Source organism: Chiloscyllium plagiosum, unplaced genomic scaffold (genome assembly GCF_037043375.1).
Source record: "Chiloscyllium plagiosum isolate Xiang-an unplaced genomic scaffold, Cpla_swu_hap1 HiC_scaffold_35, whole genome shotgun sequence".
Classification (NCBI taxonomy): domain Eukaryota; kingdom Metazoa; phylum Chordata; class Chondrichthyes; order Orectolobiformes; family Hemiscylliidae; genus Chiloscyllium; species Chiloscyllium plagiosum.
Genome location: NW_028270173.1, coordinates 63,670,124 through 63,958,481, shown reverse-complemented (window position 1 = coordinate 63,958,481; position 288,358 = coordinate 63,670,124). Strand labels below are relative to the sequence as shown.

The 288,358-nt window shown below is 43.1% G+C and overlaps 2 protein-coding genes and 1 long non-coding RNA gene across 9 annotated transcripts; 2 read left to right on the top strand and 1 right to left on the bottom strand.

Moving 5' to 3' along the window:
• Window positions 1-170,033: 170,033 nt before the first annotated feature.
• Window positions 170,034-215,029, top strand: LOC122541612 (uncharacterized). Of its 5 annotated transcripts, none has more exons than XM_043678497.2 (4): window positions 170,034-170,513; window positions 174,615-175,556; window positions 175,709-175,814; window positions 213,766-215,029. In XM_043678497.2, exons 2-4 carry the CDS (start codon window positions 174,655-174,657, stop codon window positions 213,847-213,849), a joined length of 1,092 nt encoding a protein of 363 aa, XP_043534432.2. In that variant the 5' UTR covers window positions 170,034-170,513; window positions 174,615-174,654; the 3' UTR covers window positions 213,850-215,029. The 5 variants fall into 5 exon arrangements, 4 of the variants coding, with proteins under 4 accessions (XP_043534432.2, XP_043534434.2, XP_043534433.2 ...); XM_043678499.2 differs by lacking the exon at window positions 213,766-215,029 and adding an exon at window positions 180,004-183,342; XM_043678498.2 differs by lacking the exon at window positions 213,766-215,029 and adding an exon at window positions 176,064-177,789.
• A 10,933-nt stretch (window positions 215,030-225,962) lies between these two features.
• LOC122541207 (uncharacterized) lies at window positions 225,963-280,080 on the bottom strand. 3 transcript variants are annotated; one of them, XR_015753127.1, is made up of 9 exons: window positions 279,949-280,080; window positions 277,909-278,160; window positions 258,228-258,377; window positions 255,918-256,074; window positions 255,353-255,494; window positions 247,944-248,076; window positions 243,008-243,231; window positions 242,707-242,848; window positions 225,963-228,125 (listed from the first exon to the last, which is right to left on the bottom strand). It is a non-coding gene; the product is annotated as an uncharacterized LOC122541207 (long non-coding RNA). The 3 variants fall into 3 exon arrangements; XR_015753128.1 differs by lacking the exon at window positions 255,353-255,494 and having other exon boundaries at window positions 279,949-280,078; XR_015753129.1 differs by lacking the exon at window positions 255,353-255,494 and having other exon boundaries at window positions 247,944-248,070; window positions 279,949-280,078.
• Window positions 280,081-280,093: 13 nt separating this feature from the next.
• LOC122541633 (uncharacterized) lies at window positions 280,094-285,483 on the top strand. The gene is made up of 2 exons (XM_043678554.2): window positions 280,094-280,145; window positions 281,120-285,483. Exon 2 carries the CDS (start codon window positions 281,583-281,585, stop codon window positions 282,345-282,347), a length of 765 nt encoding a protein of 254 aa, XP_043534489.1. The 5' UTR covers window positions 280,094-280,145; window positions 281,120-281,582; the 3' UTR covers window positions 282,348-285,483.
• The last annotated feature ends 2,875 nt before the right edge of the window (window positions 285,484-288,358 follow it).

The window sequence follows — 288,358 nt, the reverse complement described above, 5'->3', positions numbered from 1 at the left end:
TTGGAAATTGAAAGCGATGAAGCATAATCTTTGAGGTAGTTTAATAGTTTGGTTGCCCACAGAGTCATGACCGTCTGGAGGAATTGCTGAGAATGATATGGGACGCCGTTAATTGCATTTGCATATGATGTTTTATTGGAGTGCTGGTCTATCGTTTGTCTGTCACCGAAATTTGCCTTGTGCTGATGAATATGCTTATGCATTATGCTTAGACTATCAGAAAATACCTAATTTCTATCTCTACATTGGCTTAATGTCACAATTCAATTGAAAAAGTGACATGATACTTGAGTCCTATTACTCCCCGGTTCATTCCAAAAGTTAAGGACTTGGAAATAAAAAAAAGACTTAGAGGTACCTACTTTACATGTCTGACGAACTCAAGTTAAAAGAAAACACTGAACATATTCCTATGTTTCACAGGGACTATTACTTATCTCAGTCCAAATGTACCATCTCAACATCTAACTCTAAAGGTTGATATTTTAAGCGCTTTTTAAATCACATGTACGCCAACAGAATGAGACAACAAAATGATGGTAAACTGCAGAAACGTTATTCAATCGCACCAGTCCACAGGATTTGATGAGGTATACTTTTCGCTCTGTAAGATCTTGCGTTCTCAAATCTCGTGATTTTAAGATCCTTTCACATCTTTGCAGAAGACACAACATGGGGGTGGTTGCAGTCGGCGATAGGTCCACATACTAAGTAAAGTTTCTCATTCATAGGTTAGTGACTACAACTGGTAGAGATAGTTACTTTCAGGTGTTGGCTGCAACACTGCAAACACACACACACACACACACACACACCGAGAGAGCGAGAGAGTGTTCTTCTACAGTTTGAAGGCGACATGCACTGTATGGTTCACATCCAAACCACAACCTGCTTCGCTGCCAATCAGAGAGTTGTCACTATGCTGTTCACTTCTGGCGTCCATAATTCGTTCCAACTGTACAAGCCAATGAGCAAATTCACTGGTCGAGGTTTACTCTAAAATCTCTCACACAAATAGACACACATACGATGCTGTGGCATCATCTCTTTCTTCTCCGACTGTTCAAACAAAGCAACGGTGGAAACACAACTGGCAATGAGTTAGAGTAGCTTTTTAAATATGAAAGTATAGGATTCACGCTTGATCAGGCAGGTAATAGAGTGATACAGATAAAGTGCCAACATATGGGATTGGATTAGCATGGTTTCATGGTCAACGCAGACATGGCCTATGACTGTGCTGTATTATTCCACCTTCCATGGTCCATAGTCCTTCTTTAGCCTTTATGAGTTTTCCTTAAGATTGATTTCTTCAGCACACAATTTCCTTGAATTCCTCCTCCTCACTAGGCTCTTCCTTTGACACGTTTCTGGGAAGTATTAAACCCAGAGTCCTGCTGATGCAGGGATCTGAACTACAAACAGAAATTGCAGGAGAAACATAGCAGATCTGACAGTATCGGCAGAGCGAGAAAAACAGTGTTAATTTTTCAGTCCAGTATGAAGCTTCTTCAGAACTGAAAAGGGCTGTAAAACGGTAGATTTATTTTTCATGTTGTTGACAAAGGGGCAGAGGAGGAGTGAGTGGAAGAGATGGTGAGAGTGCCCAGAACATAAGACAAAGGGAATGTTATTCAAGTCAAGGAATGATGTTGATGTTAAGTATGCGTTCGTGATAGTAATCAATCGTCAAAAATAGGCTGGCTTTGCTAAGAACAAGCAGATTGAGAAAAGAGAGGGGGTGGGGCTTGTAAAATCAAAATACTGTACAGAGTTTATGGTACCCAATCGTTGAACTCCGTCGTATCCTGAAGGCTGAAAACTGCCTCAGCAGGAAATGAGGTGGTATATTATAATAGCAATCAGCTGGAAGGTTGCGTCATGCTTAATAAAAGATGTTTGACAGAGCATTCCCTGAGCCTGTGGTTTGTCTAGCAATGCAAGTTTTCAGCATTGTGAGTAGTGAATGTGGTAGACTGGATCGAACAAGGTACAAGTGAAATGCAGCTTCACCTGAAAGGTATGTCTGGGACTTTGGACGCGAAGGACAGAGGAGGTAAGCTGGCAAATACTGCTGCATCTGCAATTGGGGAAGTGCCATGGAAGTGTGAGGAGGTTGGCAGTGATGGAGGAGATGGCCAGGATGTTCCAGAGAGAATGGTCCCATTTGAATAATAACATTGGAGGGGATTTATCTTATTGGTAGCGGAATCCTGGTGGTGCTTTTTTTATGCGGCGATTGTAGACACAGACAAACACAGTTAGTGCAGAAGTTGCACTGCATTGTTCCTGATGTTTGACGCAGAAAAGTCAAGTAAGGGAAGATTGGCGTCCTGCTTTACGGACAGGTGTCCTGGGTGCTCTGCAAGATGGAGGTGAAGTGGCAGGGATAGTCTGTCCTGCTTAGAGGGAATATGAGTCATGGCACCAGTCCACACCAGCCTGGTCCAAGGCTGGTACCAGAGTCATTGCAGTCTCTATGCCTGGATGAATGTCCAAACACTTCAGACAGAATGTCAACCACCTTCTCCACTATGCCACCCTCTTCTCTCTGATACTTCACAGAGTCTATACAACTGTACCCACCTCCCTCGAAGGTTCACACTCAACCACTCTCAGAATCAACTGCAAAATCTTCTCTCATTCATTCTCACCCATCCCAAACTCCGATTCCACCAACATTGCGTGTCCTCTGTACTATCCACTTACTTGTTCGTAAAACTCACATCATTAAACAGACAGCTGTGACAACCACTTTCATCTTCCATAGTACTTGTCTGTCTCATTCCAGGAGGACAGGGCAGAAAGTATCAAAATAGATGCTGGCTTCTTGTTATTCAGCTCGACATATGAAGAAGAGCTTGGTCGCTCAATGGTTTGTACTGCTGCCTCAGAGTGTCAGAGGCCCTGATTCGATTCCAAAATTGGGTTACAGTCTGCATGGAGTTTACACATTCTCCACGAGTCTGCGTGGGTTTCGTTTCGATGTTCCAATTTCACCCAACAATCTAATGATGTGTAGATTAAGTGTCCAGGGATGTGCAGACTAGGTGGATTAGCCACGGTAAATTTAGGGTTACAGGGATAGAGAAGTGGGGTGATCTGGGTGGGATGTCCTTCAGAAATCTGGTGTCCGCTCAATAGGAGTAATAGCCTGCTTTCACAATGTCGGGATTCTATGAGGAGAGGATCCTGTCTCTGACTGTCCTCAGTGGTTGCCTGATTGTGCTCAAGTCTCTGGACTGGTATCATAATGTACCCTTATGGGGACCCATTGAACAAAGTCTATTTGCTTCGACACGCCAGAGGGATTGCTGCCAACTATGGGAAACTTCCTGACTTTGTGCTCATAAGAACTAAGATATAGCCTGGACCAGTCTATGAGCTGGCTTGATGTCCCTGAGCACACACTGCAATCTTGCAAAGATATTCGCTGTTGCACCACGAAGTACAGGATTGCCTTACAGAAACATCCTCTGAGTAGATTGAAGATGTGCCTTGAGAGTTCTTAGAGACTGGGATATTTCAAGATGCCAGCTTGTATGACCGGTGTCGATGGATTGTGCCATGAGAAGTTGGTGTCTTGTTTCCGGTATGGAGTTACTTTGGAGCAAAGACCAAGCCAAAGCTGCCAGGTCCTCACTGTGGGATCCATGTTGAGAATTCTCACTGGATGGTAAGATAGGATACTACGTGTTAATTGAATCAAGTTTCCAATTTGCAATGTTATTTACAAGAGATAGTACTCCGAGCAACAACTCAGTGCTGCCAAGTGAGATTGTCACCTCAATGGCAGGAATTCATTGCAAAGACGCAGCAAATTGTTTCAGATGTCAAGAAAGACCTCTTTGAACCTTTTGCATGATTCTGCCACATTTCTCACTATAAGCAACATTATAGAGGCCTCGAAAGAGATTTGATGTCTGGGCTGGAATTATTTCTGTAGCCATGGAAAAATATTTTAAGAATAGAGTGAGAGAGACTTCTCAGAGAGCAATGACGTTTTGTTTTCATTGGGAGTCGTTTTGAGCTAACAAAGCAAACTATGGAGAGCATTAGTGTTTAAGTTGAGATGACTGCAGAAATTTTGACTTAGGGCGGAAACCAAAACATAGAGGATATTTTTTGGGTTTCAGATGGCCAGTCTTGCAGAAATCTCAGCTGAAGTTGGTGAAATCAAACAATTGCTCCTAGATATCGGTTTGTTCAGTGTGAGAAGTTCAGTTGATTGCAAGGTTTGTGAAATGTTGAGTTGAAATATTGCATGCCATTAAAAAAATGATTGTGATGCCTCGTGACATCCAGAGACCCAGATACTGTTCTGGGAACTTGGGTTCAAATTTGTCGACAGTAGATGGTGAAATTTGAATTCATTTTTTAAAAAAATCTGGAATTAAGGGTATAATGACCACCATGAATTGATTGCTGGAGAAAAGAAAAAGCATCTGGTTCACTGACATTCTTTTGAGAAGGATACTACTAAGGATACTAAGGAAGCTATCCTTAGTAGCCACACACTCAGATGACAAGCAACATGATTTCGACTGGGACAACACTACTATTATAGGACAAGCCAAACAGAGAACAGCCAGGGAATTCCTAGAGGCATGGCACTCATCCACAGATTCAATCAAGAAGTGCATCGACCAATATACCGCCACTGCAGCGGACAGCTGGAACTGACAACCGGAAGTGGCAGATACAAATCACTATAAATGCCAGAGGAAAGATCACAGAAGCGCTTCACAGGAGGCTCCCAAGCACTGAGGATGTCACCTAGACAGAGGACGAAACGTCTGCAACACAAATTCCCAGCTTGGCGAACAGAATCACAACAATAAGACCAAATCTGGAACATTGTATGCTCATGCTTCGGTAAGAGACATGATATGGCAGTGCCAGTGTTGAATTCGAATGGACAACGAGTGAAGGCAATGACACCAGATTATAGTTCAACAGTTTATTTGAAATCCCTAACTTTTGGAGCGTTTCCCCTTCATCAGTGAAGACTTCACGTGAGACTTCATGGGCGGCACGGTGGCACAATGGTTAGCACTGCTGCCTCACAGCGCCAGAGACCCGGGTTCAATTCCTGACTCCCCGTGCTCCGGTTTCCTTCCACAGTCCAAAGGATGTGCAGGTCAGGTGAATTGGCCATGCAAGATTTCCCGTAGTGTTAGGTAAGAAGGGGTAAATATAGGGGTATGGATGAGTTGCGCTTCGGTGGGTCGGTGTGGACTTGTTGGGCCGAAGGGCCTGTTTCCATACTGTAAGTAATCTAATCTAATCTAATCAAAAAAGGGGGAGTTCTCTGAAAACTAGGAATTCAAATAAATCTGTTTGAGTATAACCTGGTGTCAGCTGACGTTTGACCTTGGTCAATAAGAGGCCACGTGGTTAAAACAAAAATAAAACCCAAATACTTAAAATCAGATTTCATTTTGGAAGCTGACTTGTCCAGTGATGCGATAGAATGTGAATGGTTAGGGCCTCTTGAGATATTGAGCGATATCTCAGTCTTATCATAAAGTAATGGCTACTTTATGATTTTGGACATAAAGTAGAAGTGTTGTGACAATGTTTATTGCATGGGAAATTTAAGATAGTTTTGAATTTCCCAATTTTCTCTTTTCTTAAAAAAAATCTTTCATTGGCCATGGACGTTACTGGTTGGGCCAACATTTATTGCCTGTTCCTAGTTGCATTTGAGGTGGAGCTTGCGAGTTGACGTCTTAAACCACTGGAGTCCATGTCCTCTATGTCGAAACACATTGATTCCAGGATTTTAAGCCAATTGCACTTAAGGAATGGCAGTACACTTTCAAGTCAGGATGGTGAGTGGCTTGTATAGGAATGGTGTTCCGACGTATTTGGGACCTGCAACCTTCTATATGGAAGTGATTGTGGGTTTGGAAGGTGGAGGCTAAGGAATGTTGACAAATTTTTGCAGTGCACCATGTAGCTACTAAACACTGCTGTTACTGAGCGTCTGGAAGCGAAAAAGTACAAATGCACATTACTTTAAGTCTTTGACTGAAGCTAAATTGAGAGAGATGACAGGCAGGAGGCTGGAAGCGCGCAGCAAGCCAGGCAGCATCAAGATTCGGAGATGTCGATTTAGTGAGTATAACTCTTCTTCAGAAATGGAGGTGGAGATAGAGGGAACTGCAGATGTAGGGGGTAAACAGTTGTGTATAGGGAGAAGGACAGAGAGGTGACAGGAGAATAAAGGCGGTACGTACATTCTGGTAGGTTGCTTGGAGGAATGAGTTTGGTAGCTGGATGGAGCGATCACTTGGAGAGAGGAAAGAGAGGAGGCGGGGCTGGAAAAGGTGTTGCAGGATGAGTGCGAAGGTTATTTGGAATTGGAGAACTCAGTGTGGAATCGTCCTGGCTGGAGGCTGCTTCGGCAGAAGATCAGGTGTTTTTCCACCAATTTGCAGTCTGATTCACTGTCACAAAGGAGGAGACTGAGGTTGCACACATCGGAGGGTAAGTGGGAAGAGAAATGGAAATTGGTTGTGAACGGGAGGTCAGGCTTGCCTTTACAGAAATGGCGGCGATGTTAGGTGGAACGTACACTAAGTTTACATTTGGTTTCATCGATGCAGAGAAGACCATATTGAGAGCACCGGATATATTAAACTAGGTTGCGGGATGGGGGGTGTGGGGAGGGGGGAAGGGGGTGGGGGGAGGTGGAAGCAGGTGAACATCTGTTCCATCTGGAAGGATTGGTTAGTGCCCTCGATGAAGGTGAGAGGGATGATGCACTGGCAGATTTTGCATATTTTATGGTTGCAGGGGAAGATGCGTCGTGGGAAGGAGGGGATTCAGAGTGGAACCACTCGACAAGTCATTGAGTCATTGAGTCATAGAGATGTACACTATGGAAACAGGTTCTTCGGTCCAAATCATCCATGAAGACAAGATATCCTCAACTGATTCATGCCCATTTGCCAGCACTTGCCCTTTATCCCTCAACCCTCTTCCTATTCATATACCTTTTAAATATTATAATTGTACCAGACTCCACACTTCACCTGACAGCTTATTTCAAACACGTCCTACCCACTGTGTGAAAACGTTGCCCCTTGGAACCTTTTTCATATTATTTCCCTCTCACCTATGCCCACTAGTTCTGGACTCCACTACCCCGGGGGAAAGACCTATCCATGCTATCATGTTTTTATAAACTTCTATAAGGTCACTGTTCAGCCTCCGATGCTACAGGGAAAACAGCCCCAGCCTATTAATCACTAATTGTCCAACCCTTGTAAGTCTTTTCTGAACCCTTTCAAGTTTCACGACAACGTAACGATTTGAAGGAGACTATACTTGCATGCAACATTCCAAAGGTGGCCGCAGAAATGCAACATGACCTCCCATCTCATAGACAATGCTCTGACCAATAAAAGAAAGCATGCGAAACATCTTCTACACTATCCTATCTAGCTGCGACTCCATTTTCAAGGAACTATGACCGTGCATATCAAGGTCACTTTGTTCGGCAACTTTCCCCTTACCATTAAGTGTATACATTCTGCTCGAGTTTACCATTCCAAAATGAAGCACCTCACGTTTATCGAAATTAATGTCCATCTGCCACCCCTCAGCCCATTGGCACGTGATCAAGATCCCGTTGTATTCTGTCTACAACACCACCAATTTTGGTGTCACGTGCAAACTTACTAACTATACCTCCGCTGCCTCATCCAAATCATTCATACAAATGAGGAAAAGCAGTGGATCCAGAACTGATCCTTGTGGCACACCACTGGTCATACGCCTCCAGACTGAAAAGCAGCCTTCAACCTTCGAGCCAGTTCTGCATCCAAATGGCTAGTTCTCCCGGTATTACATGAGATCTAACCGTGCTAACCAGTCTACCATGAGAAACCTTGTTGAACGCCTTAATCAAATTCAAAAAGATCACGTCCTCTGATCTGTCGTGTTCGTTACTTGTTCAAAAAAACCTCAATCAAGCTCGTGATACATGGTTTTCCATGCACAAAGCCGTGCTGACTATCGCTATAAGGTCCTTGCCTTTCCAAATACATGCAAATTCTGTCCCTCAGTATTCCTCCAACAACTTGACCACAACCAATGTTCGGCTCACTGATGCATTGTTCGCTGGCTTTTCCTTCTGACCTTTCTTAAATATTGGCAACACATTAGCCAACTTTAAGATTCCTGGCATGTCACCTCTGAGGGATATATAGCATGAACACCCAAGTTTCTGGTATCGAGATGGTTCTAAAATAATCAGGGGATGTCGGGTTCCAAGCGATTCATTGTGATAGGGGACTGTCTAGTCCGTGGCATCGACAGATGTTTCTGTGGCCAGCAGTGAAAAACCAGAATGTTGTGTTGCTTCCCTGGTGGCAGGATCAAGGATATCCCAGAAAGGGTGCAGAATGTTCTCATAGGGGACAGGGACCGGCAGGAGATCATTGTATTCCTTGGAATTAATGACATCGGAAGGGAAAAGGATGATATTTTGAAGAGAAATACAGAAAGGTAGGCAGGAACTTAAAAAGGAAGGTCCTTGAGGGTCCAAAACCACACCTACAAATCGGAAATGTCCGGGTTACTCCCAGTGCTGTGAGTTAATGAGGGTAGGAATAGGCAGTTAGAGCAGATGAATGTGCGGCTGAGTAGATGGTGCAGAGGAGAAAGGTTCACATTCCTGAAGCACTGGAATCTCCTCTGGTGTAGAAGTGTCCTGACAAGAAGGATGAATTCCAGCTGAATTTGAACGGGACTAACATATTGGCAGGGAGACACGCTCGAGTTGATCAGCAGGATTTTAACTTGTAAGGTGGGTCGAGGGGTAGGACCCAGGGTGATACTGAGGAAAATGATCAATCTGCGACTGGTACATTTGGGAAAAGTAGCGAGTCAAACAGTTAGGACAAACAGGAACAAAGCAGAGTACAATGTAGGACAGATAAATTAAACTATTTATTTCAATGCAAGAAGCCTAACAGGGAAGGCAGATGAACTCAGATCATGGTTAGGAACAATGGATGGGGATAATATAGTAATCACAGAGTCGTGGCTCAGAGATGGACAGCACTGGCAGCTGAATGTCCCAGGATACAAATGCTGTTGGAAGAACAGAAAAAGCGGGTGGCAACAGTGGAGGAGAGCTGACGTTTTTGATCAAGGGTAGCATGACTGCTGTACTTAGGGAAGATATTACTGGGATTGCATCCAGGAAAGTTAGTTGGGCAGACCTGAGAAACAAGTAAGGAATCATCTTACTGGGATTGTAATATAGAACCCCTAATAGTCAGCAGGAAATTGAGAAACAAATTTGTAATGGATTTAAAGTTGAGAAAAGTAGGCTCTGGTAGGGAATTTTAACTTTCCAAGTATGGAATGAGACTGCCATAGTGTTAAGGGATTAGCTAGGGATGAATTTATTATGTGTCTCCAAGAGGGTTTTCCGAATCAGTATGTGGATGTACTGACTGGAGAAGGTGCAAAATTTGACATACTGGTGGAAAATAAGGCAGGGCCGATGACTGAGGTGTCAGTCGGGGAGCATTTATGGAACCCCAATTGTGTGCAAACTGGCTTTTTGGCCCAACAAGTCCACACCGACCCTCTGAAGACAGACCCAACCAAACACATTACTCTACAATTACTCCTGACTAATGCATCTAAACCTACAATTCCGTGAACACTAAGACAATTTCCCATGGTCAATTCACCTAACATGCACTTCTTTGGATTGCGGGAGGAAACCGGAGTACGTGGAGGACATTTGTGAAGAGAACCACTGGGAGAATGTGCAAACTCCAAAAAAAATGTCACCTGAGGCTGGAACCGAACCTGCATCCCTGATGCTGTGAGGCAGCAGTGCGCACGAGCAAGCTACCCTGCTGCCACTTTGGGGCCAGTGACCATAATTCTATCGGTTTTAAAGCAGTGATAGAAAAGGATAGATTAGATCTAAGTGTTTAATTTATCATTTGGAGGCAGGCAAGCTTTGACGGTATTAGGCAAGAACTTTCAAAACTGGGGCAGATGTTCGCAGGTAAATGGATGGCTGGAAAATAGGAAACCTTCAAAAATAAAATAACAAGAGTCCAGAAACAGTTTATTTCTGCTAGGGTGAAAGGCAAGCCTGGAAGGTACAGGGAATGCTGCATGACTAAAGAAATTGAGGTTTTAGTTAAGGAAAAAAGGAAGCAGATGTCAGGTATAGACAGCACAGAACGAATTGGTCCTTCAAGAGTATAAAGGCAGTAGGACTAAACACAAGAGGAAAATCAGGAGTGCAAAAGGGGAACATTGGGGAGGGTTGGCAAATAGGGTGAAGGAGAATCCAAAGGGATTTTATAAACACATTAAGGACAAAAGTGTAACTCGGGATAGGACGGGGCCTCTCAAAGGTCAGCAAGGCAGCCGATGTGTCGGGCTGCAGGAGATGGGGGTGGGTTGGATACCAAACAACTGAGGTCTCGCAGTGAATCAATCAGATTCATTATCACCTCCCTGCTCTTATACTCTATGGATTTTTACTCCATGTACTCTTATATCTATGGATCCATACTTTTATACTCGTAGTTGGATTTCAGAGATACAGACAGGACCCGCATCTACTGCTTATTCTAATCAGGAAATTACAGACTGTGAAACTTTTGTAAGTGGTTGGGAAATTATTGGAGAAGATTCTTAAGGATAGGGTTTACTCGCATTTGGAAAATAACGGTTTTGCAATGAATAGTCAGCATGGATTTCTGCAGTTGAAATTTGATTGAGATTTTTAAGAAAGTGTTGAAGATGGTTATGAGTGTAAGACTTCACACTATACTATTACACCAGGTGTGCAGGCAGATGTGATTAGTTCAGAATAGCATTATGTTGGCAAAGCCATGGTGAGCCAAAAGGCCCTTTCCTGCTCTGTATTGTTCAGTCTTTTATGCACTATGTATCTATATACAATGTGCTATGTTCTAAGACATCCTTCAGATTTTTATGTCAAACTGTCCTTATGAACAGTTCCATGGTTCTGACCCAGGACCACAATGTGATTGCTAGTCTGGACATTCCGTGACTAAAAGGGCACCTTCCATATGACGGTTTACCAATGCATCTGCTTCCCTTCTCCTTTAAAAGAGATTAAGGTCATCAGTTTCAAAGGTGCTCTTAAGAACCTTGTGTAATTTATTCCAGTGTATTTTACAGCCTGTGCTGACAATGTATCAGTGGATTGACTGTGGAACATGCTAGATTGAGTGCGAACCACGAAGGGTGATTTGTCCCACATGGGATCAAACTACTTCTCATTTATTGGAGCTGCGTTCATTGAAGCAAATGGTGATATTTCCATCAAACTGTTGACGTGTGGCTCGTGAACATACATTAACTGACAGTAATCGACTATTTCCTTGCAGAATTCTTGGCCTTTGACCTGCTCTTGCATCTACACATCTCTATGTCTCTATTTTCCCAACAATCTTGTGCCTCAGGAACATAAGAGTGGTGAATTCAATGATTGAAATGTCATTGAAAGTTAAGAGGACGCTGGGCATATTTATTGCCAATTGTTCACCCGCGTCGGGATCACATCAGAGTTTCTTTTCTGCATCTTCATTATTTCAGGAACTGTAAAGTTGGAAATACTTCTTAACGTTATGAAATGATCAGGGAACATGTCAAGTCAAGTTACCATAATCCTACCAGACTACAGGGGTTGTTCTCATTAGAGAGAGATGACTTGTGATCTTTTAACCTGAGGGTCTGTACCTCAGGCAAGGGGAGACGTTGAGAGGGACAGTCCTTCAGGTTGTGCGGTTGGTCCATAATGTTGACATCACTGCTTCACAAACAAACCATCCAGCCAACTGACTCAAATTAAATCAGTTCAAGCCCCTTAATGTACTTTAAGAAGATAGCCCAGATGCTAAATTTTACTTAACTTAAAGGCACAGGGGTGATGTGGCTGGTTAAGTCACTCGGGTGTAAGCAAAGCAGAATTTGATTACACGCACCAAAGATGTGCAGGTTAGGGTGGCTTGGCCATGCTGAATTTCCCATAGTGTTCAGGGCTATGTTGGTTTTTTGCATTTGTCAGTGGATACGTAGAGGATAGAGTAGAGGAATGGATCTGGATGGGCGAGTGTTTGGAAGATTGGTGTTGACCTTTTGGATCAAATAGCCAGTTTCTACACTGTCGGGATTCTATGACTTCTATGACGATGTTTGAAACGCGAATAAGAGAAAACAGAATTTAGAATAACAGCTTATATGAAAACTCAACCGACTCAACAAAGCAACTTAATAAAGGAACTGTTTCAATCGCTACAACATCCCATAAACATACCCCTTGGCCAAAGTTATATTCGAATATGGGTTCTTACAAGCAGTAGAGATTTCAGGAAGTTCAGGCACGAAACATCTGTTGAAGCATGGACCTTCTTTTCACTGTAGCTGCTCCTTTAGGTCACCAATACTTTCTGACTACCTGCTAAAACTAAAACAAACCAGAAAAACCATGAATATAGTGAACTGGGAGAATTGGCCGCTCCCTTTTCATTGTACAACTGTTTTTAAGAACCTAAAGGCCTCCTCTGGTTGTTGAATTAGGTAGTTTCTGTTAGCCAAGTCGGCAACCTTTCCTTTGTAAGCCAGCTTGAAAATCAACAAAGGCAAAATAACCTTGTTAAATGAGCTGCATCATTACAAACTCTATTTGGGAACAATTCCACCTCTGTCATCTTGTTGGAGGGAAGGATTTTTGATGAAGCAACAGAAAACGTTTGGGCTGAGAACACTACCTTGAGGAAGTTATATCTTGGGACTCGGATGACTGGTCCCCCAAAAACACCTTGTTGCGTATTAGAATTGTCGTCCATTTATCTCCCAGTGAGCTCGGTTTTGCTGGAGATACTTGAAGGCACATTCAGTAACATATTCTAAAAAAAGTTCGCTGGAATTGAAACAGTAACTGCTATTTCTTTACAGATGCTGCTTTACCTGCTGAACTTCTGCAACAATTTCTGTGTTTCTTTTGGTTTTAGTAAAATATAGCCTTAATGTTACGTTTTGACGCTGTGGACTTCAGCTCATGTGTTCATATTTGGACCAAGGCAGTAAGGAAGCCAGAGGCTGAGTGGTCTTGTTGGAATCAACTGTATCAGTGAGGAGGTTATTCTTATATAAGGAAAGGCTGGTAGCATCATGGAAGACCCATCCCATCAGTCTACGAACTGTTAAATACACATTTGTGGATTGATAAGTGGATTTATCTGCTTTTGTTTACTGGACATAACTGGGTAATTTTCCACATCATCCAGTAGATATCGATGTTATAGCTATCATAGAACAGCTTGGCAAGTATTGCGCTAGTGGATGGGCATATGTCTTCAGCATCATTCACAGGCCAGTCATGGTTCTGCCGAGCTAATCTCAGTGGTGGCCATTACACTCTCGCCCATAAAGTGCTTTCAATACCCATGCTATCTTCTGTGATTTTTTTTCATCTTGAAAGAACACATCTACATTATATAGATGGAGTGATTAAGCGATTTTATAGAACATAGAACACAGAACAGTACAGCATAGAACAGGCCCTTCAGCCCACAATATTGTGCCGACCACTGATCCTGACGTATGCACCCGCAAATTTCTGTGACCATATGCGTGTCCAGTAGTCTCTTAAATGTCCCCAATGACCCTGCTTCCACAACTGCTGCTGGCAACGCATTCCATGCTCTCACAACTCTCTATGTAAAGAACCCACCCCTGACATCCCCTCTATACCTTCCTCGAACCAGCTTAAAACTATGACCACTCGTGTTAGTCATTTCTGCCCTTGGAAATAGTCTCTGGCTATCGACTCTATCTATGCCTCTCATTATTTCGTATACCTCAATTAGGTCCCCTCTCCTCCTTCTTTTCTGTAATGAGGAAAGTCCGATCTCAGTCACCTCTCTTCATAAGATAAGCCCCCCAGTCCAGGCAGTATCCTGGTAAACCTCCTCTGAACCCTCTCCAAAGCATCCACATCTTTCCTATAACAGGGCGACCAGAACTGGACGCAGTATTCCAAGTGCGGTCTAACCAAAGTTTTATAGAGCTGCAACAAGAACTCACGACTGTTAAACTCAATACCCCTGTTAATGAAAGCCAAAATACCATATGCTTTCTTAACAACCCTGTCCACTTGTGTGGCCATTTTAAGGGATCTATGTACCTGCACACCAAGATCCCTCTGTTCCTCCACACTGCCAACAATCCTATCCTTAATCCTGTACTCAGCTTTCAAATTCGACATTCCAAAATGCATCACTTCGCATTTATCCAGGAAACTCCATCTGCCACCTCTCAGCCCATCTCTGCATCCTGTCAATGTTCCGCTGCAGCCTACAACAGCCCTCTATACTGTCAACGACACCTCCAACCTTTGTGTCGACTGCAAACTTGCTGTCCCATCCTTCAATCCCCTCATCCAAGTCATTAATAAAAATTACAAACAGTAGAGCCCCAAGGACAGAGCCCTGTGGAACACCACTCGCCACAGACTTCCAGGCAGAATATTTTCCTTCTACTACCAATCGCTGTCTTCTGTTGGCCAGCCAATTCTGTATCCAGACAGTTAAGTTCCCCTATACCCCATTCCTCGCGACCTTCTGAATGAGCCTACCATGGGTGAACAGACCCCAGCACCAAGGATATATTTCCCTCCCCTCCCCTATCAGCTTTCCGTAGAGACCACTCCCTCCGCGACTCCCTTGTCAGATCCACACCCCCCACCGACCCAACCACCACTCCCGGCACCTTCCCTTGCAACCGCAGGAGGTGCAACACTTGCGCCCACACCTCCCCCCTCACTTCTCTCCAAGGCCCCAAGGGAAACTTCCATATCCGCCACAGATTCACCTGCACCTCCACCCACATCATCTACTGCATCCGCTGCAGTCGGTGTGGCCTTCTCTATATTGGGGAGACAGGCCGCCTACTTGCGGAGCGATTCAGGGAGCACCTCTGGGCCACCCGGACGAACCAACCCAACCAACCTGTGGCACAGCATTTCAACTCCCCCTCCCACTCCACCGAGGATATGCAGGTCATTGGACTCATCCACCGCCAAACCACAACAACCCGACGGTCGGAGGAGGAGCGTCTTATCTTCCGACTGGGAACCCTCCAACCGCAGGGGATGAACTTGGACTTCACCAGTTTCTTCATCCCCCCTCCCCCCACCTTGTCTCAGCCGGATCCTTCCAGCCCGGCACCGCCTTCCTGACCTGCAGTCTTCTTCTTGACCTCTCCGCCTCCACCCTACTCCGACCTATCACCCTCACCTTGACCTCTTTCCACCTATCACATTTCCAACTCCCCTCCTCCAAGTCCCTCCTCCCTACCTTTTATCTTCTCCTGCTGAACACTCTCTGCTCATTCCTGAAGAAGGGCCTGTGCCCGAAACGTCGAATCTCCTGTTCCCTGGATGCTGCCTGACCTGCTGTGCTGTTCCAGCAATAAAGTTTCAACTTTGATCTCCAGCATCTGCAGACCTCACTTTCTTCTCCAACCTTATCAAACGCCTTGCTGAAGTCCATATACACCACATCCACAGCTCGACCCTCAAACATTTCTAGTCACATCCTCAAAGAACTCGATAAGGTTTGTGAGGCATGACCTGCCCCTCACAAAGTCGTGTTGACCGCATTTAATCAAGCCATGCTCTTCCAGATGGTCATAAATCCTATCCCTCAGAATCCGTTCTAACACCTTGCAGACGACAGACGTGAGACTTACTGGTCTGTAATTGCCGGGGATTTCCCTATTTCCTTTCTTGAATAAAGGAATTACATTTGCCTCTCTCCAGTCCTCAGGTACGACTCCAGTGGAGAGCGAGGATGCAAAGATCTTCGCAAGTGGCGAAGCAATTGCATTTCTCGTTTCCCAAAGCAACCTCGGATGCAGAGGAGGTTTACCACGATGTTGCCGAGTATGGTAGGAAGATCGTGTGAGGAAAGGCTGAGGCACTTGGGGCTGTTTTCATTGGAGAAAAGAAGGTTTAGGGGTGACTTGATAGTGGTATACAAGATGATTAGGGGTTTACATAGGGTTGACCATGAGAACCTTTTTCCACGTATGGAGTCAGCTATTACGAGGGGGCATAGCTTAAAATTAAGGGGTGGTAGGTATAGGACAGATGTTTAGGGGTAGATTATTTACTCAACGAGTCGTGAGTTCTTGGAATGCCCTGCCAGTAGCAGTGGTAGGCTCTCCCTCTTTATGGGCATTTAAACGGGCATTGGATAGGCATATGGAGGATAGTGGGCGAGTGTAGGTTAGGTGGGCTTGCATCGGCGCAGCATTTAGGGCCAAAGGGCCTGTACTGCGCTGTATTTTCTATTTTCTAAATCTGGTCCGGGCCTGGCAACTTGTCAATTTTAATGGTTGACAAAATTTTCAGCACATCAGCTTCCTCTATCTCTATCCATTCCAGCATGCACACCTGATCTTCAAAGGTTTCATTCGCTACAAAGTTCCTTTCTTTCGTAAAGACAGAAGCAAAAAACTCATTTAGTGCTTAGCCTACCTCCTCAGATTCCACACACAAATTCCCTATGCTATTCCTGATCGGCCCGACTCTTTCTTTGACCATTCTATCATTCCTCACTTAAGTGTAAAATGCCTTTGTGTTCTCCATAATCCGTTATTCCAAGCCTTTCTCGTGTCCCCTCCTGGCTCTCCTCAGACCATTTCTGAGCTCCTTCCTCGCCTGTGTGTAATCCTCTAGAGCTGAGGTTTACCCTAGCTTCCTCCACCTTATGTAAGCTACCTTTTTCCTTTTGACGAGAAGCTCCACTGCTCTCGTCATCCAAGGTTCCTTTATCTTACCACTTCTTGCCTGTCTCAGAGGGACATATTTATTCATCACTTGCAACAACTCTTCCTTAAACAGTCTCCATATGTCTATCGTGCCTTTACCATGGAACAATTGCTCCCAATCCACGCTTCCTAACTCATGTCTCATCGCATCATAGTTTCCTCTTCCCCAATTAAATATCCTCCCATTTTGCCTAATCCTCTCCTTCTCCATAGCTATGGAAAATGTGAGGCAGCTGTGGCCACTATCACCAAAATGCTCTCCCACCACAAGATCTGATATCGGCCCCGGCTCGTTTCCGAGCATCAAATCTAGAATGGCCTCTCCTATCGTCGGCCTGTCAATGTCCTGAGTTTGGAAACCCTCCTGAACACATCTTACAAAAACAGCTCCTTCCAAATCATCTGCTCGAAGGAGGTTCCAATCAATATTGGGAAAGTTAAAGACCCCGTTACAACAACCCTACTACGTCCACACTTTTCCAAAATCTACCGACCTATGCTTTCTTCCATCTCCCTGCTGCTATTGGGGGGCCTGTAGTAAACCCCTAACGAGGTGACTGCTCCCTTGCTGTTCCTAATTTCCACCCATACTGACTCAGTAGGTAGATCTTCCTTGACAATAGAAGCTTCTATACTTGTGATACCCTCTCTAATTAGTAGTGCGACATTTCCCCCCACCCTCCCTCTTCTTTTTAAATGCTCTAAACCCTGGAACATCCAGCAACCATTCCTGCCCCTGAGAAACCCATGTCTCTGTTATGGCCACAACATCATATCTCCAGGTACTTATCCATGCTCTAAGTTCATCACTTTTATTCCTGATACTCCTTGTGTTAAAGCAAACACACTTTAATTGATCCCTTGGTTCCTTACCAGGAAAATCCTTCCCACTAGCTGGTCTACCTCTTGCTATTGCCTCGTCTGGATCAACTCCCACCTCCGTTATACAGCTCAGGTTCCCACCCCCCTGCCATAGTTGTTTAAACCCTCTCGAACGACTCGAGCAAACCTTCCACCCAGGACATCGGTCCCCTTCCAGTTCAAATGCAACCCGTCCTTCTTGTACAGGTCCCACCTTCCCCAGAAGGCACCCCAATTATCTACATACCTGAAGCCCTCCCTCCTACGCCAGCTGTGCAGCCACGTGTTAAGCAGCGCCCGCTCCCTGTTCCTCGCCTCGCTGTCTCGTGGCACCGGTAGTAAACTAGAGAACACTACTCTGTTCATCCTGTTTTGCAGTTTCCATCCTAACTCCCTGAAATTACTTTTTATATCCTCGATCCTTTTCCCGGCTATATCATTAGTGCGAGAGTGTAACACGCTTTCTGGCTGTTCGCCCTCCCCTTTTAGAAGCTTATACACCTGATCGGAGACGTCCCGGACCCTGGCACCAGGGAGGCAACATACCTTCCGGGAATCCCGATCCTGACCACAAAATCTCCTGTCGATTTCCCAAACTATCGAGTCCCCTACCACAAGCACTTTTCTATTCTGCCCCCTTCCCTTCTTTGCCACAGTGTCAGGCTCAGTGCCAGAGAACTGACTGCTATGGCTTTCCTCTGGTACGTCATTTCCCCCAGCAGTATCCAAAACGGTATAGTTTTTGCTGAGGGGAAAGAAAATTAGCTGCATTGCTGATGTATATACTCACTGCTTTCCTTCCCGGCTGCCCCTCTGGTCCTCGTCACTTCCTCCGCTGCTCCCGCTCCATCTTATCTGCAGTCTTTCGGGTTCGTCTTACCTCCGCTGCTGCTCGCACTCACACTCAATTTTCTGAGAAATGATTAACACCGAATTTACCATTAGGTGGAAATAGAATGGCAACAATGCTCCAGACTATACGCAGCAATGCTAATACAGGATATTTCCTGGAATCGGACGGCAATGACTGGTATTTTTTCTGTCAGTTATTATTGTCTGAGTGAGAACATTTCAGGCCGATGTTTAGGCCATGGTTCAGCTCGCTGAAATTTGCCACAGATCCACTTGTGTTCTCACAGACAACTTTGGAAGTCCAACCAGTCTTTTTGTCCAGTGGATCGTAATGCCTGTGTCAATGCTACGTGGTGCAGGGTGACGCTGCATCTCTTACCTCAGCCTTATCACTTTGTTCTGTCCTTGCTGCTGTACTCATACTGTCAGGAACAGTTGCATCTGTCCTCAGGGTCGTTCCCTGCCCATGTCTTGATCTGATAGGACACAACCCCATTGGATATTTTGTTCTGGATGGAATCTCCATTTCTCAGGTGGGTCGCGTTGATAGAGGGGGAGTAAATTCCGTGATGCAGCAGGAGAGTACGGCTGGCTTCGTCCCTGATGCCTTGCTCACAGAGAGGAAAGCCTGACGAGAAACTGAAAAAGTAAAATAGATCAGTGAACTCTGAGAGAGACAGAGAATGTTACATACACACTTAAACTGGGAATTAGATCTTAGCAGGTGGAAATAGTACGCAACAGTTTAAACCCTGGATGGCACCATGAACCCAGTGAACGATCGTTATCCTTTTAAACTGAGGATCAAATCCCGACTCCAGGGATGTAAGTAATCCATCAGATGGGACGAAGTTAAATGCAATGGATGTGCAAACAGACTTCGGCGTTCAGATGCACAGATCTTTAAAATATCATGAACAGAAAATAATCAAGAAAGTAATTCGAACTCTGGATTTTATGTCTAGAGGAATAAACATATGCAAACCTTATGCTGAAGTTTTGCAAAACTCTGGTTAGACCCAACGTGTAGTACTGTCGGCCGATCTGGGCACCACACCTTAGCTAGGGTAGTTTGTCTCTGGAGGCAGTACAATGTGGGTACGGAAGAATGATACCTGAATTTCAGAGCATAAGCTATGTGGAAAGCTGTATTAGGCTTGTTAACTCTAGAATTTAGAATGCTAAAGTGTGATCTGATCGCAGTCTAAGGCAGAATTATATGGCTGATAAAGATATGTCAGTTCCCCTGGTTGGGGATTATGGAGCTAAAGGGCATAGTTTCAGAATTAGGGTCACGCTGTTCTGAAGAGATGGACGCACAAAGGGTGACAGGTTTGGAATTCTTTACCACAACCAACAGCGGACACTCGATCAGTTTTTAATGTGAAGTCTGAAGTTGACAATTTTTTGTTAAGCAAATATATTAATGTATATGCACCAATGGCAGGTATATTGAGTTGAGCCACAGATGATCTGTGAACTCGTTGAAATGTGGAATTGGCTTGAAGGGTTAAATGGCTAGCTCCTTTTCATAAATTCCTTTAAAGTGGAAATTAGCATTGACACTAGTGAAGAGGGAAGACCTTTTGAACTGGAGATCAATCACTGAACCCCAGGAAATTAACATACATTATTAAACTGGGGATTACACCATGATACCAGACATAGTGCTGAGCTCTTTCAACTGTAGATTAACATTCATTCACAGTGTCACTGTGTACAATAGAAGTGACGCGTGGCGAATGAATATGATAAAAACTAGCTGGAGTATTGTGCACAGCTCTAGGTCTCACAGTTCAAGAATATTGTGCACAGTTCTAGTTCTCATGCTGCAGCAATATTGTATATAGTTCTACATCCCATACTGCAGCAATGCTGTGTACAGTTCTAGATCACACACTGTAAGAATAATGTGGAGATTTCTAGATCCGACACTTCAGGTGTATAGTGGACAATTCTCGACTCCATGCTGTCGGTAAAATGTGAATGTGTTGGAGAAAGTGCAGAAAAGAGCAGAAAGAGCAGGAATGCATCCAAGTTTCAGGAACATCGGCTATATTGGTAGATTTTTGAAGGCGAGACTGCTTTCGTTCATGGGAGACTAGACAGATTCCAAAGCCATTAGATCTGGAGTGAATGAATAGGGAGGAACTCCAAATCAATGATGCAAGAGCAGAAATAGTTATGAAGAGTTCGCAATCAGTTCACAATTCGAAATGGTTAATGGAACGAATTCTCTGCCTGGAAGTAACTGTTTCGTTTCAGGCTTTCAAGAAGGCATAGATCATGATATAAACGGAAACAAGTTATGTGGAAAAGACAGGGTATTATCTGAACAGCTAATGTATATGCTGAAATTGTTCTGTGCTTCATTGCCAGACTGCTGACCCAGGTCATAGTACTGACACTGGAAAGTGGGAGATGGGAGACTGACTGCTATAAGATGGTACACGCACAGCCCTTTAAACGGGGAATTAGATCCCGATTAAAGGGAATGCCACATTATCTATTAAAATAGTTATGAAACTATGATCTGAGAGAATGGTACTATCTAGTTCTTTAAACTAGAATATAGACCCTGATTGCAGGGAATGTCACGCACTTCTTAAATTTGAGATTAGACCGAGTCCTAGGAATTCTGCATATCATTTTAAACTGTAACTTAGATCCTGTCAAGGAATGGACAGCACCTATTTAAAATGGAGAACACATTGTCACAACTAGGAATGAAACCTAGCCATTTAATCTGGAAATGTGACCTCCCCTCCACGGAATGGTGCATTGACTTTAAATTGATTTGACCCTGACCCAGAAAACGCTGAATACACAGTTCTGAATGCTCAGAAGTGCAAAATGGGAACAGAAGTAGACCGTTAGGTTATTCCACTCTGCTCCATTATTTAAGAAGGCCATGACCAATTTGATTATTTTAAATTCTCCGTGTCCTTCCAACACCAATAATAATTCATTCCTCTGTCAAACAAAGAATCTATCTAGCTCTGTCCAAGCAATGTTCAGGGACGAGCCTCCATACTTTCAGACACAGGGAGTTGCAAGGTATACATCACTTTGAGGGGAAATGGACTCGCCATCCTTCTCCTGACTGACAGTCACTGATCTTAAAGCCGTTTCCCCTAGTTCTGGGCTGGCCCAATAGAAGAGACATCCTTTTCACGTACACAGTATGAAGAACATTCAGGATGTTATACATTTCAGTCAAACTACCACGAGTCTTCGAAACTCATTTGGAAACATGCCCAACCTGTCTCACCCATCCTCATAAATAGCCTACTCGTTCCAGTTATCAAAGTAGTTAACCTCCTCCTATCTATTAGTACCATTGGCCATAACTGAACTGGACTAATCATATAAATATTGCAGCTACAAAAGCAGGATAGTGTGTCGGAACCTCAGCAGACTCACTCACCTTCTGACTCCCCAAAGCTTGTCCACGTTCTACTAGTTCCTAATCTGGAGTGTGATTGAGTAGACCACTTGCCTAGATGGCTGCAAATTCAACAGCATTCAGGAAACTTCACAACATTCTGAGTAATCTCCTCATGATTTGGCATCACTTCCACACACTCTTATTTCCTCCACCAACTGTACTTAATGACAAAAATGTATGTAATGCATTGCAGAAATCCATCAAAGTTCCATGTAAAGTACTTTCTAAACCCATGACCACTAGTTTCTAGAAGGATATGGGCAGCAGAGACATGGGAAGACCACTTTTCATAAGTTCCAAACCAAAACACATGTTAGCCTGACTTGGCAATATATCGCCATTCCTTCCATGTCAAAACCTTGGAGCTCCTGCCTTCTCACAATGTGGAGGTACTTGGAGAATATGGACTGCAGTAATTTTCTCCAGAGCAACTTGGGATTTGTATTAAATTCTGACCTGGCCAACGAGGCCCATTTCCACGACTGAATAATGTGAAAATTCTAAGGCTTTAAGAGTGTGTTTTGCCCTTTTTTTAAAAAAAAAGAGAGGCTTTAAGAGAAAAGTAAGCATATGCCCATTTGAATCTAATAAAGTACACAGTTTATGAGGATTTTGTGGTTCTTTTTTCAGAGTTGATACAATCGAAACAGCCTGAATGCGTGGGCTAAAAATCCTACAAGATGAGGATTTTTAGTTTTAGTTTTTCAGTAGCAGTTGTTGCTGGAGTCGTAAATTGGGTTTGAAAGCTGCATGTGATCTCTCCCTTCTACTCTCTCTCTCAGTGTTTTCTCTTGATGTTCTCCCTCCTGACTGGAGAATTGCAATTACAATCAATTTTACCAAACTTACCTTTGGCAAGAGTGTGTTTATGGGATATTGCGAGATCTGAGCAGTTACAGGTAGACAAGGTAGTGAAGGAGTTTGGTGCTCTTGCATTTAAGGGCTAGTACATTCTGTATCGGAGTAGAGATGTCATGTTGATGCTGAACAGGACATTGGTTCGTCACTTTTACAATAGTGCATTCAAGTTGGTCTCTCTGGTGTAGGGAAGATATTGTTAAACTGAAAGGATTAAGTAGAGAATTTCAAGGATTTTGTTGGGTTGGAGGTTTTGAGCTACAGGGTGAGACTGTACAGGATGAGACTATGTTTCCTGTAGTGTCAGACCGATAAAATCAAGAGAGCATGTGCAAGGCGAATCACAAAAGTATTTCTCCCAGTGTCTGGAAGTACAAAAACTAGAATGCATAGGTAGAAAGTGCGAGAGGAAAAAAAAAGTGGACCTGAGGGGTAACTATTTCACACAGCGGGTGGTGCATATTTAAAGAACTACCAGAGGAAATGGTGAAAGGCATTACAATTATAACATTTAAGATTTGTCCAGATGAGTATACAAATCTAAGAGTTAGACGATATGGGCTAAATGCTGGAAAATGTAACGACATTAATTTAAGCTATCTGGCTGCCTTGGACGAGTTAGACCGAAGGGTCTATTTCTGTGCTGTATAACTCTTCGCCTCGATAATGGTGGCTGACAGCAATGAGAGTTATACACACTTTTCAATTGCAGATTAGACCTCCGACCGACCATTGTTCCTCGTTAATCTTTTACAGCTATTTATATAGGGAGGTGGTAAACTAACTGATGGACTGTCACGTAAAATCACAGAAAGTCACACCAGATCAAACTTGTGTAGGCCATCATGTCTACTGCAGTTTAGTAAACGAGCAGAAAATTCTAATTCCACATTCCAGCGAATAGTCTGTAGCCCTGAAGGATGCAGAATTTTAGGTGAATTAAAATATCCTTTTAAATGAGTTCAGTAATTCTGCCACAAATACGAAACAGCCCAACAAATCCTTCGACATTTTCCGCTTATACGATCTAATCCTTCTTACAATTCCATCAAATATGCTTCCTCCTGGTAACTGGCCTCTGCACTGCTGAAAATAGGGCTTCTTGGGCACTCTGTTCACGTCATTTCTCATTCTATTTAGCTCTTGTAAAACACTGTTTGTACTCCGGTCTTTCCTCGTAGCGAGATTTCCTAAACATTCTTGAAAATTCTACCTGCACTATTTCCAGATCAATGATGTATTTTCCTGTAATGTACTGACTGGAATGATATCTGGTCTCTCTTCTTGCATCAGTCATAGAGATAAAAGAGAAAATGTTCGTTCAGACCATCGAATCCCTGCTGCTCAGAAACAAGGACCTTATTATTGTGACATTTAATCATCCAAAGCACGGAAGAAATGCCTTTGGACGGGAAGACCGCTATGCAGTAAATGCCACAATACGTGACCGTGTGTAGAGTGAGAAAGGTCTTCGGCTAATTTAATTATTGCAGGCATTTTTTTCCCTGACTTTGGCAAATTCGTCGAGCAAATACAACGACTGGTGAAGAAGAGGGTGGTCTTTGGGTGATGAGGTGGAACTTGCGACGGACCCAATTGACGCGGGACCGGAGGAAGATGACTCCGATACAAAACCGATAGTGGATGTAATGTTAGCCCCAGACTGCGATTGATGATGCGAGTAAAGACTTCACATTTACTGCAATAACGAGGGCGACTTTTACTCGACAGTGGTAACCCCGATTCATGGTAAAAGACAATCACCTATTGGATACTGTTTCACTGCAGAGGGACACGTAGTTAACATCTTCCCAAATATATCGTCGTCTTAGACTGTGCTTTAAGGGTCAGTGAACACACAGTCATGACAGGAATTGCTGAATACGGGAAAATTGCGATCAGTCCCTAAGATGAGAATGGCGAAAAGGGAGGCTATCATTTGCCACCCAGCAAAATCGTTACCTGGGAAAACCCAGCTGAAGGGGATGCATAAAACAATTAAGGGACAAATAGGAAGGACCAGACGAACAGAGGACCCATACTTGGGTCGCTAAGTTATGATTAAGACTCTGCCTGTAAAACTGGCTTTGACCTGAAGTGAAATGGGCCCTGTGAGGTTGTTATTAGCAGTGATACATACGCTTGTACTGAATGATAGTCTGCCCTTGCAAGATTCATGAATAAGTAGCTGCAGAATCCCTGCTCTTTGTGAATTCATAAGAATTGAGATGTCTAAAATATGTTTCTAACTACAATTTGGTTGTACCTCTGATATATGAACAAGCTCAGACATCAGCTTACGCGTGTTCATGTCTGCAATGTGCCAGATTATTTTCCCCTTTTACTGCATATAGACATATATTAGCACCTTTATTTACCTTTATGTGTGCTGCCAGTCTTACTTTACTTCACTTATTTTATTCTTCAATTACCCTTGACTGTAGATAAATAATGTTTACAAGCAGCCTTGCTTCTGATATATGCAAAGTTTATCTATCTCCTGTCACTCCCTTTATCGCCTTTAACCAGTGACAGCCAGCTTTGCTTGTGACTTTTACCTGTCGCGTGAATGAACATCGACTGTGCCCTGACAATCTCCACTTCAGCTGCAGGCAGCTATTCCTGTGATGTTAAATCTGCTTCTCTATCCTCAGATCCTACCAGACCTGCTGAGTTATTTTCAGCATTCTCTGCCAATGTTGCAAGCTCTGGATGTAGGTTTGCTCGCTGAGCTTGAAGGTTCATTTTCAAATGAACCTTCAAATGTTTCATCACCATATGAGGTAATATCTTCAGTGTGCCTCCGAATGAATCACTGCTGATGTTTCCTGCTTTTTATTTACATGTTTGGGTTTCCACCAAGTATATGAATAGAACGCAGGAAACACCGGCAGTGTTTCGTCCAGAGGCTCGATAAAAATATTACCGAGTACAGTGACGAAACATCGGAAAATGAACCTTCCAGTTCAGCGAGCAAACCTACATTCAGAACTTCAACCTGAGCTGGAAAGTTTCTCAAAACTTGCTATTTTTCAGACTTTCCGCATCTGTAGTGTTTTGCAGTTGCACATTAATCTTAGTATCATGTGAGAGGAGGGGGGAATGTGGTTGTGATTGGGAATGGGGTACATTCTGCTCAATCAGCTCCCACCCAGTAACTTCACCTTTTACTTCTTCCGCTGCCAATACGGGAGAAGTTCAAAGGCTGTCTAATGGAAACTGCATCAACACACCAGGACGTTTCAGAACACTTCTCCAACAGCTGATTAGTCGATAGCAATGGGATGGCAACGAGAGCTCGCAAATGGCTGAAAACCTCCCAATGATTGGAGGTGGCAGTGGTAGCGGTCTTTCCAAGTTTGAGACGCTGCGGAAGTGACACAATGACTCCTGTCAAGGTGGCGCCTTGGACTCCTGGCAGTCAGCCAGGCAGCAGGGGTCAGTGGAGCCAAACACTCTCCGGTTGTGAGGCGAGTGTGGAGCCAGCACGGGACCCAAATTCGGTATAGGAGAAGTTGACCCAGCGGCAAATACATACTGCCATAAGAATGTGTCTGGTCCAGAAGGCACTGAACTGCGGCGCAGGTGCGGTTGATGAGCTGGCTCAGAGCTCAGAACTCATGAAGGTCATAAACGAACAAGAACAAACTCTCAGTTAAACATTTTCTATTATTTTTGGTATTGAAGAATTCAAAATGGCGCTAGTTTGTGGTTTTAGAGGAAGCTATTCACTGCATTTTATTGTATCATTCTCTGTAAAATACAAGTGGCAGTAAATCATTCAATTATGGTCAATTACCTTTTTGATCTGTTTCAGTGCAAGTGGTAACCTTAAGTTTTTTTTTAGTATTCATTAACAGGAGGTAAGGGTTGCTAAGTAGACCAATATTGATTGCTGATCCTTAATTCCCTTTGAGAACATGGAGTTGAGTCATCTTCTTGCACTTCTGCACTATGTATTTTGTAGTAGCACCCATAGTGTTGCTAGGTGAGGTTTTACAGAATTTTGAAGCTGAAACGTTCAGGGAAGAGTGATACAATTCCAAATTAATTAAGATGGTGCGTGGCTTGGCAGTAATATTACAGGTAGTGGCATCCATTCTTTGCATTTCTGCTTTTTTAGTCTATTTGATGGAGTTCAGAGATTTGCAAAGTTCTATAGATTGAACCTGTTGCAATGCATGTTTTTGTTAATACATACAGTTTCATCCATGCACCGATGGAGAAGGGAGTAACTGGCAATGTTGATAAACTGAATTTTAATCAAGAAGATTCTTTTGACACTCAAGAAACCTGTTTCGTGCCCAATTTTGTGAATGGCATTGCGATCACACACATCTAGGATTGTGGAACGTTTTCCACTGGTTACTTGACCTGTCCCAAAACGGTAGAACACTTCGTCCAAACCACATGTCATCCCATTTGCCTAATGTCGGTGGCCCTCATGATGGTGGAAGATATTATCCATTGCAATACCAAATGCTTTCACTCAACAACTATCCGATGGCCAGTTGTAATTTCGCCAGGACTATTTGAAATCCGCCTGAGGGAAACCTTGGTCCATCATCCACGCAAGGTTTGGATTTCCTAAATTTATTCTTCGTGAGTGCAGAACACAGAGACTTGAAGTTCAACTATGTAATCCTTTGAATTTTACATCACATATAAATATGGTTTTCCATTTATAACTTTATATGCTTTTGTAAGATGCCCCTCATGCTTCTAAATTCCAACATATATAGTCCTGAATACTCAAAATCTCTTTATTATCCAGCCATCTCAATTCAGTATCAACGTAATGAACTTTTCTACCCCCATAATCTTTCTCAACCAAGGAAACCGAAACTGAACACAGTTCGCCAGATTTGACCTCATCAACACCCTACACAGCTGCAGCATAACTGTCCATTTTAAACTGCATTCCTCTAAAAGGAAGGACAATATTCCATTTGCCGTTTTAATTGCCCGCTGTATCTGCCAACCAACGTTTTGTAACACATTCTCATGACACGCAAATCTCACCACTTTCTGGCTGAAGAACTTTCTGCTTATTTCCATTCTAAGACGTCTTCCCTTTACTCTAAGGCCATGCCATCGAGTCCTAGTCTCTACGACCAACAGAAATATCTTCCCAGCATTTACTCTGTCCAGACCAATCATGATGCTGTATGTTTCAATTGCATACCCCCCTCATCCTTTCCAACTCCATCGAATATATAGGAGGAGAAAGTGAGGTCTGCAGATGCTGGAGATCAGAGCTGAAAATGTGTTGCTGGAAAAGCGCTGCAGGTCAGGCAGCATCCAGGGAACAGGAGAATCGACGTTTCGGGCATAAGCCCTTCCTCAAGAAGTTTGTAATTTTCCATCTTTTGCCTTCATCCCTCTTCAAACAGTGGAATCACGTTAGCAATTTTCTGGTCATCTGGGATCCTTCCTGTTTCTAATAAATACTCTAAGATCACCACCAGCACTTCCACTATCTCTTTAGTTATCTCCCTTAGAATCCTGGTGTGCAACCCATCTAGTCTAGGTGATTTATCCACCGTCAGGCCATTCAGTTTTTCTCACATCTTCTCCGTGGTGATAGCCACCATACTCAGTTCTGCCCCCTCACTCTCTTGAATGTTTAGGATATTACTCTTGTTCCCCACTCTGAAGATTGAAACAAAGTAATTATTCAGTTTCTCATCCATTTCGGTGTTCCCCACAACTATATCTCCAGCGTTGTTGTTCAGTGGAGCAAACGTCCATTTCTGCCCTTATTTTGCCCTTTATACATCTGAATGTCTTCCTTTGTATTACTGGCTAGCTTACCCACATATTTAATCTTCTCCATTCTGTATTTTCTTCTTTTTTTTTTTGCTACCCTATATTGGTCTTTGTAAGTTTCCAAATACTCTGGTTTCGCACTGTCCTTCGCCACATTAATGCTTTCTCTTTTCCTTTAATGTATTCTGTGACGTCCGTAGTCAGTCATGGTTGCCTCATCCTCTATGCATGATGCTTCTTCTTCCTCAGAATGAATATCTGCTGTGTTCCCTGAATTGCTCGCTGAAACGTCTGCCATTACAGTTCTACTGTCTTTCTTGCTTGGCTTCTCCTCCAGTCAATTTTACCCAGCTCCTCCATCATACCTTTGTAGCTACTAAACCATTGATATCAAAAGTGAAATACATCCATTTATCCCCACTCTTAACTTCTACTTTTTTAACCAATTTTATATCCATGCGAATACATTGCCCATAACATCGTGCACCTGTATTTCATCCATCAGCTTTTTGTGCAGCACCTTTGGAATGTCTTCTGGACATTCAAATAAATCGCATTCACCTGTTCACTATTGTTCACCACACTCGAAATGTCGTCAAAGTAATCCAGTTAATTACTTGAGCATGATCTGCCTTTCATGAGCCCATACTACGTCGTTCGGATGCGACAATTTCTAATCAGGAATCTCACTATTTGTTCATAGATGATAGACTCAAGCTTTTTCTCTACTACAGCACTGAAGCTAAAGAGCCTCTCGTCGCCCGTCTTTTGACTGCCTCATCTTTTAAACAGTGGCATCACACATGCTTTTCTTTTTCTTCTGCCAAAACCGCCCCACAGCCTAGGAAATTTCGGTAAATTACCACGACCAGTTTTCTTATTTTCCCCACCAACACTTTATTACCCTGGGATGCATTCCATCATGGAAACGAAAGTGGTCGACCTTCAGCTCCGTTAGTTTCCCAACATTGCCTCTTATGTGTTAATGATCGTTCCCAGGTCCTCACATGCCATACCCTCCTTTTAATCATTTATCAGCATTTTATTTGTGTCTTCCACCGACCACAAAATAACTGAGCAATGTCTCGGCATTTTCTGATTGGACTTTTTAAAAAATAGCCCTTTTCATCCTCTAAATGACTTATGTTTACAATGGCTATTCATTTTCTTTTGATATATTTATAGAAATGTTCTCTATCTGTTTACAAGATCCCCTTATCACTTATCCTAATGCTTGCACGATGCATCTTATTTAACCATATCCCAGGCTGAACTCTTGCACCATCTATGCAGCACAGCCCTGTTGACAGTTTGCAGGATTATTCTATTAGCCTTAGACTGAGTACTTACGGGAATGCAATTAAGTCCCTTAATGCCTGTAGACTTAAAACTGAACTTAGATATATGGCTACCATTATTTAGGGTTCTTAACTAATGTCATCTGAACTCGTCCTTTCTATCCCATGATGAATACCAGAGTTTTTTCCAGCCTGGTATGGAAGCATTTCTCAAGGATGTTCCTTATCAAATTATCCTTACACAAAAATCTGCATGGCTTCTGTTTTCACAGAGTCCAACAGTAGCATTTCACAAGAATCTTTGTGCATTATGATAATCTTATTACTTGGGTTTTCTACTTCTTTGAAAGTAACAACTGCGCCAGCTTCTCGTCTAATTTCAAATATCAGGCTGTAAATGACATTTTTTCATCTAAAAATGTTTCCGAGCCTTTTTTTGTCAACTGAGAAACACTTTCAGCTATTTTATACTGCTTCAGCCATAAGCAGCCACGACAGCATTAGAATCCAGACGGAAATGATTGTGATGTGCAAGTGCCAGGAACGGAACAAAACATAACTCTCTGCCAATTAGCAGTGTTGTGTTTGCATTGACACCAATACCTAACCGAACCCGAGTCGCCAGAATTATTGCTTTTCATAACTGACGATTCCCATATCTTCTCTCCCATCATTACATTCTAAAGCCTTGTCTTGGTATGCAATGATTCTTAAAAGAAAAACACACGAAAAGATGATTGTGCTCAATGCATCAGTTTTGTTGTTAGTTTCTGAGTACAGCCATTATTCAGACAACAGTCACAAAATATACATCGTTACGTTATCTTAGCAACCAAAGAGACACAGTCTCAATCAATGAAATTTCAAGAGCTTGGTAGGTATGGTTTCGTCATTGAAGTTCTCACGGTTTCAAGAAGTAAAAAGGAAGCCCAGCGGCACACAACTCTCTTGGTGCATGGTTTTCACCTTTGTAACATTCTCCCCCTTGACATCGCCCCATTCTCTCGAACGGGCATTCATCTGCCGATGAAAATGAAGCATGAAACATTTTCTGGTTGTGCTCCTACATGAAGGAATGTCAAATCACACGATACTGTCTTCGTCAGTGCCCTAAAACAGTACCTCAACTTGCACATAACTTATCTTAACGTCAAAAAATTCCACAAGTCATCTCTCTTACTTTCTCAGCGCACAGGCGCTCTCTTTTAGAATACCCAAAACTTTTCATTTCTGCAAGGTGTACCCCAATCGCACCCGCTTTCTGTGACCAGTGACAGGAAACTTTTAAATCTGATAATGATACAGGACCTCTCTGCCAACAGCGAACTGAAAGATTCCCACAAAGAATAGAACAGTAATGAACTGCAGAAATTGTTTTAGAGGAAACTTTGTGCCATTGTGTGCGATGAGGTTCGGCGTTGAAAGATCCACACTTAGCTTTTGGTTTTGAACACAGTACGGAGATTGTCTGGTCATGTTGGTTTAGAGAATGAATATTAACACTTTCTATAAAATTAAACCTCAAAAGGTCAGGTAATACAGTCTAATCTTTTACCTTTTGTCAACTTGCATCTCTTACAATTGCACTGCATCAATTGTATTAACAACGAAATGACCTAGTTACAGTATCTCTGCGATTGTCTAGCCACTTGTTGCTAAAAACTGAATACGTTAAGGTGTACATGGCTGCTTCAATGTCATTCACAATCATCATTCTGCACCAGCGAGACAGAACACTGAGTGTGGAGCGAAACAGACTGAAGCGGTTTTAAATTCGGTCCTCATGTACAGCCCATCGAGCAATGCGTTGCAGCAGTTAGCAGTGCTCACCGAAAGCAACAGAGAGTTTGTCCTCATTTTTTGAAAGCGATTAAGCAGTCTCCAAGCGAGTTAATCTGTTTAACGTCAGTTGGTGCCCAATTACTGCTCATCTGGGTAGGGTTAGAAAACAGATTCACTGAAAGATCGGAAGTCTGAAGCATTCGTCTAACTGTCTCGACACAGTTGCTGCCTGAAATGTAGTTTTGATCCAGTGACGTATGGTACCACTCACACAGTGACTAAACCACTGATGAGTTTTGCCCGTTTTTGTAGTGAACATGAAATGTGCAAATTTTATCTAATATAAACTAATCAAATTTTGTTGTTGAAAGAGAATAAATTGCCTATCCCATAATAACAAACACCTGGAGTGTCGACTCTTTTTACATTATGGCTTGTCATGATGAACGGCGTCATCAGCAAGAAACAAAGTCCCCAAAGCAACATTACGCTCAACCTCTACAAACTTAATTTCAGGCCGGAGTCGAAGTCCACTGATTGTGGACTTGGAGAGGGAGTTTAATTTATATTTGTGAAAAACGGAAATTGCCTGTTGTTGTAGCTCTCTGGGAGTGTTTATAGTCTGTGTTTGTGATTCTCACTTGATAATGTCACATATCTGACAAGATTCAGTTAATTTTAAGTCACTAGGTTTTGCATCTCCAGCATCAATCCAAAACCTTATGCAAGTTTGCAAATGATAAACTTTTCCAAGTACACACATGGAACAAGCAGGTTGTCCTGTTATGTACCACTAGGAAAGGATGGCACAAGGTAATTGATGCAGCACTTGCCTTGTGTCTTTCTTTTACAGTGGCCTGCTGTGCCCCATTGTCATTAATTGTGGTGTTTTAACGGGAAATCATTATCTGTTTAACAATATTTTACCCAGGTACCAATTCAACAGGAAAAAACAAAGAAAAGCAGATTTTAAGAACAATTGGTCAACATCAGAAACCTGTAATATCTAATTCGTGTTCCAATGACAGAGCATGATTGATGAACCGTTTTTATCATTAGTTTCAATAGTTAAAAGAAAACAAAAAGCAGCACGGATTCTGGATTACTGCAGTAGTCCAGAAAATATGAAGAAATATGAAGATTTGACGCATTGACCATTGCTTGATCTTTGATTGTACTGGGAGTGTTCTAGATACCTGTGGAATTGGGACAAGTTCTCGGGCTGTTAGTATCAATCAGGATCCAGGATTTGTTAATTTCCAGCTCATAGAATTTGTTCAGTACTGTTGCTTCAATGATCATAGTGTTTCTCAGTTTAGCCCATCTGTCTATTTTCTGATTTAGATTTATGACTGCGGATCGACATGTCTCGTCAGTTGTAAGTGCCGAATTATAAAGTCTGTTCAATGCATCTGTCTCTTCCTTTTTTAATGTGGGAGCGTGAGAGTCACTGGCATTGGCAACATTGGTATTCCATCTCCAAATGGCCAGAGTACAGTTAAGTGTCAATCTTATTTGCTGTGGATCTGAAGCAGTATATCGGTAAGAGCAGTTAAGGTCTACTTTGCATCTCTTTGCTTCTTTGAAAAATCTAAAAGAATTTCGGACCATGTATGTTGATATGACGGGGAAAGTGAGGACTGCAGATGCTGGAGATTAGAGCTGAAAATGTGTTGCTGGAAAAGCGCAGCAGGTCAGGCAGCATCCAAAGAGCAGGAGAATCGACGTTTCGGGCATGAGCCCTTTTTTAGGAATGAGGAAAGTGTGTCCAGCAGGCTAAGATAAAAGATATGGAGGAGGGACTTGGGAGAGGGGCGTTTGAAATGCGATAGGTGGAAGGAGGTCAAGGTGAGGTTGATAGGCCGGAGTGGGGGTGGGGGCGGAGAGGTCAGGAAGAAGATTGCAGGCTATGAACGCGGTGCTGAGTTCGAGGGATTTGACTGAGACAAGGTGGGGGGAGGGAAATGAGGAAACTGGAGAAATTGTACGAGCCTCCATCAATTCCTCGAGACAGCTCATTTAATATGCGCTGCATGCATAGGTTGCCACTTGGGTCCCTTTTAAATCTTTCACCTCTCACCTTAGACATATCCCCTCTCGTGTTGGAATCCCCTACTCTGGGGGAAAAGAAAGATTTTGTCTATTCTCCCTATCCATGCACCTCTTGACTATATAAACCACTAGAAGTTCACCCCTCAGCCTCCAACTCTCCAGGGAGAATAACCATGTTCATTCAGCCTTTCCTGATAGCTCAAGCCATCAAATCCCGCCAGCATCCTTATAAATCTTTTCTGAATCCCTTCAAATTTCACTACGCCCTTCCTAAAGCAGGGTAACTAGACTGAATGCTGTATTCCAAAAGAGGCTGAACCAATGTTCGAGAAAGTCGCAACATAACCTCCTAACTCCTGTACTTAATGCACTACATGTTGCAACTATTCACTGCGTTGTGCTGTTAAAATCACAGACTGCAAAGGAAATGCACTTAAATTAAAAAAAAGATCAGAGAGCTGGACGGATACTGAAAGCAAGACACGCAAAATTGTGGAGAATGAATAAATCACAGGTGTTCCTTTAATAACTCGAGCAATAAATCAAGAAATGCTGGAGCAAAGTATTTTTTCTTTTGTTGTGAAACATTTTGTTATTCTCTGAAAGTAAATTGGCATTATACCAACAGAACTATCTTATCATATTGATGCAATTTGGTTGGAACATGCCAATTTATTTGGTTAAAAGAAGCTCCACATAAAAATTCGAGAAAACCATTTTCTACATCTACACCAACAGCTGTTGAAGTAACCCGATCAGAATATCTTTAAAACAAAAGCCACAATTGTTTGGGAGTTTAATTTACGTCAGATTCTGCTCAGCAATGTTCGTAAAGATAGTGAGATTCTTTTCCACTAAATTCATGAGCTTAAGATGTGGATTTTCACTTTTTTTGCCAGGCCTGTGTTAGGTCCGTATTGCACAAATGAGTTCATTTGGGAGGCATGCCTGCATCTATTGTTTTCCAATAACCAATCAGCGAGTTGAGTGTGTTCTCCTTACTTTTTGTTCTGTCTATAGTAACGCCTAATGATGTGCACTAACGCTTCCTAAGTAACTGAACGTCTGTGCCACAAATTGTGGTCAGGCTTACTATGTTTTCGACTTTGGTCATCATCTTGAATCACTATGGTTCATTGTTCATTGTTAGAAATGTTACATGTTCTCTTCTGGCTTTCCAATACGTTTCAGGAATCATCAGTAAATTTTAATTTTAAAAAAATCAGAGATGCATGCAATTATTTGGTTTTCGTCCTGAAAAGCCTGTTAAATGGTGCAGTAGTCGTGCCCCTATTTCTGAACTCCGAGGGCCAGGCTCAAGCTCCACTTATTCAAGAGTGCGCAACAACATTACTGAGCAAGTTCATCAGAAATATATCTAAAAAATCTGGTTCTTATGAAAAATAGACAATGTCTCCGGTATTCAAAAACTCGAGTATTTCTGAAGACACTTAGATCCTCAGTTTTACCAATTTGGAGTCTCTGTATGAATATAATTGGAAATTTTGTAAGGGTATTATTTACTCGTAACTGCTAAGATTTCTTGTTTAAATATAACGGTTGACTTTCATTTTACATTAGAGTCTCGGATTTTTACAGTTTTGTTTGTTAACAGCTTGATATAGAGTGCACCTTATTTTTAATTCTGTGTAAGTCAGACCAGCTTAATGGGAAACCAACAAAAGATGTGTGACGTGCCTCTCAGCACGAAATAGCTGCGATAAACTTTGTGGCGTCCCTGCTAGTTAACGATGAATTTTCATCGAAATTATTAAATTATTCTATTTCCTTTCTCATTACGTATTCAGTAAATCCCGCTCTCCTGACAGATGAACATGTTTCAGCGCATTTCACAGTAATTTGTCCTGGAATAAATCTGAAAAACTACTAACTGAGAAAAAAAATCCTCATAAAATTCGAAGCGTATACAGCACTGTTCCTGATACCTCAATTCCAACTGTTGAACTCAAAAGACTAAACCGTGCACTCTGTCCCCAGAGTGTAGCTCCCATTTAATTTTAAAATCTATAAAACTAGCTATCAAAGCACTCTGGGTTCATTACATATATGTTAAAAAAGCATAACATCAGCTCATCACTAATCCCAATACGGGTTCATTCTCTGTCTTGGATGGGAATATGCAGGTGATGTACCTATGCAAAATATCTTGCTGTGAAACCGGCTTTATATACCACTACTTTGGAAAACCTTGCTGAAGGTTATATTGAGTATTTATACCAAAAGAGTCAAATAAATTCGGGCTGTTTCAGTAAAGTCCGAGTCGACTCCTTTTGACTGTCACACAAGGTAAGACCACCTGGATAAAAGGTTTGAGTTGTTGTTTTGGTAACAGGGCTGACGTTCGCTGACTTTGGAACAGTTTCCAGTAGAACTCTCACATAGATATCCTGCTGCAGATATGCGATAACAAGAAATCAGCGTTTCACTGGAATCAAGTTGATGTCTCGTGGCAGCAGTGGTGTCATGATGATTCCGGGCTTGTCGTGCTGATGCAGGCCCTCCTAGAATGGCAGCAGGACATCGGCTGTAGCAATGGCAGAGATGGTCCGCCTTCCTACAGTCGGGCCGAAGCTTGAACTTGTGGTGGTGGTGGTGGTAAAAACAATGACTGCAGATGATGGAAGCAGCATCCGAGGACAGGCAAAATCTAAACAAAGGACGGAGCGCGCAAGCAGTTCTGCACTTGCCGAAACCTGCGTGGTGGTGGTGGCCGATCATATCCTGTCGTGACTTCAGTGCCTGGTGCAGGGTTCCTGGCTGGCGTAGGCCACGGGCATGGACCTTGCAAGTCCTGGAGCTGTGTTTGTGACCCTGGCTGATGAATGTGAATTCGATTTAAGTAATTTCGTTTTATTCTTTTATCATGAAAATATCGCCAGGTTGTGGCAACATAACACTTTATAAATCTTACATTCATTTAACCATCTTCCTTTGCAATTGGGACTCTCTTGTCATGGATTTCACTTTACTTCGATTGTGCAAAGTTGTTAACATCCTCAGTCAAATGCTGCTTGAAATGCAGTCACTGTGAGATGTTGTAAATCCTGTACTTACGTGGATGTTTAGAGGACGCGATTCATAAGATTTTGTCCTAACTGATCCTGGAGAATAGAAGTCAAGCAGTGCTCAGTAGATTACTGTGAGTGACAACAATTGTTCGACCATTAGATGACATATTCTGGTAATGTGTTTGCGATTGACGGTCAACCATTTAAGAGATATGTGGCTGGAATAGTATTCTCCTGCTGCCTGCGGGCAGAAATGCCGAGACACTTTTGTTCCATGCCATATTATGTTCGCACGACCATCTATACTACATGTTCCACAGCGACAGCTTTTAAGCAATTAGCTATCGATTTTTTTCTGTGCACTATCAGGAAATCAGACCTGTCTTGAAAAGGGAATCATTAATTCGACTTAAGGTAACACTTCTTAAAGTGCTCACTCAAGATGAGGCCCAGATCAACAATTCTTGGTGGCTGCAAACGTGGTTTGCATTCGGCAATGTCCATTTATTGTGACTAAACATCCTTCGGGACAGCACTGTTCTTGAACACCCACTGAGATGTGTCAGTTGTTCATGCCAGAAAAAGACTAGATAACAATATTTGGACCTTTTCTTTGTTTGACGGAATTAGATTGGTGTAATGCAGCTTCACAATGACAATGCAATGTCCAATGCTTTCTCGTGATGCAAACGGGAAAAGGAATCTGCAACAAGTGAATTGGTGATTATAAAATTGTGAAAAAAAATCTGTTTCATTTTCTCTGATCACGTGTCACAAGCACGGTCTTGTATTAAAGACCTCTCAGGAGTTGGTCTGCTCGGTTACTAGTTACGTTATAGTAACACTCGCCAATTGATTGCAGTGAACTCCATCATACTGGAAACTTCCTGTTGCAATGCCATGGCAATATTTCGTCGATTGATGTTCAACGTAAGAAATACATCATTTGCTACGTTGCAGATCGTTTCCTTGCCATGAAAGTTCAAGGGACCCAGAGACTGCATTGAAGAGAACTGGGGAACACATTCTTTACTCAGTTTTGCTTTTATTTTATGGACTGTGATGATCGGACACAACGTAAATAAGGATGTTGCAAATGGGCTGCATTATGGAGAGAGGTTGAGTACATTGTGTGTGTACTTGTTGGAATAAAGAATCAACCTTATTGAAATATGCAAGCTGATTAGAGGACCTGAGACAGTAGATGAGTAAAGCTTGTTTGTGTTTGTGCGAAAGGTTACGACCAAAGAGCATAATGTCAGGATAACAATCAGTGTACATAAGAGAATAAAGACATGACGTTGCTGTTATTGTAAAAATGTTATTTTGTACTTAATTATTTTGAAGAGGTGTCATAAAAACAGAAATGCAGAAGAGCCGAGTTTGAAAATGGAACAGTGTTGGACAGTTGTCCCAGTTCAGATTTTCTCTAGGAGTATGATTCGAGGAAATTTTCATGTTCCAGTAAAGAATTCCTCTGATCATCTCTGGACGCTCTCTGTGGACGTTTTTCCCTCCTGTCTCTCAGAAATTACGATTGTATTCATCTTTTTGCCAAGGGGCGTGTTTATGGGATGTTGCTATATTGGAACAGTTAATTAGGTATTGTGTCGGTTCAGTTTTCCAGCAATTATTCTATTTTCAGCTCTCTTTTGTTTATGCTTCAACTGCAGTCATTGGATAAATTCTATTTTTCTCAAAGTCAAGTGGTTTGCCGAGTTTCGTCACACCTGGAATGGTCACTTCACGTCTGTCTTAAAAATAAGCAAAAATTAGCTTCTTAGAATACGTTGAGAGTGTCTGACCTGCTCCATAATAGATTTGACTCTCCTCTGGACCAACACTATAATTCCACTTTGGGTCTTGTGTTGTTGGACTCATAGGTAGATTTTGTGTTCGAGGAAATGAATTCGGTTGGCTTTGACTGTGTTTTATGTTGTCATGGCTTTTTTTGTTATTAAGAGTTTTCTGGGGGGTGGTGGAAGAGGTGACTTTGGGGGTTTTACAAATGGAGATCAAGACAAAGCTGTTGGAATTGGCAGACACGCTGGAGTTGGGCTTGACTTTGTGTCTGAGAAAATCAGAGGTCGTTATACCAATTGCTGCAAATTTAAATTCGCTGGAAGCGCCATCAGAATGTTTGGAAACGGCCAGAATTCAAATGATGATGAAGATGCTTGAAAATGGAAAGGAATTTAAACAGTTTAAATTATGGCTAAAGGAAAGGGGAAGAGAAAAGAAAAGAATCGCCTGAGCAGAACAACGAGAAATAGAAAGTATCACTTTGGCAGAACAAATCGCAAAGGATTGGAGGCCCCAGAAGAAAGGGAAAATGACAGATAAGACAGGGAAAAAAGGGAGAGAGAGAGAGGATTGGGAGAAAGGGAGAGAGTTTGGACCTCAGCGTTAGCACTTACCTGAAAGAATGAAGGTGAAGGCAGAGGTAGGCTTAGTGAGTAGCATAGTGGTGAAAATCGAACTCATCGTAGCCAGAGGCCTGCTGGGGATACAATTAAATATATCGAGGCATTGCCTAAATTTAATCAGAATGATTTAGAAGTGTTGTTCATTATAGTTGAGAATGTCCCTAAGCAAATGAAGTGGCCAGTGACCAGGAGTTTATTGTTGATCCAAACAAATTGGTAGGGCCAGTTCGTTAGGTACTTGCATTACTGTCAGAGGAGGTATATGAGTAGTATGAGGAGATGAAGAAAGCCATCTTAAGTACATTTGAGCTTGTGCTAAAAGCCTACAGCTAACGTTTCAGCAGGGAATCTGGTCAAATATACATTGAGTTTGAACGGATCAAACAAAGAAGGTGGATCAGGGCATTAAAATAAATATATGACACTCTAAGGTGATTATTTTGGAGTAGTTCAAAAAAATCATTTCCTGAGGTAATGAGAACTCATGTGGAAGAGCAAAGAGTTAAAACGGAAAGATTAGCAGCTGAAATAGCTGATGGTTATGAGTTGATTTTGCTTCAAATCAAAGTTTTTCTTCCGACATCAATTTCAATCAGTGAGGGATAGAAATCCGAAAACAGAGAAATCCTCATGTGTTAAGGAAAAAGGTAAATGTCATTGAAGATAATAAAGCTAGCTTTCCACAGGGTAAAAAGGCAACCCTTGAAGGTGACAGAGAAGTTAACAAGCTCCAGCATTTCCATTGCAGTAAAGAAGGCTTCATGAAATCACAGTGTTGTTAGTTTGTAAATACACCGGGAAGACAGATACAGGAAAACAGAAATAGCTAACGAATTTTGTTAAACTGGGAAAGGAAATCACAGTGCAGGCTAAATAGTTGCACCAGAATATACAGCTTGGTCGGAGGTCAGTTAAGAATGAATTGCCATGTCTTCTTAAATCATTACATTACCGAGAATATTAACTCAGTGCGCGGATCAAAACTTTAGCAAGAGTACCACTATGCCCTCATCTCCCCTTTATCTACAGAGAGATATTGAGTCACTAAATGTGTCACAGCTCCTTTTCTGAAAATTGTATTCCACTCTACTTTCTCTCTACTCATGTATCATTTTACATATTGACTTCAGGTATCTCGTATTTATGGCACAACAAGATTGAGTGATGAACTGATCTGACTGCTTAACATGTAAGAGGAATAGATATGACTGTTACATATTTCCCCACAATCGGTGAATCGATCATTCGTCCCGGAGCTGTTGGGTGCATGTAACACTTTTCAATCTTACCATTTTTCCTTTTATTTATGTTTGCTGACAGCACATACACCATACATGAAAATCACAATTCATTGCTGCTGTCCTTCTCAAACCCATTGTTTGTAAATTAAGTTTCTATTGAACACAGGATAGAGCTTGCAAAGGGTTTTGCATAATTCCCTGAAATCTCCTCACCTATACCTTTTCCGAATGGTTGAATAATGTAAGAGTTTGTCAAGTTAGATCATTTAAATACAGTGCAAAGAAAATGTCACCTGTGGATCGGGAAAAATCCAACGGTACTGTTAAGGCTGAGACAAGCCTGAACTCTCACTTCTGTCTTTTGAATTTTCGAGGATGACTGGATTACACATCACTTCTAAATATTCCGTTTCAGTGCTTAAAGCGACAGATAGAAGACTCAAGTTGCTATTCCGGATCATTGAGCACTGACATGCAAGGATCTTGTTTTGGAGTCAAGAAATCATTTTCTCGGCACAAAAAGTTTGTTCATCGTACTATACTTACTAACACCTCACAGCATCACACGATGTAAGCTGTAACACTAACAACTACCAATGCTGTACGTTTACTAAAGTCGAATCAGCATTACTAATAGAGTAATAGAATCGCACAGGAGAGAAATGGTCAGAACACTCATTGAGTTTGTACCAACAAAACTGCACTAAATCTTTAGTCGATCCACTTTGTTCCACTAGGCCTCCACCTTTGAAGGTTGAGACATTTAAGTGTTCATCCAAGTACTTCTTAGAAATTGAGAGTTTACCTATCTCATGTACCCTATCAGGCAGTGCATTTCCCATCCCCCTCCCCAGCCGCCAGCGCACTGGCTGAAGCTAAAATCTCATAAATCACTGTCAAAGTCTCCTGCCTTTCATTTGAAAGTGTTCCCACTCTTACTGAGCTTCACCTGACAGGAGCCCCTCCTTGTGATCCTTCCTGCTGCTCCTATTCTTGCAGTCGTCAATCAAGTCTCCCGTCAAGCTTTCCTGCTCCCAGTCAAATTAACTTGAGCTATCCTATTCCAACCTCTCTTCAGAGGGACACTGCTCAATTCCAAGCAACATCCTGGTAAAGCAAAACGAGAAATTGCTGGAGAAACTGGCAGTATTGTGAAGATAAAGCAGAGTTAACATTTCAAATCAAGTGACTCTTCTAATCATATCCTGTTGAATCTCTAGAACGCTGTCTCTAGTGCAATCACGTCTTTGTTATCGTGTGCTGAGTGGAATTGTTCACAGTGCCCTGTAGCCAAGCCAAAGTTGTGTGTACCTCCAACATAACCTCCTCTCTTTCAGATTTGTTGTGTCTCTGAAAAGGTTGGTGTGCTGCATTCTTTAATTGACCTGTTAACCTGCCCAGACAACTTCAGCGATTTGTGGACAATAACGCCAATTAGCACGGTTTCGTTGAACTTCCTTGTGGCCTTGTGGTCTATTTAGTTGTTCGAAATAGGTGGATATCTGGGATCCTTGGGTGTGGAATGTCACCTCGTCCGAGCAGATGCAGTGGATACGGAGGAATTGGGAGAAAGGCATGGAGTTCTAACAGGAGAAGGCGTAGTCCAGGTAATTATGGAAGCCTGTGTGTTGTAGTAAATGTCCACCTGGAGACTGTAGACGGAGATGGAAACAGAGTGGTAAAGAAAGGGGAGGGAGGTGTATGCGACAGATCAAGTAATTTGAGAGTGGGCTGAAACTTGTGGATGAAGCTGATGAACTGCTCCAATTCAGCCTGGGTGCAAAATGCTGCACCAAAGCAGTAGTAAATAGAATGTGGGAAGACGTGGGTCATAGTGCCTGTGGAGAAACTGTTCGACATGGCTAACAAAGAGGCAGGTGTAGCTGGGAGCCATCCGAACTTCCATGGCTGCCCCTTCGATTTGGACGAAATGGGAGGTGTTAAAGAAAAAGCTATCAAGGGTGAGGACTAGATTGGTGAAGTGGAGGAGGGTATTGGTGGACAGGGACTGCTTGGGTTTCTTGGAAAGAAAGGTGCTGAGGGCCTGAAGACCATTCTTGTGGGCTATGGACATGGACATATAGGAGAAATGCCCAGCCATCGTGATGATAAAGCGCTGGGTGTCGGTGAATTGGAAGTTACCGAAGAGATGGAGGGCGTGGTTGCTGTTGCGGATGTAAGTGGGACGTGGTGGACAAAGTGGTGGAGGAAGATACAATAACACAGTTTAAGATAGGCTTGACAGATATATGAATAGATAGGGAATAGAGGGATACATAATGTGTCGAGGCAAAAGGTTTTCATTTTGGAAAGATACCATATGTCAGTACAGTCTTGGTGGGCTGAAGGGCCTATTCTATGCAGTACTGGGCTTTATTCATTGCATTTTATTATGGTATTAACTGCATAAAAAGATATTGATTCGGTAATACTGTCTCCTATTTTAAGTGAAATATTTTTCGAAAGTAAGAAGCTTGGACATTTAGAAGAAGTGAAAACAAACCTCTGAATGGAATTGGGCAAGGAACCAGCGGTCATCCTACAATCATGTGTAACTCCACGTTTGCTGCGCCATGGTCATTGGTCAATAGGATTCAGACAAACTAATGGCACAGAGTAAGTGACCTTGCCCTAGATACAGAGTCTGTGCACAAGTGTTGAAGGGGAGACGACTGGCCTCAGTGGGCAGGCATTATTCAGCAGTTCTGATTGGGTATCTTCATTGAACAGTTCTCATTGGTCGGTCTTCATCAACTAGTGCTCGTTAGCTGGTCTTTATCAAATGGGCTTAAGGGAGCTGTTTTCACCAATGGAAGATGGACGAGAAAAAGAGAAAGGAGAACCAGGAACAAGTTTTCTAACAGCTCGGTGAGCGCAGACAGCGTTACCCCTATCACTTTATTGAGACAAATACATTCTACAGTTACTGTCTGTTTTTTGATATCACTCATCCATCACCAGATGTCACTGTTATATATTTTCATTGTGTAACTAATGTATCATATTCAACTATTACTTCTCATTAAAGTCGATAAACTATCAGAGAATTGCTGATAAGTCATTGACTGGCTATATTAGGGTACAAAGAACACAAGACCAAAACCCCGCCCCTCAGCTCGCACCCGAAGCCAACCAGGAGGTTTTAGTGATTTTAAGGAAAATGTGGGTAATGAGCTCAAGGCCTGGGAGTCACAACAGGGTGAGTGTAGCAATACCCTGCCAAGGACTTGAATCACTGAAGAAGGCAACTGGCAACAACATTCACTGAGGGCTTTCTGGGGCACATGATTGCGGAGTTTCAGTTATCAGTTCTCAGCCAACCTGGGTAAAGACTACGGATTTCCTTCCCTCAAGGTTGATCGCGAATCTGATAGGGTGTTTACATGCTCACCATTTCTGAAACTAGCTTTGAATTGCAGATTTATTGATGCCATGGTGGGATTTGAACAACAGTTCCAAAGCATTACGTACTGCTTTATTAGTCTTATGACATTACCACTGCATTGATATTGTGGAAGGAGATTGGGATGGACAATGGATTTTGTGGGCGAACTTTGACCTGTGAGTGCTTGCTGGTGAATGTGTTGTTGCACTGTGAAACTGCCTCAGTCTGAACAAACACGATCAGTTATCGCCAACGATAGCAAAACCAATTGGTGTCTAGCCCTCCTGCCTGTGGAGTTCATCTCTGAGAAACTTGCTTGCTCCATTCCCTGCTGCTCCCCCGCCATGCCCACATTCGTTCCCCTTTGCCAAAAGCACTGAACACACAGCAGCAATGCAAGTGGGCAATGCCATCACCCAGTTGAGATCCCCAACTCCTCAGCCCCTTCCCCAGTAACCAAAGAGGCTAGATGCCCAGTAATCCCCCTGAAAAAAGCCACTGTGCAATTTGTACTGCTAAGGTAATGTCCGTCCGTCCAAATGTCACCATCCCCTCACTCACTGGCATGTTTTACAGCCAAACAAAGGACCACCCACCGGATGAACACCTCATCTCTTCTAGTGCCAGAGTGACAGCAAGTGAAAACAGCGAGGTGAGCTAGAATACATCAGCTTCGTGATAAGGCGATTCATCGACTGTGAACTTGATGCCCAGACAGTGAAAGAAAGATAGGATCTTTTCAACCAATTTCTCCACACCTATCCCTGGATGATCTGCAAACTACTGTCTCACCAGGAAAAGAATGGAGGTGAAGAAGGTAATCTCTGTGGTGTTCGGGGGCACTGCAGGCTTTGAAAATAAAGAGGAGGCCAAGTGTTGGATTCATGACTCAGAGGAAATCGTGAAAAGAGAATCATGAAGTTGAAAGCTTGCTGAGTAAGTGTTGGGGGAAGGAGTGAGAGACTCAAAAGGAGCCTGACAGCGTTTAGCCCAGCTGAGAAGGTGAGAAATAGAAAAATCGAAAAGTATAACTGGACGTCACTGAGTAAGAATTCCTCTCAGGGAAAAAAGATCCAGAGGAAGATTTCTATATTTTCCAATCAATCAGTACGGAAATGTTATTGTACACCACTGAAGGAAGTAGGACTTGAACTTCGACCACAGGTATGTGCATGATTACAGCAAGCGAAGAGACACCACAGAGGAAGGCTTAGCTTTGACAAACTATCTGTCAACGAAGAGCTGGAGGTATGTTTGTGAATGCGTATGTAGATGCATTCCAGACTGCTTTAGTCATTTCTTAATGGTAGTTCGCTGTCACAGGGAGAATAAAGCTAAGAAAAACAAATGTTTTTTGAACCAGACTTGTAGCAGTCATTCAGGCAATCCGTGTCAATAGACAACCACTGCTGAGAGTGAATTTCAAGGCCAGGTTGCCAAAGGTGAAAGATTGTGAAAAAGCTAATTAAGGTGCATAATATGCCAAAGGGAATTGACAAAGGATGTTTCCTTAGTACAGGCAATCTAGAAGTCATCGTGTTAGGATAATAGTGGCAGATGTTAAACAGAATTGAGGAGAAATTGTTTCCCTCAAAGGGGAACGGCTTTGTCGGAATTCACATCCCTAGAGTGTGTGGCTGCTGGGGCATTGAATAGATGTAAACAGGAGATACAGCTCTTCAGATAGTAATGGGTTGAAGGGGTATGACTAGAGGATGGAATTGAGGCCGGGATGAGATTAACCATAATAGTATCATGTGGTGAAGCAGGCTTGAGAGGTTGACTGGTCTACTTCTGCTATTATTTAGGTATTTATGCTATTGGGGATGTCCACTGATTGCCTGCATCAACATGTTTTGGCCACATCTCGTGCACGGAACTCTTGAAGAATATATTACGCTAGTTTCGTTGAACATTCTAACAAGGTAGCATGTATTTGTGTACGGGAACCAAGTTCACCTCTCTGCCACTCTTCAATGGGATAAATTCAGGATCTTCCCTCAGGTCTTTCCAGCCCAGGAAATGTTAAAACACTGTCAGCTTTTAAAGCTTTCTGCCAACCAGAATCTCAATTCCTGCCTTTACTAAGCGGCTCGAGTTCACACAGGCATGAGAATCCCTGATCATGACAAAGTGGTGCATGTGGTGTCTTCACAATTAAAAACCTGCCAAAGTTCACTGCCCCTGATGATCCCATTTTACCATGAAGATGGATGGTGTTGGAAATCCGGGAACAGGGGCAGATTGCCTGAATGTGGAACTCATTTTTTGCCTGTCTGTGATGAGCAACTTCAGCCCACTAATCCACACTCCACCCGCCCACCTCTCCATCAAAATGGACATCCACTCCGAATACCCCTTGGTCGGAGTGAAACACTGGTTTTGAGGAAACTGCACGCACTCCAGTCAAACGATAGAGGAAGAGTTGATAAGATAAGCCATTTGGACCTTTGCACCTGTGTTGTCTCTCCCTCTGAACAACTGACGTGGTGTCATTATTTACGCCCTCACCCTTTAATACTGCACATTGTTCCTTTGGAAATAAGCAACTCACTTCCTCTTCGATGCTTTCGTGCAGCCTATGTTTACTGCAATGTCAAGCAATGGACTCTCAACGTGAGGCACTCATTGTGGGAAAACATTTACCGTCTTTTTTTTCTTACTAACACTTTGAGCTTACTCATTCACTATTCTTTAACATGTGTCTCCCATTCTACTGAGCATCTCATGACCTTGCACACCTCTCTGTCGATTCTTACATTTCAGACGACAACAGTTTATATTTGAACAGTTTTACTTGGAAACACAAGCTTTCAGAACGCTGCTCCTTCGTCAGGTAGCTAGTGGGACAGAATCATAGGACAAGAATTTATAAACCTACTATAAACATTTATATACTGTAAATTCCATGTCCTATGATCCTGTCCCATTAGCTACCTGCTGAAGGAGCAGCTGTCCGAATGCTTGCACTTCCAAATAAATTTGTTGGTCTATAACCTGATGTTGTGTGATTGTTAACTTTATCCACCCCAGTCCAACACCGACATCTTCACATCATGATTCTGACCTTGATTAATGACCCGTCCTGAGCCCCTATGTTCAAATCCTGGGCGATAATGATCCCGTGGCAACAAAAATGGTCTGTTCACCTTCCCCGAGTCTTTCTGATCCCTTCATTTCATCCTTAGTCAGGGATCAAACTCATGCCTTCTCAACAATTCTTCCAACTGGTGTCCCCTCCCACCACACTGAAATTGCAGTCTGTGATGTCCCATACAGGCTTTGAGGAACATAGGCCCTGGAGTAGACCTACCCACCAATTGAGCTTGGTTCGAAATTCGAGATCATGCTTTTTGTTTTACTCATTGATGGCATGCTCGCGTCAGTACCTGGGGGACTCTCTCAAATATATTGCTGTGAGTTTGGATTCACGTGTGCCATAGGCATTTAGATTGTCGAACATTCTGAAATGCATTCAACCCACACTCCTGCCATATACCTGTAACCTTGCATTTACCATGGCCAACCCAGCTGGGATACACGTCTCTGCACATCTGCAGACCAATTCAGCATAGCCAATCTGCCAAACCTTCACATCTGTGGACTTTTTAGGAAACTGGAGCACCCACAGGAAACCACACAGACATGAGAATAATGTGCACGTTAATCACCCAAGGCTGGAATCGAACCCGTGTTCATTCTGCAGTGAGGCTTCTGTGTAAAACGCTGTACCTTGTTCTGCCCCGCCTGATCATACAAGTATGACGGATTTCTATCCCTAAAGCATATTATCACTAAACAAATGGGATCTGTTTTATTGACAATCGGCAATGGATTCATGGTCATCTTTAGGTATTCATTCCCGTGTTATTATTGAATTCAATTTCCATCGTCTGCCAAGGTTGGATTCGAATCCACAGCCCCAACAAGTCACTTGAGTCTGGATTAAAATCCCAGTCATAATACCATTGGGCCATCGCCTATGCCCTGCGGGTGATTAGATACCACAATGCCATTATCCCGTACTATCCCCAAATCAGACGTCACAAGACACCAGGTTATAATCCAACCGGTTTATTTGAAATCGCAAGTTTTAGGAGCACTTCTCCTTCGTCAGGTGATGTCCAACCATTGCATCTCCACATTATCCCCGTATCAGCTGGTGGTGTCGAAAAAACTTTCAAAACTCTCTTGATCTTTCTGAATGACTGAGCCTCGACAGTCCTCTGGACATACATTACAAAGATTAACCACCCATTGTGTGAAGATGCTCCTCTTCTTCTAAGTCCTAAGTCACTGCCCATTTCTCGTAAGATCCAATTCCCTTGTTCAGTTCCATTTCCTCTATGACAAGGAAATGTATCATGCGTTAAGACCAAAATGATACACAATACTCTAGGGACAGACTGTGGGCAAAATAATGATAACATGTATCATTTCGGTCTCGTCAACAAACTTGCCAGGAATTGAAGGACGCTAACTCATCCGGGGTTTCCAACTACGCAGTAGCCCCAGTCACCCTCTCCTATCTGATACTGGGTGTCACATATGGGTTTATCAATGGGAGTTGACTGATTGTGTTAGGTATTGTCACCAATGATGGCAGTCCCAAAGTAAGCAAATACAGATTAAAATTATTGTCCAGCAGTGGGTGAATGTAGACTGACAATCTACATTGGACATAGCCAGTAAATACAGATAACTTGGCGGCATGGTGGCTCAGTGGTTAGTATTCCTGCTTTGCAGCTCCAGGGAAACCGAATCGATCCCACCCTCAGGTGACTGTGTGGAGTTTGCACACTGTCCCCATGTCTTCGTGGTTGTCCCATGGGCTGCAATTTCTGAGCAAAGATGTGCGGGTCAGGTGGATGAGCCAAGCTATGTTAACCATAATGGCCAGGGATGAGCAGGAGAAGTGTATTAGCCATGGGGAATACAGGGTTGTAGGTGGGGTGTGGCTGGGCGTGATGCTCTTCAGATGTTAAAAATCACACAACACCAGGTTGTAGTCCAACAAGTTTATTTGGAAGCGCTAGCTTTCAGCGTGCTGCTCCTTCATCATGTAGTTGTGGAGTATAAGATTTTTGGACACAGAATCTATAGCAAACCTTTACAGTGTGATGTAACTGAAATTCCATCTTGGAAAATGGACCTGGATTATTTGTTAAGTCTCTAAAATTTTAGAATGTACATACTGGTTTCAGTTCTTTTATATACAAACACCAGAATTTTCAAAAAGTTACATTCTGGGCCATGTTGGCCCAGATAATGCATTGAAGGTGAGAGGTGCACTGTGTGAGGCTGTCTGTGCCCCAATGACTGATTTTAGTCAAAAAAAGGGATTTGCAGAATCTTACATGGATTCGTGCAGTTTTTCAGAAAAATAAAATGTAATTCTGCAAGCAAAAATTCACCCCAAGAACGTATATTTGTTTGTGCGTGTGGACGGTGGTGTGGTGGAGGGGGGGTGTCCGTGAGAGGGTGTTTGAATGTGTATGTGTGTAAGTGTGAGTGTAAGGGGCTATAATCTGTGAGAGGATGTATGTTAGCCTGTATGTGTGAACGTTTTAGAGAGCATGTGTGTGAGAGAGGGTTTGCGTCAGTGTATGGGTCTGTAAGAGGGTGTATGTAGGAGTGTGTGTGTGTGTGTGTGTAGGTAGTGCAATGGAATCACCTATAGTGTGACATGAACCCAACCTCAGTGTTGAGGCCATCCCTACGGGTACCAAACTTGGCTATCAGCCTCTGCTCGGCCACAGTGGATTCGATGGGTTGAGTGGTCTGCTTCCATAATGTAGGAATTCTCAGAAAACGTGTTGTTTTTGATTGCACTGCTGAATATATATTGACCAATGTGTTAGATTGAATGGAGATTGACTAGTGTTGGCTGTTTTGCAGTGTTAGCAGACAGTCTGCTGGTAGATGTGCACATGTCTAGACATAGAGTAGGCCATTCATCCTTTTGAGGCTAATGCAACTTTCAATAATGTTATGGCTGAACTGATCATGGTATGAGCTTTACTTTCAGCCTGTCCCTGGAACTTTCAACACCTTTCTCTATCAAAACCTCACATAATCCAGTTTTTATGGTCGAGGCTGTGTGGGGAAGAGACTTCCACAAACAAATGATCCTCTGAAAGAAAAAAAAAATCCTCATCTCTTCCCTGACAAAGGAGACCCCTGTTATTAACCTATTTTGTCCTCCAGTTTAGTCTCCACACAAAAGTCATGGAGTCATACAGAGGAGAACAGGCACTTTGGTCAATTGGGTCCACACTGAAATAATTATCATGAAAGGTGCGCTAATCTCAATTTCCTGCACGTCGCCCATATGTTGGAATGCTTCCATATTTCAAGTGCTCATCATTTTTTTTTAATTTGTAAGTTTCCTGGCCTCCATTATCTCCCCAGGAAGTGCAATACAGAAACCTGTCATCTTTTGAGTGAAGAATTTTTAACTCCCTTCGGAATCTCCTGTTCCCTACCGCTAAAACTATGTCCCCTCGTGATTGACCCATCAACCAAGGGGAACAGCTGCTTTTCATTCACCCTGTCAATGTCCCTCAATCATGTCGCCCCTCCATCTTCTGTGCTCTGAAGGGAACAATCCAAGCTGATCTCGTCTCTCCTTATATCTCACTTGATCCATCCCAGGTAACAATCTGGTGAACATCCGCTCTACCCTCTCTGTATATAATAAACTATAAAGATCTCAGTATTGATCCTTGTGGTATATTGTTAGAAACTGGCCTCCAGTCATTTAAACAGTCATCTGTCACTATTCTCTGTGTGCTGACAATAAAGCAGTTTCTGATCCGTCTCGCCAATTTTCCATCAATTCCATGTGTTTTAACTTTCTAAATTAATCTCCTGTGTGGGACCTTGTAAAAATCTTTTCTAAAATCGATCCAGATTATATCATCTGACTTGCCCTCATCCATACACTTCATCACATTTTCGAAACACTCTGAAAAATGTATTCAACATGAACTTCCTCGGACAATGCCATGCTGACTATCCCTAATTAACTCATGCCTGTAGAAGTGCATATTAATGTTTTCCTTCCTTTTGTTCCTCAATAGTGTTTTCTAACACCGATGTGAGTCTCACAATTTCTTGGTTCAGCTATACGACCCTTCTTAAAAAGTGGAACCAGATTAGCTACCCAGCAGTCCTCTGCATCTTACACCGTAGCCTGAACAGATTGTTTGTCACAGCCCCTCAAAATGCATGTTCAGCCTCGTACAATAGCCCGGGATGCAATTTATCCGGGCCAGGGGATTTGTCTATTTTTAAGCTCAAAGAGCACCCAAAAAAATTCTTTTTTTTCAATCTGTGCAAATCCTTCAAACTGACTTTTCCTGAATTTCATACAAATAATCTCTTTTTCCGGAGAACTATTCTTCCTGTTTCAGTTCTGAATAATTAGAGATTTCCAGGGTTCTCTGAATTTACTGCTCCTACATTTTCCTCCAATAAGCACATGTTGGATCTGTATTTGTCCAAGGTTGTTTATGAATGCCTCACACTCCTCCACTGTAGCCTGACTGGCAAGGACTCATGCCAGTCAAATATGGGCAGATGCTACTATATTTTAATAAAAGCTGTCTTTCCCCAACCCAAAGCTTTCTTTGTCCATTACAAGTTTGAGCCCTACCATGTTGTGATCGCTTTGGCCTCAATGTTCCCCCCACTGCCCAATAAAACGTTAACTCATTTCTTCCCACAAAACCGGATCCAGCACTGCACACTCCTTTATTAGATCTTCTTTATATTTAGACAAAAAAAAACTCTCCCCGGGACTTTTCAGGAAGTCTCCCCTCTTCCAAACCCTTCACCCTATCGCAATATATGTTGGGGAAGTTGAAATCACAGAGTATAATCAACCGATTATTATTCTTACACACTTCCGTGAACTGACTACATATTTACTCCTGTATTTTCAGCTGAGTTTTTGGTGGCCGATAATATGGTTCGAGTAAAGTGGCTGCCCTCCCTCAACATTTCCAAGTTCTAACCACAGAGCCTTGTTTTGGACATTTCTACAATCTGATCTCTCCTTATTACGGTAATCAACTGCGTCAGTAATTGCGCGGAACCACCACCCTTTTTACAGCTTGTAAGGTCTCACCCAAAAATCTTTTATCCAGGAAATTTGAGTTAACAATCCAGCCCTTCCCTCAGTCATGTTTCGACAGAGAGCCTATTCACTTGTACGCACTTTGTAAAATTATCTTACTATCTTCAAATAAAAACAAACAAAAGCTTCGAATTCTGTGTTTAAATCAAATTCAAGCCTAACCAAACTTCAAAATGTCAAGTTCTGTTTCTTTCAACAAGTGTGGCCAGGCCTGATGACTCTTTCTAGCGTCTCTATTTATGTGGGATCTTACGTATTTTGGAAAGATCACCTTTTAAACTCCGATGGATATCGGGCACAGTCTCTTCAACTGTTCCTCTGGAGACTATCCCTCGACACGGGGCATTACACTGAAGATTAATGTTTGTTCTTTACGTTAGCTGTGAATAGAGAGTCATTGATTGTATCTATCAGAAAAATGGACTATGTTGATAAAGGTGGTAGTCGTTTAAAATATGTGATATTTGCCTTCAATTCAAAACATAGCAGCAAAATTAATCATCAAATCCCCTCTCACACTGTCGTCGCTGAAATTTGGGATACATCCTCCGAACAGTGATCAGGATTCCACAATCTGTAATTTTTCAGCATGGCAGTAGGTATGTCTGTTCAACAGACACTGGAGATCAGCAAGAATACGTTTGTAGTTTGTAAGTTTTTCGGCTCTTCTCATCATTTAATTAATTCATCGATGAGAGTGAAGGGATATTTCAGCATATTCCTCAACTGCTCTCTGAACTTTGTCTGGGTCATGGCATAAATAAAAGTGTTTGTACAGCAACTCATGAGCTGCAGCATGAAGCCAACTTCTCGAATGAATATATACAGAGAAAATGAGATGTTTGCCAAATACCATATTCGTTTCCATACTGAATATACTGTAAACACTGACCATAGCAGGATGAAGTTCAACGAGATCATGAACAGTAAAGTGATGGATTTCCTTCGACTCTCCATCTCTGAGTCTTTGGCACTCTCCCCATTGCCGTGAGCCCTTAGTCTCCTGCGGGCTTTGCTGGTTATTAAAATGTATTTAACAGTTAAAACATTGAGCAGCAGAATCAGAACAAATGGGATAAGAGGAGTCAGCACGTAATGAAGGAATTCCATTACTGATAAAACCACTGATACCAAAGAAGCAGGTCTCTCAACACAAAAATAGGGATCATTCCGAAGCCAATATCGTCTTGATACCATGAAGTACCAGAATACATCTTTCAATGTGAACAATACGGTCACTGTTCCAAGAATGATGGCGGCTGTTCTTTCTGTACAATATTTTGTTTTCAATTTTGGGCAACAAATGGCCACAAAACGATCAAAGGTAAAAGTGACAGTGAACCAGACAGAGCAGTCCGTGGCTGCATAAAGCAAGACAGCATGGATATTACATATGTGAAGAGAATGTAAAAATCTAAACAAATTGGTATGCCAATAATAAACAATCGGAATCTGCCTCATTATCAGGTCAATGATAACGACGATGAGATCTGCTGCTGCCATTGCAACTAGATACCGAGTTACACATTGAGAGAGACCACACTTTCCCCGAGAAAGAATTACAATTGTCAGCATGTTCACTGTAAAAAAGAGAAATTGAAGAGGAGCACGTGAGATGGAAGCAACAGAGAATCAAAAACGTGTTATTGTGCATCAGACTTTACTCCATCCAAACAATGCTGAAATGTTCTGTAAAATCAGTGCAGACACTGAAACAGAACTTCATTTCAAGGAGTGAATGCTTACCACATACAGGTTTTCGAAGACCATAGGTCATTATGCGACGTTTCACGATGTCCCACTAAATTTCTCCATGGATGGAAGTGGGGAAAAGTATTGTGGGAGTGATGATTGTGCACATTTGCTGCATTCCCTACATTCTTATTGATTCATTGATGACAATCAACATATCGACTACCAAATAGAAAAGGTAAAAACAATGACGACAGATGCTGGAAACCAGATTTTGGATTAGTGGTGCTGGGAGAGCACAACAGTTCAGGCAGCATCCGAGGAGCAGCAAAATCGACGTTTCGGGCAAAAGCCCTTCATCAGGAATAAAGGCAGAGAGCCACAAGCTTGGAGAGATAAGCACGGGGAGCGTGGGGGTGGGGAGAAAGTAGCATGGAGTGCAAAAGGTGAGTGGGGTAGGGGATAAAGATGATAGGTCAGTGAGGAGGGTGGAGTGGATAGGTGGCAAAGAAGATAGGCAGGTAGGACAAGTCATGGGTCTGTGCTGAGCTGGAAGTTTGGAACGAGGGTCAGGTGGGGGAAGGGGAAATGAGGAAACTGTTGAAGTCCACATTGATGCCCTGGGGTTGAAGTGTTCCAAGGCGCAAGATGAGGCCTTCTTCCGCCAGGCGTCTGGTGATGAGGGAGCGGCGGTGAAGGAAGCCCAGGGCCTCCATGTCCTCGGCAGAGTGTGAGGGGGAGTGGGCCACAGGGCGGTGTGTGGTGCGGGTTGATTGGTGCGGGTGTCCCGGAGATGTTGCCTAAAGCGCTCTGCTAGGAGGCGTCCAGTCTCCCCAATGTAGTGGAGGCCGCATCGGGAGTAATGGATGCAATAAAATATATTAGTGGATGTGCAGTTAAAACCTTGATGGATGTGGAAGGCTCCTTTAGGGCCTTGGGTGGAGATGGGTGAGGAGGTGTGGGCGCAGGTTTAGCAGTTCCTGCGGTGGCAGGGAATGGTGCCAGGATGGAGGGTGGGTTGTAGAGGTGCGTGGACCTGACCAGTTAGTCACGAAGGGAACGGTCTTTGCGGAAGGCGGAAAGGGGTGGGGAGGGAGATATATCCCTGGTGGTGGGTTCTTTTTGGAGGTGGCGGAAATGTCGGTGGATGATTTGGTTTATGCGAAGGTTGGTAGGGTGGGAGGTGAGCACCGGGGCATTCTGTCCTTGTTACGGTTGGAGAGGTGGGATCTGACGGCGGAGGCCGGGATGCAGATGAGATGCGTTGGAGGGCATCTTTAACCACGTGGGAAGGGAAATTGTGGTCTGTGAAGAAGGAGGCCATCTGGTGTGTTCGGTGGTGGAACTGGTCCTCCTGGGAGCAGATACGGCAGAGGCAGAGGAATTGGGAATACGGGATGGCATTTTTGAAAGAGGTAGGGTGGGAAGAGGTGTAATCCAGGTAGCTGTGGGAGTCGGCGGGTTTGTAAAAAATGTCAGTGTCAAGTCGGTCATCATTAATGGAGATGGAGAGGTCCAGGAAGGGAAGAGAGGTGTCAGAGAGATGGTCCAGGTAAATTTAAGGTCAGGTGTGTTGGTGAAGTTGATGAATTGCTTAACCTCCTCACGGGAGCATGAAGTGGCGCCAATGCAGTCATCAATATAGCGGAGGAAGAGGTGGGGAGTGGTGCCGGTGTAATTACGGAAGATCGACTGTTCTATGTAGCCAACAAAGAGACAGGCATAGCTGGGGCCCATACGTGTGCCCATGGCTACCCCTTTGATCTGGAGGAAGTGGGAGGATTCGAAGGAGAAATTGTTAAGGGTGATGACCAGTTCGACCAAACGAATGAGAGTGTCGGTGGAATGGTACTGTTGGGGACGTCGGGAGAGGAAAAAACGGAGGGCTTGGAGGCCCTGGTCATGGCGGATGGAGGTGTCGAGGGATTGAATATCCATGGTGAAGATGACGTGTTGGGGGCCGGGGAAACGGAAGTCTTGGAGGAGGTGGAGGTCGTGGGTGGTGTCTCAAACGTATGTGGGGAGTTCCTGGACGAGGGGGGAATAGGACAGTGTCGAGATAGGTAGAGAAATAGAAAAAACAACTTTTCTTTTTGGGCTCATGAAGCCTTTCTCTGGCTGAATTAGGAAACGACAAGAAGGTAAAAGGATGAGGTGAATTTTAGGAATTGACAGAGGGGAAAAGGGAGAAGGGGAGTTGTGATGATGTGGAATGAGCGAGATAGAGGAGAGAGAGAGATGTCAGTGGCAAACAAAGGAGAGAAGAACAGAATATTAGAAAAGGAGGGAGTGCGAAAAGGAACAAACAAGGAAAGGATATGACATGCTTGAAAGACAAAATAAAGCTAATCACGTCAATATTTGAGCCGCCTTCTTCGTAAAAATAGCAGAAATTGCAGTTTCTTCATAGAATTATACCGTCATAGAAATATGTAGCACAGAAACAGATCCTTTGGTCTAATACATCCGTACTGACCAGATATCCTAAATTAATGTTGTGCCATTTTCCAGCATTTGGAGCATATTCCTCTCACCCCCTCCTATTCATACACTCGCCCAGATTCCTTTTAAATGTTGTAATTGTATCACATCTTGGGCTTAATCAATATTTGATGCAGAATCATGGATATGTATTTGGATTCACTGCAAGAACCTCCAGATGACCAAAGAGCTAGATGATATTAATATGACAACGACTGGACTGAGAAGTTACACTGTTGGCATGCAAATGCCAGCAATGACCAACTCCAATAAGAACATTCCAACTATCAGCATTTGCCGTTCAGTGTGTTAAAGTCACTGAATCCTTCTCTACCAACATGTGGAGGTGACCATTAAACAGAAACTTAATTCACCTTATCAACACAATGGCTACGAAGACCATTCAGAAGCTCGGAAAAAAGACGAGTAACTAACCTCCTACATCCAGACAATGTGTCCACGATCGACAAGTCACAACTCAGAGATATGATGCGGTACGCCTTATTTGCCTGGATAGTTGTAGCTGCAACAACAGCCAAGAAGCTTGACAATAGCCAGTAAAAAGCAGCCAATTTGATTGGTACTACATCTCACGACGACCAAGTTTCAGTAGCAGCAATGTATACTAGCTACTACCGAAATTCAACAAAGACTGCGCCTTCTAATCTCTGTCTCTTGATCAAGAAGGACGATGTCAGCACATCTTTAGGAAGATCAACACCCGCCAGATCTTTTCCAAGCCATATACCTTTCAAACTTGGAAATGCATTGCAATTCCTGCACGATCACCTGAAATACTCACCCCAACTCGATAATTGGTAAACCTACAGCACATGGACAACAGCCCTTTAAGAAAGCAGATCTCAACACAACCTTAAAGTCACCGAGGGACAGGCCATAAATGCTGGTCCAGACAGTTGTCCACACATCCCATGACTATAGAAAATTAATAGTGGGAAGCGGCTGTAGAGAGACTTTAAGATTATTAGCGGTAGAGAATGGGAGTGGGGAGTACTAACCTCAGTTTGAAAGATCATAACAAAGACTTCAGAATATTGCAGTCAAATAATATTTAGAAGCAGTCCTTCGCAATGTCAAATGTTTTTGAAAAAATAACGATTCTGTGGGAAGCACAGCGTGACAGTTAACATGCTATATCTAGTCAATATTATTGGATGGATGTGGAAACAATAGGACAAAGGGTAAAATTAAGAGAAAAGAGTTGTGCTGTCTGAATGGTATGATCAGCATTGATTGGAGAAAACACAGAAAATGAATCAAGGAGTATTGAGAAAAGTAGGACTGCAAGGGAAACTGCTGCAAGTAATCCCTGGTTTTCCACATTATCTGCCACGAGAACAACATCCCCCTGTTCCTCTATTTTACAAAAAACTGCATCTGTTAATAGACTCATGACCGCCCCCCATCCTCCAACATTCGAATAAAATACACCTCTCCCTACATTAATATCGTCAGTCCTTTCACATTCCAATAAATCGCGAAAAATATTTAGTTCAGAAACTATTAAAGCAATGCCAGTTAAAGCAACGGTTTATTTAAATCCTTACACATATCGAATGTTATCTCTGGTACTAGTGCGTAAAGGCATTTCTTTTTCAGCGATTATTGCCCTGTTCTAATACTGTTTACACTGTGATAGCAATATCAGGATTCTATTTCGCAGGTGAAGGAGGTCATGTTTGAGATCAATGAATATACCTCTGATTTGAATGGCTGATGTCTGCAGATTCATGGCTCCTTGAGGTAGTTGACGTCGGGATGATAAGGGAGTGAACTGGGAATATGTCTGACTGGGAGGGCGGAAGAGGCTGAGGAATATCTCAGATAGAGATGCAGTGACATTCAGCACGCAGAATGTAGTCGAGACCCAGTGCGCAGATCGAGGTCTTCAGACTATTCAGTTTGTGCTGTTCCAAAGAAAGCATTAAAACTATCGCAATCACATTTTATTGCATTTGGCCTTGTTTGGAAGGAAACAAGTACAGCAGTGAGGTAAAAAAAAATACTGTATTGTGTGATTTCCAGAAGTATCAAAATTCAGAACAGCAAATGCAACAGAAACAGAGTTGAATACTGTACACAGAATGAGCAGTTTGGATCTCGACACTCACCAGGAACACCGACAACAGCGAGCAGGGGATAGTAGACAAATTGCACATCAAAAATGACATAGAGGACTCTAATTTCAAATGGATAATCGACACATCGACTCATTCTCGTTACGTTTAAAGGCATTTTCCAAAGATTTTGATCCATTCTCGCACTGCCCAGAGCTGATGTTCTCTGTCTGCAAAAAGTGATAGTCCCATTGATACGAAAGGCTGAGATGGTGAGAGCAACGCATTCTTTATTGCAGAGAGAAAACCTCCAGTGATACAATTAGTGCCAACAGAGACAAACATTAATTACAGTCACTGAACAAACACAGTTCGCTTTGCAGCTTTCATTCCTACATCTTATATCCAAAAAGATGTTTAATTAGATTACATATTTTATTGCAGAAAAACAATGCTATTTTGTATACAGTGCATCTGAAACCAGTTTATTACTGAACTGGCTCGAGCTGAAAGCAATGTTATTTGTATATTTCACATCGGCCTCACAGTCTCAGAGTGAGACCCTGGAATGTAGTTTGGAGGTTACTGGTGAGGTGGTGCCGCGTGTGGAGTTGACACCAGCAGCGTGGAGAGACAGGAGGGTTCAGATATCTGAGGGAAATATATATCAACAGACGTGAGACAAATATATGTCTCACCTTGGAGGTCTGCACACCTATCCTTGAAATAACACAAGAGGAGTAAAAGGAAATGCAGTGTTCTGCCAGTCTGAGTTGGCAGTAGGAAACAACAGCACAGTGGAAACCCCATTATACCAGTGTTCAAGAGGCAAAGATGGTGTGAATATAAGTTAAATGCTACCCAGGCAGAGCACGTGGAATCTCATTTCAATTGAGTAAAGATGGGATGTAGTAGTACAATATAATGATTTCAAAATAAAATACACATACCCATTTAGGGAAGACCCTATATTACAACCATCGTAAGTGTTTTGCCTTTGAACTTCCCCAGAAATTGCAAGGAGAGAATGCAGTGAAAGTTCATCAGGCTGATACCTGGGGTGGTAAGACTGAAGTAAGAACAGGAGTTGGGTCGGTTAGGACTTTAATTACTAGAGTATGGAAGAATGAGGGTGAATCCCACAGGATCCTCTGTAATTCTAACAGGACTAGCCAGGATAAATGCAAGAAGGAAATGCTCTTTTATTGAGGAATCCAGAAGTAGTATAAGGACGTCGTGTAGACACTTTCGGATGGAGGTGAGTAGAAATTACTTCACCCAGAGACTGATGAGACTGTGACATTCTCTGCTACCGAACGTGGTTGAGGACAAAACATTGAATGTTTTCAAAGAGTCACATCTAGTTCTTAGGGAAAAAGACGATGCAGAAGAGGTGGGAAGTGATTGGAAGCAAGGTACAGAGTTGGATGTATAAACAGAAATCGCTGGAGTAACTCAGCAGCGCCGGCAGCTTTTTTAGAGAGAAAGCGTCCTCTGATGAAGAGTCACTGGACTCAAAATGTTGACTGTGCTTCCTCTCCACAGATATTGCCATACTTGCTGAGTTTCTCTCGCAATTTCTGTTTACGCTTCAGCTTTCCAGCCAATATAATTCTTGGTTTTATGTCTTTCTTTTACCAATCTGTCTGGTCAAAGTGAATGGGAAAGCATGCTTGAAGGGCCAAATGACGTACTCCTGCTCCTATGTATTCTGCTTATACTTCAATGGCAGGATCATTGTACCATTGGCCAAACAATATCAGTGGGAGATAAAGGAGTACATATGGAAGGAGTTCACAGACAGCTGCATGTGTAATAGTGTTGTAATATGTGGAAATATTAACTTTTCTGACATCAACTTCCTAAGATAGCGTTCACGGCTTAGATGGAGAGAATTTTTTTTTTGAGTGTGTTCAGGAAGAATCTGTCCTGAAGTATGTAGGTGATACTATATCAGGGACAAACGTGACCTCCTCTTTGGAAATGAGGCAGGGCAAGTGATGGAAGTATTCGTCAGGGATCTGTTTGGAATCAGTGACCATAATTGCATTACTTTTAACGTAGTTATGGAAAAGAAAAGTCTGGTCCATACTTTAAATTCTAAATTGAGGCAAGGCTAACTTTGGTGATCTCAGACCAAAAGTTGCCTAAAAAAAAATTAGATTTCAGATTTTAGATTTTTTTTGTCCTGCGCACTCAAGTGCAGTATTACAGTAAAAAGTGTATAATATCGCCAAACATGGCGCCATCTAAGGTACCAAGGTACCTAGTGTTACGACATGGGATAAACCCCCTCTGCTAATTTAAAACCCACAACACAGAAAAGGTTTATCTCGTGCAGCAACCTGTGAAAATTTGAGTGGCCAATAACTATTTAAAGTAAAAATTAACAACTTTATTTCTTAAAGTATAACAGAGAAGAATTAACTCGCAACTATGTTACAAGACATTTCTCTAACCTATCTTTTACCTGCCCCTTCTACAATACTAGCCCAAAACTACTGCAAAACCCTAATTAAGATTTACAAAACAAAACTTCTTATCCCAAAACCAGGCAGCTTTTAGGTTTCTATGTCTTCCTGAATTCATTTCTTCTTTTTGGTGGTTCTGCTGCACACGTTACTGATCAATAATGGTACCTTTCAAGAAAGCAATTTTTCAGACAGTCTTTATATGCTGGTAGATTGGCAGCTCTTCTTCCAACTGTTCACGTTTTTCTGTCTTCTCCCCCAAAGCATTGGATTGCGTCATTGACTTTTAACATTGTCAATATATTATATTCAAACGGGATTGACTTTTGGTACTTTTCGGGTACTATTCAAACTGATTGGATTAATTCCAAACTGCTTTGTCATTTCCAGGCAACCAGCTACCCCAGCTGCCCCAGTAGCTGGAGCACATGTTACATTGTATCTTTTTACAGAACACTTGTTTCTGTCAGATAGGTTTTGCGAGCTTTTGATTCTGTCAAACGCACAGTACACCCACATATTCATAACACCGTCCCCCCTAAGAAAAAGAAAATGAACTATAATGATGAAGAGATGGTTTCTTTCATCTTCTTGTGTTTAAAACATTACCCTAACGTGCAGATAACTTTAATCTAAATTCTACTTAGCTTCTTCCCATCTAACTATATATATATATATATATATATGTATATGACATTAAATAAATACAAACCTCACCTAAATTCGATCAGTTAAATCCGCGATAATGCATCTGTTATTGCATTCTTACAACCCACATAATGTATGATTTTTCAATGAAAAGTCTACAGCAGAAGACTCCAAAGAAAGAGTTTTATATTCTTGTCATTAAAACGTTCTAAGAATGTAAGCAGATTGTAATCTGTGGACACAACCGTCTCCGACACTTTGGTGGTGAGAAACACATTAAAATGTTTTAAGGCCAGTAGCAAACTCAATAGTTTATTTTCATTGTAGAGTATTCGTCTGGTGGATGTTGATCTTCTTCACAAGGTAACCAACCGGCAGTTCAATCCCATCCTCATCTTCCTGTTGGAATACAGCTCCAACTCCTATTTCACTAGCATTGATGGCGACCTTGAAAGGTTTTTAGAAGCTTAGTGGAGCTAAAACTGGTTTAGTGGTCAATATGGCTTTCAAACGTTCGAGTGCCTCCTGTCATTCTTCTGTCCACCGAAACTTTGTGATATTATTCTGAAAATCGGTTTACAGTGCCACTACAGTGCTGAAGTTTGGAACAAAGTTCTGACAGAATCTGCTGAGTCCTAACAATCGAAGCACCTCTTTCTTCAAGGTTGGTTGTGGAAATTCCTCGATGGCCTGCGTCGTTGCGCTCAGTAGGGTCAACCTTCCATAATCGATGTTATTTCCCAAGAACATCATCTCTGCCTTCACGAATTCAGTTTTATTTAAGTTTATCACCAATTTGCTTCATGTAGTTGTTCAATGAACTCTGCCAACTGTACCATGTGATCTTTCCAGGACTAACTAAAGATCACTACAATGTCCAAATAGACTGCACAGTTTGTTAACCCAGCCACGAATCTGTTCATCAATTTTAGGAATATGGCGGTTATGTTCTTCATTCCAAAGCGCATCACTTTAAACTGATATAGCCCGTTTGAGGTTACAAACGCAATAAAAAATTCTTTCACCATTTCTGATAAAGTTACCTGTCAATAACCACGTATTACGTCCACCTTGGTGATGTAACTGACTTGTCCGACTGCGTCGATACAGTCCTTCAATCGAGGCACTGGATATGAGCCCAATTTTGTAATGGTGTTGACCTTGTGATAATCCACTCTGAATCATTGAGTCTTAGCCAGTTTGGGAACTAAGACGATCGGTGAATTCCACTCACTCTGGTTTGGTTTGATAATGTCCTTGTTGAGCATAGCCTCCACCTCCATCTGGACCTGTCTGGATCTGAAATGATTCAGCCAAGAGGGATGTCGTTTTAATGGAGCAATATTCCCTCCGTTTACTTCATGTACAATAGCATTAACCCTCCTCATCTGATTCTTACATATGTCCTTACACAGCAGTACTCTTTCAACTGTGTTCAACTTTGCGAGTGGTGGTTGATGGAAAATATTCAGACTGGAGTCCAGTTACACGTGGTGTGCCACAGGATCTGTTGTGCGACCACTACTGTTTGCCATTTTTATAAATGACTTAGATGCAGGCACAGGTGGATGCGTTTGTAATATTGCAGATGACACGAACTTCAGTGGAGCAGTCGACAGTGTGGAAGAATGTTGCAGGTTACTGGGGGCTTGGATAAACTGCAGAATTGGACTAAGAGGTTGCAAGTGGAGTTCAATGCAGGTAAATGTAAGTGATTCTCTTTGGGAAGAATATCAGAAAGGCAGAATACTGGGTGAACAGAAAGATTCTTGGTAGTGTGGATGTGCAGAGTATGGTAGAGTCCATGTACATAGATCCCTGAATGTTACCAGCCAGGTTAATAATGCTGTTAACAGGTATATGGTGTATTAGGTTTTATTGGTAGAGGGATTGAGTTCCAGAGCTGTATTCCTGATGAAGGGCCTCGTCCAAACCCTCGATTTTCCTGCTTCTCGGTTACTGCCTGAACCACTTTGCTTTTTCAGCAACACATTGTCGACTCTGATCTCCAGCATCTGCAGACCTTACTTACTCCTTCCGGAGCTGTAATGTCATGCTACAACTAAACAAAATGCTAGTGCGGCCACGTTTGGACTATTGTGTACAGTTCTGGTCGCCCCATTAAAGGAAGAATTGGAAAAGATGCAGAGGAGATTTGCCAGGATGTTGCCTGGTCTGGAGTGAAGGTCATATGAGGAAGAGCTGAGAAACTTGGATCTGTTCTCTTTGGAAAGATGAAGGCTAAGAGGGGATTCGATAGAGACATTCATGATAATCAGAGGAGTAGCTAGCGTAGACAGTGAAAATATTTTTTTCTGAAATGATGTCGTCAGCTGCAAATTGAGGGGTGATAGACGTAGGAGCAATGTCAAAGTCAGAATCTTCACTCAGAGAGTGGTAAGGGCGTGGAATGCCCTGTCTGCCAATATATTACTTCAGTCACGTTAGGGAGATTAAAACAAGCATTGTATAAACACATGGATGATGATGGCATAGTGTAGGGGACAGGCTTAGATTAGTTCACAGGTCGGGGCAACATCGAGGGCCAAAGGACCTGTTTTGCGCTGTATTGTTCTATGTCCTATGTGTTCTGCCCCTGAGGCAGATGGTGTTGTGGAAAGATCGCCCAATATTCTGAGAATTACCAGGAGACACAACCAATCCTTCACGAAGTTAAATTTTTATTTGCAAAGAAAATTTGTGACAATCAGAAAATCGCCTCCCCTCTTTCAATCCTCTGCAGTTTATAGCTCCTACTTCCCCAGCTTATCTGATGGTATTAGCATAATCAATCATACCAGCTGGCTTTGTCTTTCTAAACTAATAATCTTCCGCCACACAGGTCCACTACGTTACACTGAGCCTATCATGTTACACCATAATCGTCTTTAGCATTAGCTTATCTATTAGGGATTTAACTACCTATTACAGTGTGCTACCTTAATCTGTTACTGCAATCCTGTAATATGACTCTGTGCATGCATCACACCACTAGGTTAATTATATAACTGCCAAATTAGCTTCCGTATATTCCGTACGCCCCCTGTGAGACAGAGAAAGTATACAATGAGTCTGTACGTAGAAAGGCCAAATTAGTAGTTGCAGCTTCGAAAGCGGGCAAAAACAATTTCCAGGGTCCAGTTCCCAAAGATTTCCCCCTCTGCACCAGGAGTCACCGAGTACAGGAAGAAAGAGACCCAAGATTCCCGCACAATCGAAGTACGATGCAACACACAGAATTGAAGCGTCTTCATCCGGACAAGGCTTCAGCATTTCAACAGATATCACGTCATAGTAATAGAGTATTGGAACCGTAGCCAAGTAGGGGTTGGTCCCGAATCCAGCGGAATGACAGGGAATTATCACGTAGCAGGATGCACTAAAAAAACTTAATAAAAGGTACAGCACAGCAAAAGAAATATGCAAAGGTAAACAGCACGATACCCGCAACAATCCCAATCTTGGTGAACCAAGACCTCCATCTACGAAACACTACCCAAACAGCCAACAAACCAATGGCCAGGTCTTGCATTCTCCTTGAGCTCCTTCTGTAAATTCTTCAGCTTATCCATCGCCCCATTAAAAAATCCAACTGGGCTAGTATTGTTGGGTATGAAGGTACAGCAATGTTCTCCAAATCTGTACAGGAATAGAAAGGTTCAGAACTGGGAAAGAATCATTCGCGGCCTCCCCCAACGCGTCCCAGCCACACAATCATGAGAAAACTCACCTCCCACAGACCCATCACTGATAGCCCTGGAGACACCAGTATCCCGAAGACCTCACTCACTGACTACTCAAAATCACGAAGGAGTATAGAGTTCCAGCGTGTCCCATTTGGTCGTTGTTGCTCCTCCTTCATACTCACTCACCTCCGCTCTGGAGTCTGCCTGCATTTGCGGGACAGCTCTCGTGCAAAGATTGAGATGATACCATGTAGATCACCCCTCCATTTGAACAACAATGGGCGATGCCTTATTTACTGTGAAGGGTCCTTCTCTTCTGTGCTTATACCACTTTCTCTGGAATACCCAGACGTACACCTTATCTCTGGGTATAATATTTTACTCTTCTTTGCCAGATGCTGGCTCCCTCAGTTTTTCCTGTGTGGATAGACTCATGTCTCATAGTTAGCTGTTGCACGTACTGATTAAGTTCTCGCTCCAATTGTTCCAAGCCAGCTCCGTCATACAGAACCCTCCACTTGGGCACTGGCATGTGTCTACAGATAAGCATTTCATGTGGCGTCAGGTTAATCATATGGTTAGTCTGCATATTGTAGCACATCGGTGCCAGTCATCGACCCATTTAAACTCGGTACTTAAGCAAATTTTATTCAACTTACCTTTTAAAGTTCCATTAATCCATTCCACCATATCTTGTGACTGGGGATGGTACACACATTCAAATCTCTGCTTGATCCTCAATGTCTGCAGCACCAACCTAACCACTCTCTGGATAAAAGCAGACCCGTTCGCTGATCTGATCTCCAATGGTATGCCAAAGCTTAGAATAACTTCATTTGTTAAGAATTTCACTACTGTACTGTCCCAGAATCTTTCACTGGATTTGCATCTACCCATCTACTAAACCTGTCAAATACCACAAAATATATATGTCTTCCTTCTCACTGCCTTTATAATGTCCACATAGTCGGGAACCAAATCCTTAAATGGGCCGTCACGTACTGATATGTGTCCTATAGGGTTCGCCACTCCCTTTCTGACATTACTTTGAGCACTGACATTACTTGGTGACAATATATTTTCCATTGAGGCCTGCAAGTAAGGTAACCTGAAGCCGTCCTTCTTTATCATCCTGAATACTTCCCCTCTCGCACAGTGACAGAGCCCATGTGCCCCTGAGATGAGAATGGTCAATAAAGGAGTAGGTGCAACCTACAAACTTTCATCTGTGATCCACAGGCCTTCATGGTTTCGCCTGACTTCCCTTTGTCTTCACAGTATTTGTTCAGCTAAGGTCGCCTTACCCTGCATCTCAATGATGTCTACTTTGGTAGACTCCAGATCTAAACGCACCTGGGCGAAATGACGGCTGCAATACACCCAGAGGCTATGCTAGACGCCTCACCTCCTGGCTGATTACCCTTAAGCACCATAGAACTGCCGTTTTTGTGTGCTTGACACTTCATAATAGGTAGTAATGCGGTCATCAACTCTGATGGCAATGTTGTATGTGTTGTCTGGGATCTCATTGCTCTTCCTGAAACTCCTTTGCTTCTAAAACACGCCCCCCCCCCGCCCCACAATAGATGGCAGACCCCATTAGCATAGGCTGAATCAATATCTGCCTTCTCACCTTCGATCAACTTGCATGCTCCTGTTAGTGCCTTAATCTGTGATGAAGAAGTTAGTGGACAGGCCTCCAATTTAACCGTCTGAAACTGAGTCTGCTTTTGCTGCACTCCTGGAAAGCCTGCATTATTCCCATCGCAGTCTCTATAACCTGAGCCACCCATGAACAGAACATTTTTATCCTCATCAGGCAGCAGCTCAGACTATAAATCAGTCATCAATTTAGCGAATGCAGTCATTTCCCTTCTGCAGTCATGGGGCTCTCCCATGTGCTAATGGAACACAGTCTTAATTTCGAGAGCCCCAGCACCTTCATATTAGCAGTGCCTTCAAATCCCCCATATCCAACAACCGTCCTGTGGTTTCATCTTTAAAGGCTCTAATCCACTTCCCTGCTCCCTTATGTAAACTGGGCAACACATTTACCAGCCTTTCCAGATTCTGCATTCCGAAGGAATGCATTGCGGCTGTCTCCTCATTTTTATCAGCAATGGCAGCATCTTCTCCCATGAGGGCATCGTTCCCTTATTACAATTGCGACATTGTGATTCCTCATTAGATTCCAATTCTGACTCTACCTCTATTTCCTCCCATTCTTTTCCTACTTGCTCTGTACGGGCCAGTCATCCTGCCTGTGATATTCCATCCTCTGCTCCCATTCCCTTTAATTTACCATCCAACTTATGTTTATTTGGATCAGAGACAGCCTCTGGCACTTTCTCTGCACTTGTGTGTTCCGAGGATCTCCCTTACTTGACAAAATAGAGTCCGAATTAGCAGCAAAACATTTACCTTTTTCGTGGTGGACGGCCCTTTATTCTGTCAGGCTCTGGAAAGTCCTCAGTAAAACTGGGAAGTTCCCTGCAGCTGCCACCTCTTTTAAGATGCGGGGCGAGGGGGGTGGGATGTATCTTTCCAACCCTTTTCACAGCGCCAGGTTTGTTGTGGAGGGATCACACAGTACATTGAGAATTACCAGGAGACGCTGAAAATACTTCACGAAGTTAAACTTTTATTTGCAAAGAAAAGCAGTGACAATCAGAAAATCGCTTCCCGACTGCCCACCGCCTCCTTCAATCCTCTGCAGTTTATATTTCCTAGTTCCCACGCTTATCTGATAGCATTAGCAGAACCAATCATACTAGTTTGCTTTCCCTTTCTAATTTAATCATTTTCTCCCACACTGGTCTACTATTTCGCACTTAACCTATCACAATACACCATCATCGCCTTCAGCATCAGCTCATCTGTCATTGATTTAACTAGCCTATCACAGTGTGGTACCGTTATCTGTTACTGGAGCCCTGTAATATGATCCTGTGCATGCATTATACACTAGCATAACGACATAATTGCCATGTTAACATCCATATATTTCGTAACAGCTTACTAACCTATCCCACTCCTCAAGGGTTTCTTCATTTTCTAATCTATTTTGAGGCACATTAAAATCCACATCATCTCGATTTGATTTCTCACTCTGTGGGGCAGTAAATAACATTTCTTTCTCTGATTCTTTTTCGCTAGTATAATACGGTTTCAACATGTTCATATGACATACTCAAAACCTTTTTTTTCAATCTGGCATCTTTATTAGATCGTTCACCTGACTCAGCTTTTTGTCAATTTAATAGGAACCACTAAACCTGGCTATGAAGGGATCTCCTATCACTGGTACAAGTACTAGCACATTCTTCCCCCGGGAAATGTCCAAGTCTTCGAGCTTTTAGATTAGATTAGATTAGATTAGATTAGATTACATTACAGTGTGGAAACAGGCCCTTCGGCCCAACAAGTCCACACCGACCCGCTGAAGCGCAACCCACCCATACCCTACATTTACCCCTTACCTAACACTACAGGCAATTTAGCATGGCCAATTCACCTGACCTGCACATCTTTGGACTGTGGGAGGAAACCGGACCACCCGGAGGAAACCCACGCGGACACGGGGAGAATGTGCAAACTCCACACAGTCAGTCGCCTGAGGCGGCTGCCTGCTTCATTCTCTACTGTGCCTTATTGTTCAGCTACCTTACCTGCGTGATTTAGTCTCTTCCTCACCTCCAATACACAATCTAAGTGTGAGATCTCCGACTTCTTGTCAATTTTTCATTCATTAATTTCAAAGTGCCTCTCACTTCATGACTGAATATGAACTTAAAGGAAGTGAACTGGATCGATTAATTTGTAGCATCCTTAATGGCGAGCAATATGAAAGGGGTTCTTCTATCACAATCATTCGGGTAATCCTGCAGTATACTCTCAACATGGTCTTCAGGGTCTGATGCCACCTTTCTAAAGGTATTTGGGATGATACGTATTGGATTTAAAGTGCTGTTACCAAAACTATCCATCACCTCCTTAAAAGGTCGAGCAGTAAAATTTTACCTTTGGTCCAACTGAATCTCTCTGGGTAGCTTATATCGTGTGAAGAAAACTACTAACTCCTCTCCCACTTTTTTTGCCTTGAAACTCTGAAATGGATTTGCCTCCAGATATCTGGTAGACACATCCATTATGCTTAACAAATACTGGTTCCCACATTTAGTTGTCAGGACGGGACCTGACAATGAATTATAACCCACGTTCAAATGTGGGAATTGGCAAAAAAGATGCTGGTTTGAATAGTGCCTGTAGCTTACCTACCATTTGGCATGTATGACACATACGGTAAAAGTTAACCACATCCCTGTGCTTTCCAGGACAATGTAAGTGCTTTTGTACCTTAACCTGAGTCTTTCGTGCCTCGAGATGACCCCTTGTAGGAAGTACATGTCTTACCCGAAACTCCTCCTGTCTGTCTGTTAAGGGCAACACAATCTGGTGCACCTCAGCCCATCTCTCCTCTGCACTCACCTACGTGATCTCCATTTCCGCTTTCGGATTCTAACCTTCAGATAATGGCCCTCCAGGATACTCAATGCCTCCTTTTCCGAGTATGCATCGTCACAAAGCTAGTCCCTTTTTTCTAAAAGCTGTTCCTTGGCTCAAGAATACTGTTTTTGATTTTTTTTTTCTCAGAGGAGTAGTAAACCATGTCGGACTCCATTCAGCCTGTTTTAGTGCAGAGATGAAAAGGATTTTGAGAGGCCTTTTGTTTCTACGTAAACCGATGAGACTTCAGGTCAAAGTAGTCATGTTTTTGAAGAGACCTGTTTAATGAAATGGGAGTTGTCACTTCTCGAGTTGTGCTGTTTACTTCATTCCTGAGCTGCTTGTGAGTTCAACAATGAGCTGTGAGAAAACTCCCTCTCGTTCTTTCTAACCTTCAACTTCACCTGTAAGCATGTGTTCCATTTATACTGGTTTTTAAAGGAAGTTGCTGATTGGGACTGTTGTGTATATTCGGAACCTGGTAGCCAACCTCACTAACTTAATCCGATTAATACCCATGGTATACACTTACCGAAACAAATTGCAAAGTTATGGTTTGGGCTGCCTGCTTAAGATTGTCTGGCCTAATCCATAGCAGTATCCACATGTATATCTTTCAACACTCCCTTAGAATTTCAGGGTTAAACACGTCTGTCTGATCCTCTGCCTGTTCAGGTTTTTCCTACAATTTTATGTCAAACAGGGTGCCCACTAACTGAATATGAACTCCTTCATCTTTCTCTTTACTTTTAGCTTCGTGCTAGGATTTATGATCGTGTAATCTCGTTACCATACAATCAGGGAAAATACCAGGATATTTCTGTTTTAAGTCCTCAGTTGCTTGTCTTTCCTTGGGCTTCTCCACAACAAGGGATGTCACTCCCACCTCGGATCCGACCAAATCATTCCCAAGAAACAAAAACTGAATTCCTGGAAATGACACTCTATCAATCACTCCCATTGTAAATTCTCCAGTCTTGCTTGGCACTCCAACCTGATCTTACATAGGAGAACGCTAAATTTCTGTCCATCCACCTCGAAAATTACCACACTTCTCAGGTAAGAGTGCATATTCGCTCATCTCTTACCATCAGCGACTGGTTAGATCATGTATCTCTCAAAATTATAACTTCTTGTCCTTCTCCCCCTTTTCTTTCTGAGTAAACTTTACCCACAGAGGTGAGTTCTTTGTAGAGATTGGGAACTAATTCCATACCAAGCCCCTTCCTAGGCTACGCACTCTCCTGTAGCTCCTCAGCTCTTCTTGGGGTCTCGTTTTCCATCTTCACTAATGCTCCTGGCTAAGGTTGTTTAACCAAATCTTTTCCCACAATGCCTTTCTTGAACGACCAGCAGTATGACTTTACGTGTCCGTCTTTGCCACAGTTGGAAACACCTGATGACTTTCATCTCCTTTCCACCCTCTTTGGCTTCTTTTTTATCCTCTGGTAAATTCTTAACAGTGCTCTGAACTCTTGGTTTAGTAGTGTAGGATCTCCCCTTCTCCCAACTTCTGTCGCTCACAGGATGGAATTCTGGCGGGAAGCTTGTCTTATGCACCAAAATGTGCATGCCGTCCAGATATCCTAACCTAATCTAGTCTCATTTGGCAACACTTGCCTCATCCCTCTAAATCCTTCCTTTTCATATACACATCCGGATGCATTTTAAATGCTGCAATTTTACCCTTCTCCATCACTTCCTCCGGCAGCTCATTCCTTACATACACCAGCATCTGCGTAACAAAGTTACCGCTCAGGTCCTTTTCTATACCTTTCCCTTCTCACCCCAAACCTATGCCCTCTAGCTCTGAACTTCCCCAACACAGGGAAAAGACCTTGACTGCTTATCCTATCTATGCCTCAGATGATCTTACAAAACCAAAACACGGTCACCTCTCATTCTCCAGGAAAAACAGCCACGGCCTATTCAGCCTCTCCCAGAGCTCAATTTCTCCAACGCTGGAAACATTCTTGTAAATCTTTTTAAGAAAAACACTCTTAAGTTTCGCAATATCTAGAATTGGATAGAGTCCAGAATTGCATGCAATATTCCAAAAATGGTGAAATGAATGTCCTACATGGCCGCAACATGACCTCCCAATTCTTATACTCAATGCCGCTATCAATAATTCAAAGCACACAAAACGCCTTCCTGACTACCCACTTAAGTACAAAGAGAAGTTGATTTGATGGAGTTATTTGCAGGCAAAGGGACGTCTCATAAGTAGGATGTTCTGAAAAATGATTTAGTGAGAGTTGAGGGCCATCATATTCCAGTTTCAATGAAGGGTAAGTCTGGAGAGAGTAGGAAAACCTGGACGACTAGAGGTATTGAGGCACTGGTCTTGAAAAGGAGCATATGGAATGTATATGAGTGGGACGAAGTGAATTCTTTGGGGAGTACAGAGGATGCTGGAGTACACTCAACAGAGAAGTCAGGATAGATAAACATGGGCAAGAGATGGCTTTGGTACACAAGATAAAGGAGTTTGTAATGAGATTCTACAAGTACATGAATGGCAAAAGAGAGAATAAGGAAGAAAAGGTCCCTTAAAAATCAGTAAGATCATCTTTGTGTGGAACCACAATCGATGTGTGAGTTTCCTAACTGTGTATTTCTCAGAAGTATGTACAGTTAACAAAGGTGTGGATTCGAAGGAACTGGGGGAAATAGCTAATGATATCTTGAAAAGTGTCGACATTACAGAACAGGAGGTGTTAGAAATCTTAAAATTCATTAACGTAAATACATGCCCAGGACCTGCTGAAGTTTGTCCCAGGACTTTGGGGGAGACTAGGGAGGAAACTGAAGGGTCACCTGCAGATATATTTGTGAAGTGCCTGAAGCGTAGAGGATGGCTAATATTGTGCCATTATTTAAGAAAGGCTGCACGGAAATGTCTGTGTATTGGAGACCGGTGAGCCTGGGTACCTTGTTAGAGGGACTTCTGAAAGATAGGATAAATAAAAATTTGGAGAGGCAATGGCTTATTTGGGGGTAGTCAGCATAGCTCCGTGTGTGGGAAATCTTGTCTCATGAATTTCATTCAGATTTTTGAAGGGATGACCAAGAAAGTAAATGAGGGGAATACGTTACAGATTGCCTGCATAGACTTTAGAAAGGTTTCTGACAAAGACACTGAAAGGTAGGTTATTGGTTAAAGTTAAACCACATGGGACCCAGGGAGCGATAGCCAATTACATACAATTGCATACAGTTTGCATTCGCTTGACTGCAGAGGATAGTTGTTGGTGGTAGAAGTATGTTTTTCAGCCTGGATGCCTGCGACCAGCGATCGATGCCGGATCCATTGTTATTCGTCACGTCTACAATTGACTTAACTGAGAATTTAGGAGGTATGGTTCGTAAGTTTGCGGATATCTAAAACAGATTTCTGGTGGAGTGGACAGTGAGGAAGGCTGTCTGGGAATGCAGAGAGAGCTTGATCAACTGGGCCAGTAGACTAAGAAACGAGAGACAGAGTTTAATTTAGACAAGGCATTTTGATAAGGCAAATCATGGCTAGACTCACAGAGCCAATGGTAGGGCCCCGGGGAGTGTTAAAGAACAAAGAGGTGTGCAGGTTCATAGCTAATTGAAAGTGGAGCTACAGGTAGACAGAGTAGTGAAGAAGCCTTTCTGCATGCAACCTTTCATCGGTCACAGCATTTAGTATCGGTGTTTGGACGTTTTATTGCAGCTGTACAAGGCCTTGGCGAGACCACATTTGGAGCGCTGCTTGCATTTCTGGTCACACACTATAGAGAGGATATTATTAAACAAGAAAGAGTGCAGAAAAGATTCACTAGGCTGGAAGTTTTGAGTTATAATGAGAGGTTGGATACATTTGGACTATTTTCACTGGAGTGTCTGAGATTAAGGGGTGACCTTACAGGGGTATATCGAATCATTCGAGTACCAGATAAGATAGACAGCAGGGTAGGGGAATCTCAAACTAGAGGGCATGTGTTTAAGGTGAGTGGGAGAGATATAAAATAGTACAGAGGGTTTTTTTTTGCACAGAGAATGGTGGGTGTCTGTAATTGGGTGCCAGATGAGTGGTGGAAATAAATGCAAATTTGTCATTAAGAAATATTTGGACAAGTACACGGTTGGGATTGGTATGGAGGGATATGGGAGAAACTCAGATAAATTGAACCAGTTTAAATGTGAATATTGGGCAGCATGGGCAAGTTGAGCCAATGGACCTGGTTCCGTGTAGTAGATATCTATGATCAGACCTTTTTTCCTCCACGATATGGGTTCAGTGTGGCAAAAACAGTGTTTGTTTCTGATTGTTAACTGCTGTTGAGGAAGTGATATGAGTCCCCTTCTGTTCATCTACTGCAGCTACATCTCTAGCTTTCATGACAGGTTTGCCTGGAATATTACCCAGCAACAATATAACTATATTGTTCACAGGTCTGCCTCCCTTCAAAATATTGTCCCGTTCTCTTCTGCACCTGCTGCTATCACCCTTTCTAAAAAAATAAAATGCTTGTATAATTCTTGAAAAATACTCCCAAGACCAACCTCCATTTTCCTTCCAAATATTTCATCATGCCATTGTATTCAAAATCCAATTTAGCACCGGGACTCCTTCTTACATGTCCATTAATCAACCCAATCCCAGGGCCTGTCATGACAAGGATTACTTACAACACAAACAATCCATTTTCATCCACTCATAATCTCCATTATCGCCTGTCAGGTCTTTCTTCTTGTTTGTATGGCCAGATAGCTCACAGCCTGAAAACAAAACGGGTAACCTTTGAGCAACCAGAGCTTTCGGGACATATCATGCACACACCATCAGTACAAGAGAAAGGTAGACAGGAATAAGCCCTGACGTGCTCTAGTAAACGAGAATGTATTGTGTATTGGAGTAAGGCGAGCAGACTCGCTGGAGTCCGAGTGGTCAACGTGACCAGGTATGGAGAGGCACGAACATGCCCATAATACATCGGAGGACGGATACTAAGGGCAACCCCATGTATGTCATAGGGGTTCCATTGGATTCCAATACCTTGAATTGCAAGACCGACTGTCTGAGGGCCAGTGAACATTCTGGATGGATGCAGCAGGCAGAATAAGAACGGTCAGCTGCCAACCTCATATGTTATTTCAGGGAGAGGTTTGCAGACCTCCAATCTGTCAGGGACCATGCCTCAAGGCCGTAAATCTTTATTTTCATCAGCTTTCTGCCCCTACGCATAGGGTGGGAATTCGAGCTGAATAACGTTAGACCAGTAACCTCCTCACCACATTCCAGGGACTCTACTGATTATATGTGTAGTACTTCTGCTAGTGTGGTAGCTGGTATTACTTTAGATAAGGGCTGTAACAAATACACCATTGTAATTCATGAAGTATATAATGCAAGAATTCAGAGTTTTATTTCAGAAGAGCACAGATTAAGGTAATATTTGAACAATAATATTTTATGTCTTTAGTTTTTTTAATGAAACTGTGTTGAATCTCAAGTCGACTCTGATACTTTTGTTTGTCTTACAAGTATCATACCCAATAATTCGAATTTATGTAATAACTGGTCGAAGTGTCCAAAGCACGTTTAATATCTGGTTTACTATTAGTGTTCTGTTTGTCTGTCTGACAGTTTTCTCTCACCCTTGGCTGCATTTGTACTATTCATCACATTCTTTCTCCTGACTACCAATCATCAGTATAAATGCCTCATTTTTCCAGTTGGTATCCCGATGATTCGTGCCTCCAGTGACTGTGTGGAATTTGAACGTGTTCCCCGTGTCTGTAAACTTTTCCTCCGGGTGTTATGATTGCTTCCCACAGTTCAAAGATGTGCAAACTGGGGGGATTGGCCATGCTAAATTGCCCAAAGTGTCCAAACATGTGCAGGTTAGGAAAATTAGTGATCAGAAATGCGGGATTATAGGGATAAAGTAGGGGAATGGGTCTGGAGGCTTGCCGTTTGGAGTGTTGTATGGACGCGATGGGTGAATGACCTGCTTTCACACTGTCAGGACTCTATCAGTTCTGATGAAGTATCACTGAAATTGAAATGTTAAATTTGTTTCTCTCTCCAAAGATGCTGGCAGGCTTGTTGACTTTCTCAAGCACTTTCCATTTCTGTCTTTTGCAGTGTCCAATGTAAACGTTGTGAGGGTGATTGATATTTTAAGCATCAGAAACTCATTTTATTTATTATTGTCAAAATAGCATTTCTATGAAATCATTTGACTTAATTTTGATTATTATAGGTAAAACGCAGTGAAATAATTTCTGAAGTGCATATAAATTTAATTAAAGCCTTCCTCGGTTTCCTCAGAGCTCAGTGAGAGACGTCAATGGATTAGCCCATGTCTGCGTGTCTTATGGAAAGACAGTAACAGAGAGAATCACTTCTGATCAATGTACATAAATAAGTCAAAAATATCACCACTGATGCACTTGCCAATTGAATAAGAAATTTCAAGTTGAATTTTGGAGTGATGCTTCTTTTCCAACTTTGTACATTGACAACCTCATATGAATATGTTAAATAACTGAGCACCCAGATTGCAAACACAAAACTGTTGCTCTATGAAACTAGTCATTGCATTCAGATCAAACTTGTTCAGTTTTACCATCAGCTGGGACGAATCAAAGTGGAGTTTCCAACTGGATAGCGATTCATTGATTTTAAGTGGGATCGCTCATAATTTTAAATAAATAAGTATGCGGCGTCTACTAGCCACATAAAAAAAACTAGTTAGTTGTTGTGAAGAACATTACATGAATTCGAAGTTAAAAATGATGTTGGAAGTTGGTAACATTTTTGTGGAAGGAGAAAATTGATCAGTCAATTATTTGAAATCTGACGAAGGCTACGCTGCTTGGATTGTGATGAGAGCAATAATCTGATAGTTAAACTACACAACTCAATGGATCACCATTTGTATAAATGTTTAAATTTAAACCCCAAAATAACCAATGTTTTATTTTGATACTGTCATCCAGAATAGGATAGATTTTACTGAACTTCAATATGTTCAAAAGGCTAAATGCGAACATGTTTTGAGAAAGTGTTATTTTTATTGTGTTTCATGAAGGATTTCTAACAATGACACTTTGAAAGCAGCTGCACGCTATTTTGTCAAACCCTCCTCACTGAGAAACCACCAACCCTATTGCACTCCTCTGGAATGATGCTGGCTGGATTCTCCCACCCTCCGTAGGTGAGAGAATACATCACTGGCTGATTATCCCAAAACACCCTGGCATTCTAGATTCCTGTAACATCTTTAAAACCTTGTTGTGAAATCGTACAAATGACAGTCTTTGGAAACTGCCTTGCATGGTTCAGCAGTTACCTCGAGGAAATCGTATACTTAAGGAGGTTGGTGCCTGGACCAAGGACATACCTAAGTCTGTGAAGTCTGAATCATCTAGTGAAAGACCACAACTGAAAAAAGGTCAATGACCTTTGGGCTCTGCCAATGCGAATGCCTACACTTTCTTCTGGTACCATTTGCTCACTCTGTCTGCTAACTAATGCACCTCCCACCATGTCTCATGCTCCAGATTACATCGATTACAGATGCAACATTTTATCTCACTCACTATCATCCACACCAACCACCTTTGCCCCCTCTTAACCTGCTGCACTCTCTACTCACTAATTCGAGTCGCCTTACCACCTCTCTGCATCAGCGGTCAAAGAGGTGGCAGACACTTTGGCTCACTGCAATCCTTTTATTTTCTCTCATTCCAAATTGTCCGAAAGAGCCAGAATCTGTGCTGGTGTGACTAACACCTGTCTCTTCATCATCATCCCAACCCCCTCCCACCACTTGTCCTAGCACTGGAAGCAGAGGACTAGGATCTCTCTGCAGTAAATGCCAAAATCGATGCCTGTCGATTAAGATCTAATAGTCTTTGCAGTGCAACGCACACTTTAATGTTACTGTTAATGTAGCTTTCACCTACAATAACGTAAATCGCTTAAACGTGACACCTTCTCTCTTGCACGTTTGGCAGGCATAGATGTTGGCATCACAGTCTCAGAGAGAAAAGAGGCCGTGACTGCAACACATCTCCTTCACCAGGCTCTCTGAGGGAGAAAACAATGATTACTCTGAGAATACACCAAACAGTCTTCCTCCAGCACCTCTGCAAATCTGATGTCTCTAACGCAATGACCAAGCTCGTTATGGTATGACCAGCTGATGAGCACTTCACTACTATGTTTCTGCAGTTGATCGAGAAACAAATTTCCAGGGGACTCATAGAGTCCTGAGACCCTGCTCATCGCCATGCATCTTAGTGTGAACACGCTCGATACCGAGATTCCTTACTATAGAATTAAGAGAGAGGGTTCCCGGCAAAAGCAGCTCGCCACGTCAATCATCAACCAACAGCATCTCACGGTACAATCCATGGGCACAGCCATACATCCCTCCCACCACAGCCACTGACGTGGTCACCTTTTATTTTGCCAATCTCTCATGGCACCTCTCCATTCTACTTGAAGACCACTCTGGAATCCCAGACGTGCATTTGCAAAATACACAAGGAACTAGTATTGAAAGGGTACAGCAGGGACCCTTTTGTACGTATAGACAGGTACCCAGCTCACGGATTTGACTAAACTGCATCTCAGGCTGTATATTTGTCCTCTGAGCACTCACACACTGTGCCCCATATGCTATACCATGCTGTGCTGTGCTCTACCACGCTTAGCCATTCAGTGCCATGTCTCCTAGTGCCCATGCCACCTCAGACAGCGCCTGAAGGCGCTACGTGCTGTCTTATTTACTGTGTGTGCACGGACAGGGTGCATATCATGAGGGATCTGCGCAACAGTAGCGGATATCTCATTTGTACAGCACACACTGAGATGTCAATCGAACACTTGCAGCATGTGCAAGCGTCCTGTGCAGGCATTATTCTGTTCGTTCATTCATCGGAAGGTTCTCATCAAAAGTGAATGGAGGGTTGTTTTTATACTGATCAAAAGTTGGTAGATAGTGTCAAACGCTGATTCCTGGTACCTTCCACCACTGTGTGCAGTCCAGAGGGCTGTCCATGATGCAGCATCCACTTCGAGCACTCACAATGAGGAAACTGTCGCAATACAGTCCGAGGAATGAGAATTGGCTTGTCTGTAAGACCAGCAGCAGCAGTCCGGGGGAAATGTGTATTGTCAGCCAAGTGTCTGTGAGGGCACTGGTCAGAGATGTCAGGAATCATAGTCATAAGCAGCCTGTTAAAGCCAGTCAGATGTGTGAGTTAGATAAAATCCTGGAGGCCAGAGCGAAGCTGTAGCGACAGTGCATGGTGGAGGTGGAAGAGTATGGAGAATGTAAAAACATAAGGGTGTTCAAACAGGTTGGAGCAATGAAGGGAGCTCACATAGATGGGGGTGTTTCTGCAGATTGAGCTGCCTGAAGAAGTGGAGGAGGTGAGCACAATTACAATATTAAAAATACAGCTGGTCAGGTACATGAATAGGGAAGGTTTAGAGGAATGTGGCTGAACACTGGCAAATCGAACCACTTCAAGATAAGATGCCTGGTCTGCACGGACGGGTTGGACAGAAGAGTCTGCTTCTGTGCAGTTTGGCACTTGTGAATCTAAACCATGCTCCTTTCTAGTTTGCTTTTCTGAGTTAATAGAACAGTAGAGCTTCAGAGGGAACAGCAGGCTACGTGGTTAGAGTATGGGTTATTAGCAGTGACAACCATGTTGTCCCCACAGGGGAAGCATACAGAACCAGCATTGTCAGAGCTGGGAGTGAAATTCAATGTAGTGGGTCTCTGCATATTGGGAGATTATGGTAAATATGTTATTGGGATAGTGCAAGGTAAAGTGGGACATGGAAACATATGGGTGCATGTGGAGAAGTAGTACCTGATGATCAGTCATAGCCCCGATCTGACAGTGTTCATCACGATCTGCATTACATGTCATTACGTGCAGTTAACCAACACAAACTGCAATAGGAAATTGACCGTGGCAACGTCCAGGCAGGGCAGAGTCTAAACAAAGCAAAATACTGCTGAGGTTTAGCTAAACCTAACTTTAACCCTAAACCTCGCACAACTCTAAGCTGAAGCATGTTGTCCTGTGCACTTGAAGCAGGCAATAAGGTGATGTTCTGGATGCTGAGAAACAGGAGGAAGAGGATGATGAGGAGCATATTAAGTTAACAAACTTCACCTTACCCAAAGTCAGGAGCAGACTGGCACTGGGTTATCATTGATGCGAACTGTCTGCAGAGGACCACCATGGACTTTGGGATAGTCACTGAGCACAATATGAATATTTCGCTTCCATTGTGCGTGGGAAGTGGAGCGTTTATTCGTTTTATTTGCTAGTTGTTAATAAGAGCTCAGTTTTGGATCTGCCTGTATATAATGCACCCCTCATGGATAACGACAAAATGTGTGTCTGCAATGGACATTGTGAATACAGTAATGCTAACTACAAAGGTAATTATCCTGGGAGATAGCTTCTGACAGGAAAGCTGTGTGGCCTGGTAGTTAAACTGGGCTGAGAATGTGCAATATCAGGGAGGGAATGGTAACTATGTACCATGAACAGTGTAGCTCTGTAGATGTTGTGACATCATATTCCTAGTGATTGGCAATGCCGGATTGTCCAGGTTTACACTGGTCTTTTAAAGATAGTATAGGAGCCAGAGATGATCATCTCATTGGGATATCCAGTTATTACAGGAATGAACAGAGGTGAGAATTATGTAAGAGGGACACCAAAGGAAGATGGTTAAGCAGTTAACGAGGTGTGTTTAGTCACATATTGAAAGGATATCCGCAGGCTTTCATAAGCTCAACAACTGACACTGGTACAGAATAAAGAAAGATTCAGCTTGAAACGATGGTTTAAGACCTGAGGTCGTGACAGGGATCTGACCCACTGCTTTGTCCTTCCTTGGAATGTCAGAAGCTGAGGTGTGACCTAGTTGAGATTAACAAATCATGAGGGGCGTGGATAGCGTAAATGTATACGGTCTTTTCCCAGGCGTGGGCGAGTCCAGAACGAAACAACAAATGTTTATGGTGAGAGGGGAAAGGTTTAAAAGAGACTTACGGGGCAACTTGTTCATACAGATGCTGAAGCGTGGATAGAATGAGCTGCCAGAGGAAGTGGTGGAGGGTGTGTATAATTGTAACATTTTCAAGGCATCTGAATGGATATATGAATAGAAAGGGTTTAGAGGGATATGGGCAAAGGCCTGACGCATGGGACTAGACTATTTAGGATATCTGATTGGCAATGATGAGTTGAACCGAAGTGTCTGTTTCCATGCTGTAAATCGTCATGCCTTAATGACTCTGTGGTGAGTCTGTGTGACTTGTCAGTGATTGGCTAATTTACCTTTTCATTGTGCATGAGGCAGTGAATGCAGAGTGACAAGTTTAGTTGGACAAGTAGAAAGTCTAACATTTGTAGTCTGTAGTAAGATCAGAAAGTCGCCTCAACTGTTGTGTAAAATGGGTGACAGATTATTATTCGCTCGTCTTCACAGTACCTGAACCTTAGTTCTGTAGAAATCGATGAATTTCAACAGTAGGAGCTGGAAACAGAGGGACCTCGATTAACCAGACGGGATGGTCATGCAGTATTTCGTTTGGACAACTGATGATTCAGTTAATTTATTCAATGCCTCTCCTCTGTGGTTTGGAGTTTTCTGAAGTTTCTTTTTTCCCTCTCCCTGCCTTGCTCTCTCTCTCTCTGTCTCAGGATTTGTTTTTGAGCAGACACACACTTGTGTGTGAGGGACCTGCAGCATTGCTGAAGCCTACCTCCTGTCCCCGCCTCCCCCCACCCCCCAGCTGTTCAATGGGATTGACACAGCAAGCACTTGCTAAGACAGCTCCCATTCAGCAAACTAGGCAGCAGCACACCATGCGTTAGCCCCCACCCTCCTCTGCCTCCACCTCGCCCCCAACCCCGTCCAACTCCACCCCCAACCGTCCCCGCCCTCGCCACCATCCAATCCGACCCAGCCAAAGCCCCCCACCCCATCAGACCCACCACCTGCCCACCCCGCACCCCGTCAGAATTTCTCAGCAGCATTTCAGTAAGCCAAGTTCACTTTTAATCATTGTAAACAAAAGACGCGATCAGTGTTGGTAACATCTCTTTAATGTAATGTTTCTATCATGACCTTGAGATCTTCTTTGGCGAATTGATATTCGGATAATCAAGGTTCCTCTGTATAGTGGATTTGCATCCATGTTCATTGATAAAGCGTTTGGGTTCAGAAAGAAGCCACTTTGTTTATTCTATCTGTGCTCATAAATAATGAATGAGCTATGCTTATTTCTTTTCCCCACGTTTGAAATGTAGCCATGCAGTATTTGACATTGAGTTGCATATTCAGATATCTTTGAAACTAGTTGGGTCTTAATGTTTCTAGGCAATTGTTTCCAGACTCTGAACACGTTGTGGATGAAAAACAATATACATCTCCCTCTCATTTTTATCAATAATCTAACAATTTGCCCATTCATTACTACCTCGTGAGAACAGATCTTTCCCATTCACTCCTACACCTCCTCACAATGTTGTAGATCTCAATCAGATCAACTCAGGCTCCTCTGCTCCAAGGAAAACAACTCCAACATGCCATTTTTTTCTTGATTTATACAGTTTTTCAGTCTTGGCCACTTACACGTATAAAGTCATCTGTCACCTCTCAAGTGCAATTCAATTATTTTTGTAATGACGTGGCCAGAACAGCACACTTTACTTAATTTGTTGGCTCATGATTCATGCAGTTCCGCCATGATCTCCATGCTGTTAGTTAGTGCCATCTTCTGAGCAAAATGTCCACACCAGAAGTTGAATGGATCAGTCTGAAATATCGTAGAGAGCCATGTTTTGTAAATCGTCAGTCCAGTAAGTTAGCTGTATAGCAAATATGCGTGGAAACACATATTCTTACTTCACATTTAAGGAGAAACATCACACCAGAAGAAGGTAGACAGTTTGGGAAGAGTTGGGAACAGTAAGATTGTAGTTATATGTTAGAAGAAATCCATCATGGTTTGATGAGTTTAACTCCAAAAGTAAACAAATACTTTGGTGCATGCTTCAATCGCTCTCTAACTTAGTCTGGGTTATATCATAAATAAAGTTGTCAGTGCCACAGCTCAGAAGCTAGCGCATGAATTCTAATTCTGGAAGGAGCGGGGCTAATGTGTCAGAGTAATTTCCAGAATTCAGCATTCATCTCCGTACAGAACACATTGTGAGCAATGGCCATAAGAAAATGAAGTTCCCTGAAATAACAAACTATAAAATGACAGATTTATTGAGACTTTCCATCTCGAGGTCTCTAAGCATCTCAACACTGCTGCGACTCCGAAGTCTCTGACAAGATCAGCTTCTCACTAAAATACGACTGATAGTTAAAGCATTGAGCAGCAAAACCAGAATAAACGGGACAAGAGGAGTGAGGATATAATGAAGGAATTCCAATGATGTGAAAACCACTGACACCAGAGAATCAGATCGTTCAAAAGAAGAATAGGGATTTTAAATTAATATGTATACACCTACTGGCATAAAGTACCCGAAAATGTCCTTAAAAGTAAACAGTACTGTCATTGTTTTAAGAACCACAGTTGGTGTTTTGTTTTTCATTAGGTATTTAGCTTTTTTTTTAATTTCTGGCAACAAATGGCAACAAATTGATCAAAGGTGAACGTGTGGGTGAACCAGGCAGAGTGGCCTGTGACTACATAAAGCAGGACAGTGTGAATGATAAATACCTGAATGTGATCAGGAAATCAAAATAGTTTCATTTCCTAATGATACGCAATAGGAAGTTTGCTCAGTATCAAATCAATGACAATGATAAGCGGATCTGCCATTGCCATAGCAAACTGGCAATGAGTGACACATTTGAAGAGTCCACATTTTCCCTGGGATAGGATGATAATCGTCAGCATGTTAGCTGGAAAGAAAGGAGATAAACAAGAAACAGTTAGAATCTATTAACTACAGAATTACAAAGGACTCTCATCAATAAAACGCTAGTTAGCAGAAGACTAATAATGTAACAAGACAGTGACGGATATGACACAAAGATTGGTGGAGTGACAAGTAGTGTTGAGGAAATAGGGAGGTCGGACAAGAATTTGAATGTTCGAAGCAAGTGGGTAAAGAAATGATTTGTAAAACATTGTGGGGAATTTTGATGTCATGCACTTTGACAGGAAAAGCAGAGGCATAGACGATAATTCGAAAGGTTTATTGGAATTCTTGAAATACAAAGGGACTTGAAAGCTTTCGTTTAGGATGCTCTTAAGGTTAAAATGCAGGTTTGGTTGGCAGTTAAGAAGACAAATGCAATTTTGAAAAGTGGCCTTGACTACAAAGGCATAAATATACGACTTATGCTGCATGAAGTTCTGGTCAGACTGCATTTGGACTATTACAAGCAGATTTGCACCCTGAACCTAAGGAATACTGGCATTGAAGGTGGTCCAGAAAAGGTTCAGAAGAATGATCCCAGTTTGAAAGACTTGACATATTCGGAATCATTGAGGACTTCGGGTCTTCAGTCGATGATGTTTGGAAGTATGAGAAGAGATCTTATTAAAACTTGTAGAACTCTGAGAGGCCTGAATAGACTGAATGTGGATAACATGTTTCCACTAGCAGGAGAGTTTAAGATCTGAGGGATCAACTACGGAGTGAAAGGACAATCATTTACAACTGAGATTAGGAGGAAATTGTTCAGCAAGAGGGCATTTAATCCGTGTAATTTAATAAGTACTTGAATGCATCAAAGAAAGTGATAATTATGTTCTTGATCAGGAAAGTTAAGTAGGGTTATGGATAGAAGGCATGAGCATGGGATGACGTGCCATACTAATTATGATAGAATGGTGGCAACAAATGGACTAATTCTGCTCCGATATCTTATTGCCTTAAAATGTTTTGGATATTAATGAATGGTTCCTCAATCAGGACCTGAATACTTGACAGTTGTAAAGCGCTGCTTAATGTATCCATATTTTTATTCAATGTTTGAACTCCAACAGTGGTCAGTGCACTCGACGAGACAGTTTTGAGGGCACCCACACGCACACACATATAGTTTTTCAGTGATCATTGAAGACAGAGTCCACACACAATAGGAGGAGATGCTAGTTTGGGTATCAGAAGACAACTCTATCCTTTCACTCTGTCCCAGTAAAAGTATATGTTTTCATGGGAGCAAGTAGAAAAGTGAACGTAAAGGGTTTGAGTGCACATATAAAACTTGCATATCATTCAGAATGTAATGTTCAGAACAGGACACCACAGTCTCCTGAAGACAGACTTGGGATTTATACCTCGATAACACTGGAAACAAATCCACGTCAACAGAATATATGTCCAGAAGAGAGATGGAGGGGGGGGAGTAGGGGAATGGATTATTCAAGGATAGTTAGCATCTTAACAAGAAATCGTGTTTGGCAATGTTGATTTTTTTCGCATGAGAATTAATGACAGGAATGTATTTGATGTGGTCTACGCTTACCTTCCGATGCTGCAAGTGATGAAAATCTCATATAAAATGGAAATGTTTGAGAATCTCTGCAGGCCTTGCAGCATCCGTGCAGAGAGAAACAGAGTTAATGTTTCGAGTCCAGTGCCCCTCCTTCAGAACTTCTGAATTCCATACGAAGTCTTGACAAGGTAAAATACTCCCTCACCTAATGCTTGACTGTTGTGCATTTCTACAGCTGCTGGCATGGGAATTTCATTTTTTAAAACCCTCGTCTGATGGTGAAACACATATCTTTACCTGTCAACTTGCCCTGCAGATCTGCAGGTAATATGCAGATTTCTTTGGCGAATTCATTAGGCTTGTCATTTTCTCAAATGTCATGAAGAATGCCACCACATTCATTTCCTCAAATTTCCATTGGGCCTGTACAAACCTGAGCATTTTCTTACTGGCCATTATTTCATGTCTTGAATTTTCTTAATTAGTCTGCCGAATCAAATGGTTCATTTCTTTTTTTAACTGCATCAATTGAAGCTTATTTTTTCTTTCTCACTTTCCCTTTCAGATTTCTCGTTTAAGCATGTCCAATCCTCGTTCTCATGCCTTCTCTTCAAACTACAATCCTTTGGGTTACAATTTCCATTCCCTGTATGACTTCTGTGTCCTGTTCTATTTATATCTTTGATACTTTTTTTCTGTTTTATACTACATCAGCTGTACTATTTAATGTTAGCTGGAATACCTCAAATCTCGAATATTTCCATTATGCACAAATGCTATGCTAATCTTTCAACTGCATCTGCCTTTGTAGTCACCATAGGTAATCCCATTTCTGGTTTCCTTACAAATTGATTAACATGATTTATATGACCTTTTGCATATTTGTCATGGACAGGTCTCCCAGATCAGGAATAAGCATCATAGAATAGAATCGTACAATTTTACAGTACAGAAGGAGGCAAAGTAACTCATCGTGTCAGTATTTCCTCCCAAAAGAACTACCCAACTTGTCCATTCTGCAGCCTTTTCTGCCAATCCCTCTAAATTCATTAGTTTCAAATATATATCTGGCTCTCTTTTGAAACCTCAATGGAATGTGCATCAATCATTCTTCTAGCAGTATATTCCAAATCCTAAGAAGTTTCTTCTCATTTCACTTTTAGCTAAGTGCTGACAATCTTGAAATTGCGATCACTAATTACTGGCATACTAATAGTGGAAACAGAAATGGTTCTTTATCCTGTCAAAATTGTTCATATTTAGGAGTACCTCAATAAGATTATCTGTTAATGTTGTCTACTCCCAGAACAATAAGCCAAATCCATCTCATCCTTCGTTCTACATAAAATGCCTCATTCCTAGCATCATTGTAGGAAGTCTCCTTCACACTATCTGTTCTGGACATTAACACCTTTCCTTAAATAAAGTGACCAGAACTGAACACAGTGTTCCATATGTGGTGTGCCCAATGATTTACAGAGGTGTTGCATCATTATTTTTCCTTTTATACTATTTGTAATCCTATAAGCCTTTTCTAAGAATCCAAGAATCCTGGAAGCCTTTTCACCAACTGTTTCAACTTGCTCGGCAACGTCAGAAAATTATGCACTTGAATCTAATGGTCTCTCTCTGCTCCTGTGCTCCCCTCAATGTTGCATCTTTCAGCCTGTATTGTTCACCCATATTTCTTCTATCAGAATGCATTACCTCACATTTCACTGAATTGAAATTCATCTGCCAGGTGTGCCTGCCTAATTGGCCAACTTGTCAATGTCCCTCTGATGTTGATGGGTATCATCTTCAAAATTCACTATTCTTCCTATCTCCGACAGATTTTGCCCTCGATACTCATCTCCAAATAATTTATGGAAATCAGAAAAAGCAAGGGCTCCCACCACAGATCCCTTGGGAACTCTGTTGTCAAATCGTCTCCCATCTGAGAACTGCTCATCTGTACCTACCTTTTGCTTCCAAGCTTTGAACCAAGATCTAATCCATCTGCATAGGGCTCATCAAGTCCCCCCCAACATTTCTAATTTGAAAACTAAGCTGTCATGTGGCATCAAGTCTAATAGTTTCTGAAAGAGCAAATATAAAACATCCAAAGCACATGTGCTCCGGGGCAAAATATCACCGCTCCCACTGATTTGCTGGAGAGCTGAAATGCATGAGAAACACCCACTACTCAATTCAGTCTCCTTTCTAAAGCAAAGCAGAAGGTGGAATCCATAGCCTTCGAATGTGAGGTGATACATTAAGGCAAGACTAATTCTAGAGTGAATTATACAATGAACGGAAGAGACTTGGGAAAAGTTGGCGGGCAGAGAGACCTGGGAGTGCAAGACCATTGTACCCTGAAGGTTGCTGCATAGGTGGATAGAGTGGTCAAGAAGGCATATAGTATACTTGCCTTCTTTGGACGGGGTATTGAGTATGACAGCTGGCAAGTCATGTTAACATTGTACAAGACATTGGTTTGGCCGCATTTTGAATAGTGTACAGTTCTGGTTGCCACATTACTAAAAGGATGTGGATGCTTTGGAGAGAGTGCAGAGAAGGTTTGCGAGGATGTTGCCTGGTATTAAAGGTACTAGCTATGACGAAAGGTTAAGTAGGTTCGGTTTATTTTCATTAGAAAAAAGGAGATTGAGTGGGAACTGATTGAGGTTTTTGAAATCATGAAGGGCATAGACAGGGTGGATAGAAATATGCTTTTTCCCAGGGTGAACGATTCAATAACGAGAGGTCACGCTTTCAAGGTGAGAGATGGAAAGTTTAATGGGGATATACGTGGCAAGTACTTCACCCAGAGGGTGGTGGGCGTTTGGAATGCGTTGCAAGCAGATCTGGTTGAGGCAGGCACGGTAGATGCATTTAAGATGCGTCTGGATAAATGCATGAGTAGGTGGGGAGTAGAGGGATACAGATGCTTAGGGATTGACCGACAGGTTTAGACAGTACTTTTGGATTGGCTGAGGTTTGGACGGTCGAAGGGCCTGTTCCTGGGCTGTAAATTTCCTTTGTTCTTTGTTCTTTATCCCTGTAATTCCTGAGAGCTGCTACAGCAGCAATCCAGTCTATGGAACTCAGAGACCCACGTGATGTTTGCAAAGGGAAGAAGACGCATTATGTTAAACAGGCATTACCCAATTCGTTTCTCAAAGAGCAAAGTAACAGCAAAACATACACCAGCAAGGATAGGAGGCAGTCAACAAGAAGACTGCACCATTGCACAACCTTTGACTGTGTATCATGACTCACCATTAGATTATCTGCATAATATGAACAGAGGTAGAGTTCAGTATTGTGCACAGAATTGACACTTAGATCGGAGAGTTCTCTGCAACACCGACAATAGCTAGCAGGGGATAGCAGAGCATTTGAATGTCATAAAAGATGTGAAGAATTTTTGAATTTTGTTGAACAGTCCATCTTCCCCAACTACACTGGCCCCACCCCCACCTTTTCCTCCGCTACATCGATGACTGTATCGACGCCGCCTCGTGCTTCCACGAGGAGGTTGAACAGTTCATTCACTTCACCAACACCTTCCACCCCGACCTCAAATTCACCTGGACAGTCTCAGATTCCTCCCTCCTCTTCCTCGACCTTTCTATTTCTATCTCAGGCGACCGAATCAACACGGACATCTACTACAAACCGACCGACTCCCACAGCTACCTGGACTACACCTCCTCCCATCCTGCCCCCTGTAAAAACGCCATCCCATTCTCCCAATTCCTTCGACTCCGCCGCATCTGCTCCCAGGAGGACCAGTTCCAAAAACGTACAACCCAGATGGCCTCTTTCTTCAAGGACCGCAATTTCCCCCCCCCCCCCCCCCCCCCCCCGACGTGGTCGACGATGCCCTCCACCGCATCTCTTCCACTTCCCGCTCCTCCGCCCTTGAGCTCCTCCCGTCCAACCTCCACCAGGACAGAACCCCACTGGTCCTCGCCTACCATCCCACCAATCTCCATGTACAGCGCATCAACTGCCGTCATTTCCGCCACCTCCAAATGGACCCCACCACCAAGGATATATTTCCCTCCACTCCCCTATCAGCATTCCGTAAAGACCACTACCTCCGTGACTCCCTCGTCAGATCCACACACCCCACCAACCCAACCTCCACTCCCGGCACCTTCCCCTGCAACCCGCAGGAAGTGCAAGACTTGCGCCCACACCTCCCCCCTCACCTCCCTCCAAAGACCCAAAGGAAACTTCCATATCCGCCACAGATTCACCTGACAAACATTCCTCATTCCTGAAGAAGGGCTTATGCCCGAAACGTCGATTCTCCTGTTCCCTGGATGTTGCCTGACCTGCTGCGCTTTTCCAGCAACACATTTTCAGCTCCATTTCTCCTTATCCATTCTTAGCCAAAGATGGAGTTGCAGTTCTTTATGCTTCTCTGCTTACGTTGCACTGCTGAAAGTTCTACAGTCAGCATATTACCAAATCTCAACTCAATTTAACTGTTCAGTAACATCAACAAAACCACAACACTAGTCTACAACATTGCTATTGTCAGTTTCACATCAGTGGCCCATTTCTGCAGTCACTGACACAATCCACGCTTGATATCAAGCTCTGAATAAGAGATATTTCCTTTGCCCACAGTTTTTTGCAGGGTCAATCGGCTGTCTTGATTCTGAGGCTCCTCAGTACAACCCTGGAATATCACAAGTTGAGCTGGGCTAGCGCCTGACTGCTGCAATTGACCTTAAGCTGTCCACGTATTGATTTCGTCACCAAGTCTGCCTCCTTCCACCTCTATCACAGATCAGCATTGCCCTGGTCTTAGCTCACGACCTGTGGAAACACTCACCCATTGTTATCTCTGGGCGATCTTGACCATTCCAACGTTTCCTTCAATAACTTCTCAAGCCAACTCAATCTCAACGTGCTGTCTCTATCCTACCTCATACCAAAACATATTCCCCTCGAAGAGCTCACGAACCTAAGTTGGATTCCTGTGTTGCAATCGCAGAAATGAATGCTTAATTGATTGTGACTTACCTTCTTCACTGTCTCCACATCTGTTTAAGCACTTCAATCCTACCAACTATTGCTTTCTTCATGCATTCTCTCAGCGACAGACTGTTGTGCCTCTTAATCACTCCAATAGTTGTGGCTATGCCTTAAAATGGACAAAAAAGTCAGATTGCCTTCCCGAAAAGACACCAGTGTTTTTTTTTTACTCAGTTATCCGATGAAGGTGTCGCTGGTTAGGCCAGCATTTGTTATCCATTGCAGAGGGCAGTTAATAGTCAACCACACTGCTGTGGGTCTGGAAGCAAATGTAGGCTAGTCCAGGTAAGGATGGTAGTTTCCTTCCCTAAACTTCTTTGGAGAGCGAATAGGTTTTTTTTTGTCTTAATAATCAACAATGGTTTCATGCTTGATATGAGACCCCTAATTCCAGATTTTTGTTGAATTCAAACGGCAGCGACTGCCATGGTGGAGATCCAGTCGGTCCCAGGAACATTACCTGCATCTTTGGATTAACAGTCCGTCAATAATACCACGAGACTATCACCTCCTCTTGTTCCCCTTTACACCTGTCCCTTAGGTCTGCGTATCTGAAACTCGCTTCATAAATCTCAACATCTTTACATGGCTGTCTCGTACTTTAAGATTCTCATTCAACCCTTCCTGTTTGAGATTACTTTCCAATGGATTCGTGCTTGGTGGCAATAAAGTGGTTATGTTAGGCATTAGCACACCCGTTGCTCAGATAATTGTCCTTAGAGAGATGGTTTCAAAACCCACCACAGCAGCTTTGGAAAGTAATTTCAATTAATTAACCATTAATAGATTAAGAAATGCTGGGGTATATGAAGAGTACAATTAGAAGGTAATCACGAAACCGTGTTTACTGGTCTCGTAACTAATGACCACAAATTACAACTGGATGAACATTAAATTTCAAATAAAAACAAAATTCTGCGGATGCTGGAAACATGGAAAATATTCGGAAAGAGAAGTATGGTATCAGACCTCAAATGATTTGTTGAAGTTCAAGGCATAGACTTCTTTGATGTTTAAGAATTTTATTTTTCTTTATTAGTTTGTGGGATTGGATGTCTCTGGCTAGCCAGCAATTGATGCTCATTGCTCGTGCCCGTGAGAAAGTGGTGATGAATTGCGTTCCAGAACCACTGTTGTCCCCATGCCATGAGTTGACCCACAATTAGGAGGGACTTCCAGGATTGTGAGCCTGTGACAGTGAAGAAATGGCAATATATTTGGAATCGGTGCACTGGACAGTGTTCAAGTACTTGATGGAGACCTAGATGAGTGTTCGACGTCTGTCACAGACTTCATTAAGAAATGGTTAGAGGTCTGTGTACCAAAGAAGGCAGTCTGAGTGCTCCCCAGTCGTAAACCTTGGATGAAGTTGGAAATCCACGCCCTCGTAAAAGGCAGAAAGGTTGCATTAAAGTCGGATGACCAAGATCAATCCATTAAATCTATATATGACCTCTACCAAGGCATCAGGGGTGCCAAAAGGCAATACCACACCAGGTTACAGACACGTAACTAATAAACTCCCGCCACCTATGGTGATGTCTAAATGACGGGATACAAAATGACGGGATACAAAATGAAGCATACAAGTGCCAAGCAAAGACACGTTCCCCTCCCCCCACAACACACACCCCCACCCCAAACACACTCATTGCTTTCCAAGCTCAGTTCGAACAGAATGCTAGCAGTGTGGTGACGCCTCCCTGACAGTCCCGGATACACCTATTCCCAGTCACTGCTGCAGGCATCAGACCGATCCTCCTGGGAGTCAAACCATGAAAAACGATGTGCCATTACAGTACACCATCTGGGCACTCAGACCCTGTTTGGACCAACTGGCGGAGGTATTCACTGACATCTTCAACCTTCCTCTCCCACAAGACTTAGTTCCCACCTGCTTTAAGAAGACCACCATTATCCTTGTACCTAATAAAACACTTGCAATGTGCCTTAACAACAATTGCTCAGTGGCTCTGACCTCAATAATAATGAAGTGCTTTGAGAGGCTTGTCATGGCCCATGTCAACTCCAGTCTCCCCACCTGCCTTGATCCCCTACAATTTGCCAAACAACTTAACATGTCCACATCGGATGCTCTATCCTCAGGCCTGCACTATTCCTGGATCATCTAGACAACAAGGACACCTACCTCAGTCTCCTGATCTTTGACCACAGCTCTGCCATTAATGTCCTTACCCTATCGAGACTGATTTCAAAACTCTGTAACCTTGGTTACAATCCATCTTCCACAGCTACACTGGCACCATACCCACCTTTTCCTCGGCTACATCAATGATTGTATTGGCGCTACCTCGTTTTCCCACGAGGAGGTTGAACACTTCATCCGCTTTGCTAACACCTTCCACCCCGACCTCAAATTTACCTGGACCGTCTCAGATGCCTCCCTCCCCTTCCTAGACCTCTCCATTTCTATCTTGGGTGACCGACTCAACACAGAAGAGCACCCGACGTGCTCTCCTGTACATTGCTGTGACAGGCCGCCTACTTGCAGAACGTTTCAGGGAACATCTCTGGGACACCCGCACCAACTAACCCAAACGTCCCGTGGCTTTAACTCTCCCTCCCACTCTGCCAAAGACATGCAGGTTCTTGGCCTCCTCCATCGCCAGACCCTGACCACACGACGCCAGGAGGAAGAGCTCCTCATCTTCCGCCTAGGAACCCTCCAACCACACGGGATGAATGTAGATTTCTCCAGCTTCCTCATTTCCCCTTCCCCCACCTTACTTCAGTCCCAATCCCCCGGATTCAGCACCGCCGTCTTGGCCTGCAATCTTCTTCCCGACCTCTCCGCCCCCACCCCCCTCTCCAACCTATCACCCTTACCCTCACCTCCTTCCACCTATCGTATTCCCAGCGCCCCTCCCCCAAATTCCCCCCCGACCCCTCCACTACCTTTTATCTCAGCCCGCTTGGCACACCAGCCTCATTCCTGAAGAAGGTCGTATACCCGAAATGTCGATTCTCTTGCTCCTCGGATGCTGCCTGGCCTGCTGTGTTTTTCCAGTACCACATTTTTCAACTCTGGTCTCCAGCATTTGCAGTCCTCCCTTTCTCCTCTATAACCTTGGTCTCGACTCTTCCCTCTCCAACTGGATCCTTAGCTTTCTGACCCACAGAATGTAATTACCAAAGATAGGTAACTGCACAATTACACTCAACACTGGAATTGCCCAAGAATGCGAACTGAGCCTGCTACTGTACTCCCTGTATACACATGCTTCGGTTGCCAAATTCCAAATGAAAGCCATCTATAAGATTGCTGATGACACCACATGTCACAGGGCGAATGTCTAACAACGATGAGTCAAAATACAGAAGGGAGATAAAGGGTTTGATGACATGGTGTAATGAGAACAACCGCACTCTCAATGCCAGCAAAGCTAAAGAACTGATAATTGACTTTTGTAAGAAAGGAAGATAACTCGCCCCCATCTATATCAACGGAACCTAGATTTGGAGGGTGGAGAGCGTCAAGTTCCTAAGAGTAACCATAACCTGACAACCTATTGGAGTCTTCCCATGTAGTTGCAATGGTCAAAAAGGCGCAACAACGCCTCTTCTTCCTCAGGAGGCTCAGGAAATTTGGCATCTCCACAACGACACTCTTCAACTTCTACAGATGCACAATGTCTGGATGTATAACAGTTTGGTATGGTGACTTCTGTGTACAGGATCGCCGAAAAATACAGAGGGTGGCGTGCACAGCCCAGGTCATCACAGAAGCCAACCTTCCAACCATGGACTTCAGTTACACTGCTCACTGCCACAGAAAAGCTGCCAACCATCATCAAAGACTCTTCACACGCGAATAATGATCTTGCTCAACCTCTTCTATCAGACAGAAGATGCAGAAGCCCGAACACAAGCAGCAGTATGTTCAGAACAGCCTTTTTCCTGGGCGTTATTAGGCAGATGAATGGGCTCTGTCGCCTCAAACAATGCTGATCTCTCCTACGTTCTTTTCTCTTATAGGGTATTGTACACTATGTGCAATGTTGCCTGGATGCCTCTGTCTAAGTCTTTTGTTCTGTACATCCTTACTTATTGTGTTCTGCATGTGCTGCTTGGAAACATCGCTTTTCACTGTACTTTGCTTCACATGACAATAAACAAATCAATAAATTAATAAATATTTCCAAGCCAGGGTAATGAATAGCTAAAAGGAGAATTTGAAGATGATTCATCTCCTGCCCTTGCCTTTCTCGATGGAAGTGGCCATAGCTTTGGAAGATGATGCCTGAGGGTCTTTTATGAATTTCTGCAGCGTATCTTTTAGGTGGTGCACACACTGCTGCTATGGGGCATCAGTATAAAGGGAGTGAATGCAAGACCAATCAAGTGGGCTGCTATATCTTGGATGGGATCAAACTTTTCGAATATTGTTCGAGATAGTCCCATTTGGCAAGTGGCCAAATTTATATCACACTCATGACTAATGCCTTGTAGATGCTGGAAGGCTTTGAGGTATCAGGAAATGAATTCCTTGCCGCAGTATTCCTAGCCTCTGACCTGGTCTTGTAGCCATTGCATTTATATAATGTGTCCAGTTAAGCTTCTGGTCAATTGCAACCTCCAATATGTTGGTAGCGGGAGATTCACCATTGTAACACCATTGAATGTCACGGACCAGTGGTTAGATTGTCTCGTATTGGAGATGATCATTGTTACGCTTGCCAGTAACAACCAGAACTGGATATTGTACAGACCTTGTTGAATTTGAACATGGTTGGCTTCAGTTTCTGAGGATGCTGCTGAGTATTATGAAATCATTGGCGAACGTCCCCATGTGTGATCTTAAGTTTGATGGAAGGTCCTTGATGATGCAGCTAAAGATGGTTGGACAGAGGACCATCAGCCTTCTTCCTACGTGCCTGATATGACTCCAACCAGCGGAAATTGTCGCTCATGATACCAAGTGATTTCGGTATTGCTAGGGTTCCTTAATGCCACAGTCGGTTGAATACAGCCTTGATGCCAATGGGCACTCCCATTTCACCTCTGCAATTCAGCTCCATTTTCTACGTTTTGCACCAGGGCTATAACGAGGCCAAAAGCTGAGTGGGTCTTGGCGGACTCAAACTGGACATTACTGAGCAGATTATTGCAGAGCAGGTAACACTGTTGATGATGTCTACACTAATGATCGAGAGCAGAGTGATGTGGTGATAATTGGTCAGGTTTGATTTATCTTGCTGTATGCTTGCAGCAATACTTGGGCAACATTCTACATTGTTGTGTTGATGCCAGCGTTGCAACTACCATGGAGGTTTTAAAAGAGAGCTGTATAAATATTTGAAAGTGATGAAATTGGAGGTGTGCAGGGATATAGCTGGAGAGTGGGGCTAGCTGATTACCTGCTTGGAGGCAGTACAAACATGATCAGTCAAGTGGGCTCCTTCCGTACTGTAAAGTCTATGAGTCTATGACACTGACAGAGATCTGTACATGTCATTCTATTCACTTCTTGGTATATGTAGTTTGTACTGTGAGGTGGTTGTGATTTCAGCTGGAGACATTTTCTTTTCTACATTTTTTAAGGATTCACACTTCTGAACTATCCTTTTTACTGTATATAGCCTTCCACATTGAATTTCTGTAAATTTATTCATAATACCATCAAAATGAATCGAGATGACAGACCTCCAATTATCACAATTGTCTGCCTTCGGTCTAGGCATGTTTCCAGCTATCAATTTCCCCTAATAACTATTGACTCTTGTTTGGCCGGTCTTCTTGATTCCGATTGGTCAGGTGCAGCTGTGATGTCAAGGACAATCACTCTCCCCTCGGGTAGTCACTTTTGACTTTCCTCTGTTTGAAGCTCAAAGACCAAGTGTCACAGGAGCCATTTTCATGTGAGTAGTATTTAGTTTCAAAGCATACACATATGTGAAAACAGCTGATATTACCCAGAACTCCCACCGAAGCTATGTCAGCAGTTTAGTGAAGTCCTCTGGAATGTAAGAATCACTATTTACTCCTGAAGTTTTGATAGTGTCTGAAATGGCAGGACATGCCCAGGGATAATGATGCTCAGTGTACCAGAAAACTGGTACAGACTGGATGGCCAAAAGGCATCCTTCTGTACTGTGATAATTCTTCATAATATTTGCCTTTTAATCACGTTCATGAAGTATTAATTTCGCAGTCCAAATCTTCATATGTATTAGATGCAGTTTGAAAGACTGGTGCAGTAGTTCCGTGGGAGGGACTAGAGGATCTAAGAGGACATGAGGGGAGACTTTTCTGCTCAAAGAGATTGGTCAAATGTGGAATGAACTGCTGGAGGAAGTGTTGGATGCAGGTACAGCTACAACATTTAAAATACACGAATAGAGGTCCAGTTTTGGGGCCAAACACGGGGAAATGGAAGAAGTTTGATTTTGAGATATGTTCGGCAGGAACCAGTTACTGTTTATTAGCCTAATTTAAGTCTGGATTGGCATAGTCGGGTAGTCAAGAAATTATCTGCCATTGGAATGGATTCTGCTGGATTGTAAGATATAGCTTTGCCTATAATCACAGAAATCCTGAGTGAGGGTCAAGGGAAGGAACAGTTATAAGAACATGTTCCAAGTATTTTTATATGGTATGTCGCAATTGCTGAGCAAACTTGATCAGCACAGGTCAATGCAATAAGGGAAAAAGACATTAGGATAAATGACATTTTTCTCATGAATGAGGAAGATTGAAAAGAAGAATTCATGGTGCTTTTACTGATTCAGGCTCAGAATATAGGTCCGGAGTTAATAAAGTCAGCACGAATAGTTCACACTGAGGCTGACACTGAAGGAGTTTTAGACTGTTGTTATATTTAAAACGGACTTCTGATGAGGGAATGGAAGCATCCTCATGAACCTGCAAATGAAGAATGAACAGTTCTTCAACAAATAGTGCTGTGGTCCAGTAAGGTATTATTGTGAGTAGCACACGAAATTCCTAATGTGGGACATAGAATGCAAGTATTCATATGGAGGTATTTTACAGGACCAAATCATCATATCAATGTAATGCAATTCGGCAAGTGTGTCATTTGTGTCAGGTAGTCATGAAATATTACGATGTAATTAGTGCAGTTAATGCCCAGATCAATGTTGGAAGAATTTGGGTGTTATTGGATTATGTAAGACCATTACCACGGTAGCAATGATGTTTCACTGCAAAAAGGATCCAGGATCAATTCCATCCTTGGATTACTTTCTGTGCACATTCTTCTAGGTCTGCACGGGATTCCTCTGGGTGTTCTTACTTGCTCCCAACAGACACAAAGATGTTCTGGTTAGGTGGATTGGCCATGCCAAATTTCCGATAGTGTCTAGGGTTGTGTAAGCTAGACGTATTAGCCATGTGAAATGCAGTGATAATGTAGGTGATGGGTCTGGGTAGGGTTCAGAGTGGATTCGATGGGCCGAATACCTTGCTTCCACACCGTAGAGATTAGTCTCTGATTAACAAAGATGAAAGCAGGAAGTAGTGTCAGATTGGCAGGGCTGCTATTAGCCATGCTGTTAATGGCAACAACAGAGCAAGACAAGTTGCATTACTCAGGGAAGTCCAAAAGCAGGGAAGTCCAATAGCTCAGCGTATCTGGGGTTCAGGGAGCACATATGAGAGAGAGAGAGAGAGAGAGAGAGAGAGAGAGAGACAGAGACAGAGAGAGACAGAGACAGAGAAAGATAGATAGATCGATAGATCGAGTTACAGAGACAGAGAGAGAGAGAGAGAAAGAGAGATATAAGCAAATTGGCTTTGTGCTTGTGAGTACGTTCCCCAGTCATTTTGAGAGCATTCCCAGAAAAGGAAGATGGATCACAAGAACATTATAATCATTGAGGCCATCTGGGGTGGAGTGGATCCTGTGTGAGGTAACTGAAAGTGGCGAAGTATAATCTTTGAGTGATTTTAATAGGTTGGTTGCCCACAATGTCATGACCGTCTGGAAGGAATTGCTGAGAATGATATGGGATTGTTAATTGCATTTACAATATGATCTGTTATTGGAGTGCTATTCTATCGTTTGTCTGTCACCCAAATTTGCCTTGTGCTGATGATTATGCTTTTGTCTTATGCTTAGAATATCAGAAAATACCTAACTTCTGTCTCTACATTGGGTTAATGTCACAATGCACTTGAAAAAGAGCCATTTGAGTCAATTACTCCCAGGGTCATTGCCAAAGTAAAGGACTTGAACAAAACGACTTAGAATTACCTACTTTACCTGTCTGATGGACTCGAGTTAAAAGAAAATACTGAACATATCCCTATGTTTGAAAAGGACTGTTATTTGTCTCTGGCTAGTCCAAATGTACCATCTCAACATCTAACTCTAAAGGTTGATGTTCTAAATCCTTTAAAAATCACATATAGACCAACAGAATGAGACAACAAAATGAGCGTAAACTGCGGAAATATTGATCAATCGATATTGCCCAGAGGATTTGATGAAGTGTACTTTATGTTCCATAAGAGCGGAATGGTGGCCCAGGGGTTAGCACTGCTGCCTCACCGCACTAGGGTCCCAGGTTCGATTCCAGCCTCGGGCGACTGTCTGTGTGGAGTTTGCACATTCTCCTCGTGTCTGCGTGGGTTTCCTCTGGGTGCTCCGGTTTCCTCCCACGTCCAAAGATGTGCAGATCAGGTGAATTGGCTAGGCTAAATTACCCATAGCGTTGGGTGCATTAGACAAAGAGAAATGGACCTGGGTAGGTTACTCTTCGGGGGGTTGGTGTGGACTTGTTGGGCCAAAGGGCCTGTTTCCACACTGTCGAGAATTTAATCTAAAAAATAACAAGACCTTGCGTTCTCCAATCTCCTGATTTCTAGATCCTTTCACATCTTTGCAGAAGACAGAAGATGGGGGTGGTTGGGGCGAGGGGTGTTTTCACATACTAAGTAAAGTTTCGCATTTATAGGTTAGTGACTACAACTGGTAGAGAGAGCTGCCTTTCACGTGTTGGCTACTACACTGCAGACACACACAGACAGACACAGGCACATACATGTACATACGATGCTGGGGTATCTTCTCTTTCTTCTCCGACTGCACAAACAATGCAATGGTGGAAACAGAACAGGCAATTAATTTGAGTTGCTTTTTAAATATAAAATTGTGGGATTCACAGATGAGCAGGCAGGGAGTAGAGGGATACAGATAAAGGGCAGGCAAATGGGTTTAGATTAGCATGGCTTCATGGTCAGCACAGATATGGTGAGCCGCAGGCTCTGCTGTATTGTTCTACCTCCCATGATCCATAGTCCTTGATTAGCCTTTATCAGTTTTATCAGTTTTCCTTCAGATTGATTTCTTTAGCACACAATTTCCTTGAATTCCTCCTTCTCACGAGGCTCTTCCTTTGACACGGTTCTGGGAAGTTCTAAACCCAGAGTCCTGCTGATGCAGGGGATCTGAACTGCAAACAGAAATTGCTGAAGAAACATAGCAGATCTGAGAGCATTGGCAGAGAGAGAAAAACAGAGTTAATGCTTCAGTCCAGTATGACACGTCTTTGGAAGCGAAAAGGGTTGTAAAACAGTTGGTTTCTTTTTTTAATGTTGTTGACAAAGGAGCTGAGGAGGAGTGAGTGTAAGACAGGATCTTCTCATGGAATCCCGACATTGTGGAAGCAGGTCATTACTCCTACTGATTGGACACCAACCCTGTGAAGGACATCCTAACAAGATAACTCCACTACACTATCCCTGTAACGTTAAATTTCCCGTGGCTAATCCACCTAATGTGCACATCCCTGGACACTATGGCAATTTAACATAGCTAATCCACTTAATCTACACATTGTTGGATTGTTGGATGAAACTGGAACATCCCGAAGAAACCCACGCAGACACGTGGAGAATGTACAAACTCCACACAGTCTGTAACCCAATTTTGGAATGGAACTAGAATCTCTGACACTCTGAGGCAGCAGTACCAACCATTGAGTGACCATGCTGCTCCTTATATGTTGAGCTGAATGACAGGCAGGCCAACATCTATTTTGATTCTTTCTGCCCTGTTGTGATATTCCTCTTGGAATGAGACAGGCAGGTATTTATGGAAGATGAAAGTGGTTGACGCAGCTGTCTTTTTAATGGTGTGATGTTTCACAAGTAAGTGGGTAGTACAGGGGACATCCAAGGTTGGGAGCTGGTTGTCCTTTTCTTCCTCTCTCTGGAATTGGATTCCTGTGAGTGTGGCGTTGGTGACCCGGTGTGTGTTCTCTATTTCTGTTTTTTTTAATGATTACCAAAGGTATCATCTACATATCTGACCCAGACTTTGGGTTGAATTTGCGGTAAGACAGTTTTTTCTAACCTTTGCATTACCGCTTCTGCTATGAGTCCAGAGATGGGTGAGCCCAATGGGTGTGCCGTTGATTTGTTCATATATTTGGTTGTTCAATGTGAAGTGTGTTGTGAGGCACAGGTCAGTAGTTTGAGCATGCATCTTTGTTAATAGGTTCCCCGTCTTGTTGTCTGTTCTGTATGTCCAGCAGGTTGGCTATTGTTTCTCTGGCTAGGGTTTTGTCGATAGAGGTGAATAGTGCCGTTACATCGAATGAGACCACAGTTTCTTCATTATCTATGTGTATATTTCTGATAATGTCCAAGAATTCCTGTGTTGACTGTATCGAGTGTCTGGATCCGCTGATCAGGTGTTTCCTAGACGTGATGGTACAAAGAACACCGACCGGAGAATACCCACAAAGGTATACAGGAAAGCCACACACAAAGACAAGTACGAAACTTCGAAAGCAACCACCCAAACACACACAAAGGAAGTTGCATCAAGACACTGTTCAAAAGGGCCACAACACACTGCAGTACACCAGAACTGCAAAAAGAGGAAGAAGAACACCTATACAATGTATTCGCCAAAACGGATACCCCCGCAATTTTATCAACAGATGTCTAAGGGAAAGACAACGGAATGAGGACATGCCACAATCCAAAGGACTAGCCACACTACCATGCATCAAAAACATTTCTGAACTGACAGCCAGACTACTGCGACCACTAGGATTCATAGCAACACACAAACCAATAGCCACTCTCAGACAACAACTCACCAGGACGAAGGACCCAGCATGAGCAAAACCAATATAGTGTACAAAGTCCCATGCAAGGACAGCACAAAACACAAGATATGACAAACAGGAAGACAGTTAACGACCCGCATCAATGAACACCAACTAGCCCCGAAAGACATGACCAGCTAGCCTTAGTAGCCACACACTCAGATGACAAGCAACATGACTTCGACTGGGACAACACGACTATTATAGGACAAGCCAAACAGAGAACAGCCAGGGAATTCCTAGAGGCAAGGCACTCATCCACAGATTCAATCAATAAGCGCATCGACCTGGACCCAATATACCGGCCACTGCAGCGGACAGCTGGAACTGACAACCGGAAGCGGCAGATACAAATCACTATGCGCTTCACAGGAGGCTCCCAAGCACTGAGGACGTCACCTAGACAGGAGACGAAACGACTGCAACAGAAATTCCCAGCTCGGCGAACAGTACTACAACAACGAGCACCCGAGCTACAAATCTTCTCCCAAACTTTGAATACTATATGCCTTCTTGACCACTCTATCTACCTAAGCAGCAACCTTCAGGGTACAATGGTCTTGCACTCCCAGATCTCTCTGCCCGTCACCTTTTCCCAAGGCTCATCCGTTCATTGTATAATTCACTCTAGAATTAGTCTTGCCTAAATGTATCACCTCACATTTAAAGGCTCTGGATTCCACCTTCTGCTTCGCTTTAGAAAGGAGACTGAATTGAGTAGTGGTGTTTCTCATGCATTTCAGCTCTCCAGCAAATCAGTGGGTGCGGTGATATTTTGCCCCGGAGCACAGTCAGGGAAATAACAGCGTGGCAAGATGGCTCAGGGGTTTGCACTGCTGCCTCACAGCATCAGGTATCTGGGTTCATTTCCCACTTCAGGCGACTGACTGTGAGGAGTTTGCACATTCTCCATGTAGCTGCGTGTGTTTCATCCCACAATCCGAAGACTTGCAGATTAAGTGAGTTGGCCATGCTGAACTACCCATTGTATTGTGCGCACTCGTTAGGGGAATAGGTCAGTGTGAACGTGTTAGGCCGAAGGGCCTGTTTCCATACTCTAATCTAATAACAGGACTGTGACGTTGCTTTTTCTGAAAGGCAGGCAGAGAAATTAAATTGGACCTGGTCTAGAAATGTGACAGGCAGCATTGCAATCATGTTTATTCATTACAGTCCAAGGATGCTCTACCTGCAGGCAAATCATGGGTTCTCTGTCTGTTAATGCAGAGAAAATTATGTTAATTAGAAAAATAATTACTAGATGGTTAACAGAGCTTTGTCAAGAACGGGTCATGTCTGACAAATTTGATTGAGTTGACAAGAAAATAAAGGTAATGAATGAGTGTTGTGCTTTGGATGTTTTATATTTGCTCTTTCAGAAACTATAAGACATGATGCCACATGACAGCTTAAATTAGAAATGTTGGGGTGAATTGATGAGTCCTATGCAGATGGATTAGAACTTGGTTCAAAGCTTGGAAACAGAAAGTAGGTACAGATGAGAACTTGTCAGATTGGAGACGATTTGACAGTAGAGTTCCCCAGGGATCTTTGGTGGGAGCCCTTGCTTTTTCTGATTTCTATAAATTATTTGGAGATGAGTATCGAGGGCAAAATCTGTCGGAGATAGGAAGAATAGTGAATTTTGAAGATGATACCCATCAACATCAGAGGGACATTGACAAGTTGGCCAATTAGGCAGGCACGCCTGGCAGATGAATTTCAAATCAATGAAATGTGAGGTAATGCATTCTGATAGAAGAAATATGGGTGAACAATACAGGCTGAAAGATGCAACATTGAGGGGAGCACAGGAGTAGAGAGACCATGAGATTCAAGTGCATAATTTTCTGAAGTTGCCGAGCAAGTTGAAACAGTTTGTGAAAAATCGTATTGGATTCTTGGGTTTATAAATAGTGTAAAAGGAAAAATAATGATGCAACACCTCTGTTAATCATTGGGCACACCACATATGGAACACTGTGTTCAGTTCGGGTCACTTTATTTAAGGAAATGTCCAGAAGAGAGAGTGTGAAGGAGACTTACAACAATGATGCTAGGAATGAGGCATTTTATGTAGAACGAAGGATGAGATGGATTAGGCTTATTGTTCTGGGAGTAGACAACATTAACAGATAAACTTATTGAGGTACTCCTAAATATGAACAATTTTGACAGGATAAAGAACCATTTCTGTTTCCACTATTGGTATGCCAGTAATTAGGGGTCGTAATTTCAAGATTATCAGCAAGTAGCTTGAAGTGAAATGTGAAGCAACTTCTTAGGATTTGGAATATAATGCTAGAAGAATGATTGATGCACATTCCATTGAGGTTTCAAAAGAGAGCCAGATATATATGAATTTAGAGGGATTGGGAGAAAGAGCTGCAGAATGGACGAGTTGGGTAGTTCTTTTGCGAGGGGATACAGACACGATGAGTTACTTTGCCTCCTTGTGTACTGTAAATTTGTACGATTCTATTCAATGATGCTTATTCCTGAGCTGGGAGACCTGTCCATGACAAATATGCAAAAGGTCATATAAATCATGTTAATCAAATTGTAAGGAAACCAGAAATGGGATTACCTGTGGTGACTATAAAGGCAGATGCAGTTGAAAGACTAGCATAGCATTTGTGCATAATGGAAATATTCGAGATTTGAGGTATTCCAGCTAACATTAATTAGTAGAGTTGATGGAGTATAAAGCAGAAAAAAGTAACAAAGATGAAAATAGAGCAAGACACAGATGAAATACAGGGAATGGAAATTGTAACTCATAGGATTGTAGTTTGAAGATACGGCATGAGAATGGGGATTGTACAGGCTTAAACGAGAGATCTTAAAGGGAAAGTGAGAAAGAAAAATAAGCTTCAACTGATGCAGTTAAAAAAAGACATGAACCATTTGATTCGGCAGACTAATTAAGAAAATTCAAGTCATGAAATAATGGCCAGTAAGAAAATGCTTAGGTTTGTACAGGCCCAATGGAAATTTGAGGAAATGAATGTGGTGGCATTCTTCATGACATTTGAGAAAATGGCAAGGCAATGAATTCGCCAAAAGAAGTCTGCATATTACCTGCAGATCTGCAGGGCAAGTTGACAGGTGAAGATATGTGTTTCACCATCAGACGAGGCTTTTAAAAAATGAAATTCCCATGCCAGCAGCTGTAGAAATGCACAACAGTCAAGCATTAGGTGAGGGAGCATTTTACCTTGTCAAGACTTCGTATGGAATTCAGAAGTTCTGAAGGAGGGGCACTGGACTCGAAACATTAACTCTGTTTCTCTCTGCACGGATGCTGCAAGGCCTGCAGAGATTCTCCATCATTTAAAATTTTATATCAGATTTTCATCACCTGCAGCATCGGTAAAGTAAGCGTAGGCCACATCAAATATATTCCTGTCATCAGTTCTCCTGCGAAAAAAATCAAAATTGCCAAACACGATTTCTTGTTAAGACATCGATGCTAACTATCCTTGAATAATCCATCCCCCTACTTCCCCCTACTTCCCCCTCCATTCCCCTTCTGTACATATATTCTGTCCACATGGATTTTTTTCCAGTGTTATCGAGGTATAAATCCCAAGTCTGTCTTCAGGAAACTGTGGTGTCCTGTTCTGAACATTACATTCTGAATGACATGCAAGTTTTATATGTGCACTCAAACCCTTTACTAATTCACCTTTCTACCTCCTCCCATGAAACATATACTTTTACTGGGACAGAGTGAAAGGACAGAGTTGTCTTCTGATACGCAAACTAGCATCTCCTCCTGTTGTGTGTGGACTCTGTCTTCAATGATCACTGAAAAACTACATGTGTGTGCGTGTGGGTGCCCTCAAAATTGTCTCGTCTAGTGCACTGACCACTGTTGGAGTTCAAACATTGAATAAAAATATGGATATATTAAGCAGCGCTTTACAACTGTCAAGTATTCAGGTCCTGATTGAGGAACCATTCATTAATATTCAAAACATTTTAAAGCAATAAGATATCGGCGCAGAATTAGTCCTTTTGTTGCCACCATTCTATCATAATTAGTATGGCACGTCATCCCATGCTCATGCTTTCTATCCATAACCCTACTTAACTTTCCTGATCAAGAACATAATTATCATTTTCTTTGATGCATTCAATTACTCATTACATTACACGGATTAAACGCCCTCTTGCTGAACAATTTCCTCCTAATCTCAGTTGTAAAGGATTGTCCTTTCACTCCGCAGTTGATCCCTCAGATCTTAAACTCTCCTGCTAGTGGAAACATGTTATCCACATTCAGTTTTAATAAGATCTCTTCTCATACTTCCAAACATCATCGACTGAAGACCCGAAGTCCTCAATGATTCTGAATATGTCAAGTCTTTCAAACTGGGATCATTCTTCTGAACCTTTTCTGGACCACCTTCAATGCCAGTATTCCTTAGGTTCAGGGTGCAAATCTGGTTATTCTGCATGACCAGAATATTATTTATTTCTGGTCATGCAGTCTGACCAGAACTTCATGCAGCCTAAGTCGTATATTTATGCCTTTGTATTCAAGGCCTCTTGAAATAAATTTCAAAATTGCATTTGTCTTCTTAACTGCCAACCAAACCTGCATTTTAACCTTAAGAGAATCCTAAACTAAAGCTTCCAAGTCCCTTTGTATGTCAAGAATTCCAAGAAACCTTTCGAATTATCGTCTATGCCTCTGCTTTTCCTGTCTTAATCGATCGGCATCGATTTTGGCATTTACTGCAGAGAGATCCTAGTCCTCTGCTTCCAGTGCTAGGACAAGTGGTGGGAGGGGGTTGGGATGGTGATGAAGAGACAGGTGTTAGTCACACCAGCACAGATTCTGGCTCTTTAGGACAATTTGGAATGAGAGAAAATAAAAGGATTGCAGTGAGCCAAAGTGTCTGCCACATCTATGACCGCTGATGCAGAGAGGTGGTAGGGGCGACTCGAATTAGTGAGTAGAGAGTGCAGCAGGTTAAGAGGGGGCAAAGGTGGTTGGTGTGGATGATAGTGAGTGAGATAAAATGTTGCATCTGTAATCGATGTAATCTGGAGCATGAGACATGGTGGGAGGTGCATTAGTTAGCAGACAGAGTGAGCATATGGTACCAGAAGAAAGTGTAGGCATTCGCATTGGCAGAGCACAAAGGTCATTGACCTTTTTTTCAGTGGTGGGCATTCACTAGATGATTCAGACTTCACAGACTTAGGTATGTCCTTGTTCCAGGTACCAACCTCCTTAAGTAGACGATCTCCTCGAGGTAACTGCTGAACCATGCAAGGCAGTTTCCAAAGACTGTCATTTGTCCGATTTCACAACAAGGTTTTAAAGTTGTTACAGGTATCTAGAATGCCAGGGTGTTTTGGGATAATCAGCCAGTGATGCATTCTCTCAGCTACGGAGAGTGGGAGAATCCAGCCAGCATCATTCCAGAGGAGTGCAATAGGGTTGGTGGTTTCTCAGTGAGGAGGGTTTGACAAAATAGCGTGCAGCTGCTTTCAAAGTGTCATTGTTAGAAATTCTTCATGAAACACAATAAAAATAACTCTTTCTCAAAACATGTTCGCATTTAGCCTATTGAACATATTGAAGTTCAGTAAAAACTATCCTATTCTGGATGGCAGTATCAAAATAAAACATTGGTTATTTTGGGGTTTAAATTTAAACATTTATACAAATGGTGATCCATTGAGTTGTGTAGTTTAACTATCAGATTATTGCTCTCATCACAATCCAAGCTTCGTCAGATTTCAAATAATCGACTGATCAATTTTCTCCTTCCACAAAAATGTTACCAACTTCCAACATCATTTTTAACTTCGAGTTCATGTAATGTTCTTCACCACAACTAACTGGTTTTTTTTTGTGCGTGCCAGTAGCGCTGCATACTTATTTATTTAAAATTATGAGAGATCCCACTTAAAATCAATGAATCGCTATCCAGTTGGAACCTCCACTTTGCTTCGTCCCAGCTGATGGTAAAATTGAACAAGTTTGATCTGAAGGCAATGGCTAGTTTCATTGAGCAATAGTTTTGTGTTTGCAATCTGGGTGCTCAGTTATTTAACATATTCATATGAGGTTGTCAATGTTCAAATTTGGAACACTTTGCCCGAGCAATATCGTTGAGACATAGTCAACCCAAAAGAAGCATCACTCCAAAATTCTACTTGAAATTTCTTATTCAATTGGCAAGTGCATCAGTGGTGATATTTTTGACTTATTTATGTACATTGATCAGAAGTGATTCTCTCTGTTACTGTCTTTCCATAAGACACGCAGACATGGGCTAACCATTGGTTTCGCTCACTGAGATCTGAGGAATCGAGGAAGGCTTTAATTAAATTTATATGCACTTCCGAAATTAGTTCACTGCGTTTTACCTCTAATAATCGAAATTAAGTCAAATAATTTCATAAAAATGCTATTTTGACACTAATAAATAAAATGGGTTTCTGACGCTTAAAGTATCAATCACCCTCACAACGTTTACATTGGACGCTGCAAAAGACAGAAATGGAAAGTGCTTGAGAAAGTCAACAAGCCTGCCAGCATCTTTGGAGAGAGAAACAAATTTAACATTTCAATTTCAGTGATACTTCATCAGAACTGATAGAGTCCTGACTGTGTGGAAGCAGGTCATTCACCCATCGCGTCCATACAACACTCCAAACGGCAAGCCTCCAGACCCATTCCCCTACTTTATCCCTATAATCCCGCATTTCTGATCACTAATCTTCCTAACCTGCACATGTTTGGACACTTTGAGCAATTTAGCATTGCCAATCCCCCCAGTTTGCACATCTTTGAACTGTGGGAAGAAATCATTGCACCTGGAGGAAAAGTTTACAGACACGGGGAGCACGTGCAAATTCCACACAGTCACTGGAGGCTCGAATAATCAGGATACCAACTGGAAAAATGAGGCATTTTTGCTGATGATTGGGGGTCAGGAGATAGAACGTGATGAATAGTACAAATGCAGCCCAGGGTGAGAGAAAACTGTCAGACAGACAAACAGAACACTGATAGTAAACCAGATATTAAACATGCTTTGGACACTTCGACCAGTTATTACATAAAGTCGAATTATTTGGTGCGATACTTGTAAGACAAACAAAAGTATCAGAGTCGACTTGAGATTCAACACAGTTTGATTAAAAAAAACTAAAGACATAAAATATTGTTGTTCAAATATTACCTTAATCTGTGCTCTTCTGAAATAAAACTCTGAATTCTTGCATTATATACTTTATCAATTACAATGATGTATTTGTCACAGCCCTTATCTAACGTAATACCAGCTACCACACTAGCAGAAGTACTACCCATATAGTCAGAAGAGTCCCTGGAATGTGGTGAGGAGGTTACTGGTCTAACGTTATTCAACTAGAATTCCCACCCTCTGCGTAGGGGCAGAAAGTTGATGAAAATACAGATTTACGGCCTTGAGGCATGGTCCCTGACAGATTGGAGGTCTGCAAACCTCTCCCTGAAATAACATATGAGGTTGGCAGCCGACCCTTCTTATTCTGCTTGCTGCATCCTTCCAGAATGTTCGCTGGCCCTCAGACAGTCGGTCTTGCAATTGAATGTATTGGCATCCAATGGAAACCCTATGACATACATGGGGTTGCCCTTAGTATCTGTCCTCCGATGTATTATGGGCATGTTCGTGCCTCTCCATACATGGTCACGTTGACCACTCGGACTCCAGCGAGTCTGCTCGCCTTACTCCAATACACAATACAATCTCGTTTACCAGAGCAAGTCAGGGCTTATTTCTGTCTGCCTTTCTCTTGTACTGATGCTGTGTGCATGATATGTCCCGAGAAGTCTAGTTGCTCAAAGGTTACCCGTTTTTATTTTCAGGCTGTGAGCTCTCTGGCCATACAAACAAGAAGAAAAACCTGAAAGGCGATAATGGAGATTATGAGTGGAGGAAAATGGATTGTTTGTGTTGTAAGTAATCCTTGTCATGACAGGCCCTGGGATTGGGTTGATTAATGGACATGTAAGAAGGGAGTCCCGGTGCTAAATAGGATTTTGAATACAATGGCATGATGAAATATTTGGAAGGAAAATGGAGGTTGGTCTTGGGAGTATTTTTCAAGAATTATACAAGCATTTTTTTTTAGAAAGGGTGATAGCAGCAGATGTAGAAGAGAAAGGGACAATATTTTGAAGGGAGGGAGACCTGTGAACAATATAGTTATATTGTTGCTGGGTAATATTCCAGGCAAATCTGTCATGAAAGCTAGAGATGTAGCTGCAGTAGATGAACAGAGGGGACTCATATCACGTCCTCAACAGTTAACAATCAGAAACAAACACTGTTTTTGCCACACTGAACCCATATCCTGGGGGAAAAAAGGTCTGATCATAGATATCTACTACACGGAACCAGGTCCATTGGCTCAACTTGCCCATGCTGCCCAATATTCACATTTAAACTGGTTCAATTTATCTGCGTTTCTCCCATATCCCTCCATACCAATCCCAAACGTGTTCTTGTCCAAATATTTCTTAATGACAAAATTGCATTTATTTTCACCACTCATCTGGCACCCAATTACAGGCACACACTATTCTCTGTGCAAAAAAAAACCCTCTGTACTATTTTGTATCTCTCCCCCTCACCTTAAACCCATGCCTTCTAGTTTGAGATTCCCATCTATCTTATCTGGTACTCTAATGATTCGATATACCCCTGTAAGGTCACCCTCAGTGAGTCTACCTAAGATTTGCCTTATCAAAATGCCTTGTCTAAATTAAACTCTGTCTCTCGTTTCTTCGTCTACTGGCCCAGTTAATCAAGCTCTCTCTGCATTCCCAGACAGCCTTCCTGACTGTCCACTCCACCAGAAATCTGTTTTAGATATCCACAAACTTACGAACCATACCTCCTACATTCTCAGCTAAGTCAATTGTAGACGTGATGAATAACAATGGATCCGGCATCGATCGCTGGTCGCAGGCATCCAGGCTGAAAAACATACTCCTACCACCAACAACTATCCTCTGCAGTCAAGCGAATGCAAACTGTATGCAATTGTATGTAATTGGCTATCGCTCCCTGGGTCCCATGTGGTTTAACTTTAACCACAACCTACCTTTCAGTGCCTTTGTCAGAAACCTTTCTAAAGTCTATGCAGGCAATCTCTAACATATTCCCCTCATGTACTTTCTTGGTCATCCCTTCAAAACTCTAAATGAAATTCATGAGACAAGATTTCCCACACACGGAGCGATGCTGACTACCCCCAAATGAGCCATTGCCTCTCCAAATTTTTATTTATCCTATCTTTCAGAATTCCCTCTAACAAGTTACCCAGGCTCACCGGTCTCCAATACACAGACATTTCCGTGCAGCCTTTCTTAAATAATGGCACAATATTAGCCATCCTCTAAGCTTCAGGCACTTCACTCGTGGCTGGACATGATACAAATATATCTGCAGGTGACCCTTCGGTTTCCTCCCTCGTCTCCCCCAAAGTTCTGGTCAAACTTCAGCAGGTCCTGGGCATTTATTTACGTTAATGAATTTTAAGACTTCTAACACCTCCTGTTCTGTAATGTCGACACTTTTCAAGACATCATTAGCTATTTCCCCCAGTTCCTTCGAATCCACACCTTTATTGACTGTTCATACCTCTGAGAATTACACAGTTAGGAATCTCACACATCGATTGTGGTTCCACACAAACATGATCTTTAAGGGGCCTATTCTTCCTTATTCTCTCTTTTGCCCTTCATGTACTTGTAGAATCTCATTACAATCTCCTTTATCTTGTGTACCAAAGCCATCTCTTGCCCATGTTTATCTATCCTGACTTCTCTGTTGAGTGTACTCCAGCATCCTCTGTACTCCCCAAGGAATTCACTTCGTCCCACTCATATATGCCATTTGCTCCTTCTTTTCAAGACCAGTGCCTCAAAACCTCTAGTCGTCCAGGTTTTCCTACTCTCTCCAGGCTTACCCTTCATTCAAACACGAATACGATGGCCCTCAACTCTCACTAAATCATTTTTCAGAACATCCTACGTACGAGACGTCCCTTTGCCTGCAAATAACTCCATCAAATCAACTTCTCTTCGTACTTAAGTGGGTAGTGAGGAAGGCGTTTGGTGTGCTTTGAATTATTGATAGCGGCATTGAGTATAAGAATTGGGAGGTCATGTTGCGGCTATGTAAGACATTCATTAAACCACTTTTGGAATATTGCATGCAATTCTGGACTCTATCCAATTCTAGATATTGCGAAACTTAAGAGTGTTTTTCTTAAAAATATTTACAAGAATGTTTCCAACGTTGGAGAAATTGAGCTCTGGGAGAGGCTGAATAGGCCGTGGCTGTTTTTCCTGGAGAATGAGAGGTGACCTTGTTTAGGTTTTGTAAGATCATCTGAGGCATAGATAGGATAAGCAGTCAAGGTCTTTTCCCTGTTTTGGGGAAGTTCAGAGCTAGAGGGCATAGGGTTGGGGTGAGAGGGGAAAGGTATAAAAAAGGACCTGAGCGGTAACTTTGTTACGCAGAGGCTGGTGCATGTCAGGAATGAGCTTCCGGAGGAAGTGGTGGAGAAGGGTAAAGTTGCAGCATTTAAAATGCATCCGGATGTGTATATGAAAAGGAAGGATTTAGAGGGATGAGGCAAGTGTTGGCAAATGAGACTAGATTAGGTTAGGATATCTGAATGGCATGCACATGTTGGTGCATAAGACAAGCTTCCCGCCAGAATTCCATCCTGTGAGCGACAGAAGTTGGGAGAAGTGGAGATCCTACACTACTAAACCAACAGTTCAGAGCACTGTTAAGAATTTACCACAGGATAAAAAAAGAAGCCAAAGAGGGTGGAAAGGAGATGAAAGTCATCAGGTGTTTCCAACTGTGGCAAAGTGGGACACGTAAAGTCACACTGCTGGTCGTTAAAGAATGGCATTGTGGGAAAAGATTTGATTAAACAACCTTAGCCAGTAGCATTAGTGAAGATGGAAAACGAGACACCAAGAAGAGCTGAAGAGCTACAGGAGAGTGCATAGCCTAGGCAGGGGCTTGGTATGGAGTTAGTTCCCAATCTCTACAAATAACTCGCCTCTGTGGGTAAAGTTTACTCAGAAAGAATAGGGGGAGAAGGACAAGAAGTTATAATTTTAAGAGATACAGGATCCAACCAGTCGCTGATAGTAAGAGATGAGCGAATATGCACTCTTCCCTGATCTGTTGCCTGAGAGTGTGGTCATTTGCGAGGTGGATGGACAGAAATTTAGCGTTCTCCTATGGACTGCCAAGACTGAAAAATTTACAGTGGGAGTGATTGATAGAGTGTCATTTCCAGGAATGCAGTTTTTTTTTTCTTGGGAATGATTTGGTAGGATCCGAGGTGGGAGTGACATTCCTTGTTGTGGAGAAGCCCAAGTAAAGCCAAGCAACTGAGGAGTTAAAACAGAAATATCCTGGTATTTTCCCAGATTGTATGGTAACGAGATTACACGATCATAAATCATAGCACGAAGCTAAAAGTAAAGAGAAAGATGAAGGAGTTCACATTCAGTTAGCGGGCACCCTGTTTGACATAAAAGTGTATGAAAAACCTGAACAGGCAGAGGGTCAGACAGACGTGTTTACCCCTGAAATTCTAAGGGACTGTTGAAAGATATACATGTGGATACTGTTACGGACTAGGCCAGACATTCTTTAGCAGGCAGCCCAAACCATAACTTTGCAATTTGTTTCGGTAAGTGTATACCATGGGTATTAACCGGATTAAGTTAGTGAGGTTGGCTACCAGGTTCCGAATATACACAACAGTCCCAATCAGCAACTTGCTTTAAAAACCAGTATAAATGGAACACATGCTTACAGGTGAAGTTGAAGGTTAGAAAGAACGAGATGGAGTTTCCTCACAGCTCATTGTTGAACTCACAAGCAGCTCAGGACTGAAGTAAACAGCACAGCTCGAGAAGTGACAACTCCCATTTCATTAAACAGGTCTCTTCAAAAACATGACTACTTTGACCTGAAGTCTCATCGGTTTCCGTAGAAACAAAAGGCCTCTCAAAATCCTATTCATCTCTGCACTAAAACAGTCTGAATGGAGTCCGACATGGTTTACTACTCCTCTGAGAAAAAAAAAATCAAAGACAGAGTATTCTTGAGCCAAGGGACAGCTTTTAGAAAAAAGGGACTAGCTTTGTGACGATGCATACTCGGAAAAGGAGGCATTGAATATCCTGGAGGGTCATTATCTGAAGGTTAGAATCCGAAAGCGGAAATGGAGATCACGCATGTGAGTGCAGAGGAGAGATGGGCTGAGGTGCACCGGATTGTGTTGCCCTTCACATACAGACAGGAGGAGTTTCGGGTAACACATGTACTTCCTCCAAGGGGTCATCTAGAGGCACGAAAGACTCAGGTTAAGGTACAAAAGCACTTACATTGTCCTGGAAAGCACAAGGATGTGGTTAACGTTTGCCGTATGTATCATACATGCCAAATGGTAGGTAAGCTACAGGCAGTATTCAAACCAGCATCTTTGTTGCCAATTCCTACATTTGAAGAACTTTCCACGTGGGTTATAATTCGGTGTCGGTCCCGTCCTGACAACTAAATGTGGGAACCAGTATTTGTAAAGCATAATGGATGTGTCTACCAGATATCTGGAGGCAAATCCATTTCAGAGTTTCAAGGCAAAAAAAATGGGAGAGGAGTTAGTAGTTTTCTTCACACGGTATAAGCTACCCAGAGAGATTCAGTTGGACCAAAGGTAAAATTTTACTGCTAGATTGTTTAAGGAGGTGATGGGTAGCTTTGGTACGCAGCACTTTAAATCCAATGCGTATCATCGCAAATACCTTTAGAAAGGTGGCATCAGACCCTGAAGACCATGTTGAGAGTATACTGCAGCATTACCCGAATGATTGGGAGAGAAGAACCCCTTTCATATTGCTCGCCATTAAGGATGCTACAAATTAATCTACCCAGTTCACTTCCTTTAAGTTCATATTCAGTCATGAAGTGAGAGGACCAAATTGACAAGAAGTCGGAGATCTCACACTTAGATTGTGTATTGGAGGTGAGGAAGAGATTAAATCACGCAGGTAAGGTAGCTGAACAGTAGAGAATGAAGCAGGCAGCAGATAAAAGCTCTAAGACTTGGAAATTTCCCGGGGCAAGAATGTGCTAGTTCTGTTACCAGTGATAGGAGATCCCTTCAAAGCCAGGTTTAGTAGTTCCTATTAAATTGACAAAAAGCTGAGTCAGCTGAACGATCTAATAAAGATGCCAGATTGAAAAAAAAGGTTTTGAGTATGTCATATGAATATGTTGAAACCGTATTATACTAGCGAAAAACAACCAGAGAAAGAAATGTTATTTACTGCCCCACAGAGTGAGACATCAAATCTAGATGATGTGGATTTTAATGTGCCTCAAAATAGATTAGAAAATGAAGAAACCTTTGAGGAGTGGGATAGGTTAGTAAGTTATTACGAAATATGTGGATGTTAACGTGGCAGTTATATCGTTATGCTAGTGTATAATGCATGCACAGGATCATATTACAGGGCTCCAGTAACAGATAACGGTACTACACTGTGATAGGCTAGTTAAATCAATGACAGATGAGCTGATGCTAAAGGCGATGATGGTGTATTGTGATAAATTAAGTGAGAAATAGTAGACCAGCGTGGGAGAAAATGATTAAATTAGAAAGGGAAAGCAAACTAGTATGATTGGTTCTGCTAATGCTATCAGCTAAGTGTGGGAACGAGGAACTATAAACTGCAGAGGATTGAAGGAGGCGGTGGACAGTCGGGAAGTGATTTTCTGATTGTCACTGCTTTTCTTTGCAAATAAAAGTTTAACTTCGTGAAGTATTTTCAGCGTCTCCTGGTAATTCTCAATGTACTATGTGATCCCTCCACAACAAACCTGGCGCTGTGAAAAGGGTTGGAAAGATACATCCCACCCCCCTCCCCCCGCATCTGATAAGAGGTAGCAGCTGCAGGGAACTTCCCAGTTTTACTGAGGACTTTCCTGAGCCTGACAGAATAAAGGGCTGTCCACCACGAAAAAGGTAAATGTTTTGCTGCTAATTTGGACTTTATTTTGTCAAGTAAGGGAGATCCTCGGAACACACAAGTGCAGAGAAAGTGCCAGAGGCTGTCTCTGATCCAAAGAAACATAAGTTGGATGGTAAATTAAAGGGGATGGGAGCAGAGGATGCAATATCACAGGCAGGATGATTGGCTCGTGCAGAGCAAGTAGGAATAGAATGGGAGGAAATAGAGGTAGGGTCAGAATTGGAATCTGATGAGGAATCACAATGTCGCAATTTTAATAAGGGCAGGATGCCCTCATGGGAGAAGATGCTGCCATTGCTGATAAAAATGAGGAGACAGCCGCAATGCATTCCTTCGGAATACATAATCTGGAAAGGCTGGTAAATGCCCAGTTTACATAAGGGAGCAGGGAAGTGGATTAGAGCCTTTAAAGATTAAACCACAGGACGGTTGTTGGGTATGGGGGATTTGAAGGCACTGCTAATATGAAGGTGCTGGGGCTCTCGAAATGAAGACTGTGTTCCATTAGCATATGGGAGAGCCCCATGATTGCAGAAGGGAAATGACGACATTCGCTAAATTGAGGACTGATTTATAGTCTGAGCTGCTGCCTGATGAGGATAAGGAGGTTCTGTTCATGGATGAGGAGAAAGTGAGGACTGCAGATGCTGGAGATCAGAGCTGAAAATGTGTTGCTGGAAAAGCGCAGCAGGTCAGGCAGCATCCAAGGAACAGGAGAATCGACGTTTCGGGCATAAGCCCTTCTTCAGGAATAAGCCCTTCTGTTCATAGATGGTTCATGTTATAGAGACTGCGATGGGAATCATGTAGGCTTTCCAGGAGTGCAGAAAAAGCAGACTCAGTTTCGGACGGTTAAATTGGAGGCCTGTCCACTACCTTCTTCATCACAGATTAAGGCACTAACAGGAGCATGCAAGTTGATCGAAGGTGAAATGGCAGATACTGATTCAGCCTATGCTTATGGGGTCTGCCATTATTGGGGGGGGGGGGGGGGGGGGGGTTAGAAGCAAAGGAGTTTCAGGAAGAGCAATCAGATCCCAGACAACACATACAACATTGCCATCAGAGTTGATGACCGCATTACTATAATCAAAAGCTTTAGCTATTATGAAATGCCAAGCACACAAAAAATGCAGTTCTATGCTGGTTAAGGGTAATCAGCCAGGGGATGAGACGGCTAGCATAGCCTTTGGGTGTATTTCAGCTGTCATTCCGCCCCAGGTGTGTTTAGATCTGGAGCCTACCAAAGTAGACATCATTGAGATGCAGGGTAAGGCGACCTTAGCTGAACAAATACTGAGAAGACACAGGGGAGCCAAGCGAAACCAAGAAGGCCTGTGGATCACAGATGAAGGTTTGTAGGTGGCACCTACTCCTTTGTTGACCATTCTCATCTCAGGGGCACATGGGCTCTGTCACTGTGCGAGAGGGGAAGTGTTGACGATGATAAAGAAGGACGGCATCAGGTGACCTTACTTGCAGGCCTCAATGGAAAATATATTGTCACAATGTAATGTCAGTACTCAAAGTAATGTCAGAAAGGGAGCGGCGAACGCTATAGGACACATATCAGTACGTGACGGCCCTATTAATGATTTGGTTCCCGACTATGTGGACATTATAAAGGCAGTGAGAAGGAAGACATATATATTTTGTGGTAATCGACAGGTTTAGTAGATAGGTAGATGCAACTCCAGCGAAAGATTCTGGAACAGTACAGTAGTGAAATTCTTACCAAATGAAGTTATTCTCAGCTTTGGCATACCATTGGAGATCAGTTCAGCGAACGGGTCTGTTTTTATCCAGAGAGTGGTTAGGTTGATGCTGCAGACATTGACGATCAAGCAGAGATTTGAATGTGTGTACCATCCCTAGTCACAAGATATGGTGGAATGGATTAATGGAACTTTAAAAGGTAAGTTGAATATAATTTGTTTAAGTACCGATTTTAAATGGGTCGATGACTGGCACCGATGAGCTACCATATGCAGACTAACTATACGATTAACTTGATGCCACATGAAATGCTTATCGGTAGACACATGCCAGTGCCCAGGTGGAGGGGTCTGTATGATGGAGCTGGCTTGGAACAATTGGAGCTAGAACTTAAACAGTATGTGCAACAGCTAACTATGAGACATGAGTCTATCCACACAGGAAAAAACTGAGGGAGCCAGCATCTGGCAAAGAAGAGTAAAATATTATGTCCAGAGATAAGGTACGTCCGGGTTTTCCAGAGAAAGTGGCACGAGCACAGAAGAGAAGGACCCTTCACAGTAAATAAGGCATCGCCCATTGCTGTTCAAATGGAGGGGCGATCTATATGGTATCATCTCAATCATTGCACCAGAGCTGTCCCGCAAATGCAGGCAGACTCCAGAGTGGAGGTGAGTGAGTATGAAGGAGGAGCAACAACGACCAAAAGGGACGCGCTGGAACTCTATACTCCTTCGTGATTTTGAGTAGTCAGTGAGTAAGGTCTTTGGGATACTGGTGTCTCCAGGGCTATCAGTGATGGGTCTGTGGGAGGTGAGTTTTCTCATGATTGTGTGGCTGGGGACGCGTTGGGGGAGGCCACAAATGATTCCAACCAGTTCTGAACCTTTCCATTCCTGTACAGATTTGGAGAACATTGCTGTACCTTCATACCCACTAATACTAGCCCAGTCGAATCTTTTAATGGGGCGATGGATAAGCTGAAGAATTTACAGAAGGAGCTTAAGGAGAATGCAAGACCTGGCCATTGGCTTGTTGGCTGTTTGGGTAGTGTTTTGAAGATGGGGGTCTTGGTTCACCAAGATTGGGATTGTTGCGGGTATCGTGCTGTTTACCATTGCATATTTCTTTTGCTGTGCTGTACCTTTTATTAAGTTTTTTTAGTGCATCCTGCTACGTGACAATTCCCTGTCATTCCGCTGGATTCTGGACCAACCCCTACTTGGCTACGATTCCAATACTCTATTACTATGATCTGATATCTGCTGAAATGCTGAAGCCTTGTCCAGATGAAGACGCTTCAATTCTGTGTGTTGCATACGTGCTTAGATTGTGCGGGATTCTTGGGTCTCCTTCTTTATATACTCGTTATTGTTGGATGTGTTTTTGACTCGGTGACTCCTGGTGCAGAGGGAGAAATCTTTGAGAACTGGACCCTGGAAATTGTTTTTGCCCGCTTTCTGAGCTGCAACTACCAATTTGGCCTTTCTACGTACAGACTCATTGTATACTTTCTCTGATCTCACAGGGGGCGTATGGAATATATGGAAGCTAATTTGGCAGTTATGTAATTAACCTGGTGATGTGATGCATGCACAGATTCATATTACAGGACTGCAGTAACACATTAAGGTAGCACACTGTAATAGGCTAGTTAAATCCCTGATAGATAAGCTAATGCTAAAGACGATGATGGTGTAACGTGATAGGCTAAGTGTAAAATAGTGGACCTGTGTGGCAGAAGATGATTAGTTTAGAAAGACAAAGCAAGGTATAATTGATTATGCTAATGCCATCAGATAAGCTGGGGAAATAGGAGCTATAAACTGCAGAGGATTGAAAGAGGGGAAGTGATTTTCTGATTGTCACAAATTTTCTTTGCAAATAATAATTTAACTTCGTGAAGGATTGGTTGTGTCTCCTGGTAATTCTCAGAGTATTGGGTGATCTTTCTACAACACCATCCGCCTCAGGAGCAGAACACATAGGACATAGAACAATACAGCGCAAAACAGGTCCTTTGGCCCTCGATGTTGCCCCGACCTATGAACTAATCTAAGCCTGTCCCCTACACTATGCCATCATCATCCATGTGCTTATACAATGCTTGTTTTAATCTCCCTAACGTGGTTGAGGTAATATATTGTCAGACAGGGCATTCCATGCCCTTACCACTCTGAGTAAAGATTCTGACTGTGACATTGCTCCGAAGTCTATTACTCCTCAATTTGTAGCTGACGACGTCATTTCAGAAAAAATACTTTCACTGTCTATGCTAGCTAATCCTCTGATTATCATGAATGTCTCTATCGAATCCCCTTTAGCCTTCATCTTTCCAATGAGAACATACCCAGGTTTCTCAGCTCTTCCTCATATGACCTTCACTCCAGACCAGGCAACATCCTGGCAAATCTCCTCTGCATCTTTTCCAATGCTTCCACATCCTTCCTTTAATGGGGCGACCAGAACTGTACACAATATTCCAAAAAAGACCGCACTAGCATTTTGTTTAGTTGCAGCATGACATTACAGCTCCGGAAGGAATAAGTAAGGTCTGCAGATGCTGGAGATCAGAGTCGACAATGTGTTGCTGAAAAAGCACAGTGGATCAGGCAGTATCCGAGGAGGAGAATAATCGAGGTTTTGGGCAGGAGCACTTCTTCAGGAATACAGCTCTGGAACTCAATCCCTCTACCAATAAAACCTAATACACCATCTACCTGCTTAACAGCATTATTAACCTAACATCCCTCTGCACATCCACACTACCAAGAATCTTTCTGTTCACCCAGTATTCTGCCTTTCTGAAATTCTTCCCAAAGAGAATCACTTACATTTACCTGCATTGATCTCCATTTGCAAGCTCTCAGTCCAATTCAGCAGATTATCCAAGCCCCCGGTAACCTGCAACATTCTTCCACACTGTCTACTACTCCACTGAAGTTCGTGTCATCTGCAATATTACAAACGCATCCACCTGTGCCTGCATCTAAGTCATTTATAGAAATGGCAAACAGTAGTGGTCGCAAAACAGATCCTTGTGGCACACCACACGTAACTGGACTCCAGTCTGAATATTTTCCAACAACCACCACTCGCAAAGTTGAACACAGTTGAAAGAGTACTGCAGTGTAAGGACATATGTAAGAATCAGATGAGGAGGGTTAATGCTATTGTACATGAAGTAAACGGAGGGAATATTGTTCCATTAAAACAACATCCCTATTGGCTTAATCCTTTCAGATCGACAGTTCCAGATGGAGGTGGAGGCTATGCTCAACAAGGACATTATCAAACCAAACCAGAGTGAGTGGAATTCACCGACCGTCTTAGTTCCCAAACTGGCTAAGACTCAACGATTCAGAGTGGATTATCACAAGGTCAACACCATTACAAAATTGGGCTCATATCCAGTGCCTCGATTGAAGGACTGTATCGATGCAGTCGGACAAGTCAGTTACATCACCAAGGTGGACGTAATACGTGGTTATTGACAGGTACCTTTATCAGAAATGGTGAAAGAAAGTTTTTTTTTTGCGTTTGTAACCTCAAACGGGCTATATCAGTTTAAAGTGATGCACTTTGGAATGAAGAATGTAACCGCCATATTCCTAAAATTGATGAACAGAGTCGTGGCTGGGTTAACAAACTGTGCAGTCTATTTGGACATTGTAGTGATCTTTAGTTAGTCCTGGAAAGATCACATGGTACAGTTGGCAGAGTTCATTGTACAACTACATGAAGCAAACTGGTGATAAACTTAAATAAAACTGAATTCGTGAAGGCAGAGATGATGTTCTTGGGAAATAACATCGATTATGGAAGGTTGACCCTACGGAGCGCAACGACGCAGGCCATCGAGGAATTTGCACAACCAACCTTGAAGAAAGAGGTGCTTCGATTGTTAGGACTGGTTTAGACCACTAAACCAGTTTTAGCTCCACTAATCTTCTTAAACCTTTCAAGGTCGCCATCGATGCTAGTGAAATAGGAGTTGGAGCTGTATTCCGACCGGAAGATGAGGATGGGATTGAACTGCCGGTTGGTTACCTTGTGAAGAAGATCAACATCCACCAGACGAATACTCTACAATGAAAATAAACTATTGAGTTTGTTACTGGCCTTAAAACATTTTAATGTGTTTGTCGCCGCCAAAGTGTCGGAGACGGTTGTGTACACAGATTACAATCTGCTTACATTCTTAGAACGCTTTAATGGCAAGAATATAAAACTCTTTCGTTGGAGTCTTCCGCTGTAGACTTTTCATTGAAAAATCATACATTATGTGGGTTGTAAGAATGCAATCACAGATGCATTATCGCGGATTTAACTGATCGAATTTAGGTGAGGTTTGTATTTATTTAATGTCATATACACACATATATATAGTTAGATGGGAAGAAGCTAAGTAGAATTTAGATTAAAGTTATCTGCATGTTAGGGTAATGTTTTAAACACAAGACGATAAAAGAAACTATCTGTTCATCATTATAGTTCATTTTCTTTTTCTTAGCGGGGACGGTGTTATGAATATGTGGGTGTGCTGTGCCTTTGACTGGGGCAACTGGGGTAGCTGGTTGCCTGGAAATGACAAGCAGTTTGGAATTAATCCATTCAGTTTAAATAGAACCTCGAAAAGTGCCAAAAGTCAATCCCGTTTGAACATAATATATTGACAATCTTAAAAGTCAATGACGCAATCCAATGCTTTGGGGGAGAAGACAGGAAAACGTGAACAGTTGGAAGAAGAGCTGCCAATCTACCAGCATATAAAGACTGTCTGAAAAATTGCTTTGTTGAAAGGTACCATTATTGATCAGTAACGTGTGCAGCAGAATCACCAAAAAGAAGAAAAGAAGACAGGAATACAGAGAAACCTAAAAGCTGCCTGGTTTTGGGATAAGAAGTTTTGTTTTGTTAATCTTAATTAGGGTTTTGCAGTAGTTTTGGGCGAGTATTGTAGAAGGGGCAGGTAAAAGATAGGTTAGAAAAATGCCTTGTAACATAGTTGCTAGTTAATTCTTCTCTGTTATACTTTAAGAAATAAAGTTGTTAATTTTTACTTTAAATAGTTATTGGCCACTCGAATTTTCACAGATTGCTGCACGAGATAAACCTTTTCTGTGTTGTGGGTTTTAAATTAGCAGAGGGGTTTATCCCATGTCGTAACACTAGGTACCTTGGTACCTTAGATGGCGCCATGTTTGGCGATATTATACACTTTTTACTGTAAGACTGCACTTGAGTGCGCAGGACAAAAAAAAATCTAAAATCTGAAATCTAATTTTTTTGGCAACCTTTGGTCTGAGATCACCAAAGTTAGCCTTGCCTCAATTTAGAACTTTAATGTATGGACCAGACTTTTCTTTTCCATAACTACTTTAAAAATAATTCAATTATGGCCACTGATTCCAAACAGATCCCTTCCTAATACTTCTACCACTTACCCTGCCTCATTTCCAAAGACAGGTCACGTTTGTCCCTGATATAGTATCACCTACATACTTCAGGACAGATTCTTCCTGAACACACTTTTAAAAAATTCTCTCCATCTAAGCCCTTAACGCTATCTTAGGAAGTTGATGTCAGAAAAGTTAATATTTCCACATATTACAACACTATTACACATGCAGCTGTCTGTGAACTCCTTCCAAATGTTCTCCTTAATCTCCCACTGATATTGTTTGGCCAATGGTACAATGATCCTGCCATTGAAGTATAAGCAGAATACATAGGAGCAGGAGTACGTCATTTGGCCCTTCAAGCCTTTATCAGACAGATTGGAAAAAGAAAGACATAAAACCAAGAATTATATTGGCTGGAAAGCTGAAGCATAAACAGAAATTGCGAGAGAAACTCAGCAAGTATGGCAATATCTGTGGAGAGAAAGCACAGTCAACATTTTGAGTCCAGTGACTCTTCATCAGAGGAGGCTTTCTCTCCACAAACGCTGCCGGCGCTGCTGAGTTTCTCCAGCGATTTCTGTTTATGCATCCAACTCTGTACCTTGCTTCCAATCACCTCCCACCTCTTCCGCATCGTCTTTTACCCTAAGAACTAGATGTGACCCTTTGAAAACATTCAATGTTTTGTCCTCAACCACGTTCGGTAGCAGAGAATGTCACAGACGCATCAGTCTCTGGGTGAAGTAATTTCTACACACCTCCATCCGAAAGTGTCTCCACGACGTCCTTATACTACTTCTGGATTCCTCAATAAAAGAGCATTTCCTTCCTGCATTTATCCTGGCTAGTCCTGTTAGAATTACAGGGGATCCTGTGCGATTCACCCTCATTCTTCTATACTCTAGTAATTAAAGTCCTAACCGACCCAACTCCTGTTCTTACTTCAGTCTTACCACCCCAGGTATCAGCCTGGTGAACTTACACTGCATTCTCTCCTTGCAATTTCTGGGGAAGTTCAAAAGCAAAACACTTACGATGGTTGTAATGCAGGCTCTTCCTTAAATGGATATGTATATTTTATTTTGCAATCATTATATTGTACTACTACATCCCATCTTTACTCAATTGAAATTAGATTCCACGTGCTCTGCCTGGGTAGGCATTTAACCTATATTCACACCATCTTTGCCTCTTGAACACTGGTATAATGGGGGTTCCACTGTGCTGTTGTTTCCTACTGCCAACTCAGACTGGCAGAACACTGCATTTCCTTTTACTCCTCTTGTGTTATTTCAAGGATAGGTGTGCAGACCTCCAAGGTGAGACATATATTTGTCTCACGTCTGTCGATATATATTTCCCTCAGATATCTGAACCCTCCTGTCCCTCCACGCTGCTAGTAGCAACTCCATCTGCGGTACCATCTCACCAGTAACCTCCAAACTACATTCCAGGGTCTCACTCTGAGACTGTGAGGCCGATGTGAAATATACAAATAACATTGCTTTCAGCTCGAGCCAGTTCAGTGATACACTAGTTTCAGATGCACTGTATACAAAATAGCATTGTTTTTCTGTAATAAAATATGTAATCTAATTAAACATCTTTTTGGATATAAGATGTAGGAATGAAAGCTGCAAAGCGAACTGTGTTTGTTCAGTGACTGTAATTAATGTTTGTCTCTGTTGGCACTAATTGTATCACTGGAGGTTTTCTCTCTGCAATAAAGAATGCGTTGCTCTCACTATCTCAGCCTTTAGTATCAATGGGACTATCACTTTTTGCATACAGAGAACATCAGCTCTGGGCAGTGCGAGAATGGATCAAAATCTTTGGAAAATGCCTTTAAACGTAACGAGAATGAGTCGATGTGTCGATTATGCATTTGAAATTAGAGTCCTCTTTGTCATTTTTGATGTGCAATTTGTCTACTATCCCCTGCTCGCTGTTGTCGGTGTTCCTGGTGAGTCTCGAGATCCAAACTGCTCATTCTGTGTACAGTATTCAACTCTGTTGCATTTGCTGTTCTGAATTTTGATACTTCTGGAAATCACACGATACAGTATTTTTTTTTACCTCACTGCTGTACTTGTTTCCTTCCAAACAAGGCCAAATGCAATAAAATGTGATTGCGATAGTTTCAATGCTTTCTTTGGACCAGCACAAACTGAATAGTCTGAAGACCTCGATCTGCGCACTGGGTCTCGACTACATTCTGCGTGCTGAATGTCACTGCATCTCTACCTGAGATATTCCTCAGCCTCTTCCGCCCTCCCAATCAGACATATTCCCAGTTCACTCCCTTATCATCCCGAAGTCAACTACCTCTAGGAGCCATGAATTTGCAGACTTCAGCCATTCAAATTAGAGGTATATTCATTGATCTCAAACATGACCTCCTTCACCTGCGAAATAGAATCCTGATATTGCTATCACAGTGTAAACAGTATTAGAACAGGGCAGCAATCGCTGAAAAAAAAAACCTTTACGCACTAGTACCAGAGATAACATTCTATATGAGTAAGGATTTAAATAAACCGTTGTTTTAACTGGCATTGCTTTAATAGTTTCTGAACTAAATGTTTTTCGCGATTTATTGGAATGTGAAAGGACTGACGATATTAATGTAGGGAGAGGTGTGTTTTATTCGAATGTTGGAGGATGGGTGGCGGTCATGAGTCTATTAACATACGCAGTTTTTTGTAAAATAGAGGAACAGGGGAATGTTGGTCTCGTGGCAGATAATGTGGAAAACCAGGGATTACTTGCAGCAGTTTCCCTTGCAGTCCAACTTTTCTCAATACTCCTTGATTCATTTTCTGTGTTTTCTCCAATCAATGCTGATCATTCCATTCAGACAGCACAACTCTTTTCTCTTAATTTTACCCTTTGTCCTATTGCTTCCACATCCATCCAATAATATTGACTAGATATAGCATGTTAACTGTCACGCTGTGCTTCCCACAGAATCGTTATTTTTTCAAAAACATTTGACATTGCGAAGGTCTGCTTCTTAATATTATTTGACTGCAATATTCTGAAGTCTTTGTTATGATCTTTCAAACTGAGGTTAGTACCCCCCACTCCCATTCTCTACCGCTAATAATCTTCAGGTCTCTCTACAGCCGCTTCCCACTATTAATTTTCTTTATTCATGGGATGTGTGGACAACTGTCTGGACCAGCATTTATGGCCTGTCCCTCAGTGACTTTAAGGTTGTGTTGAGATCTGCTTTCTTAAAGGGCTGTTGCCCATGTGCTATAGGTTTACCAATTATCGAGTTGGGGTGAGTATTTCAGGTGATCGTGCAGGAATTGCGATGCATTTCCAAGTTAGAAAGGTATGTGGCTTGGAAAAGATCTGGCGGGTGTTGATCTTCCTAAAGATGTGCTGACATCGTCCTTCTTGATCAAGAAACAGAGATTAGAAGGCGCAGTCCTTGTTGAATTTCGGTAGTAGCTAGTATACATTGCTGCTACTGGAACTTGGTCGTGGTGAGATGTAGTACCAATCAAATTGGCTGCTTTTCACTGGCTTTGGTCAAGCTTCTTGGCTGTTGTTGCAACTACACCTAGCCAGGCAAATAAGGCGTACCGCATCATATCTCTGAGTTGCGACTTGTAGATCGTGGACACATTGTCTGGATGTAGGAGATTAGTTACTCGTCTTTTTTCCGAGCTTCTGAATGGTCTTCGTAGCCATTGTGTTGATAAGGTGAATTAAGTTTCTGTTTAATGGTAACCTCCACATGTTGGTAGAGAAGGATTCAGTGACTTAAACACACTGAACGGCAAATGCTGATCGTTGGAATGTTCTTATTGGAGTTGGTCATTGCTGGCATTTGCATGCCAACAGTGTAACTTCTCAGTCCAGTCGTTGTCATATTAATATCATCTAGCTCTTTGGTCATCTGGAGGTTCTTGCAATGAATCCAAATACATATCCATGATTCTGCATCAAATATTGATTAAGCCCAAGATGTGATACAATTACAATATTTAAAAGGAATCTGGGCGAGTGTATGAATAGGAGGCGGTGAGAGGAATATGGTCCAAATGCTGGAAAGTGGCACAGCATTAATTTAGGATATCTGGTCAGTACGGATGTATTAGACCAAAGGATCTGTTTCTGTGCTGCATATTTCTGTGACGGTATAATTCTAAAGAAACTGCAATTTCTGCAAAGCTATTTTTACTAAGAAGAAGGCTCAAATATTGACGTGATTAGCTTTATTTTGTCTTTCAAGCATGTCATATCCTTTCCTTGTTTGTTCCTTTTCGGACTCCCTCCTTTTCTAATATTCTGTTCTTCTTTCCTTTGTTTGCCACTGACATCTCTCTCTCTCCTCTATCTCGCTCATTCCACATCATCACAACTCCCCTTCTCCCTTTTCCCCTCTGTCAATTCTTAAAATTCACCTCATCCTTTTACCTTCTTGTCGTTTCCTAATTCAGCCAGACAAAGGCTTCATGAGCCCAAAGAGAAAAGTTGCTTTTTCTATTTCTCTACCTACCTCGATACTGTCCTATCCCCCCTAGTCCAGGAACTCCCCACATACGTTCGAGACACCACTCACGACCTCCACCTCCTCCAAGACTTCCGTTTCCGCGGCCCCCAACACGTCATCTTCACCATGGATATTCAATCCCTCGACACCTCCATCCGCCATTACCAGGGCCTCCAAGCCCTCCGTTTTTTCCTCTCCCGACATCCCCAACAGTACCCTTCCACTGACACTCTAATTCGTTTGGCCGAACTGGTCCTCACCCTAAACAATTTCTCCTTCGAATCCTCCCACTTCCTCCAGACCAAAGGGGTAGCCATAGGCACACGTATGGGCCCCAGCTATGCCTGTCTCTTTGTTGGCTACATAGAACAGTCGATCTTCCGTAATTACACCGGCACCACTCCCCACCTCTTCCTCCGCTACATTGATGACTGCATTGGCGCCACTTCATGCTCCCGCGAGGACTTTAAGCAATTCATCAACTTCACCAACACATTCCACCCTGACCTTAAATTTATCTGGACCATCTCTCTGACACCTCCCTTCCCTTCCTGGACCTCTCCATCTCCATTAATGATGACCGACTTGACACTGACATTTTTTACAAACCCGCCGACTCCCACAGCTACCTGGATTACACCTCTTCCCACCCTACCTCTTTCAAAAATGCCATCCCATATTCCCAATTCCTCTGCCTCTGCCGTATCTGCTTCCAGGAGGACCAGTTCCACCACCGAACACACCAGATGGCCTCCTTCTTTACAGACCACAATTTCCCTTCCCACGTGGTTAAAGATGCCCTCCAACGCATCTCATCCACATCCCGGCCTCTGCCGTCAGATCCCACCCCTCCAACCATAACAAGGACAGAATGCCCCTGGTGCTCACCTTCCACCCTACCAAACTTCGCATAAACCAAATCTGTCACTGACATTTCCACCACCTCCAAAAAGAACCCACCACCAGGGATATATCTCCCTCCCCACCCCTTTCCGCCTTCCGCAAAGACCGTTCCCTTCGTGACTAACTGGTCAGGTCCACGCACTTCTACAACCCACCCTCCATCCTGGCACCTTTCCCTGCCACCGCAGGAACTGCTAAACCTGCGCCCACCCCTCCTCCCCCACCCCCATCCAAGGCCCTAAAGGAGCCTTCCACATCCATCAAAGTTTTACCTGCACATCCACTAATATCATTTATTGCATCCATTATTCCCGATGCGGCCACCTCTATATTGGGGAGACTGGACGCCTCCTAGCAGAGCGCTTCAGGGAACATCTCTGGGACACCCGCACCAATCAACCCGCACCACACACCGCCCTGTGGCCCAACATTTCAACTGCCCCTCACACTCTGCCGAGGACATGGAGGCCCTGGGCCTCCTTCACCGCTGCTCCCTCATCACCAGACGCCTGGCGGAAGAACGCCTCATCTTGCGCCTTGGAACACTTCAACCCCAGGGCATCAATGTGGACTTCAACAGTTTCCTCATTTCCCCTTCCCCCACCTGACCCTCGTTCCAAACTTCCAGCTCAGCACAGTCCCCATGACTTGTCCTACCTGCCTATCTTCTTTGCCACATATCCACTCCACCCTCCTCCCTGACCAATCACCTTTATCCCCTCCCCCACTCACCTTTTGCACTCCATGCCACTTTCTCCCCACCCCCACTCTCCTCGAGCTCATCTCTCCAAGCTTCTGGCTCTCTGCCTTTATTCCTGATGAGGGGCTTTTGCCCGAAACGTCGATTTTGCTGCTCCTCGGATGCTGCCCGAACTGCTGTGCTCTCCCAGCACCACTAATCCAAAATCTGGTTTCCAGCATCTGTCGTCATTGTTTTTACCTTTTCTATTTGGTAATCGATATGTTGATTGTCATCAATGAATCAAGAAGAATGTGGGGAATGCAGCAGATGTGCACAATCATCACTTCCACATTACTTTTCCCCACTTCCATCCATGGAGAAATTTAGTGGGACATCGTGAAACGTTGCATAATGACCTATGGTCTTCGAAAACCTGTATGTGGTAAGCATTCACTCCTTGAAATGAAGTTCTGTTTCAGTGTCTGCACTGATTTTACAGAACATTTCAGCATTGTTTGGATGGAGTAAAGTCTGATGCACAATAACGCGTTTTTGATTCTCTGTTGCTTCCATCTCACGTGCTCCTCTTCAATTTCTCTTTTTTACAGTGAACATGCTGACAATTGTAATTCTCTCTCGGGGAAAGTGTGGTCTCTCTCAATGTGTAACTCGGTATCTAGTTGCAATGGCAGCAGCAGATCTCATCGTCATTATCATCGACCTGATAATGAGGCAGATTCCGATTGTTTATTATTGGCATACCAATTTGTTTAGATTTTTACATTCTCTTCACATATGTAATATCCATGCTGTCTTGCTTTATGCAGCCACGGACTGCTCTGTCTGGTTCACTGTCACTTTTACCTTTGATCGTTTTGTGGCCATTTGTTGCCCAAAATTGAAAACAAAATATTGTACAGAAAGAACAGCCGCCATCATTCTTGGAACAGTGACCGTATTGTTCACATTGAAAGATGTATTCTGGTACTTCATGGTATCAAGACAATATTGGCTTCGGAATGATCCCTATTTTTGTGTTGAGAGACCTGGTTCTTTGGTATCAGTGGTTTTATCAGTAATGGAATTCCTTCATTATGTGTTGACTCCGCTTATCCCATTTGTTCTGATTCTGCTGCTCAATGTTTTAACTGTTAAATACATTTTAATAACCAGCAAAGCTCGCAGGAGACTAAGGGCTCACGGCAATGGGGAGAGTGCCAAAGACTCAGAGATGGAGAGTCGAAGGAAATCCATCACTTTACTGTTCATGATCTCGTTGAACTTCATCCTGCTATGGTCAGTGTTTACAGTATATTCAGTATGGAAACGAATATGGTATTTGGCAAACATTTCATTTTCTCTGTATGTATTCATTCGAGAAGTTGGCTTCATGCTGCAGCTCATGAGTTGCTGTACAAACACTTTTATTTATGCCATGACCCAGACAAAGTTCAGAGAGCAGTTGAGGAATATGTTGAAATATCCCTTTACTCTCATCGATGAATTAATTAAATGATGAGAAGAGTCGAAGAACTTACGAACTACAAACGTATTCTTACTGATCTCCACTGTCTGTTGAACAGACATACCTACTGCCATGCTGAAAAATTACAGATTGTGGAATCCTGATCACTGTTCGGAGGATGTATCCCAAATTTCAGCGACGACAGTGTGAGAGGGGATTTGATGATTAATTTTGCTGCTATGTTTTGAATTGAAGGCAAATATCACATATTTTAAACGACTACTACCTTTATCAACATAGTCCATTTTTCTGATAGATACAATCAATGACTCTCTATTCACCAGCTAACGTAAAGAACAAACATTAATCTTCAGTATAATGCCCCGTGTAGAGGGATAGTCTCCAGAGGAACAGTTGAAGAGACTGTGCCCGATATCCATCGGAGTTTAAAAAATGATCTTTACAAAATACGTAAGATCCCAAATAAATAGATATGCTAGAAAGAGTCATCAGGCCTGGCCACACTTGTTGAAAGAAACAGAACTTGACATTTTGAAGATTTGGTTAGGCTTGAATTTGATTTAAACACAGAATTCGAAGCTCTTGTTTGTTTTTATTTGAAGATAGTGAGATAATTTTACAAAGTGGGTACCAAGTGAATAGGCTTTCTGTCGAAACATGACTGAGGGAAGGGCTGGATTGTTAACTCAAATTTCCTGGATAAAAGATTTTTGGGTGAGACCTTACAAGCTGTAAAAAGGGTGGTGGTTTCATGCAATTACTTACGCAGTTGATTACTGCAATAAGGAGAGATCAGATTTGAGAAATGTCCCAAACAAGGCTCTGTGGTTAGAACTTGGAAATGTTGAGGGAGGGCAGCCACTTTACTCGAACCATATTATCGGCCACCAAAAACTCAGCTGAAAATACAGGAGTAAATATGTAGTCAGTTCACAGAAGTGTGTAAGAATAATAATCGGTTGATTATACTCAGTGATTTCAACTTCCCCAACATATATTGCGATAGTCATGGGGTGAAGGGTTTGGAAGAGGGGAGACTTCCTGAAAAGTACCGGGGAGAGTTTTTTTTGTCTAAATATAAAGAAGATCTAATAAAGGAGTGTGCAGTGCTGGATCCGGTTTTGTGGGAAGAAATGAGTTAACGTTTTATTGGGCAGTGGGGGGGAACATTGAGGCCAAAGCGATCACAACATGGTAGGGCTCAAACTTGTAATGGACAAAGAAAGCTTTGGGTTGGGGAAAGACAGCTTTTATTAAAATATAGTAGCATCTGCCCATATTTGACTGGCATAAGTCCTTGCCAGTCAGGCTACAGTGGAGGAGTGTGAGGCATTCATAAACAAGCATGGACAAATACAGATCCAACATGTACTTATTGGAGGAAAATGTAGGAGCTGTAAATTCAGAGAACCCTGGAAATCTCTAATTATTCAGAACTGAAACAGGAAGAATAGTTCTCCGGAAAAAGAGATTATTTGTATGAAATTCAGAAAACGTCAGTTTGAAGAATTTGCACAGATTGAAAAAAAAGAATGTTTTTGGGTGCTCTTTGAGCTTAAAAATAGACAAATCCCCTGGCCCGGATAAATTGCATCCCGGGCTATTGTACGAGGCTGAACATGAATTTTGAGGGGCTGTGACAAACAATCTGTTCTGGCTACGGTGTAAGATGCAGAGGACTGCAGGGTAGCTAATCTGGTTCCACTTTTTAAGAAGGGTCGTAGAGCTGAACCAAGAAATTGCCAACTTGTGAGGCTCACATCGGTGTTAGAAAACACTATTGAGGAACAAAAGGAAGGAAAACATTAATATGCACTTCTACAGGCATGAGTTAATTAGGGATAGTCAGCATGGCATTGTCCGAGGAAGTTCATGTCGAATACATTTTTCGGAGTGTTTCGAAAATGTGATGAAGTGTATGGATGAGGGCAAGTCAGATGATATAATCTGGATCGATTTTAGAAAAGATTTTTACAAGGTCCCACACAGGAGATTAATTTAGAAAGTTAAAACACATGGAATTGATGGAAAATTGGCGAGAAGGATCAGAAACTGCTTTATTGTCAGCACACAGAGAATAGTGACAGATGACTGTTTAAATGACTGGAGGCCAGTTTCTAACAATATACCACAAGGATCAATACTGAGAACTTTATAGTTTATTATATACAGAGAGGGTAGAGCGGATGTTCACCAGGTTGTTACCTGGGATGGATCAAGTGAGATATAAGGAGAGACTAGATTGGCTTGGATTGTTCCCTTCAGAGCAAGAAGATGGAGGGGCGACATGATTGAGGGACATTGACAGGGTGAATAAAAAGCAGCTGTTCCCCTTGGTTGATGGGTCAATCACGAGTGGACATAGTTTTAGCGGTAGGGAACAGGAGATTCCGAAGGGAGTTGAAAGTTCTTCACTCAAAAGATGACAGATTTCTGTATTGCACTTCCTGGGGAGATAATGAAGGCCAGGAAACTTACAAATTAAAAAAAAAGGATGAGCACTTGAAATATGGAAGCATTCCAACATATGGGCGAAGTGCAGGAAATTGAGATTAGCGCACCTTTCATGATAATTATTTCAGTGTGGACCCGATAGACCAAAGTGCCTGTTCTCCTCTGTATGACTCCATGACTTTTGTGTGGAGACTAAACTGGAGGACAAAATAGGTTAATAACAGGAGTCTCCTTTGTCAGGGAAGAGATGAGGAAAATTTCTTTCTTTCAGAGGATCATTTGTTTGCGGAAGTCTCTTCCCCACACAGCCTCGACCATAAAAACTGGATTATGTGAGGTTTTGATAGAGAAAGGTGTTGAAGGTTCCAGGGACAGGCTGAAAGTAAAGCTCATACCATGATCAGTTCAGCCACAACATTATTGAAAGTTGTATTAGCCTCAAAAGCCTGAATGGCCTACTCTATGTCTAGACATGTGCACATCTACCAGCAGACTGTCTGCTAACACTGCAAAACAGCCAACACTAGTCAATCTCCATTCAATCTAACACGTTGGTCAATATATATTCAGCAGTGCAATCAAAAACAACACGTTTTCTGAGAATTCCTACATTATGGAAGCAGACCACTCAACCCATCGAGTCCACTGTGGCCGAGCAGAGGCTGATAGCCAAGTTTGGTACCCGTAGGGATGGCCTCAACACTGAGCTTGGGTTCATGTCACACTATAGGTGATTCCATTGCACTATACACACACACACATACACACACACACACTCCTACAGACATACACCCTCTTACAGACCCATACACTGACGCAAACCCTCTCTCATACACATGCTCTCTACAAAGTTCACACATACAGGCTAACATACATCCTCTCACAGATTATCGCCCCTTACACTCACACTTACACACATACACATTCAAACACCCTCTCACTGACACACCTCCTCCACCACACCACCGTCCACACGCACAAACAAATATACGTTCGTGGGGTGAATTTGTGCTTGCAGAATTACATTTTATTTTTCTGAAAAACTGCACGAATCCATGTAAGATTCTGCAAATCCCTTTTTTTGACTAAAATCAGTCATTGGGGCACAGACAGCCTCACACAGTGCACCTCTCACCTTCCATGCATTATCTGGGCCAACATGGCCCAGAATGTAACTTTTTGAAAATTCTGGTATTTGTATATAAAAGAACTGAAACCAGTATGTTCATTCTAAAATTTTAGAGACTTAACAAATAATCCAGGTCCATTTTTCAAGATGGAATTTCAGTTACATCACACTGTAAAGGTTTGCTATAGATTCTGTGTCCAAAAATCTTATACTCCACAACCACCTGATGAAGGAGCAGCACGCGAAAAGCTAGCGCTTCCAAATAAACTTGTGAGACTACAGCCTGGTGTTGTGTGATTTTTAACCTCTGAAGAGTATCACGCCCAGCCACACCCCACCTACAACCCTGTATTCCCCATGGCTAATACACTTCTTTTGCTCATCCCTGACCATTATGGGTAACATAGCTTGGCTCATCCACCTGACCCACATATCTTTGCTCAGAAATTGCAGCCCATGGGACAACCAGGAAGACATGGGGACAGTGTGCAAACTCCACACAGTCACCTGAGGGTGGGATCGATTCAGAGTCCCTGGAGTTGCAAAGCAGGAATACTAACCACTGAGCCACCATGCCGCCAAGTTATCTGTATTTACTGGCTATGTCCAATGTAGATTGTCAGTCTACATTCACCCACTGCTGGACAATAATTTTAATCTATATTTGCTTACTTTGGGACTGCCATCATTGGTGATAATACCTAACACAATCAGTAAACTCCCATTGATAAACCCATATGTGACATCCAGTATCAGATAGGAGAGGGTGACTGTGGCTACTGCGCAGTTAGAAACCCAGGATGAGTTAGCGTCCTTCAATTCCTGGCAAGTTTGTTGATGAGACCGAAATGATACATGTTATCATTATTTTGCCCACAGTCTGTCCCTAGAGTATTGTGTATCATTTTGGTCTGAACGCATGATACATTTCCTTGTCATAGAGGAAATGGAACTGAACAAGGGAATTGGATCTTACAAGAAATGGGCAGTGACTTAGGACTTATACCAAGAGGAGCATCTTCACACAATGGGTGGTTAATCTTTGTAATGTATGCCCAGAGGACTGTCGAGGCTCAGTCATTCAGCAAGATCAAGAGAGTTTTGAAAGTTTTTTCGACACCACCAGCTGATACGGGGATGATGTGGAGATACAATGGTTGGACATCACCTGACCAAGGAGAAGTGCTCCTAAAACTTGCGATTTCAAATAAACCGGTTGGATTATAACCTGGTGTCTTGTGACGTCTGATTTGGGGATAGCACGGGATAATGGCATTGTGTTAGCTAATCGCCCGCAGGGCATAGGCGATGGCCCAATGGTATTATGACTGGAATTTTAATCCAGACTCAAGTGGCTTGTTGGGGCTGTGGATTCGAATCCAACCTTGGCAGACGATGGAAATTGAATTCAATAATAACATGGGAATGAATACCTAAAGATGACCATGAATCCATTGCCGATTGTCAATAAAACAGATCCCATTTGTTTAGCGATTATATGCTTTAGGGATAGAAGTCCGTCATACTTGCATGATCAGGCGGGGCAGAACAGGGTACAGCGTTTAACACAGAAGCCTCACTGCAGAACGAACACGGGTTCGATTCCAGCCTTGGGTGATTGCCGTGCACATTCTTTCCATGTCTGTGTGGTTTCCTGTGGGTGCTCCAGTTTCCTAAAAAGTCCACAGATGTGCAGGTTTGGCAGATTGGCTATGCTGAATTGGTCTGCAGATGTGCAGAGACGTGTATCCCAGCTGGGTTGGCCATGGGAAATGCAAGGTTACAGGTATATGGTAGGAGTGTGGGTTGAATGCATTTCAGAATGTTCGACAATCTAAATGCCTATGGCACACGTGAGTCCAAACTCACAGCAATATATTTGAGAGAGTCCCCCAGGTACTGACGCGAGCATGCCATCAATGAATAAAACAAAAAGCATGATCTCGAATTTTGGAGCAAGCTCAATTGGTGGGTAGGTCTACTCCAGGGCCTATGTTCCTCAAAGCCTGTATGGGACATCACAGACTGCAATTTCAGTGTGGTGGGAGGGGAGAACAGTTGGAAGAATTGTTGAGAAGGCATGAGTTTGATCCCTGACTAAGGATGAAATGAAGGGATCAGAAAGACTCGGGGAAGGTGAACAGACCATTTTTGTTGCCACGGGATCATTATCGCCCAGGATTTGAACATAGGGGCTCAGGACGGGTCATTAATCAAGGTCAGAATCATGATGTGAAGATGTCGGTGTTGGACTGGGGTGGATAAAGTTAACAATCACACAACATCAGGTTATAGACCAACAAATTTATTTGGAAGTGCAAGCATTTGGACAGCTGCTCCTTCAGCAGGTAGCTAATGGGACAGGATCATAGGACATGGAATTTACAGTATATAAATGTTTATAGTAGGTTCATAAATTCTTGTCCTATGATTCTGTCCCACTAGCTACCTGACGAAGGAGCAGCGTTCTGAAAGCTTGTGTTTCCAAGTAAAACTCTTCAAATATAAACTGTTGTAGTCTGAAATGTCAGAATCGACAGAGAGGTGTGCAAGGTCATGAGATGCTCAGTAGAATGGGAGACACATGTTAAAGAATAGTGAATGAGTAAGCTCAAAGTGTTAGTAAGAAAAAAAAGACGGTAAATGTTTTCCCACAATGAGTGCCTCACGTCGAGAGTCCATTGTTTGACATTGCAGTAAACATAGGCTGCAAGAAAGCATCGAAGAGGAAGTGAGTTGCTTATTTCCAAAGGAACAATGTGCAGTATTAAAGGGAGAAGGCGTAAGTCATAACACCACGTCATTTGTTCAGAGGGAGAGACAACACAGGCGCAAAGGTCCAAATGGCTTATCTTATCAACTCTTCCTCTATCGTTTGACTGGAGTGCGTGCAGTTTCCTCAAAGCCAGTGTTTCACTCCGACCAAGGGAATACAGTGGATGTCCATTTTGATGGAGAGGTGGGCGGGTGGAGTGTGGATTAGTGGGCTGAAGTTATTCATCACAGACAGGCAAAAAGTGAGTTCCACATTCAGGCAATCTGCCCCTGTTCCCGGATTTCCAACACCATCCATCTTCATGGTAAAATTGGATCATCAGGGGCAGTGAACTATGGCAGGTGTTTAATTGTGAAGACACCACATGCAGCACTTTGTCATGATCAGGGATTCTCATGCCTGTGTGAACTCGAGCCGCTTAGTAAAGGCGGGAATTGAGATTCTGGTTGGCAGAAAGCTTTAAAAGCTGACAGTGTTTTAACATTTCCTGGGCTGGAAAGACCTGAGGGAAGATCCTGAATTTATCCCATTGAAGAGTGGCAGAGAGGTGAACTTGGTTCCCGTACAGAAATACATGCTACCTTGTCAGAATGTTCAACGAAACTAGCGTAATATATTCTTCAAGAGTTCTGTGCACGAGATGTGGCCAAAACTTGTTGATGCAGGCAATCAGTGGACATCCCCAATAGCATAAATACCTAAATAATAGCAGAAGTAGGCCAGTCAACCTCTCAAGCCTGCTTCACCACATGATACTATTATGGTTAATCTCATCCCGGCCTCAATTCCATCCTCTCGCCATACCCCTTCAACCCATTACTATCTGAAGAGCTGTATCTCCTGTTTACATCTATTCAATGCCCCAGTAGCCACACACTCTAGGGATGTGAATTCCGACAAAGCCATTACTCTTTGAGGGAAACAATTTCTCCTCAATTCTGTTTAACATCTGCCACCCTTATCCTAACACGAATGACTTCTAGATTGCCTGTACTAAGGAAACATCCTTTGTCAATTCCCTTTGGCATATAATATGCACCTTAATTAGCTTTTTCACAATTTTTCACCTGTGGCAACCTGGCCTTGAAATTCACTCTCAGCAGTGGTTGTCTATTGACACGGATTGCCTGAATGACTGCTCCAAGTCTGGTTCAAAAACATTTGATTTTCTTAGCTTTATTCTCCCTGTGACAGCGAACTACCATTAAGAAATGACTAAAGCAGTCTGGAATGCATTTACGTACGCATTCACAAGCAAACCTCCAGCTCTTCGATGACAGATAGTTTGTCAAAGCTAAGCCTTCCTCTGTGGTGTCTCTTCGTTTGCTGTAATCATGCGCATACCTGTGGTCGAAGTTCAAGTCCTACTTCCTTCAGTGGTGTACAATAAAATTTCCATACTGATTGATTAGAAAATATAGGAATCTTCCTCTGGATCTTTTTTCCCTGAGAGGAATTCTTACTCAGTGACGTCCAGTTATACTTTTCGATTTTTCCATTCCTCACCTTCTCAGCTGGGCTAAACGCTGTCAGGCTTCTTTTGAGTCTCTCACTCCTTCCCCCAACACTTACTCAGCAAGCTTTCAACCTCATGATTCTCTTTTCACGATTTCCTCTGAGTCATGAATCCAACACTTGGCCTCCTCTTTATTTTCAAATCCTGCAGTGCCCCCGAACACCACAGAGATTACCTTCTTCACCTCCATTCTTTTCCTGGTGAGACAGCAGTTTGCAGTTCATCCAGGGATAGGGGTGGAGAAATTGGTTGAAAAGACCCTATCTTTCTTTCACTGTCTGGGCATCAATTTCACAGTCGATGAATCGCCTTATCACGAAGCTGATGTATTCTAGCTCTCCTAGCTGTTTTCACTTGCTGTCACTCTGGCACTAGAAGAGATGAGGTGTTCATCCCGTGGGTGGTCCTTTGTTTGGCTGTAAAACATGCCAGTGAGTGAGGGGATGGTGACATTTGGATGGACGGACATTACCTTAGCAGTACAAATTGCACAGTGGCTTTGTTCAGGGGGATTACTGGGCATCTAGCCTCTTTGGTTACTGGGGAAGGGGCTGAGGAGTTGGGGATCTCAACTGGGTGATGGCATTGCCCACTTGCATTGCTGCTGTGTGTTCAGTGCTTTTGGCAAAGGGGAGCGAATGTGGGCATGGCAGGGGAGCAGCAGGGAATGGAGCAAGCAAGTTTCTCAGAGATGAACTCCACAGGCAGGAGGGCTAGACACCAATTGGTTTTGCTATCGTTGGCGATAACTGATCGTGTTTGTTCAGACTGAGGCAGTTTCACAGTGCAACAACGCATTCACCAGCAAGCACTCACAGGTCAAAGTTCACCCACAAAATCCATTGTCCATCCCAGAATTCCTTCCACAATATCAATGCAGTGGTAATGTCATAAGACTAATAAAGCAGTGCGTAATGCTCTGGAACTGTTGTTCAAATCCCACCATGGCATCAATAAATCTGCAATTCAAAGCTAGTTTCAGAAATGGTGAGCATGTAAACACCCTATCAGATTCGCTATCAACCTTGAGGGAAGGAAATCCGTAGTCTTTACCCAGGTTGGCTGATAACTGATAACTGAAACTCCACAATCATGTTCCCCAGAAAGCCCTCAGTGAATGTTGTTGCCAGTTGCCTTCTTCAGTGATTGAAGTCCATGGCAGGGTATTGCTACACTCACCCTGTTGTGACTCCCAGGCCTTGAGCTCATTACCCACATTTTCCTTAAATTCACTAAAACCTCCTGGTTGGCTTCGGATGCGAGCTGAGGGGCGGGGTTTTGGTCTTGTGTTCTTTGTACCCTAATATAGCCAGTCAATGACTTATCAGCAATTCTCTGATAGTTTATCGACTTTATTGAGAAGTAATAGTTGAATATGATACATTAGTTACACAATGAAAATATATAACAGTGACATCTGGCGATGGATGAGTGATATCAAAAAACAAACAGACAGTAACTGTAGAATGTATTTGTCTCAATAAAGTGATAGGGGTAACGCTGTCTGCGCTCACCGAGCTGTTAGAAAACTTGTTCCTGGGTCTCCTTTCTCTTTTTCTGGTCCATCTTCCATTGGTGAAAACAGCTCCCTTAAGCCCATTTGATTAAGACCAGCTAACGAGCACTAGTCGATGAAGACCGACCAATGAGAACTGTTCAATGAAGATACCCAATCAGAACTGCTCAATAATGCCTGCCCACTGAGGCCAGTCGTCTACCCTTGAACACTTGTGCATAGACTCTATATCTATGGCAAGGTCACTTACTCTGTGCCATTAGTTTGTCTGAATCCTATTGGCCAATGACCATGGTGCAGCAAACGTGGAGTTACACATGATTGTAGGATGACCGCTGGTTCCTTGTCTAATTCCACTCAGAGGGTTGTTTTCACTCCTTCTAAGTGTCCAACCTTCTTACTTTCGAAAAATATTTCACTTAAAATTGGAGACAGTAGTACCGAATCAATATCTTTTTTATGCAGTTAATACAATAATAAAATGCAATGAATAAAGCCCAGTACTGTATAGAATAGGCCCTTCAGCCCACCAAGACTGAACTGACATATGGTATCTTTCCAAAATGAAAACCTTTTGCCTCGACACATTATGTATCCCTCTATTCCCTATCTATTCATATATCTGTCAATCCTATCTTAAACTGTGTTATTGTATCTTCCTCCACCACTTTGTCCACCACGTCCCACTTACATCCGCAACAGCAACCACGCCCTCCATTTCTTAGGTAACTTCCAGATCCCCTACACCCAGCGCTTTATCATCGCGATGGCTGGGCATTTCTCCTATATGTCGATATCCATAGCCCACAAGAATGGTCTTCAGGCCCTCAGCATCCTTCTTTTCATGAAGCCCAAGCTGTCCCTGTCCACCAATACCCTCCTCCACTTCACCAATCTAGTCCTCACCCTTGATAGCTTTTTCTTTAACACCTCCCATTTCGTCCAAATCAAAGGGGCAGCCATGGAAGTTCGGATGGCTCCCAGCTACACCTGCCTCTTTGTTAGCCATGTCGAACAGTTTCTCCACAGGCACTATGACCCACGTCTTCCGACATTATATTTACTACTGCTTTGGTGCAGCATTCTGCACCCAGGCTGAACTGGAGCAGTTCATCAGCTTCATCCAAAAGTTTCAGCCCACTCTCAAATTACTTGATCTATCGCATACACCTCCCTCCCCTTTCTTTACCACTCTGTTTCCATCTCCGTCTACAGTCTCCAGGTGGACATTTACTACAACACACAGGCTTCCATAATTACCTGGACTACGCCTTCTCCTGTTAGAACTCCATGCCTTTCTCGCAATTCCTCCGTATCCACTGCATCTGCTCGGACAAGGTGACATTCCACACCCAAGCATCCCAGATATCCACCTATTTCGAACAACTAAATAGACCACAAGGCCACAAGAAAGTTCAAAGAAACAGTGCTAATTGGCGTTATTGTCCACAAATCGCTGAAGTTGTCTGGGCAGGTTAACAGGTCAATTAAAGAATGCAGCACACCAGCCTTTTCAGAGACACAAAAAATCTGAAAGATAGGAGGTTATGTTGGAGGTACACACAACTTTGGCTTGGCTACAGGGCACTGTGAACAATTCCACTCAGCACACGATAACAAAGACGTGATTGCACTAGAGACAGTGTTCTAGAGATTAAACAGGATATGATGAGAAGAGTCACTTGATTTGAAATGTTAACTCTGTTTTATCTTCACAATGCTGCCAGTTTCTCCAGCAATTTCTCGTTTTGCTTTACCAGGATGTTGCTTGGAATTGAGCAGTGTCCCTCTGAAGAGAGGTTGGAATAGGATAGCTCAAGTTAATTTGTCTGGGAGCAGGAAAGCTTGACACGAGACCTGATTGAGGACTGCAAGAATATGAGCAGCAGGAAGGATCACAAGGAGGGGCTCCTGTCAGGTGAAGCTCAGTAAGAGTGGGAACACTTTCAAATGAAAGGCAGGAGACTTTGACAGTGATTTATGAGATTTTAGCTTCAGCCAGTGCGCTGGTGGCTGGGGATGGGGATGGGAAATGCACTGCCTGATAGGGTAGTTGAGATAGGTAAACTCTCAACTTCTAAGAAGTACTTGGATGAACACTTAAATGTCTCAACCTTCAAAGGTGGAGGCCTTCTGAAACAAAGTGGATCTACTAAAGATTTAGTGCAGTTTTGTTGGGACAAACTCAATGAGTGTTCTGACCTTTTCTCTCCTGTGCGATTCTATTACTCTATTAGTAATGCTGATTCGACTTTAGTAAACGTACAGCATTGGTAGTTGTTAGTGTGACATCTTACATCGTGTGATGCTGTGAGGTGTTAGTAAGTATAGTACGATGAAAAAACTTTTTGTGCCGAGAAAATGATTTCTTGACTCCAAAACAAGATCCTTGCATGTCAGTGCTCAATGATCCGGAATAACAACTTGAGTCTTCTATCTGTCGCCTTAAGCACTGAAACAGAATATTTAGAAGTGATGTGTAATCCAGTCATCCTCGAAAATTCAAAAGACAGAAGTGAGAGTTTAGGATTGTCTCAGCCTTAACAGTACCTTTGGATTTTTCCCGATCCACAGGTGACATTTTCTTTGCACTGTATTTAAATGATCTAAGTTGACAAACTCTTACATTATTCAACCATTCGGAAAAGGTAGAGGTGAGGAGATTTCAGGGAATGATGCAAAACTCTTTGCAAGCTCTGTCCTGTGTTCAATAGAAACTTAATTTACAAACAATGGGTTTGAGAAGGACAGCAGCAATGAATTGTGATTTTCATGTATGGTGTGTGTGCTGTCAGCAAACATAAATAAAAGGAAGAATGGTAAGATTGAAAAGTGTTCCATGCACCCAACAGCTCCGGGACGAATGACCGATTCACCGATTGTGGGGAAACGTGTAACAGTCATATCTATTCCTCTTACATGTTAAGCAGTCAGATCAGTTCATCACTCAATCTTGTTCTGCCATAAATACGAGAGACCTGAAGTCAATGTGTAAAATGTTACATGAGTAGAGAGGGAGTAGAGTGGAATACAATTTTCAGAATAGGAGCTGTGACACATTCAGTGACTCTATATCTCTCTGTAGATAAAGGGAAGATGAGCGCATAGTGGTACTCTCGCTAGAGATTTGATCCGCGCACCGAGTTAATATTTTCGGTCATGAAATGATTTAAGAAGATATGGCAATTCATTCTTAACCGACCTCCGACCAAGCTGTATATTCTGGTGCAACTATTTAGCCTGTACTGTGATTTCCTTTCCCAGTTTAAAAAAATTCGTTAGCTATTTCTGTTTTCCTGTATCTGTCTTCCTGGTGTATTTACAAACTACCAACACTGTGATTTCATGAAGCCTTCTTTATTGCAATGGAAATGCTGGAGCTTGTTAACTTCTCTTTCACCTTCAAGGGTTTCCTTTTTACCCTGTGGAAAGCTAGCTTTATTATCTTCAATGACATTTACTTTCTTCCTTAACACATGAGGATTTCTCTGTTTCCGAATTTCTATCACTCACAGATTGAAATTGATGTCGAAAGAAAGACTTTGATTTGAAGCAAAATCAACTCATAACCATCAGCCATTTCAGCTGCTAATCTTGCCGTTTTAACTCTTTGCTCTTCCACATGAGTTCTCATTACCTCAGGAAATGACTTTATTGAACTATTCCAAAATAATCACCTTAGAGTGTCATATATTTATTTTAATGCCCTGATCCACCTTCTTTGTTTGATCCTTTCAAACTCAATGTATGTTTGACCAGATTCCATCCTGAAACGTCAGCTGTAGGCTTCTAGCACAAGCTCAAATGTACTTAAGATGGCTTTCTTCATCTCCTCATACTACTCATATACCTCCTCTGACAGTGATGCAAGTACCTAACGAACTGGTCCTACCAATTTGTTTGGATCAACAATAAACTCTTGGTCACTGGCCACTTCATTTGCTTAGGGACTTTCTCAAATATAATGAAGAACGCTTCTAAATCATTCTGATTGAATTCAGGCAATGCCTCGATATATTTAAATGTATCCCCAGCAGGCCTCTGGCTACGATGAGTTCGATTTTCATCACTATGCTACTCACTAAACCTACCTCTGCCTTCACCTTCATTCTTTCAGGTCGACCCTCCTGTCTAAGTGCTAACGCTGAGGTCCAAACTCTCTCCCTTTCTCCCAATCCTCTCCTGTCCTTTGCGATTTGTTCTGCCAAAGTGATACTTTCTATTTCTCGTTGTTCTGCTCAGGCGATTCTTTTCTTTTTTCTTCCCCTTTCCTTTAGCCATAATTTAAACTGTTTAAATTCCTTTCCATTTTCAAGCATCTTCATCATCATTTGAATTCTGGCCGTTTCCAAACATTCTGATGGCGCTTCCAGCGAATTTAAATTTGCAGCAATTGGTACAACTACCTCTGAATTTCTCAGACACAAAGTCAAGCCCAACTCCAGCGTGTCTGCCAATTCCAACAGCTTTGTCTTGATCTCCATTTGTAAAACCCCCCAAAGTCACCTCTTCCACCACCCCCCAGAAAACTCTTAATAACAAAAAAAGCCATGAAAACATAAAGCACAGTCAAAGCCAACCGAATTCATTTCCTCGAACACAAAGTCTACCACTCACAACCTTTGATTCCAACAACACAAGACCCAAAGTGGAATTATAGTGTCGGTCCAGAGGAGAGTCAAATCTGTTATGGAGCATGCCTGACACTCTCAACGTATTCAAAGAAGCTAATTTTTGCTTATTTTTAAGACAGATGTGAAGTGACCATTCCAGGTGTGACGAAACTCGGCAAACCACTTGACTTTGAGAAAAATAGAATTTATCCAATGACTGCAGTTGAAGCATAAACAAAAGAGAGCTGAAAATAGAATAATTGCTGGAAAACTGAACCGACACAATACCTAATTAACTGTTCCAATATAGCAACATCCCATAAACACGTCCCTTGGCAAAAAGATGAATACAAACGCAATTTCTGAGAGACAGGAGGGAAAAACGTCCACAGAGAGCGTCCAGAGATGATCAGAGGAATTGTTTACTGGAGCATGAAAATTTCCTGGAAACATACTCCTAGAGAAAGTCTGAACTGGGACAACTGGCCAACACTGTTCCATTTTCAAACTCGGCTCTTCTGCACTTTATGACACCTCATCAAAATAATCAAGTACAAAATAACATTTTTACAATAACAGCAACGTCATGTCTTTATTCTCTTATGTACACTGATCGCTATCCTGACATTATGCTCTTTGGTCGTAAACTTTCGCACAAACACAAACAAGCTTTACTCATCTACTGTCTCAGGTCCTCTAATCAGCTTGCATATTTCAATAAGGTTGATTCTTTATTCCAACAAGTACACACACAATGGACTCAACCTCTCTCCATAATGCAGCTCATTTGCAACATCCTTATTTACGTTGTGTCCGATCAACAAAGTCCATAAAAAAGAGCAAAACTGAGTAAAGAATGTGTTCACCAGCTCTCTTCAATGCAGTCTCTGGGACCCTTGAACTTTCATAGCAAGGAAACGATCTGCAAGGTAGCAAATGATGCATTTCTTACGTTGAACATCAATCGACGAAATGTTGCCATGGCATTGCAACAGGAAGTTTCCAGTATGATGGAGTTTACTGCAATCAATTGGCGAGTGTTGCTGTAACGTAACTAGCAACCGAGCAGACCAACTCCTGAGATGTCTTTAGTACAAGACCGTGCTTGTGACACGTGATCAGAGAAAATGAAACTTTTTTTTCACAATTTTATAATCACCAATTCACTTGTTCAGATTCCTTTTCCCCTTTGCATCACGAGAAAGCATTGGACATTGCATTGTCATTGTGAAGCTGCATTACACCAATCTAATTCCGTCAAACAAAGAAAAGGTCCAAATATTGTTATCTAGCCTTTTTCTGACATGAACAACTGACACATCTCAGTGGGTGTTCAAGAACAGTGCTGCCCCGAAGGATGTTTAGTCACAATAAATGGACATTGCCGAATGCAAACCACGTTTGCAGCCACCAAGAATTGTTGATCTGGGCCTCATCTTGAGTGAGCACTTTAAGAGGTGTTACCTTAAGTCGAATTAATCATTCCCTTTTCATGACAGGTCTGATTTCCTGATAGTGCACAGAACAAAATCAATAGCTAATTGCTTAAAAGCTGTCGATGTGGAACATGTAGTATAGATGGTCGTGCGAACATAATATGGCATGGAACAAAAGTGTCTCGGCATTTCTGCCCGCAGGCAGCAGGAAAATATTATTCCAGCCACATATCTCTTAAATGGTTGACCGTCAATCGCAAACACATTACCAGAATATGTCATCTAATGGTCGAACAATTGTTGTCACTCACAGTAATCTACTGAGCACTGCTTGACTTCTATTCTCCAGGATCAGTTAGGACAAAATCTTATGAATCGCGTCCTCTAAACATCCACGTAAGTACAGGATTTACAACATCTCACAGTGACTGCATTTCAAGCAGCATTTGACTGAGGATGTTAACAACTTTGCACAATCGAAGTAAAGTGAAATCCATGACAAGAGAGTCCCAATTGCAAAGGAAGATGGTTAAATGAATGTAAAATTTATAAAGTGTTATGTTGCCACAACCTGGCGATGTTTTCATTATAAAAGAATAAAACGAAATTACTTAAATCGAATTCACATTCATCAGCCAGGATCACAAACACAGCTCTAAGACTTGCAAGGTCCATGCCCGTGGCCTACGCCAGCCAGGAACCCTGCACCAGGCACTGAAGTCACTACAGGATATGATCGGCCACCACCACCACCACAAGTTCAAGCTTCGGCCCGACTGTAGGAAGGCGGACCCTCTCTGCCATTGCTACAGCCGATGTCCTGCTGCCATTCTAGGAGTGCCCTCATCAGCACTACATGCCCGGAATCATCAATGACACCACTACTGCCACATGATGTCAACTTGATTCCAGTGATACGCTTGTTGTCCCATATCTGCAGCAGGATATCTATGTGAGAGTTCTACTGGAAACTGTTCCAAAGTCAGCGAACGTCAGCCCTGTTACCAAACAACAACTCAAACCTTTTATCCAGGTGGTCTTACCTTGTGTTACAGTCAAAAGGAGTCGACTCGGACTTAACTGAAACAGCCCGAATTTATTTGACTCTTTTGGTATCAATACTCAATATAAAATGTACATTTGTTGCAACATTTTTTTTGTTTTAACTTAACGTGCATTTACCCCTAAGTCACTTTTAACTCTCTCAGTTTGACTTGAAACAAATTCCACCCCGGTTGCAGTGAAGTATCCAACTTTGGTCACGGTGTGGATCTTGCCTCGTGGTTCTTTATCTTCTCTGAACATAACTTCAGGTCACGTGCTTCTCAAATTTTTGTTTCACTGCTGCAAAATCCCATCTGCTGCTGATGTTTATCCCAAAATGTAATTATCCTTCTGAAAAGTGCTCTGCTATTTAGCCAACGAAATAACCAAATCGGATCACAGTGTTCAATGCCAGTAAATGGTGTTTACCAGTAAACAACTCCTACATTTTATACCGACCGCTGAAAAGCTGTATCGCACACCAACTGCGCTTCAGTGCTGGAACTTCTAGCAGACGACAGGAAATCCTCCCTTGGTCAACAGAGGAAATTACAGGTCACAGTTTACAGGACAAATCAAAACATGTCCCGGCTACAGTTTTAATTGAGGTGACAGTTTAAACAACTTGACCAAATTCCCCAGCACTTTGGAATTATAGCACTTAATATGTTTTGTCAGCATTTCTGCTGCTTATCACCTGACCACAGATGTTTATTAAGTTACAATGCATCCATTAAAAAGTTAGAAATAAGGATATGCACTGAAGGTATCGCAATATGACATAATTGCACAACTGCTTCGAGAAATCTTCGCAGTTACGCGTAAATAATACCCTTACAAAATGTCCAATTATATTCATACAGAGACTCCAAATTGGTAAAAACTGAGGATCTAAGTGTCCTCACAAATACTCGAGTTTTTGAATACCGGAGACATTGTCTATTTTTCATAAGAACCAGGTTTTTAAAATATATTTCTGATGAACTTGCTCAGTAATGTTGTTGCGCACTCTTGAACAAGTGGAGCTTGAGCCTGGACCTCGGAGTTCAGAAATAGGGGCACTACTACTGCACCACATATTTCTTAACCAGCTTTTCAGGACGAAAACCAAATATTTGCACACATCTGATTTTTTTTTCAATTAAAATTGACTGATGATTCCTGAAACGTGTTGGAAAGCCAGAAGAGAACATGTTGTAAAATTTCTAACAATGAACAATGAACCATAGTGATTCAAGATGATGATCAGACTCGAAAACATAACAATACGTGACCACAATTTGTGGCATAGACGTTCAGTTACTTAGGAAGCATTAGTGCACATCATTGGGCGTTACCATAGACAGAACAAAAAGTAAGGAGAACACACTCAACTCGCTGATTGGTTATTGGAAAACAATAGATGCAGACATACCTCCCAAACGAACTCATTTGTGCAATACGGACCTAACACAGGCCTGGCAAAAAAAGTGAAAATCCACATCTTAAACTCCTGAATTTAGTGGAAAAGAATCCCACTATTTTTACGAACATTGCTGAGCAGAATCTGACGTAAATTAAACTCCCAAACAATTGTGGTTTTTGTTTTAAAGATATTCTGATCGGGTTACTTCAACAGCTGTCAGTGTAGATGTAGAAAGTAGTTTTCTCGAATTTTTATATGGAGCTTCTTTTAACCATATAAATTGGCATGTTGCAACCAAATTGCATCAATGTGATAAGACAGTTCTGTTGGTATAATGCCAATTTACTTTCAGAGAATAACAAAATGTTTCATAACAAAAGAAAAAAAACTTTGCTCCAGCATTTCTTGATTTATTGCTCGACTTATTAAAGGAACACCTGTGATTTATTCATTCTCCACAATTTTGTGTGCCTTGCTCTCAGTATTCATCCAGCTCTCTGATTTTTTTTAATTTAAGTGCATTTCCTTTTCAGTCTGTGATTTTAACAGCACAACGCAGTGAATAGTTGCAACATGTAGTGCATTAAGTACAGGAGTTAGGAGGTTATGTTGCGACTTTATAGAACATTGGTTAAGCCTCTTTTGGAATACAGCATTCAGTCTGGTTACCCTGCTTTAGGAAGGGCGTAGTGAAATTTGAAGGGGTTCAGAAAAGATTTATAAGGATGCTGCCGGGATTTGAGGGCTTGAGCTATCAGGAAAGGCTGAATGAACATGGTTATTTTCCCTGGAGAGTTGGAGGCTGAGGGGTGACCTTATAGTGGTTTATATAGTCAATAGGTGCATGGATAGGGAAAATAGACAAAGTATTTCTTTTCCCCCAGAGTAGGGGATTCCAATACTAGAGGGCATATGTCTAAGGTGAGAGGTGAAAGATTGAAAAGGGACCCAAGTGGCAACCTACGCATGCAGAGGGCGTTGCACATGTTGAATGAGCTGTCTCGAGGAATTGATGGAGGCTCGAACAATTATAACATTGAAAAGGTATCCAGGACTTGTTAATTCCCAGTTCATAGAATTTGTTCAGTACTGTTGCTTCAGTGATCATAGTGTTTCGCAGTTTAGCCCACGCGTCTATTTTCTGATTTAGATTTATAATTGACATGTCTCGTCAGTTGTAAGTGCCGAATTATAAAGTCTGTTCAATGCATCTGTCTCTTCCTGTTTTAATGTGGGAGCGTGAGAGTCACTGGCATTGGTAACATTGAATATGAAAAGATTAAAGGCAAATGGGCCAAATGCTGGCAAATGGGATTAAATGAATTGAAGATACCTGATCGGGATGGATGAGTTGGAACGCAGGGTCTATTTCCGTACTGTACATCTCTATGACTCTATGATTACTACCATGGCTTTTCGAGATGTTTTGGCAGGATACCAAATAAAACATTTTAACACGTATCAACAAATAAAACACAATCCAATGAGCAAAATTAATGTCCATTGTTTAATAAAAATACATTAAACTGAGCATCAAACTTATATTTTAAAAAAATTGAAGAAATGGTATCAAGTCATGTGATGGAAGAGAATATAAACTCAGCAATCAATGATAGAGGGATTAATAAGGAGGGGGATCAGAATATGCAGAAAAGTAGACTGTCATATCAACATACATGGTACGAAATTCTATTAGATTTTTCAAAGAAGCAAAGAGATGGCAAAGTGATGCTTGTAGACCTTACTTGCTCTCACCGATATACTACTTCAGATCCACAGCAAATAAGATTGACACTTAACTATACTCTGGCCATTTGGAGATGGAATACCAATGTTGGCCAATGCCAGTGACTCTCACGCTCCCACATTATAAAAAGGAAGAGACAGATGCATTGAACAGACTTTATAATTCGGCACTTAGAACTGACGAGACATGTAGATCCGCAGTCATAAATCTAAATCAGCAAATAGACAGATGGCCTAAACTAAGAAACACTATGATCATTGAAGCAACAGTACTGAACAAATTCTATGAGCTGGGAATTAACAAATCCTGTATCTTAATGGATATTAACAGCCCGAGAACTTGTCCCAATTCCACAGGTATCTTGAACGCTCCCAGTTCAATCAAAGATCAAGTGATGGTCAATGCGTCAAATCTTCATATTTCTTCATATTTTCTGGACTACTGCAGTAATCCAGAATCGATGCTGCTTTTTGTTTTCTTTTACCTATTGCAACTACTGATAAAAACGGTTCATCAATCATGCTCTGTCATTGGAACACGAATTAGACATTACAGGTTTCTGGTGTTGACCAATGGTTCTCAAAATCTGCTATGCTCTACATAACCAGTCTATGAGCTGGTTCTCTGTTCCTGAGCACACACTGCAATGTTGTGAAGGTATTTGCTGTTACATTACGAAATACAGGATTGATGTACAGAAACATGCTCTGAGTGGATGGGAAGCGTGCATTGAGGGTTCTTACAGGTTCTTACATTTGTCAAGGTGCCAGCTTGTGTGACCAGTGTCAATGGAGTGTACCATGAGAAGTTGGTGTCTTATGTGAAGTATGGAGGTACTTTGGAGCAGAGTCCAAACGAAAGTTTAGATTAGAGTGGTGCTGGAAAAGCACAGCAGTTCAGGTAGCATCCGAGGAGCAGTAAAATCGACGTTTCGGGCAAAAGCCCTTCATCAGGAATACATGCAGAGAGCCTGAAGAGTGGAGAGACAAGTGAGAGGAGGGTGGGGGTGGGGAGAAAGTAGCATAGAATACAAGAGGTGAGTGGGGGAGAGGATGAAGGTGATAGGTAAGGGGGTGGAGGGTGGAATGGATAGGTGGAAAAGAAGATAGGCAAGGAGGACAAGTCATGGAGACAGTGCTGAGCTGGTAGTTTGGAACTGGGGTGAGGTGGAGGAAGGGGAAATGAGGAAACTGTTGAAGTCCACATTGATGCCCTGGGGTTGAAGTGTTCCAAGGCAGAAAATGAGGTGTTCTTCCTCCAGGCATCTGGTGGTGAGGGAGCGGTGGTGAAGGAGGCCTAGGACCTCCATGTCCATGGTATAGTGGGAGGAAGAGTTGAAATCTTGGGCCCCAGGGTGGTGTGGTTGATTGGTGCGGGTGTCCTAGAGATGTTCCCTAAAGTGCTCTGCGAGAAGGCGTCCAGTCTCCCCAATGTAGAGGAGACCACATTGGGAGCAACAGATACAATAAATGATATTGGTAGATGTGCAGGTAAAACTTTGATGGATGTAGAAGGCTCCTTTAGGGCCTTGGGTGGAGGTGAGGGAGGAGTGTGGGCGCAGGTTTTGCAGTTGCTGCGGTGGTCGGGGAAGGTGCCAGGATGGGAGGATGGGTTGTAGGGGGTCGTGGATATGACCAGGTAGTCACGGAGGGAACAGTCTTTGTGGAAAGCAGAAAGGGATGGGGAGGGAAATCTATCCCTGGTGGTGGGGTCTGTTTGGAGGTGGCGGAAATGTCGGTGGATGATTGGTTTATGCGAAGGTTGGTAGGGTGGAAGGTGAGCACCAGGGGCATTCTGTCCTTGTTACGGTTGGAGGGGTGGGGTCTGAGGGCAGAGGTGCGGGAAGTGGACAAGATGCGTTGGAGGGCATCTTTAACCATATGTGAAGGGAAATTGCGGTCTCTAAAGAAGGAGGCCATCTGGTGTGTTTTGTGGTGGAACTGGTCCTCCTGGGAGCAGATACGGCAGAGGTTGAAAATTGGGAATACGGGATGGAATTTTTGCAGGAGGTAGGGTGGGAAGAGGTTTAATCCAGTAGCTGTGGGAGTCGGTGGGTTTGTAAAAAATGCCGGTGTCAAGTCGGTCATCATTAATGGAGATGGAGAGGTCCAGGGAGGGGAGGGAGGTATCAGAGATGGTCCAGGTAAATTTAAGGTCAGAGTGAAGTGTGTTGGTGAAATTGATGAATTGCTCAACCTCCTTGCGGGATCACAAGATGGCGCCAATACAGTCATCAATGTACCAAACGAAGAGGTGGGAGTGGTGCCAGTGTAATTATGGAAGATCGAATGTTCTATGTAGCCAACAACGAGACAGGCATAGCTGGGGCCCATACGTGTGCCCATGGCTACCCGTTTGGTCTGGAGGAAGTGGGAGGATTCGAAGTAGAAATTGTTATGGGTGAGGACCAGTTTGACCAAACAAATGAGAGTGTGTTTGGAAGGGTACTGTTGGGGACGTCGGGACAGGAAGAAATGGAGGGCTTGGAGGCCCTGGTTATGGCAGCTGGAGGTGCAGAGGGATTGGATATCCATGGTGAAGATGAGGTGTTGCCGGCTGGGGAAATGGAAGTCTTGGAGGAGGTGGAGGGCATGGGTGGTGTCTCGAAAGGATGTGGGGAGTTCTGGACTAGGGTGGATAGGACAGTGTCGAGGTAGGTAGAGATGAGTTCAGTGGGGCAGGAGCATGCTGAGACAATGGGTCGGCCAGGGTGGTCAGGCTTGTGGATCTTGGGAAGGAGGTAAAACCAGGCTGTGCGGGGTTCCCGGACTCTGAGTTTGGAAGCTATGGGTGGGAGATCTCCTGAGGTGATGAGGTTCTGAATGGTCTGGGGGATGATGGTTTGGTGATGTGGGGTGGGGTCATGGTCGAGGGGGTGGTAGGAAGAGGTGTCCTCGAGTTGGCGTTTGGCTTCAGTGGTGTAGAGGTCAGTGCACCAGACTACTACTGTGCCCCCTTTATCTGCTGGCTTGATGGTGAGGTCGGGATTGGAGCAGAGGGATTTGTGGGCTGCACATTGTGAGGGTGAGAAGTTGGAGTGGGGGAGGGGGTAGACAGGTTGAGCCGGTTAATGTCCTGGCTGCAGTTGGAAATGAAGAGGTCGAGGGCTGGTAATACACCAGCACAGAGTTTCCAGGTGGATGGAGCATGTTGGAGGTGGGTGAAGGGGTCCTCGGGAGGTGGGCGGGAGTCCTGATTGTGAAAGTAAGCTCGGAGGTGGAGGTGGCAGAAGAAGAGTTCGACGTCATGGCATGTATGAAATTCATTGATGTGTGGGTGGAGGGGGATAAAGGTCAAGCCAAAGTTGCCAGGTGCCCACTCCAGGATCCAAGTTGAGAATTCTAGCTGGATGGTAAGATAGAACATGACATATTAATTGGATTAAGTTTGCAATTTACATATTATTTATAAGGGATAATACTCCTGAGCAAGGAATTCACAGCTATCAAGCGATATTGTCAGCTCAATGGCAGGAATTTATTGCAAAGACACAGCAAATTATTTTGGATGTCAAGAAAGACCTCTTTGAACCTTTTGCATGATTCTGCCATATTTCTCACTGTAAGCCACATTGTAGAGGCCTCGAAAGGGGTTTGATGGTTGTTCTGTAAGTATTTCTGCAGCCATGGCAATGTATTTTAGGGACAGAGTGAGGGAGACTTTTCAGAGAGCAATAATGTTTTGTTTTCATTGGGAGATGTTTTTGAGCTAACAAAGTAAACTGTGCGGTGCATTAATGTTTCAGTTCAGATGACTGGAGAAATTTTGACTTGGGGGAGAAACAAAAACATGGAGGATACCTTTTGGGTTTCATTTGGCCAGTCTTGCAGAAGTCTCAGCTGAAGATAGTGGAATCAAAGAGTTGCTCCTAGAAATCGGTTTGTTCAGTGTAAGACATTCAGTTTAAATATTCAATGCCATTAAAGAAAAACGATTGTGAAGCCTAGTGGAATCACCATTTGACTGCTTATCCAGAGACCCAGATAGTGTTCTGGGTCTTGGGTTCAAATCCATCGACAGTAGATCGTAAAATTTGAATGCAATTTTTTAAATCTGGAATTAAGAGTATAATGACCACCATGAATCAATTGCTGGAGAAAATTTTAAAAATCATCTGGTTCACTAACAATCTTTTGAGAAGGAAACTACTGTTTTTCGGCCTACATGTTACTCCAGACCAAAAAACGTGGTTGACTCTTAACTGCTAACTGGGTAATTAGGGATAAATGCAGTCAAAGTTGACCGAGCCAGGACATGCTCACCCTTTGAATTAATTAAACAAAAATGTACGTTTAAAAACATGAGAGGCTTTGAGCTGTGAAAGTTGTGTGAAGTATCACAGTACCAGATACTCAAGATCAGTGATTGAAACCACGGCTAAGTCAAACTCTATTTGTGATAGAGAAAAGAATTCTCTCTGGAGTTTGAGTATTGTAATGCTGTTGGGATGGTATTTTACCATGTGTTATATGTAATTTATTTTTTTTCTCCTTTGCCTTAATTTCATGTGCACAATGGTTCTTTGTTTTATTGTCAAAACCAAATCTGGAACATTGTATACTCATGCTTCAGTAAGAGACACGATGTGGCAGTGCCAGTGTTGAACTAGGGTGGACAAGGAGTGAAATCAATGACACGAGTTTATGGTTCAACAGATTTATTTGAAATCACAAACGTTTGGAGCGTTGCCCCGTTATCAGTGAAGACTTCACATGACAAGGGACAGCACTTTGAAAACGTATGATTTCAAATAAACCTGTCGGAGCATAACCTGGCATCATCTGACTTCTGACCTTGGTCAATAAGAGGCCACGTGATTAAAATGAAAAGAAACCCCAATATTTCAAACCAAGTTTCATTTTCGGAGCTGACTTGTCCAGTGATAAGATAGTCTGGAAACAGAAATCTTGATTGGATGCAGCACCCATTGAATTTGAGGGAAATCTCGGTTTTACCAAAAAGTAATGGCTACTTGGTGGTTCTGGATATAAAGTAGAGGTTTCCTGAAAATGTTTATTGTATGGAAAATTTAAGCTGGTTTTAAATTTCCCAGTGTTCTCTTTTTTTTTTAAAAAAAATGTCACAGGCTGGGCCAACATTTATGGCCTATTCCTATTTCCTTTGAGGTGGTGCTTCTGAGTTGACGTCTTAAACCACTGAAATCCATGTGTTGTATGTAGACCCACATAGATTCCAGGATTTTAAGCCAACAGCACTCAAGGAATGGCAGTACATTTTGAAGTCAGGATGGCGAGTGGTTTGGATACGAATGGTGTTGCCACGTATTTGGGACCTGCATCCTTCCAGATGGAAGGGATTGTGGGTTTGGAAGGTGATGTCTAAAGAATTTTGGCAAATGTTTGCAGTGCACCATGTAACTATGACACACTGCTGTTACTGAGCATCTGGAAGCAAAGCAAAACAAAACACAGATGCAGAGTATTTGAAATATTTGACTGAAGCTAAACTGAGAGAGATGACAAGCAGGCGGCTGGAACAGCCCAGCAAACCAGGCAGCATCAGGATTTGGAGATGTCGACGTATTGGGTATAACTCTCCTTCAGAAATGGAGGTGGAGATCGAGGGAGCTGCAGATGTAGGGGGCAAAGGGTTATGGAGGGGGAGAGGTGATAGCAGAATAAAGGTTGTAGGTACGACCTGGGAGGTTGATAGGAGGAATGAGTTTGGTAGCTGGATGGAGGGGACAGTTAGAAAGAGGAAAGGGAGGAGGCTGGTCTTGAAAGGGAGTCAGGGGATGGGTAGGAAGACTATTTGGAATTGGAGATTCCAATGTTGACTCATCCAGGCTATCGGCTGCCTAGGCGGAAGATGAGGTGTTTTTCCTCCAATTTGCATTCTGATCAATTGTGGCAAAGGAGGAGACCAATTATGAAAATGTCGGAGAGCGAGTGGGAAGGGAAATGGAAGTTGGTGGTGAACAGGAGGTCAGGCTTGCCTTTACAGACCTGGCAGAAATGCTAGGCAGAATGTGACGCTTACTTTACATTTGGTTTCAGCAATATACAGAAGATCACATTGAGAGCACCGGATACAGTAAACTAGGTTGGAGAAGAGGAAACTGAACCTCTGTCTCACCTGGAAGGATTGTTTGGTGCCCTGGATGAAGGTGAGGGGGAAGGTGCACTGTCAACATTTGTATCTTTTATGATTGCTGGGGAAGATACGGGGGGAGGGGAGGGGAGGAGGGTGTTCAGGCCATTGGTGGCGACCATGCTCAAATGAAAGACTGACAAAGGGAATGATCCTTGAGAAAAGCAGAGAGGAATGGGGAGGAAAAGATATTCTCATGATGGAGTCTAGCTGGAGCTGGCTGAAGTGCTTGTGGATATACATTGGATGTGTAGAGTGATGGAGTGAAAAGTGAGGACAGGGGAGCTGTGTTTATTATGTTTTGACATGCAGGTTTAGAGCAGTTGAGTGGGGAATGGATGAGGTGCAGTGGAGTGCTGGCTGGATGTCAGAGGGGGGAAAATGGTATTGTTAAAATAAGATAACATATGGGATGCTTGGGAGTGGAACGCCTCCTCGTCAGAGCAGATGTGATGTGAATTAGGAAAACAGGATGGAGCTTTTGCAGGATGTAGGGTGGGAGGAGATACAGTCCATGTAGTTCATGGAGTCTGTGGGTTTGTATTAAATATCAGTCCATAAACTAGTGCACCAGATGGAAATGGAGAGAGTTTGCAGGTAAGTCGAAGGTCAAATTAAAAGCAGAATCGCATAAAGTGGAAATGCTTTAGTGATTAACCAACCCTCAGAATTCAACTAGTTCATTAAAATTTGTTTCAGCCTGAAAAGACATAAGTTAGAATATAAATAGAAGATAATGGAAATTGAGAAGAAATAAATACAGAGGACGATGAAACGGGATGAAGAATTCAGAAAATTTGAAAGGTAAAGGAAGATTGAAATAAAAAAATACCATGTTACATCATTGGGTAAACCCTTCTGCTTAATTTAAAATTAGCAACACAGAAAAGATTTAACCTGTGCAGTAATCTGTAAAATTCCGAGTCGCCAAGAAGTATTTAAAGTAAAAACTAACAACTTTATTTCTTAAAGAAAAACAGAGAATAATTAACTAACCATGATTTACAATTTCTTCCTCTAACCTATCTTTTACCTTCCCTTCTATAATATTAGTCTGATAAAACTCCCAATTAAGATTTACAAGACTTATAAAAGATCTCTAAACAAGGCAGCTTTTGTGCTTCTATTCAGATCTTCCTGTGTCTTTTATTTTTCTTAGGAATTTCTGCAACACATGTTTCTGATCAAAGAGGTATTTTTAAGAGAGCTATTTTTCAAGCAGTCTGTTTACATATTGGGTTTAGCAGTTCCACTCTCAATGGTTCAATTTTCCCCGGTCTTCTACTGCAGACCATGGGATTGTGTCATTGGCTTTTAAGATTGTCAATATACTCAATTCAAATTGGATTGAGTTTGATATTTTCTTGGGTATAATTTAAACTGATTGGCTGAACTCGAATTTGTGTTTTTGTCTCATAGCAACTCAGCGAATGCTGTTTGTTCTTCATAAAACATTACTTTGTAAATTCTCCTGCACTCAGTGTACTTGCCAAATCCTTCACTTTCTTAAAAGCGTACACACATCATCATAACAACCCAAAGAGATAAAAAAATTAGAGAACATACCGGTTATGAAACAGGTTCGAGCAAGAAGGGTTGGAAAAGATACTATTTTGATAGTATAGACAGTCAACTAAAACAGGAGCTTGTTTGGAAGCACAAAGTGATATCAGGAAGTGAACGGGCGTCCACCATAATAAGTCTGGAAACATCATAGCCAATTGCTGGAGGTTAAATGTGAACCCAGTTGCGATGATGGGAATGCCTGAGGAATCTTTAGGAAAGGCAGAATTTAGAAAGAAATTTTCTTTAGCATCAGCACAAAGAGAACACATTTCCCAAAAAATGCACAAAATAGACAGATATGTTCTGGGCATCATGATTTTCCTTTAAAATTCATTCTTAGAAGTCGGTATCACTGGCTGGGCCAGCGTTTATCACCTAATCAGAGTGAACTTGAGAAAGTGGTGGTGAGCTACCTTCTTAAACTGGTGTGGTCCATATGCTTTTGGTAGAGCCATAATGCCCTTTGGGAAGAAATTCCAGAATTTTGACCAAACGACACAAAGACAGAATGATATACTTCCAAGTCAAGATGGTGAGTGGCTTAGTTGGGAAACTGCCGGTGGTGATAGTGTTCTTATGTATTTGTTACCTTTGCCCTGAGCTTGGAATATTGACAAGGGAAATCAGACCATTTGAGGATTTAAGTATTTTAATGCGAAACAGAAGTATTTCCTTTTGCTTCAGATCGCGGTGTGGTGAAGATGCAGGAGGCCATTCAGCTCATCACGCATGCATCAGTTATATTATCTTGTGCCAATCTCCTGCCTTTTGTCAATTTCTAACCAAATAATTATCGAACATCCTATTCAATGTGTAAACTGAATCTGCCTTCATCAAATTTCCAGACTGTGTACTCCAGATCCAAAGTACACACTGCATGAGAAAGTATTTTTCATCAAAAAGCTAAACTCTGTCTTATTACAACAAAAACAGCTTCTCCCTATCTATTCTGCCCACCCTGCTCATGATTTTGAAAACCTCAGTGAAATCTCCTCTCAGCCTTCTTCTCTTCAAGGACAGCAGGCCCAACTTTTTCAATCCATCTTCATAATTGACGTTTCTCATACATGGAACCACTCTGCGAGCCATTTAGTCATAGAGTTGTAGAGATGTACAGCATAGAAACAGACCCTTTGGTCCAAATTATCCTTGCTGACAAGATATCTTAAACTAATCTATTCCCATTTGCCAGCACTTGCCCCTTATCCCTCTACCCTTTCCTATTCATAAGACTTTTAAATAATACAACTGTACCAGACTCCACCACTGACAGCCTATTTCAAACATGTACCACCTGCTGTGTGAAAAAGTTGCCCCTTAGTTCCTCTTCAAATTATTTCCCTCTCACCCTATGTCCACTAGTTCTGGACTCTGCCACCCCAGGGAAAAAACCATGTCTATTTATTCTACCCATGCCATCATGATTTTATCATCCATAAGGTTACTGCTCAGCCTCCAATGCTATAGGGAAAACAGCCCCAGCCTATTCAGCACAAATCCACCAACTGTGGCAACATCCTTGTAAATCTATTCTGAAACTTTTAAGTTTCACGACAACCTAACAATTTGAAGGAGACCATAATTGCATGCAACATTCCAAAAGTGGCCCCACAAAAGCAACTTGGCCTCCCAACTCATAGACAATGTTCAGACCAATAAAGGAAAGTGTCCCAAATGCCTTCTTCGCTATCCTATCTACCTGCGACTCCAATTTCAAGGAACTATGAACATGCATTCCAAGGTCACTTTGTGCAGCAATATTCCCCAGGACCTTACCATTAAGTGTATATGTCCTACTCTGATTTGCTTTTCGAAAATGAAGTACCTCATATTTCCCTAAATTAATGTCCATTTGCCACCTCTCAGCCCTTGGCACGTCATCCAGATCTTGTTCTATTCTGAGCAATCCATCTGCCCTGTCCACAACACCACCAATTATGGTGTCATCTGCAAACTTACTAATTAAACCTCCTATGTTCACATACAAATCATTCATACAAATGAGGAAAAGCAGTGGACCCAGCACCAATCCTTGTGGAACACAACTGGTCACAGGCCTTCAGTCTGAACAGCAGCCCTTCTACCTTCGAGCCAGTTCTGTATGCAAATGGATAGTTTTCCCTGTACTTCATGAGATCTAACCTTGCTTACCAGTCTACCACGAGGAACCTTGTTGAACGCCTTACTCAAATCCAAAAAGGTCACGTTCTCCACCATGTCCTCATCAATCTTCTTCACTACTTCTTTGAAAACCTCAATCAAGCTCATGAGACATGGTTTCCCATGCACAAAGCCATGCTGACGATCCCTAATCGGTCCTTGCCTTTCCAAATACAAGTAAATCCCTCAGGATTCCCTCCAACAATTTGCCCACCACCAATGTCAGGCTCACTGGTCTATAGTTCCCTGACTTTGCCTTCTCACCTTTCTTAAATAGTGGCACCAAATTAGCCAACCTTTAGTTTTATGGCCCCTCGTATCTGAAGGGAATGTAGCATGAACACCCAGTTTCTGGTATTGAGATAGCTCAAAAATAATCGGGATGTCGGGTTCCAAGCGATTGACTGTGATAGGGGATGGTCTGGTCGTTGGCATAGACAGATGTCTCTGTGGTGAAAACCAGAATGTTGCGTTGCCTTCCTAGTGCCACAATGAAGGATATCTCAGAGAGGGTGAAGAATGTTCTCAAAGGGGACAGGGACTGGCAGGAGGTTATTCTATACATTGGAACTAATGACATAGGAAGGGAAAAGGATGAGGTTCTGAAGAGAAAATATAGAAATCTAGGCAGGAATTTAAAAAGGAAGGCCCTCGAAGGTCCAACATGACACCCCCAAATCAGTAATATCTGGGTTACTCCCAGTGCTATGAAGTAGTAAGGGTAGGAATAGACGGATAGAGCAGATGAATGTGTGGCTGAGTAGCTGGTGCAGAGGTGATTATTGGAATGATTCCTGGATCATTGGAATCTCTTCTGGTGTAGAAGTGACCTGATAAGAAGGATGGATTGCACCTGAATTTGAACGGGGCTAACATACTGGCAGGGAGACTTGCTCAAGCTGCTCAGGAGGATTTTCACTAGTAAGGTGGGGGGAGGGCTGCAGGGTGATACTGGTGAAAAAGATCAATCTGAGACTGGTACAATTGGGAAAATGAGCGAGTCAAACAGTTAGGACAGGCAGGAGCAAAGCAGAGAACAAGGTAAGGCAGATAAATTAAACAATTTATTTCAAAGCAAGAGGCCTAACAGGGAAGGTCATAGTTAGGAACAATGGAGTGGGATAATATAGTAATTCCAGAGTCGTGGCTCAGAGATGGACAGGACTGGCAACTTTATGTTCTAGGATACAAATGCGATAGGAAGAATAGAAGGGGGGGGGGGGGGGGGAGGAAAGGAGGAGGAGGAGGAGGAGCACCGTTTTTGATAAAGGATAGCATGATTGCTGTACTTAGGGAGGATATTCCTGGGAACACATCCAAGGAAGTTAATTGGGTGGAACTGAGAAATAAGTAAGGAATGATCATCTTATTGGGATTGTATTATAGATCCCCTAATCGTCAGCAGGAAATTGAAAAACAAATTTGTAAGGAATTTAAAGTTATGTGTAAGAATAATAGGGTGGCTATGGTAGGGAATTTTAACTTTCCAAGTATAGAATGGGACTGCCATAATGTTAAGGGTTTAGATGGAGAGGAATTTATCATGTGAATACAAGAAAATTTTCTGATTCTTTTTGTTGATGTACTGACTGGAGAAGGTGCAAAACTTGACATATTCTTGGAAATAAGGCAGGGCAAGTGACTGAGGTGTCAGCCGGGGGACACTTATGGAACCCCAAAAGTGTGAAAACAGGTTTTCGGCCCAACACGTCCATACTGACCCTCCGAAGAATAACCCACCCAAACCCATCCCCCTACGCTATTACTCTACACTTACCCCTGACTAATGCATCTAATCTACAATTCCCTGAACACTAAGGCAATTTTCCATGACCAATGGAATGTAGGAGGAAACTTATGCAGAGAACCACGGGGAGAATGTGCAAACTCCACACAAACTGCCACCTGAGGCTGGAATCAGATCCGTGTCCCTGGGGCTGTGAGGCAGCAGTGCTAATCACTGAGCCACCATGCTGCCACTTTCGGGCCAGTGACCATTATTCTATTTATTTTAAAACAGTGATCGAAAAGGATAGACGAGATCTAAGTGTGTAACTTCTAAATTGGAGGCAGGCTAGTTTTGATGGTATTAGGTAAGAACCTTCAAAACCTGATTGGGGGCAGATGTTCACAGGTAAAGGGACGGCTGGAAAATGGGAAGCCTTCAAAAATGAGATAATGAGAGTCCAGAAACAGTATACTCCTGTTGGGTGAAAGGCAAGGCTGGTAGGTGCAGGGAATGCTGGATGACTAGAGAAATTGAGGTTTTGGTTAAGAAAAAGAAGGAATCAGATGTCAGGAATGGACAGCAGAGATTGAGTGAATCCTCAGAAGAGTATAAAGGCAGTAGGACTAAATATAAGAGGAAAATCAGGAGGGGAAAGGGGAACATGCGATAGCTTTAGCAAATAGGGTTAAGGAGAATCCAGATGGATTTTATAAATGTATTGAGGACAAAAATGTAACTCTGGATAGAAAAGGCCAGCAAGGCAGCCGATGTGTGCATCAACGTTTACTATGGAGAAGGACATAGAAGATATAGAATGTAGGCAAATAGATGGTGACATTTTGAAAAAATGTCCATGTTACAGAGGAAGAGGTGCTGGATATCATGAAACACATAAAAGTGGATAAATCCTCAGGACCTGATCAAGCGTATCCAAGAACTCAGTGGGAAGCTAGAGAAGTGATTGCTGGACCCCTTATTTGCTCCTCTACATTCACATCTTTCATAAAATGTGGTGCCCAGAGGTGTACACAATACTCCAGCTGAAGTCTCGTAATGAATCAGTCAAGTTTAGTATCACCTCCTTGCTCTTATAATCTATGCCCCGAGAACACTTTATGCTTTATTAACTGCACTCTCCACCTGTCCTGTCATCGCAAAGTGCCAAACATCTATCCAAGACCTCTTCCTTATCAATTTTGAATCCTCCCAGTGACAGAGTCACTTTCTCTGTCACTATAACCTGGGCAGTATCCACTTCCTTCATTAAAAAAAATATGGCAAGTATTTATTGAACATCTCAACGATGTCCCTGACTTTTTACATAAATCTCTTTTGCTCTATGTTCAGCCCTACTTCCTTTGTACTCTGGTTTCTCTTCAGATCATTTTACTTCTCCTATAGTCAACCTCTTCTTGTTTATATGCATACAGAAGACTTTGGATTTCCCTTTATATTAGAATCGTAGAATCACTACAGTATCAAAGCTGGCCATTCGGCCCATCAAATCCACACTGACCATCTGAAGACAATTCCACCCTGAGCCACCCTCTACCCTATCCCTTTATTTCCTATGGCTAATCCACCTAACCTACATATCCCTGGACACTATGGGTAATTTAGCAACGCCAATCCACCTAATCTGAACGTCTTTTTGAATGCTGGAGGAAAGCAGAGCACTCAGATGAAATGTACAAACTCGACACAGACAGACAGTCACTGAAGAGTGGAATCAAACCTGACTCCCTGGCGCTGTGAGAAAGCAGTGCTAACCATTGAGCCATTGTGCCACTCAGAACTGCTTTTTTCCCCCCATTTGCTTTCTCACCTACATGCCACACCTTCAATATGCCTGTTGATTGTAAATTGTATTTCTTGCTTTACATAAAGACACATTTTCCTTCTAGCATTAATTTCTTCCTGCTTTGTCCTCCAGTGAACTTTAGATTATTTTTATCCTACCTTTTCTATTAGATGGAATACACCTCGACTGTATCCTAACAAATCTCCTCTTTGAAGGTTTCTTATTATTGAACTATTGGCTTTCCAGGAGAAAGTGAGGACTGCAGATGCTGGAAAATGTGTTGCTGGAATGTGGTGCTGGAAAAGCGCAGCGGGTCAGGCAGCATCAAAGGACATCCTTTGATGCTGCCTGACCTGCTGCGCTTTTCCAGCAACACATTTTTAAGCTATTGGTTTTCCAGCCAATCTCTTGTTCCAATTCATCCTGCTCGGCTCTGTTCTTGCCTTATTAAAATCATCTCTCTGCTGATTAATCTTACTTACTCTTGAAATGTCGCATGCCATTCTTCAACACTACTCTGAATCTTATCATCCAACGATGCATTGTGTTATAAAATGCTACCCCTACTGAAATTTGATCCAGCTGGGAAACTTCATTTCTAAGGACCAAGTCCACCAACTCCTCCCTTGTTGGACAAGATACAAACTGCAGGTTGAAACTCTCAAACACAATCTGGGAATTTTTAACCTTCGCTATACCTTACAAAAGCGGTATTACTGTCTGTATTTAGGTAATGTAACCACACACTATAACTACTCCAAAAAGTTGACATTTCTCTACCTTCCCCTCAGATTTATTCCTCTACATCCTTTCCACTAATTGTTGCTGATAGAATATATTTGCACTCTTCTTATTCTGTAGCTTAATCTGAATCAGTTTTGACCTTGAACTCTCCAAGATATTCTGCTTCTGAAGCATTGCAATTGCCTCCTGAACCAATACTGCTACCCCTCCTCCTTTTCCATCTTTCCTGAACAATTTACAGACAAGAATATTTAACACACAATCCTGTCCTTCTTTGCGCCGGATCTTTGTCACTGCTACATCATAATTTCACTTTGTAATCCATGTCTGTAACATCCCAATGTTATTTACTATACTCATGTATTTACAGTCATGCACATTAGTTTGTTTTGGACATTCATGTTTCCTCCCTTACTGTGATTTCATCTATCAATTTACTATTCCCAATGAAGTGCCAGCTGCATCCCTAAGTATTTTACAAGCCCTGATATTCTACTTTACCGTCTCCCCATATGCCTGCCAATTAGGTTTTTTTTTACTTTCACCATGCAGGCATTGAACTATCAGTAATTCAGTCCAACTCTGTTCCGTGATAGTTTGAAGAGGTGCCATTTTCTACAGATCCAGTGTCCCAGGAATCTAAATCCCTCCCTCCTGCACCATCTTTCCAGCCACACATTCAGCTGCTTTAACCTATTTCTATACTCGTTTGCACATAACTCTGGGACAAATCTGGTTATCAAATAGCTAGATGCACTGGTAGTCATCTTTCAAAATTCTTAGATTTTGGAAAAGCTCCAGATGACGGGATAACTGTTAATGTTGCACATATTTTAAAAAGGGAGGAAGACAGAAAACAGGCATCTACAGACCAGCTAGCCTAACATCTGACTGGAAAAAGATAGAGCCTTATTATTGAGAATGCAACAGCAGAACATTTACAAATGTATTATAATAAATAGAATCAGTATTGATTAATGAAAGGGAAATCATGACTGGCAAATTTACTATAATTATTTGAGGGGGTAACCAGTATCAGTAATATATTTAGATTTCCAAAAATATTTTTGGTAAGTTAACTCACATTAGGGTTGCTTACTCAGAGATCACAATGCTGGAAACAGTAGTTAACTTGAATAGCTTATTAATGTAAGACAGACAGTAGGCATGAGAGAGCATTTTCAGGGTGGAAACCCCCAAGTAGTGGAATACTACAGGAATCACTGTGGCATCACAAATTATTTACCATATATATTGATGACTTGAATGATGGAAATGAATTTAATATCATCAAATTTGCAAAAGACACAAAAATATATAGGATTGTTGAGAAGAATGAGAGTAAGCCTGATTAAAATAGGAAACTTTCAAAAGGAGTTGACAGATTAGATACTCAAATGTTGTTTCCAACTGCAGAGGATACAGGTAACATGCCAGAACTACCTGCAAATCAGGAAATGGAAGGGTGGAGGAACTTAAGAAATGTACAGCGAAAGAAAAGGGCATTGGGTAAATTGCCAAGCTCTGGGCTGACGGGTCCCTGGATCTGATGGTGTTATCTGAAGGTTTGAGTGATTAGTGAGAGAGTTGATGCATTGGTTTTAACTTTCCCAAAATGCTGAGGTTGGACAAGCTAGGACTTTTTTGCTTTAGTGCATAGGAGACTGAAGGGGGACTAGAGAGATGTATAAAATCAGGACAGGCATGGATAGAGTGAATGCATCCAGTCTTTTTTCCCCAGGGATGAGGAGTCGAGGACTAGAGGGCATCAGATTAAGGTTAGAGGGAAAAGAATAATCAAGGGGACAAGAAGGACAACTGTTTTTGCACAGAGTTTAGTATGTATATGGAATAAGCTACCAGTGGAAGTGGTTGAGGTGGTTACATTAGCAACATTTAAAAGGCATTTAGACAAATACGTGGATAAGAAAGGATTAGAAGGATATGAGGTAAAAGCAATGACTGCAGATGCTGGAAACCAGATTCTGGATTAGTGGTGCTGGAAGAGCACAGCAGTTCAGGCAGATTTCGAAGCTGCTTGGATGCTGCCTGAACTGCTGTGCTCTTCCAGCACCACTAATCCAGAATTAGAAGGATATGGCCAAGTGCAAGGAAATGGAGTTAGCCTGAATGGACACTTTTGTTGGCATGGGCCAATTTGGGCCAAAGGACCTGTCTCCGTGCTGTAGGACTCTATGAATATGACTCAGTTATTCAAAGAGTGAGATGGAAAATAAGGCCAGTCACCATGACAGCTATCACAAGGATACGAAGGAGTTATTACTAAAGATGCAGCATCAAGACACTTGAAATAAAATCAAGTCAATCAGACAGAATTAACATGGTTTGAGACAGGGAGATTATGTTCACCCAACTTATTACAGATTGAAGCAGTAACATGTGCTGTGGATAAAAGAGTGATGGACTATAGTTAGTTTTACAGAAGGCCTTTGATAAGGTGCCACAAAGATTATAGCAGAAAATAATCACTCAAGGCAGATTTTGGCATGGATGAAAGATTAGCAGCTTTATAGAAAATAGGATAGGAATAAATGGATATTTTTTTCAGGTTTGCAAGATGTAACAATGAGTGTACCAAAGGGATCAGTGCTGGGACCTCGACTTCTAATAATTTATATACCTGAATTGGATGATCAAACCAAAATGTGCAGTTGCTAAATTTGTTGACAAATACAAAGGTAAGCGGAAATGTATGCTGTGAAGAGAACATATGGAGGCTACTAAGCATATAGATAAGGCAACATAACAGGCAAAGATTTCACAAATGGAGTCTAACATGAGAAAGTGTGAAATTGCACATTTTTGCAGGCAGATTAAAAAGAAACAGCATCATAACAGTGAGAGATTGCAGAATTCTGGGATCTGGGTGTCCTAGCACATTAATTGTATGAGGTTAGCATGCTGGTATGGCAAGTAATTTAAAAACAAACTAATAGAATGTTATTGTGTGGAGAAAATTCACACAAAATTAAGGTTATGTTTCACTTAAATATTGTACTCTACACATTACTGATCATCTTATTAAGGAAGAACATAAATATCCTGGAAGCAATTCAGAGAAGATTTACGAGACTGATACCCAAGATACTCATGTTGTCCAGCAGGAAAACATAGGACAGGTTAGGCAATGCATCTGCTGGAGTTTCAAATGATATAGACTAATTTCTTTGAAACATACAAGTTCATGAGGGGTCTTGACAGGGTGAGCGCAAAGAAAATGTTTCTGCTCAGGGGAGAATCTAAAATAAGACAGTCACTGTTTAAAAATAACAAGTCACCCATTTAAGACAGTTAAGGACAAATAATTTGAGATTCCTTGGAAAACTCTGCCTCATTAGGAACAGAGATACGGAATATTCAAGGCTGAAATTAAGAGATTCTGTTTAAGCAAAGCCAGTAAAAGGTTAGTGGGATAGGTGGAAATTCAGAATTGAGGTTACAATCAGATCAGCCATGCCTTTATTGAACGTCAGCTGAATTTGGCTTCAAACCAACATTTTATTCTGAATGGATAATGGATTGTAAGCAGTAATTCACACAAGTTGGGCAGGGACTAACAATGGAAAGGTAGTCAAGGAGACAACTTGGCAGGGAGTAAATGCCATGACAGCATGGACAGCTCCACATCCTGCAAGGAACTGGTATGATGCCCTGACATAGCAATATTGAAAGTGACTGCTCAGATGAAAGTTTGGACAGCAGTTGCAGAATAATCTTAGAACTCAGTGCACTCCTCAGTAACTGTACGTGACTGCTGAGTCCTGTGGACTGGAGCTTCAGCGATGATATTGCAGATTATTGCAAGTGACTAATCTCAGCCCCAGCAACAAAATGGGTGAGAAATAACATAGAGGCTTTTATTGCATTCACCATTAAATAAGTCACTGATTTGTATTATCAAATGTCTCTGCAGCCCAACTTCAGAGTAGACACTGAGGATGCAATGTCTGCACAGCGCACATCTGAACATGGGCTCCAAGCTTGGGAAATGAATGGATGGGAACTGGGAGGTTCTGCAAACAATTAATTTGGGTGAGGAGGGAACCAAGTGGATCAACCGAAGCATTGGGTGATAAACTGATTCCTCACGTCGTGGGCTGTGAGCTGCTGGCTTGTCTCTTCTTCATCCATTTCTTCCTCTCTATCATCCAGGTCTTCCTCATCGGATGAGGAAATGTTTTCAGGGACTTCCTCCTCTAGCTGCAGCCCCCTCTGCACAGCAAAATTGTGCAGGATGCAGCAGACGACCACAATGCGGGAGACCCTCTGAGGGCTGTACTGCAGAGGACCGCCAGACCTGTCCAGGCAGCGGAAGCGCTGCTTCAGGAGTCCCATGGTGCGTCTGATGACCCTCCTGGTGTTTGCATGACTCTTGTTATACCGCAGCTCAGCGGGTGTGCTAGGGCAAGGGAGTGGGGTCATCAACCACGTATAGAGAGGATAGTCTCTGTCACCGAGCAGCCAGCCTTTCACATTCTGGCACCTGCTGAAGAGAGGGGGGATGGTGGACTGGTGTAGGATGAATGCATCGCGGCAGCTGCCAGGAAACCGGGCGCAGACCTGCATAATTCGGTGGCAATGGTCCGCAACGATCTGCACGTTTATAGAGTAGTAGCCCCTCCTGTTGAAGGCAGCTGGCTGATTGTCCGGGGCCTTGATGGCAATGTGAGTGCAATCTATGATCCCTTGTACCCGGGGGAAGCCTGCAAGGGCAGAAAATCCTGACGCCCTATCATCCTGACTGCTTTCATCCATTGGAAAGCAGATGTAGTCATTGGCCCTGGCAAACAGAGCATTGGTGACCTGTTTGATGCATTTGTGTACTGCCGACTGGCTGATGTGGGAGATGTCACCAGCAGCCCCCTGGAAGGAGCCAGAGGCGAAGAAGTTCAGGGCAGTGGTCACTTTCACAGCTACTGGCAGGGCATGACCTCCAGGCCCGGCCGGCATCAGGTCCTGCTGCAGGAGGCTGCACAGATCGCTGACCGCCTGCTTTGAGAAGCGCAGCCGCCTCAGGCAGTCCTCTTCGGACAGCTCCAGGAACGTGACCCGGGGCCGGTACACCCGGTTGGCTGGGTACAGCCTCCGCCGTGTCCTTTCCTTGGCCTGAGAGCGCCGGCTGTCACCTGCCACCCGTCTCTGTGCAGACAGCTTGCATTGTCGCTGCTGCTGTTCCCGGTGTCTCCGCTCCAGCTCCTGCTGCTGCAGCAGCTCCTCCTCCTCCTCTTCGTGCAACCAGATTAAAGTTCCCAAGACAGCCCCCATCTGAGGTGTCCCCAGACCCCGTCGCTCTCTCTCTCTCTATTCTTCGCCTCTCTACCTGGTCTCTCTCTCTCTCGCCACCCCCACTGCCCTACCGTGTATATCTCACTTTCTCCCTCTCTGTCCGCGATCGCTCTCACCCCACCGCCTCTCTGTTTCTCCCCGTCTCTTTTTTTCTTCCCGCAGTGTGACCCACTCCCTTCCCCTTATCCTTCCCTGCCCCAATCTTTCTCTTCCTTACCCCCAAATCCGTACCTGCTACTTTCTCTGTTCGCCCCTCCTGGCTGTGTGTTTGTGTGTGTGTGTGTCTCTCTCTCTCTCCCCCCCTGTCCAAGGTACACGCACTGACAATGCTAAGACAATTGGCCGAAACACAACCGCAGCTTTGACAGTGCCCACACCAGTCAGTGTCGGAACCAATTAGAGACCCGCTTGCGTCTGGGTGCCCCAGCTGAAGGGGGTTAGAGGTCAGAGAAAGCCAGTGGTAAAGGGTCTTACTGAGAGGGGGAGGGCGGGGTCAGAATTTGGTGACGTCATAACGCCGCGCCACAAGACTGCGGCGGCGCTCGGAGAGAGGAAGAGTTAGCCCCGAGGCCAATGACCCCGCCCCCGAAATCTCACCACACGTCCTCCAATCGCAGAATAAAACCGGAAACAACTGCGGACGCTGGAACTCAGAAACAGAAATTGAAATTGCTGGAAAAGCTCAGCAGGTGTGGCAGCGTCACTTACTACTGAGCTTTTCCAGCAATTTCGGTTTTTTGTTCCAAATGCTAATCCCGCCCCCTGACCACCAGGCTCCACCTTCATCCCCGCCCCCTTGCAACGCCCCACGCCCCCCACGAGCATGCCCCGCCCCCTTTTGCTCACAACATGACGACAGAGGTCCCGCCCCTTGACACGACCTGCCCACGAAACACCAAGACCCGCCCACCGCCTCCCTCTATTCCGCCCACTTATGGGAGAGTGACCGCGCCCCTCCACCTGAGGTCACGCCCCTGACCAGGCTCCGCCCATTAACGGTCAGGCCGCTCCCCCGGGCCGGCTGGCGCCATCTTGCTGGTCGTTACTAGGGCGCGCGTTCCCCAGTGAGTCCGGAGGAGCGGAGCCCTGTGGGGATAAGGGCGGTCCCTGGGATCAAGAGCCTCTGGGAGATACAGGGAATCATGACTCGGAGAGAAAATTAGGGTCAGCGAGAAAACTATGCAGAAATATTAAGGCAGACAATAACAGTCCCTCTCAGTATGTCTGAAAAAAAACCCCAGAAAAGTTGGCAAAATGTGTTAGTCCGATAGAGAGTGAGTCTGGAGAATTGATAAGGCAAATTTAAGAGGTGGCAGGTGAATTGAACAGGAATTTTGCATCCGTCTTCACTGTGCAGGATAGAATAACGCCTGAGCAGGAAATAAAAATGGGAGACATGAACTGTGGAGGATCGCACTTACCAGTGATGCTGAATGGACTGTTTGACCTGCACGATGCCAAACCTTGATGGACTCCTTCCCAGAGTGACAAGTAAGTGAGATGTGTTGGTTTTAATTTCCGCCACGCCCTCGATTCGGGGTACACTCCCATTAGATTGGATGATCGCAAATATAACTCCCTTATTCAAAAAGGGAAGGAGACAGAAAGCACTGAACTACCAGGCCAGTTAGTTTAACAGCCGCCACGGTGAAAACATTACAGACGTATTAGAGAAGTCATAGAGATGTACAGCATGGAAACGGACCCTTCGGTCCAAATTGTCCATGCCGGCCAGATATCCCAACCCAATCTAGTCCCACCTGTCAGCACCCGGCCCATATCCCTCCAAACCCTTCCTATTCATATACCCATCCAACTGCCTCTTAAATGTTGCAGTTGTACCAGCCTCCACCACTTCCTCTGGCAGCTCATTCCATACACGTACCACCCTCTGCGTGAAAATGTTGCCTCTTAGGTCTCTTTTATATCTTTCCCCTCTCACCCTAAACCTGTGCCCTCTCGTTCTGGACTCCCCCACCTCAGAGAAAAATGCTTTGTCTATTTATCCTATCCATGCGCCCCATGATTTTATAACCTCTACAAGGTCACCCCTGGGTTTCTCCGTTTCTCCAGGGAAAGCAGCCCCAGCCTATTCAACTTCTCCCTACAGCTCAAATCCTCCAACTCTGACAACATCCTTGTAAATCTTTTCTGAATCCTTTCAACTTTCACAACATCTTTCATAGGGCATTTTGATAAATTCAAGGTGATTTGTCAGATTTGTTAAGGCTTTATTAAAGGAAAGGGAAATCAAGATTCTCCAATTTATTGGAGATATTTAGAGACAGTTTGGAAACAGACCCTTCGGTCCAACTCGTCCATGCCAACCAAGTTTCCCAAACTAAACGACCCACTTACCTGCTTTCATCCCAGATCTCTCTTAAACCATACCTATTCATGTACCTGTCCAAATGTCTTTTATATATTCTAACTGTACCTGCAGCTATCACTTTCTGTGGCAGTTGGTTCCACATGTGAAAAAGTTGCCCCTCAAGTTCCTTTCAAATCTTTCTCCTCTCATCTTAAAAATATTTCCGTTAGTTTTGCTACTCACCTTTTCAATGACTTATTACTTTATAAATCTGTATCAACTTAGATTAGATTCCCTACAGTGTGGAAACAGGCTATTTGACCCAACAAGTCCACACTGACCCTCTGAAGAGTAACCTGACCAGACCCACTTCCCTTTGACGAAAGCACCTAACACTGTGGCAATTTAGCATGGTCAATTCACCTGACCTGCACGTCTTTGAATTGTGGGAAGAAATGGAGCACCTGGGAAACACCCACACAGACATGGGGAGAATGTGCAAACTCCACACAGACAGTTGCCTGAGGCTGGGTTTGAACCCGGGTCCCTGGCGTTGTGAGACAGCAGTGTTAACTACTGAGCCACCGTACAGCACAAGCGAACTTCATTCGCTCCGTGAAAAAATTCTCAACCTATCTAACCTATCTTTATAAGTCAACCTTCCAGTCTCAGCAACACCCTTGTAATTTTTTTGGACAATTTAATAATTTCTTCCTATAGCAGGGTAATCAGAACTCCCCACATTACTGTTTGTACTGTACTGAGATAAAGTGTCATGTCAAAGTTTAGTGCTGAAAAGAAAGTTTGTGGTGTACGTGGTACCACATTGGTATCTCGGAGGGAACGACCCCTGCGAATATGGACCTGTACACCTCGATCCCTCTATGTTGACGCTAGTAAGGGTTCTTTGATTTTACTGTATACTTTGCTCCTGCATTAGATCTTCCAAAATGTATCACTCACATTTTTCCAGATTAAAGTTCATCCACCATTTCTCCAAGTCCACGTCTCCAGCGTTTCTATATCTTGCTGATTCCCCAGGCAATTGTTCTTGCTGTCTGTAGGTCCCCCAATCTTTGTGTCATCCACAAATTTGTTAATCAGGTCACCTGCATTCCCCTTCAATCATATATATTACAAACAAGGGTCCCATCACCAATCTGTGCAGAACACCGCTGGTCACAAATGTAGAGACAGAAAAACACCTTTCCACCACTACTGTCCTCTCGGATTGAACCTGCTCTGTATCCATCTTATGCGATCACTAGTCGATTCCATGTAACTTCACTTTTCATGGACTGTAGCAAATCCATATAGACAATATCCAACAATTATCTTGGTCACTTCCTCAAAAAAAACCTCAATCAAGTTTGAGACACACAACCTTGCCTGCACAGAGCTATGGTACCTATACAGCATGGAAACAGGCCCTGCAGCCCAACTTGTCCATGCAGACAGTTTTCACAATTAAATTAGTCCCACTTACCTGAGTTTGGTCTCTATCTTTCTATACCTATCCCACCCATGTACCTGTCCAATTTTGTAAATGATAAACATATACTTGCCTCCACCACTACCTCTGGCAGCCTGTTCCAGACATTCACTACCCTCTGGACCAGTTTGTATCTCTCCGCTCTCACCTTAGACCTTTGCTGTCTTGTTTTAGACTCCCTTACCATGGGGGGAAAAGCTGTTAACTATCTACATTATCTACACCTCGCATGATTTCAGACTTCTGTAAGGTCAGCCCTCAGTCTCCTGTGCTGCAGGGAGAAACGTCCCAGCCTATCCTTCCAGTTCAGGTAGTGTCCCAGTAAATCTGTTTTGCACTCTTTCTAGTTTAGTAATATCCTTTTTACCATAGTGTGACCAGAACCGCATGCAGTACTCTAATGTAGCCTTCGAGGCGAAAGTGAGGACTGCAGATGCTGGAGATCAGAGCTGAAAATGTGTTGCTGGAAAAGCGCAGCAGGTCAGGCAGCATTCAAGGAGCAGGAGAATTGACGTTTCGGGCATGAGCCCTTCTTCTAATGTAGCCTTGCCAATGTCTTGTACAGCTACAAACAAGATGTCCTATCTCCTATGTTCATTGCTCTGGCTGATAATGCCAAAAGCTGTCTTCATTACCCTGTCTGCCTGTGACTCCATTTTCAAGGAGCTTTGATCCTGTACCCCAATATCTCTGGTCTACAATAGTACCTAAGGGTCCGCCTATTGACTCTGTGAGTCCTACCCTGATTTGCATTACCAACATGCAACACCGTGCATTTATCTGTATTAAAGCCCATTTGCCATTTCTTGGCCCAGTTAGAACATACAACTCTATGCACAGGAATGAGCCTTTCGGCCCAGGATGTTGTGCCAATCATGACACCAAACTAAACTAATTCCTTCTGCCTAGCCTTGGTCCATACCCCTCCATTCCTTGCTTATTTTTGTGCTTATTTAAAGGTTTCTTAAACACCCCAATCATATTTTCCTCCAGTACCATCCCTGGCAGTACGTCCCACATTCCTGCCACTATTTTAAAAAACACTTTCCCCCACACCTCCTTTGAACTTTCCCTTTTCCCTTAAATTCCTCTTAGTTTTAGACATTTCAACTTTGGGCAAAATATTCTTTCTGTCCACCCCATCTCAATTTTGTAGGCTTCTCCCCTCAGCATCTGCCACCCCAGAGAAAACAGTCTGAGTTTGTCCAGCTTTTCATTATAGTTCATATCCTCTAATCCAGGCAGCATTCTGGTGATTCCCGATGAAGGGCTTTTGCCCAAAACATCGATTTTCCTGCTTCTCGGATGCTGCCTGACCTGCTGTGTTTTTCCAGCACCACTCTGATCTTGACTGTGATCTCCAGCATCTGCAGTACCCAATGGGCAAACTTCACACAGAGAATTACACAAGGCTGGAATCGGATCTCGGTCCCTGAGGCTGCAGTGCTAACCACTGAACCAGCATGCTGGAGGCTCACAGAATCTATACTGTACAGTGACAGTGATTTACAAGATCTTTACAAAGATGCCAATTCTCAGTATCGTAACAGAGATGGTGATTCATGAGCTATGTAGAGGTATTGATTCATGGGACCTGCACCAAGAGGAGTCTGCTCTGTAAAACAGTAAGCAGACAGTTTAATAGAAAGATGTTTATGACCTGGGTGATTACTGGGCCTGTTGCAGTGTTTCCTGTGATTTCTGTAGCTCTTGTTCACTGACTAACCTTTACCCTGATGTCCACAAACAGCCAGGAGTTTGATCACTTCTTTTTTCCTTCTCTGATTAGACACTGTGTGTACGCGTGCAGTTTGGATTGAAGGATCGACATGGAACTTCAAGCTGAAAGCCGAACACTCAAGAACAACGGACAGGGATCTCAGCGGCAGATTAGATGCAAACCATTGGCACCTGGAGGTGGGGGACTGGAGGATCTGCGCTGCAAACTGTGCGGGAAGGGTTTCCGTTGGCCCAGCCTGCTGGACACACACCTCCGTGTTCACACCGGAGACAAGCCCTTCGAGTGTGCCATGTGCCGGATGCGCTTCTATACGTCCAGCGAGGTCACCAAGCACCAGCGATTTCACACGGGCGAGAAACCCTTTGAGTGCTCGGTGTGCACAAAGCGCTTCCACACGTCCAGCAACCTCGTACAGCACCGCAAAGTCCACACTGGTGAGAAGCCGCATGAATGTGCGATCTGCAGCAAGCGCTTTTCCCGCTCCTGTGACCTGAGCAAACACCGGCGTATTCACACGGGGGAGAAGCCGTTTGGCTGCGCTGTTTGTGGCAAGCGTTTCCACACGTCGAGCAACCTCATCCAGCACAGGCAGGCCCACGCTGCGGAGAGGCCCTTCGAGTGCAGTGTGTGCGCAAAGCGATTCTACACCTCCAGCCTCCTGACTCAGCATCAGAAGATTCACACCGGCGAGAAGCCGTTCGAGTGCGTGGTGTGCCAGAAACGCTTTTACCGGTCGGGCTACCTCATTGAGCACCAGCGCACCCATACAGCAGAGAAGAGGTTTGAGTGCTCAGTGTGCGGCAAGAGGTTTCACACATCAAGCAACTTGAACAAGCATGTGAAAATCCACACTGGCGAGAAACCATTTGAATGCTCGCTGTGCGACAAGAGGTTTTATACTTCCAGTAACCTGACACAGCATCAGCAGATCCACACAGGGGAGAAGGCTTTCAAATGCAGTGTCTGCAAGAAGAGATTTAAAAGTTTCAGGTACCTGCTGCAACATCAAACGAAGCACACCGACATCACAGAATCGAACGTGCTAGATTAAATTCCAGCTTGCAGTCTGTGCATTTTCTGCCGACACAGCGAGCTGCTTTGATGCTTCGGTGTTTTGACTCTGGTCTCCCTTGTTTCCACAGCCATTACAAAACTGTGGTGGTAAAATCACAGGGTCAGTTGCTTCCTTATCTCAGAGTCTTGAGCCTGCTGCCCCATTGCTTCTCATGGTTAAGTTCAGATGCCAAGGTGAGTACTGTTGGAGGGGGAAGCTAGCATTCAAGATCTTGGGTGGACGGGGCATTGACCACTCTTCAAGTGAGCAATGGGACAATTGATCAAAATATCCTTTGATGCCGCACCTCGATGAAGGGTCTGTGTGTGTGTGTGTGTGTGTGTGTGTGAGAGAGAGAGTGTGATTGGCATGAGCCTGATCACGTCACGATAGCCCTGCCTCCTGTTCTGTCTCAGGCATTCATCCAAATTCCTTATTTTTAGAAAAAAAAGTTGAAGCCTCCACTCCACAGCACCTCAACTATAAAGTTGCAATTCTGATTCACAGAGGAACATGCAAGCTGGTTCTACTGACTCACATCCATGTGAATGCTGAGTGTCCAACAACTGTTCAGTCAGTATTCTTTCTGAGGAAGCATTTAAACTGTTAGAATTCCTAATGTTTGTGTTCCTCTATCTCTTCCCGCAATCCTAGCACTTAGATAACAACCTGTAACTGACATCTGTTCACTAAATATTTCCCAATTGGTTCATGCATGTGTTTGTCTGTCACTCAAGATGCGAGTTCGTCTCGCATTCCCCACCTCCCATTTCTGTCACTGCCCATTTGGATATTCCCAATTTGTCAATGCTTTCACATCCTTCCTGCTGTCCTGCCCCGTCCCAGGCTTTACTCCTCAAAATATATGACAGCTTCTGCTTACACCTTCCCCGAATGTACTGTTGCTTGCAAATGAGAGCTTTGCCACGCTGATGCTGTCAAGGATGTGAATGTCATGGTTGAGGACTGATGTTCTCTGTCTAATCGACTGAGCGTGTTCACTTACACTTTTGCTCAATTCGTGGTGCTGTTGTGTTTAATCATTGCTTTGACTGTTCGCCAACTCTTACATTTGCGTTTGAAATTCTTGGTCTGTACAACGAACGCCAACCCTTCCACCAACTAAGTATTACACTAGGTTTCTCCCTGAAATACCCTCTGCACTCTGAAACTCTCTAGCCATCGACCTTGACTCATTCAGCTGCTAATTCACTAAATGGTGCACACCACACCTTTGTTGATGTTGTTACAGTTTTCTAATCTTGTGGTTTCACTTGACAAAGCTCACTACCTTCACCCTGTTATGTGGAAGAGTGGTTTGATTGATTTTAGCAATGGACCAAAAAATTGTTTCTGTTAGAAAATCAATGTTAAAATGTTAAAGTTGTTTAATGAGTATTCAGGCAGGTGAAAATGACTCCAGTTCTTTTTTAGAAAAAGTAAAACAGAACGGGAATAGGCTATTCAACCCTTTGGGCCTGCCTCTCTGTTCAAATGATCAGGGCTGATCATCCAGCTCAGTACTCTTCCCACTTTTTTCCAATACCATTTGATCCCTTTAGCCCAAAGAACTATATCTAACCCTTTCTTGAAAACATTCAATGTTTTGGCCTCCGCAGCTTTCTCTGACAGAGAATCCCACAGCCTCACCATTTTCTGAGTGAAGAAAGGTCTCCTCATCTCAGTCATAAATGGCCGATCCTTATCTTTAGACCTTGAGCCCTGGTCCTGGACTCTGCAGTCGTAGGAAACATCTTTCCGTGTTTAACCTGCCTGGTCATGTTAAAAGTTCAGAGCAAACAGCACCCACCCTACCTCTTCATTCATCACTGCCAGAGCAGCTGGTGCTTCTATTGTTGCAGCAATTGAGAACATCTCTGTAGTTCCCTCTATTCCCCTTGGCTCACCATGTGAACATACATGCCTCAGCCCTTAGTTTGTATTAGAACATAGAAGAATACAGCGCAGTACAGGCCCTTTGGCCCTCGATGTTGCGCCGATCCAAGCCCACCTAACCTATACTAACCCACTATCCTCCATATACCTATCCAATGCCCGCTTAAATGCCCATAAAGAGGGAGAGTCCACCACTGCTACTGGCAGGGCATTCCATGAACTTACGACTCGCTGAGTGAAGAACCTACCCCTAACTTCAGTCCTATATCTACCCCCCCTTAATTTAAAGCTATGCCCCCTTGTAATACCCGACTCCATACGCGGGAAAAGGTTCACACTGTCAACCCTATCTAACCCCCTAATCATCTTGTACACCTCAATCAAGTCACCCCTAAACCTTCTTTTCTCTAATGAAAACAGCCCCAAGTGTCTCAGTCTTTCCTCATACGATCTTCCTTCCATACCAGGCAACATCCTGGTAAACCTCCTCTGCACCCGTTCCAGTGCCTCCACATCCTTCCTATAGTATGGCGACCAAAGCTGCACACAATATTCCAGATGCGGCCGCACCAGAGTCTTATACAACTGCATCATGACCTCAGGACTCCGGAACTCAATTCCTCTACCAATAAAAGCCAGTACGCCATATGCCTTCCTCACCGCACTATTTACCTGGGTGGCAACTTTCAGAGATCTGTGTACATGGACACCAAGATCCCTCTGCTCATCCACACTTGAGTGTGGATTGTTCTTGAGTTTTCATCAACTTTTCCATTTTGGATAGGAGCTGCCCCTCCCCCAAGTCCCTCCTCCCCTCCTCCCTACCTTTTATCTTAGCCTGCTTGGCACACCTTCCTCATTCCTGAAGAAGGGCTTATGCCCGAAACGTCGATTCTCCTTCTCCTTTGATGCTGCCTGACCTGCTGCGCTTTTCCAGCAACACATTTTTAAGCTGCAATGTTATATACAGGACATTGGTGAGTCCATTTGTAGAACACTGTACAATTCTGATCACCCTTCTATAGTATGGGTGTTGTTAAATTTGAAAGTTTTCAGAAAATATTTACAAAGATGTTGCAGGGATTGGAGGGTTTGAACTGGAGTCTATTCCTGATGAAGGGTTTTTGCCCAAAACGTCGATTTTCCTGCTCCTCGGATGCTGCCTGACCTGCTGTGCTTTTCCAGCACCACTGTGATCTAAACTCTGGTTTCCAGCATCTGCAGTCCTCACTTTTGCCTAGTTTTTCTACATTCTCCTGACTAACCTCTCCAATTCTACCCTCAACAAACTCCAAAGCCATGCAAGATTCTGACACCTCCTGCTTAAAACCCAAAAGGTCAGAAGGATCGTGAGGCCCCGCTTTCACGGTCTGTACTCGTACTGAAAATCAAGATCAAGCGAGCTTTTGCCCTTCTGCTCCATGGGAGGTTTCTGTCCTCCCTGAGTTTGCCTTAGGACACCTGCGTTGCGGTGTGACAGGTGTACCGCCCCAGTCAAACTCCCCACCTGCCACTGTCCCCGGAGCGGGTCGCGCCCGGGCTTCCGACCAGAAGCGAGAGCCCCTCAGGGCTCGCCTCCCCGCCACACCAGGTAAGTGAAAAAACGATAAGAGTAGTGGTATTTCACCGGTGGCCAAAACCTCCCACTTATTCTACACCTCTCATGTCTCTTCACAGTGCCAGACTAGAGTCAAGCTCAACAGGGTCTTCTTTCCCCGCTAATTCTACCAAGCCCGTTCCCTTGGCTGTGGTTTCGCTAGATAGTAGGTAGGGACAGTGGGAATCTCGTTCATCCGTTCATGCGCATCACTAATTAGATGACCAGGCATTTGGCTATTTGATGCACTCATCATACGCGATGGATCGTGTCCTTTTCGAGATTTTAACGTCGCTCATCGACGAATGAAATACCCCTATCCAGCTAAACCACAGCCGGAAGATCTGAAGGGGACGGTAAAAGAAAAATAAAAAAGTTAAGAAGACATTGTGAAGCAGTTTCAGCGAGGCGAGGGATGAGCTAAGGTTATCAACCGTTGGACTTAGTTACCACTCATCCCTTGTTGCGTGTAGCGTGCACTTTAATTCTTACCACCTAAAATTACCCACCACCAATTAACCTGTGTGATCTAAAACAATACACTTTTATTAATAAAATCTTAAAATTTAAGTCTAAATTAAAATCAAACTATTTAAAACTATTTAAAATACTGTTAAAACTATTAAAATATATAAAATATTTAAAATAATGCTATTTAAACTATTTAAAAGATGCGTCGATCAGAGGTCAAAGATAAAGTTAGGTTTGTGATATTTTGTGAAAATGTTTTAAATTTCACAATCCCGAAGGCTTTCATCAACTCCGAATTCTTCTCAAACCACTTCCCTCGAGCTCCTATCACAAACCTATTAAAAGATATCTTTCCTCCACCGACGAGGTCCAGTATCTCTTTACCTAAATGTTGATTTTCTTTATCTTTTCCTCCCAAGCCGATTCGAGGGAGTTTATCTGAAGGTCCGTTCTGACTGTCACGTCCACCACCACGATTTGCTGTTCCTTCTTAAAGATTAGGTCCGCAATTCAGAGTTTTCCGGATACATCTTTAATTCGAGGCTCTATGTATGTTATCCACCCTTTTTTCCTAATGAACCAAACTAGTTCTTCTGCTAACCTATTGTGCCTTTTAACTCTCATTTTCTTGACATATGGGCACCATCCAGAAATATGCGCGAAAGTTTCCGAAATGTCATCACATCTTCTGCAATTCTTACTATTAAAGGGCCTGCCATAAGACAAAGACGCCTGCGTTGGAAATAAATTTGTTCGTAATAAAGTCAAATTAATAACTTTTGCCGTCTTCATAAAATGTAATTTTGTCAACCAGTTATTTGATACACTATCATTCTTATAGTAGTGGACATCTGCCCCTTGACAGGGGAGGGCCATCCATCGCTGTACCTCCATCGATCTCCAGTTCGCATAGTTGGTACTCGCAAACTCCTCCCTCCCGTCTTCACTATCTTCTATGATGGTATCTGCTTCATCCGATTATCGATTAATGTTTGGATTCCAAATCTTTTCCATAACCCTTAATTTGCTCAGTTTGTGCATTCTCTCCGCCACACTATCACCCTCAAACCGAAATGAAACGTGTAATATTTTGTCGTCGGATTTATGTAGCGTTCCATATTTCCGCATAATTGAAATAGGGATGAATGTTGACAGTCTATTTAACGCCAGGCCACCATCACAGGATTTAGCATAAAGCACTCCATCAGTGATGGATTGCGGAAGGTGTAAAATCTCTTTCGCCGCGCTTTTAATAATATTGTCTAGTTTGTTAAGATAATTAATAGAAACCTCTGATAAAACTAGATAATAATATAGCCTAGGAATAAAATATGTTTTTAAAAGTTCTATTTTTTGCACCGGTTTTAGGGGAGATCTTTTTAAGTTCCCTATCCATACATCCAATTGGATCTCCCAATCTGCTTTATTTACTCCTATCCACGGATCTATTTTAGCTCCCAAATATTTATCCGTGTTTCCAGGTTCAATGAACTGTATAATCCCCTCATTTAACTTCTAATTTGTTTTATCGTTGAATACAAATGTCTTGCTCCTACAAGTAAAGTAAAATCCTTTAGTTTTCTTAATATTCACTTCCATTCCTGTATTATTACAAAACGTTTTGACCAATTTTAGGTTGTAAACCATACCCTCATAAGATTGACTAATTAGAGCTATATCATCTGCAAACGCTAACGTTACGCAGTGACAGCTATTCCCATCTAATCCTAAAAATATACCCTTTCACTTCTCCTCGATGGTACTAATTAATGGGTCCATTACAATATTGAAAAGAATCGGTGACAATGCATCACCTTGCTTTACACCTCTTAAATTCTCAATGTTTCCGGTTTTACATTTAAAACCTTCCACCTGAGTAAAATTGTTCTCATATAGACTTGTAATTAATTTAATAAATATTGACGTGAGCTGGAGTCTTTTCAATGCTATTATTAGTTTATGACCTACTGTGTCAAAAGCTTTTGCTAAGTCTACAAAAACTACTGCTAAATTTCTTTTGTTTTTTTTAGCACCGTTCATAATGTTTTCCAGGATTTTTATATTCTCTTCACATCCTGCTACACCGGTCATAAATCCTTTCTGCCGTTTATTCAGATTTATCGCTTTACTTAACCTATTCGCTTTTAGTAAAAATTTTAGTAAAAATCCTGAGCATAATTGGCCCTATTGTAATCAGCCTCCAATTATTTATATCTTTTAACTCTTCTTCGTTGCTCACTTTGGGGATCAAGACCGTTCTACTTATTTTTAACTGATCTGGAATTTTACCAGTTTTTATCCAAATGGTGTATAGTCTAGGAAGTAATGAATTATCCTTATCCAATACTTTAATTATTTCCCTCAGCGTTACCCTATCAGGCCCAGCAGCGGTTTTCACGTCCATTGCCTTTACGGCTAGATCCATGTCTTCCACCGTCACTGGGCCCGTCAGAGCACCACCTAAGGATCCCTCACCTTGGCTTTTATATTTAGCAAAACCCCTTAAATTATTCTTTTCATTTAGGTTTGTTAATCTCTTTTTAAAATAATCCTCTAATTCCTCTTTACTTAAGGGACATTCGCTCTTAATATCCCTGTATTGCAACAAGTTCTGTTTTCCCTTATCCATGTGCTCACTGACCTACATTGATAGTAAAACAAATTTAAAGACTTTTTTTTTGTATTTTTGATTGTGTATTGAAATGGGAAAGGGACTGGTTTAAAATCCAAGGATTGTGGAAGGGCGACAGCATTTTTTAAGAGCAAATAACTTGACTCTCAAATTGTAAGTGTTGCTGACTCAATGTTTGCTCGTTCAGTGGGAGAATTCCAGTTACTGATCAACTGGGGGCTGTGTACAAATGGAGATTTAGTCGACAACAAATAGCTGATTGGTTTCTGGGCTAGTCCCATGGCAATGACCTTCTGCCTGCCAACAACTATGTGATTGGCTCCCAGGGAGCTGAACAGACGATGGGTGTGTGCATTTTGGGAAAAGCCATTAGATCTCTGATAAAGAAAGACACTATCTCTTTACTCTGTGGGAAAGACCATTTCAAGCCGGTTAAAGAGAATCAATTTATTTTTCTCTTGTCAGTTGCTTCAAGCTGTAGATTTAGAGCCTAGAAGAATACAGTGCAGAACAGATCCTTCGGCACTCAATCTTGTGCCGACCTGTGAACTAATCTAAGCCCATCCCCCTACACTATCCCATCATCATCCAAGTGCTTATCCAAGGATTGTTTATGTTTCCCGAATGTGGCGGGGTTAACTACATTGGCAGGCAGGGCATTCCACGCCCTTACCACTCTCTGAGTAAAGAACCTGCCTCTGACATCTGTCTTAAATCTATTACCCTTTAATTTGTAGTTACCTCCCCTTGTACAAGCTGACATCATCCGAAGAAAAAGACTTTCACTGTGTACCCTTTAAGTAAGTAAGAGACCTTTCAAGTTTTGAACCAGCTGCCCTGTGCTAGTGAGTGAAAAACCCTGGAGAATGTAGTTCAAGGAACAGTGTCCTAACAAACTGAGAGGATCAATACAGTGAACTCTGGGGATAGGGGCCATTGAACTGTTTTTGCCATCTTTACCTCCAACCATAACCTTTTTTTTGGGGTGGGTGTGTGTAGGAGAGTTACTGGAGAAAAGGGATAGAATTTTAACAATATTAGTTATTTGTTGACAGTTCATAATGCAGTATCTGCAGATAGATTCTATTTATTTGTAATAAATTCTAATTCTTGTTACATGCAGAAACCTGGTCTGTGTTTTCTGTCAACCATGGTATAAAAGACAAATACATTGGGGAATCCTGTGTAACTTTTCAAATATTTAACTTCTGGGACAGCTCCAGGAATTCACAGCTTGATTTCCATCACAGTATCCCAGTTGGGATAACACAGGCCTAACACAATGGCGGTGCATGTGCGTGTTTTTAAAAGTACATGTACAGTTGCATGTATTCACACACACAACAGGAGTGTGTACACAGACTGCAGCCCTGCTTCAACGCAACAGAATTGGTGACACAAATTCTCTGGTTAATTTCTTGGCAATGCCTTTGCAAACAAAGAGTCAAACTGCCTAGTTTAAATTTAACAAAGTGTGTCAGTTAACTGTTGGTCTTCATAACTAGTGTGCTTTTAGTTATCTGACTTAATATCTCCTTACGTGATTGGGTATCAGTGTTTTTGTTTCACGATGCTCCAGTTAACTACCTGAGGCATCTTACTGATTTACAGGTGTTATAAGAATGTAGGTGGTTACTGCTTTGTTAATATTATGGGCATGGTGAATGGTTGCTCAGTACTGTCCAAGCATTGCAACTCACCTTGTCCCACAAAAGTGAGCTTTTCTTATCCATGATTCATAGAGTCTCTGCTTCGTTCTTCACTCTAAGACATGTTTCTATATGGATTACTTACGGCCATCAGTCTGTCTGCCAGAAGTGTGTTTGTTTGTGAATCCTGCCGGATCACATGGAACAGTTGGAGCAGCAGTTAGAGGCAGTGAGGAATTTACAAGAACTATGGGGTGTGATGGATGACAGTTATGGGAAGGGAGAAAAACCGCAGATCCAGTTAGGTTGATGGGTAACTCCAGGAAAGGTAGGAGAAGTAAGCAGGTAGTGCAGTGGCTATCCCCATCTCAAACGACTATGCTGTATTGGAAAATGTAGGGGGTGTTGGAGTCTCAGGGGAATGTAGCACAAACAGCCAGGTTTCTATATCAAGACATCTTGAAGAATGTCCATATTAGAGAAGAGGTGGTGTTGGATGTCTTGAAATGCATAAATGTGGACAAATCCCCAGGACCTGATCAGGTGTATCCTAGAACTCTGTGGGAAGCTATGGAAGTGATTGCTGTGCCTCATGCTGAGAAATTTGTATCATTGATAGTCATAGGTGAGGTGCCAGAAGACTGGAGGTTAGCTAACGTGCCACTATTTAAGAAAATTGGTACGGAAAAGCCAGGGCACTATAGATGCGTGAGCCTGACATTGGTGGTGGGAAACCTGTTGGAGAGAATCCTTAGCGACAGGATATACATGTATTTGAAAAAGCACGGAGTGATTAGGGATAGTCAGCATGGTTTTGTGCACGAGAAATGTCTCATGAACTTGATTGGGTAACAAAGAGGATTGATGAGGGCGGAGCGGTGGACGTGATCTATATGGACTTCAGTAAAGCTTTCAACAAAGTTCCTCATGGTAGACTGGTTAGCAAGAATGGTTCTCATGGAATACAGGGAGAACTAGTCATTTGGATGCAGAAATGGCTTGAAGATAGGGGACAGAGGGTGGTGGTGAAGGTTGTTTTTCAGGCTGGAGTCCTGTGACCAGCAGTATTCCACAAAGATTGGTAATGGGTCCACTACTTTTCATTTATATACATGATTTGGATGTGAACATAGGAGGCATAGTTAGTAAGTTTGTAAATGACACCCAAATTGGAGGTGTAGTGGACAGCAAAGAAGGTTACCTCAGAGTAAAATGGAATCTTGATCAGATGAGGCAATGGGCTGACGAGTGGCAGATGAAGTTTTATTTAGATAATTGTGAGTGCTCCATTTTGGAAAGGCAAATCAGGGCAGGACTTATACACTTAATGGTAAGGTCCTCGGGACTGTTGCTGAACAGAGACCTTGGAATGTAGATTCATAGTTCCTTGAAAGAGCAGTCTCAAGTAGATAGGATAGTGAAGATGGCATTTAGTATGCTTCCCTCCATTAGTCAGAGCATTGTATATAGGAGTTCGGAGGTCATGTGGCTGTACAGGGCATTAGTTAGGCCACTATTGGAATATTGTAAAAGGAAGGATTTTGTGAAACCTGAAAGAGTTCAGAAAAAATTTGAGGATTTTGATAAGGTGGAGGATTTGAGCTGTAGGGAGAGGCTGAATTGGCTGTTTTCCCTAGAGTGTTGGAGGCTGAGGGGTGACCTTAGAGGTTTATAAAATTATGAGGGGCACGAATAGAATAAACAAACAAAATCTTTTCCCTGGGGTGAGGGAGTCCAGAACTAGAGGGGATTGGTTTAGGGTGAGAGGGGAAATATTTATAAGGGATCAAAGGGGCAACTTTTTCACGCAGAGGGTGATGCATGTCTGGAATAAGGTGCCAGAGGAAGTGGTGGAGGCTGGCACAATTGTAACATTTAAAAGGCATCTGGGATGGGTATATGGATAGAAAGGGTTTAGAGGGATATGGGCCAAGCACTGGCAAATGAGACTAGATTAGGTTAGGATATCTGGTTGGCATGAGCGAAGTGGACTGAAGGATCTGTTCCCGTGCTGTACATCTCTCTGACTGTATATTCTGTCAACTCGGGCACCATCTGTATTCTCGCCCTTTGGGGGTGCTGTTCACAATATGTCAGATTCTGCAGTGGCTGTACCGTACTGCTCTGGGGATGTTGTTCACATCCTGTTTGTTTCTCCAACTGCTGTTCTGTATGAATTGGTCACAGGAAAGAGTAACTTCACCATGACTCTTCTGAAGAAGGTTGCAGAAGTTTCTGGAAATAATGACTGATTGATTGTGAAAATTGGTTTTGGTGATTTGTATTAGTTGAAACAACTGGCAGTTTTGCAGAGGGAAATTCAACTCAATAGATCCTCAATCCACAATGTCCTGGTTACCTCACCCATTTCTCTTTACCTTCTCCTTGGACCAACAGTGGCAGAAACTCGTATTCCTGATGCATTGGTGATGACTGCGACCTACCACATGGTAATACTCTCCATCATCTAATCCTTTGAACGTCCATGGTATCTCTCGCTCGGTCTCCCGTGCTCTCTCTTGCACTGTCTCTCTGTCTCTTTCCCACACACACATACAGTGCCTCTGTCACATGCACACCTACTCACTCTAATCTACTCACTCCATGTCTTTCTCTCCGACACTCACGTTCATACGCACAAGCTCTCTTATATGCTCTCTCAACTTCTCATACAAACTCATTCACGCTCACTCATTGACTCTCACACTCCGATATCTCTCAGTTGCTCACACACTCACTCATGCATATACGGAACACTCTGAAACATGCACTCTCCTTCACAGACATGCATTCAATCACTTCTATTCACCCACTCTGTGTATGGCACTCAAACATACACACACTCTCATATCCATACACACTACACCCTCAGTCTCTTGCTTACGTGCCTACACGCACTTTGCCTCACACTCAAGTACACATACACGGCCACGTTTGGGAACCCCAGAAACTACCGCCTTCAACAGAATAGCTCACACCACCACCCCCAAGGCAATGAGGGATGGGCAGCAAGTGTTGGTCCAGGCAGAGATATCAATGAGTGAATAACAAATCCATAAGTTCACCCATTTAAGACTAGGATGAGAAAATATTTCCTCACTCAAATGATAATCCTAAACCTATTCAAGATTGTTTGTGGCGTGAGCTACCCTGTTGAAGACAGTAGTTTCTGGGCTCCCCAAATGTGACCGTGTTGTGTACTTGTGTGAGTACCAAGGCCCTGCCAAGAAGGCAAGTTTAAAAGTATATTAACTTGCCTCATGAACAGCAGGAGTGGACATGGGACTGCTGAATAAATAATACATTTGCATGGTTGCATTACCTGAACCACTACTCAGGTAGTGTCTCCCACTCATCCTCCTCCTCTAACCAAGAAAAGGTTCTGTGTGTCAGTTAAGTAACATAGAACATTACAGCGCAGTACAGGCCCTCGATGTTGCGCCAACCTGTCATACCAATCTGAAGCCCATCTAACTTACACTATTCCATGTACACCCATATGCTTGTCCAATGACAACTTAAATGTACTTGAAGTTGGCGAATCTACTACCGTTGCAGGCAAAGCATTCCATACCCTTGCTACCTCTGACATCTGTCCTACATCTATCACCCCTCAATTTAAAGCTATGCCCCCTCATGCTTGCCATCACCATACTTGGAAAAAGGCTCTCCCTGTCCACTCTATCTAATCCTCTGATTATCTTATATGTCTCTATTAAGTCCCCTCTCAACCTTCTTCTCTCTAACAAAAACAGCCTCAAGTCCCTCAGCCTTTCCTTGTAAGACCTTCCCTCCATACCTTAGGCAACATCCTAGTAAATCTCCTCTGCACCCTTTCCAAAGCTTCCACATCCTTCTTATAATGCAGTGACCAAAACTGTACACAATACTCCAAGTGCGGCTGCACCAGAGTTTTGTACAGCTGTAGCATAACCTCATCGTTCCGGAACTCGATCCCTCTATTAATAAAAGCAAAAACACTGTATGCCTTCTTAACAACCCTTTCAACCTGGGTGGCAACTTTCAAGGATCCGTGTACTTTGAGACACCGAGATCTCTCTGCTCATCTACACTACCAAGAATCTTACCATTAGCCCATTACTCTGCATTCCTGTTGCTCCTTCCAAAGTGAATCACCTCTCACTTTTCCACATTAAACTCCGTTTGTCACCTCTCAGCCCAGCTCTGCAGCTTATCTATGTCTCTCTGTAACCTACAACATCCTTGGTCACTATCGACAACTCCACCGACCTTAGTGTCATCTGCAAATTTACTAACCCACCCTTCTACGCCCTCATCCAGGTCGTTTATAAAAATGGCGAACAGCAGTGGACCCAGTAAGGTAACTAGTTTTTTCTTTTATTCTTTATTTTTCTACAGTCTCTTTAGGAATTTAGAACAGTGGAAATGGCAGGGCAGTTGAATGTTCCATCTGCTGAGTTTGGGAGGTAAGCATCGCCACTAGTGTCCCTGCTGGCTGCATCTGTGGGAAGTGCACCCAACTCCAGCTCCTCGAAAACCGCATTCGCGAAGTGGAGCTGGAGTTGGATGAACTTCGGATCGTTCGGGAGGCGGAGGGGGTTATTAAGAGGAGTTACAGGGAGGTAGTCTCACCCCAGGCAAAAGAAAGCTGCAAATGGGTTACAGTCGGGGGATGGAACCGGTAGACAGTGCAGGGATCCCTTGTGGCTGTTTCCCTTAACGACAAGTATACCATTCTGGATACTGTTGGGGGGGTTGACTTACTGGGGTAAGCAATTGGGTACAGGTCTCTGACGTGGAGTCTGTCCCTGTTGCTCAAGAAAGGAAGGGGGCCGGGAAGCAGAGCATTAGTCACTGGGGACTCCGTAGTTAGGGGGACAGACAGGAGGTTCTGTGGGAACGAGAAAGACTCACGGTTAGTGTGTTGCCTCACAGGTGCCAGGGTTTGTGATGTCTCTGATCGTGCTTTCAGGATCCTTGAGGGAGAGCAGCCCCAAGTCGCGGTCCACATAGATATGAAAGACATAGGTAGGAAAAGGGTTGGGCATTTAAGGCAGAAATTCAGGAGCAAGGGTGGAAACTTAGTGCTAGAACAAGTAGACTTGTTATCACTGGTTTGTTGCCCATGTCACGTGCTAGCGAAGCTAGGAGTTGAACACGTGGCTACAGGGATGGTGCAGGAGGGAGGGTTTCGAATATCTGAATAATTGGGGTTCATTCTGGGGTAGGTGGGACCTCTACAAATAGGATGGTCTACACCTGAACTAGAGGGGTACCAGTATCCTGGTGGGGGAGGCGGGGGGGTGATACTGTTCAGGAGGCTTTAAACTCATTCAGCAAGGGGATGGGAACCTAAATTGTAGTTCCAGTGTGCAGGAAGTTGAGAATGGAGGTTGAGAGTAGTGAAGTCAGAAATGAGGTTTCATGGTTGCAAGAGTTCACTGGCAAGCAGAAAGGTGGTTTTACAGTGGTTTCAACCCCAGGAGCATCCGGAATAAGGTGGGTGAACTTGCAGCATGGATTGGTACCTGGGACTACGATATTGTGGCCATATTGGAGAAACTGGTAGAGCAGGGACAGGAATGGTTGTTGCAGGTTCCGGGATTTTGATGTTTCAGTAAGAGCAGAAAAGTTGGTAAAAGAGGGGGAGTTAGTCAGGGACATTTGAGGACTCTCATACTGAGTTAGTCTGGGCTGAGAATAGAAACAGGAAAGGAGAGGTCACCCTGTTGGGAGTTTTCTAAAGGCCTCCGAATAGTTCCAGAGATGTAGAGGAAAAGATAGCAAAGATAATTCTGCATATGAGTGAGAGTAACAGGGTAGTTGTTTTGGGGACTTTAATTTTCCAAATATTGACTGGAAATACGATAGTTCAACTACTTTAAATGGGTCAGTTTTTGTCCAATATGTGCCTGATTGTTTCCTGACACAGTATGTATTCAGGCCAATTAGGGGTGAGGCCATATTGGATTTTGGTTCTGGGTCCTGAACCTGGCCTGGTGTTAGATTTGGAGGTAGGTAAGCACTTTGATGATAGTGACCACAATTCGGTTATGTTTTCCTTAGTAATGGAAAGGGATAGATGTATAAAGCAGGGCAAAAGTTATTGGTGGGGGAAAGGCAATTATGGATGTGATTAGGCCAGATTTAGGATGCGTGGGATGGGGATGGGCACAATTGAAATGTGGAACTTATTCAAGGAACAGCTACTGTGTGTTATTGCTAAGTGCGTACCTGTCAGGCAGGGTGGAAGTGGTGGAACGTGAGAGTTGTGGTTTACGAAAGAAGTTTAATTTCTTCTCAAGAAGAAGAAGAAGGCTGATGTTAGGACATAATGTGAAGACTTAGTTAGGGTGCTTGAGAGTTACAAGTTAGCCAGGAAAGACCCAAAGGGAGAGCTAAGAAGAGCTAGAAGACGATTTGAGAAGTCATTGGCAGATAAGATCAGGGAAAACCCTCAAGCTTTCTATAGGTATGTCAGGAATAAAATAATGACGAGAGAAAGATTAGGGCCAATCAAGGACAGTAGTGGGAAGTTGTGCGTGGAGTCTGAGGAGACGGGAAGCACTAAATGAACATTTTTCATCAGTATTCACACTGGAAAAAGGCAATGTTGTCGAGGAGGATACAGAGATACAGGCTACTAGAATAGATGGGATTGACATTCACAAGGAGGTGTTAGCAATTCTGGAAAGTGTGAAAATAGATAAGTCCCCTGGGCCAGATGGGATTTATCCTAGGATTCTCTGGAAGCCAGGGAGGAGATTGTAGAGCCTTTGGCTTTGATCTTTGTTATCATTGTCTACAGGAATAGTGCCAGAAGACTGGAGGATAGCAAATGTTATCTCCATGTTCAAGAAGGGAAGTAGAGACAAATCTGATAATTATAGACCAGTGAGCCTTACTTTGGTTGGGGTAAAGTGTTGGAAAAGGTTATAAGAAATAGGATTTATAATCGTCGAGAAAGGAATATGTTGATTAGGGATAGTGGACATAATATTGTGAAGGGTCGGCTGTGCCTCTCAAACCTTATTGAGCTCTTTGAGATGGATGAGAGTGAAGCAGTTGATGTGGTGTATATGGATTTCAGTAAGGCAGTTGATAAGGTTCCCCATGGTCGGCTATTACTCAAAATACGCAGGCATGGGATTGAGAGTGATTTGGTGGTTTGGGTCAGAAATTGACTTGCTAAAAGAAGACAGAGGGTGGTGGTTGATGGGAAAAGTTCATCCTGGAGTTCAGTTATTAGTGGTGTACCGCAAGGATCTGTTTTGAATCCACTGCTGTATGTCATTTTCTGAAATGAGCTTCATAAGGGTGTAGAAGGATAAGTCAGTAAGTTTGTGGATGATAGTAACGTCAGTAGTGTTGTGGATAGTACTGAAGGATGTTGCAGGTTACAGAGGGACATAAGATAAGCTGCAGAGCTGGACTGAGAGGTGGCAAATCAAGTTTAAAGCAGAAAAGTGTGAGGTGATTCACTTTGGAAGGAGCAACAGGAATAAAGAGAACTGGGCTAATAGTAAGATTCTTAGTAGTGCAGATGAGCAGAGATTTCTGTGTCCATGTACATAGATCCCTGAAAGTTGCCACCCAGGTTGATAGAGTTGTTAAGAAGGCTTATGGTGTTTTAGCTTTTATTGATCGAGGGATTGAGTTTCAGAGCCATGAGGTCGTGTTGCAGCTGTACAAAACTCTGGTGCGGCCGCACTTGGAGTATTGTGCACAGTTCTGGTCACCACATTTTAGGAAGGATGTGGAAGCTTTGGAAAGATTCAGAGGAGATTTATTAGGATTTTGCCTGGTAAGGAGGGAAGGTCTTAGGAGGAAAAGCTGAGGGACTTGTGGCTGTTTTCGTTAGAAGAAGGTTGAGAGTTGATTTATTTAAGACACAAATTAATCAGAGGGTTAGATAGGGTGGACAGTGAGAGCCTTTTTCCTTGGATGGTGATGGCGAGCATGAGGGGATATAGCTTTAAATTGAAGGGTCATAGCTATAGGACAGATGTCAGAGGTAGTTTCTTTACTTAGAGTAGTAGGGGCGTAGGATGCCCTGCCTGCAACAGTAGGATACTCGGCAATTTTAAGGGCATTTAAATGGTAATTGGATAAACATATGGATGAAATGGAATAGTTTAGGATAGATGGGCTTCTGATTGGATTCACAGGTTGGCGCAACATCAAGGGCCGAAGACCTGTACTGCGCTGTAATATTCTATATTCTAAGAACAGAATGAGTTACTATTCATCTCCTGGGCCTTTTCTTACTCTAAGGGGTTAACTGTCTCTGAGTTGGTACTATCAGATTCTGAAGTCATCATATTTGAATAATTCACAAATAAATGGTGATCTGCTGAGAGATTTGCCATTGAGCTCACAAGTGCTTCAGGGATCCTGTTCAGCCACGTTGTGTGGCAAGGAAAGAAGGTATTGCATAGCCCATTGGCTTTTGGAACAGAAAGGGAACATTGTCAGAAGTAGAGCTGGAGCAACAGTGGAGGATATGTAAATGTAAGTGATCAATGGACAGCATATAAAAAGAGTAAAATACCAGGAATGCAGGAAATGTAAATGTAATTGTCAAGTTTAAAACAAATTAAACCCAGTGTGAAGCAACAAAGTTTAAGAATTAGAATTAGAATCCCTGCAGTGTGGAAACAGGCCAAAAAGTGCACACTGACCCTCCGAAGAGTGTCCATCCCAGACCCATTCCCGTATTACTTGACATTTACCCCTGACTAACACCTAGCCTATACATCCCTGAACATTATGGGCAGTTTAACATGGCCAATTCACCTAATTTGCACATCTTTGACAGTGGAAGGAAACCAGAGCACCTAGAGCAAACCCATGCAGACAAATAGAGAATGTGCAAACTCCATACAGTTAGTAGCCCAAGGCTGGAATCAAACCTGGGTCCCTGACACTGTGAGGTAGCAGTGCTAACCACTGGGTCATCGTGCTGCCCCTTTTCTTTCTCCCACCCCCTCCACAGATGCAAGGTGTCTCTAGCATGCTGTGGTTGTTTCAGACTTGCACTATCTACAGTGTTTTATTTTTCTCCAAAGAATCACAGACTTATTATTTGAAAAAGGACTATGCAGGGGTTACAGGGAGTAGGCAGGAAAAGGCACTAAGTCCTAAAACTTGAATTCTGAGGCTTTGTTGCAAGTGTCAGCTTTACTACAGGTTAAAAGTAGGAAAATCATCAGACAGAATTGATTGATGGAAACTATTTCTTCTCATGGGCAAGTCCAGAGAGTACAGATCCCTGTCAAAAAAAAGTGGAATTAAATTAATAAGTCTGGAATTAAAAACTAGTCCACTGTGAGCATGAACCATTAGTAGTTATTATAAAAATTCATCTGGATCACTTATTTCCTTCAGGGAAGAAAATCTGCCTTCCTCACCTGGTCAGAGCAACTTGTGATTCCAGATCCATAACAATGTGGTTTCCTCCAAAATGGCCTGACAAACATACTCAGTGCTATCAGATCTTTACAAATTTTCAGGAAGGAAATGAAACAGTATGCACTACCCAGCAGCAATCTAGACACCAGAAATAAGAGTGGCAGAAACAGCACTGTCAACTTTGCAAATTCAACTTTACTCACTCGTGCTACAGTTGGGAGAACTGCCTTACAGACTCATCAAGCAAAAGCCTGATATAGTCATACTAAGAATCATACCTTACAGAAAATGCCCCAGACATCACCATCACTGATATGCCCTGTCCAACCAGCAGGACGGATCCAGCAGGGGTAGCAGCAGTGCTATACAATTGGGAGGGATTTGCCCTCAGAGTCCTCAGCATTGACTCCAAACGTTATAGGCAACATAACCTCCTGCTAATTAGCACATACCATCCTCCTTCAGCTGATGAATCAGTACTGCTCCATGTTGGCCAACACTTGGAGGAAGCACTGAGGGTGGCTTGGACACAAAATGTACTCTGGATTGGGGGCTTCAAAGTCTGCCACCGAGTGGCTCAGCAGCAGCACTACTAATCAAGCTGGTCCAGTGTTAAAGGACATAGCTGTGGACTGGGTGAAGGAACCAACAAGACAAAAAAATATACTTGATCCCCGTGGGTGGCATAGTGCTTAGCACTATTGCCTGTCAACACCAGGACCCTGAGTTTGATTCCATCCTCAGGTGTTTGTGTGGAGTTTGCACATTGTTCCTGTGTTTGTGTAGATTTCCTCCAGGTGCTCCAGTTTCCTCCCAAAAGTCAAAAGATGTGCAGGATTAGCAATGGGAAATGTAGGGTTACAAGTATAGGGTAGTGCAGTGCTTTACAGAAGATTAGTGTGGACTTGATAGGCAGATGTGCAAACTCCACACATAGTCACCCAAGATCAGAATTGAATCCAGGTCCTGGGTGCTGAGAGGCAGCAGTGCTAATCGCTGAACCACTGTGCAGCCCCTTAGAAGAGAAGATTTTTCTTTACTGAAAAGATGTTTTGAAGTTTGGAATGCTCTTGGACTGAGAATGCTCATGTACCGAATAGATTCAAGAAGAAAATAATTCACGATTTCCAGCTGAGTTTATTGAGAGATGTGAGGTCATTTCAGCATCAGATTGACAGGTGCTTTAACCAACTCCAGATTTTATTTCTCTTAATCTTCTGTGCTTCTGTCTGTAATGTGTCCCACTCTGTGAATCATCTGGGCTTTGTGTGTTATTACGTTGGTCAGTTAACTGAACTTGTTCGTTCAGTTTTCAAAGTCATCTGAAACATTTGCACTTTAATTGTGCAAGTACTGATCCACTGAGAGTATTTCCATTCAGCTCTCAGCTGTCTCAGGGAATGTGGCTCTAGGTTACAGAATGAGGGCGTTGGCCCAGAATAACCCTGAAGCTAACAGAGTTAAATTCTGCAGATCCATTGTTTGCCCTGAATTTTGGCAGGTTAAATGGTGAGGGCTTTTCATGTAGTCTGTGCATTTGAGAGAATTGATTAAAAAAAGTTATGTTTTCTCGTCAGTGAGCCCAGGAGAGAAGCAAGTCCTCTAAAGTGAGTGTCACGTCCCTCATTTCTGAACGTCAGTGATCAATATCTTTCTGATAGTCTCTATCCTCATTATCCCTCACTCTGTGTGTGAATTTCTCTTCCTCTCCAGCCCGTTCACTCCCTTACTCTCTATCACTTTTTTTTGCATCTGTTATCATTATACCTCTCTCCTACATCCCTCATCTTCTCTTCCCTTTTTTTACGCTACATTCTCAGTCTGCTATTTTACATTTTCTTTTGAGAAATGTCTTTTTTTCTCTTTTAATTGAATCCATTCTCAGAATGAGCCAGTATTTATTGTCCATCGCAGGGGCAGTTAAGAGTAAACTACATTGCTGTGGGTCTGCAGTTACATGTAGGTCAGAGCAGGTAAGGATGGCACTTTCCTTCCCTAAAGGACATTGATGAAGCAGATGAGATTTTCCCAACAATCCACAATGGATTCACAGTTGTCATTAGATTCCTAATTTCCATTCTTTTATTGAAAAGAAAATTCACCTTCAGCCATGGCATGATTCGAACCTGGCTGCCCAGAACATTAGCTGGGTTTTGAGATTAACAGTCCAGATATAATATCACAACGCCATTGCCTCCCTCTGTGCCATACTTCTTCAGCGTTATCTAACCTTGTCTTTTTTTATGCTAATTGAGTGAAAAATGACATTTTGATTCTAACAGTGGACTCAGCTCCACCTGTTCATCTCACCCAGTCACTTCCACAAGACGTTCAATTACATTTCTGCCAATAACGATATAGTCTCCTGCTCATGTACATGTGTTGCTTGTGGGTGGGGATAGCACTCATATAAAGAGTCAGGTTTTTAGGATGAAGATGTGAGCAATTTATTCGTTCAATAGATGAACCTTTGAAATACTTTCAACCCAGAGGTGTTTGAATGCTCTGACACTGACTGTGTTCAAGAAGAGGTGTTTAATATTTTGCTGCAAGGTTTGCTGAGAGATAGGAATGTAATTTGGAATATGGAGTTCAGGAAATAGTTCACTCATTGACATGTTGAAAGTTAGCACAGCCTTGAAGGGGAGAATAGCCAACTCCAGATTGTATTTCTCTTAATCTGATAGTCACATGTCTCTAATGTGTTCAATTTTTTATTCCCTTGTGTGTGTTCAAGGGTGGGCCTGCGTTTATTGCCCGTCCCTAGTTGCCCCGAGAAGATAGTGGTAAGCTGCCTCCTTGATCTGTTGCAGTCCTTATGCTGTAAGTAGAGAGGGAGTCCCTGGATTTTGACCCAGCCATAGTGAAGTATTAGTCAGGATGAGTGGCTTTGAGGGGAATTGTAAGTTGTGGTGTTCTCTTGTATCTGCCACCCTTGCCTTCAAGATGGAAGTGGTTGTGGTTTTGGAAGGTGCTATCTAAGGAGCTTTGGTGAATTTATGTTGTGCATCTTGTAGATAGTACACACTGCTGCTATTGAGTCTTGTTAGTTTAGCAAGAGGATGCATGTGGCTGTAGTGTTAATCAAGCAGGCTGCTTGGACAGTATCTTGTTTCTGTTATTGAAACTGCACCCATCTAGGCAACATTCCATCATACTCCTGACTTGTATCTTGTCAGTCACATACAGACTTTGGGGAGTCAGGAGGTGGGCTACTTTTTGCAGGATCTCTAGACTCTGACCTGCTCTTTTAGGCACTGTGTCCATGTGGAGAGACCAGTGAATTTCTGGTCAATGGCAAACCCCAGGTTTTGATTATGGGGAAATTCAGTAATGGTAATGCCATTGAATGTGAAGGGATGGTGATTAGATTATCTTACTGGATATGGTCATTCCTTAGTGTTTGTGTGGTACGATGTAATTTGCGACTTGTGGACTGAAGTCAGGATATTATGGGTTAACAATTTGCCTACATCAGTTTGAAAATCAACTTATCGATTTGAATACTTCGTAAACAACTCCTGATCTGCTGACAGTAGCCAAACTCTCAGATGCCTCCGGGACTGTGACTCCAGCCTGACAAAATATAATTCATTTTACAGCTCATCAAGCTTTGAGAAGTAGAGGGAATCTTGATGAAAATAAGGTCAAAAACAGTGAGGAACGTTTATAACATCAGTCAATAGACCTCTGATTGAAGAAAAACAGTACACCATCTCTATGACATGAACAAATAAAGATAAGGGTTAATGTTAAACTAAGGTAAAGATTTTGCAGTCAGCACTGAGAATAAAGGAGAGGAGCTGGAAAGCCAAAGTTGTCAGAGTTGGAAGGGAGAGAAATATGTAGGGAAAAGACGGAATTATGTATTTCAGTAATCTGAGTAAGAGAAGACACAATATCATCTAGATGCTTAAAAAACAAAATATTTGTAAAGATGGGAACATGCTCAGCAAATTGTGCACAAGGTAAACCCACAGGTAACGCCAGTCAAATGACAGAACTATTTGCTTCAGTTTTGACCAGGTGGATTTATACAGTGAGCATAACTTTGTTAAAAAGATAGTCATTAAAAATAGGAAATGTAAATCTAATTGTCAGTGTTACGAAGTTTCAAACTGTGAACCTGAATATTTTGCACGTGCAATAAAGATTCTCCAGAATAACATTGAAGCAAAACGTATCACATTCTGAGGGCTTATTACATTGTCAAGCCTTATATCCCCTTCATCCTGATGAAATGGATTAATCACTTGCACTCAACACTTTCAGAGTGAGCTCTATTGGTCTGGTGACCCTAGATATCAGACCTAAAGATTGTGTTTCAACTTCAGAGATCTGTTACAATCTATGTGTCCTCATGAGTCTGCACTGGATGACCACAGGTAGTTTTTGGGGATGTGAATGTAGAAAGTCAGAAGGCTAGAGTTAAGTTGACGGAAAGGGCAGTTGAGTGTAAAACTGAGTCTATAGGCACCATCAGTGGCTGTTGCTTGTGAGCAAACAGCAGGATAACTCAAGTGGGATGTGGGAAGGGTCTCAAAGCAAAAATGTTGTTTTTGTAAGTGTTCTGAACAGGGACAGCTTGCTCCATGGTGCACCGTCTCCTTCGGATTCTTGTGGTGATGTAGGGCCCCATGTCCAGGTCACTTTGCCTCTGCTCCCTGGGGCTATAGGTCACCTTGTATGGCTGGAGGAGGTGCAGGTTCAGTGAGCATGTTGCACTGATGTGATTCCCACAGCTGGGGTTATATGAAGTCTTCAAAGAGGATCTCAGTGCGGTTGGCAGAAGTGGTAAGTTCCTGAGGGTGAGGAGTAAGCCTGTGCATGAGATAGGAGTCCTGGCGCTCAGGACTGCTCATGACTGAAAGCTGACAAATTAGATTAGATTCCCTACAGTGTGGAAACAGGCCCTTCGGCTCTCCGAAGAGTAACCCACCCCCTCTGACTAATGCACCTAACACTACGGACAATTTAGAATGGCCAGTTCACCTAACCTGCACGTCTTTGGACTGTGGGAAGAAACCGGAGCACCCGGAGAAAACAACCCACGCAGACACAGGGAGAATGTGCAAACTCCACACAGACAGTTGCTCAAGGCTGGAATTGAACCTAGGACCCTCGTGCTGTGAGGCAGCAGTGCTAACCACTGAGCCACCGTGCCACCAGCTTGACATTTGAAACAGTGCATCAGATTGGTCATTGAATGGAAGGAGATGTCATGTCAGTCTGCCCCTTGGAGATGAGCAAAACAGGGAGAGTGATACTCCCTTTGATTGCATCCAGATACAGACAGGCTGGTCGAGTCGGCACATGGGGTGATGCCAAATTACTGCATTTGGCTATAAATACTTGGTGCAATGGGCAGACTCAAGGCAGATGGAGTTTGTGTGACTTGAAGTGATGCATTTTGCCAAACAGCCAGGCAAAGTATATTGACATAATCGTGCTATTGTAAGTAATGTGAGGCACAGAGGGAACTGCAGGTCCCTTGATCTTAGAAGGTGACAGCACATACTGAGACTGTAGTTCACACATCAGATAGGATTGGGACTTTGTATAAACAGGTATGGAACACCCAGCAGGTAGATTATACTCAATCAATATATTGCATAGATGAGTCCTCACAAAGAATTTACTGTTGAGTTCTGATCCCTGCACTTTAGTAAGTGACGAAGAATTTATTTTTTATTTCTTTTATTTGTGGGATGTAGGTATCACTGGCTGGCCAGCATTTATTGCCGTCCCTAGTTGCTCCTGAGAAGGTTGTGGTGAGCTGCATTCTTAAGCCGCTGGCATCCACCTGCTGTGGGTTAACCCACAATGTCATTAGGGAGGGATTTCCAGGATTTTAACCCAGAGACAGCGAAGGAATGCTGATATATTTCCAAGTCAGAGAGCAAGTGGTTGGAAGGGGAACTTGCAGTTAGTGACCTTCTCATGTATCTGCTGACCTTGTCCTTTTTAGATGGAATTGGACATGGATTTGGAAGGTGGTGTCGGAGGATGTTTGGTGACTTTCCACAGTTCAACATGCAGATAGTACGCACTGCTGCTACTGAATGCTCTTAGTTTGGCAGGAGAATGCTTGTGGATGAGGTGCCAATCAGCGGGCTGCCTTTTTAATAAGAAACAAAATTAAATCAACAGTAAGAAATGAAGTAAGGTCAGATGGTGTAGAATCTATGTGTAGAATTGACAAACTGCAAGAGTTTTTTAAAAATCATAGTTGGAATTATGTACAGGCCTCCAAACAGTAGTCAAGAGCTGGGGTGCAAGATACACCGGGAGATAGAAAGGATTGTCGTGAAAGATCTGCCTACCGAGTCAGTATGGGTGGAAATTAGGAACAGCAAGGGAGCAGTCACCTCTTTAGGGGTTTACTACAGGCCCCCCAACAGCAGCAGGGAGATGGAAGAAAGCATAGCTCGGCAGATTTTGGAAAAGCGTGGACGTAGTTGGGTTGTTGTAATGGGGGACTTTAACTTTCCCAATATTGATTGGAACCTCCTTCGAGCAGAAGATTTGAATGGAGCTGTTTTTGTAAGGTGTGTTCAGGAGGGTTTCCTAACTCAGTACGTTGACAGGCCGATGAGGGGAGAGGCCATTCAAGATTTGGTGCTCGGCAATGAGCCAGGGCAGGTATCAGATCTTGTGGTGGGAAAGCATTTTGGTAATAGTGACCACAACTGCCTCACATTCTACATAGCTATGGAGAAGGAGAGGATTAGGCAAAATGGGAGGATATTTAATTGGGGAAGAGGAAACTATGATGCGGTTAGACATGAGTTAGGAAGCATGGATTGGGAGCAATTGTTCCATGGTAAAGGCACGATAGACATGTGGAGACTGTTTAAGGAACAGTTGTTGCAAGTGATGAATAAATATGTCCCTCTGAGACAGGCAAGAAGTGGTAAGATAAAGGAACCTTGGATGACGAGAGCGGTGGAGCTTCTCGTCAAAAGGGAAACGGTAGCTTAAAATAAGGTGGAGGAAGCTCGGGTCAAGCTCACCTCCACAGGATTACAGGCAGGCAAGGAAGGAGCTTAAAAATGGTCTGAGGAGAGCCAGGAGGGGGCACGAGAAAGACTTGGCAGAACGGATTAGGGAGAACACAAAGGCATTTTACACTTATGTGAGGAATAAGAGAATGGTCAAAGAAAGAGTAGGCCCGATCAGGGATAGGATAGGGAATTTGTGTGTGGAGTCTGAGGAGGTAGGGGAAGCCCTAAATGAGTTTTTTGCTTCTGTCTTTATGAAAGAAGCGAACTTTATAGTGAATGAAACCTTTGAAGAGCAGGTGTGCGTGCTGAAATGGATAGAGATAGAGGATGTGCTGAAAATTTTGTCAAACATTAAGATTGACAAGTCGCCAGGCCCGGACCAGATTTGTCCTTGGCTGCTTTGGGAAACGAGAAATGCAATTGCTTCGCCACTTGCGAAGATCTTTTCATCCTCTCTCTCCACTGAAGCCATGCCTGAGGACTGGAGAGAGGCAAATGTAATTCCTCTCTTCAAGAAAGGAAATAGGGAAATCCCCGGCAATTACAGACCAATAAGTCTCACGTCTGTCGTCTGCAAGGTGTTAGAAAGGATTCTGAGGGATAGGATTTATGACCATCTGGAAGAGCATGGCTTGATTAAATGCAGTCAACACGACTTTGTGAGGGGCAGGTCATGCCTCACAAACCTTATCGAGTTCTTTGAGGATGTGACTAGAAAAGTTGATGAGGATCGAGCTGTGGATGTCGTGTATATGGACTTTAGCAAGGCATTTCACAAGGTTCCCCATGGTAGGCTCATTCAGAAGGTCAGGAGGAATGGGATTCAGGGAACATAGCTGTCTGGATACAGAATTGGCTGGCCAACAGAAGACAGCAAGTGGTAGTAGAAGGAAAATATTCTGCCTGGAAGTCAGTGGTGAGTGGTGTTCCACAGGGCTCTGTCCTTGGGCCTCTATTGTTTGTAATTTTTATTAATGACTTGAATGAGGGGATTGAAGGATGGGACAGCAAGTTTGCAGATGACACAAAGGTTGGAGGTGTCGTTAACCGTATAGAGGGCTGTTGTAGGCTGCAGCGGGACATTGACAGGATGCAGAAATGGGCTGAGAGGTGGCAGATGGAGTTCAACCTGGATAAATGCGAGGTGATGCATTTTGGAAGGTCGAATCTGAAAGCTGAGTACAGGATTAAGGATAGAATTCTTGGCAGTGTGGAGGAACAGAGGGATCTTGGTGTGCAGGTACATAGATCCCTTAAAATGGCCACTCAAGTGGACAGGGTTGTTAAGAAAGCATATGGTGTTTTGGCTTTCATTAACAGGGGGATTGAGTTTAAGAGTCGTGAGATCTTGTTGCAGCTCTACAAAAATTTGGTTAGACCGCACTTGGAATACTGCGTCCAGTTCTGGACGCCCTATTATAAGAAAGATGTGGATGCTTTGGAGCGGGTTCAGAGGAGGTTTACCAGGATGCTGCCTGGACTGGAGGGCTTATCTTATGAAGAGAGGTTGACTGAGCTCGGACTTCTTTCATTGGAGAAAAGGAGGAGAAGAGGGGACCTAATTGAGGTATACAAGATAATGAGAGGCATAGATATAGTAGATAGCCAGAGACTATTTCCCAGGGCAGAAATGACTAACACGAGGAGTCATAGTTTTAAGCTGGTTGGAGGAAAGTATAGAGGGGATGTCCGAGGCGGGTTCCTTACACAGAGAGTTGTGAGAGCATGGAATGCGTTGCCAGAAGCAGTTGTGGAGGCAGGGTCATTGGGGACATTTAAGAGACTCCTCGACATACATATGGTCACAGAAATTTGAGGGTACATACATGAGGATCAGTGGTCGGCACAACATCGTGGGTTGAAGGGCCTGATCTGTGCTGTACTGTTTTTAGATTACATTACAGTGTGGAAACAGACCCTTCGGCCCAACAAGTCCACACCGGCCCGCCGAAGCGTAACCCACCCATACCCCTACATTTACCCCTTACCTAACACTACGGGCAATTTAGCATGGCCAATTCACCTGACCTGCACATCTTTGGACTGTGGGAGAAAACCGGAGCACCCGGAGGAAACCCATGCAGACACGGGGAGAATGTGCAAACTCCACACAGTCAGTCGCCTGAGGCGGGAATTGAACCTGGGTCTCTGGCGCTGTGAGGCAGCAGTGCTAACCACTGTTCTATGTTCTATGGAGCTGAATGAACCTTTCATCATTCAGGAGGCGGAGGGGGTAATAGAGAGGAGTTACAGAGAGATAGTCTGTGAGCTGACAGCATGCTGTTTGGAGCGTTGCATGAGGTTGTTCACAGAATAGAAGGAGATATCATGTCAATCTGTCCCTTAGACATGGACAAAACACAGCGATCGATACCAAGCAATGATATCAGGATACAGACAGGTTTGTGGTGCGGGCACATGGGGTGTTACCAGTTATACATTTGGACATTCACACTTGCTGAAATGGGCAGACTTGAAATTGATGGAGTTTAAGTGTGATGTGAAATGATGCATTTTAAGCCAAGGTATATTGACATAATTGTGCCAGGTAGATTAAACTGAATCACCAAGAATACACCACACCAAGAATATAGTGTCCAGTTCTGTTCACTGCATTTTAGTATGGGACACAGAATTCATTTATTTACTTATTCACTTTTGGGCTGTGGGCATTGCTGACTGGGCCAGCATTTATTGCCTGTCCCTCATTCCCCTTGAGGAGGTGGTGGTCAGCTGCCTCTTGAACCACTGCAGTCCAGCTAATGTGGGTTGACCCACAATTAGGAAGGAGTAAGTGAGGTCTGCAGATGCTGGAGATCAGAGCTGAAAATGTGTTGCTGGAAAAGCGCAGCAGGTCAGGCAGCAACCAGGGAAAAGGAGAATCGACGTTTCGGGCATAAGCCCTTCTTCATTCCTGAAGAAGGGCTTATGCCCGAAACGTCGATTCTCCTGTTCCCTGGATGCTGCCTGACCTGCTGCGCTTTTCCAGCAACACATTTTCAGCCACAATTAGGAAGGACATTTGAGATTTTGGAGGCGATTTGTAGGTCAGCTTGTAAAATTGCTTGCTGAGTTGGCGGGTTTGATCTCAGATATTTCATCACCATGCTCGGTAACATCATCAGTGAGCCTCCGAAGCATTGGTTTGTTGTGGTAGGTGATGTTGTTTCTGATTCTATTTCTGAGAATGACAGGATTTTGATTCAGCGACAGTGAAGGGAGGTTGATATATTTCCAAATTAGGATGGTGAGTTGTTTGGAGTGGAACTTAAAGGTGGTGGTGTTCCCATGTATCTGCAGCCATAAATGGAAGTGGTTGTGGGTTTGGGAGGTGCTGTCTGAGGATCTGCAGTGAATTTCAGCAGTGCATCTTGTATAAAGCACACACTGCTGCTACTGAGCGTTAGTGGTGGAGGGAGTCGATGTTGGTGGGTGTAGTGCCAATCAAGCCAGCTGCTTTGTCATGGTGTCATGCTTCTTGAGTACTTTGGGGTCTGCGCTCAAATAGGCAAATGGGAAATATTCCATCACACTCCTTACTGGTGCCCTGTAGATGGTACACAGGCTTTGGGGAGTCTTGTGGTGAGTTACTTGCTGCAGGGTTTCTAGCCTTTGGCCTGCTTTTGTAGCCACTGTGTTTATATGGTGAGACCATTTGAGTTTCTGGTCAGTGATAACCCCCAGGATGTTAATAGTGTGGATTCAGCGATGGTAACACAATTGAAAGCCAAAAAAGGGCAGTGTTTAGGTTGTCTCTTATAAGTGATGGTCTTGGGCTGGCATTTGTCTGGTGCAAATATTACTTGCCACTTGTCAGCCCAAGTGTGGATGTTGTCCAGATCTTGTTGCATTTCAACATGGACTGCTTCAGTATCTGTGGAGTCATGATTGGTGCTGAACATTGTACAATCATTGGCAAACATCCCCACTTCTTACCTTAGGATGGTGGGAAGGTCACCTACCACAACAAACCACGACACAGGTGGGACAGAACACGAGTGCTTCATGGAGACTCACTGATGATGTTGAATAGCATGTTGACGAAACATTTGAGAACAAACCCACCAGCTCAGCGAGCAATCATACAACCTGATGAAGCAGCTGAAGATGGTTGGGCCTTGGACACTAGCCGAGGATCTCCCGCAGTGGTCTGTTGGACCTGACATGACTGACCACCAATATAATTAAGTGACAGCATTAGTTTAGAGAAACTTGGATTGTTATTTAGTGGCGAAAAGAAGATTGACAGGATGTTTGATAAAGGTTTACAAGATTCCGACAGGTTTAGCTAAAACAGACACGGAATCTGATCCCACTGCCAGGCATAATCTGCTGGTGTCTATTGCCTGTGTACAGTCAGCCAGCAGGGAGGGTCATCCTGGGCTCAATGTTACAATCCTGGAAAAGAGGTGGTAGCTAATAGGGAAACCCCTCCCTTGATGACATCACTCGGAGGCAGAGCTGCCACCTCTATCTGGGATTATAAAGGAGCAAAGTGGGTTTCCTCCGGGTGCTCCGGTTTCCTCCCACAATCCAAAAAAAAATGTGCAGTTTAGGTGAATTGACCATGCTAAATTGTCCGTAGTGTTAGGTGAAGAGGTAAATGTAGGAGTATGGGTCTGGGTGGTATATGCTTCGGCGGGTCGGTGTGGACTTGTTGGGCCGAAGGGCCTGTTTCCACACTGTAAGTAATCTAATCTAATCTAATCTAATCAAAGTCTCTGTGATCAGAAACTGAATATTTCTACACTGGTGTCCTGATCCTTCCTTCTGAGCAACTTCACTGAAGATGATGAAGACATTACTGTTTATCTTTGTGGTTGTGGTGCTGTCTCAGCCCATAGCTGTTGAAATGCAAGGAGGTAACTGGCTCATCGGGAAATGTTTGTAAATGTATCCAGTATCTCAGATGATAGCATTCACAATTTTATTTCAAATCTATTTGATTCTCTTTTGATGTAATGGTTTGATTGTCAGAGACAAGGTGCTTGTAAGGAAGACTGATGGGTTTGTATGTAATCAGAAGTCCAGGTAAAGCCCCTGAAGGTTCAGTCACGAACTGAAGGGCTAGAGGGGACAGTGGGTGTTGGGAGCTGGTCCAGCAATAAACAACAAAGTTGCAGCCGAGTTGTTGGATATCATTGACTCGGCTGACTCTGTAATTAGCCTCAGTATCCAGGGAAGCACAGTTCTCACTGGTTAGCACTGCCGCCTCTCAGCGCCAATTTTCCAGATCGATTCCAGCCTTGGGTGACTGTCTGTGTGGAGTTTGCTCATTCTCCCCATGTCTGTGTGGACTTCTGCTGGATGCTCCAGTTTCATCCCATACAACAATGACTTGCAGGTTAGTGGATTGGCCATGGTAAATGCAGGGTAATGGGATGCGGTGGGTCTGGCTGGGATGCCCTTCAAGGGTCTATGCAGACCCGATAGGCTTAATTGTCTGTACCTGCACTGTTGGGAGTTTATGATTCTGTACTACAGAGAGGAAGGTTGCAGCCATCGCTGTTATCTACTACATAATGTCAGAGTGAGAGGATAGGATCAGAAGCTCCCAGGCGAGAGTCAGGGAGTAGTGCTGCAGGTGCCTGTGGAATTGCTCCCAGGTGAGAGTCAGGTGAACACAACCTGAGAGGAAAATGGGAGTAAAATAGATAGGGTAACTGATCTGGATTTGAACTGTTGTCACAGAGATAAGATTGTGAGATCCCGGCCTGAAAGATGGTGACGGGCCGTGAACTGTCAGTCACTGGGTGCTGCACTTTCGCTGTGATCATTTTGTGGATAAAACATGAAAAGGGGATGGAGTAGGTAATAATGAATTGGAAATGTGTTGCTGGAAAAGCGCAGCAGGTCAGACAGCATCCAGGGAACAGGAGAATCGACGTTTCGGGCATAAGCCCTTCTTCAGGGCTTATGTCTGAAACGTCGATTCTCCTGTTCCCTGGATGCTGTCTGACCTGCTGCGCTTTTCCTGCAACACATTTCCAGCTCTGATCTCCAGCATCTGCAGACCTCACTTTCTCCTCCTAGGTAATAATGAATGTCAGAACATTGGTTTCTTTCAACCTGATCTCAGATAATGGGCATGATCAGATCTACATTGAGAGTACACCTCTCAGAGACTACAGGCCAAGGATGGAGCTGTGGGATTCCATTAAATACAGAAGAGCCAATGTTGGTCAATGTCAGAGCAAGTCTCAGTGACACTGACAGACTGTTTTCAATGTTTGTTCATTATTCTTCCCTCCCTCTGTCTATTAAAACAAAGATATCAGGTTTACAAAGTGTTAGACTTCTAGGATGACCTGCAACATTATGATGAAGTGAAAACAACGGTTCGGAGCAATGGTGAGAGCTCCTTATGGAAGGAAAATGCCATGCCACATGATGTGAACCTACACTGGGGCTAAAGTCGTTAAAATATCCAGCGATGGCCCAGCAGCCGATGTGACCTCTCCACCTTCAAACCAAATGAATCACTTCTTCCGCTCTATTTGAACCCCTGATCCTGTATCACTGCTCTCTGAATAATGGGCTGTCCCAAAAATAAAACTGAAAATACATCAAGCACTGCTTCGTACTTTGAATTCTGAAAAGAAATTAGACACAAGTGCCTGGGCTGGAATGAGGCTGGGAGAAGCTGTGGGCAATGCAGGAATGGGAATGGGAGATTATGACAGGGAATCCCTGAAAGTTCAATCAGAAACCAATGAAACACACCGAGAAAGGATGCAACACAGGATTCGGTGCAGAGTGAGACTTCCTTTGTGGTTTTAAACTGAAAGTAAAGATACCTCTTCTTTAAAACTGAAAGTTAAGCTTGCTCCACATTGTCCCAAACAGCCCCGAATCTGGGACAGCACACAGTTAGATACAGAGTAAAATTCACTTTCTTTAACTGAAATTAAAATTCAATCAACACTGCCCCTATCAACACTCCCAGGACAGGTGCAGCAGGTGGGTAGGGGAGGGAAAGGGATGGTGACTTACAAAGAAAAGCTCTCTCTACTCTTGTAAACTGAAATAAATGGAAAGTATTTGTGCATATTAATCTTCACTAGGCAAGTAGACTGAGGACAGATCCCAACATTGGGTGTTCTTGAGGAGCAGTGAGCCATCAGCAGCATTGTATTCCAGCACAATCTCACAGCTCAACATAGGTCTCACTCTGTGATTTTTAGCAAACAAATCTCTCATGAATATACAGTCTCCATGAGGAGCTCTTAGTTGACATATCGATAGTTCCTCAAAAGTGACATCACAGGTGGATAGGGTGGTGAAGAAGGCGTTTGACACATTTCCCTTCATCAATCAGAGCACTGAGATCTGGAGTTGTGACATCATATTATGGCATATAAAACCATGATGGGCATAGTTAAGCAAAGGTCTTTTCTCAGGTGGGTGAATTCAAAACTAGGGGGCATATTCTTCAGGTGAGAGGAGAAAGATTTTCAAGGAACCTACGGGGCAACTTTTTCACTCAGAGGGTGGTTCATATGTGGAATGTATTGCCAGAGGAAGTGGTGGATGCAGGTACAGTTACAATATTTAAAAGACATTTGGACACCTACATGAATAAGAAAGGTTTAGAGCGATATGGGCCAAACACAGCCAGTGGGACTAGTTTAATTTAGGAAACATGTTTGGCATGGTAAAGTTAGACCAAGGGTCTGTTTCTGTGCTGTACAACTCTATGGCTATGTGGCCTTAGCAGTGTCTTGTGTCTATTATGATTTCTGAAGTGATTTTGTGTTATAAAGTACAGAATCTGGTTAGTGTTTAATGTTCATCTGAGATCACTGGACAAGAAAATTTGGGACTTTGAGAAATTGGATCAAATCTTATTGTTATGACTCTGGGAGTACTGGGACTCGAGGATCAGCACACTTTCCTGAATGGATCATGACAAGTGTACATTGATCATTTGTGATCTTTGTGGCTGGTTTTTGAAACATCAGCCAGGAAGCTACTACTAACCACAGAAATGGCCATGGCCCCAGACGGGAATAAAGGGAGTGCTGACTTCCTGATGATTGAGCCTTGTTAGTGAAGAATCACAAAGACTATTTCTGCAACATCTAGAGTTCATTCCAATCAGTAAATGGCTTGTTTTACACTGGCGGAGACCAAGTTGCGAGGCACAGCACGTGCTTCACCACCGAACAAAGGAAATTATATACTTCTTTAGCCTTTACTTCAGCCCATCCTGGCTGCTTACAAACCAAGCACAATATCAATTTATTACATGCTTTCCAACCAAGGTAACGACTAGATATCCTGTGGCTGTGTGTTCACCTCTGGACCATCTGATCATATTCACCAAGACACTTCATCAACCATCTTTGAGCTTTCACAAAGGATCTCACTGCTCAACAGTTCTTAATCATCACCACATCCTTGATATTTTAAAAAATATTTTCTAATCAATCTATTCTGAAATATTATTATACACCTCTGGATTGGTGGGACTTGAACTAAAGCCTCCTGACCCAGAAGTAGGGCCACTTCCATTGCTATCACTCCTGATGAAGGGCTTTTGCCCAAAATGTCGATTCTTCTACTCTTCGGATGCTGCCTGACCTGCTGTGCTTTTCCAGCCCCACATTCTCGACCCACTTCCATTGCAGCTCAGGAACCCTCCTGACATTTTTACATTCAGAAGTGCTCTTAAACAAAACTGAATATTTTTTCTCACCACCAAATCACTGTATCTTTTTCCATGTATTAACCACCACCCATAAAATACCCATGTTCTTCAGCTGAATAAATTATGTGCAAAGTCCACTTAAGTCCAAAGCAAACCATCAAAGGTGAGGTATAAATAAATGCAAAACTTGCGCCCACACCTCCCCCCTTACTTCCCTCCAAGGCCCCAAGGGACACTTCCATATCCGCCACAAATTGACCTGCACCTCCACACACATCATCTATTGCATCTGCTGCACCCGATGTGGCCTCCTTGATATTGGGGAGAAAGGCCGCCTACTTGCAGAACGTTTCAGAGAACACCTCTGGGACACCCGGACCAACCAACCCAACCACCCCGTAGCCCAACACTTTAACTCCCCCTCCCACTCCACCAAGGACATGCAGGTCCTTGGACTCCTCCATCGCCAGACCATGGCAACACGACGGTTGGAGGAAGAACGCCTCATCTTCTGCCTGGGAACCCTCCAACCACAAGGGATGAACTCAGATTTCTCCAGTTTCCTCATTTCCCCTCCCCCCACCTTGTCTCAGTCATATCCCTCGAACTCAGCACAACCTTCCTAACCTGCAATCTTCTTCCTGACCTTTCCACCCCCACCCCACTCCGGCCTATCACCCTGACCTTGACCTCCCTCCACCTATCGCATTTCGAAAGCCCCTCCCCCAAGTCCCTCCTCCCTACCTTTTATCTTCGCATGCTGGACACACTTTCCTCATTCCTGAAGAAGGGCTTATGCCCGAAACGTCGATTCTCCTGTTCCTTGGATGCTGTCTGACCTGCTGCGCTTTTCCAGCAACACATTTTCAGCTCTGATCTCCAGCATCTGCAGCCCTCACTTTCTCCTCGAGGTATAAATAAAAACAGGGTTGGAAAGGCCTGAGTTGTAACTATCTGAGAGGTGCAGAGTTCCTTTGGGATTTTCAGCAGCTACTCCTGGGGTTAATGCTGGAGTTCATTGTGACTGATCGAACAGCTGGATCAGTGCTCAGAAGTGAAATCGACCTTTACAGAGGAGGTGATTCGAATCTGATTTGGTGAAAAGAACTGATGCACTGGTACACTGCTTTTGTTGTGTTTCCTGATCATTTGTCTGTCTTGTGGAAGTGAAATTAGCTTGTTGGTCTGTAGAGTCAGAGAACCTCACAGCACAAAAACAGGCTCTTCGACCCTGTTTGTCCATATCAACCAGCTTTCCTCATCAGAACCAGACCCCATCTGTCTGCGTTTGGCCCATATCCTTCAAAATCTTTCTTGTCCACATACATGTCCAGCTGTCTTTTGAAGGCTGTAATTATACTCATTTCCAACATCTCCTTGGGAGCTCGTTCCATATATGCAGCACTCTGTGTGAAAAAGTTAACCCTCAGGTGCCTTTTAAATCTTTGCCCTCTCACCTTAAACCTATTCCCTCTAGGTTTGGACTCCACAACCCTTGGCTAAAAGACCTTTACTAGTCACCTTATGTCACAAAGTCAGAAGCATGTATGTTCACTTTGAAATAGAAAGTGTTTTCTGAAATTTTGAAGTACAGGCTCAGCTGGCTGAATGGAAAGGCTGGGAGATGAGCTGTTCCAAAATAGACACATGTAGCAAATGGCTGTTAAATGGATATCTGAATTTTAGTTGCTGTTTTGACAACAATTCAAATTTAACCAATCAGTTTAAATTATGCCCAGGATACTAAAACCCAATGGAATTTGAATTTTATTGTTTCGACACCTGGAAACCAATCAAATTATAAGAATCTAATGTTTCATGGGGGTGTATAAAAATGTGGTTATTTTGAAAATTGGTTCAAGAGCAACTGCTGTCGAATTAGAGAGCTAACTGCCCATCTAACATCTTGCTCTCAAAGAAATTAGAAAAACAATCTCTCTATGAAAGGTATCTTTTCATGTAAAACATAATCACAGTAAAAAGAAAGAATGAAGATGACTCAGAGGGATCAGCAGCTGCAAAGTTGAAGACAGCAGAAAAGACAGAGAATGTGTGGTCTTGACATTAAGTTAATGTAATGTCTTATAATTGTGTTTTAGATTAGATTAGCTGCAGTATGGAAACAGGCCTTTTGGCCCAACAAGTCCACACCGACCCTCCAAAAAGTAACCCATGCAGACCCTACATTTATACCTGACTATTGCACCTAGCACTATGGGCAATTTAGCATGGCCAAGTCACCTAATCTGCACATCTTTGGATTGTGGGAGGAATCCGGAGCACCCGGAGGAAACACACGCAGACACGGGGAGAATGTGCAAACTCCATGCAGACAGTCGCCCAAGGCCAGAATCAAACCTGGCTCCCTGGTGCTGTGAGGCAGCAGTGCTAACCACTGAGCCACCATGACACCCCATATCTTTTAACAACTTCACCTTCCAAGTTACCTTTTCAAATTAAGGGACATATCTTTCAACAACATGTTCTCTAACTTAAAACATGCTGTGGGCACTGATGGATAGGCCAGCATTAGTTTCCTCTCTGTAATTCCCTTTGAACTGAATAGCTAGGCCATAGGTTATTGGAACAGCATAATGTTTATAGAGTTGGGGTCAGATAGTAAGTAGTTAAGACAAGAGGGGTGGGGGGGGGGCTTGGATTTGTGAAGAGTTGTTTAGTGTTCACTATTAAAGTTAAGAAAATAAATGGTTTTTTTTAATAGTGGAATTTAGGAGTTTTCTGTCACTCATATTTTAACAGATTATAAGGCGAGGTGAGTTTTTCTGGGTATTTGGTTTAATTAACGGAGGGGTTCAGCCACTGCGTCGTAATGGTTTAGAGGCTTGTCTTCTGGGATTTAGATTTGAACAGATTCGGGGCACAAAAGATCCCAGCACATTTATACAATTAGTTATTAGTGTCCTACATCTTTAAATAAAAATTAGGTGAGAAAAGTGGGGGAAATAGTAGTTAACATTGCTAAAGAGGTTCTGAGGTTTGAAGATGCTTCCCAAATTTGTCAAGAAGGTTATGAAAGACAGAGGAAGAGTATACTTACAGAATTAGTAAATATGTTAGAATTGGGTTTAACCAGGGACGGGTGAAATTGTAATGGAGTTGGTCAAACACTTAGGTGTAACAGAAAAACAGGTAAGTGCAGTAGAATTAGAAAAACTTAACTTGAAAATGAGGCAACGAGAGTTTGAGATAACAAAAGGGAGAGAAGGTTCTTAGCTGAGCAAAGAGAAAAGAGAGAAGAAAGAGAGAGAATTTGAACTTCAGAAGTTGCAAGTTAGTCAGGAAAGTCAAGATAACAGGATTAAGATGAAGGGCGATGGTAGTGATGTATACAAATATGTTAGAACATTGCCACATTTTGATGAGAAAGATGTCAACGTTTTCTTTATTTCATTTGAAAACTTGGCTAGGCAGGTGGAGCGGCCAGAGAACGTGTGGGTAATGCTAGTTCACACTAAGCTAGTAGGCAGAGCTAGTGAGATATTTGCATTGCTGTCAGATGAGGAGTCAAGAGATTATGCAGATGTCAAAAGGCTATTTGCAATGCCTATGAATTGATACCAGAAGTGCATAGACAGTGGTTCAGAAACAGAAAGAAGGTACCAGGTCAGATTTATGTTGTGTTCAAAAGAATTAAATATAGTAATTTTGATAGGTGGGTGTTGGCCTGAAAATAGACAAGTAATATAAGTCTCTAATCCAGAATATTCTGCTGGAGAAGTTTAAAAACTCACTTCCAGAGATGGTAAGAATTCATGTGAATTAATAGCAAGTTCAGGCAGTGAGAAGAGCGGCAGAGATGGCAGATGAATATGCGTTGGTGCACGATGTGAAATTTAGCTTCTGACAGGAATTTTGTCATGTGAGGAATAGAAATTGGGAGAAGGGGAGATCCTTCACTCCAAAACAAAGAGTAAAGCACACTGGTAATAGTTTACCACAGGATAAAAAAGAAGCATAAGGGGGTGAAAAGGAGAAGAAAGGCCTCAGCTGTTTCTACTGTGGTAAGGTGGACACACAAAGTCACAGTGCTGTTTGATGAACAAAGGCACTGTGGGAAAAGATGTGGTAAAAGAGGCTAAACCAGCAAGATTAGTGAAAGTAGTACAGGAAACCTCAGGCAAAGCTGAATTGCTGCAGGAGAGTGCACAGCACAGGCAGGGACTGGGTATTAAGTTAGTGACAGATCTCGATAAAGACTTCACCTCTGTGGGTAAAGTTTACTCCGGAAGAACAGGGGGAGAAGGGAAGGAAGTTACAATTTTATGAAATACAGAATCTGGTCAGTCTCTGATAGTAAGATATGGAAGTATTTTCACTCTTTGTGACATTTTACCCGAGTGGATGATAGTTTGTGGAACAGATAGACAGAAATTTAGCATTCCAACGTAAGATCAGGATGGAGAGCCAAATCAACACCGGGGAAGTAACAGTCTGATAAAGTGTCTGTTATAGATGGCTGAATAGTATAAAAACAGGATCATGTATGTCATCTAAATATGTTGAAAGCGTACAGTATGAGAGACAAGGTACTAGGGAAACAGTTGTTAGTTTCTGCCCCGCAGAGTGATGCACCAAATCCAGCTGGTGTGGATTTTGATGTGCCTCAAAGAACCTTAAATAATGAGGTCCTTATTCTGGGATCATCCCATTATTATCCCATTATGGAATGGGATAGGATGGTGAGGTATTTGTCTCAGGAACAAAGAACCAAGTTGAAAGGTTTGTTGCAGCAGTATGAGAACATATGCAGGAATAAAATGGGGCGGACTAGTACTATTGTGCATGAGGTGGAAGTAGGGAATGATGTTCTGATAAAATAACACCCCTTTAAGGTTTGTCCTCTTAAAGCTGCACAGATCCAGAAGAAAGTGGATGTGATACCAAATGAAGACATCATTGAACTTGAGTCAGAGTGAGTGGAGTTCACTGATCATGTTAGGTCCCAAACCTGACAGGACTCAATGATTTTGTGTGGACTATTGGAAAGTTAACGCCGTAACTATATTGGACTCCGATGTATTCCCAAGGTTGGAGGACTATATAGAGAAAGTTGGTCAAGCCATTTACATCAGAAAGTTGGATTTACTGCATGGTTATTGGCAGGGACCTTGATCAAAGAAAGTGAAAGACATTTCTGTGTTGTAACCCCAAATGGGCTATATCCATTCAAAGTGATGCCCTTTGGAATGAAGAATGCACCAGCCTCTTTCCAAAGACTCATGAACAAAGCTATGGCCAGATTAACAAATTGCACAGTTTATCTGGATGATGTAGTGATCTTTAGCAAGTCCTGGAAAGAGGGCAGAGCTCTTCTAATGATTACGAGAAGCAAAACTGGTAATAAACTTAAAGAAAACAGAGTTTGCGAAGGCAGAGGTGATGTTCTTGGGGCATAACATCAGACATGGAAGGTGAACACCAAAGAATGTGAAGACGGCGGCCATTGAAGAATTTCCATGACCATCCTCGAAGAAAGAGGTACTTAAATTTTTGAGACTGAATGGATTCTACTGCTTCATTTGAAGTTTCTCCAAACTTCAGCGGCATGGTGGTACAGCTGACAGATTTACTAAAGAACATCATGAAATTTCATTGGACAGAACAATGCCAGGAGGCATTTGAGAAGTTAACAGCCGCATTAAGCACAGCACCAGTTTTTGAATCTAAATTTTTGAAATCCTTCAAAGTTGGAGCTGTGTATTGATGCAAGAAGATGATAATTGAATTGATCAGCCAATGGGTTACTTTTCAGAATGAACTCAATATCCACCACAGAAAATACTCCACCATTGAAAAAGAACTATTGAGTTTAGTACTGGCCATATAACATTTTAATGTTTATGTGATAAACAACGTGTTGGAGACAGTGGGTACACGGACCACAATCTCACATTTTTAAAAAGATTTAAAGACAAAAATATGAGACTGTTTCATTAGAGTCTTATGTTACAGATTTTTAAGTTACAAATTGTACATGTTGCGGATAGTAAAAATGTGATAGCAGATGCATTATCGCGGATTTAAAGAAAAAGGTGTAGATAAGATTTAACTGATTCCAATGTTATCTATGTGTGCTGAAATAAAATGAAAGATATAATTGAGGTTAATGACATATGCATCTCATTTTAATAGTAAGAATTAGAAAAAAAAGTGAAGCCAGCTTTTCATTATGATGGTTCACTTTTTTCCGAAAGGGGGAGGTGCTACAAAGTCAAAAACATGTATGTTCACTTTAAAATAGAGAGCGTTTTCTGAATTTTGAAGTAAACTTGAAGTCCAGGCTCAGTGCCCAAACGGCTGGAGCTGAGCTGTTCCAAAATAGATACACATCACAAAAGGCTGTTAAATGGGCAGTTGAGTTTTAGTTGCTGTTTGACAACAATTCGAATTTAACCAATCAGTTTAAGTTACGCCCAGGATACTAAAACCCAATGGAATTTGAATGTTATTCTTTTGACACCCAGAAACCAATCAAACTGTAAGAATTTAATGTGTCACGGGGGGTGGGTATAAAAAAAAGTGGGCATTTGGAAAATTGGTTAGAGAGCAACTGCCGTTGATCAGGGAGCAACTGCTGTAAAGTTAGAGAGCTAACTGCTCGTCTAACATCTTGCTGTCAAAGAAATTAGCAAGAAAACCTTTCTATCAAAGGTACCATTTCATGTAAAACATAATCACGTATTAAAAAAAAAGAAAGATGACCCAGGAAGTTCAGCAGGTGGAAAACAGAAGACAGAGATAGTGTGGCTTTGAGAGTAAGTTAGTGTAATGTTTAAGAAGTGTGTTATTGGAACAGTTTTTTTTATAGACTTGGGGTCAGATAGTAAGTAGTGAAGAAAAGGAGGGCTCACGTTTGCGAATAGTTATTGTTTAGTATTCACTGTTAGAGTTAAGAAAATAAATTGTTATTTTTCTTTAAATAGTGGAATTCAGGAGTTCGCTGATATTCATATTTTAACAGATTACTGGGCGAGTCAAGCTTTTCTGGGGTTTGGTTTAATTAAGAAGGGGTTCAACCTCCACATTGTAACAGTTATCTATGCCCCTAGGATTTTCTAAACCTCTATAACATCACCTTTCAGCCTTCTATGCTCCACAGAAATAGGTTTTAGACTATCCAGCCTCTCCCTACAATTTAAACCATCCAGTCTCAGTAATATCCTTTTGAAGGCTTTTGGCATCTTTTCCAGTTTAATAACATCCTTCCCATGGCATGACTATCAGTCTTGTATGCAGTCCTCCAAATGTGGCTTTACCAATATCTTGTATAGCTGTAACATGACATCCCAACTCCTGCACTCAGTGCACTGACTGATAGCTGCAACGTAGTAAATGCCTTCTTCACCACCCCGTAGACTTGTGACACCACTTTTGAGAAACTAAGTGGACTGAGTCTTGCTCATGGAGACGATATTCAATCTGCTTGTTGCAGAGAGGCTGAGCTAGCCTGGGGAGCGTTCAATGCAGAATTTTAGAGAGGGTACGGAAGAAATTTTCAACACTTCTGGGGTTGAGGTATTGCAGTTACATGGAGAGATTTGTTTGTGAAAGTCATGGAATGAGAACTTTGCTAGGCTCTGAGATTATGGTGGAATACAATGCTGCTACTCCTGCTGATGGCTCACTGCTCCTCAAGGACACCTAGCTCTGGAACCTGTCCTCAGTCTAGTTCCCTAGTAATGATTAAAATGGTTTCCATTTACTGACAGTTTAAAAGAGTATCAGAGAATCACTGAATCTCTACAGTGTAGAAACAGGCTATTCATCTCGTTGAGTTCATAGTGACCCTCCGAACAGTGGCCCATGCAGACCCCTTCATTATCCCTATAACTCTGCATTTTCCAGAGCTAATCCACTGAACCTGCGCAACCTTGGATGCTATGAACAATTTAGCAAGGCCAATCCAGAAAATCTGCACGTCTTTGGACTGTGGAAGGAAACTGGAGCACCTAGAGGAAACCAACTCAGACACAGGCAGAGTGTGCAAACTCCACATATACCTAAGGTAGAATCAAAAACAGGTCCCTAATGATGTTGGGAGCTGTGCTAATCACTGAGCCATCATTCCGAGTGGATGAAGCTTTAGTCTGTATCTTGCCTTACACTATACCTGTCCCTGGGAGTGTTGATAGAGCTTTAATTTCTCTTTAAAAGAGTAGAAGGAGCTTTATCCTGTATCTAAGTCCATAGTGCCCTTGTGCAGGAAGTACTAATGGGACACTTTAGAGAGAAACTTAATTTCAGTACAAAAGAAAACAGCGAGCTTTACTGTCAGTTTAAAAGAGTTGAGTGAATTATATTCCATGTCTAACCTTGTGCTGTCTCAGATCTGGAACTGTTTTGGATTACTGCGTACAATTCTGATTGCCCTTCTATACGAAGGATGTTATTAAACTTGAAAGGGTGTAAAAAGATTTCAAAATATGGTACCAAAATTGGAAGGTTTGAGTTATAAGGAGAGGCTAGGTTGGTTGGAACATTTTTTCCCTAGAGTGTAGGAGGCTGAGGGGTGACATTATAGAGTTTTACAAAATCATGGGAGGTGTCAATAAGTTAAATTGCTAAGTTGTTTTCCCGAGGATAGGGAATCCAAAACTAGAGGCAGAGCCTTAAGATGAGAGAGGAAAGATTTAAAAGGTACCGGAGGGGCAATTTATTCACACAGAGTGTGGTGTGTATATGGAACGAGCTGTCAGACAAAGTGGTGGAGGCTGGTACAATAGCAACATTCAAAAGCCATCTTGACATGGATAGGAAAGGTTTACGAGGGATATGGGCCAAATGCAGATAAAAGTGATTAGTTCTTTTCAGGAAAACTTGTCAATAATGGATGATTTGGGCCAGACGGTCTGTTTCCATCTATAAGACTCTAACTCAAGAGTTCCTTCGACACTACCCCCATCAAACAGCATGGGGTGAGATACAGAGGAAAGCTGATTCGACTGTTTTAAACAATTAGTAATTTAACAAAAAGAAAATTTACAAAACAGAAGTTCTTGGAAAAGCTCAGCAGGTCTAGCAGAATCTGTGAAAATAAAGTTAATGTTTCGTGTCCGGTGACCTTTCCTCAGAACTGGTGGTAGCTGGAAAATGTCAGTTTATATGCAGAAGATAGGTGGGGGAGTGGGTAAGAAGTAAACAATAGGTCGGGATAGAGCCCAAAGAGAGACAACAGTTGGTTAGACAAAGAAGTCAATAACAATCTGGCTGGGAGAGTGAATAGTTGTTAATGGAGACTTAGTGGCTAACAATGTGTAGTGTGTCATGGCAGACTGTGTGATAACAACCACCAGACGCCTGGAGGAAGAACGTCTCATCTTCCGCCTCGGAACACTTCAACCCCAGGGCATCAATGTGGACTTCAACAGCTTCCTCATTTCCCCTTCCCCCACCTCATCCTAGTTTCAAACTTCCAGTCCCCTTGACTTGTCCGGACTTGTCCAACCTGCCTAGCTCCTTTTCCACCTATCCACTCCACCCTCTCCTCCCTGACCTATCACCTTCATCTCCTCCCCCACTCACCCATTGTACTCTATGCTACTCTCTCCCCACCCCCACCCTCCCCTAGCATATCTCTCCACACTTCTGGCTCTCTGCCTTTATTCCTGATGAAGGGCTTTTGCCCGAAACGTTGATTTTGCTGAAGCTCCTCGATGCTGCCTGAATTGCTGTGCTCTTCCAGCTCCATTGATCCAGAATCTGGTTTCCAGCATCTGCAGTCATTGTTTTTACCCTGTGTGATAACAAGGCCTAGTGTGTGTGGTAGGGGGCTAGGACATGGGGAGTTCAAATCTAAAATTATTGAACTTGATACTGAATCTGGAGGGCTGCAGGGTCTCCAAGCAGAAAATGAGGTGTTGGTCTTCCAGCTTGGCCTAAACTTTGCTGGAGCACTGCAGCAAGCCTGAAATGGTGATCTCGGCCAGGGAACAGGGTGGGGTGTTAAAGTGGCAGGCAACTGAAAGCTCAGGGTCTTTTTTTGTGTGGGCAGAAAGTAGATGTTCTATGAAATGGTCACCCAGTCTGTGCTTCATTTCCCCAAAGCTGAGGTGACCACATTGTGAGCAGTGAATGCAGTAGACTTGATTGTAAGAATGTAGGTAAAGTTCTGGTTGGGCTCTTGGATACTGAGGAAGGAGGAGGGAAATGAGTAGGTGTTACACCGTCGGTGTTTGCAAGGGAACTGCCTGCACTCCGTGTGCTGAGATCCAAACCAGACTTTGTTATAAAGTCTGCCGATAACTCTGGTGTACTGATCCCTACATTACAAACGCTGAGCCTCAGCTCTCAGATACCCCTTCCTAGCTTCCCTTCTACCGTGACCTCACCAAGGCACAGGAGACCATGTATCAACTACAGTCACTGACCTCATTTCATCTGTTGATCTCCCCCTACCATCCCACCATTGCCTAAAGCTGATCATCCCCCAGCCCCGCCCAACTCGTTTCTATCTCCTTCTGAAAACCCACAAACAGGACAGCCACGGTAGACCATTGTTCTGCCTGCTCTTGCCGCACAGAACTCATCTCTTCTGACCTTGACTCAATCTTTCCTTCCCGGTCCAGTCCCTGTCGTGTACATTTGTGATTCCTCTGATGCTTTATGCCAGTTTCGGAATTTCCAGTTTGCACGCTCCGACCGCCTTCTCTTTACCATGGATATGCAATCCCTTTACCAGGATGGTCTCAGGGCCCTCTGCTTCTTCCTGGAGCAAAGACCTCAACCAGCCCCACCCACCACCACTGTCCTCCACTTGATCGAGCTCACCCTCACCCTAAACACCTACTCTTTTAACTCCTCTCATGTGGCCATGTGTATTCGCAGGGCTCCCAGTTATGCGTGTCTCCTTGTGGGGTATATGAAACATTCCTTGTTCCAGTCCTATTCTGCTCCCACCCCACCCCTCCGATAACTCTTTCTCCGAGATATTGATGAAACCATCGATGTGACTTCCCTATCTCATCTGGAGTTGGAAAAGTTCATTGTCCTCACTTCCAATTTCCACCCACTCTCACTTTCATCTGGTTTATCCCTGACTCCTTCCTTCCCTTCCTTGACAGCTGTTTCCATTTCTGGAGATAAACTTGTCACCATTATCCAATATAAAAACACTGAATCCCATAGCTACCTAGACATCCCTGCACCATGTTTCTTTTGAAGACTCCATTCCATTCATCCAGTTTCTCTGTCTCCAATGCATACGTTCTGATGAGGCCAATTTCGACAAGGGAGCCTCTGAAATATCCACCTTCTTCCTCAACCAAGGATTCCTCAGTATCATAGTTGACAAGGCCCTCAACAGGATCCAACACATCTCTTGCACTTTCGACCTCACCTCCTCTCTTACCTCCCACAACAATGATAGGGTTTCCCTTGTCCTTACTTACCATCCCATCAGCATCCACATCCAGAAGATCATCAGCCACCATTTCCATCAGATCCAGCGAGATGCCACCATCAGACATATATTCCCCTACTGTCCGCCTTCCGCAAGGATCGTTGCCTCTGGGACACCTTGGTCCTCTCTTCCTTCACTTCCAACACTACCCCCCAACCCCCAACAGCCCCAATGCACCTTCCCTTGCAAATGCTGAATTTACCTCCTCCCTTCTTAATATCCAAGGGCCCAAACATATCTTCCAGGTGAAGCAGCACTTTATTTGCACTTCTAACAATCTAGTAATGAACATTTCCTGCTCACAATGTGGTCTTCTCTGTATAGGGGAAACAAAGGGCAAACTGGGAGACCGCTTCGCAGAACATCTACATTCTGCCCACAAAAAAGACCCTGAGCTTCGAGCTGCCTGCCACTTTTAGCACATGACTCTGTTCCCTAGCCAACGTCTCTGTCTCAGGATTGGTGCAATGCTCCAGTGAAGCCTAGCACACACTGGGAGAACAGCACCTCATGAATTGAATTTAATTTATTGTCATGTGCACCGAAGCAAAGAGAAAAGCTTTGTCTTGCAAGCAATACAGGCAGATCGCTTAGATAAGTAAGTAATAGGTAAACAGTGGCAAAACCAAAACACAGATACAAGCGAATGCTAAGAGTTTGTGAGTCCTTTCAGCATTCTAACAACAGTAGGGTATCGGAGGTGCTTCAAACCTGTGAGTTTAGATAAATATAGATATTAGTAATTTTTAAAAGTATGCTATTAAGTTTAAAGAGTATATAACGATTGTAGGAACTAGGAAACATAGATCTGCATGCAGGACCTCACAAGGAGTCGACCATATCTGGCGCCATCTTGAGCATCCCACTCATTTTCTGCTTGGGGACCTGCAGCCCTCCCAACTCAGCATCAAGTTCAATAATTTTAAGGACTGAACTCACCCATGTCCTTGCCTCCTACCATACACACCAGACACCTTCCAATACACAGTCTACCCATTGTTAGCGACTAACAATCTCGATCAACAGCTATTCTCCCTCTCAGTCAGATCATTAACGCTCCTTTGTCTGTCTAACTGTTCTCACTCTCTATGGACTTTATCCTTACCTATCATTTATTCCTTACCCTCTCCACATACCCTAGTTTCGGAATATAAATGACCTTTTCCTTGCTACCATCAGTACTGAGGAAGGGTCACTGGATCTGAAATGTTAGCCTTGATTTCTTTTCAGACCTGCTCAGCTTTTCCAAGATAACCTGCTGTTGTTTCTGATTTACATCATTCGCAGTTCTTTCAATTTTTATAAAAGTTTCCTTTTCTCTTTCAAACTGAAAGTAAACCTAACTTCACACTATCACCATCAAATAGTCCCAGGACAGGGACAGTGCAAGATTAGATGCAGAGTAAACTCTCTCTATTTTTTTTAGGTTGGAGTAGCTGGGATGCGAGCAGGGACACAGTGACCAGGAGGGAAGTTGCTGCTCGCTGCTGCAGGAACACAGGAGACTCTTTAATGAAGCTCCGACTTCCATCATGGAGCTTAAAAAAGCTAAGAGAGGTTTACAGTGATAAGTATTGATAAGTCACCACACTGATACACCCTTTTTCATCCTAGCAGATTTTGGGCGGCACGGTGGCACAGTGGTTAGCACTGCTGCCTCATAGCGCCAGAGACCCGGGTTCAATTCCCGCCTCAGGCGACTGACTGTGTGGAGTTTGCACGTTCTCCCCGTGTCTGCGTGGGTTTCCTCCGGGTGCTCCGGTTTCCTCCCACAGTCTAAAGATGTGCAGGTCAGGTGAATTGGCCATGCTAAATTGCCCGTAGTGTTAGGTAAGGGGTAAATGTAGGGGTATGGGTGGGTTACACTTCGGTGGGTCGGTGTGGACTTGTTGGGCCGAAGGGTCTGTTTCCACATTGTAATGTAATCTAATCTAAACAGCAAGAACTTACTTACAGTTAAACGTTCCATAACTTTAGTGGTAGAGGAGTAGGAAAGTTACTATCTGGTGAGGAATAATGCAGTAAATAAAGCTAGGTGTACCGCAACAACTAAAACCTTATAGAGTTCAAACTCTTGAAGTTTTGGAATAGTGGAAACTGAGATTGCACAGAACCAGGGTAGAAAATATTTAATAAAATAAGTTTAATAATTCTAGTCGATGGTGTTAATCACAAATTTACAGCAGGAGAGGCCAGCCAAGCAAAATGTGCAGCTTGTCACACGATGGAGTCCTGGCTGCTGCTCATATCGATCTTTGGTTCGGCCACATTTGGAACTGCGTACAGTTCTGGTCGTCACATTACCAGAGGATGAGGATGCTTTGGAGAGGGTGCAGAGGAGGTTCACCAGGATGTTGCCTGGTATGGAGGGCGCTAGCTATGAGGAGCTAGGTATCGGGAGGCACGGTGGCTCAGTGGTTAGCACTGCTGCTTCACAGCACCAGGGACCAACCTTGGGCGTGTCTGTGTGGAACTTGCACATTATCGCCATGTCTGCGTAGATTTCCTCTGGGTGCTCTGGTTTCATCCCACAATCTAAAGGTGTGTAGGTTAGGTGAATTGGCCATGCTAAATTGCCCATTGTGTTCAGGGATATGGAGGTTAGGTGCTTTGACTGGGGTAAATGTAGGATAATAGGGTTGGGGAGTGGGTCTGAGTGGGTTACTCTTTGGAGGGTTGGTGTGGACTTGTTAGGCTGAAGGGCCTGTTTCCAACCTGTAGGAACTTTATGATTCTATGAAGTAAGGTTGAGTAGATTAGGATTATTTTCATTAGAAGAATGAAAGTTGAGGGTTCACCTGATTGAGGTCTACAAAATCATGAGAGATATAGACAGGATGGATAGCAAGAAGCTTTTTCCCAGAGTGGGAGACTCAATTACTAGAGGTTGCGAGTTCAAAGTGCGAGGGGAAAAGTTTAAGGGAGATATGCGTGGAAAGTTCTTTACACAGAGGGTGGTGGGTGCCTGGAATGCGTGGCCAGTGGAGGTGGCAGAGGCGGGGCACGGTAGCGTCATTTAAGATGTATCTGGACAGATACATGAATGGGAATGGAGCAGAGGGATACAGATAATTGGAAAATAGGTGACAGGTTTAGATAGGGGATCTGGATCAGCGCAGGCTTGGAGGGCCAAAGGACCCGTTCCTAAGCTGTAATTTTCTTTGTTCTTTGTTCGAAAAATAACCATCCATGCGAACCATATTTCCCGACACTTGGCCTACATCCTTCTAAACCTTTTCTATTCATGTATTTGTCCAAATGCCTTTTATACTTTGTGAATGTACCTGCCTCAACCACTTCTATTGGCAGCTTATTCCAAATGTCCACCACCCTCTGTGTAAAAATGTTTCTGTTCAGGTTCCCTTTAATTCTTTCCCCTCTAACCTTAAACTGATGCCCTCTAATCCTCCATTCTCCAATCCTGGGAAAAAGACTGAGTGCATTCACCATATTCATACCTCTTGTGATCTTATACACCTCTATAAGGAACCCCCTCAGCCTCCTAGCTCCAAAGAAAAATTGCTAACTTGTCCAACCGCTCCTAATAACTCAGACCACTGAATCCAGGCAACATCCTTGAAAATTTCTTCTGCACTCTTTCCCGTTTAATAACATCCTTCCTATAACAAGGTTACCAAAATTAAACAAAATACTCCAAGTGCACCCTCACCAATGTCCTGTATAACTGCGACATAACTTCCCAACTTCTATACTCAGTGTTCTGACTGATGAAGGCTAGTGTGCCAAAAGCCTTCTTCACTGACCTGTCTACCTGTGACTCCACTTTAGGAGAACTGTGAACCTTAATTCCAAGATCCCTCTGCTCCACAACACTCCTTCAGGCCCTACCATTCACCATGAAACTCCTGGCTTGATTTGACTTTCCAATATGGAAGACCTCACACTTATATATATTAAACTCTATTTGCTATTTCTTGGCCCACTTCCCCAGCTGATCAAGGTCCTGCTGCAATTTCTGATAACCTTCCTCACTGTCCACTATACCACCTATTTTAGTGTCATCAGCAAACTTACTAATCGTGCCTTATACATTCTCATCCAAAACATTGAAATAGATAATAAACAATAAAGGGCCCAACACCAACACCTGACGCACTCCACCAGTCACAGACATCCAGTCTGACAAGCACCTTTCCACTATTACTCTCTGCTTCTTACCGTCAAGCCAATTTGCCACCTCGCCCTGGATTCCGTGCGATCTAACCTTCTGAGCAACTTGTCACGTGAAACCTTATCAAAGGCCTTATTGAAATCCATATAGACTATGTCTACTGCCCTGCCCTTGTCAACTTTTTTGGTCACTTCATCATAGAACTCAAACTTGTGAGGCATGATCTCCCACTCACAAAGCTATGCTGACTACTCTTGGCACACCCTCCTCATTCCTAAAGAAGGGCTTATGCCCAAAACGTCGATTCTCCTGCTCCTTTGATGCTGCCTGACCTGCTGCGCTTTTCCAGCAACACATTTTACAGCTCTGATCTCCAGCACCTGCAGTCCTCACTTTCTCCTACTCTTAATCAAACCCTGTCTTTCTAAATGCATGTATATCTTATCTCAGAATCTTCTCAAGTAATTTACTCACCACAGATGTTACGCTTACTGGTCTATAGTTCCCAGGCTTTTCTTTGCAGCCTTTCTTGAATAATGGCACAACATTCGCTACCCTTCAGTCTGCCCTAAGCCATGACTAACGATGATGTAAATATATCAGCCAGGATCCCCTCAATTGCTTCTCTAGCCTCTTGCAGTAATCTTGGATATATCTGGTCAGGATGAGGAGATTTATCCACCTTCATACACTCTAATATATCCAACACCTCCCCTACTGTGATATGGACTGACCCCAAGATATCACCAGTAACTTGCTAAGTCTTCAAGTCTTTCTCCATGGTAAACTCAGAGGAAAAATGTTCATTTTGATTTTTCAAATTATTTTTATTCCCAACTACCTGTTTCATTTTGTTTCAAGCTTTGCCTTCAGGCATGGTTTATCTTTCTTGTTACTAACAGCTGCTCTTGAGCAATGCACTCCCACACTGTTGTCTTTTGTTCAAACAGCTCTGACCTTTAACCCCCACTGCCCTGACCATTCCCTTTGTCCTGCCTGCAGCTCCATTTCACCTTTCGTCTGAGGGAGGTGAGGTGCCAGGTGAGTGAGGGAGGTAGGGTAGCAGGAAGGTGAGGAAGGAATAGGGTACCAGGTGTGTGGCAGAGGTAGGGTGCTAGGTGGGCAAGAGAGACAGGGTGCCAGGAGGGTGAGGGGGGGGGGGCAAGGGTAACTGCTGGATTACATGGCAAGGGTGTCAAGTGAAGAGCTCAAGAGAGGAGTTTGGAGGGGGAAATTGTTTCAGATTGAGGAGTTGCTGTCAGGCCCAGCAGGAGACCTCAGAGAGGAGTTTTGGTCTGTTGGGATGTCGGCAGGTTGGATTAATGGGTTGAGGAGGTCAGGTTCAGAGTTCTGGGTTGTGTTGGGGTTGGTGGGGGTGGGTCAATGTCAGTTTGAGTTTGGGGTTTGCAAATTGTTTCTTTGGGAGGGGTGGGTGAGTGGGGAGTAACAGTTCATTCGGAAAGTTTTGGACTTGAGTGGTCTTCAATTTCCCGGGCATTTCCCACAAGCTCAGTTTTTTGTTTGAGACAACTCTGAGATTAAACATCTCGAGCACAGCTCAGTGAGCACACTTCAGCAGAAGAGGAAGATTCAGTATCACTGAGCCCTCATGGAATGCTGAAGGTTTCTGTAAGCACCAACACCCGTACACTCTGGCATTCATATCTGAAGTTAAAAGTCACACAAAACCAGGTTATAGTCCAACAGGTTTATTTAGGAGCACTGCTCCTTCATCAGGTAGTTGTGGGGCAGAACCATAAGACACAGAATTTATAGCAAAATATAGCCACTTCATGAGCAGTATCTGAGACTCCAGCAGCCGACAGCAGGCAAAGCCCCAGAGAAATATTGGCTACAAAATCTTCAGAATATCCTCCAAATCCAGTGGCAGCAGGAACATTCCAACAGCTCTCCCAAGAAAACCTGGCTAACATTGAAACGTCAGTCACTGGGGACCATGTCATTCACTGGTCTCAAACCAGACCTCCTCAGACATCAGTTTCTCAAAACAAATCAAATCAAATTCAGCCCAGGCGCTCTCACTCTCTCCAAACAGCGCCAACTCCAGCCGTGACACAATCTGCAGATTTCAGGCATCTCTGAACCCATGAGCCGCAGAGGAAGCAAGTCATCCTCAGTACCAGAGGACAGTGTGTTGAAGGAGGAGGATCACTTTCTCTTGGATTGTACCTTGATTTAGGATTCCAGATTACATGGCAATGTCACGAAGCAATGACAGATTGACTACCAGTTAGACAATCCCTCCAAAAGGTAAAGCGGAAAACACGATGACTTGTTGACTGTGCTGCCCAGGATTTAGCTATTGCTTTGGAGAAATTTCACCGACGTGAGGTAAGCTTTCAACCAGAGAGAGCAACATGGACTTAGGCTGTCCGTTATACCTATTACCAATTCCATATCCTCCGTGCATCCTGTGCCCTGGCCAAGCTGGTTACTTTCATTGCTTGTGTTTATTCCAGCAGCATTTTAAAAAAATAATAATTCGGGGATGTGGGCATCGCTGGCTAAGCTAGTAGTTATTACCCATCTCTAATTAGCCAGATGGCAATTAAAAGAAAACCAGATTGCTGTGAATCTGGAGTTACGGAACGATGAGTGAGCCAGATGGGTTTTCAACAATTGACAATGGTTCCATGGTCATCATTAGACTCTTAATTTGAATTTGAATTAGGGTTTTTGTCTTGTGTCCTTAAGAACAGAAATACAGGAAAAGTTAACAATGTCACCTCTCATGGTGCCATCCGAGGTAGAAAGTACTTAGATACAAACCTTAGATACAAAAAGAGGAATAAAGAAGAAAACAAGTTGATCCATCGCACAAGTTAGAAATAAGACATAGTTAAAAGGATAAACATTACAGTCAGATAAACAGATTACAGATAGATTGCAGTTGATCAATGTAGGGGCTTCCGCACATGGACTGACCGGTCTGGCAAGCAGCTGACTGCCTGTGCCAGAGCCCAGTCAGGCTGAATACACAAAAGAACACACTCAAGAACAGCTTCTTCCCCGCTGTTTTAGACTTTTGAACGGACTCTTCAAATGTTCATCCTGATCTTTCTGCACCTTCTCTGTGGCTGTAATGCTGTATTCTGCACTCTGTTCTGCTACCCTCATACACTTTGTATGGTATGATCTGTCTGTATAGCACATAAAACAACACTTTGTAGCTTGGTACAGGAGACAACAATAAATCAAACTCAAACTTTTTCTCACAGTGGATGGCGCATTTATTCAATGAGCTGCCAGAGGAAGTGGTAAATGCAGATACAGTTACAACATTCAAAAGACATTTGGACAGGTACATGGCCAGGAAAGATTTTGAAGAACATGGAACAAATGCAGGAAAATGGGACTAGGTCAGTTTAGGAAACCTGATCAGCATGGACCAGTTGGATCAGAGGGCCTGTTTCTGTGTTGTACGACTCCAGGACTCTATTTGGAGGGTTTCAGCACTGGCCGTCAGCGAAGCACAGCGCATATCCGGTGAGGTTTTGGGGTCAGCGTTAATTTGATTTGTAGTACCAGGTCCACGGTTGTCATCCCAGCTGGAGCTCGGAAGTGAAATTTCTGCAACAGGTTGGTGAAGAACAGGAAGAGCTTGGCCTTTGCAAGTGCCTCACCGGCACAGACTCTCCTACCTGAGAAACAACAGTGGATGGTCAGTGCAACACAAACACTCTCACACGGCCAGTCATTTCACAGACTACAAACTGTTCCCCAAGTAGCTACCATCAGCCATGATCTGCAATAACAGGTACAGTGGCATTGCTGATGTCCGCATCTTACCAAAGAATTGCAGCATGCTGCTGTGGAGAGGGTCTGGGTGTCCTTGTGCATGAATTGGTTTGCAGGTGCAACAAGTAAATAAGAAGGAAAATGAAATTTTGTCCTTTACTGCGAGAGGGATTGAGTTTAAAAGCAAGGAGGTTATGTTGCAGCTGTATAGGGTGCTGATGAGGCCACACCTGGAGTACTGCATGCAATTTTGGTCTCCTTACTTTAGAACGGATGTAATGGCACTAGAGGATGTGCAGAGGAGGTTCACCAGGTCGATTCTAGAGTTGAGATGGTTGGTTTATGAGGACAGACTGAGTAGACTAGGATCATATTCACTGGAATTTAGAAGAATGAGGGAGAATCTTATTGAAACATATACAATTATGAAAGGAATAAATAAGATAGAAGCAGGGAGGATTTTCCACTGGTGGGTGAAACTAGAACAAGAGGGCAGAGCCTCAACTTAGGGGGTGCAGATTTAGGTCAGAATTGAAGAGGGAATGTCTTCACCCAAAGGGTTGTGAATCTGTGGAATTCCTTGCCCAGTGAAGTAGTTAATGCCCTCTCAGAGAATGCTTTTAGAGCTAAGATAGATAAGGTTTTGAACAGTAAGGGAAATAAGGATTACGGTGAGAGGGTGAATACGTAGGGCTGAGGCCGCGAAAAGATCAGCCATGATCCTATTGAATGGACGAGCAGGGTCTAAGGGCCAGCTGGTGTACTCCTGCTCCTTATGTTCTTATGAATTAAAATCCACTTTGACTCTCTGGATTTATGTTTTAAAATAAAGTCAATTATTTCAAATGAATTTATCAGTGCTGCTGGAACTGCATCCTCACTTCAGGAGAGGTGTTCTGGAGTCGAATGGGCTTTCTTGTACCTTTATGGTAGTAACAGAGCAAAACTCACATTCATTAGCTCAAGAAAGCAGTCAGAAAGATTCTGCCTGGTTTTCACTGGTGTTAAAGAGGCCAAACTGCACACAACCATATAAATTAGGAGCAGGAGTGGGACATTCATCCCCTCAACCTGCTCCGCTATTCAGTATGAGTCTCGGTGAATTGCTTGAAGCATCAACTGCACATTCCCACACATGCCTCTGCCTTAAACTTCAATGACCCAGCCTCCGCTGCTGATGGAGATAAAGGTGTACAAGGGAGCAGCCATTAACAGAGTGGACAGAGTTAGCATGGAAGTTCTGAGGTGCTTGCTCAAGAGTTTTCGGTGTGCACTGAAGAATGGATCATTGAGGGCCTGGCGTCAAGGAGTGGGTAAGGCCTTGTTTTCAGAGTCAGATGGCAGAACAGAGCTGTAAGTATATAACTCACTTAACTCAGGTTGTAAGTGAAACCAAACTGATGTTCCAGGAGAGCTGTGACCTGATTGATAGGAAATCTGTTTGGGATTTGATAAAAAAAGACACTCCAAAATGAACTAGATTAGCTATCAGGAATTAACTAACTAATAATTAAATTAATTAAATAGAGATGGCTGGGCAGGTGATGTGCTGTAGCTGTATGATGTGGGAGCTGGCTGATCCCATTGCGAACTGCAGTGTCCATGTCTGCAGCAGGTGATGTGGAATCTGAGCTTCAAACACTGCAACACATCCGGGAGGGGGAGAGTTACCTGGACACTTTATTTTAGTAGACACTCACACCTAGTAGATTGAGTATCACAAATTCAGTCAGTGGCCAGGGACAGCGAGGTGTGATTGCAAGTGACACAGTAAAGGGATCCAGGTAGAGGAGCCTCAGCTCTTGACCTTGACCAATAGGTATGAGGTACTTGCTCCCTGCGTGATGAGGAACAGAGCTGCAGGGAGGATGCGCCAGCTTACTGTGCCTCAGGAGATCATTCAAAACGAGGGAGAGAAAAGACAAATGGTAGTTGTGGGTTTTTTTTAATTAGGGGGAGAGATAGTATCCTTTGTAAGCAGGATCAAGATGGTATGTTGCCTGCCTGGTGCCAGGGTGCAGGACATGTGTGACTGGCTTGAAAGGATATTGGAGCAGGAGGGGGAGGATCCAGTTGTGGTCAATGTCAGGACGAACAACATAGGCATGACTGGGAAAGAGGACTTGTTCAGGGATTATCAGGAGCTGGGAACCAAATTAAACAGGTCCTTTAGGGATAGAATCTCTGGAATACTACCAGAGCCATGTGAAAATTGGCTTAGGAAAATTAGGGAAGTAAACATGTGGATAAAGGAGTGGTGTGGGAAAGAGGGGTTCCATTTCATGGGGCATTCACATCAGTTTTGGAACTTGAGGGATCTATACTAATGGGATAGTGTCCAGCTGAACCGATCTGGAACCAGTGTTCTAGCAAAAAGAATAAATAGGGTGGTCACTAGAGATTGATGAGAAGGGAAGGGGAAAACAATGTAAAGTATGATGGTAAATAGAAAGGAAAGCAGCAGGTTAGCATGTGTGCTGCAGGGTTTGATTATACTGCAGACTATTAAAAAAGTTCATAAAGGCACTTTACCTGAATGCTCGTAGCATTTGAAACAAGGTTGATGAGTTAACGGCACAAATCATTGAGAATGAATATAATTTACTAGTCATTACGGAGACATGGTTGCAGAATGGTCATGACTGGGAGTTAAACATCCAGGGGTATCAGACTATTCGGAAGGACAGACAGGAGGGTGAGGGAGATGGTGCAGCTCTGATATTTAAGGATGACATCAGGGTGGTGATGAGAGATGACATAGGATCTATGGAGAATAAGGTTGAATCCATTTGGTTGGAAATTAGAAATTCGAAGAAAGAAAAGTCACTGATAGGTGTAATCTATAGGGCACCAAATAGTAACATCACATTTGAGCGGGCAATAAACAAAGAAATAATTAATGTGTGTAAAACTGGTATGATAATTATCATGGGGGATTTTAATCTATATGTTAATTGGCCGAACCAGGTCCATCAGGGTAGCCTTGAGGAGGAGTTCATTGTATGTATCTGCGATAGTTTTCTTGAACAGTATGTAATGGAACCGACGAGGAAGCAAGCTATCCTAGATCTGGTCCTGTGTACTGAGACAGGAATAATTAATGACCACATAGTCAGGGATCCTCTTGGAAGGAATGATCACAGTTTGGTTGAACTTACAATACAGATGGAATGTGCAAAAATAAAATCCAATCTCAGGGTCCTGTGATTTAACAAAGGAGACTACAATAGGATGAGGAAGGAGTTGGCTAAAGTAGACTGGAAGCAAAGACTTTATGGTGGGACAGTTGACGAACAGTGGATGACTTCCACAGCCACTTTTCAAAATGCTCAGCAAAAGCATACACCAGTGAAAAGGAAGGACAGTAGAAAAAGGGGTAATCTGCCATGAACATCAAAGGAATTAAGGGACGCTATCAAACTGAAAGAGAAGGCACATAAAATGGCAAAGACCAGCAGGAAATTAGAAGATTAAAGCCACAAAAATATCTATCAAGAAAAGTGAGCTAAATTATGAGAGAAGACTATAACTCAGAATATAAAGACAGGTAGCAAAAGCTTCTATACATATGTAAAATGAAAAGGAGTGGCTAGGGTAAACATTGGTCCTTTACAGGATGAGAAGGAGGATTTAGTAACAGGATATGAGGAAATGGCTGAGACATTGAACAGGTATTTTGTGTCGGTCTTCACAGTGGAGGACACGAATAACATGCCAGATACTGACAAGGAGACAAAGGCAAGTGAGGACCTGGAACCAATCATTATCATGAAAGAGGTAGTGTTGGGCAAGCTGATAGAGCTAAATGTGGACAAGTCTCCCAGCTCTGAAGGAATGCATCCCAAGGTACTAAATGAAATGGCGGGGGAAATAGCAAATGCACTTGTGGAAATTTTCCAAAAATCACTGAACTCTGGGGCAGTTCCAGCAGATTGGAAAACAGCAAATGTGACGGCACTATTTAAAAAATGAAGTAGACAAAAGATGGGGAATTATAGGTTGGTTAGCTTAACTTATGGTGGGGAAAATGCTTGAATCTATTATCAAGGAAAGAACAGCAAGTCATCTAGATAGAAATTGTCCCATTGGGCAAAAGCAGCATGGGTTCATGAAAGGCAAGTCATGCTTAACTAATCTGGAATTCACTTGAGACATTATGAACACGGTGGACAATGGGGAATCAGTAGATGTGGTAGATCTCAATTACCAAAAAACATTCAACAAAGTGCTGCACAAAAGGCTGCTGCATAAGACAAAGATGCATGGCATTATGGGACATGTATTAGCATGGGTAGAGAATTGGTTAACTAATAGGAAGCAAAAAGTGGGAATAAATGACTGCTTTTCTGGTTGGCAATTGGTGACTAGTGGTGTGCCTCAGGAATCAGTGGTGTGACTGAAATTATTCACAATTTACATAGATAATTTGGAGTTGGGATCATATGTAACATGTCAAAGTTTGCAGATGACATTAAGATGAGTGGTAGAGCACAGTGTGCAGAGGACTGTGAAACTTTGCAGTGGGATGTAGATACTTTAAATGAGTGGGCAAAAATCTGGCAGATAGAATACAATATTAATAAATGCAAAGTCATCCATTTTGGTAGGAATAACAGCAAAAAGGACTATTATTTGAATGGTAAAAATTGCTGTGCAGAGGGACCTGGGTGTTCTTGTACATGAATCACAGAAGGTTGGTCTGCAGGTGCACAGGTAATTAAAAAGGGAAATGGAGTTTTGTCCTTCATTGCTAAAGGGATTGAGTTCAAAAGCAGGGAGATTATGCTGCAGCTATATAGGATGCTGGTGAGGCCACACCTGGAGTACTGTGTGCAGTTTTAGTCTCTGTACTGGAGAAATGATATACTTGCACTAGAAGGGTGCAGAGCAGGGTCACTAGGTTGATTCTGGAGTGGAGAGGGTTGGCTTCCGAGCACAGATTGAGTAGAGTGGGATTAAATTCTTTGGAATTTAGAAGAATGAGGGGGGGAACCTTATTAAAAACATGTAAAATTATGGTGGGAATAGATAAGATAGAGGTAGAGTGAATGTGTCCAATGGTGGGTGAAACTAGGACAAGAGGGCATAGCCTGAAAATTAGGGGGAGCAGTTTTAGGACTGAATTGAGAAGGAAATTCTTCACCCAAAGGGTTGTGAATTTCTGGAAATCCCTGCCCAGTGAAGTAGTTGAGGCTTCCTCAGTAAATGTTTTTAAAGCTATGATAGATATTTGTTTGAACAGTAAAGGAACTAAGGGTTATGGAGAGAGGGCAGGTAGGTGGAGCTGAGGCCATGAAAAGATCAGCCATGATCATATTGAATGGAAGAGTGGCCTGAAAGGGCCAGATGGCCTGTTCCTGCCCAAAGTTCTTATGAACAGAATTTCAAAGCCTCACGACTCAACTGAGAGAAAACAATTTGCTGTCAATTCTGTCTAAAATGCGAGAGCAATTAATTTTAAACTGTGTCCCCTAGTTTTACTCTGTCTCACAAGTGGAAACATTCTTTCAGCGCTCAGTCTGTCCAGTTCACTTACATGTCTCAATAATGTTACATCTTATTCTTGTAAACTCTAAATGGATATAGGCCAATTCGGACCAGTGCTTCCCCATAGAACAACCTTCCTATCCCAGATATCAGTAAAGCAAACCTTTTCTGAACAGCCACCAATACATTTAAGTCCTTCTTTAAATAAGAGGAAAACTGTTACACAGTTACCTGAGGAACAGCTTTTTCACACAGAGGGTTGTTCGTATGTGGAATGAAATGCCAGAGGAAGTAGCAGATGCAATTACAATAATTAAAAGACATTTGGACAGGTACATGAATAGAAATGGTTTAGGAGGTTATGGGCCAAATGCAGGCAAGTGGGATTAGTTTAGTTTGGGTAACTTGTTAAGCATGGCTCTATTCCTGATGAAGGGCTTTTGCCCGAAACATCGATTTTCCTGCTCCTTGGATGCTGTCTGAACTACTGTGCTTTTCCAGCACCACTCTAATCTGGAATCTGGTTTCCAGCATCTGCAGTCCTTGTTTTTTTACCAAGCATGGACTGAAGGATCTGTTTCTGTGCTGTATGACTCTATGACATTCCAGATGCTTTTGGAAACGCACAGCTGGTCAGGCAGCATCCAAGGAGCAGGAGAGTCAATGTTTTGAATCAGTAGATGTGCTAGATCTAGATTACCAAAAGGAATTCGACAAAGTGTTGCACAAAAGACTGCTGCATAAGATAAAGATGCCATGGCATTATGGCTCTTCACCAGGAATGGGGTTGTGGCCCAAGGGAGCTTAGAGATCAGTGGTTGGGGTGGGGCTGGGGGGAAGGTAGCTGGGAATACGATAGGTAGATGAAGGTGGGTGAGTGATGGTCATAGGTCTGAGAGGAGGGTGGAGCGGATAGGTGGGAAGGAAGATTGAGTTTCTCAGCGACTCCCTTGTTAGGTCCATGCTCCCCACCAACCCACCCTCTATTCCTAGCACCTTCCCCTGAAACTGCAAGAAGTGCAAAACCTGCGCCCATACCTTCCTCCTCACCTCTGTCCAAGGCCCCAAAGGAGCCTTCCGCATCTGACAGATTTACCTGTACTTCCACACATGTCATCTACTGTGTCCGTTGCACCAGATGTGGTCTCCTCTGGCATTGGGGAGACAGGCTGCTGACATGCGGAACATGTCAGAGAACATCTCTGGGGACACACACATTAAACAACCCCACTGCCTTGTGGCCGAACACTTCAACTCCCCCTCCCACTCTGCCAAGGACATGCAGGTCCTGAGCCTCCTCCATTACCAAATCCATGCCTGGAGGAAGAACACCTCATCTTCCACCTTGGGACTCTCCAACCACACGGGATCAACACCGATTTCACCAGTTTCCTCATTTCCTCTCCCCCCACCTTATTCCGGATCTAACTCTCCAACCCAAATGGACGGTCTACATTTGAACCAGACTGGAACCAATGTCCTTGGGGGAGTTTTTGCTACTGCTGTTGGGGAGATTTTAAACTAATATGGCACGGTCTGGGAACCAGAAGAGAAAACAAGTAGGCAGTGAGGTGGAGACTGTAAAAATTATGAAGATAGCATTAATAAAGGGAAGAGTAGGCAGAGAGCAGTCAAGTCCAAAAAAACTGGTGGCCTGAAATGCATCTACTTTAATGCAAGAAGTATAGTGTGTAAGGCAGATGAACTTAGGGCTTGGATTGGTGCGTGGGAGTATGACATTATTGCAATCACAGAGACTTGGTTGAAGGAAGGGCATGATGATTGGCAACTAAATGTTTCAGGATAGAGACGCTTCAGACAGGACATGGAGGTAAGTAAAAGGGGGATGGAGTTGCATTGCTCGTCAGGGACTTAAAGTAATCTAATCTACCCAAGATCTCCATAGTGTGCTCCTTTAGCACAGCCGTGATATCGTCCCTGACCAGCAGTGCAACTCCATCCCCCTTTTACTTCCCTCCCAGTCCTGTCTGAAGCGTCTCTATCCTGGAACATTTAGTTACCAATCATACTCCCACACACCAATCTAAGCCCTATGTTCATATGCCTTACACACTATACTCCTTGCATTAAAGTAGATGCACTTCAGGCCACCAGTTTTTTTTGGGCTCACCTGCTCTCTGCCTACTCTTCCCTTTATTAATGCTATCTTCATAATTCTTACAGTGAGACATTATGGGTGGAGCTGAGAAATAAGAAGGGTGTAGTTACGTTGTTGGGGCTGTATTACAGGCCTCCCAACAGTGAGTGTGAGGTAGAAGAACAAATAGGTAAACAGATTATGGAAAGATGTAGAGGCAATAGGGTAGTGGTGGTAGGAGATTTTAATTTTCCCAACATTGACTGGGATACACTTAGCGTCAGAGGTCTGAATGGGGCAGAATTTGTAAGAAGCGTTCAGGAGGGCTTCCTAGAGCAGTATGTCAATAGTCCAACAAGGGAAGGGGCCATATTAGACCTGGTACTGGGGAATGAGCCAGGACAGGTGGTAGAAGTTGCAGTGGGGGATTTCTTTGGGAACAATGACCACAATTCTGTAAGTTTTAGAATACTCAAAGATAAAGAAGAGAGTGGTCCTAAAAGGGAAGAGTACTAAACTGGTCCAAGGCCAATTATATCAAAATTAGGCAGGAGCACAGAAATGTGGATTGGACCCAGCTATTTGAAGGGAAGTCAACATTTGAGATGTGGGAGGCTTTCAAAGATAGGTTAAAGATAGTGCAGGGATGTCCTGTTGGAAGTAAAGGATAGGAAGGGCAAGATTCGTGAACCGTGGATGATAGGAGAAATTGTACGACTAGCCAAGAGGAAAAGGGAAGCACACATAAGGTCTAGGCAGCTAAGAACAGAACAGGCCCTGCAGGAATATCGGAAGAGTAGGACAAGTCTTAAACAAGGAATCAAGCAGGCTAAAAAGGGTCATGAAATAGCTTTAGCGAGCAGAATTAATGAGAATCCCAAAGCATTTTATTCTTATATAAGAAGCAAGTGGGTAACTAGAGAAAGGATTGGTCCACGAAAGGATAATGAAGGAAGGCTGTGTGTCGAACCTGAGCGAATGGATGAGATTCTGAATGATTACTTTGCATCAGTGTTCACTGAGGAGAGGGACATGATGAATATTGAAATTAGAGATAGAAGTTTGATTAATCTGGATCACGTTGACATAAGTAGGGAAGATGTGTTGGGTAGGCCAGAGGTTATTAAGGTGGACAAATCCCCAGGACTGGATGGGATCTATCCCAGGTTGCTGAGGGAGGCGAGAGAGGAAATAGCTGGGGCCCTGAAGATATCTTTGTGGCATCCTTAATATAGGTGAGTTGCCAGAGGACTGGAGGGTTGCTCATGTTGTCCCCTTGTACAAGAAGGGTAATAGGGATATTCCGGTAACTACACACCAGTGAGCCTGACGTCAGTGGTGGGAAAGTTGCTGCAGAAGGTACTGAGGGATAGGATCTATTTATATTTAGAAAAGACTGGGCTTATCAGTGATAGGCAACATGGTTTTGTGAGGGGGAGATTGTGTCTTACCAACTTAATAGAGTTCTTTGAGGAAGTGACCAAGTTGAGAGATGAAGGAAGGGCTGTTGATGTCATATACATGGACTTTAGTAAGGTGTTTGGTAAGGTTCCCCATGGTAGACTAATGGAGAAAGTGAAGTCACATGGTATGCAGGATGTTCTAGCTAGGTGGATAAAGAACTGGTTGAGCAACAGGAGACAGAGAGTAGTAGTTGAAAGGAGTTTCTCGAAATGAAGAAAGGTGACCAGTGGTGTTCCACAGGAGTCAGTGCTGGGGCCACTGTTGTTTGTAATATACATAAATAATCTGGAGGAGGGCACTGTTGGTATGATCAGCAAGTTTGCAGATAACACAAAGATTAGTGGAGTAGCAGAAAGCATAAGGGACTGTCAGAGAATATAGGAGGATATAGACAGACTGGAGAGTTGGGCGGAAAAGTGGCAGATGGTTTTCAATCCAGACAAACGTGAGGTGATGCATTTAGGCAAGACTAATTCCAGAGTGAATTATACAATGTACGGAAGAGCCTTTGGAAAAGTTGATGGCCAGAGAGAGATCTGGGAGTGCAGGTCCATTGTACCCTGAAGGTTGCTGAACAGGTGGATAGAGTGGTAAAGAAGGCAAATAGTATAAAAGCAAATTACTGCGGATGCTGGATCTGAAACCAAAGAGAAAATGCTGGAAAATCTCAGCAGGTCTGGCAGCATTTGTAGGGAGAGAAAAGAGCTGACGTTTCGAGTCTAACTGACCCTTTGTCAAAGCTTTGGCTGAACACTTTAACTCCCCCTCCCACTCCACCAAGGACATGCAGATTCTTGGCCTCCTCCATCGCCAGACCATGGCAACACGACGCCTGGAGGAAGAGCGCCTCATCTTCCGCCTAGGAACCCTTCAACTACAAGGGATGAATGCAGATTTCTCCAGTTTTCTCATTTCCCCTCCCCCCACCTTTTCTCAGTCCCAACCCTCAGACTCAGCACCGCCTTCTTAACCTGCAATCTGCTTCCCGACCTCTCCGCCCCCAACCCCTCTCCGGCCTATCACCCTCACCTTAACCTCCTTCCATCTATCATATTCCCAATGCCCCTCCTCCCTACCTTTTACCTTAGCCTGCTTGGCACACCCTCCTCATTCCTGAAGAAGAGCTTATGCCCAAAACGTCGATTCTCCTGTTCCTTTGATGCTGCATGACCTGCTGCGCTTTTCCAGCAACACATTTTTAAGCTCTGATCTCCAGCATCTGCAGTCCTCACTTTCTCCTAGGGAAAAGACCTTGTCCATTTACCCTATCCATGCCCCTCTTGATTTTATAAACCTCTATAAGGTCACCCCTCACCCTCAGACACTCCAGGGGAAACAGCCCTAGCCTATTCAACCTCTTCCTATAGCTCAAATCCTCCAACCCTGGCAACATACTTGGAAATCTTTTCCAAACCCTTCAAGTTTCACAACATCCTTCCGCTAGGAAAGAGACCAGAATTGCACGCAATATTCCAACAGTTGCCTCAGCAGTATCCTCTACAGCCACAACACAACCTCCCAACGTCTGTCCTCAATACTCTGTCCAATAAAGGAAAGCATACAAAATGCCTTCTTCACTATCCTATCTATCTGCGACTCTACTTTCAAGGAGCTATGAACCTACACTCCAAGGTCCCTTTGTTCAGAAACACACACTAGGATCTTACCATTAAATGTATAAGTCCTGCTAAGATTTGCTTTCCCAAAATCCAGCACCTCTCATTTATCTAAATTAAACTCCATATGCCACTCCTCAGCCCATTGACCCATCTGATCAAGATCCCATTGTAATCCGAGGTAACCTTCTTCGCTGTCCACTGCATGTCCAATTTTGGTGTCATCTGCAAACTTCCTAACTATACTTCTTATGCTCATATCCAAATCATTTCTATAAATAATGAAAAGTAGTGGACCCAATCCTTGTGGCATTCCACTGGTCACAAGCCTCCAGTCTGAAAAACAACCCTTCACCACCTCCCTCTGTCTTCTCTGTCATTGAGCCAGTTTTGTCTCCAAATGGCTTGTTCTCCCTGTATTCCATGATATTTAAACTTTTCAGTCTCTCTTCATATAAATATTATACTGCCTTCCTATTGTTTATGCTAAAGTCTTGGTTTTCCACATTATGCTCTATCTGCCAAATTTCTCCCACCCACTTAAAATATCTACAACTCTTTGCAGGCTCCCTCTGTTTTTTTCAGAACTTACTCTCCTACTTATCTTTCAGTCATTAGCACATTTGGTAATTGTAGTTTCCTGCAAGTCATTGATATAGATGATGAATAGGCTCCAGCACCGACCCCTATGCACTCCATTTCTACGTCTTGCCAAGCTGAAAATAACCCATTCATGTGCACCTCATACTTTCCATTAACTAACAAATCCTCCAGCCATACCAATACATGGTAACTTCTGATGGTAACCTTTTCAAATGCCATCTCCAGGATTTTTTAATCAGAATATTTAAAATTTTGACCAAATTACATTTGCATATTTTGAGATCCCAACGAAAGTTGCTCTGTGTACCTGACCTTAATTTTACAAACAAAATAATTTCCACAAAAAGACGCACAATCCTCTAACTTACCTGCAGAGAAAGGCATGAAGGCATCTCTCTTCATAAACTTCCCTTCAGCATCTAAGAAGTGAGCTGGGTTAAACTCCCTTGGTTTTTCCCATTGAGTTTCATCGTACAACACTGAGGTCAGTACAGGAATCACACGTTCCCTGCAAAATAACTCTGACTTTGTGCATGTTCCTGACCTCCATGGACAGGAATTTGAGGGGTAGGTAGAGGGAGAAGAATCAGGACAGCATTATGCCTGATTTCACTTCTTTCTTGTGGATATTTCAGGATTATAATTCGCCCAAAAACATTCTTAAATGCAGTGGATCATGCTCCTACTATTACAAACACAAAAATGATTTACCAGAAGCTGCTTGATATTTCAATCAGTTTTTCTTCAAATTTTGTCACTTGATATTTTGAAGGTACTTTTATGGGATGTTACAATATTCCAAAGGCCACCAATTGAAATTTAAAATTAACAGTTAGGTTAAAGTATCCCTTTGGAATGAAATATCCCCTAAATTGTGTGTCCTCAGTGGTTGAATGAGGAATGTTCAAGGGGATCATGTTGGCAAATCTTTGGATTTCATGGATCACTACCTCAGTGTAGGGCATGAGTTTCCGGTCCTCGATTCTTGGGGATTGCCCAGCTCCTATCACTTGATCAATTTCCTCCTGAACTTTCTCCGAAAGAGAAAGGATTTGGAAGAGCAAAATGATGTAGTGAAGGTATGAGGGACAAATGTGTAACAAGAGCAGTCTGAGCAGGTTGACAAGCAATGCTTTTTACTTAATGATTGGACAGTCACAGCAATAGCTAGTTATCTGCTATCCTGATTTGAGAAAGAAAAGAAAATGGAATGAAAGAAACCCTACACTGTGCAAGTCGGCCGTTTGGCCCATCAAGTCCCCACTAACTCTCTGAAGAGCATCCCACCCAGACACACTCCATCCCCAACACCCTGCATGTCCCATGACTATTCCTGAAGAAGGGCTTATGCCCGAAACGTCGATTCTCCTGTTCCTTAGATGCTGCCTGACCTGCTGTGCTTTTCCAGCAACACATTTTCAGCCATGACTAACCCACCTAACCTACACATCCCTGGGCACTATGAGCAATTTCAACATGGTCAATCCACATAATCAGCACATCTTTGAACAATAGGAGGAAACTAGAGCACCTGGACAAAGCCTCACAGCGCCAAAGACCCAGGTTCAATTCCTCCCTTGGGCAACTATCTGTGTGGAGTTTGCACATTTTCCCCGTGTCTGCATGGGTTTTCTCCGGGTGCTCCGGTTTCCTCCCACAATCCAAATATGTGCAGGTCAGGTGAACTGGCCAAGCTAAATTGCCCGTAGTGTTATGTGCATTAGTCAGGGGTGAATGTAGGGGAATTGGTCTGGTTAGGTTGCTCTTCGGCAGGTTGGTGTGTACTTGTTGGGCCGAAGGATCTGTTTCCACACTGTAGGTAATCTAATCTAATCTAAATACATGGGGAGAACATGCAAATTCCACACAGACAGATAGTCACCCAAGGCTGGATTTGAACCCTGGCCCCTGGCACTATAAGGAAGCAGTGCTAACCATTGACCACTGTGCCACTTATCATGGGAATCTTTGTATAGTGTAATGGAACAAGGGAAGATTTCTTCAGCGTTCCAATTGTTTGAGGTGCATTACTATTTTGCTTCTGTCTTTTAATTCTTTGTTATTACTTCATGCTAACCAACAAGATCACAAGCTTCCCCAGAGATAACTAATACAAACTGAATTATTCTCAAAACATATTCATGTCATTTCGACTGGGACAACACATCTATCCTGGGACAGGCTAAGCAAAGACATGCCAGAGAATTCCTAGAGGCCTGGCACTCCAACCACAATGCCATAAACAAACGCATAGATCTAGATGCCATGTATCAACCCCTCAGAAAACGAACAGGAAATAACATCACCACAAACGCCTGGAACCCCATCCAGGAGAAAGCTATACATAGAAAGCAGGAGACAACAGCTTCGCTTCACTTGGAGGTCGCCACTGATGATGTTACCTAGCCAGGTAATGAAATGTCTGGATATCAAACCTACAGCTCAGCGAGCAAACTTACACCCTAAACGTCAACCTGAGCTACAAACCTTCACAAACCTTGCATATTCATGTCTGTATAGGGAATGGAGATTTGCAGGGTTCTGGAATTTAAGAGCCTCCACATAGTAGCATTGCTGGCAATTAAAAAGGAACATTGCAAAGCTAGCACTGTACACACAAGGTACACCTTAAAGTCAGCTGTAGTGTTCTTCAAATTTGTATTACTGGTTACAAAATTTCCTCTGTTGATAAAATTACTTGAGCCCTTTTATGAAACAAAAACAATATGTTTCAGACTTAGATTTATAAAATATATTGGCATCGATATTGCATTACTACAAGTATCATCTCTGCCTGTCTTGCATGGTTGATGTGTTAACATAGGCTCAACTCGAGCTCAGAAATGCTCCACCTGCTTGCTTGCTAAGGACTAGCTCTTTCTGGAACAAACCATTCAATGTGATATTCATCAGTATGTTCCATTCAATGCTGATCATAAGGGTGTGTTCACAGAAAGGACCAGGGGTCATTGAGAGCCATATTGTGGCTCTTGTATCATATTCTAAACCAGATTCTTACAGCGTCAGCCACAGGAGCTTTTATTCATTGTGAAGATATGATTAATCACCAGATACAAAAATGCAAGATAATTTTCCAATACTCTGCACTATGCTGATAAGATGAAATCTCTCTCAGAGGGCACGTATAAAGGACTGATAAGGTAATGTTTTTGACAGCAACACCAAACAAATAGAAGCAAAGTTTTGATTGCTTACTTTGGATTTCTGGATATTTCGTCATCAGGAAGAGTCCTCAGCAGATGGTGGTGGAGGTGGTTTCTGAGCCAGCACCAAACAGGTCAGTGATTGTAAACATAATGTCCCATTTCTTCATTTTCAAATCTTGGCTTCCTGATTCCTTCGAAACAAAACAGAGAAGAATGTACCACACTTTTCAAGAAAACAAACCTCCACCGCAGGACCAATCTGTGTGACAGTCAGTCATACCCCTCTCACCCCTTTGCCAGTACAGCTTGAGTTTCAGTCACAATTTACAAAGTGTGGCATATAATCTTACCTGACCTTTCAGAGCAGTGCCCGAAAGTGAGCCGCATTGTCAAAGATGCTGTCTGTCAGATGAGAAATTCAAGTGATCTGCCTTCTCAGGGTGGTCACAGGACAAGAGTTGAGGAATTAGACAGGAGCTCTTTGTTGTGTCCGATCCAAATAGATGATCAATTTTATTATTGGAAATAATGTCTGTAGGTCTTGTGCTGAGTACACGTTTACTTCCTCATTTCCCTGCATTAGAATAGTCACAGCACTGAAAATTAATGCTGGGGTCATAAAAACTGTGATATTGATGACCCAGCCAGGGGTATCCCAGGAATATTTCACTTTTTGTAAATTCACTGTATGTCAGGAATGTCACAAATTATAAGGGGGATGGTAACAGACTTCAGGAGGTTATCATCAAAAGGGTGTCGCTGGAAAAGCACAGCAGGTCAGGCAGCAAAAGAGGAGCAGGAGAGTTGACATTTTGGGCATAAGCTCTTCATCAGGAATATTGGAGGGTGGGGGAAGGGGGCTGAGAGAGAAATTGGAGGCTGGGGGTGGGGTAGGGGAAAAGGTAGTTGGGAAGGCGTTAGGAGGATGCAAGTTGGGGGTAATTGTGATAGGTCAGTCGGGAGGGTGGAGCGGATACGTGGGAAAGAAGATGGACATGTGGGACAGGTGAAGAGGGCAGTACCGAGTTGGAGGGTTGGATCTGGAATGAGGTGGGGGGAGTTTGGAAACTACTGAAGTCAACACTGATGCCATGTGGTTAAAGGGTTCCGACGTGGTAGATGAGATGTTCTTCTTCCAGTCGGCAGATCGCTTGGATTTGGCGGTGGAGGAGGCCCAGAACTTGCGTGTCCTTGGTGGACTGGGAGCAGGGCATTAAAGTGGTCGGCCACAGGGCGGTGGGGTTGTTAGGTGTATGTGTCCCAGAGATGTTCCCGAAACTTTCCGTGAGTTGGTGTTCTGTCTCCCCGATGCAGAGGAGATCACACAGAGAGCAATGGACACAGTAGATGAGGTGGGTGGGTGTGCAAGAAAATCTCAGCCGGATGTCAGAAGATCCTTTGGGGCCATGTAGGTGATGGGGGAGGTGTGAGCGTAGGCTTTGCATCTTTTTCAGCAGCAAGGGAAGGTGTGGAGACTGGGTTGGTTGGGGGTTTGAACCGAATGAGGGACTGATGGAGGGAATGGTCTCTGCGAAACGCAGATAGGGATGGGGAGGAAATATATATCTGGTGTTGATGCCTGACTGTAGGTGGCAGATACAGTGGAGGATAATGTGCTGTATCCGGATATTAGTGGGGTGGAAGGTGAGGAGCAGGAGGTACTATCCTTGTTGTATTTGGAGGGATATGGTTCAAGGGCGGAGGTGTGAGAAGTGAAGGAGATGTGCCAGAGGGCATTAGGGACAAACTGGTAAAATGGACAGGCACATTAAATGTAATGCAGAGAATTGTAAAGTGTTACATTCTGCTGGAAAAATTGAGAAGGGTCACTAATGAAGTCAGTTGTTTTGTTGTGCAGATGGAGAAAGAACAGACTGGACATAATTTAGTGTTTGTGACAGCAGCCCGACCACCAGCTAGAAAACCAACAGGAATTCCTTATCCTTTTTCTTCAGGAATTCCAAAGTGACTTAAAGGCAATCCTAGGCAGCGTTCGGCCTCCTGTCAAATGAGACTTGCAGACAGACTCTGATCTCCAGCATCTGCAGTCCTCACTTGCTCCATTGCAGGTATTACAGTCAGGCCTTGACCAGGAACTGTCATTGGATGCTCATGAGAGGTAAATAAGGAAGGATGAGGGGCACACAATGGAGCTTATTGGCAAGCAGTGGAAGGCGGGGCTCACTAAAACAAGTATGAGGGACATGGCGTTTTCCATTGGCAAACATCATGATTTTCCATGGCAGAGTTTGTCAATAGGCCATACAATATTTGAGTATGAGGACTCCTCCTCCTCCCACATCCCTCCTTAATGGTCCGGCTGCCTCAGGGCCCCAACTGTCTTGGAGGCACAAAGGCCACTCTGTTCTCATCCTGCCCTGACATTTGTCAGGAGGAGCCAAGAAGGTGATGGAATCTCAAGCCCACACCCTCCAGCATGAACAAGGGTCACCTCTAAGAGTAGGGTGGGGGAAGGAGCATTAAATTGCATTTACCAGGCAGGGTCAGGATTAGTGGGAAGTGAACATGACAAGTTGAAAAGGCCTTAAATATATGTGGGATCTTTGGATTTATCAATAATTCAAACCTGGATAGATTTCACTGGCAACCTGATAGAAGTATATCAATTTATGAGAGGCTTGGATAGGGTGGATAGTCATCATCTCTTTCCCAATGTCAAATACTAGCAGGCATAGGTTTAAGGTGAAGGGGAAGGTTTAAAGGAGTGTGTGAGGCAAGGTTTTTTTTTAACACAGAGAGTAGTGGGTGCCGGGAGCATGCAGCCAAAGGAGGTGGTAGAAGCAGACACAATATCAATGCTTAAGAGGCATTTAGGAGAAAGTGAGGGCTGCAGATGCTGGAGAGTCAGATTTGAAAAGTATGGTGTCAGAAAAGAACACAGATGATCAGGCAGCATCTCAAGACCAGGAGAGTTGACATTTTGGGCATAAGCTCATCATCAAGAGGTATTTAGACAGATATGTGATCAGGCAGGGAATAGAGAGATATGGACAATGCCCATGTCTATGGGATTAGTTTAAAGGAGCATCATGATTGACACTGACATGGTGAGGCTGAAGGGCCTTATTCCTTTGCTGTACAGTTCAAGCTCAAAACTTACAGAAAAATAAGAGTAGTCAAGTCTCAATGAGAGCATTGTTTCCATTATAGGAAGAATGACAAGGCTTTGAGAGAGTGCACAGTTGATTACTCAGATGGTAGCAGGGATGTAAGAAGTTGCTAAAGGTGGTTGGTTCTCCTTAGAGCAGAGAAACTTAAGGGATAATTCAACTGAGGTGTTCAAAATCTTGATGGTTTCACTCTCGTCAACAGGAAAATTGACTGTAGTATGTAGTAGTCTGTCAGTAATGGACTCAGCTTTATGGGATTGCCAAAGTGTCATAGGTGGAGTCAATTTATTCTTGCATGGCCAAATTTGTGATCTTCTAAGGAGATTAAATAATGTTCAAAACAGAGTTCAATGCATACTCAATGAGAAACAAATGGGCTATGGGTTAGGCTATGGGTTACCTGCACATCCACCAATATCATTTATTGTATCCATTGCACCCGATGCGGTCTCCTCTACATTGGGGAGACTGGACACCTCCTAGCAGAGCGCTTTAGGGAACATCTCTGGGACACCCGCAGCAATCACCCACACCGCCCTGTGGCCCAACATTTCAACTCCTCCTCCCACTCAGCCGAGGACATGGAGGTCCTGGGCCTCCTTCACCGCCGCTCCCTCACCACCCGACGCCTGGAGGAAGAACGCCTCATCTTCCACCTCAGAACACTTCAACCCCAGGGCATCAATGTGGACTTCACCAGTTTCCTCATCTCCCCTTCTCCCACCTCACCACAGTTCCAAACTCCCAGCTCCCCATGACCTGTCCTATCTGCCTATCTTCTTTTCCACCTATCCACTCCACCTTCCTCTCTGACCTATCATCTTCATCCCACCCCCATCCACCCATTGTACTCTTTGCTACCTGCCCCCACCCGCCTCCCTGACCTATTACCTTCATCCCCACCCCCACTCACCTATTGTACTCTATGCTACTTTCTCCCCACCCCCACCCTCCTCTCATTTATCTCTCTACCCTTCAGGCACTCTGCCTGTATTCCTGATTAGATTAGATTACTTACAGTGTGGAAACAGGCCCTTCGGCCCAACAAGTCCACACCGACACACCAAAGCGCAACCCACCCAGACCCATTCCCCTACATTTACCCCTTCCACTAACACTACGGGCAATTTAGCATGGCCAATTCACCTAACCTGCACATTTTTGGACTGTGGGAGGAAACCGGAGCACCCGGAGGAAACCCACGCAGACACAGGGAGAACATGTAAACTCCACACAGTCAGTCGCCTGAGGCGGGAATTGAACCCGGGTCTCTGGCGCTGTGAGGTAGCAGTGCTAACCACTGTGCATCCGTGCCGCCCATGATGAAGGGCTTTTGCCTGAAATGTTGATTTTCCTGCTCCTCGGATGTTGCCTGAACTGCTGTGCTTTTCCAGCACCACTCTACTCCGGAATATGGGTTAGGAGCTGGGCATTGGGACCTGTCTGACAGCACTACCAAAGAACTAGCAGTCATAGGATGCGCTGAACAATCTCTTTCTAATCTGTATTGTTTTATGGGTCTCTCAGGGAAAGTTTCTCCCCTTTCCAAGTTCACCAATCAACTTTAACACATCCTGGTAGCATACCAGTTCTATAGAGTTTGGTCTGAATTAATTTAAATCTTATATGATAAAATCCTAGATGCAATGAGAGAAGCATTGTAGGTCCAAAGCATTAAACGTGATACCTGGAGTGTAATGTGAAAACCATTTTGAAGAAAAATAATACATTACCTAAGTAAAGACATCTCAGTGATTATATAATGACAAAACTTTTGATGTTGCAATATGGTTGCTCTCTCATTAGAGAGATGTATGTGAGTTTAACCTGTGGGTCACCTTGACTTGGACAAAGAGCAAGGTGGAGAAGATGGGTCCTTGAGATACTCATGAATGATCAATATTGTACGCTAAATTCAAACAGAGATTTCATTACACATTTTCAACATATTTACTAATTATCACACTGAGAGCATACTAGTGAGAAAAAAATGGTCAGTTACAATGAATGGCTTGAGCTGCAAATTGGTGTTCCTTTTCATCAACCATGAGGGCTATCTGATATAATAACAGAACAGACTGATAGAAATACCACTTTTTTCCTCACAAGGAGCCCTAGCATCTACCTTCACTGCTTGAAGGGTGAGTCACTGTACCTGTTGGTATCTCATGGCTAATGCCTCATTCAGAGTCTGGATGCTGCTGTCACAACAGGTAGCTTCAGCCGCTTTGAAGAACTCACTGAAGATGCTGTGCATCTTCTCTCGATATTCGATCACTTTCCTGTAACTTGGAATCAGAAATCCAAGGGACGGGTAAGAATTGTACAGCGAAATAGGAGGGGAAAAGGAAACAAGTTCAGGCTGTCAATACATTTATTATGGAATGTTTGTGCTTAAGGCAAGTGAAAAGAAAATTGCAGAACCATCAGAGTGGCTGCACATAAGGCCCTCCTTCCACTCTGCCTACTGAGGGGCACTAGTAATGTTTGGCCAGAGTGCAATAGTAAATGGCTGGTTTATCCAATAGCACCTGCTTTACACTCAAACTAAACATGAGGTAGATATGAAATGGTAACAAAAATGAAGCATTTAAGAGGGAATTGAATGATTATTTGGATCAAAATAGTGTACAAACAAATGGGGAAAAAGCAGAATATTGGCATTAATTTAGGCATGGAAATAGCTGATGCAGCTTAATCTGGACAAATGTAAAGGAATCCATTTCGAAAGTCTATTTTTGTTTAGCAGCAGGAATAGCGGGAGCGACGACCAGGAAGCTGACAGGAAGGTAAATCGCTGACTTAAAACCTTACCTCGTGAATTGGCAGAGCGCACGCTGAGTAGGAGCAGACACGGGACTGCTGAGTAAGTGAAGTAATAGATTTGGGCAGTTGCGTTAACCGAAACACTAGTTAGGTTGTGTTTCCCATCCATCCTCCTCCTCTAACCAAACAAAAGGTTCTGTGCACTGGATTGCAAAGGTAACTAGTTTTTTGTTATTCTTTATTTTTCAGTAGTCTCTTTGGGAATTTAGAATAGTGGCAATGGAGGTTAGGGCAGTTGAATTTTCCTCCTGCAGAATATGGGACTAACAGTCACCACGAGTGTCCCTACTGACTTCACCTGCGGGAAGTGAACCCAACTCCAGCTCCATCTCCTCAAAAACTACATTAGGGAACTGGAGCTGGATGAAATTAGGATCATTGGGAAGGTGAAGGGCATTATTGAGCGGAGTTACAGGGAGATTGTCAGACCTCATGTACAAGAAAAAGACAGATGGGTTTCAGTCAGGGGACGGAAAGGGAACTGTCAGAAAGCGCAGGGAGCCCCTATGGCCGTTTCCCTCAATAACAAGTATGCCGTTTTGAATACTGCTGTGGGAGACAACTTACCAGGGGTAAGCCATGGGGTACAGGTCTCTGGCACAGTGTCTGTCCCTGTTGCTCAGAAGCGAAGGGGGAAAAGGAGCACAGCATTAGTCATTGGGGACTCCATAGTTAGATGGACAGATAGGAGATTCTGTGGGAACGAGAGAGATTAACGTTTGGTATGTTGCCTCCCAGGTACAAGGGTTCGTGGTGTCTCAGATTGTGTCTTCGGGATCCTTGAGGGGAGGGAGAGCAGCCCCAAGTTGTGGTCCACATAGGCACGAATGACACTGGTAGGAAAAGGGATGGGGATTTCAGGCAGAAATTCAGGGAGCAAGGGTGGAAGCTTAGAGTTAGGACTGTTATCTCTGGTTTGTTACCCGTACCACGTGCTAGCAAGGCGAGGAATAGGGAGAGAGAGGAGTTGAACACGTGGCTACAGGGATGGTGCAGGAGGGAGAGTTTTGGATATCTAGATAATTGGGATTCATTCTGGGTTAGGCGAGACCTCGACAAACAGGATGGTCTACACCTGAACCAGAGGGATACAATTATCTTGGGGGGGAAATTTGCTAATGCTGTTCAGGAGGGTTTAAACTCACTCAGCAGGGGAATGGGAACCTATATGGTAGTTCCAGTGTCCAGAAGGTTGAGAGCAGTGAGGTCAGAAATATGGTTTTAAGGTCGCAAGAGTGCACCGGCAAACAGGAAGGTGATTTAAAATGCGTGTACTTCATTGTCAGGAGCATCCGGAATAAGGTGGGTGAACTTGCAGCATGGGTTGGTACCTGGGACTTCGATGTTGTGGCCATTTTGGAGACATGATAGAACAGAGACAGGAATGATTGTTTCAGGTTCCGGGATTTAGAGGTTTCAGTAAGAACAGGGAACATCGATGGTAAAAGTGCGGGGTGGTGGGGCATTGTTAGTCAAGGATAGTATTATGGGAGCAGAAAGGATGCTTGGTGACTCATCTACTGAGGTAGTATGGGCTGAGGAAAGGAGAAGTCACCCTGTTTCTATAGGCCTCCGAATAGTTCCAGAGATGTAGAGGAAAGGATAGCAAAAGTGATTCTGGATAGGAGCAAGAGTAACAGGGTAGTTGTTATGGGGGACTTTAACTTTCCAAATATTGACTGGAAATACAATAGTTCAAGTACTTTAGATGGGTCAGTTTTTGTCCAATGTGTGCAGGAGGGTTTCCTGACAGAGTATATAGCTGAAAATGTGTTGCTGGAAAAGCGCAGCAGGTCAGGCAGCATCCAGGGAACAGGAGAATCGACGTTTCGGGCATAAGCCCTTTTCCTGAAGAAGGGCTTATGCCCGAAACGTCGATTCTCCTGTTCCCTGGATGCTGCCTGACCTGCTGCGCTTTTCCAGCAACACATTTTCAGCTCTGATCTCCAGCATCTGCAGACCTCACTTTCTCCTGACAGATTATATAGCCCACAAGGGGTGAGGCCACACTGGATTTGGTACTAGGTAATGAACCCAGCCAGGTGTTAGATTTGGAGGTAGGTGAGCACTTTGGTGAAAGTGACCACAATTCGGTTATAATTACTTTTGCGATGGAAAGGGATAGGTATATACCGCAGAGCAAGACTTATAGCTTGGGAAAAGGCAATTATGATGCAATTAGGCAAGATTTAGGATGCATAGGATGGGGAAGGAAGCTGCAGGGATTGGGCACAATTAAAATGTGGAGCTTATTCAAGGAACAGCTATTGCATGTCCTTGATAAGTATATAACTGTCAGGCAGGGAGGAAGTGGTCGAGCGAGGGAATCGTAGTTTACTAACGAAGTTGAATTTCTTCTCAAGAGGAAGAAGAAGGCTTGTGTCAGGACAAGATGTGAAGGCTCAATAAGGGCGTTTGAGAGTTACAAGTTAGACAGGAAAGACTGAAAGAGAGAGCTAAGAAGAGCCAGAAGGGGACGAGAGGTTGTTGGCAGATAGAATCAAGGAAAACCCTGAAGTTTTCTATCGGCATAACAAGAATAAAAGAATGACGAGAGTAAGATTAAGGCCAATCAAGGACAGTAGTGAGAAGTTGTGCGTGGAGACCAAGGAGATAGGAGAAGCGCTAAATGAATATTTTTCATCAGTACTCAAAGTGGAAACAGACAATGTTGTTGAGGAGACTACTGAGATACAGGCTACTAGACTAGGTGGGATTGAGGTTCACAAGGAGGAAGTATTAGCAATTCTGGGAAGTGTGAAAATAGATAAGTCCCCAGGGTTGGATGGGATTTATCTTAGGATTCTCTGGGAAGCTTGGGAGGAGATTGCAGAGCCTTTGGCTTTGATCTTTTTGTCGTCATTGTCTACAGAATAGTGCCTGAAGACTTGAGAGGTAGCAAATATTGTCCCCTTGTTCAAGAAGGGGAGTAGAGACAACTCTGGTAATTATAGACCAGTGAGCCTTACTTCAGTTGTGGGTAAAGTGTTGGAAAAGATTATAAGAGATAGGTTTTATAATCACCTAGAAAGGATTAAGTTGATTCGGGATAGTCAACATGGTTTTGTGAAGGGGAGGTCATGCCTCACAAAACTTATTGAGTTCTTTCAGAACGTGACCAAACAAGTGGATGAGGGTAAAGCGGTTGAAGTGATGAATATGGGTTTCAATGAATCGTTGATAAGGTTCCCCACAGTAGGCTATTGCAGAAAATACGGAGGCATGGGATTGAGGGTGATTTAGTGGTTTGGATCAGAAATTGACTTGCTTAAAGAAGACAGAGGGTGGTAGTTGATGGGAACTGTTCATCCTGGAGTTCAGTTACTAGTGGTGTACTGAAAGGATCTATTTTGGGGCCACTGCTGTTTGTCATTTTTATAAATGACTGAGATGAGGGTGTAGAAGGATGGTTTAGAAAATTTGCGGATGACAGTAAGGTTGGTGGAGTTGTGTATAGTGCCGAAGTATGTTGCAGGTTACAGAGGGATATATAAAAGCTGCAGAGCTGGGCTGAGAGATTGCAAATGGAGTTGAATGTGGAAAAGTGTAACGATTCACTTTGGAAGGAGCAATAGGAATAAAGACTATTGGGCTAATGGTAAGATTCTTGTGAGTGCAGATGAGCAGAGAGATTTCAGTGTCCATGTACATAAATCCCTGAAAGTTGCCACCCAGATTGATAGGGTTGTTAAGAAGATATACGGTGTGTTAGCTTTTATTGGTAAAGGGATTGAGTTTCAGAGCCATGAGGTCATGTTGCAGCTGTACAAAACTCTGGTGCAGCTGCACTGGGAGTATTGCGTACAGTTCTGGTCACCGCATTAGATTAGATTACTTACAGTGTGAAAACAGGCCCTTCGGCCCAACAAGTCCACACCAACCTGCCGAAGCGCAACCCACCCATACCCCTACACTTACCCCTTCACCTAACACTACGGGCAATTTAGCATGGCTAATTCACCTGACCTGCACATCTTTGGACTGTGGGAGGAAACCGGAGCACCCGGAGGAAACCCAAGCAGACACGGGGAGAATGTGCAAACTCCACACAGTTAGTCGCCTGAGGCAGGAATTGAACCCGGGTCTCTGGCGCTGTGAGGCAGCAGTGCTAACCACTGTGCCACCGTGCCCCCCACATTACAGGAAGGATGTGGAGCTTTGGAAAGGGTTCAGAGGAGATTTACTAGGATGTTGCCCAGTATGAGGAAAGGCTGAGGGACTTGAGGCCGTTTTCGTTAGAGAGAAGAAGATTGGGAGGTGATTTAATTGAGACATATAAGACGATCAGAGGGTTAGACAGGTTGGATAGCGAGAGCCTTTTTCTTGGATGGTGATGGATAGCACTAGGGGACATAACTTTAAACTGAGGGGTGATAGATATAGGACAGATGTCAGAGGTAGTTTCTTTACTCAGAGAATAGTAGGTGCATAGAACGCACTGCTGCAACAATAGTAGACTCGCCAACTTTAAGGGCATTTAAATGGTCATTGGATAAACAAATGGATGAAAATGAAATACTGTCGGTTAGATGGGCTTCAGATTGGTTCCACAGGTTGGCGCATTATCAAAGGCCGAAGGGCCTGTACTGTGCTGTAATATTCTATGTTCTAATGCAGAGGGAAAGTATACAGTAAATGGCAGAATTCTTAGTAACATCAACATACAGAACAGTCTAGGAGTACAGGTGCACACTTCCCTGGAAGTGGCAACACAATTGGATACGGTAGTCCAGAAGACATATGACATGCTCCCCTTCATCAGTTGGGGAACAGAGTATAAAAATTGGCAATTCATGTCGCAAATATATAACACTTCAGGCTTGGAAGGTATTAGCAATGAAGAAAGATTGGGCAAACTTTGTTTGTTTTCACTTGAATGTTGAAGTATGAGACAACCTGACAGCAGTTTACAAAATTATGAGAGGCATGGATGGAATGGATTTTTCCAAGGTAGAAATGTCAATTACTAGTGGACATAAGTTAAGGTAAAAGAGGGTAATTTTAAAGGAGATGTAAGATGCAAATCTTTTACGCAGAGGGTCATAAGGACCTGGAATGCACTATTAGAGGAGCTGGTAGTGGTCGAGGCAGATTCACGAGTAATGTTTAAGAGGCATCTTGACAGATTATGATTTGAAGAACTGGTGCAGGCATGTTGAGCTGAATGGCCTCTATCTGTACTGTAACAATTCTGTCATTCTGTGACACACAAACCCACTACATTATTAATGAGGAGATATGTTAAAATGGAACAAAATGATCTCCCGAATTATGGGATGTGTTTCAGAGTCCAGTTCTATTCTTTCTATGAATTCAGTGAGGAGAATGTGAACTGAGCTGCCATAGGAATTCACCATGGGGGACAGTCATAGAGTCATACAGCACAGAAATGGACCTTTTGCTCCAACTTATCCATGCCAACCAGATTTTCTTTAGACCCATTAGAATTTAGCATTTAACCCATATCTCTCTAAATACTTCCTATTCATGCATCCATCCAGATGTCTTTTAAGTGTTGCAATTGTATTAATCTTTACCACTTCCTCTGGAAGCTTTTCCTTACACGCACCACCTTCTGTGTGAAAAAGGTGCCTCTCAGATCCCTTTTAAATCTTTTCCCTTTCACTTTAAACCTATGCCATTTGGGTTTAGACTTCCCCATCTAGGAACAGGACCTTGATTATTCACCATATCCATGCCCCTCATGATTTTCCAAATCTCTGTAAAGTCACCCCTAAGCCTTAGATGCTCCAGGGAAAAAAAATCCTAGCTCCACATAAAAGGATCGTGTTGAAAGTTGTGATTGTGTCCTTTCCCTCTCTGGCTCAGTGAGACTATCACCAGGGACACACTTAAGAACAAACTGTGGCAAAATGATCTTCAACAGCAGCAGTTGGCAGTGAATCGAACCTGTTGGACCATCACAAATCTAAACAATTTTCTATGCCAAGGGATGGGTACTTGATTCTTTGCTGTGGGCACCACTCTTTGAGAAGGATGTAAAGTTATTAGAAAGAGTACGGAAAAGTTTCAAGACAGTGATTCCAGGGATGAGGAACTTCACATTCAGACAGTGTGTGCAGAAGTTGGGACTGTTCCCTTGGAGAAGAGGTTGAGGGGAGATGTGAGAGGTCTGGACAGAGTAGGCAGGGAGAAACTGTTTCTATTGGTGAATGGATGGATGAAACACCAGAGAGCTCAGATGTAAGGGAATTGATGATGAATCAATGGTGACCTGAGGAGAAACCTCTCTAGATTGCGAGTGGTGAGGATCTGGAATAACTGCCAGAGAAACTGGTAGAGGCAGATTCACAGGACATTCAAGAGGGAATTGGATGATCATTGAAAAAAATAAAGCATTTTGCTCAAGGGAGAAGATGGGGGTTGGGGGGGGGGGGGGGTGGCACAAGATGAATTGCTTGTTTGCAAGGCTAACACACAGCTGAGTGGCTTCCCTCTTTGCTATGACCATTCTTAGATTCTATCAAATTCTTGATTCAAAAAGATATCAGCAACATCAAAACAATAGTTATAATTTCAGCATTATCCCTACTTGAAATATTTCCTTGAGCACTACATTTGAAAATGCTCATATGGGATTTGATTGATGCTCTTTAAAGAAATGTCACTGAAATAAAATATTCAAGACTCATCTCAGTTAAGAGACAAATTGTGCATAAAAACTTGCAAGTGATTGAACCTGCCCACTTTCCCACAATGAGAGAAACAAATAATTACATATACTGAAGCTGTTCCATTATTCATGTCTATTAGGCTGATAAATAATTTGTCGTCATATTCAAATGGTCTCCAAAGATGATTGAACAGATGATATTGCTCACGGCAGAATTCAGAATTTCTGGGGTTTCAAATGGATGACCTATTAACAGCAAAATATTGAATGTAAACAGAAGGCGAGAAGTGATTTTAGAAAAACAAAGGTACATCACAGAACTGTAGAATTTTCAGTGCAGTAGGAGGCCATTGTGCTGCACTGGCTCCCAAAACAGGTACCCAGGTAATCCCATTCTCCAGTATTATCTCTGTCGCCCTCTAAATCCATCACTTTCAACTGTATATCCAGCTCTCTTCTGAAATCTCCTTGGAATTTGCCTCCACCACTCTCCCAGACAGCGCATTCCAAATTCTACCAACTCTCTGAGTAAAGAAGTTGCTCCTCATCTCACGTTTAGCTCTCTTGCAAGCAATCATGATATTGTGATTCCCCTACTTACTGACGTACCAACTAGTGGAAACAGAATATCCTTCTTTATCCTGTAACATTGTTCATAATTGTGAGTACCTTCATAATCTTCTCTGCTCCAAGGCAAATAAGCTCAATTTCTCGAATCTTTCCTTCCATCTAAAAGTCCTTCATTCCTGATGTCATTGTAGTAAATCTAGTAAATCAGGAAGCACTAATTTGCCAGTGTAATTATTTCATTTTAAAAGTCTGAATGCTGTGGGAGGAGAGCAAATAAAGGTAGGTTAGGGAGCAGAACAATTTGAATATTCATGGATCCGTTATGATTGAGTGCCATTAAAAGTTTTGTTACAATGCATCAAATCAAAGAGGGAAGACAGGGCAGACCATACAGTGAAATTCTCCTTGGACTTTTGGATAAAACAAGCAAGCTTCATCTCCACCCTGACAGAGGAAGAGTGGAAAACAGGATGTCAATGCACCCGTGAACATAGAACATGGAAAAGTATGGCACAGAACAGGCCCTTTGGCCCATGATACTGTGCTGAGGTTTAATCCTAATGTAAAATATAATAACTTAACCCACGCACCCCTCAACTCACTGTTATCCATGTGCATGTCCAAAAACATTACCACTGAAGCTGAAGGAGTGTAAGGAGCAAGAAAATCACAGAATCACTGAATTCTTGTGGTGTAGGTGGCCATAGTGCCCATCAGGTCTTCATTGGTTCTATCATCTAATGCTAATCTTCTCTCTTCACCTTATATCCCTGCACACCGGTTCTATCCCAATAATCATCCTTCACCTTCTTGCTCTTCTACTCTAAGCCCATTAATAAAATGGAGAATATTCTGTTTTATTTGCTGCTCTGTCCACCTGTCCTGTCACCTTCAATAATCTGTGCACATATACACCAAGGTCGCTCTCCTCCTGCACTCCCTTGAGAATTCTAGCCCCCAAGTAATATTCTCTTTCAGTGTTCTTCCAACAGAACAGTTTTCAAGAAGAGTCACGAGACTGAAACATTAACTCTGTTTCTGTCTCCACAGATGCTGCAGACCAGCTGAGTTTCTCCAGCATTTTCTGTGTTTGTCTCCAAAGACCTAATCCACCTGACCCTTCTATCACCTTCTGCCCCAGATGTGGGGCAAGGTCTGCTGATGACATACTGAACTTAACAGCCATCCCAAACCCAAGTGAATCAGAAAGGAATCAAGTCGTCCTTGATGCCAAGGGACTGCTTATGGAGATACAAGAAGCAAAATAAAAGGCAATGTAGTGAATGTTCACTTTTAAAATCAGGCAAGGGCCACACACCCTTGGATCTTAAACCAGTTTCATTAATACTACCCAAAAAAAATGTTTACATTAACTTCAGATGAAGTGAAAAATCAGGCTGAGAAACAGGATGGAAGAAAGTAGGAACTGCAGATGCTAGACATCAGAGTTGAGTGTGCGGTGCTGGAAAAGCACAGGCAGATCAGGCAGCATCTAAGAAGCACGAGAACTAACGTTTTGGGCATAAACACTTCATCAGGCTTATGCCCAAAATGTTGATTCTCCTGCTCTTCGGATGCTGCCTGACCTGTTGTGCTTTTCCAGCACCACACTCTCGACTGAAAGATAGAATGGGCAGGTGAGCTGTTCCTATTCATTTTCTACCAGAAATAAAAGTGAAAATACCATCACTACAGAATTTATTGTACTGAAGGAGTCGAATTGTCCCACTGCACATATTCTGGAACTACAAAACAATGATTCACATTTTTCAATTATCATTTCCTTAACTTAGTGCTTGTTTCTCTTTAAAAGTGGTTTTGGAGTCAGTTTCCACAGTCCAACAGAATATTCAACATCATGAAAGACTCAATGGCGGAACAAAACCTTTGCTTATTTTGGTCACATTCATAAATGGACATTTCTTACTAACTCACCATTCAATTAAGGGAGAATTTGTTTTCAAAATTTCTTCTGTAAAAGCTTCCTACTCAGGGGTTTAAACACCTTTACTAGCCCTCCATTTACCCTGCCTTTTCCAGCTAAAGAGATTCTGGGTTTTCGTAGTCTGATCTACCCTAAAGCATACAAATCCTGCCTTCACTAATGCAAGAGATCTTACTGTAACTCCTCATTTTTACTCGGCACAAATGAAGCTCTGAGCAAATCAACTGCACATGGACTAATTCTTACTTGTATTGGTATCAGTGCAATAAAAAAAATTGCCACCTTTAAATTCCACACAGACTGGCAAATCTAGTGACATATGTCAAACTTGTTGCATCAGCATTTCAAATGCATTTCAGGAAATCATAGTTTTACTCAAGTGAGAATCATTCGTACAGATCAGAGTTTCAAATGAATAATTAATCACAACTATTCACGTGTGTGTCTAACTCACAAATGCTCACCTTTATGACGTTCAATCATATTAACAAGGATGTTAACTTCTTCAGTAATCCTCTCTTCAATGGACTTCTTGCCCATCTCAAAGCTGCGAAGGGCTGATATCACAAACTTTCGAGCTTTCTGCCATTTCTTCCCTTCACTGAATATAACACCTAAAAGTCACACAACACCAACTGAGTAACCCTTATACACAGTGGGAAGTTTATGTGAAGGTAATGTAAGTTTAATTTAATTCTGCTTTCAGAGGGTTCACGCCCCAAATCTCGATGATCCTTCTCAAATTGGTTTGTCGAATATAAAAAGGAATAATTTTCAATGAGAACATCTTACAGTCTAGTTGGAGGCCATTCAGCCCACTGTGTGCATTCCTTTTCTTTGGAAGAGTAATCCACTTGGTCTGATTCTCCCATAATGGTCTCCGGTACGAGGCCAATTTTTTAATTCATTCTTGAGATGTGAAAGTCACTGGCCAGTATTTAGCACTCACTAATTGCCCAGAGGGCAGTTAAGAGTCAATCACATTGTGGTGGGCCGGGAGTCAAGTATAGGCCAGGTATGAAGGACAGTTTCCTTCACTGCAAGACATAGAAGTTAGAACAGTACAGCACAGTACAGGCCCTTTGGCCCTCGATGTTGTGCTGACCTCTTATCCTACTCGAAGATCAAACTAACCTACATACCCTTCATTTTACTATCATCTATGTGCCTCCCCAAGAATCACTTAAATGTCCCTAATGAATCTGACTCTACTACCACTGCTAGCAGCACATTCCATGCACTCACCACTCTCGGTGCAAAGAATTTACCTCTGACATCTCCCCTAAACCTTCCTCGATTTACCTTAAAATTATGCACTCCATGATAGCCTGGGAAAACATCTCTGGCTATGCACTCTGTCCATGCCTCTCATCATCTTGTACACCTCCATCAAGCCACCTTGCATCCTCTTTCGCTCCAATGAGAAAAGCTCTAGCTCCCTCAACCTTTCTTCATAAGAAACGTCCTCCAGTCCAGCAGCATTCTGGTAAATATCCTCTGCACCCTCTTCAAAGCTTTCACGTCCTTCCTATAATGAGACAACCAGAACTGAACACAGTTTCAAGTGTGGTCTAACCAGGGCTCTATTGAGCCGCAGCATAACCTCAGGGCTCTTAAACTCAATCCCCCTGCTAATGAAAGCCAACACATCTTATGCTTTCTTAACAACCCTATCAACTTGGATGGCAACTTTGAGGACATGGACCCCAAGATCCCTCTGTCCCTCCAACTGCCAAGAATTCTGCTTTAACCATGTAATCTGCATTCAAATTCAAACTTCCAAAATGAATCACTTCACACTTTTCCAGGTTGAACTCCATCTGCCACTTCTCTGCATCCTGACAATGTCCCTCCAGCAGCCCTCCACACTATCCACAATTCCACCAAACTTCCTGTCTACCCTTCCACTTCCTCATCAAAGTTATTTATAAAAGTCACAAAGTGGATCATCACTGGCCACTGAGTTCAAAGTTGAATACTTTCCATCTATTACCCCCCTCTGTCTTCATTAGCCAGCTAATTCTACATCCAGTCAGCCAAATTTCCCTGTATCCCATGCTTCCTTACTTTCTGAATGAGCCTACCATGGGGAACCTTATCAAACATCTTGCTAAAATCCATATACACCACACCCATTGCTGTACATTCATCAATGTGTTTTGTCATATCCTCAAAGAATTCAATTAGGCTTGTGCCTCTCTTTAATCATGCTTTGCTTTTCCAAATAATCATAAATCCTCTCTGTTGGAGTCCTCTCCAATAATTTGTCCACCACCGATGTAAGATTGATGGATTGTAATTCCAACTGTTATCCCTATTCCTTTTATTGAAAAGGGAATTACATTTGACACCATCCAATCATCAGGTACTACTCCAGTGGACAGTGAGAATGCAAAGATCATCATCAAAGGCAAAGCATTCTCTTCCCTCACTTCTCTTAGTAACTTTGTGTGTAATGCATCTGGCTTAGGGGACTTACCTTTCCTCATTGTTTTCAAAATTTTCAGCACATTCCCCTTCTGAACATCAACCTGTTCCTGCACATCAACCTGTTTCATGATGTCCTCGCGAATAACGAGGCCCCTCTCATGAGTGAATCCTTGAAGCAAGGTATTCATTAAGAACCTTCCCTACTTCTTTCGACTCCAGACTCAAGGTTCCTTCCAATATCCTTCATCGGTCCTACCCTCACTCTGGCCATCCTCTTGACCCACACCTTAGGAATTTCCTTAATCTTACCCGCCAAGGTTTTCCATGCCCCCCTTCTAGCTCTCCTAAGACCATTCTTCAGTTCCATCCTGGCTACCTGTAACCCTGGAGTCCTGTCTGCTCCTTGCTTCCTCAACCTTAAGTAGGGTTCCTTGTTCTTCTTGACTCAATGTTCCACATCTCTTATCATCCAGGTTCCTTCACCCTGCCATACTTCCCTCGCCACAGTGGGAAAAATCCAGCACTTGCAGCAAACGCTCCCTAAACAACCTCCACATTTCTGTTGTGCATTTTCCTGAGAATATCTGCTCCCAATTTTTGATCCACAATTCCTGCCTAATAGCATTGTAATCCGCCCTCCCCCAATTAAATCTTTTCCTGTACCGTCTGCTCCTACCCCTCTCTATGACTATAGTAAAAGTCAGGGAATTGTGATCACGATCACCGAAATGCTCTCCCACCGAGACATCTGACGCCTGACCTGGTTTGTTGCCAAGCACCAAATCCAAGATGGCTTCTCCTCCAGTTGGCCTATCTACATATTAAGTCATGATTAAACTTAATCATATTTTACTGACAATTGACAATGGTTTTGTCATCATCATTAGATTCCGAATTACAGATTATTATTGAATTCAAATTCCACAACTTACCAGGCAGGATTGAACCCAGGTCCCCACGACATTATCTGGGTCTCTGGATTAATAGTCCAGCAATAATATCATTAGGCCATCACTTCTCTATTCTACTTCCACCAACTTTCCATGCACTGCATTTCAAATTAGAACAACTTACATTGACAAAATCTCATATTCTGTCTGATTCTTTTCTCTTCATTAAATTATTTTCAAATTTAACATGAGTATTCACACATTTAGATTAGATTAGATTACATTACAGTGTGGAAACAGGCCCTTCGGCCCAACAAGTCCACACCGACCCGCCGAAGCGTAACCCACCCATACCCCTACATTTACCCCTTATCTAACACTACGGGCAATTTAGCATGGCCAATTCACCAAACGTGCACATCTTTGGACAGTGGGAGGAAACCCACGCAGACACGGGGAGAACGTGAAAACTCCACACGGTCTGTCGCCTGAGGCGGGAATTGAACCCAGGTCTCTGGCGCTGTGAGGCAGCAGTGCTAACTACTGTGCCACCGTGCCGCCCATTGGAAGGTGCCAGAATAGAACTGGACAATGCAGCGAGTTTCTCGCCTTTTAAGTATTATACAGACAAGCACAAATGATTCACGAGATTCAATATTTGTTCGTTTGCATTGAAACAACATTGCATTTTAAAGTCCACCAGAATTGTTAGCACAGTAGTGTTTGGATGAAGGAGGCCATGAAAAGTTTACAAAAATTACTTAAAAGATTGGCAATATCTAGACATTTTTGAGGAAGGAATGCAATATCTTTAGCCAGTATTGCACTGACCTCAAAAAAAAACAACCCAACAGTGTTCAGGCTGCATAGCAGGACGTAAGTGAGACAGGAATGTGGAGCCTGTCATCAACTCAAGCTCTGATCTCTATAACTTAGCAGTGATAGGAAGAAGGCTGATTTGTTACTTGGCTCAAAGGCAGATATTATGATTGTGACTGTGCTGTTATTACCTGTGTGTCACACCTATATTTTAATGTAATGGTTTTAATATTTTGTAGCATTGACATTTAATAGGTTCGTAAACAATTCATGCAGTTCAGTCAATAGTGTAGATCAACAATCTGTAACTCAGTTCCAGCATGGACTACACCTCTAGGAACTGCATTGCCTGTAAAGCACTTTGAGCTATACTGTGGCTGTGAAGAGCTTTGGAACTGCAATATTTTCTTTCTAATTTGATCCACTTGATTGTTAGTGACAGTCACATTACACCATGACATCACAAGTTGATGATAAATACGATGCAAGTGGATGCAATGTAAAAGCAGAGAAATCTTGTTACAACTGTACAGAAATCTGATGAGCTTGCATCTAGAGTACAGTGAGGAGAAAGTGAGGTCTGCAGATGCTGGAGATCAGAGCTGAAAATGTGTTGCTGGAAAAGCGCAGCAGGTCAGGCAGCATCCAGGGAACAGGAGAATCGACGTTTCGGGCATAAGCCCTTCTTCAGGAGTACAGTGTACAGTTTTAATCTCCTGACAGAACAAAGCGTATAGTTACACTGGAAGCAGGCTCAATAGATTGATTCCTGGGATGAAAGGATTGTTTTATGAGGAAATGTTGAAGTAGACAAGGCTGAGGTGGACAAATATTTCATTGACAAGAGTGCCAATGGTTATGAGGGGCAGGCAAAAATCAACCACAAATTGAATTGAATTGAATGATTAATTGTCCCTTGTATTTTACAGTGAAAAGCTTCAACTATTGCCGCAATCTGGCACCATTTTGAATTGTTTAAGAAAATAAAGGTAATGATACATCTGAAAGCAAATCTAATCAGATAAGGAGGACAAATTACTGTCCTGAAAGGAGTTGGTGAAGTAGATGGGCTTTTACATTAATGCACTAGATTCATGATCAGCATTTGTGAAGTTAGTTTTTATTTGAGACTGATGAAGTGAAGTGCATTTACATTTACTCAGCTGCCATAATGTGATCTGAACTTTTGACTGCATGGTATCTGTCCAAGCCTCTCGCTCATTAGAACAGTAAGATCACCATGAAGTAAACATCTCTTATTTTCCCATTGATGTTAATGGAAATCAGGAGATGTATGTAATGAATAGCTGATGCAAGACTGCCTGTTTTACACAAAAAAAGCATTGTCCATTTCCCAGAACACCGGCTCCTTATATTATTGGATCCACTAAGGAAAGGTTATTCACAATGATGGAAAGCCAGTCCGAAATCACTGAACTGATCGAGGAGAAGCCATTGACCTCTCTGATTGATTGTGTTTCGGAGATAATATGCTGACCATGACCTTTGGTGTAGGATTGTTTAAAGCGTGGTCCCAGTTTTGATGTTTGCATTGCTGAAACCTCCCCTATTAGATAAAAAGGAGATTCATAGAGTCATACAGCACAGAAACAGATCCCTTGACCCAACTCGTCCATGTTTACCTAAACTGAACTAGTCCCATTTGCCTGCATTTGGACAATATCCCTTTGAACCGTTCCTATCCACTTACCTGTCCAAATGTCTTTTAAATGTTGTAATTATACCAATCTCTACCACTTCCTCTGGCAGCTTGTTCCATATAAGCACCACTCTATATGCAGAAAAGTTGCCTCTCAGTCTCTTTTAAATCTTTTCCACCTCACCTTAAACCTATGCCCTCTAGTTTTGGACTTCCCTACTCTGAGGAAAATACCTTATCTATTCCCCTCATGATTTTATAAATTTCTATAAGGTCACCCCTCAACCTCCTATGCTTCAGGTAAAGAAATCCCAGTCTCTTCTTACTAGTTAAACCCTCCACTTTTGGAACATCCTTGGTAAATCTTTTTTGCACCCTTTCCAGTTTAAAAGCAGGGTGGCGACTTTTAATGCCTTTGATGGAGACAGAAGATCATGGATGATCATTGTAGAACTCAGTAATATAGAATAAGTACAGGCATACTCAAAATCATCTCAGTGCCAATGCCAGTCAAACCATTACTAATTCAGGCAACAATGGGATGTACATCAATCCTCGTGAATTCCAAGGTTTGAATCATTGATATTCATCAACTGACCTGACCTTTTTGAGTTTTGATACTGACTGCAGAAATATTGTTTGCAAAGAGCTTAGAGAACCTCTTCTTCAAAATACACCCATCCAAAACAAGTTAATGGATTTATCCACTTCTTCATGTCAGTATCTTCAAGAAAGTGGTTAGCCTTCTCATCACATCCTGTACTCCCTATCACACAGGAGATCTGACTCCTGATAATGCCAGTAAAACCAGGCTGAAAATGAAATGGTTGGAGAGAAAGCAAAATGGAAGCAAAGAGAGACAATGCGAAGAAACAAACAGTAAGCATAAAAAGAAATCCAAAACCTTCAGTCGGCATAAAAACATCAGGAAGTTGTCAGCGGAGGGGAGGGGCCAGTTCAAGGTCTACAAGGGATTTATAGGAAGCAGGGAGCACGGCTGAGGTCCATACTAAGTAAGTACTTTGCATCTCATGCTCCCAAGAAGGAAGAAGCACTGCCCAACACAGTGAGAGGACGGAGTTGAGACACAGGATGGGATGTAAATATACAAGCAAGAGGTACTAAGCAGGTTGGCTACACTTAAAAAATTAGATATTCAATAAAATAAGAGATGCAAGTAAGAATGCTGAGGCACTGAAAGTTGAATTAGACATTAGAATAACCTCAGCAACCACAGGCCAGTCATCTTAACCCCAGTGACAGGTAAGCTTTAAAACTATCACCCATGGACAAAATTAACACTCACTTGGACAACAGCAGGTAATTCAGGAACATTAGCAGAGACTTGTTTTAAAAGCCAAAAACTGTTTAAAGCTCTTGACTGAGTTATGTGAAAAGGTAACAGAAAGGTAACAGTCTGCACACAGACTTCCAAAAAGACATTTGTACAACATGTCTGTCAATGAAGACAAAGCCCCATGGAATAAAAAGGACAATGGCGGTATGAATATGAGTTTGTGTTGCTGTGACAGGATGTGTTTTGGAAGGTATACAAGGGGTTGCTAAAGGATCAATACTGAGCCCACAGCTTTTCCTGATATTTGAGAATCGTGCAGCCAATGTAGAGGAGAAACAATATAAAACGAAGGGTACAAATCCAAAAGGGATGCAGGACTAGAGGGACCTGGGAGTATATCAGCACATTACTGAAGGTAGCAGGGGAGGTTTAAAATGCAAATAAGACCCTGGACTTCATGAAGAGGGAGACAGAGTTCAAAAACAAGGAAGTTATGGTGAAACTTTATGAACAGTGATTTGACCTCAACTGGAATATGCACTAAATTACAGTGGCAAAAGTGAGGACTGCAGATGCTGGAAACCAGACTTTAGATCAGAGTGGTGCTGGAAAAGCACAGCAGGTCAGGCAGCATCCGAGGAGCAGGAAAATCGACCTTTCGGGGCAAAAGCCCTGATGAAGGGCTTTTGCCCAAAACGTCGATTTTCCTGTTTCTCGGATGCTGCCTGACTTGCTGTGCTTTTCTAGCACCACTCTGATCTAAACTAAATTAGTGTCTATCTTTCAGGGAGGATATGCTGGAAGGAGAGAGAGTGCAGAAAAGATTCATGAGAATGATTCTGGAGATGAGGAACTTCAGTTGCAGAGAGAGTGGAGAAACTGAGACTGTTTCTCTTTGAGAACAGGATGAAAGGCAATGTGAGGGAGGTTTGCAAAACCATGATAGGTATAGAGAGAGCCAGGAGGAAGAAACTGGTCCTACTGGTGGCTGGATGGAGAACCACAGGGCTCAGGTTGGAGGTGATGGAAAAGTAGTAGTCAGGACATGAGGAAAACTCTTTATTTAAATTGAACAAAGTGTGAGGATCTGGAATGCACTGCTTGAGAGACTGGTGGAGGAAGTTTGAACAGCGATATTGAAAATGGGATTGATTCAGGAGCTGAAAGAACAAGAAGTGAGTAGTGATAGAGACAGAGAAAGGGTGAAACAGGCTGCAGCGCCTCTGCTGATGGTGTCCTAACCTGTGAAGGTCAGGAATTCCACACTCCAATACCCCTACGCCCCTCCCACCCCCACCAAGACCTGGTCTCCCCTTTCCCCCAGTCATGATGTCCCGCTGTCCCAAACTTCCCTTCAGACCTGATCTCCACCTCCACAATGTCTTGCCTCCCATCAGTCCTGGTCACTCCCCCACCATTCCATAGTGCACATGTATTGGTGCGAGAAATTTCAATGTGAACAGAGTGAAAATGAAGGTGGTCAATGCATTAGAATTCAAATCCAGAATATTCAATGCCACTTTGCTCACTATGAAACAATCAGCTAATTGCAGGAGATATGGATGAAAAAGTAACATTACTGCATCGAAATGTAAACTCATCAAGTATGGGAATGTGTGGCCTCCCAGAGAATTGATCAGCATAGTTCACAAGAGCATCCTTCACTGTGTCATAGCCAATCAGTACAACTGCCCTCTGTGAGCCAATCTCCACTGAGAATACAGTTGCATATGTCTCCGACAGCTATCAGACAAACAGAGAGAGAAATAGAAGATGAGATTGAAGTTTCATTCCTAATGAGAACTAATTAGCATACATCATCCACTAACGCTCTGGTGCAGATGAAAAATCAAGCAGCATGCCTTAATGACTACTGCCCACTGGCTCTGACAGCTAACGTTACGAAGCGCCTGAGAGGTTATTGATGGCACACATCAATCCCTGCCTTCTAGATTGCCTCGATCCACCACAGTTCATCGACTGTCGTAATAATTTTGCTGCAGATGCCACCTCTTTGGCCTGACACTCATCCCTGAATATGGAGTATGTCCATAATGGTGCTTAACAACTTTTATAGATGCACCACAGAAAGTTTCTATTGAGGTGCATCATAGCTTGCTATGGGAACTGCTCTGCCCAAGACAGCAAGAAACGACAGAGAATTGTGAACATAGCCATCATGCAAACCGGCCTTCTTTCCATTGACTCCATCTACATTTCTTGTTGCCTTAGAAGAGCAGCCAACAAAATCAAAGACCTCTCCCACCCTGATTATACTGTTAGAAACATAGAATTCCTACAGAGTAGAAGCAGGCCATTGGCCCATCGAGTCTACACTAACCTCCAAACAGCATCTCATCTAGATCTACACCCTTACCCTATCCCTGTAATTCTGCATTTTCCAAGGCTAAACCACCTAGTCTACACCTAGACGAAACTCACACAGACATAGGGAGAATGTGCAAACTCCACTCAATTGCCCGAGGCTGGAATCAAACCCAGGATTCTGGTGCTGTGAGGCAGCGGTGCTAACCACTGAGCCAGTGTTCCACCCTTCTCTCTTCTGGCCTCTTCAAACAGACAGAAGGTACAAAAGTTTGAAAACATTTGCCAATAGATTCAAGAACAGCTTCTTCCCCATTTTAGCATCCTATAAGATGAAAGACTAAACAATCCAGGTTTGTTCAATATATCATTTCAGTTGCATGACACGGTAATCTTTTGCTATAAATGCTATGTTTTATGATCTTATACTCCACAACCACTTGATGCTGGAGCAGTGCTCCCAAAAGCTAGTGCTTCCAAATAAACCTGTGGGATTATAAAGTGGTGTTGTGTGATTTTTAACTTAGCAGACTTATGAGCAGACCTTTCATATATTAGAGTTGATCCTTCTCTGCACCTTCTCAGTAGTTGTAATACATATTTTCCATTCAGTTCTATTACCCTGATGTACTTTTGTAAGGTATAATCTGTCAGGTGAGCAAGCAAAACGATAATTTTCATGTCCTGAAAATGTGTTGCTGGAACAGCGCAGCAGGTCAGGCAGCATCCAGGGGACAGGAGAATTGACGTTTCGGGCATAAGCCTGAAGAAGGGCTTATGCCCGAAACGTCGATTCTCCTGTTCTCTGGATGCTGCCTGACGTGCTGCGCTTTTCCAGCAACACATTTTCAACTCTGATCTCCAGCATCTGCAGACCTCACTTTCTCCACTCAATAATTTTCATGTATCCTGATACATATGACAGTAATAAATCAAATCATATCAAATCAGCAAGAAATGAAAGAAAATTAACAATTACTTTTGCTTTAAAACCAAGATTTTCTATAAGTTGATGCCCCAGTTTTATTCACAGAATCATAGAATACTGACAGTACTTTTTATTTATTTATTTGTGGAATATGGGTGTCACTGGCTGGCCAGTATGTACTGCCCGTCCCTAGTTACCCTTGAGAAGTTGGTGCTGAGCTGCTTTCTTGAAACCGCTGCAATCCACCTGCTATGCGTTTACCCACCATGCGATTAGGGAGGGAATTCCACAATTTTGACCTAGCAACAACAAAGAAATATATTTCCAAGTCAGGATGATGAGTGGCTTGGAGGGGAAGTTGAAGGTGGTCTTCTACTGCTCTTGTCCTTTGAGATGGAAGTGATTGTGGGTTTGGAAAGTGCTATCTGAGGATCTTTGGTGGATTTCTGCAGTGCATCTTGTAGGTATTACACACTGCTGCTACTGAGCGATGATGGTGGAGGGAGTGGATGCTTGTGGATGTGGTGCCAATCAAAGGGCCGCTTCGTCCTAGATGGTGTCAAGCTTCTTGAGTGTTATATTGGAGCTGCAACCCCATCCAGGAAAGTGTTGATATTCCATTACACTTCTGACTTTTGTCTTGAAGACAGGCTTTGGCAAGTCAATAGGTGAATTTCTTGCCATTCTATTCCTAACGTTCTGGTGTCAGCCCATCGAGTTCACACCGACCCTCTGATGAGCATCCCACCGAGACTGACTCAATCCTTGCGTTTCCCATCGCAAATCCACCTCGATTGCACATCCCTGGACACTATTAGCAATTTAGTATGGCCAATCTACCTAATCTGCGTACCGTTAGGCTGCACAGCAAACCAGAAAACCCGGAGCAAACCTGGACAGACATGGAGAGAATGTGCAAACTCACGCACAGGGAGATTGTCTGTCTGTGTGCACAATCTCCCAAGGGTGGAATCAAACCCTTATTCCTGGCACTGAGTGGCAGCACTGAGCCACTATCCTCTTGATGGCATTCTTGATTTATACTGGCAGTTAGCCAGAATCACCACAATAACCTGCCATTCAACCTCCTTGATTTCACAAATTGTTACGACACAGGGTAAACCCTCACGCTTAATTTAAAACCAGCAACACAGAAAAGACTTATCCTGTGCAGTAATCTGTAAACATTCGAGTGGCTAAGAACTATTTAAAGTAAAATCTAACAACTTTATTTCTTGAAGTACAACAGAGAATAATAAACTAACAACTATTCACAAATCCTTGCTCTAACCTATCTTTTACCTTTCCTTCTGTAATACTAGTCCAATAAAACTCCCAATTAAGATTTACAAGACAAAACGTCTTATCTCAAAACCAGGCAGCGTTCGGTTCTTCTATTTGGATCTTCCTGTGTCTTCTTTTCTTCTTCTTAGGTATTTCTGCTTCATAGGTTACTGATTGAAAATGGTACCTTTTAAGAGAGCTATTTTCCAGGCAGTCTTTTGTGTCTTATTGAGAACACTTGGGGTTGTCACTGCTAGCTTTTAACTCTCTTAAAAGTCTAGTACACCCACATCTTCATAATAAAATCAATTCCTGCATTGCTATAGCCCACATAAACAGACTGAAATTTGATCTCTCATTTACTGATCCTTTACAAAGGGAACCCAACCAATCATCTGAGACAACATGAATTGCTTATTACTCAAGACAGTGTAGTCTTGACAAGTATAAATACAATTTTAGGAAAAAATACTTGACAGAGGTGACTTCAATTAAGCAATTATTAAATTTTCAACCAGCTTCTAAAACACTGGAACAGAAACAGAAATCGCAGGTGAAACTCAGTAAATCTGGCAAGAGAGACAGACAGAGAGAGAGACAGAGAAAGAGAAAGAAAGAGAGAGAGAGAGAGAACGAAAGGGGTAGGTAAACAAGGAGATTATCGATAGTGAGCCAGGACAGAAGCAAATCTGAATACCTGATAATAAGAGCTAAGAGTCAGAGATAATGGGTGAACTGTACAGAAAGCAACCCTCATAATAAAATGTAGACTAGGCGACCACTTTGCAGCACAACAATGTTCTGTCTACAAAATGACCCAAGGTTCCAGTTTCTTGCCACTACAACATATTCCTAGGTCAACATCTCTATCTCGGGTTTGCTGCCGTGCTCCAGAGAGCCATGGTGGAAGCTGGAAGAATATCATTGCATTTTCCTTCAGCCTCTAGGACTCAAAATTGAAATCAATAACTTTAGATCCTTATTCCATCCTTCCTTGTTCTTTTTTTACCCACCCATCCAGTCCCGTAATGACATTGGTTGATTGAGCACAATCCCATGTCCTTCTCAACCCACCATCACATTATATAGGTTAGATACAGGACACCGCACCCATTCTCTCCTACTCTTAGCTCCTCTTATCTCTTGTCCAGATTTTCATCTGTTCTGGCCTGCTACCCATAACCTCACTGTTTACCTAAATTTTTCATATCTTTATCTCTCTGGGTTCCATCTCAACCTTTCCACTCATCCTGCCCATTCCCCCCTCTCCAAACACAGCATAATCTTCAGCATAAATACCAGTTTTTCTCACTGCTAACAGTTCTGATGAAAAGTTACCGGACTTGAAACATTAACTCCGATTTGTTCCCACAGATCTGAGAACCTTGGAGCCCAAACATGGGAACTATAACCAGTAAGCTTAACATCTGTGGTCAAGTTAATTGAGAAGATCCTGAGAGATAAGATATACAAGCATTTGGAAAGACAGGATTTGATTCGGAGTAGTCAACGTGACTGTGCATGGGAGATCATGCCTCACAAATTTGTTAGCATTCTTTGATGAAGTGGCCAGGAAGGTTGATAGGGCAATAGGTGTAGTCTATATGGATTTCAATAAGGCCTTTGATAAGGTTCCACATGGTAGGCTACTCTAGAAAATTACATCGCATGGAATCCAGGGGAAGCTGCCAAATTGGATACAAAATTGGCTTGATGGTAGAGATAATAGTGGAAGGATCCTTATCGGACTGGAGGCTTGTGACCAGTGCAGTGCCTCAGGGTCGGTGGTGAGCCCATTACTGTTTGTTGCTGAAAATGTGTTGCTGGAAAAGCACAGCAGGTCAGGCAGCATCCAAGGAGCAGGAGAATCGACGTTTCGGGCATGAACCCTTCTTGACGTTTCGGGCATGAGCCCTTGGATGCTGCCTGACCTGCTGCGCTTTTCCAGCAACACATTTTCAACTCTGATCTCCAGCATCTGCAGTCCTCACTTTCTCCATTACTGTTTGTTACCCATATCAATGATTTGGATGAGAATGCACAAGGCATGATTAGTAAGTTTGCAGATGACACTAAAATAGGCGTTATTGTGGACAGTAATGAAGATTATCATATATTGCAGCAAGACCTTGATTAGATGAGGAGGTGGGCTGAGAAATAGCAAATGACTTTTAAGTTTGACAAGTGTGATGAGGGCTTGCATTTTGGAAAATCAAATCAAGGTAGGAATTTCATGGTGAATGGTAGGGCCTTAAGGAGTTTAGTGGAACAGAGGTACCTTGGAATTCAGCTTCATGGTTCTCTGAAAGTGGAGTCACAGGTAGACAGGTCAGTGAAGAAGGCTAGCCTTCTGGCCTTCACCAGTCAGAGCATTGAACATAGAAGATGGGAAGTTCTGTTGCAGTTGGACAGGACATTGGTGAGGCCGCTCTTGGTGTACTGTGTTCAGTTTTGGTTGCCTTGCTATAGGAAGGATGTTATTAAACTGGAAAGAGTGCAGAAGAAATTTACAAGGATGTTGCCAGGACTCAACATCCTGAGTTATCTGGAAAGGTTGGACAAGCTAGGACTTTTTTCTCTAGAACATAGGAGAGTGAGGGGGAATCATTAGGAGTGTATAAGATCATGAGGGGCATGGATAGGGTGAATGCACTCAGTCTTCTTCTCAGGGTTGGGGAATTGAGGATTAGAGGACATCAGTTTAAGGTTAGAGGGGAAAGAGGAAAAGGGAACCTGAGGGGCAACCTTTTTACACAAAGGCTGTTACACATATAGAATGAGCTGCCAGCAGAAGTGGTTGAGGCAGGTACATTAACAACATTTAAAAGGCAGTTGGACAAACACATGGGGATAGGAAAGGTTTACAAGGATATGGGCCAAGTGCAGGGAAATGGAGTTAGTCTGGATGGATATTTTGGTCGGCATGGATCAGTTTGGGCCAAAGTGCCTAACCCCATGCTGTAGTACTGTATGACTCTAAGCTGCCAGACCTGCTGAGTTTCTCCAGCAATTTCCATTCTTATTTCAGATCTGCAGCACTCACAGTTCCCAATTTCATTTCAAAACCTGAGGTTGAGCATTGTGAGTTGTGACAGTGATTGGGATGGTGAACTGGAAGAGGCTGGCTAGCCACTGGTGGAAGTTAAGCCACAAATCCTGAATCCAGCTCAGGAACTGAGTGGGTCCCCAACTCAGATGGGCTGCTTGCTCAGTGATGCTGAGACAGAGGGACATCTGGGCAAGGTTGGTGGGGGGGGGGGGGGGGGGGGGGGGGGGGTTGGGGGGGTGATGGGATGCAATGTCAGAGAGGGCATTGGCAGGAGAGAACAAGGGGGTTTAGAAGCCATTTTATGTGGCATGCCAGTGTATGCTCAATACCTGGCACAATGTGGAAATCTCACTGTCCACAGCTGTGGCTGGATGAGTGTCACTGACATTGCACACAATCAAGCAACACCAGGTAAAGGGGGAGGTAATGGCCTATTAGATTATTAATCCAGAAACTCAGAAAATGTTCTGAGGTCCAGGATTCTAAGCCCATTGAATCTCATTTGAAGTCAGTAAAGAATAAAATCTGAAATTAAGAATCTACAGATGACCATGAAAGCATTGATGATTGTTGGAAAAACCCATCTGGTTCACTAATGTCCTCAGGGAAAGAAATCTGCTGTCCTTACCTGGTGCAGCCTACTTGTCACTGTAGAAATAAAGCAATGTGGTTGACTATCAACTGTCCTCTGAAGAGGCCTAGCCAAGCCATTCAGTTCAAGGGCAACTAGGGATTGGCAATAAATGCTGGCCATCGCTTGAGGGAATTTTTAAAGAACACTTTATTGCAAGACAAGTCCAAGAGAGCAGCTAGACTGGGTGGGGCGGAGGGGGGGTGGAGAGGCGGTCACACGGCTGAGGTTGTCACCCTTACCCGGCAATGGAAGAAATGTTTGATCTGCTGCCAACATTAGCTTGGTATGGAGGTGCCAGTGTTGGACTGGGGTGGACAAAGTTAAAAATCACACAACACCAGGTTATAGTCCAACAGGTTTATTTGGAAATACTAGGTTTTGGAGTGTTGCTCCTTCAGTAGGTAGCTGATCATGTAAACCTGTTGGACTATAACCTGGTGTTGTGCGATTTTTAACATTAGCTTGGGTGAGAATGAGGGAAGGGCCGGTGAATGCCAAGATTGACTGCAGACGGAGTGAGATGTTGGAAGGCTCATAGGGGCACTATGTGATGGCCACTCTGGTCGAGTGGGCGACCCCCAATTTCATTTGTGATGTTCAAAGTTCGCGATGGAAGAATGTGTTCATCATTTAAATTGTGGAATATAAACATTTAGAAAGATTTTGAAGGTTGTCATTCGGAAATATTCCACCTGTTTGACGATCAGGCTCAGTGTGCAATGGCTGCCATTGTACCTCTGCTCTGCATCCATTCTCAGCAACTGACAGGGGTTGGCAGCCAATTTTACAAAGGGTTGGATGGTCTTTGACCCGCAGCAGCCATCCTTCCAAAAAAGACCGTAAGACATAGGAGCAGAAATAGGCCGTTCAGTCCATTGAGTCTGCTTCTCCCTTCAATGAGATCATGGCTGGTCTGATAATCCTCAACTCCACTTTCCTGCTTCTTTTGCCATAGTCCTTGATTTCATTACTGATTAAAAGGCTGTCTCTCTCAGCCTTGATTATACTTAATGACCTAGCCTAGACAGCCCTCTGCGGTAAAGAATTCCACAGATTTACTCCCTTCTGACAGTAAAAATTCTCCTCATCTCTGTCTTAAATAGCCGGCCCCTTATTCTGAGATTATAATCTCTGCTCCTAGACTTTCCCACAAAGGGAAACAACCTCTCTGTATTTACCCTGTCAAGACTGCAAATGATCTTGTTTGTTTCAATAAGGAAGCCATCAGCACCATTGAACAGATCTGGCAGCTGGTAGTTCCTCAAGGTGTATGAACACAAACCGCTCCTCAGGTCCCTGCAGAATTCGCTCACACACTAGTTAGAGATTCTTAGAGGGAAAATCCTTCCCACTGGTGAATCTGCAAGGCTGTTGAGGGATGGTGAAATGTGTGAGGTCAATGAGATCCTGACCCCTCAGAAAGCCTACCACTGCAAGTAAACCCTGTTTCAGCTGGTGCCACAGTATGTTATAACTCAATAAATTGCTCAACTTGTCAGAACATTGCATCTGAAAACCCCAGTGCTGTGATGGGTTGCAAGCTCAGTGACTCCACAAGTGGCCTGAAAAGATTCACAGGCAAAAATGAAAGAATCATTGAATTATACGGTACAAAACAGGCTCTTCGGCCCATCATATTTTTACCAGCAAAAGTACACTATTCCCTTCAGAAGTGACACTTTCCAGGATTAGGCCTATAGCCTTGAATGTTATGACACTTCAAATGTTCGGCTAAGTACTTTCTGAAGGTTGTGAAGTTTCTCGTTTCAACTACCCTCTCAGGTAAGGTATTCGAGACCCTCACCACCCTCTGAGTGAAAAGCTTTTCCTCAGCACTCTTCTAACCATACTGCCTGTCACTTTAACATCATTATCCCTTTTCACAGACCTTTCAACCAAAGGGTACAGCTGCTTCCTCTCACTCTGTCAACCCCCATCATAATCTCAACATGTCCATCTAGTTACCCTCTCCCCCAACTTTTTCTGCTCCAAAGAAAACAATCCAAGCTAATTCAGCCTCTTCATAGTGAAATTGCTCTATCACAGGCAACACATCCTTCCGATAATGTGTTGGCCATAACTACACATTGTACTCCACTGCAGTCTGACCAAAGTCCTGTACAGCTCCAGCATGACCTGTCTGCTCCTCTAAGTTATGCCTTGACTGATAAACACAAGTGTCCCAAATGCCTTCTTCATGACTCCATTAACATGTCCTGCCTCCTTCAGAGATCTATGGTTAAGCATCCCAAGATCCCTCTGTTCTTCTGAGCTTTGCAGTATCCTGCCAGTCATTGAGGACTCCTTTGTCTTGTTCCTTCTTCCAAAATGCATCAACTCACATTTTTCAGGGTTAAGCTCCATCTGCCACTGGTCTGCCCATCTGACCAACCTACCTATATCTTTAGAGTGATAAAGCATGGAGATAAATCCTTTGGTCCAACCAATCCATGCCAAACCAAATCCGAAACTAAACTAGTCCCACCTAACTGCTCCTGGCCAGCATTCCTCGAAACCTTTCCTATTCATATCTGTCCAAATATCTTTTAAAATTGGAATTATACCCACAACATCCACTTTCTCAGGAAGTTCATTACACGCGCAAACCATTCCTGTAACCTAACACCTTTCTTCTCACTGTCAACCACTGGGCTAATCTTCATATCATCGACAATCTCACATATCACCCCATACCCCCAGACTTTGGAATATTGTCACTTTTAGAGCCACCTGAAGTTGGAGGATATCTCCCATGCAGCATCTCGCCAACAAGTGTTACCGTGCAGCTGCTGAGCAGGACCTTGGCTCAGGTGCTCATTTGCAACAGTGCATTCTGACCCTGTAAACTTGCTTGGCTGCATAATACTCCTGGCTTTTACAGCCACTTCAACAGTCACAGAAACAACTTCCACCCAAAACCTGAAAGTGTCAAGAGAAAGAGTCATGATGCAGAAGACACAAAATCATTGTGTCACAGAATGACATGATCAGAGGGAAGACAAAGTCACAATCACAATGTCACAGAGCCATAGTGTTACAGAATCACAGTGTCACAGGGTCAAAGGATCACAACATTATAGGATCTGTCACACAGTCAGTCAGTTTCACAGTCACAGTGTTAAAGATTTAGATGCACATACTTTTTCTCTGGGTCCCTCCTTCCAAGGCTTTCTCCTATAAACCCTAAAACCATTCAGAATTCAATTAAGAAATCCACTTACCTTGATCAGGACCCAGTCTAACCCCTTCAGGTCCAGTTGGTGCAAGTTTCCAAGCAAGAAAAATGGAGTCGGTCCAGGAGGGAAATTGCTGGGAACTTTGGTTTTCCATCGCATATTGAAAACCAACAGAAGAAGGAGCATAAACAGTATCAGACTGGAGGTATAGTCTGTGGGAAAATGGCTGAGGATGGCCATTTTGTACAAATCCAGCCACTGGCAAAGCTCCTTAGAGTTTTTACAGTGTCCTTATTTGTTTGAATGTTTTGAACAAAGCCCCTCCCTTGTTGGTAGGCTTTCTTCACTCAGCTGATTAAACTTGTTCACTCACTTGATTAAACAACTCAGGGTAAACCTCCTGTTAAATTTAAAACCAGCAACACAGAAACGATTTATCTCGTGCAGTAATCTGTAAAAGCTCAAGTGGCCAAGAACTATTTAAAGTAAAAATTAACCAACTTATTTCTTAAAGTATAACGGAGAAAATTAACTAACAACTATTTACTATTCCCTACTCTAACCTGTCACCTTCCCTTCTATAATATTAGTCTGATAAAACTCCCAATTAAGATTTACAAAACAACACTTCTTATCTCAAAACCAGGCAGTCGTAGGCTCTTGTCTTCGGATCTTCGTGTCTCTTCTCCTTCTCGGGAATTTCTGCTTTACAAATTACTGATCGAAAATGTGCCTTTGTAAGAGAGCTATGTTTTTAGGCAGTCTGTTTACATGCTAGGTCATGGCAGTTCTCCTCTCAACTGTACAATTTTCCCTGGTCTTATATCCAGAACATCAGATTGTGCCATTGGACCTCAAGATTGTCAATATACTCAATTCAAACGTGATTGGAGTTTGATATGTTTCGGGTATAATTTAAACTGATTGGCCAAATTTGAATTTGTTTTTGTCTCCAAGCAACAAACTAATTGAGTTGTTCAACCTAGTGTTACACTGTTACCTTTTTGAGTACACTTAGTCTGTGTCTGGTAGTTATGCTGCTTTTAACTCTCCTCCCTGCCTGACCGGTACATACTTACCAAAGACACAGAGTAGCCCTTAATGACTAAGACAATGAAAGATGATCAGGAACATGCAATAATGTAGAGTTGAAGTTAAAATCCCATCAGTTATGATCTTATTGAATAGTAGTGCAGGGTCGAAGGGCCGAGTGGACTACGCTTGTTCCTTTTTTATGTCAGAATGTTTTGTCAATTTTCTGCTCAGATTTATAACTCACAATAGATTCGCTGTTTAGTTCAACCAATCAACCTGGTTTATCAGCTTGGTGTGTTCTCATTTATTGAAATGCTCAGGATCTACAGTAAGAGTCCTGCACACAATCTATTGGTTAATGTCACTGTGGCTAGGATACTTTCTCCATCAACAGTTTTATTATTCTCATTTATCATGCAGCAACCATCTCCGAAGAAAATGAGACTTGCATTAACATATTCATTGTCATTGCAGCAAAAAAACTTTATAACTACATAAGTGGTTTTTTAAGCATGTTGCAAATCTTTGATTTCATAAAACATATGTTCTCACAAACACTTTCTCACTTTCTCCTAGTTGATCTTAACCTACTGCGAATCCTCTTGCACGGATGCCTACCTTGAAGAAGCTCTTCTCCCATCTCCAGCATCTGCAGTCCTCACTTTCTCCTAGTTGATCTTAAACTACTGTGAATCCTCTTGCAAGGATGCCAACTTGAAGAAGCTCTCCTCCTCCCTCCTCATTCCTGAAGAAGGGCTTATGCCCGAAACGTCGATTCTCCTGCTCCTCGGATGCTGCCTGGCCTGCTGTGTTTTTCCAGCACCACATTTTTCAACTCTGGTCTCCAGCATCTGCAGTCCTCACTTTGTCCTAGTTCTCAGAAACAGCAATGTGTCAGTGTCAGAGCTCAGGTCACTGCAGTGAGAATTAAATCTGCAATTTTCTGAATTAGATCAAAGGTGAGAACTAAGTCATAGCTTAGTTTCTAATATGTTCTTTTATTTCTGTTGTATTCAGAGTTAGTTTCTAAGGGGAGAAGTCCCATTCCATTGGTGGGTACAGAATGCTTTTCCCCCTATAAACTTGATTTAAAGTGGTAACTGGTTTGAGTTGCAGGTGTCAATCTTGCCTGTGCGCCTGGGTTCCTGAAGCTGTGAAAATGGGGTCGGTGATAGAAAAAAAGTGGGTCAACTCCAGGAGAAAGGATCCTCCTGCAGACAAGATACTGACAGATGGTCCCATATGAAACAAAAACACAGCTATCCTAAACCTGACTGGCTTATTCAAGAACAACTGTCCACTGCCTATTAATCCCTTATGTTCCTCAGTGAGACGGAGCTGCAGTGGGCTGACCCACCGCTAGAAGCACTGAGTTGGAAGGACTATTTTCCCCTATTTGTCCAGGGTACTGCACCCAGATATGACAGTAACATCAATATTACAGATGTCTCTTAATGACAGAGGTCATTCTTCATTCAAGTGTGTGAGTGACCCATGTTTATGTACGCTCACCAATACTGTCCACCATTCTCTCCCGTCAGATAATGCCCTTTAAATTTGGTGTTGTCACTGGTGGATCATACACAATGCTCTTACTGTCAGGAAGCTGGACATCACACCCATAATCAGGGAAGGTCAGTGAGTTGATTGTCAACTGACTAGGTACAAGGTCCATCCATTCTTTCTGTGGCTGATGTCACCATTTTGTGTATCCTCACACTGAGGAAGTGTAATTTGTTGATGTTCATGTCTATCTGAGTTGGCTGACAGACAGAAATTAGAGGGTTATTGAAGAACTGTTTCAGGTACTGGCAAGACCTGGGGTGGATCGCAGTATTCCCCACAGAGAGAGAGAGAGAGAGAGAGTGCGCAAGAGAGAGAATGGCCACAGTCATTGTAGTGTACTCCATGCTGAACAATATTACTCTCAAACAAGGTTAAGCCTGGGACAGCTTAGGAGAGAAACTAGGAGGGGTGAATAAAGCGGGAATCACCAGAGGTAGGTAGACCAGGGCATCTTGGGAGAGGGGAATGGACTAGAACATCCCTGGAGAGGAAATGGACTGGAACTGTCCTGGAAGAGAGGAATGGTCTGTCACATCCCCACAGTGGGAATGAACAGGAACATCTCAGGTGAGGAGAAAGGACTGGAACATCCTGGGAGAAGGAAATGGACTGGGACTTTCCTGGAGAGGAATTGGATGAGGTGAATGTTGAGGCTCAGAAATTGAAGGTGAGGAGAGATGAATCTCCACAGAAGGTGACCCCACGACAGGACAAAAGTGTCAGGTCTCAACTCAGGCAGAGTCTCACAGAGTGAATCATTCACACTCCCTGAATCTTTCAGGCAGTCTGAAAATCTTGGATACATCCTCTAAGCACTCAGTCAATCTTCCCTCCCTCTTGTGTTCTGCTCTCCTGTGCACGTGCTAATCCCACCGACCAATCCTCTAACTACCGCCTTGGTTACTGTGGGTGTTTCTTTTCCAATCTAAAAACATCCAAGGCTACACATCCAACACTGACGCTGTCAGTTTGAGAGCCTTCATGGATGAAAAATGCCAGTCGCACTAGAAAACATTTACCGGGTAACCGAGATAGCAACTGCAATAAGTGAGGTTTTATTCAGATGGGACAGTGACAAGTTTAAATCCCCACCTGATCTGCTGCTCAAAGTCACCTCCGATTCCCCGGTCAGTTTCCCAAGTTTCAGGAAACTCATGTTGCTCCAGAAATATTTGGATTGACTGTGAGAGACGTCAATCAGAGAGCCCACCCACTCTGCCCATTGTCTCCTCTTCCTCTTCCAGAGCTGGTTCACTTCCTATAGGGACTGAAAACCAAGTGAGGAGATGGTGAGTGAAGGAGCAGCTTTTATACAAATTGTATCCCATAATATCCACACCAATCTTCAGGCAGTCTGACTATCCTGTGGGCAGTCAGGGGTGGAAATGTCCCTTATGCTGTGTGAGAAGATCCAGCTGAGAGCTGTTTACTCGGCGCTTTGTGCAGAACTGTGTGACTGGAGCTGTGTGTTGGATATTGAGTGTGTTTATTGGAAGCATTTCTCTCTGATTTCCAGGCTGAGGTTTGTTGATGGCTCATTCCTGAATGTGAGAAGTTGAGGTGTAATTATCTGGTAAGAGGTGCAGAGTGTCTTAGGATTCTTACTGATTTTCTATTGCTGAGTTTTGTTTGTGTGTGTTCGGAGCTGCCCATTATCCTGGAACTGTAATTTATACAGTTCCTCTGAGGGAGAGTTGCCTGCTTGGAGGGGTTGGACTGAGGGACAGATACCTCATTGAGTGATGGTATATAGAAATTAGCTACATTGAAATAACACTTTCTTCAGCTTCTGCTCCTCCTGCTCAGGGTTTTTTTCAAATAATTTTGAAATACAAGGGAACAAATTTTGAAATTTCTAATGAATTAACATTTCTACCAAGTGCATTTTATTTGAAACACATTTTCAGGCTAAAATTGTCCTTTGACAGCACAACACAAGCTCATTGTGATTTACTAGCCCGTTTTATACTCTGCTTGACTTGTTTTTTCTACTGCCCTCATGGTGCCTCATTTGTGGGGTGAGGTCTGGGTGGAGGAGAGAAAGTAGCCACATTGTCTGCTCCTGATTACTAATCGTGTCCATGCTGAAAACACGGGGTGTATGATAGTCAAGTGTGGGAAAAGGAAAGGACATTTTATCTGATTTCCCCACAAAAGGGAATAGCAGATGGCACTTGCTATGTGTCTCACTGAGGAGTCAGCCTCTTCATCAAAGGAGGACAGGGAGTTGAAGGAAATCATGTTTCCTTTTCCTGTTTTACAGAAGGATTGCACCACACTGCATCAGAGAATACAGAGTGGATAGACACCGCAGATAGATCCTGACCATCATCCAAGGAAGAACTGCACAACTGTGGGAAGACATTCAGTCCCTTCGCAGCATTTCTCAATAGTTGGGCAGTGAAAGCATCGTCTGGAAATCGGTCAGGTCAGGAGCTTTGACATATCAGATCGGAAACTGGTCAGTGGTGTGGAGCCTTCTATCAGAACCAGCCTTTCTGAAGGTTCGGCTGGGGATGATTGGTCAGGGTGTGGCTGGGAAGAAGTGTGAGTAGCTCAAGCTGTGGGGAGAGCTTCAATCATTCATTGTCACTCATGAACCACTGACTCATTCGTACAGGAGAGAGGCTGTTCCAATGTAAGGAGGCCTCCACAGGCTTGTAGGACCCTCAAACACACAGTGATGAACAAATGTTGATGAACGAAAGTAACACAAGGACAGCTTCATGGAAGAGAAACCATTTAAGTGTGAGGTTTGTGATCAAGCCTTTGCACACTCGTCAACACTTGTGAAACACCAACGGATCCACACTGGGGAGAGGCCTTTCAGGTGTGAGGTGTGTGGCAGGGCCTTTGCCCAGTCGTCTGGTCTCATGTATCATCGGCGTCTTCACACAGGGGAGAAACCATTTACCTGTGAGGTTTGTGACAAATCCTTCTCGCACTCGTCCCACTTTCGAAGGCACCAACGCATGCACACTGGGGAGAAGTTGTTCAAGTGTGAGGTGTGTGACAAAGCCTTCACTAGCTCCTCGACTCTCCTGAATCACCAGCACACCCACACAGGGGATAAGCCCTTCAAATGTGAGGTGTGTCACAAGAGGTTTGCACGACTATTGACCTTGGTGAATCACCAGCGTGTCCACACTGGAGAAAAGCCATTCACATGTGAGGTGTGCCACAAATCATTCTCGCAGTTACCAAACCTCCGCACGCACCAACGCATTCACACAGGGAAGAAGCCATTCCGTTGTGAGGCCTGTGAGAAGACTTTCACCCGGTCCTCTGATCTCCTGAGGCACCAGAGGATACACACCGGGGAGAAACCCTTCAAATGCCATGTGTGTAACCAAGCGTTCACACAGCCATCAACACTGCTGCAGCACCAACGCACTCACACCGGGGAGAAGCCATTCAAGTGTGAGGTGTGCGATAAGGGATTTGCACAGTTATCAGGCCTTCTGTATCATCGGCGCATTCACAGGAGATAACTATCAAAGTGTTAGCTGTGACACCAAACTTTCTGACATCATGAAACACTGAGGTATCCACAATGAAGAAAAGATAACAGAGTGCAAGGTGCATTTGGGAAGGCAATGGCCTAATGGTATTATCACGAGATTATTAATCCAGAGACCAAGGTAATGCCTGGGGACTTGGATTCGAAGACTGTCATGGGAAATGTGGTATTTGATTTCAAAAACAAATCTGGAATTAAGAGTCTAAATGGTAACTCTGAAACCAGTCAATTGTCAGAAAAACCCATCTGGTTCACTGAGGCCCTTTAGGGAAAGAATTCTGACCTGGTCTGGCCTCTGTGTGACTCTAGACCCACAACAGTGTGGTTGACTCTTAAAACTGCCCTCTGGGCAATTAAAGATGGGGAATGTAACTAACCTAGCCATCCATGAATAAAAAAAAGGTGCATGACAAAGACTTTACAAACTCGTAAAACCACCCACGCTTTCAGAGAACTCAAACACCGTTCCAGAGAGGGATTTACAGAAAAGCTTTTCTGAAGCTTTCAAACCTCTAGAAACATCCAGGATTTGCACAGGGAGGAACCGTGTCAGTGTGATCTTTGTGCTGAGGCCATTCAGAAGCCATTCAAGAATGCTGTACTGACAAATCAGTGTGTCGCTGGTTCATCAATGCATTTACAAAGTTCTAGAATAAACCCAAGACACAGTGGTCAGACTTCCAGAATATCAGTGAACCCACAAGATACACCAAACCCTTCCAGTGTGATGTGTGCCAAGATTGTTTCACCAGTTCTTCCTCCTCTCTCATCAAACACTGTGTCCACAAAGACATGGAGCCAGATGACCTGGTTCCACTGCACTGAGAGTTGACTCTGCTGTTTACCGTCCACTGCTCTCAGAAAGGAGTCGTTGTTCCAAAGTACTGTCTATTTCAACAGTGTCTGTTTCAAACCTCTCCCACCATCTGTTTAATTGTTTCAAGAATATGAATTTATCCTTTGACCAGGTCACAAAAAGATATCTAAATGTACAGAAACTTCTGTATATATTCAGCATCCTTTCAGTGCAGCATCAGGTACAAGTCACTTACTGACACTTACTCTGACCAAGACAATTGGATACTCAGTCAGGTGGTAGGTTTGCTTGCCGAGCTGGTAGATTTGTTCTCTGACGTTTCATCACCATGCTAGGTAACATGATCAGTGAGCCTCCGATGAAGCGCTGGTGTTCTATCCTGCTTGCTATTTATGTGTCTTAGTCTGTTGTGGTGGGTGAAATCATTTACGGTTCTTTTTCTGAGAGGTTGGTAAATGTGGTCCAAATTGATATATTTGTTAATGGAGTTCCGGTTTGAATACCAGGCTTCTAGGAATTCCCGCGTGTGTCTTTGTTTAGCCTGTCCCAGGATGGATTCATTGTCCCAGTCGAACAGATGTCCCTCTTCGTCTGTGTGTATTGATACTAATGATAGTTGGTGATGTTTTTTGGTGGCTAGTTGGTGTTATGTATCCTAGTGGCTAGTTGCCTGCCTGTCTGTCCAGTGTAGTGTTTGTTGCATTTTGTAAATGACATTCGTTCTATTGGTTGTTGGTCGAGGTCCTTTAAGTTCATCAGGAGCTGTTTCAGTGTGCTGGTAGGTTTGTGGGCTACCATGATGCTTAGAGGCCGGAGTAGTCTGGTTGTCATCTCCAGGACATCTTTAATGTATGGCAGGGTGGCTGGAGTCTCTGGGCGTGTTGTGTCTTCTTGATTAGGTCTGATGTGTTAGAATCTGCGGACTGCGCTTATTGGATACCCATTGTTCCTGAATACGTTGTACAGATGTTTTCCCTTGGCCTCTCATAGTTTCTGGGTGCTACAGTGTGTTGTGGCTCATTTAAATAATGCCCTGATGCAGCTCCGTTTATGGGTGTTGGGATGATTGCTCCTGTAGTTGAGTATCTGGTCAGTGTGTGTGGCTTTCCTTTAGAGACTGGTCTGCAGCTCTCCATTGGCTTTTCATTCTACTGTGACGTCTGGGAAGGGGTGTCTGTTGTTGTTCTCTTCGTCTTTGGTGAACTATATACCAATAAGGATGTTGCTTATGTGTTTGTGGGTTTCTTCTAATTTGTTGCATTTCGTGATGACAAAGGTGTCACATAGTGGACCCAAAGCTTGGGTCGAATTGCGGGAACCTGATGAAGAGCTTATGCTCCAAATACCCACTCATCTGCTCCTCGGATGCTGCCTGACAGGCTGTGCTTTTCCAGCACCACACTTTCTGATCTCCAGCATTTGCAGTCCTCACTTGTTCCTTGTGGGAAGGGCTGTTTGTTTTTACTTCTGCATAACTGCTTCTGCTAAGAGTCCTGATATTGGTGATTCCCATGTTCAACATCAAGATCTACAAACAAATCAATGGGGCGCCTGTGTGACCACTCAATATCAGGACTCTTCTCTGAAACAATTCTGCAGAGTTTACAACCAACAGCCCTTTCTAAGATCCAACTCAAGCTTTGGGTTCGATATGAGAGGCCAAGGTGCATGACACCTTTGTCATCATGATACGCAGCAAATTAGAAGAAATCCACAAACACATAAACAACATTCTTACCGGTATAAAGTTCACCAAAGAGGAAGTGAACAACAACAGACTCCTCTTCATAGATATCACAGTAGAATGAAAAGCCAATGGAGAGCTGCAGACCAGCATCACAGGAAAGCCACACACACTGACCAGATACTCAACCACAGTAGCAATCATCCCAACACTCACAAACGGAGTTGCATCACGACATTATTTATATGAGTCACAACACACTGCAGCACTCAGGATATATGAGAAGGCGAGAAAATAACACCTATACAACATATTCAGGAACAATACGTACACGATAAGCACAGTCCGCTGATTCCAACAAAACAGACCTAAACAAGAAGATGCAATATGCCCAGAGACTCTGAGCCACCCTGCCATACATTAAATACATTTCAGAGACGACAACCAGACTACTCCGGAACCCTAGGCATCATGGTAGCCCACACACCTAACACGACACTGAAACAGCTCCTTATGAATTTAAAGGACCCCGTACCAACAACCAGCAGGATGAACTCATTTACAAAATAGGAGGAGAAAGTGAGGGCTGCAGATGCTGGAGATCAGAGCTGAAAATGCACAGCAGGTCAGGCAGCATCCAAGGAACAGGAGAATCGACGTTTCGGACATAAGCCCTTCTTCAGGAATTCCTGAAGAAGGGCTTATGCCCGAAACATCGATTCTCCTGTTCCTTGGATGCTGCCTGACCTGCTGCGCTTTTCTAGCAACACATTTTCAGCTCATTTACAAAATATCCTGCAAGGACTGGAACAAACATTACATTGGACAAACTAGCCATCATAATACATGAGCACCATCTAGGCACCAAAAGACATGACCAACAATCATTAGTATCCGTACACACAGAAGAGGGACACCCATTCGACTGGGACAATACATCCATCCTGGGACAGGCTAAACAAAGACACACATGGAAATTCCTAGAGGCCTGGCATTCAAACTGGGACTCCATTAACAAATATCAATTTGGACCAACTTCTCAGAAAAAAGAACCGCAAGTGATATCACCCATCACAACAGACCAAGACACATAAATAGCAAGCGGGACAGAACACTAGCGCTTCATCAGAGGCTCACTGATCATGTTACCTAGCATGGTGACGAAATGTTTGAGAACAAATCTACCAGCTCAGCAAGCAAACTTACAACCTGATCCACAACCTGAGCTATAAATCTTCTCCAAATTGGATACTCAGTGGTTAGAAAGGTTTCAGTTTCTGATTGACCAGCACAAGCTTTCTGGGGAGGGGTATAAATGGAGGTACTTCAATTAGCCTCAGTCTCTGGTCTATGGAGAGGGAGCATCAGACAACAGTCCCCTTCCTCATCAGTGAACCCAGCTGCAAAGTCAGTGGGATGGCAGGATATATCTCAGCTGTAACAGTCTTCAGTGTCTCACAACATTCACTGTCAGGCAGTTCACTTGCTGATTGGGCAGTCAAAGAGAGCAGTTGAGACCAGTCAATGTCCGCAGTCTGTCCTCCAGGTTAGTACCTTGAGGTTTGCAGGCAATGTGAGGAGACAACAGCTTGCAATCACAGAGTGTCTTAATATAGTGAATCATCCTGAGGTGTTGCATAGAAACATAATCAGAAAAAACATGAATGAAACAGAGGAGAGATTAGAAAGGATTTACCAAAAATGTGGCTAAAGAAGTGGATTCAATAGGGTCCAAATAGCAGAGAGAGAAGCGTGAAGGAGAGGAACCCGAGGCACTACACGGGTAGTGCCTCCCACCCGCCCTCCTCCTCTAACCTAATAATAACATCTGTTGTGGCAAGCAGGTAAGTGCTGAATTTTGCTTGTATTATTTAGACACAGTTTTTGTTTAAACAGTTAGCTTTAGAGGGATGGCAGTGAAGGCAGTGCAATGTTCCTCCTGCAACATGTATGAGGTGAGGGATGCCATCGACGTCCCTGCCGATTACACTTGCAGGAAGTGCACCCATCTCCAGCTCCTCCAAGACCGTGTTAGGGAACTGGAGCTGGAGTTGGATGAACTTCGGATCATTCGGGAGGCAGAGGGGGTCATAGATCAGAGTTATAGGGAAGTAGTAACTCCAAAGATGGCAGATAGATGGGTTACAGTGAGGGGGACTGGGAGGAAGCAGCCAGTGCAGGGACCTCCTGCGGCCATTCCCCTCAAGAACAAGTATACCGTTTTGGATACTTGTGGGGGGGATGACTTACCAGGGGTAAGTAACGGGGCTCAGGTCTCTGGCACGGAGCCTGTCCCCGTTACTCAGAAGGGAAGGGTGAAGAAGAGCAGAGCAGTAGTAATTGGGGACTCGATAGTTCGTGGCACAGATAGGCGGTTTTGTGGGAACGAGAGAGACTCACGTTTGGTATGTTGCCTCCCAGGTGCAAGGGTACGTGATGTCTCTGATCGTGTTTTCCGGGTCCTGGAGGGGGAGGGGGAGCAACCCGAAGTCTTGGTCCACATTGGCACCAACGACATAGGTAGGAGGAGTGCTGAGGATGTTAGACAGGCTTTCAGGGAGCTAGGTTGGAAGCTTGGAGTTAGAACAAACAGAGTTGTTGTCTCTGGTTTGTTACCCGTGCCACGTGATAGAGATTCGAGGAATAGGGAGAGAGAACAATTAAATGCGTGGCTTCAGGGATGGTGCAGGAGGGAGGGGTTCCAGTTTTTGGATAACTGGGGTTCTTTCTGGGGACGGTGGGACCTCTATAAACAGGATGGTCTACACCTGAACCTGAGGGGAACCAGTATCCTTGGGGGGAGGTTTGCTAGTGCTCTTGGGGGGGGTTTAAACTAACTCGGCAGGGGCATGGGAACCCAGATTGTAGCTTCAGGGTGCAGGGCCTGGAGTGTAGGGAGGTGAGGAACATGGCATCAATTTCCAAGGAGGGTGCCTGTAAACAGGGAAGTGGCTTGAAGTGTGTATACTTCAATGCAAGAAGTATACGAAATAAGGTAGGTGAACTTGCAGCGTTGGTTGGTACCTGGGATTTCGATGTTGTGGCTATTACGGAGACATGGCTAGAACAGGGACAGGATTGGCTGTTGCAGGTTCCGGGATTTAAATGTTTTAGTAGGGTCAGAGGTGGGGGTAAAAGAGGGGGAGGTGTGGCATTGCTTGTCAAAGATAGTATTACAGCGGTGGAAAGGACGATGGATGAGGACTTGCCATCTGAGGTAGTTTGGGCTGAGGTTAGGAATAGGAAAGGCGAGGTCACCCTGTTAGGAGTCTTTTACAGGCCTCCTAATAGTCCTAGAATCATTGAAGAAAGGATTGGGAAGGTGATTCAGGAGATGAGTGACAGTAATAGGGTGGTTGTTATGGGGGACTTTAACTTTCCTGATATTGATTGGGAAAGCTATAGCTCAAGTTCGTTAGATGGGTCAGTGTTTGTTCAATGTGTGCAGGAGAGTTTCCTGACACAATATGTAGACAGGCCA

Coding starts and splice junctions, on each gene's coding strand:
- LOC122541633 (XM_043678554.2), top strand. CDS start 281,583: ATGGAAGAGAAACCATTTAAGTGTGAGGTTTGTGATCAAGCCTTTGCA.
- LOC122541612 (XM_043678497.2), top strand. CDS start 174,655: ATGGAACTTCAAGCTGAAAGCCGAACACTCAAGAACAACGGACAGGGA. Junction 175,557..175,708: donor AAGAGATTTAAAAGTTTCAG/GTACCTGCTGCA, acceptor TTGTTTCCACAG/CCATTACAAAACTGTGGTGG. Junction 175,815..213,765: donor GGTTAAGTTCAGATGCCAAG/GTGAGTACTGTT, acceptor CACCCCTTTAAG/GTTTGTCCTCTTAAAGCTGC.